The sequence below is a fragment of the Mercenaria mercenaria genome, chromosome 12 (genome assembly GCF_021730395.1).
Source record: "Mercenaria mercenaria strain notata chromosome 12, MADL_Memer_1, whole genome shotgun sequence".
NCBI classification, from domain to species: domain Eukaryota; kingdom Metazoa; phylum Mollusca; class Bivalvia; order Venerida; family Veneridae; genus Mercenaria; species Mercenaria mercenaria.
In genome coordinates this window covers 3,416,994-3,705,351 of record NC_069372.1, presented here as the reverse complement: position 1 = coordinate 3,705,351, position 288,358 = coordinate 3,416,994, and the positions used below count along the sequence as shown (strand labels likewise).

Here is a 288,358-nt window from a genome sequence, read left to right as displayed (position 1 = left end):
CAATATTGCTTATTGTGGATCGGGTACCTTAATCACGATCTGCACCTACATGAAGATATTTAACAATATATTTAGATAATACTATCAAATGTAATTATGGGTAACCATAATTATAAAAATTATACAATCTTATCACAGTTTTTTAAGAACAGATCTGGATTCCTTACATAAAATACTAATTTCAGGTATTTACAAATTCCTAATACTGTTTTCTTCTTATCTGAAGACATCAGTCTATTGAGTAGGTTAATATTTAGTGCGAATGTCAGTGGATTCGACTGGGTATCAGCATGTTAGCTCTAAAGAGCACATTCCCTCCATTTTATCACATGTTCTAGCTGGTCTAAGAAATTTTGGTAATAAAATCATCAAATAATAGAACTGTACCGTGAGAACATACGCCATACCCTGAAGCTATGTGTGTTTGACCAAATGTTAAAAAAAAGTGTCAGTTAAAATGTTAAAAAAGTAAAACTTTAGTATACAGTAGGTTATCCAATAAGAGGACCAGCTACTAGTCTATTGAGCGTGTTTGCATGAACAATGAATTCACATGATTTTTTTTTTTTGGCAATAAACTTAAGAATCTTCTATCATTTTGCTTGAATACATTCCCTGCTCACATTGGATCTTCTTCTTCAATTTAATTTCAAACAGCTATTCATCTTTCAGACGCTTTATAATTTCATTTAACCGGTAATCATAATTCAATTGCGCTAATAGTTCGAACACGTTGTTTAATCTATCCCTCGTCCGCCGCGACAGTGTAAGATTTAGTGTTATCATACCTCACTTTTGTCTACAATGGTCAAATCCCATTACCCGAAAAGGAGATATTTTGACTATCAGAAACATTTTCAGTCTTTTTGACACGTGACCAAGCGAAAGTGACTGTCAGGTCATGTGACCGCGCTGATATTTTGAATGTCATATAAGGGCAAATAACTGCTTCAGGTTTTTAGCCATATGATTGAGTCCCTTGTACACAGTGTCATATTGTAATGACGTCGCTATTCAGTGTGTACACAACTGATTACCGCGCTAAAGATGAAACTGTTGAATTAAATGAACCAGAAACATTTTTAAAACTTTTTTGTGTTTAGTTTTGTTCGGTATAATAAAATAAATACCATATGGCAGCGTGTGTGACATTGATATTGTCAACCCTCGGAACAGAATGTCACCACTCGGCTATCGCCTCGGGTGACATTCTGCCCTCGGGTTGACAATATCAATGTCACACACGCTGCCATATGGTATTTATATAATATACGTGCAAGTTTGTCAATGATTAACGAGTGTACTGGGCCACCAGGGTTTTTTCAACTTTCTAAATCACGCAAAAATTAAAATATTTTCTTTGCCTGTTAATTCAGTTGTCTCCGTCTTGATTTGTAAGTAATGTCTGACTTAGTAAAGTTTAAATGACAAGCATGCGCTAGCGGTTAAAACGTACTGAAAAAAGGTCGGTACAATTGCCTAGCTGACTGCTTGGTGCATAAGTTTAAAAAAATCAGCCTCAAAATGATCATTCATCGCGCAGATTAAAACAGTTTTTTCACTATGCACACTCTAATTATTAAAATCGAAGCAAAATTCTATACGTGAGATAGAAGTTTAAAACTTATCGTCTTTATAGCTATGTCAAAAAACGTACCGAATATAGCAATTTTAGAATAAACATTATAACCAAACATACATTCTCGTCAGTTTCAATGCGGATTATCTAAATTTGCATCTTTATGAATAAAGAAGCTGCCTACGAGCAGTGTAATGGTATACAATTAGTTTTCCCTGGTTATCATTATAATCATTACCCAATGGTACAAAGGTCTATAATATGTCACCAGATTACACCACCCCGGTTATTTCAAGTTCATGACAATTATATTCTTAATAGATACTACTTTTGGATCAGCATAAAAGTTTATAAAAAAGTGGGAAGAAGTATGGAAAATAATTATGTGAAATTATTTCAAACCTATCTGTCATTTTCCAGTATGACTGATAGCAACTATATATGAAAGTATAAAACTTATTGAAATTTAAGTACCATTCAAGTATTTCCATTTAGTCGTTAGAAGTATACATACATATATGTATAGGAAGATGCATAACTTTCTTCTCGCAAAAAAGACATATCTTTTTCGAAAGTTAAAGCTGCCTTAATGGTCACCTGTATTTAGTTGCCACTTGCCTTAACCCTTATCATGCTGGACACGATTGATTCTGTCTTTGCGACCAGTATAGATCATGATCAGCCTGCACATCCGTGCTGTCTGATCAAGATCTGTACTGTTCGCCATTCAGTCAGTAACGTTTTGGTAAGCACCCCTTTTTAACATTTTTAAAATGGTAGGCCTACTGTCCAAATTGAAAGATAACAAGTATCGAATCCCCTGGGTGGCTACTCAGAACAGGTTTGCCTGTAATAGAAATATTCTCTGGGGTTAATAGCCAAGATTTTACTAAAACGCAAAGAGGGTCTTTTGTACGAAACGAGACGATTCCAAACATGATTTATAAAAAAATCTTATTTTAAAAGCCTAAAAAGACAACATAATTTTCGGAATTCATTACAAATGTCTTTATAGGTCTGATATATACTTCATTCAACATAGTCAAAATATCAGTATCAAAATATAATTAGAGCAGATATGAGCCGTGCCATGGGAAAACCAACATAGTGGGTGTGCGACCAGCATGGATCCAGACCAGCCTGCGCATCCGCGCAGTCTGGTCAGGATCCATGCTGTTCGCTAACAGTTCTTCCAACTCTAATAGCTTTAAAAGCGAAACAACATGGAGCCAACCAGACTTGCGCGGATGCGCAGCTGGTCTGGATCCATGCTGGTCGCAAACCCACTATGTTGGTTTTCCCATGGCACGGCTCATATTATTTTCACATACTTCATTCATTGTTAACTGCAACATAGACAGAAAGTCCAAAAACTAAAACATATTTTACACGTATGACAAAACCAAAGCAAAGCATGTTACAACTTAAAAGGGAAACAAAACATACACCAAATGATATATCAGTTCATTTAAACATAAAACAAAACTATTAAATCATGAATCACATTCATTTTTATTTACTGAATCATTCATGTCAACAGCTTCCGCATTCAAATACTAATTATACGAAACAATTTTATAAAACATGTAGAAAAGAAGATCATTTTAAAGCAGAGAACGCAACCAAGCAAAATAATGGCAAACTAGGTTTGGATGTGGTCTGTTCGCGGGAGTCCTTTGAGCATTACGCGTAATAACACACGTTGCAGTTTTGAACGTGACATTAAATTAGCCGCGCCATGAGAAAACCAACATAGTGCATTTGCGACAAGAATGGATCCAGACCAGCCTGCGCATCCGCGCATTCTGGTCAGGATCCATACTGTTTGCTAACGGTTTCTCCAATTGCAATAGGGTTTGAAAGGGAACAGTATGGATCCAGACCAGACTGCGCAGATGCGCAGGCTGGTCTGGATCCATGCTGGTCGCAAATGCACTATGTTGGTTTTCTAATGACCGAAACATGCCGAAATCGCTACCGAGAAATTCGTAACCGTACGGAAATTCCCGATTGGCATTACGTGTCAATTACAATAAATTTATCTTTCGACAAAGCAGTAGTTCCAAACTCATTACCTTCGAGTACCAAATATATTCTAATGTGTAAGTATTAGTCTTATTTAAACATGTTTTATTGTACACACTTTCATATACTAGTATAAGCAAACGTTTATTAAAGCTTCAAAAAACATAAAACATACAAAAATCTAGTTTAAACGTTAGTGACGATCTTCCTTGTTAACGTGGTCAGGTGTTTGAATTTATGGCAAGTGTGAGGTCGGCTAGACCAAAATCACATTTACATTCATACCCCAGCTTCCACTTTCCAATCATTCTGATCACTCCCAGGCGATATTGTAGGCCATTTTCTTTTAACTTGGCATACTCTATGTCAATTTAGTGAAAATGAGTAGAGTTCTTGAATGTGCGGAACGTGTGCGGACTCTAGTACAAAACAAAACGGTCACGTGATGACGGAAGGCAGGTCTTGGTTCCTATCCGCTACAGGTACTTTTAATTGGGTATCGCAGCAGAACAGGATACCATTTTATTCCTTTGACAAAAATTTGGAGATAAGAATTTTCAGAATCCTTTTCTGAGCAGTAAAGGGATACATGTATAATAAGGTAAATATAAAACCTTAATGTGCTTGTTGTCTGTACTTGTCTATATGTAATGCTTGTTGATTATATATGACAATTTATTGGAGCTTTTTTAAAGCATACATGTATTTTCTCGTTTAATGGAGTGATGATTTTATTAAGTTTAATCCAGACACAAACAATCTGCTTGTTTCAAAATGCACAATGACAATGTTAACCATGGGCAAGTGCCGACACAAGATTCGTATACTAGTAAATGTATACATAGAGGATTTTACATGAGTGTCTTTTCTTATTGAATTTATTAAAGGTCCAATACTAAGGAAAGTGAACATTTTAATTTCTTTTAAAAAGCACAGAAACTATTTCATTTTATTGGAAAATGAAAGTTGGTATGTAGAAATTCGAAATAAATCGCAGTATATGTACAATTATTTTTCTATGAAGTATGAAGAAAGTTAAAAAGACCTGGGGGTCATTCTGTCGATTCATTGAAATTTCAACATAATACACATACATTTCTTTGAGTTCCAAAGACCTTCTGTAAATTTTGACCTGCCAATCTTCATTATTTAGTGTCTTGCAGAAGTCTATGCACTGGCTATGAAAAAAAATTGCCAACTCACTTTCCCTTACTAATGGACCTTTAAACGAGTTGAATTAAATAATAAAATGCGGGGCTCTGCGGAGCATTTGATCAATTTCATCCAACGAGTGTACAGAAAGCGGGGTAACAAGCATCCGTGGTACTTGAAATCTTTGGTATTTTTCGTTGTTTTCGAACACAAATCCTGTCTTTATTCCAAAAGGAGTTATGAGCACTCCACTGCACAAGAAACTAGTAGAAACTGCAGCATGATAAAGCTAACAGAGTTCAAAATTTATTATATGTTTTAGGGCATTTCATTCTGTCCACGAGTGTCTATATACGTATCCTTCAGGTGTCCATTTCCTATCGTACAAATATTTACATTTAAGCCTTAATTGACAGGTGACACACTTACTGTGAAAATCATTCATAAATTCATCATTCCCCTTCTCTATATATAATAAATTCACAATATTCACAGTATGAAGTACAATTGTTTGTTTTTACATATTTGATCAGCCCAGGACAGGTACCTATCTAAACAACGGGTGAACAAGCGAGTTATTTAGGGGTGTATTACCTGATAGAATGAAGTGCTCCCTGCATGAGGTAAAACAAACCTCAATGCTATATTCGCTCACAACGATAGCATCTTATCAGGAATGTCTTTTATATTTGACAATTTTATTGCGACGATCGACATTTTGTGGCATTCAATTCACACATAAATCACGATTAAAACTGATTATATGCTATATATAATGATGAGTCAGTTAAAGTACATTTGTCTGCTCCTACTAGATTTGAAACATAGCTTAATTACATGAAGATTTCTCTAAAACAAAAATACAAAGAAAGTAGTTCCTTTCCACATAAAGCAGGACCCTACTGCAATAATTAAGAAACAATTTATAGCAAAAGAGTGCTTTAACACTATTTATGCATATGGGCGGTTATACGTCGGGCGTAGTAATTTCACGAGGGCGCAGCCTGAGTGAAATTATTTGTATACGACATATTACCATCCGAGTGTATAAATAATTTGTTATGAATTATTTCAATTCTATTACGCCTTTAATATAAAACACTAGATAAAATACAGTAGCGCTCTTTCTTGGTCGTAACAAAAACCTTGACGTGATTGCAAGTTTACGTGACGTCATTCTAGCGTAAGTGTGTTTTAACAGAGACAGGCATATTAGAATTAGCTAATATGTAGGCCTATATTCTTGGACAAGGACATAACTAAAACATACACACACGTACAAAGACGAAGTGAAACAATTACACAACAACACGAAGAAACACAGTGTGGCATCACTGGCTAAAAGCAGCACTTACGAGTTTACGTGTACAAAATCTCACTGTTAATCCGTACCATGTTAAATAAGGCAAATGAAAGGTATACCAGGCAGATGATATTTTTGTTTCGTTTTGTGTTGGGTTAAATGTACACAAAAACAATTATAGGACATATAGTTGCAATAAGCTATTGCAAGTGTAAGACCAGCACGGGTATAACATCCGGGCATTTTATCAGGTACGGTCGGATAACTGGGTACAACCACTGACATTAAGTTAGCCAGCTGGATGAATCCCTAATAGTTACAAATGTCTGATAATATAAATCATATAATATAAAGCAGAGTTTTGTCCATGAAAACCCCTTCATATCAATGTTTTATTCACAAATATAATTATCGTCGTTTTGTGTAAATGTTAATCAAAATTAATAAAATTCATTATTTTCATAAACATAGGCAATGTTTTGTTTTGCTTTATATTTTTCAAAAACATGGTTCAGTACGGAATCTGATTAAAGCGTTTTCTTGTTCTCTATTCGATGCGTGACCTCATTTAATATTCAATATCATTAACTATTTATATGTTTTCCATCAAACACTATAGACAATGGCAATAATTAAAGACACATAGCACGAAAATCAAACAGAACAGACCAACCTGTCTGTAAAACCACCCTCTGAAGCGAAAAAACAGGTCTTTTTATACTGAAAGACGCCCCGCCCCCCACGACGTTATTATTGGAACGCCCCTAGCGGGTCGAAGTTCGGCTGTGCCGCGTCCACAAACTTTGTCCGGAGAATTATTTCTTCATGCATGGAGGGATTTTGATGTAACTTGACACAATTATTCACCACCATCAGGCACCTTTGTTTTTAGAACTTGCTTTTGTTTACTGGTGTTTTCGTAACATTTACTCTATTGAATGTCAGATTGGGACGGGGAGATAATGACCTTTATAAACAGCACCTATCATGTTGGCATTTATTCTGAGAGGCGTCCTGTGGTAAAGATTTGACCATATTCCCTGGTACGCTTAACAAGTGAAGTAGTATTCAGAGTGATTCGAAACGGATATGAAGTATTGATAATCATGTGAGTGGAATTGCAAATTGATCGATATCTGGGTCCAAGACCACCATTGCTAAAACGTTATCCAGGTCCAAGACCACAATTGCTAAAACACGACAACAATACTGTAACGTTTTAGTGCTATGTACTGGCATCCACACGAACAGACACACACAAATCCCGCCGGTGAAAAGCTAGCTCATCACCAAAGGTGATTTATTGCGCCTATATACTGTCATTTTACTCCAATGACAATTGACAGGTTTACAAATTTGCATATTAATGGAATTATTTCCCTTTATGCATTCAGTAATCGTTACAATACGTTAAGTTCCTGCCAGTAGGAATAGAGGTTCGTGACAGCTGAATAGGTACATATCAAAACGGTGATTTCTTTTTATTTAATGTAAAATGATGCTGCTTTTAAAGACGAACAACACATTCCAAATCCCTCCGCAATAGAAGTAACTGAATCACCTGAAAATAAGATTTGTAAATGATGACATATAGGTGATGACTGCACGGTGTCTTGTAAAATATAGCTATGTTACAACCACATTTGTAATAAAAACCAGATTTGTAATAATTATAACATTTCTCGTTTTTATTACAAAAGTGGTTGCAAAGGTTCAACCACATTTGTAATAACCAGATTTGTAATAAAAATCGCAAACTTTTTTTTCTCGAGATGTGTTTTTACACGTGATATTTAAGCTAATGCATGCGTGTTTAAGCACGTGCAGGTCGAATTGAACTGTCCTGGGTCAATTAAGACTCCAAATGTTTTACCTGAAATCCTTGTTCATGGACATATTTTACTTAAGAAAATTATTACATTTCTCGTTTTAATTACAAAAGTGGTTGCAAAGGTTCAACCAGATTTGTAATAACCAGATTTGTAATAAAAATCGCAAACTTTGTTTTCGGGAGGAGTGTTTTCCCACGTGATATTCAAGCTTATGCATGCGTTATTAAGTACGTGCTGGTCGAATTAAACTGTCATGGGTCATTTAAGACTCCAAATGTTTTACCTGAAATCCTTGTTCATGGACATATTTTATTTCAGAAAATTATTACATTTCTCGTTTTTATTACAAAAGTGGTTGCAAAGGTTCAACCAGATTTGTAATAAAAATCGCGAACTTTTCTTTTCTGGAGATGTGTTTTCCCACGTGATATTCAAGCTTATGCATGCGTTATTACGCACGAGCAGGTCGAATTAAACTGTCCTGAGTCATTTAAGACTCCAAATGTTTTACTTGAAATCCTTGTTCATGGACATATTTTACTTTAAAACATTATTACATTTCTCGTTGTTATTACAAAAGTGGTTGCAAAGGTTCAACCACATTTGTAATAACCAGATTTGTAATAAAAATCGCAAACACTTTTTTTCTGGAGATGTGTTTTCCCACGTGATATTCAAGCTTATGCATGCGTTATTAAGCACGTGCAGGTCGAATTAAACTGTCCTGGGTCATTTAAGACTCCAAATGTTTTACTTGAAATCCTTGTTTATGGACACATTTTACTTTAAAACATTATTACATTTCTCGTTGTTATTACAAAAGTGGTTGCAAAGGTTCAACCACATTTGTAATAACCAGATTTGTAATAACAATCGCAAACACTTTTTTTCGAAAGATGTGTTTTCCCACGTGATATTCAAGCTTATATATGCGTTATTAAGCACGTGCAGGTCGAATTAAACTGTCCTGGGTCATTTTAGAACTCCAAATGTTTTACCTGAAATCCTTGTTCATGGACATAATTTTACTTTAAAAATTATTACATTTCTCGTTTTTATTACAAAAGTGGTTGCAAAGGTTCAACCACATTTGTAATAACCAGATTTGTAATAAAACATCGCAAACACTTTTTTTCGGAGATGTGTTTTCCCACGTGATATTCAAGCTTATGCATGCGTTATTAAGCACGTGCAGGTCGAATTAAACTGTCCTGGGTCATTTAAGACTCCAAATGTTTTACCTGAAATCCCTGTTCATGGACATATTTTACTTTAAAAAATTATTACATTTCTCGTTTTTATTACAAAAGTGGTTGCAAAGGTTCAACCACATTTGTAATAACCAGATTTGTAATAAAAATCGCAAACACTTTTTTTTCGAGAGATGTGTTTTCCCACGTGATATTCAAGCTTATGTATGCGTTATTAAGCACGTGCAGGTCGAACTAAACTGTCATGGGTCATTTAAGACTCCAAATGTTTTACTTGAAATCCTTGTTCATGGACATATTTTACTTTAGAAAATTATTACATTTCTCGTTTTTATTACAAAAGTGGTTGCAAAGGTTCAACCACATTTGTAATAACCAGATTTGTAATAAAAATCGCAAACACTTTTTTTCGAGAGATGTGTTTTCCCACGTGATATTCAAGCTTATGCATGCGTTATTAAGCACGTGCAGGTCGAACTAAACTGTCATGGGTCATTTAAGACTCCAAATGTTTTACTTGAAATCCTTGTTCATGGACATATTTTATTTCAGAAAATTATTACATTTCTCGTTTTTATTACAAAAGTGGTTGCCAAGGTTCAACCACATTTGTAATAACCAGATTTGTAATAAAAATCGCAAACACTTTTTTTTCGAGAGATGTGTTTTCCCACGTGATATTCAAGCTTATACGTGCGTTATTAAGCACGTGCAGGTCGAATTAAACTTGTCCTAGGTCTATTTTAGAAACTCCAAAATTTTTTACCTGGAAATCTTGTTCATGGACATAATATGTTACTTTAAAAAATTATTTACATTTCTCGTTTTATTACAAAAGGGTTGCAAAGGTTCAACCACATTTGTAATAACCAGATTTGTAATGAAAACATAAACTTTTCTTTTCCGGAGATGTGTTTTCCCACGTGATATTCAAGCTTATGCATGCGTTATTAAGCACGTGCAGGTTGAATTGAACTCTCTTGGGTCATTAAAGAAACTCGAAATGTATTACTTGAAATCTCTGTATAAATATTTGTCCGAAGACACTGACCTGGCATTTTTAAAGGTTCTAGCTTGATGGAAGATGTCGGAAAATAGTTATGAATCTAATCCAGAAATTCTTACGTATATTATCTTTTCAAAAAAATTTTACTTGCCAAAAGGCCTGTAGACAAAAGCCATTTCATCTCAGCAGGTTTTAGTAGATTCTTTATGTAAGCTAATTCGTAGCTATACGAGGGGCATTTCAAAAGTAATGCAACTGATTATCGTGCGGCCTCGCCTTGCACGGGATTTTCTTGAAAATTGTACCTATATAGCGAGACATCCATTCTCTACACAGATATACTAAATTTACAGGTGTACACGCATTATTATCGCTAATACAGTGATAAACGCAACATTGATAGTCATTGATACTGTAATGGAATTCTCCCTTACAAAATGAACGTCATGAAATTATGTGACAAATAAACATTTAGCATACAAGTAACTGCTGAACTAGAGTAATTTAACTTAATACAAGGACTGTTTTCAATATTTAAAGTGTTTATATACGTCATACCTAAGTAACTTTCCTTCAAATGGACTGTTTCCTACAAAGATTCTTCATAAAAATTAGAATGTTATCATTGTTGACATTTCTCCTTGTGAGAGAGTACTCTACATTAGGATACGTAACTCTTGTCATAATTAGTACAGGAGGCAGATGGTTCTTCTAACGAATAAATTAATTACTCCCTGACACGTACAGGAAGAGATTTTTACCACATCAGACTATCTACAGACGTATTGGAACATTTCTGACGATGCTGCCTTGTGCCATTTACGGTATTTAAAAATGGCGGACACAGAACTTTGGACTACTTCTACCTTTTTAGGGTCCGGCTTTTCGTGAATGTATCTTTGTTATGAATGAAACTTTTAGGGATTCATATTTATGCTTAAATAACTTAAAGCCTGATGTAAGCCGGATATTTCACATCAATTCTAACATTTTACTATGTATGTACTATATATTGTTAGCGTAACAAATTTCGTCTACATGTATCACTACGCTCAGCGTATAATGCTCCGGCTTTTTGTCGATATGTTATTTCATAATGTATATCATGTATAATTATGTGGCTTTTCTTTTAAGCCGTGCTTGTAGTACTCGAGCCTGAAATGTAATGCACTTTTATTGTTCTCATTGTTAATTGTTGCTTTGGGCGTATCACATTACCTAGTCTTAAGCCGGGATTTTCATTGGTCAAAGCCGTTGCCATTGGCACTCCAAAGGCTATAAATACGGGTGTCTGCGTTCAGTCGGTATCTTCTTCTCAACCGTAAAACCTTGAGAAGTAAAACTCACAGACGAGACATTTCTATTCAGAAATACATATTCTATTAAGAAATACATAAAAAGCTCTTTAGCAAGGTAAAAGAAACACTTATTAGGCAGTCTTAACTTTATTTTAAAGAGCAGAAAGTCAAATTCATAGAATAGGCACTTTTAGCCTTACAGAACAACAACAACAACAAACAATATTATGAAGTAAATACAAAACCATGTAAAACCGAACCTTGCAGTATGCCTAGTTTGAACTACCACGTTATGGCAGAACCAAAGAGATGCATTGGTCTCCGTAATTCTACTTATATTCACATATTATAATGCTTTGTACTGATGTAGATTCTATATATAACTGCTTTGACTGAAGAAGATCCCATTGCATAGGCCTAGGTCCTCCATTGTTAATCTATGACGATGTATTTATTTCTCCGGTGTAATATCATTTCTACGATGCCATATTGTCAACTTCTGGAACGTACTTTTGTGTTATGTTTACAAGCGTTACACGATTATTATGATGTCGCAATATTAAAGAGCTATTTTTAACCGTTCATCCGAGTTCCTGTGGTAATTTGAAGGTATTGATGTAAACCAGAAAGGAGTACCGGTATATATGCACTTCATCTAAACTGATGGTGATGTATGTATACTGGTTATCATTATGGTCCGATATCCTGACTAGATAGGACCGAAAAGGTATTCCCAAGGTATATGATATATATATTGACGCATCTACAGAGATTGTCCAATATCGACGCATCCAAAGAGATTGTCCAATATCGACGCATCCAAAGAGGTTGTCCCAGGTATATATTTCAACGCATCTGGTGTTAATCGCAACATACACTTGTATTTGCATGCTTTATCAAGGGTAGATGTTGATGTGCAAATACCAGTTATTACTAAATAGATCGGTATCCTGATTAATAAGGATGTGCAACTACCCAGGGGGTAGGTCCTTACAATACTATAGTAAAATGGTTGGCATGAGAAGTGTAAAGGCAGCTGAAATTCGAGGTTATATAAAGACTCGATGCCAGCTTAGCGTATCAGCGAAGGAGATTTTTGACGAATTGTGTGTTGTTCATGGACAGAATGAAGTGTCGTATGCCACCGTCACGAGGTGGATTAAGAAGTTTAAAAGCGGTTGTGACTCCATTAATGATGCACCAAAATTGGGACGTCCTTGTAGTGCTACTTCTAACACTATGGTTAACAAAGTATGTGATGTGGTTAAGTCTGACGCCAGACTAACTGTTCATCAGATAGCTATTAGAGTTGGTGTTTCAGCCGCAAGCGTATTCCGCATTCTAAAACGTAATTTAAAAATGAGACGTATTACAGCTTGATGGATCCCTCATTTGTTGTCAGACAAGCAAAAGCATGTCCGACTTGAAACCGCCAGAAAACTGCTTAAAATGTTTCCAAAATATCAAAGAAAGCAGTTTTCTGACATTACTACTGGAGATGAGGCATGGGTTCACTTTTTCGAGCCTACCAGAAAAATAAACAACAAAATATGGGCTACCAAAAACTGTCGCCGCCCCTCAATTGCCAAAAGATTGATTAGTGCAAAGATAGCAATGTTTGTTATTTTCTTTGATATACGTGGCCCTATTATGCAACTGGTTGTACCAAATAGAAAATCTGTGACTGGTATACTTCATAAAGAAAAAGTGTTGAAGAAACTTAAAAAACAATGTTTCAAACGTCGTCCACACACTGGCTTTAAGCACCTATCCTTGTTGCATGACAACGCCCCTGCGCATGAGTCTGCTATTGTGACCTCGTTTTTGAACAAGGAAAGGGTTCGAGTTCTTCCACATGCACCATATTCCCCAGACCTAGCCCCGTGTGACTATTTCTTGTTCCCTAAATTGAAAAAAACATTTAGCTGGTAGACGGTATAGGTCCCGACAGGCCTTGGGGTTCGCTGTTTATCAGTGCATGTTGGGTATACCTAAAATGAGTATGAAGATGCCTTTAAGAACTGGATTAAACGTTTGAAACTTTGTGTACGTAACAAGGAGGATTACTTTGACGGTATGACGCGTAAATAATTTAAAATTTATCAAACGTGCGCTTTATATCACCCCAGTTGCATTACTTTTGAAATGCCCCTCGTATATCACACATACGCAAATAATTTCTGTAGGGATTAATTCCTCAAAATTTCATAAATACTATCTACTTTTAATTCTAAATGACCTTAATCCCGTTGTAAACAGTTGTCGTCTTGGGGTATTCAAGATCATCTTTAGTGAAAGGTCGTTTTTGCATTAAGCCTATACTCTTACAGCTTACCTGACACATGGACATAGACACGAACACCAATGGCAAATATTGGACTTCAGCAGAATCATTTGATATAGGAAATAATCAAATAACAAGCTTACTAAGATTTAGCTAAATTTATTAGGTCTATATCCTTTAGACCCTTTAAAGACACATGCTCACAAATAACGCAAAAGTACACAACAAGTATCGTAGTATCGTAAGCAGGCATGAAATAAGGCACAATGCTACAAAATCAGGGTTACAACATAGCCTTTAGTATAAGTCATGTCAGTGTCTTTGACTTTAATGACCCCAACACCTAACGTCTTCCGCGATTCACATGCTGAGGATTCACATGCTGAGTCAAAGCAGGCGACAGATGCAAATAGTTACAGACACACACACACGAACATTTACACACACGCACACGAACGCGCACACGCATACGCACAACCTGGCTGGTAGAAATATACAAAAGAGTTTAACAATACTTTAATATGTAACAAAATCTAACTTAAAATGTGGCATAAATATGTAAAAAGAAAAAAAAAGCTCATAACAGAGTTGTGGGGGAAATCATTACTAGTGTAAAGTGTTATAGTAGAGATCCAATTTCAGTTTCCAGTCAATGCCTTTGAAAGTTACTGATAAATTGAACTTTATATAAAACTGTACCATAAAGGTTGTCGGTGCAAACGAAGCATAACTCTCTCTTCTATTAGGGGTTATGGAGATTGTTTCTACTAGTGTAATCTTTGATATTAAAGAAATATTTTAAGTTTCAAATCAATAGCTTTCAAAGTAACAGAGATGCCATAAACAATCTAAAAATTCTAAGTATAACACTTTACACTAGTAATGATTTCCCCCACAACTCTGATATTAGATTTTTTTTCTTTTTATATATTTATTTCTGCCAGGTTGTGCGTGTGCGTGTGCGCGTTCGTGTGCGTGTGTGTAAATGTTCGTGTGTCTGTAACTATTTGCATCTGTCGCCTGCTTTGACTCAGCACGTGAATCCTCAGCATGTGAATCGCGGAAGACGTTAGGTGTTGGGGTCATTAAAGACAAAGACACTGACATGACTGATACTAAAGGCTATGTTGTAACCCTGATTTTGTAGCATTGTGCCTTATTTCATGTCTGCTTACGATACTACGATACTTGTTGTGTAATTTTGCGTTATTTGTGAGCATGTGTCTTTAAAGGGTCTAAAGGATATAGACCTAATAAATTTAGCTAAATCTTAATAAGCTTGTTATTTGATTATTTCCTATATCAAATGATTCTGCTGAAGTCCAATATTTGCCATTGGTGTTCGTGTCTATGTCCATGTGTCAGGTAAGCTGTAAGAGTATAGGCTTAATGCAAAAACGACCTTTCACTAAAGATGATCTTGAATACCCCAAGACGACAACTGTTTACAACGGGATTATGGTCATTAAGAATTAAAAGTAGATAGTATTTATGAAATTTTGAGGAATTAGTACCTACAGAAATTATTTTGCGCATGTGTGATATATAGGTACGAATTACCTTACATAAAGAATCCCCTAAAACCTGCTGATATGAAATGGACTTTGTTTACAGGCCTTTTGGCATGTAAAATTTGTTTGAAAAGATAAATATACATCAGAATTTCTGGACCAGATTCATAACTATTTTCCGACATCTTCTATCAAGCTAGAACCTTTACAAATGCTAGTTCAGTGTCTTAGGACAAATATTTATACAGAGATTTCAGGTAATACATTTGGAGTACTTAAATGACCCAAGAGAGTTCAATTCAACCTGCACGTGCTTAATAACGCATGCATAAGCTTGAATATCACGTGGGAAAACACATCTCCCGAAAAGAAAAGTTTGCGATTTTTATTACAAATCTGGTTATTACAAATGTGGTTGAACCTTTACAACCACTTTTGTAATAAAAACGAGAAATGTAATAATTTTCTGAAATAAAATATGTCCATGAACAAGGATTTCGGGTAAAACATTTGGAGTCTTAAATGACCCATGACAGTTTAGCTCGACCTGCACGTGCTTAATAACGTATGCATAAGCTTGAATATCACGTGGGAAAACACATCTCCCGAAAAAAAAGTTTGCGATTTTTATTACAAATCTGGTTATTACAAATGTGGTTGAACCTTGGCAACCACTTTTGTAATAAAAACGAGAAATGTAATAATTTTGTAAAGTAAAATATGTCCATGAACAAGGAAGTCAGGTAAAACATTTGGAGTCTTAAATGACCCAGGACAGTTTAATTCGACCTGCACGTGCTTAATAACGCATGCATAAGCTTGAATGTCACGTGGGAAAACACATCTCCCGAAAAAAAAAAGTTTGCGATTTTTATTACAAATCTGGTTATTACAAATGTGGTTGAACCTTTGCAACCACTTTTGTAATAAAAACGAGAAATTTAATAATTTTCTGAAATAAAATATGTCCATGAACAAGGATTTCGGGTAAAACATTTGGAGTCTTAAATGACCCATGACAGTTTAGTTCGACCTGCACGTGCTTAATAACGTATGCATAAGCTTGAATATCACGTGGGGAAAACACATCTCTCGAAAAAAGTGTTTGCGATTTTTATTACAAATCTGGTTATTACAAATGTGGTTGAACCTTTGCAACTGCTTTTGTAATAACAACGAGAAATGTAATAATTTTTTAAAGTAAAATATGTCCATGAACAAGGATTTCAGGTAAAACGTTTGGAGTCTTAAATGACCCAGAACAGTTTAATTCGACCTGCACGTGCTTGATAACGCATGCATAAGCATTAATATCACGTGGGAAAACACATCTCTCGAAAAAAAGTGTTTGCGATTTTTATTACAAATCTGGTTATTACAAATGTGGTTGAACCTTTTGCAACCACTTTTGTAATAAAAACGAGAAATGTAATAATTTTTTAAAGTAAAATATGTCCATGAACAGGGATTTCAGGTAAAACATTTAGAGTCTTAAATGACTCAGGACAGTTTAATTGGACCTGCACGTGCTTAATAACGCATGCATAAGCTTGAATATCCCGTTGGAAAACACATCTCCGGAAAAGAAAAGTTTGCCATTTTTATTACAAATCTGGTTGTTACAAATGTGGTCGAACCTTTGCAACCACTTTTGTAATAAAAACGAGAAATGTAATAATTTTCTAAAGTAAAATATGTCCATGAACAAGGATTTCAGGTAAAACATTTGGAGTCTTAAATGACCCATGACAGTTTAATTCGACCTGCACGTGCTTAATAACGCATGCATAAGCTTGAATATCACGTGGGAAAACACATCTCCCGAAAAAAAAAAGTTTGCGATTTTTATTACGAATCTGGTTATTACAAATGTGGTTGAACCTTTGCAACCACTTTTGTAATGAAAACGAGAAATGTAATAATTTTCTAAAGTAAAATATGTCCATGAACAAGGAAGTCAGGTAAAACATTTGGAGTCTTAAATGACCCATGACAGTTCAATTCGACCTGCACGTGCTTAATAACGCATGCATAAGCTTGAATATCACGTGGGAAAACACATCTCTCGAAAAAAGTGTTTGCGATTTTTATTACAAATCTGGTTATTACAAATGTGGTTGAACCTTTGCAACCACTTTTGTAATAAAAACAAGAAATGTTATAATTATTACAAATCTGGTTTTTATTACAAATGTGGTTGTAACATAGCTATAAAGGAAGACCTCTTTGGGTCAACACGATTACAGACAGCGTATATAACACTGATAACTCCGCGTATAGATATAGACCTGTTCTCAGTTATATAAATGCAGTGACTGAGAACCTCGACAAATGGTATTTCGAAACTGGTGCAAACTTTTGCCTTAAAATCATAAATCATTTCAGCACTTATTCAACTTGCACTTATTTCATATTCGTGCAAACTTCGCCGCAAATATGAAAACAATAACGATAAAGCCCTCAATATGGTATATCATTGCGAATTAATGGATAGAGTGCCAATTCAAGTACAGTGGTCATGTAATTTAAGAAGTTGCCAGTTCAGCATAAATATATGATGTCCACCCCCATTTTTAACACCGTTTCAAATGTTCAAATAGCGGTTATCACTTCTAAATTCACGTGACCTGTTTTATTTTCATATTTAACTGGAACACTATCCCAGACGAGATTACATTTTAGGTAAAAGGCCGATTAATGCCCATTAAGATATAAGAAGTAATTTAATTTAAAAACTCTTCAAACAACATGATATCTGTCTCACCTGATGTTGCAATAAAATAAAATGTTACGGGCTACATTTCATGAAACTACTAACTGCGTTATTGTGTCGAGTTTTCGTCCAACTCGTCAACCTTACCTAGAAATAAAATGTTTTTATGTACATCACTGCAGCATTAAGTCATAAATATCATTATCTAAAATATCACATTAACTAATGATTGGTTGACGGTTATTTTAAATTTATCCAATCTTTACGTCGATTTTATATGTATAAAAACGGTCAAAATCAGAGCTTATTCATTCAAATGAAACACGAAACTTAATAAACTTCTATAGATAGAAGCATGATTTTGCATTGCATAATTGTATGAATTCTTCAGAGTTTTGTCCATGAAAAGCCTTTCTTATCACTGTTTTATTTAAAAAAGTTATTATCATATAAATCCATGCAACTGCATGTTATAAATATCTTAATCCATGTATTATTATACAAAACTTCAGAATTTAAATTCAAGTCGTTTTGTATCTGTAGATGCTAATCAAAATTAATTAAACTTATTTCATAAAAGTGAAAATAGACAATGTTTTTTTTTTTGCTTTTTATATTTCAAAAGCATGGTTTAGTACGGAATCTGAAAGCGTTTTCATAATCTCTACTCGCTGTAAGGCCTCATTTCATATTCAATATCATTAACTATTTATATATTTTCCGTCCAAAGACTAGACAATGGCAATAATTAAAGAAACATAGCACGAAAATCAAAAAGAACATACTAATCTGTCTGTAAAGACCATTCTTTGAAATGAAAAAAAAAGGTTTTCATAAAATTTACTATATTAATGTATTACAGTCATCACGTTGCCGTTGCACGAGCCTGATACGCCTAACAAGTGAAGTAGTAATCGGAGTGATTCGAAACAGATATGAAGTATTGATAATCATGTGACTGGAATCAATTGATCGATATCTAGGTCCAAGACCACCATTGTAAAAACACGACAGTAATACGTTATCTAGGCCTAAGACCACCATTGCTTAAACACGACAACAACACGGTATCTAGGTCCAAGACGACCATTGCTAAAATAAGACAACAACACGGTATCTAGGTCCAAGACCACCATTGCTAAAACACGACAACAACACGTTATCTAGGTCCAAGACTACCATTGCTAAAACACGACTACAACACGGTATCTAGGTCCAAGACCACCAGTGCTAAAACACGACAACAACACGTTATCTAGGTCCAAGACCACCATTGTTAAAACACGACAACAATACGATATCTAGGTCCAAGACCACAATTGCTAAAACACGACAACAACACGTTATCTAGTTCCAAGACCACCATTGTTAAAAGACGACAACAACACTTTATCTAGGTCCAAGACTACCATTGCTAAAAAAACGACAACAATACGTTGAGTACCTGCCAACAGGAATAGAGGTTCATGACAGCTGATTAGGTACATATCGAAACGGTGATTTCTTTTTATTTGATGTAAGATGTTGTTGCTTTCAAAGACTAACAACACATTCCAAATCCCTCCGCAAGAGAAGTATCTGACTGGCCCGAAAATGGAAAATGATGGCAAGTCCTGATTGGTCAATGTCTTGTGAAATATAGCTATAAAGGAAGACCTCTTTGGGTCAACACGATTACAGACAGCGTATATAACACTGATTACTCCGCGTATAGATATAGACCTGTTCTCAGTTATATAAATGCAGTGAGAACCTCGACAAATGGTATTTCGAAACTGGTGCAAACTTTTGCCTTAAAATCATAAATCATTTCAGCACTTATTCAACTTGCACTTATTTCATATTCGTGCAAACTTCGCCGCAAATATGAAAACAATAACGATAAAGCCCTCAATATGGTATATCATTGCGAATTATAAGATATAATTAATGAGCATTACCTACCTTGAAATGGACATTAATTCATTGTTTAGTATTAGATTAAATAAGGTTAAGATGAATAAAATATTACAGACCTATTATCTTCCGTGGATTTTGAATAATTCTGAATACAACAGAGTGTCAATTCAAGTACAGTGGTCATGTAATTTGAAAATTTGCTAATTCATTCAGCATACATATATACATATATGATGTCCACCCCCATTTTAACCCCGTTTCAAACGTTCAAACAGCAGCAAAAAAGTTCTTTATTCACGTGACCTGTTTTATTTTCATACTCAATTGGAACACTATCCCAAACGAGATTACATTTTAGGTAAAAGGCCGATTAATGCCCATTAAGATATGGCCTTCTGAATTGGGACCACAGAAGTTTCTGAATGAAAGGCATTTGTTAAACCGCTCAAAGTGGTTTACTACAAAGTCAACAGAAGGCGGGACAAGGTCTAACATAAGATATTTTCTTGTTTTTGTTCGTTATTTAAATTGATCCAAATGTTCTATTCATAATTCAAAATCAGGGTAACGCTATAAAATGTTTTATCTCAACAATGCCCATTGAGATATTCAATGGTATAAAGAATCAGAAGGGTATGCTGTCATATGAATTAATGAAGTTATGACGTTAGACATGTACTTCACTCGGCCGACTTCTTTCAAGGACAAAATAATACTTGCAGACCATCTGTCAGACAACCGTCATGCCAAATAAGTTCTACAGACGTTCCATTGGCCTTGGCTTGAGGTACTGTGAAATGCCACATAGATTCCATCCGCACAGCATAATGGCCTAAATGATGGTATATGACAAAAATTTATGGACAGATATTTATGTCTCACGAATAGACGTGACAAGTTTCACGAACATTATGTAGTGGTCTTAGTAATGGCAAGTAAGTTTCATGGACATAACACAGATGTCTCAGTAATGTTAGTAGCAAGTAAGATTCATGGGCATAGTACAGGACTTATTGCAGAGCATAAAGAAACAGCAAAACGTCGGTAGCCTCAAAATATAGCCACATACATGCAGTTATGTTAAAAAAGTCAAATAGAGCACTATAAATAAGCATTATATGCATTCTTGAGTGTATTCATTTGCGTTAGGCTGCCAAGAAAGCCCTGCCTTATCATGGTACCACATGTCATTTTTTCACATCTTTAGTTGAAATGTTTTGCAGATCGTTCTCTTCTGGGTTACTTCGAAGAAATTTAATTTAAACACTCTTCAACAAGTCCCAACTTTTGGCACATCTGTCTCACCTGGTGTTGTTATAAAATGAAATGTTACGGACTACCTTTCATGAAACTATTAACTGCGTTGCTATGAGAATATTAATGTTATTGTGTCGAGTTTTCGTCCAACTCGTCAAACTTGCCTAGAAAAAAATAAAGTGATTTTTATGTACATCACTGCAGCGTAAAGCCAGAAATATCATTATCTAAAATATTACATTAACTACTAATTGGTTGACGGTGATTTTCAATTTAACCAATCTTTACGTTGATTTTATATGTATAAAAACGGTCAAAATCAGATATTATTCAAATAAAACACGAAACTTAATAAAATTACACGTTTGATCTTCTAAATATAGAAGCATGTTTTGCATTGCAAAATTGTATAAATTCTTCGGGGATTTGAAAACACGTTTTTGCCCTACCTGGACTATATTAAGCACATTTCTTAGAAATAACATTTTTTATAGTGATGTAATATCATATTTACCAATATGAAACTAGACTCGGGTTAATACGCACTATGCAATTTCATTGCGATATGTCAGTTTGACATAAGGTGACATTAGATATACAGTGCAATTTTACAATATTTCAAATCTTTATATATTTGTCGAAATGACTTTCGTCTTAAATTTACATTAGACAAAGATTTTAGTCTATGATTTTAATGATTAAGGACACTGGTCTCTATAATAAATCATTATCAACACCGTTATCTAAATCCTAGGACAGCTTTCTTAAAGTGCTCCCTTGGCGCTGCTCCAAAACTTTAAATTTTAGTACCGTAGTACTTAATTGCTGTTTAAGCTTGCAATAGCTGGCATTAAGAACTTGTTCAATGGTTAATAGCAGTAATTTATAACGCAGATTTTATGCACTTGCAAAAAAAGCTTCATAAGAGCCTGCAACAAAAGCATTTCAACAAGTTTTTTGTTAATTTATAACATGGAATTTACTAGCTCTTACTTTTTCGTCTGTTTGTCATGTGAAATGCACGTCGCAGGTACTTAATAATTGATGTTTTAGATCTAAGTACAAAGCTATCTGTTATATAAAGTGTTTTGTTATCAGTGTGAAGCCGGCAGAAGCATAACAATTGTAAGAAAAATTAATGATCGATATAAAACTGTTTATAAGCACAAAATAACATAAGCAAAACATTACGCCATAGAAGTGTTACGTTATTTCTTATTTCAAAGAAGGTACTTTGAAAAGATACCGATCTTTTCAGACAACAAAGAAAAAAAATCAGGTGAATTGTTACATATATATTCTTTAATACTACAATAAATGTTATGATAGGAAATTGTTGTAAAATAATCAAACTACGAGCAAGAAGGTCTAATAATCGTATCAGTTGTTCCAGCTACAAGTAAGGCTGCTCCCTAAACAAAAACAGGGCCCGTATAATAGGTTCTAACAAAGACTGATATAAATCTGATACAATATAAGAACATATAAAAATGCATTTTAAGTACTTGAAAACATAAACACCAAAGCCCTTATCATTGACTGATTTGATTAGTATAAAAAAGACATTTTTCATTTCTACGGCGTGTCTTTCTGAATACGGTTGATATAAATTAAAAGTATCGCAAATATTAAATTTTCAAATGTTTTATAAATCCAATGGAATTTTTCTCATTCAAACTGGATTTGTTTAGATCTTAGGAGTTGTTTGGATCTTGACATTTTTATCAGTTTTACACAACACTGCTGTTATTTCCGTGGCAATGCATGAAAGTATGGGTTATCTCCCGGTAAGCTCTTCAAATTCCTAGAGTTGGAGGCGGTTGCTACGTTTTTTACGAATATTTTGACGGGCGCGATGGTCTTGTTCTGAAAAGCAGTTGAAACGGTCTCTAATTTAATGAACGGATTGTCTAACATTGTAAACAATGAATATAAAGAAAGAAAACATGTCAATATTGATGTAGAAATTATGAATATCTGATAAGTTAACATATTTTCAACCGGAAAACATATCTTACAACAAGTCAGAGCGCAAAAATCTGAATAAGTTAAATGTGAAACTTATACAATTAAAAATATATATCACAAATGCAAATAATGCAGAGGCGAGTACAGTGATGTGTCAAATTAAGATGAAGTGATAAGCCTATGGTTTGGTATTACTAGGGCATTTAAATGATAATTTATAAAAATGTCTGTTAAGTGTCAAAATCTCAGTAAAAATGTTTTAAGACTGTGTATATTTATTTGTTAGTTTTTTAAAGGCAGAAATTCTATATAAAAACAATTGTACAGACTGTATTATATATAGAAAACCTCGCTAGTGCGTTAATCATGTTAACAAGACGGAGCACATTTAATTTGAATTAGAAGAATTTCAATAATACTTCGGTGTATACATAGATATATCACAAAAAATCCTTAAGCATAGATGGACATCGTTAAAATATCAAATATCATAAGTCAGTATGTAGGCTGATAGCACGCAGGTTGATAGGACATTGGGAAATAGGAGATTAGAATAGTGTAGAATGTATGTAGTTTTTATTTACATTTAAAGTGGAAGTATTTTCTAAATTTCGAAAGCGGTGGCCTCCCAGGTCGAGTGCTTTTGTTTGTTTGTTTTGGGTTTAACGCCGTTTTTCAACAGTATCTCAGTCATGTAACGGCGGGCAGTTAACCTAACCAGTGTTCCTGGTTTCTGTACCAGTACAAACCTGTTCTCCGCAAGTAACTGCCAACTTCCCCACATGAATCAGAGGTGGAGGACTAATGATTTCAGACACAATGTCGTTTATCAAATAGTCACGGAGAACATACGCCCCGCCGAGTGGTTCAAACTTTCTCTTTGTGTGTAGATTTCTTTAGATGATGAAGACATCAAGCCGGCTATAACGGAAGGCTGTTGGTTCTACTCAGGTGCCCGTCCATGATAAAATAATGCATGTAGGGGTACTTAGCATCTTCCTCCGCACAGAAATTCAGAAAAAGCTGTCATATGACTTAGATTGTCTCGGTGTGACTCCGTGACTTAAATTTTCTCGGTGTTACTCCGTGACTTAAACTTTCTCGGTGTTACTCTGTAACCTAAAATTATCTCGGTGTGACTCTGTGGCTTAAATTTTCTCGGTGTGACTCTAACATCCCGTTTAAAAAATCGAAAGATTTAAGAGTGGAGGTGTGCTGATTTTAATACTTAATACCAGACTGCAATAAAAGTGAGTTCTTTAGATGCAAACCATAAATAGAAAAGCACGGTGACAGTATTCCTTTGATAGATAAGCTAGGGTTAATGTCATTACCAGAGCATAATAAATTTAAATAATTTAGGTTAACCACGTGACATATTATACTTATGTGTAATGCAGGGAGCAGATGATAGTGTAGCTAAATCTGGGACAAAATATTTATTAATAAGCGTTGATGTTTACCTGCATTGTCATATTTAACCTAAAGCTGGGCCGTGGTGTTATGAAGTCGAGCTTTGGAGACCAGTCTCAAATTTCCAGCATCTGACTGGTTGTGTCTGATCACATTTTTTCAAACCGACCAATGATTTAGATGTTGCTGTCTAAAACTGGAGCCTGGAATTCATTTATTTATTTATTATACCAGATTTATATAGCGCCCTTTTCATGATAAACACCACGTTCAAAGGCGCTTTACATATAGCAAACGCAGCCTCACAGGGCGCGAAATTCATCCTCTCATAGAACAGACAAAGAACGATCTGACCAGAGGGACAGAGTGAGATAAAGCCCCCATTACAGATAGAGAGAAATCCTTTTTTAGATAGGGGCCTGTCCGGATAGCATAGCCTAGCTCTTTGCGAGGACAGTCTGGTTCTTTAACGTGCCCGTTAAAATTTTAGAGGCGCAAGTGGTTTGTATATCAACCATATGGCTGAAAATTTCCAAATTATTTTGTAGTTGGCGCTAGAACCTGGTTGCTTTTTATCCAGGTCATGTTGCCACTTCGTAAATTGAATCATATGGCGTGGTCAATGCTACAAACCCCAAAGTGAGGTGTATCATACAATTTATATCAAACCCTCGGGCCGTTCGGTCCTCGGGTGGCAGTACAAACCGCATTTATTGTAGAAGTATAGCAAAAAAAGATGCTTTGCGTTTTAAGTAGCCTGGGAATCTAGTCTGATAATTTCTTACTTTTTTTCTATCTGCAAATTGACAATTTAAGAAACTCGGTGAATGATAATTAACACTAATTAGCGCAAATTTACTGGGATCTTTCATGCATAGATATTATGTAAGATTTATTCTGATAATGCAGGAATTACCAACGACTTCCCAAGTTACGTGTTAAGGCATCGGCCTTAAAGTATAACATATTAACCCGAAAGCAAGCACCGGAAGTTGTTCTAGATCACATAGATATGATAAAATACCAAAAGATAATAAAAGAAGAAATAACCTCAGCAAGGCAGTGTGTGGGTAACATTTTTTAGTCTATTCAATAGCTGACATAACATTGCGAAAACTTAACACGCCAGTGAATATATTATATATCTTTATTTGGTTACAACAAACCTTGCGACCAAAAACGCTCTCGTCTGATGTGAAATTGCTACACACTGTTGCTTCCTTTCATTTTCGTAGACATTAACATACTTTTTTGATATAAATTATGTGCATAATTATTTTGATGAAAGTGTCATAAAGTATGAAAAATTAGAAAAAAACACGGTAATTTCCATTCTCAATAAAGCTTGAAACTACAAAGATACAGTGCGACATAAAGATTTTGGTACATCTGTAATAATTAAGTAAGTTAATGTCTAGGTCTGTTTGACAAATTATTCATGAACCGGGAAGATTCAAGTTCGAGCTCGAAAACGAACAAAATAGTACAGCTTGTACAATAGAGCGTATAAAAATCTACAAAATTTTGTAATTTCATTGTTAAACTCTTGAGCATAGTTAAACATTACGCACGTGTTTCTATTTTTCATGAAGAAGAACCGAATTTCACGTGCATTTATTTGTCATTTGTGCACCCTCTTAATGTTCAAGTAATGTTTAAAAACTCTATCATCAGTTTGGAATCAATGTTATGCACATGCATGTGAAACGCATGTTTTTCTTTGCATTATTCAAAAATATTCCAAATAAGCCTGTAATATTCTTGCAGTATCAAATTTAATGTAGATTCAACGAAGACCAAAGAACACTCAGTACAAAAAAAAATGACAATTAAATATTAAATTATCATACATAACTTGATTCAAAGTAATAAGTTGGCATACTTAAGACGCAATCATAAAACATTAAAGATCTCTTTCTTTATATTGTGAAATCTTTTTGAGCGCAGGGTAAAATTACGCGTTCCGCGTATCAAAGTTGATCTTCATAAACTGTAATAAGTATAAAGGTATTAAATGTTAATTAAGTATCGCGAGCTTGTATGGAAGACATGTGATGCTTGTGTGGTTTTAGGCCTTACGAAATTGCAAATGAGCCGCGCCATAAGAAAACCAACATAGTACATTTGCAACCAGTTTGGATCCAGACCAGCCTGCCCATCCGCGCAGTCTGGTCAGGATCCATGTTGTTCGCTAACAGTTTCTCTAATTGCAATAGGCTTTGAAAGCGAACAGCATGGATCCTGACCAGACTGCGCGGATACGCAGGCTGGTCTGGATCCATGCTGGTCGCAAATGCACTATGTTGGTTTTCTCATGGCGCGGAACAAATATTATTTTACATCTACTTCTGGGCAGTGGCGAATACCTAATACATGTCATATTTTTAACTTCAGTTTCAATTTGTTTGTTTTATATTCTCTGTTAGGACTTAAATATGTCTGTAGGAAATCCTCAGACTGTTCTATGCATTTCACAAACCCGTTTCCTTCTGTACATATGTAAAATGCTTTGACACGTTTTTTCATCATCAATCATGATGCAGCTCTTGAAAAAAAAAATATGAGTTGCAGTAAAATAGGTTTATATTTCATAAAGAATACATAAGAAAGTAGATTTAGCCAGTAGTTACTTTGACAGTTCAGACATTTTGAAATACGAAATACAAAATTTCCAGCCATTTAGGATAAAATGGAGCGACTGAACATTGACGGATTTCAGCTTACACACCTACATGTCGTACTATTACATATATACATCCAAGCCCACGCCATTCCTTGTATTTATTCTTTATAGATCAGGTTAAATATAAATTATGTGGAATCTGGCAATAGCTTGATTATCAGAGAGGTTATAACAATTGATTTGATACCTGTACAATGTAATAATATGTTTGGTATTTTATTCAACGCTGGATTAAAGGATTTTGGATTATAGCACTAGATTTATATCTAGATTATCACAATCCCCACATGCCTGATTACCGAAACTATTCTTTTGTGGTTAATTGTTAATTTCACACTTCAGTCTTTCCAGATATAAAATCATGTCTTTGATTTTTACCTTCTGTGAAACATAAATCATTGTATTAAATTATAATATCATTATATAATTATGAACATAACGTTACGTTTCAAAAAGGGGGAAAAGGTCGTAATGTTACTTATATTAAATAATTCGTTCTGTCAAGACGGGTCTGTTGTCTCAGAAACTCCGACATCTGATTGGTTGTTTTTGATCACAAGTTAGAAATTGACCAATGGCAAGGCTGCATTATGTAGAAATCAGAACGGTATTTCGAGGACCCGTGTTCGAGTGCCGGAATATGTCACGGTACAGAAATTTGATTATAAACAGTGGGGAGAAAATGTTTAGGAGGTCCGGTAACGATCAGTCTGTAGAGCATCGGAAAGACATTCCGAGGTCCCGTGTTCGAGTTTCGGTCTGTCTGCATATTGTCTCACGCTATCACCTTAAACTTGAAAATGTTGACACCGGGCCGTCCTGTTACAGCGCCTTAATTTGCTTTATCGATATATATCATATTGAAATAACAACAAGCCTTGAATTTAGTTTATATTTTCAAGTTGAAGATTACGAAATGCAAGTTCTATAAAGTGGTACATAGAAAACATTTAGCTCTTTCCTGATGGTGGTAGCCTAGGTCCATCCTCCGTGACCATGTGACACTCTCGCTGATGTGAATGAAGTTGACTGCAAGGAGTGGTTAAAACAGTCGGGAAGCAGTACTAGAGACCATTGTCTTTATAGCATATATTTTATTTGTAATAAACAGATTTAAACCAAAACGCGCATATAATGTCGACAAGTCGCTCGTTTTATTGGCAACAACAACTTTGAATCAGTTTTCAAGCGAAAATAAGGCGCCATGTTACAGCGTAAGCAATCATGTAAGGGAACCGTCAAGCTCATTTTCTTGCTTTTCGAGACAAGGAACTTGCATAATTTTGTAGATTTCGGTAGAAATATAGAAATAAAGAAATATGAAAACTTGTTAAAGTGGCGTCTTTTTATAATAGTTTATACTGGCTCATTTAATCCCGACTGTAAAGAAAGCGTTTAATAAATGTCTGCTTAGTTCGCTTACTGAGAAATCTAGCACAATTATAGAAAGCAATGCGCAGTCATGAAACATCTAGACTTGAACCCAATTCTCCAAGGTGAACGTCTGGTACCTTTACAACTAGAATATAGTACCATTTCACGCTTTCTTCCAAAACGATTAATAATACTTATAACGTCGTCTTTAACGACGGTCATATTATCATTAGCATCATCATCAGCAGCAGCAGCTGCATTATTGCAGGTGAACATGTATTTCAACATAAGTAGCTGGTGTTTTTGTTGTATTTAGAGTCAGACTGACACAACCTCAGGTCGTACAGTGACCTTTCTAGCTTTTGGTGGCGGAGGAAGGCCCCCGCTGAACATTGTATCACGCGCCTCGGTAGAACCAACGACCTTCCGTAAGCCAGCTAGATGGCTTCCGCACATTAAAAATTCTACACCCCCCAAAAGGGGGTTACGAACCTGCATCGGCGATGGACAAATGATTCGAAGTCAGCGTCCATGAACGACCCTTTAACAGACAGTGTAGCAACAGGGGGGAGCAACCATTGGTACAAGGGATCAGTGCGGGAACCAGGCTTAATGGCGGACAGGTTATGGGACTCATTTTTCACCCCAGATGGTGATAGATGTATGTTAGAGCAACTTATATTGCGGATGTATTTCTGTTAAGAAACGAAACTGATGGAGTTGTATTTGGTGGTCTGGTTGTGTGACATCTGAATTGTACATTTTAAATGATATGTAGTTAGGGAATATGATCATTACATTAACATATTTGAGCAGAGGGGTAGTTAAATATCAAACAAAAATAAGACATACGTGTTTATAATCAACATTTTTATTACAAATATATAACAACGAACGTTTTGATTTACATGTTTACACTTTGACGTGTTTTTTGTGTGTGTTTGTTACATATTTCACAGACATAATATAAATAGTAATAATAATAATTTGTGTAACACATATTGTATAAAGCATTTGTACAGCTTTTTGTCGGAGGTATTTTGTGTGGTAACAGCGAGATGCATCACATATACTTTGTGTATATACATTGTAAGTAACGAACATTTGCCTCTAAACCCAATGTCTTGACGAGTGTCCTGGCAAAACGCCATTTGGCGTTTTTCGCTTTAAACTCAAAAAACATTAACAAGTTTCACAAGTGTTTGTTTAAAACTCTTTTCAAAACGATATAATACATTTGTTGCTAAATATGAACCTTTTACCTTTTCCGAACTACTTTTTTTACTTGAACAGCTCGTTAAGTAGTCCATAAAACAAATTTTTGATATTTACTTTGTCCCGAATTAAAATATATTCAGTAAGGCCTTATTTGTTTATGAAGTTAGCACACTACTGGTATATTTGTCTAAAAGATGTACTTTACTTTGAAATCACGTGAATACAAACGTCTCGAAATACTTTTAATTTACATTAATTTTTAATTTTCACCTAGCTTCAGCTTACTGAATATTCAAATTAGCATGGGCAGACATTAAAGGTCTGTATCCTTGGATATGACAACGTTTATATAAATGATCAGCAAAATTATAAAAAAAAATATGTAACAGTTTATAACATCTGCCAAAATATTGACACGGATTAACATTTTTGGTCTTTTAAAATTCCTGCGGTCAAACTTTGGTCGTATAAATGACATATTTAAAATGGCTTAATAAAAAAATTTAAATGTGTTAAATCATCTTAAAGACGAAGAATCGCTTTTTATTTCTGTAGCACCTATAACTATTAACCTACGCATATTTATCGAACTACTAGTATGCATTACACGAGTTCGTTTTTACTTTTTGTTTAAAAATGACATTTCTAACCTGATGGCCATGTTCCAAATGTAAAATAAACTTCATATGTATTTTTAAACTATTTCTTAAAAATGTCGGTAAACTTCAAGCCCATATTTTAACAAAAGGAGTATAGTATTTCGTCTAATATATCAATGTTCTTGTCATAAACAATGCTTTTAATGTTTAAATAACTATAAGCGAAACGAAATCTCCGGGCGTTGCGCCCTGATTCACGTCTTTCACATAAAGTCAAATATGACAACCCCCGAATAGATTCGGCGCAATGCTATACGTATATCGCAACACCTGTTATTAAATCGACCATTTTCTCTTTATTTCAAAGTTTGTTTTAAAACAATAGATCGCTATGCGTTTGTTTATAAGACAAAACTTTGCATAACATAAAATCTGCGCAGTTCAAGTGTCACAAAAACATGAAATTTCAAATAAAACTAAACAGCTTATGAAATTTTCCAAATTTGAAACTAGTATTCAACATAGTTCGCGCGTTTTGAAGCGTTAAGTTACATTATTTTTTTACAATGTTATCATTGTGGCATCTTGTTAGCATCTCGTTCAAGTGAAAATAGGTATGTGCTCAACAAGGGGACACTGTTTGACATAGTGATGAAACACAAAATTGTTACCACAGCCACATGCCGGTCTCTGAATCCAGTTAAATATTTCAACACCTGATTTACAAAATCCTTGCTCAAAATCTGCTTTCATTATCTCAAATGTAGTAATTTTCAAATATGCGTTAATTATACACAATAAGGCATAAGAGGAAATTGTACACTTGTTAACTCGTCTCTCGGAAATACACATAGACAAAAAAGTAAAATGCCAAAACAAAAATGAAAAATCACTGGATTTTCTCCCGAAATATCAATGGATTCAGACCCGTGCACAGACCCGTGCGTAAGTTTTAACACTGCAAAACTTGGATAGTATAACATTTACCATCCCGGTCACAAGTTAAACAGGAACAGTATAGGTTACAAACAAACAAGTGAGCAAATATATAACATAAAGTAGTGCTTCGTCTTGAAGCACTGTCTGTGAAATTTAAACATTTCTATGTACATAACAAACTTATAATTACAGTTTATACAAAAAGAAAAAATTGCACGTTTACAGCGACCAGTGAGTCACTTTTACATCGTTACAACAATTGATACATCTTAAGAAAAGTAAGCAAGCTTAGATAATTGCATACCAAAACTTTAAATCATTATGTTTCTTATATGCTACAGTGCACAAAGTCGCTTTCAGTCTCCATCAAGTAAAATAATGAAACTTATTTGATAAATCAGAAAGTAAATTACGCATTTAAATTTCTTAAGTCACTGCATTTTTATTAGAGATTGATATGTAACGAAACTGATAGGGTGTTAATCGTCTTTCAAAAAAGGTAAACTGCGTAAAAAAACGCAAATTACTAATAAACACCTAAATGTCAAATCTAACAATTACTTTTGTCGAAAAAGGTGTCACTGCCTTGTTAATGTCGGTGTAGTAACGTGTTTTGGTTGCTTAACAATTGAACGACAGTCATTCCGCCCGTCTAAGCGAGTGGACTTTCATTACGTGTTCGGCCATGACAACCGCTTTTAACACTTGTTCACAAATGCGATTATTTTTTTACACATAGCCAAAGGCGAAGTTGTTGTCGTAAATTTTTTCATGAAAATGTCGTAAAAGCCGTAATGTTTAAGGACAGGCAGGTCAACCAAAATCATTACAGATTTGTTTCTGTAACATGTTTCTAACTGTTTTATGTTACATCGTTGTCATTTATTTTCATGTTAATGTTACACCGTCTTGCCACTGAACATTTTAATTTACACGTAAGTTTTCTAATGATACATATACGGAATATATATTTATTCTGCATGTATAACTTCGTTGCCTTTTTTATGGCAGTCTATGTAAGTGTACCATCATCACTTTACTGTCCAGATCACAGCTTGTTTGCTTAACTGAGCCCTTCAAACGAAGAACATATCCCTTTCCGGCTACTACCAATACATGTATTGATACATGGAAGCCAAGTGCTTAGTGATAGCTCAAGCTTATATTCCGGTTTTACGAATATTTATGTTATAAATAAGTGTTTTATCCTTTTCATCTGTACATGGAATTCACGCGCCTAACACCACCACTTCGGCGGTCACCATAGTTCATATCTACCCGTGGAGAAAGTCCGTCACTGACTACCCGTGGAGATCCGCCACTTCCATATTTAGCACTATGTCTGTTTATTCTTTTTGGCACAACTGCATACCCGTAGTCCATTTCTTGCCTAAGCATATCGCTTGGCATGCTCTTTGTAAGGTCTCTTTCGGAGTACATGCCCACTTTTTGGCGCATAATTGGAGCATCGTTGTCATCATAATCAGCAGGAGGTATATCAGTAACATGTGATCGTCCGTTATATATGACCGTTGATCTTGGCTCTACACCTGAAGAATAGTTTTCAGATGATCTGTTACTATGAACACCCGAGGAAGACGCAGGTCTTGATCTACGTGGATATTGATCGTAGCTGGAAGAACTTCTTGGAGTAAGTGGGCTCCGTGGTGAGGTCATAGGTGGGTAAACATCGTATTTATTGCCCGGGGTTGTCGGCGGTGTGGAAATACCATTGGAAGAATGAATTGAAGAAGAAATTTTGTCGTCGGACAAATCCAGATTGGAGTTAGGTTTACCTTCTGAGCTAGTAGGTGATGGGACGTCGATACCACTTTCATCTGAGCCATTTCTATGTCGGCTGCCGACGATTGGAATTTGTAGACATTTTCTTTTGGTCGCCTTGTCAAGATCACCATGACGTCTAACTACAGTATCATAGTCTTTAGGAGGGAGCAACAGTGGTGCAGCACCTTTTGTTTCTGTGAGGCGTAGTCGAGCTTTTAATTCGTCTGTTACGGAATCGAACGGTACGGCGTCTTTGAGGCTCTGAAGATCTGGGTCAATGTCGTCACTTCCGGATGGGAAGCCCTCGTCGCTGAAAGATCCGGAATCTGCTCCAGAGTCCTCAAACTGAGCCCTGTCACTCATTCCATCGGAAGAATTGAACCTATGATGGTTCATGTTATTTGTCCGTACATGTACATCGATAGGGACCCGACTTGGGGTATCTTCGATCTGGCCTTGCTGGGCAAGTTGTCGCTCGATTTCGAGAGTACGGTCAGCATTTGAGGCGATAATGTGGTTCAAAAACCGTACAAACGTCGTGGCCGTTTCGGAAGAGTCGAATCTATACACGTGCACGTGGACATACCTGAAAATAAAACAATACAATTAAGTACAGTACTAAGACCTGAGCTTTACTAGTACTGTTACCATCCCTATCATAGGGTAGGTGTGAGGTGAGGATGCAGGGGCGGGGGTGAACGTTATTGTAAATTTTCATTCCATGTTTAAAGATATATCCAATCTGATCAAGGTGCTTAATTTAAGCCTTTTTTCCGAATTAAAACCAAATCGATGTCCTTTTTAAACGGAAAGGGTCTTTATTTTTACATTTGGTGAACCCGATTGATCTGCGAAATTAATTTATAAAAATTCGTTCAAATGTTGGGAGTAATAAGCCCTTCATTGATTAATATACCGGTGATATAGATAGATATGTCTACAAATTAAACGTTACTTCAAATAGACGAAAACCTTGCGTTGGTTTCAAATGCCAATTTTCAATCTAAAGTTTATAAATCTGGTCGGGGACATTTCAATCAAACTGAATTATCGCGGTAGCTATCTGCTAATACATAAAAGAATTCGGTTCATTAAATCTCCACGTTTAATCCATACACCAGGCATAATAAAATTGCAACATCTGAAAGCATTAGCAAATAAAATATTTGAGCCGTGCCATGGGAAAACCAACATAGTGGCTTTGCGACCAGCATGGATCCAGACCAGCCTGCGCATCCGCGCAGTCTGGTCAGGATCCATGCTGTTCGTTTCAAAGCCTAATGGAATTAGAGAAACTAAAAGCGAAGAGCATGGATCCTGACCAGACTGCGCGGATGCGCAGGCTGGTCTGGATCCATGCTGGTCGCAAACCCACTATGTTGGTTTTCTCATGGCACGACTCATTTAGTAATATCTAAATTGCATACATCAACTCGCTATAGTTATAAATACTTTTGTAAAAACTTCAGGCAAAAGTGGTGTCTTTTTTTTCTCTAAAATAGTTCGTCATAAAAATGTTACTTTGAAATTAAGCACCCTGGACAATGGATTTTGGAAAAAAAACAGAAACACGTCCGTTTGTGGTCGCTTTTTTTTGTCAGAACTGTTATTGTAAGGCAATTGTTTACTCCTTATGTGAATATTAACATTTGCATAAAAACATTAGTATTTTTCTCCACTTTCTAGTTTCGGTTTCGATACATGTTTTCCTTTTTCGGAGAAAAGGGAGAATAAAATAGAACATTTGTATTAAAACATTTGAATCAAATGAAAAGTACCAAAGCCTACCTCTGCGTTCTTGGCACGTATCCCAGGTATATACAAGCCACAATGTCGTCTGGTGAACCGTCGTGTGGGTTTTGAGTCTGCACGGCGTACGTTATATCTCTCGATGGAATAATTGGGAATTTAATTGTCTTAATCTTTTTCCCTTTCTTCTTTTCATCTTGTATGTCTTGTGTGATCTTCATTTCTTTCTTTCCCACTTGCAATGTGAGTTTTGGTGCGAACTTCCATTTCTTGGCCTTTCGCCGTAAGTCGTTAATAACTGGGTCTGTGTATCGAACCCCGCGCAGACCACTTGTCTCAACCCATCCGAGGAACTGCACGTAAAACTGTTGTTTCTTTGCACCCAACATTATAAAGTCCCACCAAGATCTGTATATGAATTAAATTATATTTAATAATTTGTATCCAAATGTCAACAGTTCAATACATATTACATTAAACAGTCTTTTTTATTCCAAATATTTTTCTTGCAAAAAAAATATGTCCTTAACTTGTGAACACGATCCGCACTTCTCAAAACAGTAAAACAGACTGCCGTTGACAGCTTCGACCCGCCTCTAAAATACCATTTTACTATCGTATTTTACACCTGCCGTAAGTTAATCGCTCCTATCAATGAAATTGTCTACCTGGGCGTAGGAATACAAAATACTATATACGGGTGTTATGCGGTTCTTGGACGGTTAACAATACGCGGGTTTAAAATATTTCCACGCCTCGTTTCTCGTGACGGAATTTCAAAAGACTGGATCTTATTACAGAAAATCGCTGTAATACGGAGATAAAAATCTCTTTAAAACGAAGATCTACTAATCTGCCGGAAGAATAATAGAAAATTGACAATTAGCTAAATTGGGAGGATCAACACATTTCATTTACAATCTATCCGCTTAAACTTCTGAATGGAGAGCTGCATTGATTGCGAAACAGTGGTTCCCGGCTTTGAAGCAGTGTGAGATGTTAATTACCGCAAATATCCGAACCAATGTTCTCCTTTTTGTAAATGTATAGGTCTCTGGTTAGAGATACCCAATTTGGAAGCAGAACTGTGTAAATTATTTTCCCACACTCGTCCCAAATTTCATTTTAAACGAATTTCTCTTTTTGGATGTATTGACTTACAACATAATATTATATTTATAGGACGAGGGTTCAAATCTCGATCACTGAGCAAAATATTTTTTTATTTTCATTATTCAATTTCTTTTTAAAGTGGTTAAGCAGATTTGCATCAAGTATGAATTTGTTCGAATGTTTAGTAAATGACCATTTACATTTTTTTGTGTTCACCGAGTATTTAACACGTTAGATTTTCACTGCCGGTAGTATTAAAATCTAACTTTCCTATCCTGGTTGCCTAACCAGAGAAAGTTATGTTACCATATGCATACATTTATCAAACATACTTTGTCCAAGGAATGGTATTATTATATGAACTATTGTATTTCATATGTCGAAGATTTATATGCAATTTGTTATTAACAGCCTTTCCCTATGGACAACCAGGATAGATTTTGAAATAACCCAATAACGTATCTAAAGAAAAAGTCCATTATTTGAATATTTCATATAAGGGAGGGGTAATTGCAAAAGTTCATAAAAAATAATAAAACATGCATTTGTAATAGAGATCTAACACTATACGTAAAAGGCCTTTTTGTGCCATGAAGAAATGAGTGAAAAATATCATAAAATGTTGTTCAAATGTAACAGACGGCCTTCAGGGTATCTAGAGCGGCGCGATGGGTGTTTTTATTTACTTTTTTCTTTCGTTTTTTTTTTTGTTTGTTGAGTACTACTGCGACCTATTATATGATGTCGTAGATTCGGATCCCAATGATACTGCGGAATTTGATGACTGTACCAACAGGTTGATTTTGGCGCTAGTACGACAAAAGATATGTAGAAAGTTATTATTGGGTACAGTCTTACGTTAAATATCAAATTGATATGAAATGGGAATGTTAAATATTTCTCGTGCTTTTATTTCGTAAATATAACATACGGTGTACTTAGTATACTTGAGTCAGTTGTTTCCCATTCATCGTTTAAAGCTATAGCATAGACATGAAGCGTTTCTGACAAACGGACAAACTACAGAACTACAAAGGTGATGTTATATGCCTCCATTTGGGCAACAAAAGTATGACTCACGCACGGAACCAGATGTCTTAATTGGAACCAGCTGTCTTGTTGGGAACCAGTTGTCCGGTTGGGAATTTGCTGTCCAGTTGGGAAAACAGTGTCCTGTTGGAAGAATGCTGCAACTCTCTCCCTCTCGCGCTGATTTATCTTTAACATGTTTAATTAAAATACTTTTACGCAACGTGTCAATAGTCCTAGGATTGGTGTAAATTTTATACAAATCGATTGATCAAAAGTGTATACTTTTTTTGTTGTAAACGAAATTCGCAAATGATGTTATCAAACTGGATCTCGTTAATGACAGCGTCGATTTCATTACCAATGAAACTTTAGATCTACGTGTTATTCATACTATAAAACTTTCAAACATTTGTGCATATTTTAGGGAAAGTTTCAGTGAAAAAACAAAACACCTAAAATTGATATCCGTATAATGTATCAATTTCATCCTAAGTATACATTTTATCTTATGTTTAAAAAAAGTTACGAAAAGTTTTGACAAGTTGATTTTCATCTCCTGACGATAAAATCTCATATTTTCTAAGACTATTAGCATTAGCAAAACCTACGCAGCTATTTAAGTCCTCGACTTGACATTTTATGAGAAATGCCACCAATAAATATCCAACTATCAAAATTCAACATCTGTGGAATATAAAAAAGTCACATGTAAATGTTGTTAAAGCTGTTATCTCTTATAGCTTATGTTATAAAATACAGCTTTTACATCATATTTTTTACAGCGTGACTAACACACTATGGAGCATTTCTACATATTTTTTCCAGACCACACGAGTAGATAGAAATCGCGAGTATACTCTTCTGGAGTGAGGCGGTTACTATGATGATGATGCTGGTGATGCTGCTGATGATAATTATGATGATGAATATTGTCTATAATCACCAAACAATATTACTTTTAATTGTTATCTACAAATTCTATATATTACTATTAAAGGGGATTTAGTGCCTGGTAGATGGTTAATATCGCTTATGAATCATTTGCCTCTAACAACTGTAGATTCGAAAGCTTGCTTGTTGTGTAGATTTAAGAAATAACAAGTTCCCAAACGTGGTTTATCGTAGAATAACCCGAGTTTTGAGTTCTTATGCGTAAGAATATATCACGAAGGCCGCATAAATCACACTTGGGAACTTGTTATTTCGATTCTAACACGACATACTAGTATCAACAGTGTTAAAAGAAATGGTAACTACTTTTTACGACCGTGCTATGCACCTGGATCGGATGACGTCATTGCACGCGAGTGGTTTAGATAGATTTTACTCTACATGTACGAAGGTTATTTGCTGGTCGTGTTAGAATTCTTTATTAACACCTTTGTACAGATGGTTCCTTCAGTATAGACCTACCATGTGCAATCTGTATCAAGTATAATTGCTTATTTGCTTAACCCTATTGCTTAATAATTAAATTTTAACTGACAAGGCTTATGCCACAACACTGTAAAAATGCACATATTTAGTCCGCTTAATTAATATCAAGATCATAAAATGTGATGCTTTTGAAAAATTACCTCATAAAAATCAGGTACAATGCTGGCGTATAATTCACATCACGAAAAAGCGTAAACATACCTTTTTATTCAATAACTTGGAATCGTCAGCTTTTTTCTCTAACCTTTATTCACAGTTTTTTAAATTCTTTTTTTCCGTTATCCCTCGTGAAAGAACTTGCAATGCGAACATTTCACTACACAAGTTGTTTTTAAAATTATTTGTGTCTGTTGACACCTTCAACTCGTGTGTTTGAGTTACTCAAAATAATCATGTTTGAAAAAGTAATCACTTACCTATTCACTAGTTAAAAAAGGTTTGACACCGTTTGCTTGTTGTGTGATGAAGGTGTAATTTTTTTGGATGTGATTAAATTAGATAATTGTGCTGCATCTTTTATCGTACCAGCAGTAATCAAGCCATTGACGTATTGGTCAAAATTCATGTTTGTTCGCTCTTTCTATCTTTTCTTTTCTTATTTTTGCAGTAAAATTTTCTTTCTTTCGTTCAGTTTTTAACATGATTTCTTGTATCAGTCAAAGCTCAAGCACTGACAGGATAAAATAACAAAACTTTTTTTGCGATTAGCTAAGATAATACGATTTGTATAAAATACTGTTCTCTTAATTTATTGGTCAATTCCTTTCTACGTAGACCTTGTTTACGCTACTATGTGCGTAAACAAGATTTAGATTTCACTGGTCAGTTCAAATATGCTATAAAAATATTTAATTATTGTAAATAGATTTGTTGATTGAAAGATTTTATAGACAGACAGTAAGAAATAAATATTACTGACGTCCACATTTACAGAAAACCTTAAAATAATCTATACGTGCAAACTTGAATAGTAACCGGATATAACTAAAATATAAAATAAATTTCATTGTAAAATATTATGTAATATTCTCAGGCCACTGACGATTTTCGGTTTAACGTCGGTGTTAGTTTTACAGTTTCAGTGTCTATTTCAATGTCAATAGACTAAAGAATTAATAAAAGTTTGTACAGAATTAAGAGTTGGCGATTTAATCAATTTGTTCGGGTCAATGGTAATAATCTATACCATTGTATTGAATTCATCTTTCGTTATAGATTTTGTTCCTTTTTATTTTTATATAAAGATTTCTTGCACATTTCAGCAATATTGTAATTTAAAACTCCACCAATTTTTTTTACAGTTGTACTGTGAGGCATTAGAGTACTGCCTGCTTCTGTTAATTTATTTTACCATTAATTTTTAGCCAGTTGTTGACAAATTTAGCATTAGCAACGTAAATTTCATAGTAGCGTACATTGACTATGCAAGTCGTTGGTTGCTACAACCGTAAGTTATGGTGACCACTGGATATATCAATCCTAAATCTCTCCCAAAGTGTTAGAGTAGCCACACTGTGGATACCTTGGCATGCAGGAGTGTCAATGATTATTATAATTATACATATTTGTTGCGAATATGTTATAATTAGAATAAAGAGCAAATATGTATCTCTTTTGATGCCATTCAATCATAAAATCGATTTCTGATATTCAAACAAAATTCTTCAGGTATTTTATGTATGAAATTCAAAATTGGGAGATATTCAGTCTCCATTGATGTCAACAGGAATTCATCTTAATTCATTCTTGCAGGGTTCGAAATCCAACAGATAGTGTGAATGACGCTTAGTAGGCTACAAGGTGAAACCTCGACATGGTGACTCGTGTGTGTGTTTGTGTTTCTTTTTTTGTTGTTTTTTTTTTTCCATTTTGTGCGTTTGTTTTGAGATTCGTCTCATGTTTGACGAAGTGTTATCAGATATTTTCGACATAAGTATTTACAATTATTTTATCAAAAAAATCTTTGCTGCTGATTATGATCAAAGCTGGATAATGTGTTCTAAAGCTGTGCTACAAATTTGTACATTTGTAATGTTATTTTAAAAAAGCGTCTACTAGACTGTTCACGTTGTTTTGTTTAAATATCACGCTCTACTAAAAGGATATGCAATTGAATATACCGTAAAATAAGAAATTATACATCTTTTTAAAATACGTATAGTAACGTAATAAAGCACTTTTATTTAAGAAGTCTAAAGAAAGGGGCTCAAGCTTTATGCTAAAATCTCTTGTGCCTACAAAGAGAATTTCACGCACCATGGTGTGATTGTATCATATAGGGTCATTGTCAATCATTGTGTGATAATCAGGTCAGGTAAGAAATAATGCCAAACAAACCTTCCACAATTGAATGTAGATTGTATTGTCGGAATTGACAACATTTGATGAAAACAGCTGTAATATCTCAGTGTAATCTTTTGACAACGACAAACTTGAGAAAATGTAGATAATAGGCAATACAAGCAGAGGATAACGTAAAGAATAAACAGGAATGCCGCACTATTTTCTCACCCTATGAGGTCAAATTGTGCAGTGAAATTATGTATATTATACCAAATGACTGCAAAAAAATTTGACGGCATATATAGTATAGTGATTCATTCAGAACAATTACACGAGAAAAGCAGCGACAAAAGTTGTCTAAATCGTAGAAAAAAGTGCACTGATGTAATTATGAATGTTCAAAGTAGGATTTCTTACAAAGATCTTAAAACTTTGTTTCAGCTGTAACGAAGGCACAATCCCGTAACCAGTAACATCACCTAAGCATTACTGGAGACGCCACAGTCGGCATCTTGGCCAAGAGTTTAAAACTTTGCCCGTAGAAGATCCTCGCCGTTTTTTTTTAAAAAAAATCTATTTTATTTCATTTCTCAAATGAAAGGGGAAAACACCCGCTAAACAATTATCACAACGGTTTACTTCGTTTCAGAAAAATATTACACCCGATATTGATCAGTAAAATCATTTAACTTTTCAGCCTGCGGAAGGTCACGAAAACCTTTTAACAAATTGAAACAACAACAACAACAATATCGCAATGTATTGAGAAACATAAAACATTACATCAAAAGCCCCAGGTCAAGAAATTACTTTCTTATTTAACCGAAAGTATCTTAATTGCCGTGTAATGTTAAAATTAATGATACGTACAATCAATAAAAGAAATATCTGTTAAGAAATGGAATACAACAGCCATATAATCGGCATGGTACGTCTCCCTGAGGGAGAAGTTGCTAATGTACAACAGCACCTCAAAACAAAACCAGTTTGACCTGGGTCACAAGGTATCTTTAGGTCAGTATTTGACTTTATCGCCTTTACTTATCCATTCAATGTAATTTACAAGGATGTTTGAATACACTGAGATACTAACAGTGTCTAAACACTTCACGGTTTTTCTTGAAAACTGAATTGTCATTATAATTATTAGTTTTCTATGATACTAGCGAGAATAATGTAAGAGCAAATTCAAAATATTACGTTAATCCTGCTATGTGATGCGTATTTGCGTTCCTAACAGTTCAGATTTTTCAGACATGCTTCACATTGTGACAATCGACTAAATCAGCGATAACTAAACATTTTCTTGATTACACGGTTCATTCGGCGTGCCTCTCCTAAATTTATATCAGCCTCCGCAACCTCTTGGACATTTTTGCCATTCTGGTATCAACTGGCGTTTCTTGTTCGTTTTTATGCATTTATAGCGCTTCAGTAATTATTTCGGCAATCGACATTCTTCCATGTCATTCTTTGTTGTGCTCTTGAAAGGCTTTTTCATCTACGGATGCACCCCCAGTAGCACATCTTATCTATTATGATATATTTTCTTTTCTTCTGCAGTGTGTTTGGTGATGGGGATCTCATCCTCTTTTTTTTTCTCAGTGTCTCCTGGTGGGGTTCTCATCTGCTCTGATCTGTTTCCTTTTTTCTGCGGTATATTTTCTGGTGGGGATATCAACTATCACATCTTCTCTTTTTTCCTGACTGTTCTTATCTAGCGCGTCCCATTTCCTATATCTTTCTGGATGTTAGCCAGAGGGGGTTCTCATCTACTGTGATATATTGCCTTTTTTTCTGAGTGTTTGCTGGCAGAATGGGAACTTTATGAAATTAATATATTTGTTAGGCTTGAGGGTGCGGCTCGGCAAATGGAGGTGATTTAACCTTTAAAAAGGTCATGTAATCATACATATTGATGCCTTATCTACATAGAAAATCAACTTGATAACAATCCAACATAGACACATATCGTTATCTCAGCAAAAAACACAACATTTGCATGAAGAAGGTAACTAATTTTTTTAACGCTTATTTGACGATATATCGAGGGCTTAGAGCGAAACTGATCTATCTGCTTCTATTTCTATATACAGATAGACCAGTTTCGCTCTAAGCCCTCGATATGTCATCTTACTCTAATTCTACAACGTTTTGGTTACAAAAAAATGTAGTTAATGAAATATTTTTATTGATTTATAGAACACTCAGGTCTATCATAAGCAATTACAATTTTTATGTGAAAACGCATCTTTTATGGTAATAAAACCGTACTAAAACAGCTGTAACTCACCTTGTTGTTATACGTTCGTGATTTGTGGGTCTCTTTTTTATGTCATAAATATTGAAATTAAAATCTAAAAAAATATCCTGGTTAAGTAAGCGAGGCAATTTTGGGTAAAACATTGTTTTGTATGTTTTCAATATAAACACTAAAGAAGCCGGCTGTAAAGCATCACTGACAGCAGCAGTCATATATAAATGTGCTAAAAGTTTTGACTTGTAAATTTGTGAAATATTAGAATCAGTCGACTTAACTACACCAGAAGTAAGAACCAAAGCAGACGACTGCTACACACACACAAGTAAACTAATTTAGCTTACATTAACTGACCTGGCATAAATGTTGACGTAGGTCAATATTATAGTAAAGTGACAGTACGAATGAATCCTCGTACCAATATTTTGGGCAAAAAAGCAAATTTAAAAACGCAAGGACGCTGGAACATTCTTTCACTGAAAGTGATTCAACTAAAAGTAGAACCTTTTCTGATATACATTTCGATGACTGAACGGAAGCTGTTGTAACTTCTTTATGTAGTATGAGATACGGCTGTTTCCCGCTAAACCCTCGATTTAGTATCACAGCTATTGTGAAATATGAGTATTTCAATTGTTTTGAAGATGCCATTGTTTGACATTGTTTTGATGAAAATATGAGATTGTTGAAGGCATGTACAACTATTTTTCCATTGTTCTTTCAGGCACAAAGTTACTTCTTTTAACCACAACATGGCCACAACGTCAACATTTTTTGAAAGTATACAGATAAAAGTTGTCATAAAATGCATACTAATTAAGTTTTATTTTAATTGAAAATATACGCAAATAAGCTATGTCAAAGTCAGAAACCTGTCCCCTCTGTCCGTCATCTCCAGTTAACTAATACGGAATCTAGAACGGTACATGAAATTATGTTTAAAAGACCATTTACGTAAACTATAGTAGTATATCTTTTCAACATTTTATGCATACAAATAGAACAGAACAGAACAGAACAGAACAGAACAGAACAGAACACAACACAACAGTGAAAATAATGTTTCAAATATTTTGTGACATGATATAGGTGTGTATAAAATATATTTTCAAGTACACTTTGTGTGTAATTACAGAAGGTAAAGAAGATGAAGGAAACAAAAAAAAAATTAATTAGAAGCATGGAAAAAAGAATGAAAAAAGAAAAAAAGAATGAAAAAAACCCCAAAAAAACATTTCAACATTTAGGCTGTATGTGTATAAGCATAATTTTAACAGAGTTCGTTACTGATCCTCCGGAGTAAGTATGATAAATAGGGAGACTCTGCGTAGAAGCAGTTATATGGTTATAAGGCGGTTGGGTCTCCAAACCCCTATTATACAGGTTACCAGGGGATGATAAAAGGGGCCACATAAAGAGGTGTTTTACGTGCATACCTTTATTTGAACAAATTAGAAAACAAGAACAAACGAACTAAAAAACAACAGAAGTAAAATGAGAAGTTTCATCACGTGGGTAGCACGTGGTTTTGTAATGGCATACATTTTTATAAGTAAGTAATTAATTAAGTAAGTAAGTAAGTAAGTAAGTAAGTAAGTAAGTAAGTAAGTAAATGTTTTATTAACGTGACATGTGCATAAGTATTACAATACATATATACAAAAATAGTACAGCACCCGGCCCAATGGGCCTATAAGTCACCTAAAATCATACAATTATTTAAAAGTAAATTTAGTGTACATGTATTACCCTATGGTTCATATTTAATTTACAAATTTACTATCAACTGAGAAATATATATCACTGACATATGCGGACAACAATGAATAAGAACGTCTGTTATTAACTAATAAATAAATAAATAAATAAAACCAGTGCATGTAAACGATGAAACAAGTTTTTGTGGTTAATTTGCTTCCTTTAAAGCTATCGTTCACATTTTAACTGAACTGGAGAGAATTCGTACTTTCGCTGAGATTTATTGGCTTCTTACAAAAATTTAACCTTAACACATATACTTTACAAAAATTCAAATATTCTGTTTTTGTATTAACCATTACCAACACGTTAAGTTAAAAATGAAATTCCTTAGAACAAATACAAAATGTTATATGATAATTGTAAGTTGTAATAATCTGGCCCTTTTAACCCCATAAATATTTAATGAGATAGATTATATAGAGTTTTCATAAGGAGTTTTCGTCTAAAATAACTTGCTATAATTTACGTAAATACATGTTTTTATATTGAGTCTGACTAGAATTTTGAAAGTCAGGTAAAATTAAAGGTAGTCTTTCGCCATAAAAAATGATATAGGGTCCATTACGAGTAAAAAGTAAAAGTAATGTTGTATTTTGACAGGACAAAATTATATGTCTGAAGGTCATACAGGCCTTATTTTTGCTAGCAGAAGTTATGTGCTATCTCCACAATGCCTTACTTTTGCCAGCAGAAGTTATGTGCTTTCTCCACAATGCCCTACTTTTGCCAGCAGTAGTTATGTGCTCTCTCCACAATGCCTTATTTTTGCCAGCAGAAGTTATGTGCGTTCTCCACAATGCCTTATTTTTGCCAGCAGAAGTTATGTGCTTTCTCCACAATGCCTTATTTTTGCCAGCAGAAGTTATGTGCTTTCTCCACAATGCCCTACTTTTGCCAGCAGAAGTTATGTGCTCTCTCCACAATGCCTTATTTTTGCCAGCAGAAGTTTTGTGCTCTTCCACAATGCCTTATTTGTTGCCAGCAGAAGTTATACGCTTTCTCCACAATGCCTTAATTTTGCCAGCAGAAGTTATGTGCTTTCTCCACAATGCCTTATTTTTGCTAGCAGAAGTTTTGTGCTCTCTCCACAATGCCTTATTTGTTACCAGCAGAAATTATACGCTTTCTACACAATGCCTTACTTTTGCCAGCAGAAGTTATGTGCTCTCTCCACAATGCCTTATTTTTGCCAGCAGAAGTTATACGCTTTCTCCACAATCCCTTACTTTTGCCAGCAGAAGTTATGTGCTCTCTCCACAATGCCTTTTTTTGCCAGCAGAAGTTTTGTGCTCTCTCCACAATGCCTTATTTGTTGCCAGCAGAAGTGATACACTTTCTACACAATGCCTTACTTTTGCCAGCAGAAGTTATGTGCTCTCTCCACAATGCCTTATTTTTGCCAGCAGAAGTTATACGCTTTCTCCACAATGCCTTACTTTTGCCAGCCCTCTCCACAATGCCAGCAGAAGTTATGTGCTCTCTCCACAATGCCTTATTTGTTGCCAGCAGAAGTTATGCGCTTTCTCCACAATGCCTTACTTTTGCCAGCCCTCTCCACAATGCCAGCAGAAGTTATGTGCTCTCTCCTCAATGCCTTTTTTTGCCAGTAGAAGCTATGTGCTCTCTCCATAATGCCTTATTTTTTGCCAGCAGAAGTTATGTGCTCTCTCCACAATGCCTTTCTTTTGCCAGCAGAAGCTATGTGCTCTCTCCATATTGCCTTATTCTTTCCAGCAGAAGTTATGTGCTCTCACCACAATTCCTTATTGTTGCCAGCAAAAGTTATGTGTTCTCTCCACAACGCCTTATTATTGCCAGCAGAAGTTATGTGCTCTCTCCACAATGCCTTATTATTGCCAGAAGAAGTTATGTGCTCTCTCCACAATGCCAGCAGACTTTATTTGCTCTCATCACAATGCTTTATTTTTTCCAGAAGAAGCTATGTGCTCTCTCCACAATGCCAGCAAACCTTATTTGCTCTCTCCACAATGCCTTTTTTTTTGCCAGAAGAAGTTATGTGCTCTCTCAACAATGCCTTATTATTGCCAGCAGAAGCTATGTGCTCTCTCAACAATGCCAGCAAACCTTATTTCCTCTCTTCACAATGCCTTATTATTACCAGAAGAAGTTATGGCTCCCTCCACAATGCAAGCAGACCTTATTTGCTCTCTCCACAATGCCTTATTTTTGCCAGAAGAAGTTATGTGCTCTCTACACAATGCCAGCAAACCTTATTTGCTCTCTCCACAATGCCTTATTTTCGCCAGCATAAGTTATGTGCTCTCTCCACAATGCTAGCAGAAGTTATGTGCTCTCTCCATAATGCCTTATTATTACCAGCAGAAGTTATGTGCTTTCTCCACAATGTCAGAAGAAGTTATGTGCTCCCTCCACAATGCCTTATTTTCGCCAGCATAAGTTATGTGCTCTGTCCACAATGCTAGCAGAAGTTATGTGCTCTCTCCACCATGCTAACAGAAGTTATGTGCTCTCTCCACCATGCTAGCAGAAGTTATGTGGTCTCTCCACAATGCCTTATTATTGCCAGCATAAGTTATGTGCTCTCTCCACAATGCTAGCATAAGTTATGTGCTCTCTCCACCATGCTAGCAGAAGTTATGTGCTCTCTCTATAATGCCTTATTATTGCCAGAAGAAGTTATGTGCTTTCTCCACAATGCCAGAAGAAGTTATGTGCTCTCTCCACAATGCCTTAATTTCGCCAGCATAAGTTATGTGCTCTCTCCACCATGCTAGCAGAAGTTATGTGCTCTCTCCATAAAGCCTTATTATTGCCAGCAGAAGTTATGTGCTTTCTCCACAATGCCAGAAGTTATATGCTCTCTCCACAATGCCTTATTTTTAGCCAGCATAAGTTATATGCTCTCTCCACAATGCTAGCAGAAGTTATGTGCTCTATCCTTAATGCCTTATTATTGCCAGCAGAAGTTATGTGCTCTCTCCACCATGCTAGCAGAAGTTATGTGCTCTATCCTTAATGCCTTATTATTGCCAGCAGAAGTTATGTGCTCTCTCCACCATGCTAGCAGAAGTTATGTGCTCTCTCCACAATGCCTTATTTTCGCCAGCATAAGTTATGTGCTCTCTCCACCATGCTAGCAGAAGTTATGTGCTCTATCCTTAATGCCTTATTATTGCCAGCAGAAGTTATGTGCTCTCTCCACCATGCTAGCAGAAGTTATGTGCTCTCTCCACAATGCCTTATTTTCGCCAGCATAAGTTATGTGCTCTCTCCACCATGCTAGCAGAAGTTATGTGCTCTCTCCACAATGCCTTATTTTCGCCAGCATAAGTTATGTGCTCTCTCCACCATGCTAGCAGAAGTTATGTGCTCTCTCCACAATGCCTTATTATTGCCAGCAGAAGTTATTATTTGCTTTTATAAAGCGAAACAAATTGTAGTTTTTAAAGTAAAATTTTCATGTTTTTATGTAGAACATATTTTACAGAGCACATCATTTTTATCTTGGTGGAAGGATAGCTCAGTGGTTTGCACACTGGCCTTCCAATCCTGAGGTCGGGGTTCGATCCCCGGCAGCTACTCGGGAATTTCAGAAACGTTTCTCTGTGTTTCCCACCCAACTAGAGGTGTACTGGTCAGGAACCCAGGCAATCCTTGCGTGTATCAGTGCTATACACTGGGCACGTTAAAGAACCAGACTGTCTATTTGCAACGAGCTACACGGGGGAGGAACTGTTACACGAGACTTGGTTGTGGAGGATATCATGTTACAGATTTAGGATGCTTCTGTTACAGTATTCCTGGATAACGTTACAGCATTCGGAGGATAATAATAGCTGTCGGTATTTTGTTTGCCAAAGATGTGGTAAAGATTTATCTCTTTTTCCAAAAAATAAAAAATTGTTTTTCTAGATCAGTGATATGCACGTCTGTTGAAACATGGCTTAACCTGCGAAAAACAATATATTGATGTCAATCAAGCGTTTTATGACAAAATTCGAAATTTTGATAGAAAAATATCTAAAAGAAATTGATTAAAAAATATTCCAACCGTATTTCATGCAAATTTGCATTGACTAAAACCCTCTTCAGACATAGACTTATAATACGAGGTAGAAAAAATACTGTTGATCTAATATTTCGTGGTTTTATAGAATGTTGCAGTTTAGCAGGATATGTTACAGTTTTGGGGTGCTGCTTCTGAATGTGTTACAGATTTAGGATGATACTTTTTACCTCTTCAGGATTCTGTTGTTAGATGTAAATACTGCTAAACAACATTTATTTTGTCATTTGAAGCAGTCAGACATGTACTAGAGTGGCGTTGCTGTAACGAAGTTTAAAACACAGGAAAGTCCACCTAACGGGAGAAGATGTCGGTTGTGATATGTCAAAAATCACATATGATTAACAGTTGATGATACAAGTTATGCAGAGCAAATCTCCCATTCCTTTTCCATGCAAATTGACCGATCGTTTGAACAATCTCTAAATACATCGGTTGTTAAATGTTTTTCATAACCTCTAAATAAATCACCAAAGATAACGCGGAGCGAAATCGAAAAATGTTTTAAGTGTGTATTTATTTATATTCACATAGATTAATTACTTTCGTTCAAATCTAAAAAGAGAGTTAGTTACTATGTTTATAAGGTAACTCCTAATTTTTGAACAACCCGAATTTAATGTGCTCGTGCTCGCTTTTACGCAATGCCTACAGTCCTGATAAATGCCTTCTAATGGCGCACTGTCCTGAAAAGCCCTTGACACCGTCATACTCACAAAGACAAAGACGCATATACTTTTAGATGAAAATCCTGAAACATTATACATTTTTACTATGAATTGCATATAAAATCCTCAGTTAAATGATTTAGGCTCCTAACTGTGACCAAACAGATTCAATGCTTCAGATTAGCCTATTTGATTGTGCATGCTTGCCAAATCATCATTGCGCAGATACATATCTGCTTGTAGGCAGCTACGCGCCTGCAAGCAGACTATGATTCGATGGTTGTTCCAACAGTAAACACGTATACATGTTTAACAAAAAAGAATCTTTTGTTATTTGAAATAAAGTTTTATTGCACATCACATGTGCGAGTTGTCGTCAGAAAAGCCGATTCCGAGAGTATATTTTCTTTTAACTTAGTAGTAATTGAAATCGTTGATCAAGACACGCATTGCCAAGCTCACATCGTTTGCTAGCTTAATACATGTAGCATAAACAGGTATTATTTATGAAAGGTGTAAACGATGATTCAATGCGAATGATTATGGTATCATATACATTAGATATAGAACACTAGCTTTCCATTGAAATGTTTATATATCATTTCATTATATATAGCTGTTGAATCAGATTTAGAATTTCGAAATTAGAAAAAATGCACTTGGTATAATATATTTGTTACATCTTTCAAAAAATCCCGCATAATTCATGATATCTAAATTTTATTTGCTATCCTGGTATTGTATATTGTCAAAATGTATTCCAAAAAGTATCATCCTAAATCTGTAACATATCCAGAAGAAGCACCCCACAACTGTAACATTCTATAAAACCACGAAAAATTAGACCCACATTGATTTTTCTACCTCGTATTATAACTGCATGCCTAAAGAGGGTCATTATCGATGCAAATGAGCATAAAATATGGTTGAAACATATTTTAATCAACTTCTTTAAGATAATTTTCTATCAAAATTTCGGATTTTGTCATTAAACGCTTGATAGACATCAATATACTGTGTTTCACATGTTCAACCATGTCTCAGCAGACGTACATACCATTGATCTAGAAAAACAATTTTTACTTTTGCAAAAAGAGATAGATATTTACTATTTTTTTTGGCAAACAAAACACCGACAGTGATTTTTATCCTCCGAATGCTGTAACGTTATCCAGGAATACTGTAACAGTAGCATCCTAAATCTGTAACATGATATCCTCCACAACCGAGTCTCGTGTAACAGTTCCTCACCCGTGAGCTAGGCTAAGTTAGACGGACAAGCCTGTATCTGATTTCTGATCTCTCTGTCGTGGGGACTTTGTCTCACTCTGTCCCTCTGGTCAGATCGCTTTGTGTCTGTACTAGTAGAGGATGAGCCCTGTGTGGCTGCATTTGAACTATGTAAAGCGCCTTTGAACGTGAAATTGATCATGAAAAGGGTGCTATATAAATCTGGTATAATAATAATAACAATAATAATAATAATAATAATAATAATAATAATAATAATCTAGGAAATTTTGATAAAAATTAAGACTAAAAAGGAGGGGACGAAATGACCATTTTGAAATCGTCGAGGGATGCGAAATGATGAAAATGGGGACGAGTTTACTGGGGGAGGGGGCGAGCTGACTGTAAATCATTTACGGGAGATCACTCCATATCAGAGTGGCAGAGTTGGCAGGTTTGTAGTCGAACTCTCAGTTTCACTACCGAGGGGATTCAGGTTTATGACGTAGGCTATTTCCACAGGAGTCTTGCAACGGATTACACTGTCTAACAATACAGTTCAGAGCACCTGCACACCCCTTAAGAAAATATTATCTATTCCATTCGAAAACCTGTGAAATATTTCAATCCACCATTCAAAATGTACAGTTTTAATCAGCTGTTAAATGACCTTCACCCCGGATATTTACAGGAAGTAAAGGTGAAATCTCAGTACCACTACCATATAGAGATACAAATGTTTGCCAAGTGTAATATCGTGTAATAAAACTCTTACTGATTTGCTAAACAAAGCTATTTGCCCTTGGTCTGTTGACCGGCAAACCATTCAGCACTTCTCGGTTTTAAAACTAAATTTGCTTCAATGGAAAAAAACTAACAATTTCATGGTTTTATTACAACAGTGTTTCGAAGAAACTAATGTTTTGTTGACTTCCCTACGTGTATTCATTCTCAATAGGTATTTCATAAAATAAGGTGCACTACTTATGTTACAACAACTATTCTTGTCAATGATAAATTTGATTTTCTGTTTGATGTTGCAAGAGACACTGTACTGCATTGCATTGCAATTTCTCTTATTTCAAAGGAATCACTCACTAGAATAATTACCTGTTACATAATTTCCCTCCTTTACCTTTAGCCTGCTGGCGGCAAGTAACTCTGCCTTTTCGACCGCACGTCCATGCAGGCTGATCATGGTCTCCACTGTTCGCTATTCAGTCAGTAAATTTTCAGGGAACACCCCTTCGAATAATAAATGGTATTGCCCAAATTGAATGATGGACCAGTCCATGTTAGAAATTCAGCAGGGTAAAGGTTAATTTAGCCCACGAACACGAACAAGATGTTTTAGTTCAAAAGAGTCCGTGTCATGTCATAGTATACCGTAAAATAAATGTTATGACATTTATATGACAACAAAGGCCTTATATTTTGTTTAATTATGTTTGAGACCGCTGTTAACTTACATAAAAAACTTTTGATAACAAAATCTGTAAGTGTTGCTATTTTGTGTGTCCATTCATTTGAAAACTACCTTATCTTTTCATCAAAGCGGCACATCAAAAAGAAAGAAGGTAAATTAGTTCAAATGTCAGTTAATGTACACCGATTGTTCGGTGATAACAGTAAGATAATAATTTCAAAAATATTTCTTTCTTTCTTTTTAAATTGTCAGATAAAAATTGGTTTGTGGCTTTTTGATATCTGAAAGAGAAGTAGAAGATTCCATACGTTTCTGTACATTTCAACTTCATTATTTCTGCTTCCTGATTTCACAATTTCCACTTCATGAATTCACGAATTCACGATTTCTGCTTCCTGAATTCACGATTTCCACTTCATGAATTCACGATTTCACGATTTCCACTTCATGAATTCACGATTTCACGATTTCCACTTCATGAATTCACGATTTCACGAAAAAACTTCACGATTTCTTGATTTCACGATTTCAAGATTTCTTGATTTCACGATTTCCACTTCATGAATTCACGATTTCACGATTTCTGCTTCCTGAATTCACGATTTCCACTTCATGAATTCACGATTTCCACTTCATGAATTCATGATTTCCACTTCACGAATTCTCGATTTCACAATTTCCACTTCATGAATTCACGATTTCACGATTTCCACTTCACGAATTCACGATTTCACAATGGTGAAATTGTGAATTCATGAAGTTGAAATCGTGAAATCGTGAATCCGTGAAGTGGAAATCGTGAATTCATGAGGTTGAAATCGTGAAATCGTAAAGTGGAAGTCGTGAATTCGTGAAGTAGAAATCGTGAAATCGTGAATTCATGAAGTGGAAATTGTGAAATCGTGAATTCGTGAAGTGGAAATCGTGAATTCGTGAAGTGGAAATCGTGAAATCGTAAATTCATGAAGTGGAAATCGTGAAATCGTGAATTCGTGAAGTGGAAATAGTGAATTCGTGAAGTGGAAATCGTGAATTCAGGAAGCAGAAATCGTGAAATCGTGAATTCATGAAGTGGAAATCGTGAAATCAAGAAATCGTGAAGTTTTTTTCGTGAAATCGTGAATTCGTGAAATCGTGAATTCATGAAGTGGAAATCGTGAAATCGTGAATTCAAGAAGTGGAAATCGTGAATTCAGGAAGCAGAAATCGTGAAATCGTGAATTCATGAAGTGGAAATCGTGAAATCAAGAAATCGTGAAGTTTTTTTCGTGAAATCGTGAATTCGTGAAATCGTGAATTCATGAAGTGGAAATCGTGAAATCGTGAATTCAAGAAGTGGAAATCGTGAATTCAGGAAGCAGAAATCGTGAAATCGTGAATTCATGAAGTGGAAATCGTGAAATCAAGAAATCGTGAAATCATGAAATCGTGAAATCAAGAAGTCGTGAAGTTTTTTCGTGAAATCGTGAATTCATGAAGTGGAAATCGTGAAATCGTGAATTCATGAAGTTTAAATCGTGAAATCAGGAAGCAGAAATCGTGAAATAATGAAGTTGAAATGTCACCACGGGCCTTTCGTATTTCTGCAGTAATTTCCGTCCAAGTTCAGATTTCAAAATGGTATTGATTGTGCAAATTGGGTGTATTAGTGACGATTAGATTTAATGATTTATAACTTTGTTCTCAATAACAGCAATAATAAAATGGTCACTAAAAATGGTTACCATTGACTTGAAATATGTTAAATTTTGTTTAACCTTTAGCCTGCTGGCGGCAAGTAATTCTGCCTTTGCGACCATTGCTGACCAAGATCAGCCTGCACATCCGTGCAGTCTGATCATGGTCTGCACTGTTCGCTATTCGGTCAGTATCGTTTTGGCAAGCACTCCTTTTAACAGTCAATGGTACTGTCCAAATTGAAAGATGGACAAGTTCGTTATAGAAATTCAGCAGGGTAAGGGTTAAGGAATATTAAAAATTGAGTCTTTGTACATGTATTGCATTTGACATGTTTTATACTGTAAAATGAATTCATTGCAGTCCAGTTGAAATACAAGAAACATTTATCTCCCTTTTATTTGTCTAGATCTTATTCTAAAGCTATGGAAATTCAAATTAAGTGCTTTTAAGTTTAAAGATAAAACTGAAATAGCAGACTCTCTATTAAATCAACTCTGAATTCTCTTGAAATAACAAAAAAAGTGCACAGCTTTTTAAATATTCATTTTAAAGGGAGATAATTACAAAACATAATGGCGTACAATAAATTAAAATTGAACAAAAAAAACATATTTCTATAACTACGATGTGGACGCTATACGTACAATATGAATATAGGCGATTATATTCTCGAATGATATCAAAGAAGTTATGATTAAAATATTCCTTTAGAAATGTTACAATTAAAATAGAAAGCTGTGGGAATTTTGTATAACATGATATGTAGAAGCACGCCAATGAGCTCTTAATTAAGAAATCTCTGAAATCACCTCTTTGTATGGTTAATTCTTTTTTATACTATAAACTCAGTTTTAACCAGGATATCACGTTTCAACCAATTTGTTCCATGAATGAAAAAACAGCAAAATGTTTTCATTGACTGCGGAGATGAATGAATTTAAATTTTAGATATATACTTTCAAGGGTCTATCAAATTAAGGTATATTATTTCGGGTGGTCGCGGCTTAAGATAATTGTCACATAACCAGAAAACACTTGTTATGACAATGGACACGAAAATAAGATTTTCATCTTTTCACCTTTATCTAATCTGGATCATACCTCGCCCAAATGGAAACGTACAATAGGTGAAGGTCCCCGGATCACCGATGGCATTGATGCACTGTGGGTATTTTAAATTCACCGAACATTTTGAAACTCTTCCACATTGTTGTACGATTACTCAACTTTGTGAAATGGAAAATATTTCGAAATGAAATTTTCAGCTAATATTCAAACTGACTGAATCGCGTACACTCTGAAACAAATAAATACGGATTGCTGTTATAAAATGGTCTGCTCTTTGCGATTGACAGAGCATAAAAAGGCAATTGTGGCGGAATGTTGAAATATGACAGCAAGTACGTAAGCCCCGTCGATAGTAGTTTTGTCGCTCTTGGCAACTCATTGCTTACAACGGTATCCACCGCCGCGAGGGCCAGTTTCCATTTTACTAAGTGCCAAGCAAGGGAATTACTGGTACCGCGGTAAGTCGCGAGTTGTGACCTCACGCATACGAAACGGACGCTCTGCCTCTAGTACAGGCGATATTTCTGTTTGATTGGTGACTTGGACTAAACAGAATCGTACCAAACACATTAACCGCACATTCAAGTCTCTTACCAAACTTTGATTAAACGGTTTTCTTTGCGCCGACGATACGGAATAAAACTACGCTCCATGTATTTCACTGCTATTTTCAACAGCGATATACAGACCGGGGTCAGTTAGCTTATTTGTACTTGTAAGTTCTCTTCAAAATATTTAGAATGTGTTAATCAACTTTGGAACAAAAATGCGCCAACAAGTTACTTGACACGCAGGACATTTTACGGCCAGAAGACCGGACGTACGTCCTTTAAATTCCATTCTGTATACCTAACAGGTCGAGACTGTATGCATGTTGATAGTTATTAACACAATGTTGAACCCAGTAGCCCAGTGAAAATGAGATGCTAATGTTGGTGATTTTGAGGTTAGCTAAGTTTTATGGGTGAATATTTCATCTTTAATTGATAAAATTTCTTCCACATCATAATATCCCTTGTTTCTTCGTGAATATAATTTGACTGTAATGAAGTCTTTGTGACATATTAGAAAATAAAATGTACGTAAAACTACTAAACGTTTACCTGTAAGACTGGAAAATTTGCTTTTTAAAATTGATGTATTATACATAACCTTGTGATTATGAAGCCCACGCTCCGTCACACACCACTGACGCCGTACATACATCATCCACTTTCATTCATCTCAATGTTTCAAACCATCGATGTTACCAGCCGTGCGGAAAAATAAACCTCAAAAATGTTTTTCGGATTTCACAAGAATGTGACAGATTTTCAACTGTAATTCACTTTGGTAGCTGAGCCGTTCCTGTCAAATCACTAATTTACTTACTTTGATGAAAAACATCATTTTTGAGGTTTTGAAAGAATTTGACTGAAATTTAATTTTGTATGACGGAATGTTTTTTAAATTCAGTATCCAACTAGTCCATGGCTGACATCAGACACCATGCATTTAATAAATGCCAAATACCACGGGTATTTCTGCGAAGCAATTTGGGGACGATTCAAGGTTTAGTCAGAGAGTTTTTGCGACTTTTTAACAGCAAACAGGTTTAAAAGTGTTCTTGGCTTTTCATTTTACCCCGATGATACCCTTTCGCCATAAATATGTTTTAATTTTTAGTGCCTATACAATATTTGTTATTTGTACGTATTTACTTCAAAATATGTTGGAAGTAAGTAGGTAGAACAGATTGGCTCTAGCATCTCTGTGTACGCGCGTAAACATTACTCCTTGTGGGGATGGGGGGGGGGGGGGGGGGGGGGGGGGGGGGGGTTACATGCTTGATAAAATAGATCCTTTGCTTCGAATGACTTGCATTTTATTTAAGGTTAAATAAAATTATGAATTAATTTTTGCAACCCATGTTTCGAAAGCTTCAAACTGTGGTAAAAGCTGTAAAAACGGTTCACTTAAGGATAATTTCGATTTGATATTCATATTTATAATAAGTTATGTTTACAATAACGAGAATTTAATGCAAATAAATGTTTTCTCATTCTGATCTCGACAGTGCTTTTTAAGTACAAAAAAGATCGTAATGTGCATGTGAAGCGCCATTGACTCCGAAGATCGAATTCTTCGTACTGTGTACGTGCATATTTTTAATAAACTTAACTCAATGCCCGCATAGGATACAGTTAAAATTTAAGATGCTTTTACTCGATGCCAACGTAAGAAAAAATTTGAATTTAGGTGTAAAGTGGTTTTACTCGATGTCTAAGTTAGAATTTAGGTATAAAATGCTTTTACATGATACCTACATAGGACAAAGTTAGAATTAGCTGTAAGGTGCTTTTACTCGATGCCTACATAAGATAAAGTTAGAATTTAGATGTAACGTACTTTTCCTGATGCCTTCATAGCATAAAGTTAGAATTTATGTGTAAGATGTTTTTATTCGATGCGTTTGAATTAAGGTGTAAGGCGTTTTTGCTCGGTGCCTACTTAGAATTAAGCAAAAACTTAGGTGTAAGATTCTTTTACTCGATGCCAACATAAAAGATAAAATTTGAATTTAGGTGTAAAGTGGTTTTACTCGGTGTCTAAATAGAATGAAGTTAGAATTTAGGTATAAAGTGCTTTAACACGATACCCACATAGGACAAAGTTAGAGGTTAGGTGTAAGATGCTTTCACTCGAAGACTACATAGGAAAAAGATAGAATTTAAGTGTAGGGTGCTTTTACTCGATGCCTACTTAGGCCATGAAAAAGTAAGAATTTAGGTGTAAGGTGCTTTTACTCAAAGCTTACATAGGATAAAGTTAGTTAGAATTTGGGTGCAAGTTGCTTCACGGAAATCTTTTTACGTGAATTCACTGTAACTAGACGGCTATGAGAACCTGAACCGAACAAAATATGATATTTCAGTCAAAAAACCTTTTCAAACGATTTTAGGTTTATCCTATGAAAGAAATGGTTGTAAAATACCGCACTACGGAAATAACTTAGCGTGAAATATTTGCACTTTTAGTGAAGTTGGTGGCCCCTGCCCCCTTGTCCCTGGAGCGTAAGAGTTCTATAGACGGAACCTTTTCCCCCGGAACCTATTAAAATTGAACCTTTTTCCCCCAACTTTTTTAGCTTTCATTTATATGAAACATCTCTCTTACATGTCATAATTTCATTTCATAATTAGTCTACTTTTTTTATCCAGAGTCTTAATATCAACTCAACAAACTTGCATGAAATAATTAACATTAAACGCTCCTTAAAGTTTTTTTGCGGGAAATCAAGGTCAATCCTTGTAAGCTTTCGTCTTTGATGTGACAGGAGACACGGCAGTTGAGTTTGAAAGATTTTATATAGATAATAAATCATATTAACTGAAACAGCATAAATATGTATTAAGATTATATTTATCTTACGTGTTTTACTCGCTCAGTTGATACTTCAGCAGCCTAATTTAACGTATTGCATGAAACGTGAAACAAATACAATGATTATAAGACTGCTAGACAGGACAATATCGTTAGCCTAACCCTTACCATGCTGGACACGACTTATTCTGCCTTTGCGACTAGTGTAGATCATGATCAGCCTGCACATCCGTGTCAAAAAATGAATACAAATAAGGGGCTATGCCTTTAGAGCATCAGTAAGCAGATTTCTAACATCACTGGCCATGTTTAAAGCATAAAAAGTGCAGTTTTGCAACTTTTTGTTTAAAATTTGAAAAAAAAATCTCCAAGGCCATAAAAACATTAAGGATCGGGCCAAAAATCTAGGGTAGGTCGGGATACCGGAAACAAACAATTTTTTACGCTTTAGTGAGACGAGAATACAATGTATACACATTAAGGTCTAGGTTTTACAAGGATCATTCAAAGTAAATATAATATTTATAATGAACCTGTCACATGCAAATTTACACACCGTATAGGGTGCACTAAACTTTTAATATAATCACACACCTCGTATCGTTACGCAAGTTCGGACAAAAATGGAACTGCCTCTACAATAAACCTTTTCAAAGATTGTTTACATACAATTCCTACTCTGACTCATACTACAAACTTGTTAAATTTGCATTTTATTGCAATTTCTTGCCGTAATAAATTCATTCATTTAAGCAAAACATGACACAAGAACATATAAAACAGTAATGACAAAGTTCACAGAGAAATGTTTTCTTACATTATCCTCACTGATGAATTCGCCCACACAATTAACACTGTTTTTCTTGAAAACAAAAGCATGCAGAGACACTTACTACAATAACAATACGAGAACAATGTCAGCTAAGGATTTTAGTTTCTAGGCAATATCTCAAGTGTATTTTTATACTATGGCCGAAAAAAAAAGTATACTTTAGTATGCAATTAAAAATAAGAACAAAAAGTCAGATATTAAGTTTAAACATATTAATGCCTGCAATGGGTAAGGGGAGGTCAGTTGCTATGGATACTGATATATCCAGAGTAAGAAAAAAAAAGAAATTTTATTTATAATCGCCAAACCACACATAGTTTAAAGTATACTCCCACCAAATTTCAAGCAGATTGGTGTTTGCATTTGTGAAAAAGGACGTTATTCCGCGAACTTCTGGGACACCCCTCGTATGTTGAGACTTTAAGACGTGTACGTATGTACGCGTACGTCTACATGTAGCCCCCTGTGGAGTGGTAATAAGCCATAGTGGTAATAAGCCATTCGTGGTTTCTAGAAAATTGTTAGAAAAATAAAGCGAGTTTCTCGTTAACTTCACACATTTTGAGAACAAACATTAATTTTAGCTCATCAAACGCAACCATGCCTGATAATATTTTTTTCTGTTTCTTTTCAGTGACACTCTGTGGTCAAGAATCCGATGACCACAGCGAGAACACTGTATGTGACTGATGAATATATTACAGGTTTTGGTTTCAAAATAACTGAAGAAAAAAAAATGGTCATGTCAGCATTTCGAATTTTGTTTTGATATTTTTTTTTCACCTTAGTTTGTTAACAGTTTAGATACCAATCTTTCTTGAATGATCACTTTAAGGTTATTTGATGATCGTTATCAAAACAAATATCCACTATTTAACTTCACGCAAACAGCAATTTGTTGACAATTAATGTCTATAATGATGTATTCTCCGGGTATTTAACAAAAACTATTCTATTATTTGAAATGCCTTGACCAGTCATTGAACCTATAATGAAATTTATCACATGCAAATGAACTCAAAGCTAGGGTAAATTTAAACTGAAATGATCACAAAATCAACAGTGGGCCTTGGGGAACCCCCTAAAAAGAGGTTACTAAAACATGCGTAAGGAAAATAATGTGTCGGGGTCTTCGTATTTGCACACAAATCCCGTGTGAAATTGAAAATGCCAATTATGTTTATTAAAATAAACTGACTCATCTCGTAGAACTATGTTATACAATGATCTGAGCAAAACATTTAATGAAATAAAGAAATATAATTCTTCCTTCAAATCCATTCTGTTAAAAGTATTTTTTAAGGAAACTTATGCACCTTGTGCACTCTTTCAAAGCCGAAGAAATTCGTAGTGTTTATCCTTAGTATTATACGCTCACCTGTGTAGTTGTATGACGATTTGTGTTTCTTAGAATGAAGACGGCTGTTCACATGCATTTCTGTCATTGTTTAGTGTCCATTTGATCAACAGCTTCAAAAGCATGTTCTCTCACACCAGAAATCTCGGAAATGTGTCGAGCATATCTAACGGATGTGAATATAAAAGTAATTGATTTGCTCTTGTGAGAAAAAACAATGATTTATTAAAAAAGAAGAATAAAAAAGAACGAAAATAAGGAAAAGATATTATCGAATGGTGAATTTCCCACTTCAGACCATTCAAAGAAACTGAAAAAAAAAGAAAAAAACATGGCAGATCGGGATTTCTTCACTGTCTCACAAATATGACAATGTGTAATCAAACACTCGTGACGTGTGCAAAAAGCGCGGAAAAAAGTAAAACAGATATGGCGACAACCATTCCGCTATAGAATCGGAAAGATTTTGCTTTTTTCAGGAACAAATGAATTTCTGTTAAACATTCCCTTTGTGTTACATTTTGTCATTTTTTTTATCACAATACTAACAATCCTAAAGGCAAATTTGGCGAATTGCATAAGCGGAATTTTTTAAATATGAGTTTACAACCTGTATGAACTTTTGTCCAAAATAACAACGTGAAATGACTTTATCTTAATTAAGATTGATTCTCAAAAGTAAAATATTCCATGAGTAATTCGCTGTTGACGTATTTATTTTTCGCGTTCTACTTTAATTTGTTGACATTAATGAATAACTGTACTATTGGATGTCGGTTAATTCGATAGATAATGATAAAAAAAAATATGGATGAATATACGCAATTTGGCATTTATGGAAACAAATATGACTTTTTAGGTTAAAATTTACATTCATTCAGCATTTTAAAAACGGACTGGTATCAATTATCAATGAAATCAAATACAGAAAAGTACCAATCGCTAAAGGTCGAAAGGGGATGTGTAAAATGTTCGAATTATCCGAGGTTTTGAGAGATAAACATGGAAAATATAAGGAAAACGGCTTGAGGTCATAAAATTGCTTGAAAGAGCCATCGATACTCAGAGGAGCCGTTTTTCAGATATGTTTTCATACAAATTTCCTTTAACTGGCCAAAGCAAAACCCAGAAAATAATGCCCCTGGGTAGGTAATTTGATTGGGTAAGGCTATATACTTTAAACTCTGTCAAAATACTTTCATTTTTATATCAAAACACAATGTCATGAAGGTGTCCAAGGAGAGACTATAGATGTATAATAAGGAGAAATGCACTACTTCAAATGGGACACATGACCTTGCCAGGATGTAATAAACAATTTTTAAATTTGATTTTCATTACACACTCAACTCAGCACATTTTGTTGTCACACAACACTTGCACAATTACTTAAAAACTGAAGCATTAATGGAATGTACACGTTTCTGAAGTTCTGGAAAATGTTGGCTCACCACTCGTGTTTTGGCCTGCCATTTTCTATCGAGGAAGTGTACATACATGCAAGTCTATTGAGCATGTCCGTATTTTCAGTGTAAATGATGATCATTGTGTTAATATAAAGCGTTCTTGATGTTGTTCAAGGCAAGCGTTTGTGTAAATTCAAGCGTGTTCCGGACTTTTGCGTGTACATTCAATCGTTTGCTGGTCTCCCGACGGAACCTACGAGTTTCAGAATCTAAATTGACACATAAAACATCACTAAAATCGCCAATAAAAAGTTCTTCATGATTTTCATCACTGAAATTCGGAGAATAACCCCAAAAATCTGTAGCTAAGGAACAAGCTTGACCAATGATAAAAAAGGTGCAAGAGCCGTATTTGTTATTACTTACCAGACAAATTGTCACTGAATTTAGTTATTAATTCACTGACTGTCGACAGCTAAATTATTAACGGTTAAATGAGGCATATTGTTTACTAATTTCAAACACTGCGGAGTGGGTCCTTGTCATTTCTGTCAGGGTTATGAAATTTATTGCTTTTATTCGCTCGGTTTCATATTAATATTAAATGAGTAAAGAACAGTATTATGTATCCATAATGACCTTTAAGAGGTATTAAATTGGTGTTGTCATATTACAAAATCTTTAAACGACTGACCTCCAGTATCAGGTACAAGTATGAATGAACTCTCCTGGCGCCATGTTACGTGCCATTTAAAACATTTACGATAATTACTGACTGTATTTAATAATACAAAAAAAAGTCTGAAAAAATTAATGATCGTAATTTAATCTATCGGGTGATTGATTTCATTCGGTATTGAACGTCTTTTTAAATGTACCACATGGCAATTATCTATATAGAGGCAAATTAAATCTATAAGAAAAATATTCTGAAGCATGGAATACCACCAACCAAAATAGCACCAGACTCGGTTTGATTGAGTCTGTTCAGGAGAAGTAATGAAATGTGCAACACCCCTCATGCCCCTAGAACCGGCTTAAGTGGAATTGTGATAAATAAAAATGAACGCCATGATAGAGCCAGAAAATATAACAACACTGAGTGAAAATAAGGACAGACTTTTTACGGCCGCCACACGATACAAAAGAGTGTTGTTGTGATATTATAGATTAACCCTTATCATGCTTGACACGATTAGTTCTGCCTTTGCGACCAGTGTAGATCATGATCAGCCTGCACATCCGTGCAGTCTGATCAAGATCTGCACTGTTTGCCTTTCAGTCAGTATATTTTTGGTAAGCACCCCTTGTAACAGTTAATGGGACTGTCTAAACTGAAAGATGGCAAGGCTCATTTATAGAAATTAAACAGGGCAAGGGTTAATATTACACTATGATCAACAAAACTTGCTATCATTGATACAACATATATGGTAATGTCCATAAAAGGGCTCTGTTTAGCTGCCGTATTCATTACATGGATAGTATCCAGATAGCTGTATTTTCTTGTGTTTACAATGCAATTTTCTTTTTTCACCAGATTCACCAAGTTCTTTCAAATATAAAAAGTGTTTTTAAAATGTTGCATATTCTCGTTAAACAGACAGATCAACTGCACAATGCAAATTAAGGTAGTGGACGCTTAATGTAATTCGGCAATTTCCGTGCAATTCCGTATTCTAGTATGTTATTTTAGTACAATCTGATCACCTTAGCCTTTATGCTACGCAAGTGTATTATACGGAGAATACGGAAATTCCCGATGTTTCACGATTGATTTTAGCATTCTTCGCCCGAAAATGAAGCTCATACGAGCGGTGCTTCCGTACCTTCCAGAGAAGGCCGAAGTCACATACGGCGAAAACGTAAAGACCGGAAGTTACAGATTGTAGTCACGTGTCCACTACCTTAAATTTATAAATTAGAAACATTATGTATTCTACACTTTCCAGTTGTTTCAATTATGTGAAAATGTGAGAAGAGAAATTTATTATTAAGATATAAAAATATCGCAAATATGCAATAATTTGAATCCGTTTCAATTTTTTTGTTTAATAGAATCCGCAAGAAAACACGTAATATAAAATTATTTTCTGTCATATATTAAAATATTCGCTTCTTAATTACGTGCCACAAAAACCCATAGGTACACGGGTCACTTTCTGAGATATTTGAAAAATAAACAGTTCATTACGTCTTTGACTGAAACGACTTAAAATATTAAGATTACTGACCTATCGACATGCAGTAAAGTATTTATGCAAACTTTCAAATTTAAATCTTTTTATTTACTTTGTTAAGTCTTTTAAGAAATCGTTTGAATTCCATAACTTTACTTTCTGCTGGCGCTCCTTAGCGGACTTATCAATGAATGCGTCCTATAGTAGAGAAAGCTTACCGCAAATATGTCAATATTGTATAGATTTATTTAATACATTTATTTTTGTATAGAGCAGCATATTTGGGGTATTGAAAAAGTATATGTCAACAATTAGCGAAGGAAACATAATAAGAATAAAGTTAAAATGTGTTTGCTTTGGAGTCCTTTTAAAATAAACATAGATTTTTACACCACTTAAATACAGAAAATTTATAATATAATTTTATATTCGTTCCTTTTCAAGGTCAGTTTCAATAAAGTGTAACTGACCGATTATTTCAAGATATTTAATAATTAATGATATTACACAATGTGCTTTTTATACAGGATAGTAATGATTTTGAAATGAATACAGCTTTAAGTTGTTAATCAATGGTAAACAGGCTTGAATTGATCGAATGCCAATATTTCTAAATGTTATATTAACATATTTGTAAAGACATAATACTAAAACAAAAGTGCGCACGTATCTACGATACTACGGTTGTTTAGGAATAAGGAACTACTTTTTGCTGCGCTTATAGGTTTTTTTACAAGCGGGTATCTGGCCAAGATTTAGACTTGAACTTGGATTACAACTTACTGTGTCCAATTAAGCTAGTATCTTGCTGGCTCCTGTTATTCGTCTTAATTTGATTGACCTGGGATTGGCCTATATTCATTAATCAGTAGACAACGGAGTGGTACATCTGTGTACATTTTCAAAGAGAAATAGGACAATTGAATAACAACAACAATAGAAGCCTTAAAATTTGGGTGACCGGGAAAAAAACGTGCGACTTTGTTCTTTGCAACATCACTTGTACTCTCTTAGGTCACGTACACAGCAGCAATTTGGAAATAACTTATTTAATTTTGACGCCATTTTCCAGCCCTGTTTGTTTCACATTTTATGAATGTCATAAAGAGTAACTAGTCCCTAGCTTTTTACACAAATAAATAAATTTTCTTCATATGGGCGATGTTCAGACGCGTGTTTAATGGGGACAATCAGATGACCGGGGGGGGGGGGGGGGGGGGGGGGGGGGGGAGGGGGGGGAATGCGCGCGACGAACGAATAGTGTATTCACGAATATACAAAACACATATTATGTCAATAACAAATGAAACTCCGGTCATATATTTTCATTTAAAATATTTGTTACTAACCAATACACTCCCAATAGATTATAATTATAAAGAAGAAAAAAACAGGCAAATGCATATTTGAATGTACTAAACACGTGTTTAGGTTCTTGTTGAGATCTGTGTTTATCTTCAAAATTAAGTTCAAGTTCAGTCGTCTTTATATGTTAGCATATGCGAGAAAATTTGCCCAAAGACATGTGAAGAAAACACGAATGTGATAGACTTGTTTGTTATTTTGTATTGTCACTCCACATAACGAGACGATGTAAATACGCATTAGGTAATTTCTGAAAGAACACCTATGGTGTCCTCGTGAGGTCTGTTTGAGAGATACAGGGACAACTAAGATTTAAACCACACCATTAGAGATGTACATGGTGTGTAAGATCATGCGATACGTTACCATAACGACACGAGAACACGATATCCTTGTCGAAGCAACATATGCTGTTCAGACGACTTTAACGATGACGGAATATTTTAATAGAGTCTCGCATGTTATTAATTAATTTAATTTGTTTAATGAATTCAGTATGGAAAAAAAAAAACTCTCACGTAAGGGCGTCTAAGAAATGAAAAATTGGCGTACATTACATGACATTTTAGTGATAGTCGGGTGAATGAGGACGGCCAATCGACCAAGAGTTCACGGTGCAGTCAAACTTGCTTCTAAGACCACCTCAGTTGTGTTAAGACACCTGTTTTTGCCATTCGCTTTAGCGCTCTCTAAAATCAAGTTGCACCGTATTTATATTTGAAACGCTATCATGGCGAGAGTGCGACAAGAACGCTTTTTCTCGACTCTGCTTGAGCAGACGACATAATATATATTATAGGGTCGAAGAAAAATATAAATCCACCAGTTACCGAACAAATATTAAAATAAGATGAAATGACATTGTCACATGTTAGAGCAGCTGATGTAAACATATCTTATTTTTTTTCGTTATCATTAACAACTGATAAATAGATTCATTACGTGTCTGCCCCAAGGAATGCCGACGTAAAAAACAATAATCAGAAAACAATCAATAACACAAGTTGATGAATCAGAAATTTGTAGTTTTCACACAAAAACAACAGACGATGATATCAAGGTTTTGCGAAAACTTGCCGTCAATTTATTTGTCGTCCGTTCTTTTTTTTTTAATTTGCATCTTTTAGTTCGATTAAATAAATGATTCCCGACTTGACTTTAAGAACAATGATTACCAAACGTAACTTAACGCTAGACCTCGGGTATGGGTATACCATTCCATTATGACGGATAAAGTAGGATGACACTTTTATACGGGTACTTCGAAAGAAATATAAAAGTTAAATGTACACGTGCATATGAAAAGGGAATACTTCAGCTCGGTCCGATCATCGGGCAAAATTTGAGCTTTATATAACATAGCTGCAATGGAGAAAATAAAGAACACGCACTCCTTTTACGTTTACAGAAACTGACTAAAAATGACGCGAAAGTGTAGATAAGCCAGTGACCGACTGCTAACAAAATCCCTTGAGAAAAAAACAACAACAACAACTTGAAATTCCAGCCACGAAATGGTACATAAAAGTATTTTCTATTAGTTTAGTTTAAATTTATTCTATTGTATTCTCTTTCAAAGGTATTTTCTATTCAGCAATAATATAATGTCGTTTTTGTATTTGTGTATACAATGTGTGTGGTATATTAACAAAATGCAAAAGTTTTTCATGTAGTAAATGATGAGTTATGAACCATTTTTCCTGAATTAACATATCTGTGGCGCAGCCCTTGCATTTTATTAGCGACCATAAATCATTTCTGCAGTGCAGTGAAGATAATTAAACATAAATCAACCATTTATGTTACAAAATAGTAGGTTGTATCAGTTTAACTGAAAACTCACGCATAGCCTAGAAAATATGGAACACAAGTAAAACCCGTGCTATCTCTGAACAAACTTTCCTGAAGCTCATTGTATACCTGTACCGCTTTTTTAAAATTGAAAATGTGTAGAATACATTATCTTTGGCGATGAACTCTTAATTAGAATTTTCAGAATCATCCAATACAAAAAAAACTAGAAAATACTTTTGTAAAAAAGCGCATGTCTCCCCCAATGCAAAGTCCTATAGGCAAGAACTTGCCAAGAAGTCAATAGGGGTCAGGAGCGAAAGTCAAAGAGACACTGATGGTTGGCTGCAATAGGGATCATCTACTTGGCATGTCCAGTCATCCCGCTAAATTTCAACACTCTTGGCCTAGTGGTTCTCAAGTCACTGTTCAGGCTCCTGTGACCTTGACCTTTGATCAAGTGACCTCAAAATAAATAGGGGTCATCTACTCTGCATGTCCAATCATCCTATTAAGTTTCAACATTGTAGGTCAAGTGGTTCTCAAGTTATTTCCAAAAAATGATTTTACATGAACAGGCCACTGTGACCTTGACCTTTAATAGACTGACCCCAAAATCAATAGGGATCATCTACTCTGCATGTTCAATCATCCTATGAAGTTTCAACATTCTGGGTCAAGTGGTTCTCAAGTTATTGATCGGAACTGGTTATCAATGTTCATGCCCCTGTGACCTTGACCTTTAACGGAGTGACCCCAAAAACAATAGGGGTCATTTACTCTGCATGAACAATCATCCTATGAAGTTTCAACATTCTGGGTCGAGAGGTTCTCAAGTTATTGATTGGAAATGGTTTTCCATGTTCAGGCCCCTGTGTTCTTGACCTTTAACAGAGTGACCCTAAAATCTTTATGGGACATCTACTCTGCATGACCAATGATCCTATGAAGTTTCATCATTCTGGGTGGGTCAAGTGATTCTCAAGTTACTGACCGGAAATGGTTTTCAATGTTCAGGCCCCTGTGACCTTGACCTTTCACAGAGTGACCCTAAAATCGTTAGGGGTCATCTACTCTGCATGACCAATCATCCTATTAAGCTTCAACATTCTGGGTCAAGTGGTTCTCAAGTTACTGACTGGAAATGGTTTTCAATGTTCAGGCCCCTGTGACCTTGACCTTTAATGGAGTGACCCCAAAATCGATAGGGGTCATCTAATTTGCATGTACAATCATCCTATGAAGTTTCAACATTCTGGGTCAAGTGGTTCTCTAGTTATTGATCGGAAATGGTTTTCAATGTTCAGGCCCCTGTGGCCTTGACCTTTGACAGAGTGACCCCAAAATCAATAGGGGTCATCTACTCTTCATGACCAATCATCCTATGAAGTTTCAACATTCTGGGTCAAGTGGTTCTCTAGTTATTGATCGGAAATGGTTTTCAATGTTCATGCCCCTGTGACCTTGACCTTTGACAGAGTGACCCCAAAATCAATAGGGGTCATCTACTCTTCATGACCAATCATCCTATGAAGTGTCAACATTCTGGGTCAAGTGGTTCTCTAGTTATTGATCGGAAATGGTTTTCAATGTTCAGGCCCCTGTGACCTTGACCTTTGACGGAGTGACCCCAAAAACAATAGGGGTCGTCTACTCCAGCAGCCCTACAACCCTATGAAGTTTGAAGGTTCAAGGTCAAATGGTTCTCCAGTTATTGCTCGGAAATGAAGTGTGATGTACGGACGGACGGACAGGGCAAAAACAATATGTCTTCTGGGGGAGACATAATAAGCAATGTTACACACATCAGCAACACATCTACTTAAGGGGAGCGGTGGTCTAGTGGTGTCGGCCGCTCAAACCAGGGGTCGTGGGTTCAAGCCCCACTGGGGTCACGACCATGACTTCTCATATGACACCAGTACTGTTTTTTTCCAGGAAGCGGACTCGAGAGTGGTTCTAATAAGCTTGAAGCTTTCATTACAAACTAGAGATGCTTTTGAGAAAAGCGCATGTCTCCCACAACTGCCACTATGAAAAATGTCTAGTTTCTCTAGATGGTTTAGACGAGTGGATCCAATCAGATGGTCTGAACGCGTGGATCCAGTCAGTAATTCAAGGGCCATAAATCAAAAGTACCTGGGTGGATTTGGCTAGTTATCGAACTTGGCTAAGTTCTTATGGCCAAACGCATTTTGATCAAGTTTGGTGAAGACTGAATGAGAAATGTCCGACTTAGAAAACGGACAAGAGTAAAAAGGCGGCTTTTTCGGTAATTCAAGGTTACTGTCAAATCTGTGCACATACACAAATTTATTAGAGCAGTTTCTCCCCAGCCACCATCATCAAAGCGGTTTTATGTGTGGTATCTCAGGTATTCTTTGTTCACATTTGGGTGATAAAAATGCAAAATTTGGATACAGTTGAAAGTCCCGTGACAGTTTTTTCCTGCAACTTAGATACAACACTTACAGACATGTAATGTTGAATACGGTTTTATGGCATACCAACACAATAATGGTTACATGGCACCAAACGGGACTGAAGATTTGGTTTACATTGAAATGACATGGAATCAGAACCTTTATACCTGCTTGAATCACAGAGATACAGCAAAATCCAGTGTTCAGACCCTATTAGTCACCTCTTTCGATTATGGAAGAGCAAGACGGTGGTTGCAATTCTTTTTATTTACAAGGTGTCCAAGATCCCAGTGGGATGTACTGTCAATGAACAAGTAAGTTCAGAACTATGGCAATGAAGACATTGCGAGATTACGCAAATTCAGCGTAACAGCAATATATTCTTAATTTTACATGAATGCGTATATGGCAAACCCAATCTTTTAAAGAAAATTACTGTTCATAAGTGTATCAGTGTTTGGCCATGCCTAGACGTGACATTGCAAAATTAAACTTTACAAAATTTCCCATTGTTGCGAGACAGTGTAAACATAAATACTCTGGAAAATACATTTGTTGCATCAAAAACCTAATTGTTATGTAAGAAAATAAATCACAGCCATAAATAGGGATATGAAAAAGCAAATATTTGAACTTCATATCAATTTCACGCTCAATGAAATTACTTGATTAAAGAAGAAATTTGAATTTACCCCCTACAGTTACATACCGTGAATTTAGATTAAAGTCTAATTTGAATTACTGAATTATTTGATCGTGCAGCTGTAAACAAACAGGAAAAACTTGTAAACATCAACAACAAACTTAAGCATGACATTTGTTTATCTATTTCCTTTTACTTAAATTTTCTTGCTCAGTGGATTTTAATTATCTTTGGCATCCAAAATATAGCAGCAATTTCGAAGTTACACATCGTAACATATGAATTAAGGTCACAGACTTTGAATCATTCTTCAATGTAATGAAGCTCTCCTGATAGTCTGCAAAAGCCTGGCTGTGCTGCTCAGGTACCTGCTTAACACGATGTCTAAAGGGCACCATGGATCTTTCTCTACTTCTAAATTTAATATTTCTCCAATCTGTTGTTTCAAAAGGTATTTCAAACAGCGGGGCCATGAATATTTGATTTTAAACAAAGATGTTAGGAGCCTATTCCTTCTGTTGCAATAGCCTGTCGTTATAATTTCAGCAGGATCTGCCTTAGTTCAACTCATGACGTAATTATCACTTTCATTTCATTTCAGTCCGATATTACTGCAGACGGACCTTCAGGGGAGGTAACTCGAGTCACGGATTGGGACTAGATCTGCCTGACCTTGGGGTCATCTGAAATGGCATGACCCAAGACATGTTTCATATTTATAGTAAAAAGCAGTTGGTGGATGTAATCACAATTTTGAAGATTATGCAGAAAACACAGGGTGCCCATTATTTAGACCAAAGACAGGCAGCCAAGTAGAACAAATTCTTAATTGGATGGCTTCCTCACATGAATAATTTGACTCCCTGTTGAGGACAGGTGATACCACTCAACTATAGAAGCAGCCAACCTCTTAATGGAATTTATTTTTGTTTAAAACCATTTAAAATAAACACCATAAAATCAATGCAATTTTGTTCATGTGGTTTACTGATAATAGCACATACATGGTGGTCAAGTCATAACAATAAAAATAAAGAAATTTAACAATCAAATATAAATCACTAACAAGCAGGAAATAAATATTCAGGCAAATAATATTAACTACATGTATATTCATTTTTACCTGATCAATTAATTTCTGTTAATGAAATACAACAAATAGTGTGTGAACACAGAATTACACTGATGTCTGCATAATTTTAACTCCTTTTCCAAATTAATAAAACTTTTTTTTAATTTTATAAATTCAGAAGCCAAATTTAGACTTTGCCAATTTAACAACTAGAGCCCGTAATGGGACTAGGCTGCTTTCCCTATGAGGAAAACCAGCTACATGTAATATTTCTTTGATAAAAAAAACCCAGCCTATTTTCAAAAATATTTCCTCTATAAATAACTCTAAGTAACAGTCTAACCCTTATGGCTGTCCAAAAACTGGCTTGTACAAACCAGGTATGAGGTACTAGCCAATATTTCATTTTAAATATCTTATTTCTTAACTGTACATTTGAAAGTTTTTACTTCTGTATCCCTAAGTATTCAAATCTAGAAGATTCTTTGAAAGCTTACAACACAGCTTAGCAAAATAATAGCAGACTCGGATTAACCACTGACCACTGTGACAGTCCACACTGGCCCCAGGGACCAAGCACCAACAAGACTCCACAATGAAAAACAAAATCACATATATGTACCTAATATACATATTCTATAGCTACAAATTTCCATGTGCTGCTTTCCTTATCCGACAAAAAATACAAGATTGCTGGCTAAAACTTTAGAGGTTATTCATGGAACTGCAAAAGCTATTGGGGAAGTGTCTGATTGGAAGCATAAAGAAAATGAGAAAAAAATCTATACATTTGTGTGTTGCAATAAATCCACTACTACATCAACTACTCTAATTTTGAGCCAAAACGTGTATTCTAAATATTATCTATACCAAACATTTTCTATAAATAAGTTTGTAATGTCTAATAATAGTCTGCACCAATCAATAATTAAAATGGTTTCACAGCAATGTTTAGTCATAGGTCTGTACAAACGCTGTCTTGGGTTTCTCAATATTCTCATCAGATACTGGAAAACAGAAACATTTTATGAGATTTTAAAGATAATAATTGTAAAGAAATAATCTATACAATATTCATCATTTTATTACAATTATGTTTCTTCAGACAGAAAAAGACAAATACAAGACTGATGTGAAAATCATTGTATGACTCATACCTGTCTGAAAATGTTTTGATAAACAGTATAATATAGTCAAAATAAATATTCAAACAAGAAATTTCTGACAATATGGATATAGTCACTTGATCTTGATGATGTGTACACTAAGTTTCATAGGAGGACTTGCGGACATAAATTAGTGTGATGGACAGACAGACAGTTCAAACACTTTTGTTTCCAAAAGCTATCAGCAAAACTGATATACAAATACAGTCAAATTTAAAAAAAAAAGAACACTTGTCAACAAAGACCACTTTTTCATTTCCCAAGGGTGGTCCTTACAAACAGGTTTGACTGTGCACATGCAACACATTTGAGCCGTGCCATGAGAAAACCAACATAGTGGGTTTGCGACCAGCATGGATCCAGATCAGCCTGCGCATCCGCGCAGTCTGGTCAGGATCCATGCTGTTCGCTTTTAAAGCCTATTGAAATTGGAGAAACTGTTAGCGAACAGCATGGATCCTGACCAGACTGCGCAGGCTGGTCTGGATCCATGCTGGTCGCAAACCCACTATATTGGTTTTCTCATGGCACGACTCATTTTATTCTTTTGAAAAACCATAAATAAACTCTTACCTTCAGTCAGCTGTTTGCAGATTTTGGTCAGTATCTGTAAACTATCTTTCTCTATGTCTGAGATGGCCTCTTTATCAAGACTCTCTAACCTTGACTTAGCTTTTTCCAAATGTTCATCTAAAATATATAACCATAACCTGATAACAAATTACTCTCTTTTTTTTTAATCAATGTAAAATGTCTTAAGCTGAATAACTGAAAAATTTGGGAAACAAGCGGTGTCCCCATTATACAATGAAAGTCCCGGGTAGTGTAGTTCCCTTGCTTGTAAACAGACCCGACTCTTACAGACACTCTGACAAACCTCATCGAACTGAACAGTTTTGTACTTGTGACATTTAGTGTTTTGGTGTGACTGACAAACTAACATCAATTTCAGCCAGACAGTGCAAATTACTTTATGCCTTCCTATGGGTTCAAATTTTTATCACACTGTTTTCAATTTATTTTTATAATTATTAAAAATAGAGCTAATTCTCTTAAAATACACAAAAGCTGGATGTCTGTAGACATTCCAAAGAGCTTTTAAATCATAGGTAAAATAGAACTGCTTACCCATTTGTGAGTCTTTCTGTCTCGCTGTATAATATTTATCTAGGTATGTGGCGAGGGCTTCACCTCTTCTGTGTAACAAGGGAGACAACTCTCTTAAATCTTCAAGACTGAGCAGGCATAGTAGATGCAGGGCAGCAATACAAATCTGTGGAGTATGAGTAGACAGGACTTTTTCTAATCACAAAGAAAATCTAAAACATATGCTAACATGACCTTATGTATTTTTCCTATTAGACAAACAAGAAGGAAACTGTTTATTAACCAACAAAATCACTGTTTGTATGTCACAGCTACATGTATGTCACAGTGGCACAATGGAAAAGAAAACCACACAGAACAGGAAAATACTTTTCGAATGTTTTAGGGGATGTTGATTATATTCACTGATACTGTGTTTGAATCCAAATCATACATCTCTGTGAATAAAGCCATCGTCTGTCATTCAGATGCGCCCTTGTGATATAATTCCTTTGCATCTGAACTCCAAACAATGATTTTATCCAAAGATAAAATCACTGTTTGAGATACATTATTTCTTAAACAAATACCAAAAACAAGACAAGTATCATTATACTGTAACTGCTTTGGCATGATATTTCATGGTTTCAATCAAAATGTTTATTTTGCTGCGCCTTTTAAACTTGTTAATTAAATAATTTTTCAAAGATAACTGAAAAATTGCATTCAATATCCTGAATTGATGAAACAGCAAGATTTAAAATCATGAGTCTGCCATGAATAAAAACAATTGCCCAGTGATATCAAAAACAGCTTACCTGCTCAATCAGGTTATCCCTGTATTTGAAGTCAATATAGTCGGCAATATTTTCTGCCGTGTTAAATGCCTCAATTACTCCGTCCCAGACTTCAGAATAAAGTGTGGTCGTCCCGTACTGTGACCTTTCTCTCGGGGCAGACAATGCAATGGCTGCATTTATACGCACCTTGAAATTCTTACATTCTTTCACTACTGTACATAACACATTCAGAACCTCCACCTGTAATAGAACAATGAAAAAATATGAGCCACACCATAAGAAAACCAACACAGTGCATTTGCGACCAGCATGGATCCAGTCCAGCCTGCGCATCCACGCAGTCTGGTCAGGATACATGCTGTTCGCTAATGGTTTCTCTAATTGCACAGGCTTTGAAAGCGTTGAAAGTGAACAGCATGGATCCTGACCAGACTGCGCGGATGCGCAGACTGGTCTGGATCCATGCTGGTCGCAAATGCATTGTGTTGGTTTTCTCATGGTGCGGCTCATATGATGAATTTGGTATCAAAAGTCATCTTAAATATTTCAAACTATTTTTCATTTTCTTGGGAGTAGATACCAGTGAGCACTTTTCAGAGAGGGCACAAGGATACGTTAGAGGTCACGGGCTCAAATCTTAAGGCCAGAAGGAATATTGGTTGTATTTTCACAATTCCTTATTGTAGTACTAGCATATTTAATGTAATCTTGTAAAAGCTAAAAACTCGTATGGTTAGTGCAATATCAAACCTCTATGGGATTTTTTTTTCTAATTTACAACATACAGCTCTTACATAGAATAGTCTCACCCCACTTATTATCTTCAACTGAGGCGGAAAATTCTGTTGTGAAAATTTTGCAATAAATGTATTTTCTATGAACATTACTGTCAAATCTGTTTTAAGCAACCACCCTAGTGAGCAGCACATACTGGCACCTAAAGTCAGGTGACTGTTTAAGACGAGTTTAAGACAAGCGTTGCTTTATACATGTATATTATAGTACAGATGATTTCTTTTCACCCACTTATCACTTTTCAGAGTCATATATACACTCTATGCCAAACTTGTTGGAAATGAACATGTTGAAAAATTTCACCAAAGCTGAGCGAGAAGCTTTAAACTGTATTTACTTTTTACGTACAAAAATATCCATTTTATAAGGATTATGTACATAAATACCCATTTTATAAGGATTACGAATTTAATATTTTCAAGTCAAAATAAAAATTATTCATATGTTTTCTTGCAATAAGATGAAATTATTTCTCCTTACATTCCACGGTACAGATCCCTGAGAAAGATCCAAATTCTTATACATGTTACTTATCGCATAGCATGCATTCCAGCGGACCTGAAACAAAAGAAGCATACATTTGTAACAGAAGACCTCTTTCAAGCAATCCTCTTTTATATGTCATCGTTTTTTAAAATGTAAACAGTACTTTTTATGTATCAGCAGTTCTTTGTTTCTTTTGGGTTTAATGGGTTTTAACAGTATTTCAGATATGTAACGGCAGGTAGTTCCAGTGTTCCTGGATTCTGTACCATTATAAACCTGTTCTCTGCAAGTAACTGCCAACTTCCCCACATGAATTAGAAGTGGGGGATGAATGATTTCAGACACAATGTCTTTTATCAAATCGTCACGTAGAACACATGCCTCGTCCAAGGATCAAACTCACGATACCACAATCCATAGATATGTGCTCTCTCTACCGAGTTATGTGGGTGGGCTTATATTAGCAGACTTGTCTTTATTATATTTAACAAGCCAAAGGGTTTATACGTCTACGGAATTATATCATGAGTGCATAGCCCACGTGAATTAAAGTGCAAAGCATTTAACTGATTCCCGGTGTTTAAATTATATAATATTGTTCTGCTATATTTTACTTTGATTCTAGTATGTCTTTTATGTAAACAAGCCATTAACATAGGGTGATCTAATAACCGATTCAGAATGTGTGTAGTAAGCGTAACATTGTACAGTTTAATATCATTTTCACTAACAGAAATCAATATTGTCAAGTTTTAATGAAATAGCACTTGACTTTTTCTCATAAGAATAGTAAATATAAAGTACAATGGAAATGATTCAGAGCTTTACATAGTACTTTTTTCAGTATTTTTTTTTACTGAAACACAAATTCATTTTTTATATACAATCTTTCAATACTATACACACCTTCATTGCACCTGTGGCCACACCTTTCACAAGAGCCCTCACACCTGAACTCACTGCCTGACTGAATGCTTCCTTGCCTGAAATAGTATATCAAACATTATGTTTACTCAAAATATTTCGTCTCCCATACCTACAGTTGAAATTTCTTCTTCCATTACCAATCAATCCAGAAAATGAGTGACTTTATAGACAAGACATGTTATACTGTAAAAGCAGAAATTTTCGCGAGGGTTTAATTTTCGCTATATTCACCATTAGGCTCTACATCTTGCGAAAATTAATCCTCGCGTAAATATTCACCATTAGTATAATTCAAATTCAAGTAGGATACCATTTTTACAATTTCGCGAATATTAAACCTCACGAACATACTCAAAATTTCAAATTCGCAAAATTTTGACCCAGGGAAAATATGTGCTTTTACAGTAGGTTTTGCTCTGCTAAGAGCAAGCCTAAATTTTATATTCATTACCTTGCTTGAATTTTGCTTATTCGTATTTGTGTAGAATAACTACAACTGATGGTTGCTACCTTGAATTTAGACAAATTCACACTGGCTGGTAAAATACTGCAATCAATTTCCTTTCAGACAGGGAAATGGTAAAATACTGCAATCAATTTTCTAAAATACTGCAAACAATTTTTTCTGAGAAAGGAAAATGGAAAAATACTGCAACCAATTTTCTCTCAGAAAGGAAAATGGTAAAATAACGCAATCAATTTCCTCTCAAAAAAGAAATTTTATTTGCAGGATTTTTGTTCAGATGTAATAATACTCTAGGATTTATAGTTCTTACTTGACAAAATTTACAATTGTCATTTTTTAATGGTAAAACAGTTTGCTTGACAGTATGAAGTTGTTTCATGAGACAAATCAACCTTCTGGCTTTTAGAAGGTCAAAAGTTCTGTAATAGTGCTGTAGCTAAAGTTGTGCATAAAGGATCACCTGGCATTTAATAAATATATGAAACTGTTGCTTTATTACCATAGCTGTTCAGGTGAAGTGATTACAGACTTCCGGAAAGTCGTTGGTCCAACAGACATGACCGTAAAATTTGTTGTGGTCCGCTGTTTCTTAATCCAGATGCAGTTCACCTGACCGGCATTTATCGTACCCCGAGAACCGCAACATCTCGGACAACACATCAAAATGGTGTCACTAACATATCATGCCGGGCAGAATCCGGGAAAGAAATGTAAATTAACGCCCAACAATTGTAGTGAAAGGAAAAAATGTACGAAAATAAGAGGGTTGACTGAAAATTTAAGGGGAGTTGGACTAAAAATCGCACCTGGCTCATACATGATGGAGAAAAGCAACATATGCGGTGCACTGACAGCTTTTTAGGACTGGCTTATTGCTTTTCGGTCCGGCAGATTTTTAGGCATTGCTGAACCGAATGTCTGGCCATTTTTTCCAACTTTCCTGAAGTCTGTGATAATCAAACAAAACTATCAAAACACATGAAATTTTTCGTCTGAAAGAAAATTAAAGTGAGTTACACATTGTAGTAACTGTAAGGTACATACACAGCTGTTTCTTTGTGGTATATCTGAGAATATTGCCGAGTGCCCGAACACCATTTGGCTTCACTTTGTCACTATCTTGACAAGCTTTCGTAGCCGTATTGATCACATTTAACACAAGGACATCAGAAAAATCTGTGAGAAAATCCTCATCCTCTTCCTCCCTGAAAGAAAATCACATTACTTCTAGTTTCCCATTTAACTCTGGAAATACAGCAAGTTTTTTTTTTTTTCATTTTAACCCTTAGCCTGCTTTTCTTGCTCAACTCTAGACTTGTCCATCATTCAATATGGGCAATACTTTTTATTATTTGAAGGGGTATTCACTGATAATTTACTGACTGAACAGTGAACAGTGCAGACCATGATCAGACTGCTCTTGGTCTGCACTGGTTGCAAAGGAAAAATCACTTGCCACCAACAGGTTTAAGTATAAAAGTTTACACTTAAGTCAATTGTCAGCTGTCTGGTAACGATCAAATCAACAGCATTATAATGGAAAAGATTCAGTGTCAGTTACCTCCCCTACTCTGACACAGAGATCCACAGACCTCTAGCTTAACAAATCATAGTTACAACAAGCTGTATTATTTTATGCTAACTAATGAAATACTGTATTCTATCAGTTAAATATTTTCATATCTCATCACCCACACTGTGAAAATATGAAATCTATATTTTCACACTGTGAGAGATATAGCTCCGCCCCCTCAAACATTGTGTATGAATTTTAAATTATTTGCTTAAAACAGGACGAAATTTGTAGTCGCACTTTAATCTTTATAGTATATTTCTCGATTCAAATTATTTTACTTAAAGAGAATTTCATGTTATGCAGCAACAAATAAAATAAAATGGAACTTTATGTTGTATGCGTCTTTATAACGTCACAGCACGTCTGACGTCATGTCTGTTTACGCGCGTCTGTTTCCCGCGCTGAGATTAAAATAGTTGTAAAATACACATCTCAACGTAATTGAGCATAAAATAAAAAGAAAATGTGTTTGTTTTTCGTGAATATGGAATATATCTCACCTCGAAGTGAGAAAATTTTAACATTTTCACTCGCGCTACGCGCTCATGAAAATATTTGAAATTTTCTCACTTCTCAGTGAGATATATTCCATATTCACACAAAACAAACAAATATCTTCTATTTATCTTTATAGATACAATGTACTATGTCCACCACAGGAACAAAGGAGCTTTAAGAAGTACCTGTTCAATGCTAGAGCATCACCAAGGTTAGCTAGAGACCAGGCTGCTTTCACCCTCACAGCTATATTCTTGTCTTCCATAGCACCCAATATTGCACTCGTAGCATCCGCAACAAACGACACATCCTACAAGCAAGGAAGGCAAGTGTTCACAGTGGCAGATTATGACAGTGTTACTTTTACATACTGCTTCACATATTTACTGCAGAAATCAGTCTCAAACCTTTTTTTAATAAGATGAAATACGTCTGGTACAAACAGTAAGGAATTTAGTGTATATTGACCTCTCTAGGATACTATAGAATCTCTACAAACAAATTTCTCGAAGCTTCTAACCTCTCTAAAACACTAACCTCAAGATCTCCAGCCTCTCAAAGTTCTAACCTCTCTAATGTCTTGAACTCTCTTAATGATTAACCTCTTTGAATTTCTAACCTTTTGACAGGACTTAGTTCCCTCATACAAGAAACACGGGGTTATACTACTTTGAAGTGTCAATCTTTCTAACTGACAGATCTATCTGAGATACTAACCTCTCTAAGACTTTTATACAGGACATACACCCCCAGTGTTCTGACTGCAGAAGCTCGAATAAAACGATCCTCATCACTGGTCAGTCCCAGCACCACAGTGAGGCACATTATACGCTTGTCCAACTGCAAAACACAAAACAAAATAACTTTAAACTATATCATTTCCTTATTTCTTAAATATCCTTTAGTTAATACATTTCTTTGGGTTTTAGGTTAGATCACAAGCTAAGGCTACTGGGGGTTAAACCTTTCCATCTTTAATCATTTGGTATATGCAACCAGGTGTCCCCCAAGCAATTACATTGGACAAGGCATGGGCTGAGGTGAACTTATGACCTTCTAAAAGCCAGATGGCTGATTTCTCACATTAAACAAACTGATACTGGCAAGCAAAGATGATTTTCAATCATAAATATAACTGTTCCACAACCATATCTTGCATGGTCGTCAAACAGCAGGACTGTGCAGCATAAAAAATTTAACCATTGGATAAATTGTCTTTTGGATAACTTTTTGTCTTATCCAGGCATCATTATCAATGAAAAGGCATATTCAAATAATTGAAATTGTGCTTTTCAATATATATTTAGCACTATTTCCCCCACATTCCATCATGAGTGACATGATTAATTAGTGACTGATTATGCTGTCCTTCTTTGCTTTTCAAACTTAGCCAGTAGACAGTATAACTGGTTGATGAAGTTTTGAGTAGCTCAGTCCTGATCGTATTTACGTCAAGTTTGAATTCCAAAACAGTAACTTTATATTAGCCCATTAAACAAGCAATACTTTGCATATCTAACATCTTAAATTTTACAGCAATTCACAAGTTGAAGTAACAACAATGATATACAAAAGCCGTCAGAGGACAGCAACGCTCAGCAATTCAACAGACTTGTCAACTGAATAAATGTTGATCGACAAAGGGGCATAATTTTGTAAAATAAAAAAACAGAGTTATGGAACTTGTGCAATGTACTGGTAAGTCTGTTCTTCACAGTAAGTGTGGGAAGTTTCAATCCATTTCCACAAGTGGTTACTGAGATACAAGCTTACATACAGAAACCAAATCAGGATGCTAATGCAGATGCCAACGATGCCAACAGCTCTACCTATTCTTCGAATAGTTGAGCTGAAAACACTTTTGTGTAGGGAGAGATGGGAAATAAGCAAACAGTATAAAGTCATACTAACTGGAAGCATTGTGAATATAGGATCCCCAATATTGGCGATACAATCACACACTGTCGCTCGCACGGTACCGTGCACAGGATTCTGTAGTATCTCCTGTATCGGTCCATTCAGTAGTGACATCCAGAATTCCAACACCTGTCACAGGAAAATAGAGAATATTTTTTTCATTTTCATTTAAGAGCTAACTTGTCATAATGAACTGTCACAAGCAAGAAATACATTTGCATGGAGCATGTTTCACATTTGCACATTAACCAAAGGCTTGAAAACATATAATTTAGTACAGATTTAGATTAGATTATTCTAATAAAACAAGCCCTGCAAAAACTAAAGGTATGTTATTTCAATCTTTTACTACTGTTACGCCTATTTATTTAGTTATTTTGTTGGGATTAACGTTGCACCAACACAATTATAGGTCATATGGCAACTTTCCACGTTTGATGGTGGAGGAAGACCCCAGGTGCGCCTCCATGCATTATTTCATTTTGAGTGGGTACCTGGGTAGAACCACAAACCTTTTGTAAGCCAGCTGGATGGCTTCGTCACATGAAGAATTCAAACCCCGAGTTGGGGCTTGAATCAACATTAATGAGGGGCAAGTGTGAAGTCAGCAACCTTAACCACTCGGCCACGAAAGCCCCTTGTTACGCCTAAGATTGAATTTTCTTTGTACAGGGTGTCCCAAAATATAGGATACAGTTTAGTACTGTGAAACCATTAATATCCATGGGGAACAAGTATTCATGGCTGAGGCAATCCATGTAATAAAGTCCCACCAAACAAGGGAAATTTCCCACTCATTTTACCCTTCAAAGTCAAAATCCATGAATTCACATCCTCATGAAAAAAATTTTTTTTGGCCCAAACCATGAAATTAAATGAATTTACAGTTTGTGTGTATTGCCTACGAACATTTTTCCATGTTAGTGTAATCAAACAGTTAATGTGCATACACTGAGGCTTCACTGATATGTAACACATATATCTTGAACTTTAAATTTCGGAAAGTTTCAAAAGGTATAGCTCTACCAAATTTTCTCAAAATGACATTCATTTCTGGTAATTTTAACCATCCCCATCCTTTCACAGACAAGACAGTGTTCTGAAGTTAGATCAGAAGACTGAAAAGGGTCGTCATTTTCCAGCAAGTTCTATAAAATCATATTCATAACTGCTGAATATTGTTAAGGTTGAAAAGTTAATATGTACATGCTATATACCAAACATAATATTAAAATCTGTAGAATATTTGAGCCGTGCCATGGGAAAACCAACATAGTGGCTTTGCGACCAGCATGGATCCAGACCAGCCTGCGCATCTGCGCAGTCTGGTCAGGATCCATGCTGTTCGCTTTCAAAGCCTATTGGAATTAGAGAAACTGTTAGCGAACAGCATGGATCCTGACCAGACTGCGCGGACGCGCAGGCTGGTCTGGATCCATGCTGGTCGCAAAGCTACTATGTTGGTTTTCCCATGGCACGGCTCATTTATGTTAAACCACATATTACATAACAAATTGTTGACTTTCAATATGGACACATAACAATTCAGAAATATTTCTATCCAACTGGAACATGTTGGAAACTAAATTCTCTAGAATGGGTAATATTATATTCGAAATCAGAACAACTTGGATTCAAAGTACTTGTGAATATTGACATATTATTAACAGAAGTGTACACATCTGTGAAGTCCAAATTCTTGAAAAAGTGAATAATAAAACTCACCTGAAAATGACACAACTTCTACAGAAGTAACATACCTGTTGTTTATCCAGCCTGTCTGTTGTTTGTGTCATAGACTCTGTATTTATCACATCTTGAAGTAAAACTTGTGTAAATTCATCTAACAGCTGAAATTAACAATATCTACATACTGTAAAAGCAGAAATTTTTGTGACGGTTTAAATTTTGCTATATTCACAAGGCCCTTCATATCGCGGAAATTAATCCTCGCTTAAATAATCACCATTAGTATTATTCAAGTAAAATACCAGTTTAACAATTTCGCGAATATTAAACCTCACGAACATAGCCAAAATTTTAAATCTGCAAAACTTTGACCCAGTGAAAATATGTTATTTTACAGTATATACAGGGTTGTGATGTTGATCAAGAATTATACAGGTGGTGATGTTTGCTATAAAAGTACATTCAAGAAAGAGAGATAGAAAACATGTCACCAGTCATTGACAATTTTCTAGTGTTGACTGCCTCCGAACTGGAGTGTCCTTGTCTGTGACCTTGACCTTGAAGGAACAGACCAGACGTCTCATTATGATTAATATCTGTGTTAGTTTCATTAGACTCATTAATTTTGAATACATGTAGTATTAAAAGTTATAGCACAGATGGATGGATAATTTAACACACAGACAGTCTGGTCACTATATGCTTCCTGTTGAGGGCATACAAAATTGAATCACTTTTCAATGATTGTCTGGACCTACAATCATATTAATGTCAGTTCCTGAAGAAAGTAACGTATTGCTAACTTTAATTTGCATCTAAAAATTTGACCGCTGTAAAACCATATATTTGTGGGTGACAATTTTTTGTGGACTGCATTATCAGGCGTATCCATGAACTTACGTCCAAATGAACAAAAAAATTTCCAAATCACTGTATGTTAAATAGCTGAAATCAAGAAATTCATATACCCACAGGATAGACATTTTGCCCATGTAATTAAATGACTTCACAGTATTCCAGAGATGTCCAAACAAATATACATATCTATCCAAATTTATACTCATACCACTCAAACAAATGTTGGAAGACAGAGATATAGTTTAATAAGTCTTCATGATCATTTATCCAGAGATTTCAATTACTTTTGTACCTCAAACATAACATGACTTAAAGATGTTCCAAGTTTACAACTTCCGGACGTATTTTTAACAAGATGGTGTGGTGTATAAATGAGCCGCGCCATGAGAAAACCAACATAGTGGGTTTGCGACCAGCATGGATCCAGACCAGCCTGCGCATCTGCGCAGTCTGATCAGGATCCATGCTGTTCGCTTTTAAAACCTATTGGAATTGGAGAAACTGTTAGCGAACAGCATGGATCCTGACCAGACTGCGCGGATGCGCAGGCTGGTCTGGATCCATGCTGGTCGCAAACCCACTATGTTGGTTTTCCCATGGCGCGGCTCAAATGTAATTTTATGCAACAAACCTTTGCTGTATGAAGTTTTATCACAGGATCTTTATCACAGAAACATTTATGTACAAGTTCTTGTAACAGTGGAACACAATTTCTGAAAACAAAAACATATACATGTACTACATCCATATCACGTTTTTTCTTAAATTAAATTACAAACTACAGTCTGTTAACTCTATATCAAGGTCTTGTTTCATTCCTAAAAATAGCAGCATATTTCTGAAATCATAAGATAATAATTCTAATGGCATATTAAATAGTAAGTGACAAGATTATGCTATATTACAAAATTACTAACTTTTCTGAGAACTATAATAAGCTTCAAATTACTATTTCTGTGAAACTAAACCAATCACTATTAGAGTGGAGCTTGAATAAATATGAATTTATTTGTATTAAACTAACTAAAATCTTTACTAGTTTACCTTATAATTGGAAAGTATCCTTTAGTTAGGTTTGCCAGGACCTGAAGAGATTCCAGACGTACAGGTATTGGCTCAGTGTGCGGTTCTTCAGCTCCAAACACTGTGTCCGGGGTGCTCTGTGGCAATATATTCTTCACACACAACTTTACAACCCAGGAAATCTCTTTGGAATAAGCCTGAAGAAGCTGGTCTGAAAACACCGGTGTCTGAATACCTGAGGAACTAGCTGTATCTCTCTTTGGAGTTGCTCCCCCTGAAACCTCTCCTGTAGCACCTCCTGACTGAAGAGCTCCTCCACCGGAGTTAATATTTGGACTGCTGCTAAAGCCTGAATCAAAGTCTCTGACAGTAGGATTTGTAATCTGTAAACCAGATTCACTGTCTTTAGATCTTTGTTGATTATTTGAATCAGTTTCTGTGAGAACAGGCTGTACAGCAGAGATCGGGGGTTTTGATGGTTGAATTATATGACACACTTCCATCAAGGGTGGCTGGATACCAGCCATTGACCCTAGACATGTCAGGCATGCAACTCTTACATTAGGATCTGAAAAGAAATTTACAACCTCCAAAACAACTAAATCCTCCATTATGATTTTCTACATTCTAAACAAATTTTATTGACAAAATGAGCAACCATATTATTTTAAGAAACTGTTTTAAGTTCTGTGGGACGTTTTTAATTTCAAATCAGGTGGCAGTTTTACGAGTGACAAGTCCTCTAAATGCCTTGATATAGGATTAAATCTATGCCAAGTGTTTATGTGATTCACATTGCAAAATTAATGACATTAAATTAATGCTTCATGACCTACGAAATACCAGGTATTATACATATGTATCGCCGAGGCTGCTCACATCTGTTTATATTTGTTTTCTGTTGGGTTTAACATTGTACCAACACAATTACAGGACATATGGTAACTTTACTAGCTTTGATAGTGGAGGAAGACCCCAGGTGCTCCTCCCATAGGCAGGCACTTGGGTAGAACCAGTCGCATTCCATAAGCCAGCTTGATAGCTACCTAATAATATGAAGAATTCAATACCCGAGTAAGGCTTGAACCAACATCGGTGAGGGGCAAGTGATTCAGTCAGTGACCTTAACTGCTCAGCCACAATACTGTATATATAGACCATATAAATTTCGAACTTTTATTTTAAAAAAATTGTTTTCTATAACAAAATCATTCCTATCATTAATGTTTTGACATAATTATCATATTGCCTTTTCTTACCTCTGTGATTTATGAAATGTTTAACCTGTTTAACAATTCTGCTTAACAGACCAGGTCTCATTCTATGGTATGGTACATTGGCAATAACTGTTCCAAAACACTGCAAACAGACAATAACATTATCTATATCGATATAATTTTGCTTGTATGTCATGATTAATTTTGACTTTTTTCTTCTTTTTTTTTTCAGGAGTGTTTTACCGCTTTGCATCTTTCTCTACATTGTAGAAATACATACAAGAGGAATTCCAGACTACATGACTCACCTACAGCTAAAGATCATCATAAGTTTGTTCTAAAGTTTGATTTTTACAGAATATGTGAATATTGTTAAAAATGAAAGTGTACAACAATCAATATCAAAGGTGAGTATCCTCATACTGGTTAGAAAATTAATGTGACTAGTAACTTGTGTCAACTCTATTTGTAACTCCATCAACATGACTGGATATTCTCATATTGGTAACTCGAGTCAATGTGACTGGATATTCTCATACTGGTAACTCGAGTCAATGTGACTGGACATTTTCATATTGGTAACCCGAGTCAATGTGACTGGATATTCTCATATTGGTAACTCGAAACAATGTGACTGGACATTCTCATACTGGTAACTCGAGTCAATGTGACAGGACATTCTCATATTGGTAACTCGAGTCAATGTGACTGGACATTCTCACATTGGTAACTCGAGTCAATGTGGCTGGACATTCTCATATTGGTAACCCGAGTCAATATGACTGGACATTCTCATATTGGTAACTCAAGTCAATGTGACTGGACATTCTCATACTGGTAACTCGAGTCAATGTGACTGGATATTCTCATACTGGTAACTCGAGTCAATGTGTCTGGATATTCTCATATTGGTAACTCGAGTCAGCGTGACTGGACATTCTCATATTGGTAACTAGAGTCAGCATGAATGGATATTCTCATATTGATAACTCGAGTCTATGTGACTGGATATTCTCATATTGGTAACTTGAGTCAACATGACTGGATATTCTCATATTGATAACTAGAGTCAGCGTGACTTATATTCTCATATTGGTAACTTGAGTCAATGTGACTGGATACTTTCACATTGGTAACTAGAGTCAGCGTGACTAGATATGCTCATTGACTCGAGTCAATGTGACTGGCTATTCTCATATTGGTAACTTGAGTCAAGGTGACTGGATACTCTCACACTGGTACTAGAGTCAGCATGACTGGATATTCTCATATTGGTAACTTGAGGCAACATGACTGGATATTCTCATATTGGTAACTTGAGTCAATGTGACTGGATACTTTCACATTGGTAACTAGAGTCAGCGTGACTAGATATGCTCATTGACTCGAGTCAATGTGACTGGCTATTCTCATATTGGTAACTTGAGTCAATGTGACTGGATACTCTCACACTGGTACTAGAGTCAGCATGACTGGATATTCTCATATTGGTAACTTGAGGCAACATGACTGGATATTCTCATATTGGTAACTTGAGGCAACATGACTGGATATTCTCATATTGGTAACTCGAGTCAACGTGACTGGATATTCTCACCTGGATAAGTTGTGTCAATGTGATTGGATATTCTCACCTTGATAAGTTGGGTGAATGTGATTTGATATTCTCACTTTGATAAGTTGGGTGAATGTGATTGGATATTCTCACCTTGCCAAGTTGTGTCAATGTGATTGGATATTCTCACCTTGATAAGTTGGGTCAATGTGATTGGATATACTCATCTTGATAAGTTGGGTCAGTGTGATTGGATATTCTCACCTTGATAAGTTGGGTCAATGTGATTGGATAGTCTCACCTTGATAAGTTGTGTCAATGTGATTGGATATTCTCACCTTGACAAGTTGTGTCAATGTGATTGGATAGTCTCACCTTGATAAGTTGTGTCAATGTGATTGGATATTCCTCAGAGATCATGGCAAGTAGCAAACACCGGTGGATCTCTTTCACTGTTGATCCCAGTATCACAGAAAATGGTGTAAATGTTGCAGTTTTAGTCTCATCCCTATTTGAAAGGATTTACATTTTAGGGTTTCGACAACAGAAGTGTGAAGATTGCAACACATCATTCCAACATATCATTTAAAAATACTAAATTTTACATGGATGACAGTAACAATTTAACCATCTTTAAACAAAATAATAGCAATAATTATTGTCTTCAAATGACACAAAAGCATTTATGAAATTTAAAGAAAAAAATATAAATTCTGTTTTTGATTGGAAATTTAAAACTCATTCTATTGAAGCCATTGACACTTGCAAGACTTCACAATAAAACTATGAGGATAACCATGTAAAATTTTAACAGCTCAATTATCTAACCTGATAACTACTGCTCAACAATTATTGCTTCTTTTAAATGAAACAAAAAAATTTTGGAAATTAAAAACCTGAATCCTTTCTTTTATAAGCTGGATATTATATACCCAGCATAAATATTAGAAACTATAATGGATTACCATAGATATCGCATCCTTAACAACAAAACAGATCTAAGTACACCTACCGCTAAAAACTAAGACCTTAAGAATTTGCCACTTTTTCCAAATTACAACAGTTCTTACTGTATAAATTCCTTGAAAAATCTCACCTGTCTTCTGCGGCAGTCAACAGGAGTTTAGTTCCATCTACAAGAACAGACAGGGCTGCCAAGGCACCCATTCTACACTGAAAAATTTAATATTCTGTAACTGAGGCATGCTGCCACCAGGGAAGCTTATCAGAAATACTGGTATAGTAACATTGACACAGAAAAACACACAGCATGGCATTGTTGTGTTGGCCATACAGAAGACAGTATCACATATACAGGACACCTTCTGCCATAAATAGTCCTTGTGGGGACAACAAAGTTGTAGTTCCTCTAACAGTTACATTGTTAAGACCTTCGGCTTATTTCTGGTGGTCACTGTATGTTTTGGTATCACTGGTTGTGTACAGTGACACCTTTTAGATTCTTAATTCTGATTGGACGCTTCACTTATACTCTATGGAAATTGCACAGAGGTAATTTTCTTCATCTTTTGGCTTCAAAAACTTATTAAAGGGCTTGACGGGTGCTAAGCTCACAGTCTGTGTTCGACATGGTACATGCGATACTGTGCCTGCAAGGGTGGATGACCATCATTAGGCATGATTAACAAATGAATAATGAACTTCAGCATAAACGCCATAATTTTTCAGAACGTTTCCGGGATTCTGAGTTAAAATTTCCGGGATTTTTACCTTTTGTCCGGGACATACACCGTGACATTGGTATTCGTCTGTTTCATGCAAAAAATATCATAATATACATGTAGTTTCCCCGAGATAAACATTGTTCACTCGCTTGTATTAATTTGCGGCAAATGTCGTCTAGCTTTCTAAGGGAGGTAAATACATGTATACAGGTAATACATCTATAGTTCGCCACGTGAATTTATTGCGTTCCCAAGGTGAACAGAATTAGGAGACTTACTATATACGAAGAATCAACCTGGTCATCGTGATTTAGATTCTAGCTAATTTGGTATCATTCTAAAGCTTAAACATTTATCTAATAATTAAACTGAATCCTTAAAGGAATAAATAAATCTTGAAGATAAAATCGACAATATAAAATATTTGGAGTCGGGTCAATTTTCATGGGTCGGTCGGCAAAGGCATTCAGCATTTTCATTCAGAATATGTGTGACAATCGATGTAGATCTTAAATAATTACAACCTTTTAAAATAATTATCGTTTAATTGACCGTTTTCAACAATCTCTTCCATAAAGGCTACATGTAGCTTTACCGCCAATGTGCTAAAAACAAAGAGATTTACGACTATTGTTCCTAATTTAACTATCATAAAACAGTTACTGATTGCATAATCTTGTCAGTTCTTAATCAGGGTCATCATAATAACCGACTGTCACCAAAAGATCGTCGCATGATCAAACATGTGGCTCGAGGGCATGAAACTGATTATGAATAAACAATGTGACACCGGGACTGTTTATTGTGTAAAATTTAACAACTTATAGACAAAACAAGTTTTTGGGGGATTATTTTTATTTGTTCCTGTATTTTTATTTTTCCGGGACATTTTAAGACTGTCCGGGACACCGGGACGAGTATGTAATTTCCGGGACAATCCCGGACGATCCGGGACGTATCACATATATGACTTCAGTAATACCATGTAGCAGTTAAAATTGTACTCCAGCTTGCCTTTTATACAAGTACCGGTATGTATAATCAACTAACAAACCTGTGCAATATAAGTCACTTCTTCACAGTGAATTAGTGTGTGAAGTTTCAATCCATTCCCATAAGATACCAGCTCACATACAAAAACTTAACCAAATTGGGACGCCAGAGTCGAAACATGGATATGTCCAATAGCTCTACCTATTCTTCGAATAGTTGAGCTAAAAATAATCTTCAAAAGTGCACTGTGATAAATTGCTTGCTTTATGTGAAGCATACATTAAAGGTTTCAAGAAAAAAAATTACAAGAAGTATCTCACATGTGATTTAAACTATCTTTTAATTTGTTAATTTAAACAAACAACTGATAAAAACAAACCTTAGGTGATGGATCCTTCAATATAATAGTGAACAAAGTTTGAGTACTGGCCATGTTTGTGGCAGTCTGCGAGTCTGGGATAAATGAGGACCAGAAACTAAACATCACTTTCTTATCTGTCATCTAAAAAATAGACAATGAAAATAAAGCAATTTTTAAACAGCAAAAACATATTGGACAAATTCGTTTCACATTTGCAGCATATGCAGTTTAGCCAGCTTGGCATTTGTTTTGCTTCCCGGGATACCTGGTCAATCCGGCATACATCGACATGCGCCGGTCTTGCAAGATAGGCAATGTGGCAAATCATATATTTTCCATTATCTATTTGGATAAACATTCCACAATAAAACAATTGCTAACTTATGTGGAATAGGTCACAATAAAAAATCATAGCATATTTAAAGTTTTTTTAATTTTTACTTGCAACACACGTGGCCGACGTACGCCGGACTGTTCATTTATTCTCGAACTGGCAAGATTTTTTTTCTTGTTGCTCATGTGACTGGCATATTCTGGACTGGGTTAAACAAATTGGCCCATTGTTAAAAGGAGATTAAGAATCACAATTTGTAGAGGTGTACAGATGCAAGTAAACATTGCCTATATGTTAAAATGGCTGTGCTTGATTTCAAAACTCAAGTTACAGAATCAGAAAATTTTTAATCAAGTGTACTGGAATTCAATTCTGTAACAGTTCCATTTAATCAAATATAAATGTTGTGAATCAGTCATTTTCGATGGCAATTTTACTGTACACACAAGAAATTGCCATTTTTGTTGAAATGAGAAAAGGCTGAAGAATCCAATTTTCTCTATTTTATGACACACCAGTCCAGCAGACCTAACCCAATTCCAAAATATCAATAAAATGTTTCCTACATGAAAACATTATTTTCTCGTGTTTGATCATGTTTATCTTAAAGACAGCAATGTTTGTATTTACTTATTAAAAAAATACATATACGATACCATCTATGTCCCAGTTGCAACAAACAAATACGCAAGTAATAACACTAAATGCTAACTCTTATCAAATGAAATGAATATTTGACAAAACTCTAACAATAACCTGATTCAAGTTTTTCTGAACTTCAGTACCTTTATTATCCAATAGAAGCAGCTGAGAGCACACTGTCTGACCTTGGTACAGCTTGACCTTAACCTTGACCCCTGACCCCCTTCTGTATCTGACCATTCGGATTCCGAGCTGCTAATCTTAGACCATGTAGTGTAGCCCGACAAATCTGCTTCAATATTGATGGCAGCAGCACCTGCACCAAATGGCTTTCCTGAAGTGTCAGGGTCATCACCATGGGAACCACCATCTGGCTGTCTGCTCTGCTTTCCTCCTTGCTTATCTCCCCTTTTCTTTGTTTTCCTTTTGGATTTCTTCTGACCTAAATAGTGAGTTTATGTCATTTCAGCAAAACAGGAAAGATCAAATTAAATTTTATTGAGGGCTGGATAAAAACTACACCTAAACAATGATGTCTATTTGTCAAGAAATGAGGTCACAAGTCCATGTCATAGAGTGAATGAAACACTGGTAAATGTGTGACATGAAAATGACTGTCACATGTTCCTTTTTATTGTAATAAGTGAAAACCAACAGTTATTACACAGTTTAAGTTTTTTCCCTGCACTAGTTCGTATATTGACATAGATATTTCACACCTGATACCGTAGGACTAGGCTAGATCCTTTTACCACTGTACTAATGTTCCCCCTGCAAGTCTGGAACCCGGTATCTGAGGACCTAGCCAGATCACCTTTACCACTGTGCTAATGTTCCCCCTGCAAGTCTGGTACCCGGTATCTGAGGACCTAGCCAGATCACCTTTACCACTGTGCTAATGTTCCCCCTGCAAGTCTGGTACCCGGTATCTGAGGACCTAGCCAGATCACCTTTACCACTGTGCTAATGTTCCCCCTGCAAGTCTGGTACCCGGTATCTGAGGACCTAGCCAGATCACCTTTACCACTGTGCTACTATTCCCCCTGCAAGTCTGGTACCCGGTATCTGAGGACCTAGCCAGATCACCTTTACCACTGTGCTACTGTTCCCCCTGCAAGTCTGGTACCCGGTATCTGAGGACCTAGCCAGATCACCTTTACCACTGTGCTAATGTTCCCCCTGCAAGTCTGGTACCCGGTATCTGAGGACCTAGCCAGATCGCCTTTACCACTGTGCTACTATTCCCCCTGCAAGTCTGGTACCCGGTATCTGAGGACCTAGCCAGATCGCCTTTACCACTGTGCTAATGTTCCCCCTGCAAGTCTGGTACCCGGTATCTGAGGACCTAGCCAGATCGCCTTTACCACTGTGCTAATGTTCCCCCTGCAAGTCTGGAACCCGGTATCTGAGGACCTAGCCAGATCGCCTTTACCACTGTGCTACTATTCCCCCTGCAAGTCTGGTACCCGGTATCTGAGGACCTAGCCAGATCGCCTTTACCACTGTGCTAATGTTCCCCCTGCAAGTCTGGTACCCGGTATCTGAGGACCTAGCCAGATCGCCTTTACCACTGTGCTACTATTCTACCTTTCATAATTTTCTCTTATTTCATGAAAAATACTAGACAGTCCGGTTGCTTTGTACTATATTTAATTTACCTGTGTACAAAAACAAGAGGGTCATGATGACACTGAATTGCTCACCTGAGTAATATGGGCCACATGTCTCAAATGGCAAACTGATGCTAAAATATTAGAAAGTAGGTCAGTAGGTCACATTCATGGTCACTGAAAGCCAGTTTTTAGATCGGTATGCAAAACTGTACATGTAATCCAAATTTCACGGCTGTATCTTAAAAAACAAGAAAGTAGGTCAGTAGGTCAAGGTCACAGTAAGGTGACCTGTAAACACTTGGGTACATCAGGAAAATATAATTAAACAGTCTAGGAAATATGATCTGATAATTTTTTAAGTATTTTTTCCTATATACCTCATATTAACAAGTGACCCCCAGGGCGGGCCTCATTTCACCCAGGGGCATAATTTGAACAATCCTATTAGAGGTCCACCAGGCAATGCTACATACCAAATATCAAAGGCCTAGACCTTGAACTTTCAGACAAGAAGATTTTTATTTTTTTCCCTATATAAGTCTATGTTAAACTTGGAACACCCGGGGCATGTCCTCTTTTTCACCCCAGGGTAATAATTTTAATAATTTTGGTAGAGGACCACAAGGCAATGCAACACATCAAATATCAAAACCCTAGGCCTTGCAGTTTAAGACAATAAGATTTTAAAAAATTTTTCTATATATACATGTATGTCTATGTAAAACTTGGGACCCCGGGGCGGGGCCTCATTTCAACCCAGGGGCACAATTTGAATAATCTTCATAGAGGACCACAAGGCAATGCTACATACAAAATATCAAAGGCCTAGGTTTTGTAGTTTCAAACAAGAAGATTTTTAGTTTTTTCCTATATAAGTCTATGTAAAACTTGAAGCCCCCCGGGGCAGGGCCTCTTTTCACCCCAGGGTAATAATTTGAACAATTTTTATGAGGACCACAAGGCAATGCTATATACCAAATATCAAAGGCCTAGGTCTTGTGGTTTTAGACAAGAAGATTTTTAAAGTTTTTTCCTGAACAAGTCTATGTAAAACTTGGGACCCCCGGTGTGGGGCCTCTTTTCATCCCAGGGGCATAATTTGAACAATCTTCATAGAAGACCATTAGATGATGTCACATGCCAAATATCAAGGCTCTATGCCTTGCAGTTTTGAACAAGGAGATTTTTAAAGTTTTTCCTTTCGATTGCCATGGCAACCAGAGTTCTGCATGGAATGAAATTCTTTGAACAATTTTGAAAGGGGACCACCCAAGGATCGTTCCTGTAAAGTTTGGTGTAATTCTGCCCAGTGGTTTTCAAGAAGAAGAGTTTTTTAGAAAATGTTTACGGGACACATGAGCAGTCACAAAAGCTCACCATGAGCCTTTGGCTCAGGTGAGCTAAAAAACAACATATCAGCTTAAAGTACTGCCACAAATACCTGAATCTTCTTGTTTCTCTGTTTTGTCAGGAGTTACAGACATTTTGCCAAGGACTGGGATATCTATCTTGATGAGCGGGGATGGGTACAAACTGTCTGGTATAATCAATGGCTGTGTATATAACCCATAAAACATGTACGCCTGAAACGACAGAATAAGAAATACTTTATCAAATGTTGAATAATATCTTAAATTATTTGTGATCCTGAATTGATATATGCCACTGGCTATGGATAAAAGCAAAGGAGAGGTTTCGTTGTTTTTAAAGTCAAGCTAGCATTCTTAAGTTAGCTTGCCTACTACAAGAAATAAGTTTTAACCGCCTCGATAGCCTAGTGGTAGAACGTCCGCTTCGAGTGCAGGAGGTTGTGGGTTCGATCCCCGGCCGCGTCATACCAAAGACGTGAAAAATGGTACCAGTAGCTCCCTTGCTTGGCGCTCAGCATTAAAAGGGAAACTAGCCTCTTCTCTCATACCCTCGTGGCGATGGATTCCATCAGGAATGAGGTGTCAAGAGTGATTAATGTAAGTTGTAGAACTTCCTTCACAATCGACCTAAAATAAATTATGTATAAACTAAGAAATAAGTTTAAAGATATATTCTCTATGCACAATATTCCTTTGCTTTCTCCTAATTTTCTGCCAAGAAAACAGTCTGACTGTGATACCTCTTACAAAAGGTGAATTATAACTTTTGTACAATTCTTGGATAAGATCTTCAAAGTATAGATAGATAGTTATATGCTGTAGATCTGAAAGTATTCACAAAGGTTTTATTTTTGATAACATTAAAAAAACAAGAGGGCCATGATGGCCCTATATCACTCACCTGAGTAGAGTTGTTTGCTTGAACAAATTTCTTAGCTAAAGCTTTAAAAACAAGAAAATTAGGAGAGTGGGTCAAGGTAAAGATTATGCAAGATTACTTCTGAAATCTGTAAAAAAGTATTACAGGTGGTCCAAATCCTTTTGCTGTAGCTTAGAAAACAAGAAAGTAGGTCAGCAGGTCACACTGATGATCACTTAAAGTCTGTTTAAATATTGGCATGCAAAAAATATACATGTCATCCAAATTTCAAAACTGTATCTTAAAAAACAAGAAAGTAGGTCAGTAGGTCACATTCAAGGTTACTGAAAATCAGTTTTAAGATCGGTGTGTAAAACTGTACATGTCATCCAAATTTCAAGGTTGTATCTTAAATAATAAGAAAGTAGGTCAGTAGGTCAAGGTTACAGTCAAGTGACCCCTAATTACTTGAGGTCATAAGGGAATTATAATAAAACAGTCTAGGAAATATGATCAGATAATTTTTGAAGTGTTTTTTCCTATATAACTCATATAAAAACTATGTGACCCTCGGGGCGCGGCCTCTTTTCACCCCAGGGGCATAATTTGAACAATCTTGTTAGAGAGCCTAGGCAATGCTACATACTGAATATCAAAAGCCTAGGCCTTGAACTTTCAGTCAAGAAGATCTTTAAAAGTTTTTTCCTACGTAAGTCTATGTAAAACTTGGGACCCCCAGGGCAGGGCCTCTTTTTACCCCAGAGGCATAATTTGAACAATCTTGGTAAAGGACCACTAGGCAATGCAACATACCAAAAATCAAAAGCCTAGGCCTTGCAGTTTCAGACAAGAAGATTTTTTTCCCCTATATAAGTCTACATTGTATGTAAAACATGGGACCTCCGGGGTGGGGCCTCTTTTCACCCCAGGGGCATAATTTGAACAATATTGGAAGAGAACCACAAGGCATTGCTACATACCAAACATCAAAGGCGTAGGTCTTGTGGTTTAGACAAGATTTTTAATTTATTTCCCTATTTACATGTAAGTATATGTTAAACTTGAGACCCATGAGGCAGGGCCTCTTTTCACCCCAGGGGGCATAATTTGAACAATTTTGGTAGGGAACCAAAAGGTAATGCTACATACCAAATATCAACGGCCTAGGTCTTTTGGTTTCAGACAAGAAGATTTTTAAAAAAAAATTCTATATAAGTCTATGTAAAACCTGGGACCCCCGGGACGGGGCCTCTTTTCACCCCAGGGGCATAATTTGAATACTCTTTATTGAGGACCATTAGATGATGTCACATGCCAAATATTGAGGCTCTATGCCTTGTGAATTTGGACAAGAAGATTTTCAAAGTTTTCCCTATGTAAGTCTATGTAAACCATGTGACTCCCAGGGTGGGGCCATATTTGGCCCTAGGGGAAAATTTGAATAATTTTGGTAGAACACCACTACATGATGCTGCATACCAAATATAAAAGCCCTATGACCTGTGGTTTTGGACAAGAATATTTTTAAAGTTTTTCCTTTTGGTTGCCATGGCAACCAGAGTTCTATATGGAATTGAATTCTTTGAACAATTTTTAAAGAAGACCATCCAAGGAACATCCCTGTGAAGTTTCATCAAAATTGGCCTGATGGTTTAGGGGGAGATGTTGTTTAAAGGGAAGTGTGGACAGACGGACGCCAGACCGTGAGCGATCACAATAGCTCACCCTGAGCCTTTGGCTCAGGTGAGCTAAAAAACAAGGCCAAATTCTTAATACCAGGAACAGCTGCTAACCACGAAAGCGCTAAACAAAGCCTACCGGTTAGTGAAATTGACCAAATCTACAGTAAAATCTCCAATGCAGGTGTCGCTTTAGTAATATAGAAGAGTGTACAGTATAATCTCTGTTAATGACAACTCAGAAAAGGAAATGCTTCTCTCTCAGACAATTAATCACTCTAAAGCAACAACCTCTGTACAACAAATATATTTAATCAGATGATCTGTAATCAGTACATCTTATTATTCAGCCATGGTCTTCCCTGACAGCTCACTTCGTTACTCAGCTTTGATGGCCCCTGAAAGCACACTTAATTACTCAGCAGCAATGGCCTCTAACAGCACAATTAATTAATAAACCATGATGATCCTTGACAGCTAACTTCACTACTCAGTCAACTGGAACCTGACAGTACACTTAAATTACTTGTGTACTATGGCCCCTGACAGTTCACTTAACTACCTGGCCACTATAGTCTGTGCGCACTTTCCTGCCCGGCCAGATGGTACCTGACAGCTCCATTAATTACTCTGCCACAACTGCCCCCGACAACTCAATTACTTGGCTATGATGACCCCTGACAGCACACTTACTCAGCCACCATGTACCGTGACAGCACTCTTAATTACACAGCTGCCATGGCCCCAGACAGTACACTTAATTACTTATGCACCATGTACACTGACACTTACCCGTATGGCTGCTAGAATAATACCAAGTTTGTTGAGCGGAACTGTTTTTGTCATCTGGATCATGTTCTGTATCCCTCGTAAACAGTTTATCTGGATCTGAAACATAGAATGCATCTACAGACCAGGGCTCCAGATAATTTTTTTGGCCTTTGAGTATTTACTCATCATAATTCTTGCGAATGAGTAAAATGGTAAAATCTGAAATTGACTAGGAGTATTTTTACTCCTGAAAATTTGTAAAGAGAAAAAAACAGAAATCAGTTTTATAACATATTTATTGGGTGTAACACCCATGAATTTGTTTGCAGTTCAGTTTCAATTCAGCATCCAAGTTTTTGCTTCTTTTTTCTCCATTGGCTTGCTTTGGCTTCACACTCACTGCCAATTCCAATAGATTATTCAATATACCTTTAACGATGTTTTTGGGAATAATTTTTTGTTGGTTTAAAGAATGCGTAGCACGTTTGTTTACTTCATACATTCTTTGAAAGAGACATGTTGTTGTTTACTCCACACCGGAAGTTGATATTTTAAATCGACACCGCTTTAAAATACACTACCTTACCATCACTATTAATTCCCAACAATTTGATTTACACAGGGATCACTTTTGGCAGATACTATTATGAGATTAATTCCCATTTGCCTTGAATCAATGAGATTTTTGACAAAATGAATGGGATTTTTTCTTTTTATAATGGGATTTTACATCGGCAGACAGCTTTTATTACACTGAAAAACAAACATCTGTTTATTTGTAAGAAGAATTATCTTGTAAATAAACAAAACATATCCTTTCAGAGACACCTTTTATAACTCTAAAATTCAGTGCCAGGAATTGCTGAATAGGTTGATGAAAGTTGTAACCAAGTCTTGGGTCCACATGCCTTATTCCCCTAATGAATTTACTTCAAAGCTGCTTTGTCAAAGTTGAAGTTCAGTTATGTTTTAATCTTTCTGGACATGATACACTCCCGTTAGGTCAAAACAATGTTAAAGTCAAACTTATTTATGACCCTACCCTCAACCATTTCTTATTGAAATTCGGGCGTTCAGCGTTTTTTATGAAGGGACTTCAGCGGAGGTTTCTCCACCATCTTGTTATTCTCATCGCTATTCGTCCGCGCGAATGGAGGCAGAAAGTTTGTCCTTCCAAATGCTTAAATTTCTGTTTCAGGTCAAAGGGAAGTAACAGTTTTCCCATAGACTTACATTGTAATGTTTTGGGTTATAGCCCTTTCCTAACATTTAAACTTTTGATGCCACCTACCCAGGGTGAAAGAACTATTCAAGGCCTAAAAGAAAACAGCCAGAAATATACATGTTGACCGTCATTTTTGTACACTTTTTTCACCCGCAAGTCAGTAACCCCCAGTCCGGCAGTGAATTTTTGTTTACATTTCATGAAAATACCAAATCACTAAAACAAGCAAAATACACTTCAAATATTTTTTCCTCCATTAATCATGGCTTAGAACTTCAATTTAAGAAATAAAACAGTTTTCAAACATATTCAACAGATATTTCACCAATGAGAGACCACTTTACATCTTAAATATTTGTCTCGAAATACCATATACTTTTTCAACCAATCAAAGGCCCTGTTAGTTATTTCCCTTTGACCTAAAGAGATACTTTTTTCTTTTTATATGAACAAAATATTGCTCAGAATGATAAAATAAACATTTACGAACTGAGATATGATTACCTTTTTACTCGGATACCCATATGCTGAAAATCGCTGACGAAATTTTGGTGGCGGGACCTGCCTGCATTCTGAGATATAGATAATATTTCACTTGAATCAAGAAATCCATAATATTTCAGTCACCGTACTCCTATTATTTTACCCATATGGTTCAAATGAGGAATGTGTACTAATAAATGTCCCGTCTAATTGCTTGCGTGTATATTTCATGAATACGCTGATATTTATGTCGACGTTGGGTCTATTTCTTACCCCACCCACCACCAAAATCGCGTGTTTTCATAGATTTTGCACCTTATGCGCCTATCAGACAACTTTAGGATGCAAGAGTGTAATCAAAACTGCACGAATATATAGCAACAAGTGGTACAGTCAAGAAAACTAATAAATTGAAATCTATATATACGTTAAACGGACCCCGGGGAGCAGTCAAAATAAGCACCTGACGTCCAGAAATTGTAGGACTTTGACTGCTGATGCTACATTCTACAGCCTGTATTAGAAAATATGACGTGCAGAACTTGTTAAAAGTGTAATGTCACTGTTAGATATTTACGTTTTACCAGACTGGCAAAAACAAATGACATAAATCTTCATGTAGTCCCGAAGATTAAGGATAAAAGTAGGAAAATTCTCAAATGAACACTATTTTTAATGCTTTTTTCAGTTTCTGTAAAAGAAAAAATGCATTACAGGGGAAGCACCATGATTTTTGCCAATGTGTTAACACAATCTAATGAAAAATGTCATTTAAGTTACTCAAAATAAACGGGACATCATAAAAATAGGCAAAAAATAAGTGTTTTGCTATTAAAGGGAGGTAATTCAGATTCGTATTATCATTTATTGTCAATCGCGATTGATAAATTGTTTCCCTTTATAGTAAAATATCGTTCATTCCGTATTTCTCACATAATTAGCGATGTGTTAACGCAATTACGTGACTATATTTCAATAAATCAGCAGTTATTTTAACTATAAAGCCCCCTATTTACCGTTCAAATAAACCTTTGAAAGAGATACTTTTTTCATTTTTCGAAAATAGTACAGAAAATAAAGTAAAATTGACACCAGCGACTGTTTCAAATACAGATTTGTCTAAATTTTATGCAAATTAACACAAAATGTATGAGAATGATCAAGATCAAGGTCCAGCTGTATCATTTCAGACATTCACTGGGCTTATACTTTTTTTATAAAAAAGAACGCTATCTTTATTCTTTTTGCCAAATAATATTCATTTCTCGGATTTCCGATTTACACAGAGCTATCTGGTTCCAGTTATTGTTTACTGTATTCACAATTGTGCATATATAAGCTTGAAATTCAGTCGAAATCATATAAATATGCATAGAACAGCATATACGCTGCAATATAGCTTTCTGAGGCAGAAAAGTACCTCTCCGTCACACCAGTACCAGTAGTAATACCATTTTTATGATAAATTTTCATGAAAAATCTATGTGAAGACACGTTTTATGTTTTAAAAGTTTTAAACCAGACACTATCATGCAAATAAAACACATTCATCGTGTATTTCTCTGTTTACAGCCACCCACATGGCATGGCAATATAGCAATTCAGGGTGCCCTTTAGGTCAAAGGGAAGTAACAGTTTTCCCATAGACTTACATTGTAATGTTTTGGGTTATAGCCCTTTCCTAACATTTAAACTTTTGATGCCACCTACCCAGGGTGAAAGAACTATTCAAGGCCTAAAAGAAAACAGCCAGAAATATACATGTTGACCGTCATTTTTGTACACTTTTTTCACCCGCAAGTCAGTAACCCCCAGTCCGGCAGTGAATTTTTGTTTACATTTCATGAAAATACCAAATCACTAAAACAAGCAAAATTTTCAAACAAAATACACTTCAAATATTTTTTCCTCCATTAATCATGGCTTAGAACTTCAATTTAAGAAATAAAACAGTTTTCAAACATATTCAACAGATATTTCACCAATGAGAGACCACTTTACATCTTAAATATTTGTCTCGAAATACCATATACTTTTTCAACCAATCAAAGGCCCTGTTAGTTATTTCCCTTTGACCTAAAATGGTATTTTGAAACATCGCGAAAACAGATTATTTTTGTCTGTTAGTCATAATCATCGGACGCTCTATGGAGATAAAAGCGAAATTCAAGCGCCTAAATGAACGTCACACGAAAATTAAGTAACGGAAAGACCCCATTTCAGCGAAAAGTTGCAATTTCGGCAAAAGATCTACGGCCACGCGGATGCGATTTTTAAGCGCATTTGAGCAAAATTTATGCGATTTTCGCCAAAATAATGCGAGAATATCACGGAATCGCGGCCAAAAGTGATCCCTGTTTACGCACGCATTGAGTGTATAATATAGTTTAACCTAGGTTTATAGAGTACCATTCAATGCCTGTGTACGTTCAATGTGGCAGAATGAATGCCGATCGTGCTCTGTTATGTAAAGCATCCAGACTATTCAGATTTTGTTTACGCTAGTGAAAAGTCATTGCATGCGTTTCTGTAATTTCATGTACGTTTTTATACGCTAAAAAATTAGCAGACATGCATATATGCATTATTTCAAAGCGTAATTTACGCTAATACGCATCTTATCTGGAGCCCTGTATAGACCTTATTGGGACAGGCTTAAAATTACTATTTTTGTGTTTGTTGGGTTTATAGTCGAACCAACACAATCAATGCGACATTAAAAGTAACAGTATTCTGCAGATACATACATAAGTAATTCCATATAACTGAAAATAAACATTTTCGTTATGGATTATATACAATGAATCAATATATATAATTGACACTTTACAGCTCAGAAAACAACAGAACTGTATGTACTTTTTTTCTAGGATTTTTCAAGGTAGATTATTGTCACATATTTAACTAACTACTGCACATATGAGAAAGACAGAAACTAGGATTATCACTAAAAGTGATTTACACCCTGTGATGCCACTAAATGCAGGGAAAGCAAAATGCTGGGTTCATGACCTCAGACTTTCAAGTGTGACTTTGAATTTAGACCCAGTAACATTGGTTGTGCACTCTGCATGTCGTCTTGACAAGGTTAAATACTGATGCGAGTAAAATCTTCCCCGAAGAGATATGGAGCAGACAAGATGTTAAGCTATATGACCTTTGACCTCCAAGTGTGACCTTGACTAAGGCTTAATGACCAAGGTTATGCACTCTGCATGTCTCCTGGATGAGGTTAACAACTGATAATTTTGTGAAACTCATTCTAGTGGTTTACAAGAGATGGAGTTGACACGAGTTCAAATTATTTGATTTTTGACCTCTAAGTGTGACCTTAATCTTGAACTTAGTGACCTAGATTTTCTTGAATAAGTTAACAACAGATGCCAGTTTAATGAAAATTTCAAGTGGGCTAGGAAGATATGGAGCAGACATAAATTTAAGCTATTTGACCTTTGACATCCAAGTGTTACCCTGACCGCCGACCAAATGAACTGGCTTGTTCACTCTGTCGTCCTTTTGATGACATTAACAACTGATGCTAGTTTTATGAAAATCTTTCAAGTGGTTTAGAAGATATGTTGTGGACATGAATTTAAGCTATTTGACCTTCCCTGCTGTTAAGAAAAGATAAAGAGGACAGGATGGATAGACAGAGAAATGGGCAGATGGACAAACATAGCCCCCATATACTTTGTAAAGCTCTGCAAAAACACATGTACGACATTCGTTAATCAATTAAAAAATGCCTGATGCTGAAATCCTGTTTAAACATTGTTGTAGTATACTGTGAACTTTGTGCAGCACTCATTTTTGCAGATCTTGTTGTTTAATAAACCACAAAACCAAATCCAAACAAGCAAAATTCCTTTTTATTAAAATACATCCTTAGGCTGAAACCCACAAATTCTTATCCCAACGAAAATCACCATTCTGTCCTAAACCATGAAAATTCATGCTTGCGAAATTAAATGATTTTATTGTACTAGGATACTTTGCAAATATTCATAATGTCAGTTGTACTTGTACAACAAATTCCATTTCCATAAATCAAATTTCGAGAGCATTTCACTTTTTCATTATCAAAAATTTTAAAGAAGTCACTTTCACTTCTATCAATCATATCTGAACCATTTACCTTACACTGTGAGGTAGCTTCTAGATTTGTTGTGGGCATCTTGTGTAACAGCATACAGAATATGTCGAAACATACATCCAAAAGCTCTGCTGACAGGTACCCAACACCAGATGGTCTGCAAAACAAAACATTTACTATTATCTCCAGGTGACATTTATCTTTTATATGCACGACTAGTGACTTATAATTGTATCTCGTCCTTCAACAGGGTTCAATAGACCTGCGATTTTCGCATCTCTGACATTATTTTGCAAATGACACTAATACGTGTAGTGTATTCAATACTGCAAATAACTGTGATGAAACTGCTGCACAGTCTGTTTTAGGTAATATGCATCATAGCAACACACAGGCACCTGCAAGTACATATTTACTTCCTGTTTCATATTGGATGTGTGATACCACTAAATAGTCTACTATCTAGCTGAAAGACAGAACAATCTATCACAAGAGCTGTCAGTGGACAGCGCGCTCGACTATTCTCAGTGCTTGATAGTATAATATAAGCAATGAGTAAAACTTTAACATTACAATAAGCATATTCTAAGTCGAAAAGGGGCCATAATTCAGTCAAAATGCTTGATAGAGTTGCCTCATCCATTTTACAGACTGGGGTCATGATGGTAAACAAGTATGCAAAGTATGAAAGCAATATCTCAATGGACTTTGCAAATATTTGGGGTGGTACGCAAACTTTAACATTTGTGCGACGCCCACGTGAACGCTCACGCCGACGCCGGGGCAAGTAAGATAGCTCCCCTATTCTTCGAATAGTCGAGCTAAAAATTAGTATCACAAAACATCTCCCTTTCTTCCAATGGGGGCATAAAAAGAAATACCATATGATGTCAGATGAACATGTAAGTTTAAATATAACATTCACTGGATCAAATCATTTGTCTTGCTAAGGAACTGAACTTCTGCATACAGATTCTGCAGCTTTTTGACAACTCAGTACCTCCTTACAAAATAATGGTTACTTAACTGTTATATAAATTTTCTAGAACTTACTTCCAAGTGAGACATTCCACATGAAGTTTTGGCCTAAAACTTACTTTCAAGTGAGGCATTCCACATAAAGTATTGGCCTACAACTTACTTTCAAGTGAGACATTCCACAGGGTATTGGCCTAAAACTTACTTCAGAGTGAGACATTCCACACAAGGTACTGGCCTAGAACTTACTTTCAAGTGAGACATTCCACAGAGTATTGGCCTAAAACTTACTTCAGAGTGAGACATTCCACACAAAGTATTGGCCTAGAACTTACTTTCAAGTGAGACATTCCACTTGGCCTAGAACTTACTTTCAAGTGAGACATTCCACAGAGTACTGGCCTAGAACTTACTTCCAAGTGATACATTCCACACATAGTATTGGCCTAGAACTTACTTCCAAGTGAGGCATTCCACAAAGTACTAGCCTAAAACTTACTTCCAAGTGATACATTCCACACATAGTCTTGGCCTAGAACTTACTTCCAAGTGAGACATTCCACAAAGTAATGGCCTAAAACATACTTCAGAGTGAGACATTCCACACAAAGTATTGGCCTAGAACTTACTTTCAAGTGAGGCATTCCACATAAAGTATTGGCCTACAACTTACTTTCAAGTGAGACATTCCACAGAGTACTGGCCTAAAACATACTTCAGAGTGAGACATTCCACACAAAGTATTGGCCTAGAACTTACTTTCAAGTGAGACATTCCACTTGGCCTAGAACTTACTTTCAAGTGAGACATTCCACAGAGTACTGGCCTAGAACTTACTTCCAAGTGATACATTCCACACATAGTATTGGCCTAGAACTTACTTCCAAGTGAGGCATTCCACAAAGTACTAGCCTAAAACTTACTTCCAAGTGATACATTCCACACATAGTCTTGGCCTAGAACTTACTTCCAAGTGAGACATTCCACAAAGTAATGGCCTAAAACATACTTCAGAGTGAGACATTCCACACAAAGTATTGGCCTAGAACTTACTTTCAAGTGAGACATTCCACTTGGCCTAGAACTTACTTTCAAGTGAGACATTCCACAGAGTACTGGCCTAGAACTTACTTCCAAGTGATACATTCCACACATAGTATTGGCCTAGAACTTACTTCCAAGTGAGGCATTCCACAAAGTACTAGCCTAAAACTTACTTCCAAGTGATACATTCCACACATAGTCTTGGCCTAGAACTTACTTCCAAGTGAGACATTCCACAAAGTAATGGCCTAAAACATACTTCAGAGTGAGACATTCCACACAAAGTATTGGCCTAGAACTTACTTTCAAGTGAGGCATTCCACATAAAGTATTGGCCTACAACTTACTTTCAAGTGAGACATTCCACAGAGTACTGGCCTAAAACATACTTCAGAGTGAGACATTCCACACAAAGTATTGGCCTAGAACTTACTTTCAAGTGAGACATTCCACATAAAGTATTGGCCTACAACTTACTTTCAAGTGAGACATTCCACAGAGTACTGGCCTAAAACATACTTCAGAGTGAGACATTCCACACAAAGTATTGGCCTAAAACTTACTTTCAAGTGAGGCATTCCACATAAAGTATTGGCCTACAACTTACTTTCAAGTGAGACATTCCACAGAGTACTGGCCTAAAACATACTTCAGAGTGAGACATTCCACACAAAGTATTGGCCTAGAACTTACTTTCAAGTGAGATATTTCACGGAGTATTGGCCTAAAACTTACTTCAGAGTGAGACATTCCACACATAGTACAGCTTCCTTGAGGGTGTCAGTATCCGTCACTTCATTGTTGATTAGCTGTACAAGTATGCCATGTTTCCCTAATAACCTGTCATGGAACTGAAAATAAAAATTCTTACTCAATAGAAGGCCTATTACATTGAAGAAGAGGTAAGCTGAATCACTGATGTAATGAATCTGTTCAACTTTTTTTTTTGTACTTAAATTTAAATTTTGGTATAGTATCACACAAACAATTGCAGTCATATGGCCACTTTTCCAGTTTTGTGACTGGGGCCTCTCCTGGCATTGCTACAGGCATGAGCAAGCCCAATGGTGAAATTATTGACTTTCAATAAACCAGCTAGATGGATTCTTCACATGAAGAATTCTAACTCACAAGTTTGGATTTTGGAGTCCGTAATTTGAGGTCAGCAACCTTAAACATTTGGCCACAGAGACCCATTCCAATATTTAAGAAGAACGCTTTAAAGTCCTGGTAGATTCTTATAGCACATACTTAGCAACTGACTAGTGCAGGAGAGGTTTCTTTAAATACCTAACAGACAACATCACTTAATATATAAGTAAATAAATACTCCCAAGATCTCCATAAATAGCTTTTTTACTCTTTCCTTACAATAACTATTCATTTGCTAGTATTAAGTAATTCCAAATTACTCACAAATACTGTAAAAGCAGAAATTTTCACGAGGGATTAATTTTCGCTATATTTGCTATATTCGCCAGTAGAATAATTCAAATTCAAGTAGGATACCATTTTTACAATTCTGCGAATATTAAACCTCATGAACATACTCAAAATTTCAAATTCGCAAAATTCTGACCCAGCGAAAATATGTGCTTTTACAGTATACTTCATCCATTAAAAAACACAAATGTGATGATATGCCCGCAGAGTCAAGTCTCAAGATTACCGTTTCAACTCTGTCAACATTTTCATACAGCACAGAAGCTAGGGCTCGTAGTATATCTGGTATAGCCCATCCTTGGCACCTCTCTACAGCTTTTATAAAGTAATCTGTTACTATCCTGATGCATTCATCTGTCAAATGTAACTGAAAGTATATCATATAACACAAAGCAATTTTTAAAACAGCTTTGTGATAAAAGAAATGTTCAGTTCATAAAGAAAACACCAGAAACAAATGGTCACATACACATCATCATTATATGACTAAACTGTTGGAAATAGATTAAACAGATTTCCCCTCCAAATCTTAGTTCTTAAGATAAAGTAATTTTATTTGGAATATAAAAGAACACATAAGTGTGGCAATTTTAGCTTTTTTTTTCAATTCTGGTCAGACTTTCGACAGCAAAACAGAAACAATGTCATGACAGCTAACTGAAGTAGGCCAAGTGTAAGTTTCATTCGGAAACTGAGTTTCATAATTATGTTCTGTAAAATCATTTAACCCTTTTCATGATGGACACAACTGATTCTGCCTTTGCGACCAGTGTAGATGATCATGATCAGCCCGCACATCCATGCAGTCTGATCAAGATCTGCACTGCTCGCCATTCAGTCTATACTACCAGATAAAAAAATGGACAAATTTTACCTAAGTAGCAGTATGTGTCTTTTACCATATAACAAGAGCTGGTATAACACAAAATGCCTCCCCACTTGATGCATTCAGTAACTGCACAAGGAACAGAAATTATTTGGTCACTGTGCACTGGACGTTTGACATACTGACCTCAATCAATAATTACTGGTCATTTACCAACCAGAAAAGTCCTCCATATGATAAATGTGATCAAATGTGATCTTAGACCAAAGCATTCTCTAGTTATTTGGCAAAAAGTTCTACTGTTCTGGGTCAATGTGACCTTGACCTACTGACCTCAAAATCCACAGCGGTTGTGATCAACCTCCCTATTAAGTTTTGTGATCTTAGGACCAAATGTTCTCAAGTTATCGTTTAACCTTTAAGGTTTAACGTTTCAGGTCACTGTGACCATGACCTTTGACCTACTGATCTCAAAATCAACAGGGGTCATCTGCTGGTCACGACCAACCTCCTTATCAACTTTTATGATCCTAGGTCTAAAAGTTCTTGAGTTATCATCTGGAAACCAATTAGTGTAGGAACCAACTGACATCAGCAAAACAAATTAAACAATATACCCCTCCTTCTTCAAAGGGGGACATTAAAATTATAGTATTTTTATGCAATTATTTATGTCTCTTAGAAGTTAGAACTTAATACTGTCTGTGTACCATCTGCTTCCTCTTCCAGTTGTTGGCAATTTGACAGAGTTTGACAACCAGTCTATCATCATGCAATGGTATTGTTGAACACAGCTTTGTCAGCAGATTATTCCCATCCTGAAAAAAAGACAAAGTATAAAATACCAGCATTTTACAGACATCATCTATAATGACTTTGCACACATGTCTAGTTGTCAAAATAATTCAATGTTTAGACTGTTTTATATTTGCAGTGTTTAAGCTTTGGGGGAATGGTGGCTGGGTCATTAAGGAGGGGAAAATTGCGTAGTTACCACTAAAATAGGAGGAAAATTGTGTCATGATATAATAAGCAGTGTTTTTCATAAATTTATGTTACAATAAAAAAGACAATGATTTAAAAACACATTGTCTCATGTTTTAAATGGTACAGTTTACTTTATAATGTACATTTAGAACAGCTTTTCTTGGTTGGGATATGTGAATGGGGCCGAATTTTGACCTCAAAAACAGCCTAAAAACACTGTTTGCAATAGATTGTGACCATTTCTAGATTTTAGACATATTTTACTATGAAAATCATTAAAATAACATTAAGTCATTATTTTATCAGAGTAGGGATTTTTCCAGAGCGGAATAGCAGGGCGCCGTGCCCTGCCCTTTTTTAGTGCCGCCCTTCTGCCCTAATTGCCGCCCTTTTGCCTGTCTTCAGCACCCTTTTACCCGTTCAGCACCGCCCTTTGAACTACCAGCCAATCATTTGTCAAAATAGCAGACGTCCCAAAAAATTGCCAGTCAATATAATATAATGCAGATATGACAATCGCAGACTACATACAGGTGCTGTGTATTTGCCCGAGGCGTGTATGTAGAGTAACGGATTAAAAGACGATGACCGACTGAAGCCTAACAAACAACAATTAGCGAGATCTGCAATCAACAGAATAAAAACGGAGAAAAAAACATAATTTAGAACAAAGTCTGCTGTTAATTATATGGCCAGTAATTATCGGTAATAAGCGTGACACCTCGTGTAAGTTTTGTTGTTCACCGTGAGTTTGATCTCGGTTGAAGATAATACTCGAACTTTAATTAGTGATTGTTTTGTATTTCTTTCATCAAAATAATATTAATTTATATGAAATTAAAATTGTTTAAGAAAAAAAAGAACAACGAAAAAAATAGACTTTTCCACGCATTCATGCTACATACTCTGTATTTGCTAAGACAGATCAGTGTAACAGACTACGAAAAAAAAAACTCGATCTTTTACGGATCGTGGCAATCTTAGATTTTAGCGTAGACGCAGTTAGCGCGGAGAGTAGTTTCCCTTTAACGAAATGGAGAAAATCGTAAGTAAACATTTTGAAGTTGGAAAATTGTCTATACCCGTGTAAATTACGCACTCAGGATTCAGGGGGTGGTCCTGGGGGTCAAAAATCTGCGCATTTTACACGAGTATCAACGGTATGTTCAGTTATATGATGAATGTATAATGACATTTATTGAAAAATGTATTATGATTTGTGCTAGAAGAAACTTGCAATGAAGCTGAAAAAAACATTATTCCTATTTGTTTATATAACAGGCTTATCATTAATAAATACATACTGTTTGTTTTATTATTGCATTAATTATTTTTGTCTTGCAAGTTTTTTTTATTAGAAATAAAATGTTAAGTTCTGCATAAAGATTTTATTGCACAACCTAATGTACAATGTACCAGTAGCAGGGATGTGCCGAATTATTTTCAAAAAACTAAAGAATTAATTAATTCCAATTACAGTGAGAAAATTGCTAATTAAATTAAATTAAATTACAAGCCTTTTTCAAAAAGTAATTAATTAATTACAATTATTTTGCCAAAATTAATTAATTATAATTAGTTATTTTATCTCTCCTTTGGAAGGATAAAATATTTGAGAGCTGATGAATTCATGATGTGCACTATGTGTAATACCACGACAGAATGACAAGTTTCAATATCAGTTTTTCTGTACATTCCTAATTATTAGGTTTAGTGACTAAAATGTATCGCACTTAAACGAACTGAGTAGGGATTAACACCTCTAACACCTGATTGTTGATACAACAATACCTGTTAGCTATTTACTGTCACTGTGAAAATTTCACACGCCCATTGATCAGTAAAAAAGCCAAAGTAATTAAAGGTAATTAGATTTAATTGACAATTACAACCCAAATCTAAGTCAGTAATTAATTAATTTCAATTACTTTAATTTAGTTTGTGCTTAATTATTCATTATTTTCAATTAGATCAAAATTTGTAGTTAATTATAATTAATTAAATTACAATTATAATTAGGCACATCCCTGACCAGTAGTAACTTACAAAATAGAAGAAGAAGAAGAATAGTTTATTTCACTAATTAAGGACTTGAGCCATTATGGTTCCTCATCCACAAATCTATTACAATCTAATACAAGGTCAAAAAAACATATATACATAATATCATATAAAGGTCTGAAGGTATAGTGTTATAAAGTATTGTATTGAGGATGAACAAAACTCAGTATCAAAATAATATTGTTGGCTACATCAATGCACATAGCATAATACATTTTCATAAAACATTTTTTGTAGAAGTACCAAAATATATAATACGTACTAAAATAAAACAGTAAAGATATTTCTATCTCATAATCACAAAATATTGTTAATAGTGGCAGATCGTATATTTATGGCATTTTTGATAAAGGCTGCTAAGTTATTTAAAGTTTTTCTATCTGTACAAAATAGACATTTATAACCAAAAACGATGGAAATCTACCTTTTGATTTTTGTAGACAAAGGTGTGCAACTCGCAAAATGCACCCTGCCCCTTTTTAGAGCTCTAGAAAAATCCCTACGGAGGTGAAGGCCCCTGGTTCGAATCCTGGCTACTCCCATTGCGGTGTGTCCTTGGGCAAGGCACTTTATCACGATTGCCTCAGTTGACACAGCTGTAAATGGGTACCAGCAAATTGCTGGGGGTAAGGTATAAATGGTTTTAACTGTTCTTAAAATAGGGTCGCTCAAAAGCTCTGCAGAGCTTATGTTAATTGTTTCACAAAGCAACGGTAAATAAAATTTACCTTTACCTTTACCTACAGAGTGCCCTTACCTTTCTACAGTTTATTACTTATCTAGAAATAATTATAGCTAAACATAATTATGTGCATTTGATTTGGTCTACTACTTCAAAAGATATTCCAGACAGAATTTGATATGGTAATAATTTAATTAGTAAGTGTTAATTAGTATCAGAAAGTAATAAGCCACTGGAGTAGACAAGTACAGGTCAGGTTTTAATGTATGCATGTGCGATATGATTGGTTGAAGAATGATGCATATGTGATGTGATTGGTTGAAGTATGAAGTGGGCGTGAATGAATATGTGGCAAAGTTTGGAGGGAAAATTGAAAGAAGAAGTCAGTTAGAAAGAATTGATATAAACTGTAATTATTGGAAAGTGATATATTATTTAGAATGGAATAAAAGAATATTAGAACTCTACCACTCGTTTAATAATAACTAATTTCCCTAAGAAAATAGAGCCCGGTTATAAGATCTTAACGTCAAAACTTCGAAGAACCAAAATAATGGAGGATGAATTACAGTATACAGTCATGTAAAGTTATTTGTTTTATGCTTTCCCATAATGCTGTGTTGACGTGGTAAATGTTAGTATAGTACATTGGTTTAAATCAGCAGAAAATTCCAAATTTTGGAAATTACTTTTACATAAATCAATGAGGAACTGAATCCAATTTTGATACATGTAAGTTTTATTTGTCATGAGATAATCGGCATTTAAACCTAAAGCATGTCAAGTGTCGGCAGTGGTAAAAATTTCATAGGAAATTTCCTCCACTACATGTATTTTGGAGTGTTTGATGTGAGATACTGCCCATATGAAAAAATTATCTCAATATTTCCTAAGATTTTGTCAAATTAGTTTGACTACCATGTCCAGTCATAATATATTAGCAAAGTCTGTCTGTATTAAACCTTAATATTCAAACATGTTTTTAAAATGCTAAAGAAATTCACCTTAAATGTTTAAACTCAGGATTATTCTATCTGGATCATCCAGTGGATGCAAATGTCTAGCAGTATGAAAGGATATAGGAAATAGGATACAGGGTTCTTGCCAGGCTATTATCGCATGTCGCGTGCAACATGCCTTCAGACTTTGAGTTGTATATTCGACATCCCTTATTTCCCCCGTCATCCCTTAATTGCCAAAGCGACATGTCATAAACGCATCCCAATAAACACTCTGATTAATCCGATAGTGTATTCGAAAGGCTGCCACCTGCTCACCCGATAGTTTTGGAAAAGCGATGTCAGTTAAGATAACCGATAAACCAATGACAGCTTCCTATGTGGAATGTGTGATATAAATTTCATCGTAGCTCCACCTTTAAATCCTTTGACAGGCAGTAAAAGATAAAATTTCAAAAATAAAGTAAACTTTGAGGATATTTTTGCTGCATTTTAATTACAACAATATTTTATGATAATCTGCAATACCTTTTTTATTCATTTTCTTTGTTAAAACTTAGAAAAAAGGATAATCTTAAACACTACCGCTATATAGCGTATGGCCGATACCCACCTCACCTTAAAACCGGGAACGGGCGTTGATTGGTGGCTAATACCTGAAAACGGGATTTATCCTATAATGTCGATATCGAGAGTATTTTCTATTAAAATAACATGCTTTGTTTTGCTTTTGTGTGCTGTATATGCTTTATATTTGTATGCTTTTTCTTACAGCTCTTTTAATTTGTTCATTTAATATATGTTATAGCAGTCGGTTATAAAAGCTCTTCTCGAGCTTATGTTTCCTGTTATGATGTCTTGCATTGTAAAATGTCACATTTAAGAAAAAAATGGTCATAAAATCGATCATTTTGCATTAAGCAGGCAAATTGTCTGGTGTTTCAAGGTTTCATAGGTAGTCTTCTTTGTAAAAGTTGGAAAAAAGTAAGAAAAATTATTTTTTGGAATTTTAGCTTTGAAATTGGGAAAAAAAACCCATACTATTTGCCACTGGGATTGGGCAGGGTTGGCGACTACCCGCCCAGGGTGGGTAAACCCGCCCGGGAAAACCCCCGGGTTGGGCAATACTCCTAAAAATGAATAGAGTTGGCAATACTGGGCAATAAGAAGTTTTTCTATTTATTTTTTACCAAAACAATTGAGTTTCTATGTTATAAAATGTGAGCTAATTCTTACATTAAGATTTACTTAATTTGAAACCATTGGTGAAGTGATAGGTTGCTGACAGAACAGTTTTATTGACAAAATTATCATTTATTTGCCCAACAAAATATTTTTTATGTAAAAGTAAACACCCTTCAACATTTATAGTAACAGATATTTGAATTTATAAATGACACAGTATTACTTTGTATATGTAATCTACACACTCCAACTGATCACATATTGAACCATCTCTCTAGGTCACAACTAGATTTTGCTTAACATAATGATAGACTAACAGTCTAGTTTTCTTTACCACAAAGCATTCTGTAACTGAACACAAGTTTTGTAGTCTTTTCAAATTTGAAAACCAAGTCTGTTTCTGAGTTTTGTCTGAATAATACCGCCTTTCTGTTGACGCAGAAGATGCCAGCATATCTAGAAGATTTTTGGCTACAGTACCCTACACAGTGGTCTAAGCCTTAAAGGCTGATCTAAAACCAAGACACTGCAATAAGTCTATGAGCATTCAGTCTCAGTTTTGGTACTAACCACAGTGCCACAGTCTTTACATTTTGCAATCTTTTTTTAATCATCCTCAGTAACATTAAAACAATTCCACACAGGGTAGGTTTCTTGGTAATAGGATAGAAATGACAATGTGATCTAAATTGGAAAAGTGATTTTCATGAGTAAAATGGCCAGATTTAAGTTGTTCACACTTCTAACTTTAATCCCCTAATCTTGTTTAATAATTGCTCAGTCATCATCATAATGTCTATTCAATAGATTTTTATAAATATTATACTTTATAGCATTAGGCATGCAGGTGTCACTGCTATCACTATATGGGTTGTAAGTCAAGTAAAGAATAAAGTGTTGAAATATGTATTGAAGTATGAACTGAAATATTATATTGCCCAGTATTGCCCACTAAAACCCGGGTTTTCCCAGTATTACCCACTGGGCTGGGCAATATGCTTAAAACCCGGGTTTTTGCCAACCCTGGATTGGGGTCCAATTTCGGCCCAAATTGGCCAGAAAAAAAAAACAATGGGCACAAATAACCACTATATTTACTGACTCTATGTGAAATAACATAATAGAAGGTGTCCTTCTACGTATATGAACAGATAAAGATACAGAATTAGAATTAATGATTGTGATTCCAGACGAGTAGTTTTGAGTACGAAAAGACGACGTTTTACACATACTTTTTCTCCAACGATAATCGTTGAATATTCCAGAGAATTTAACTCGTCCAGAAGTAAATTCAAGTCCGTTTTTGTTGATTCTTCATCTCTATACTTGAAATTTATCAATTTAGAATAGCAATAATGGAACTTTTCCCGGTCTGGGCACGCAAAGTTTGCGGGCACCGCCATGTTTGTTTGGATTTTTGGACTAGTTATTATTTTAATTAGAGTGTAAATTATTCTGAAAAGTTTCGCAAAAATTAATAAAAATATTATTCACAACAATAGTAGTTTTGTTTAAATAATGTAACGATTACTAACGATTATAGACTTATACTAAAACATTCGGATACCTTACTTTGAATCTCCAGTTGCTGAAACAACTTCTCCCTAAAACATTAATTTAGGTTCAATAACACTAAATTACGTGACACAGTGGTGTCACTCACCCGTAAATATTATTCGTTAAAGAGCTACAAAACATAGCTAGGCCCATTTCAGAGCCCATTTCAGAGAACAAATCCTTATCTCATTTTAAAGAATTATGATAAAACTGATATAAAATGAAGAGAAGAGTAGTGGTCATGTATCTACTAAGGGATATTTCTCTTGTAACGTTTGCTTACTGTCCCTCATTGATGTTGTTGGGGCGTTGAATTCTTCATATGAGGAAGCCATCCAGCTGACTTACGGAAGGTCGGTGGTTCTACCTAGGTTCCTGCTCGTGATGAAATATTGCATGGAGGGGCATCTGGGGTCTTATTCCAGCATCAAAGCTGGAAATACGCGAAATGACCAATATAATTGTGTCAATGTGACGTTTAACATAATTTGAAGTTTACCAAAAACATCAAAATTATGTAGTAGTGGGTTTTATTACAAAACATTTAATCTATAAAGAACAAATACAATCAGAATGAGTTTTTCATATTAAAAAAACCATGTAAAAACGAATCTCAAACTTGTACAATTGTTACATAGGTTCAACTTACCTTCATATGTGTAGTGAAGTTGGAAGTTACTCTAAAACTGCCACTTATAAAAGTCAGGCGCAAATCAATCAAATGGCTGTTCAACACCTACATTGTGGTCAATCAGAAGGTAAATTTATTTATTGAAACATTTGTTTTAAAGACAATAAAAGCATGGATTTCCTCAATATAAAGATAAGTAATGACAAGTAATGGAAAACTAATTGACCATTACTATCATTTTTTACAATAATGCATTGCATTACCATTACATGTAATTGGAAAATAGCTCCATTACCCATTACATGCCGTTACTGAAAAAATAATAATGCCCATTACCATTATCCATTACCCACTGCACCAATCCCTGATGACATGTGTTTCATGTAGTGGTCTTAGCTTATTCTCAAAGTACTGACTGAAATTTTAATGTCCTTTGCTAATATCTTTTACAGTTCACGCTGATCTTAGATTTGTCACTCGAGTTTAATACGTGTCAATATCTCTGTTTTCAAGAAGGCCGGTTTCGACATATATAACCTGCAGAATTTCAGTTCTACCCCTCAACGGAATACCCACTATGTATTCCATATACCTGTTTGTAATTTGGCGTAAATGCCCGGTACGTGACATATGTGTGCAACCACTGAAACGTCGGTGAATCGAGTTTTTAAAAGAAGGTTCTTCGTCTCTTCATATCGTTACATGAGTTATTTCATTATCAGTCAAGTTATCCGCTAGTTCATGTAAAAACGATGAATAGGCTTTGGTTGTGCGTCTGATGCGTTGGTCCAAAACATATTGGATGGTCTCCAGTGGCACGTTTCAACATTGACTGTCGGGGTGACGTGAAATTCAGCTAGAATATAAGTCTTATCTACATCAAGTATGCAACCAGATCTTTGCAGCAGAATCCCTGAATGTCAGTAATTTGCTGTCGCGTGTACAGTGTGACCAATAGGAAATGCATTACATTTACATGTTTGACGCTCTGTACGAATGCATGTTTTTTCGTCATTTCCTCTGAACTTGATCTGCGATATTATTTGAGTGTCCACCAGATTTTTATTTGACAGCATATAGTTAATGTGTCACAATTTGTTTTCATTTCTTTGCTTATCCATATCCCTAAGCTTCTCTCTTTCCATGTCCTTTGCTTGTCTGTTTTCAACATGACGTTGTAAGGTTTCACAAACTTGCTCTTTTGTTCTATAGTATTTTATGTACTTTAATTTTTCACTAAACCATGATAAGCATGACCGGGAAACATTCCAATGTACTCTAAAATTGTTCTATCTGATTCTACTCACTGTACCATATGGTTGACATATATAAAAGGTTCAACGTACATGCTTTGTTAAAGTTGTACGTGGGACAGGATTTTCACTAATTTATATGTTTAGTGTATATGGACCCTTGTAAATGTTCACAGTAGCATTTAAGTCGGTGATTTTGCGAAGTGGGCCTCGGGTAAAATCTAATTCAACTTCTGTGTCACTACTAACATCTGAAACATGTTCGTTAAAAACATCTGACAAATTGTCACCAATTAATACTATCCGAGTCGAAGTTTTCATGACTGGTATCATTTATATCAGAATTAGACACAATTTCATCGTTTTGTTGATAGATCCAGAGAAAAATCGTGTTCATTTTCCACAGAAGTGGTTATAGGGAACCATTCAAGTATTTTCTTCGTGTCTTTGTTTTTAAAGAGCATTTCTTTTTTCAAATGGGTACTTTTATGAATGACGGATTTCAGAAATGGTATAACACTCGCATAGACTCTTCCACGGTCTAAAAATTGTTGAAAAGGTACAATAGTACTAAATAGGTAATCAAGCAGCACTTGCGGGCTATAGTCGGATAACTGGGAAAAGAAAGAAGCATCCATTTTTTCCAAGTTAAAGTGGCATTTCATGTTTTATGTAAGCCAGGTCCTGTTTTTATTTCATTGTGGACCTAAACTTGACATTTTGGTAGCATTTTCAAGGAGATATTTTGCGTTTAAAGAAAAGTGAACAAACCTAATTACACGTACATGTTCCTCTATATGGCACCCTTGGCAAAAATCCCTCACATACAAAATTGAACGAGTACAAGGATCTGCAGCTCGATACGTATGTAACAACTATGGTCAAAGAAGCAGTGTCACCCAAATGCTTCAAGATCTCAAGCGGCAATCCCTTTGAACAATGCCGCATCAAAAATTCACTTATTGTATCTTTTAAAAATTAAGTATACTCTTATTGCCATTCTAACTCCTTTTTTTCCAAGAACAATTCGTTCCTAGAATGGTCTTTCCCTACACAGTCCAGCCCCAGTTTGATTCTATTCACTGAGGGGCTGGCAACTGTAACCTTCTAATTTATATCTATGTTTTTAATCTTAGCAATTGTAGTTCTTTTTAACTTTGCACCTAATGAGCTTGCTCATCTTTTAACAGTCTGTCACAGACAATTAAGCGCCTCCCAGTTGTAATCAGAATTCATAATTTTAACACGTCCAAAACTTTGCAGAATGATATTAATTTCACTTGGGTAATGATTACATTTAACTCGGACTTTATCGATCATAGACTCCCTGTGTAAAATCTCAAAATTTAAACTAAAATAAAGGTATTAAATCCATATAATATTTCAATGAAACTTTTAAGTTTTGTTGTTTGTAGCATCATCTGGAGCATGTGCAGTGAAAAATCTTAATTTGATGTCTAAAATAGTGTGATATTTATTTCTAAAGTCACTATATGTTCATTGTAAATATACTTCGTTATACCCAAGTGGAAACTGGCAGGTACTCGAAAATGCAGCTCTCTGATTGGTCAGTTAGAACCCCTGATGAACAGTGATGTCATGATAAAGTTATGAATTGATTGTTGGGCAGTACATAGTTGATGTAGATGTAGATGTTCATATCCACATTTTAGCTCTCAGTTTGGAAGATATCACATAGTGTTGACCTGTCAGACAAAAATCTCTCTTAGAAGATACATGACCCCTACTTTTCTTGGTTTCTTTTGTGGTTAAAAAATCAAATCAAAATTTAATTATTGTCGGAGATATTTTAACAAGTTAACATAAGCTATGTTATATAGCTTTTTACTTCCACTTTTTCTATTCTGTATGTCATTTAAGCACATAAGGCTAGCAATCCTTTTTTAAAATGGGCCTGGCTATATATATATATATATTAGCGACGTTAAATAAAGCTTAGGCCTACCTTTACCTTTCAGAAGATTGCTATAATTTTATGTAGAACATATAGCAAATTTATTTACTACTGTATACCCAAAAACGAGCATGCGCGATTTTAACTTATAGTTGTTTCAGTCCTGTTGACAAATATTACGGTGTTCCCGTATTACGGGGAATTCCCAGTGAATTGTTGTCATTTGTTCTAGATATTCTACGAAGACTTTGTATTATCAAATGCCACTTGAAAATGTAGAAAAACATAGATTGGAGGTAATATTTTTTAAAGATTACATGTAACACCTGAAAGAGGCATTGATTGACATTAATAGGTTATATCAAAAGCTTAAAAAGAATGCCAGTCTAAAGCATCCACAGGGATCCGTCACATGCTACCTAAAAGGCAGAGCTCCCTTGAAAAATCACCAGTACCCCATAAAAAATTAGGAAGTGTCTACGAGTACGGATCCTCTAGACAAGCCTATTAGGGGTTTTCTAGGGGTACGGACCTTCATTTTTCTAGAGATTAAGGGTCATTTACATTTCAGATATTGTTGAAAATGAAATAACAAATTAGACTTCATCATAAACTTGGATCTAAATGGTTTACAGACCGATAACAACGTTCACCCGATTTGATTTAAATTTCTTCCAAAACGTAAATAACCGAGGAACACCAAATAAATCACGAGGATTCGAACTGGCAGAAAAAAGATATAAAGATTAAACAAAATAATGTTACTAGAATTGTTCTGAAAAAAAAACAACTATTTTTATTGATAATTATACCTAATTCTCGATATTCCGTGGTTTCTCGTTCATTCCGTGGCTCTCAAAATTACACTTGTGCCACAGCCTCGCATGTCCAAAGTTCATGCAAGTTTCTCAGAAAAGTAAACAAAGATTTGTGAGCATCTAAAATGCGCAATAAACAGGTTAGTATAGCTTATTTACTTAAAAATATGGAAATGTTGAAAAAAAACTTTTCAGTGCTAAGGAAAAAGATGGTGGCATACAAAAACTTTTATTAAAATACAAACATGCAAACCGATTATGACAAAATTGTAGCAACACATTAAGCAGTCCCCAAACTAAATTCTAAGCAGTGTAATTTGTCAAGGTACCCTTAACCATAGCGACCATCAATTAGCCAATCAGAGCCACGGATTCAACGAGAAGCTGCCAGCTGATCCAGACCAATGTAGGTCAACATACATGAGGTGAGATTTTTCATCTTCTGTCATATCTTGTTGATTTTTTGACTTAGCATGGTTATATTGAAAGGTTGCAGCTACTTTTGGTTAAAACAACATGTGAATACCTAACATCAAATGCGCATGTGCAATTTTGGCAATTAAGAGCCACGGAATTACAAGAACACAGCATAACCCTTATGGTATTTATGTTTTCCACACATTTGGTAGCCTTCCGTTACGAGATACAAACAGTTTCTTTTACTTAATGTCAGTTAATAGATTATTAAACAATCAGTTCCAGGCACGTGTCAAGGTGGGGGGGCAGGGGGCCCGGGGCCCCCCCCCAGCTGGCTGGCTAGTTACGAGTTTTATTACTATGGGCCCCTCAATTAACAAATTTATACACCAGCGCAATTGGCTTGATTTGACAGCAATACACAGGCTTAAGAGTCCGGTAGTGGAAATTAGCCCCAGGCATGTTACAGGTAAAAGTTTATCTGTACATGCTTCATTGATCGCTTGCTTTTTAAATGCGGTACTTGATTGGGTAGTGGGTAGTTTTTCATTATATTTGCTTAGAACACAGGACTCCAGATAAGATGCGTATTAGCGTAAATTACGTATAGAAATAATGCAAATATGCATGTCTAATAATTTCTAAGTGTATAAAAACGTATATGGAATTACAGAAACGCTCACAATGCTTTTTTACTAGCATAAAAACAAAATCTGAATCGTCTGGATGTGTTACGTAACATAGCCGATCAGCATTAATTCTCCCACATTGAACGTATACACGCATCATATGATCTCTATAAACCTAGGTTAAACTATACACTTAATACGTGCATTAACTAATATTGATGGTACGGTAGTGTATTTAAAAGCGGTTTTGATTTAAATTATCAACTTTCGGTGTGAAGTAAACAAAAACAAAATGTCTCTTTCGAAGACTGCTAATTTCTAAAGGTGAAAAAACGCTTTAGTCTTCCTTTCAACCTACAAAAAATGATCAAAAAAAAACATCATAAAAGGTATATTGGCTAATCTTTTGGATACCGTAGTGAGTATGAAGCCGAAGCATGTTTCAATTTCGGAGAACTTGAACACATGCGGTTTGGAAAGAATTATATCCTTGGAATGTTATTGATTCTGGCAATCCTATACAAACTAAATTAAAATGTGCATTATGCATAAAGTGTAAAATGAAAAATGTGTTTGTGTCCACTGGTTCTAGTAACCTCCAAAAGTCTACTATAGATAGGCATTGTGATTCCACTGACCATCAAAATGCAACCAAAATGTCTTTGAAAGACTATATGACAGAAAGTAAAATTTTGATTGACACTAATTGTGAATAAAAAGCAAAAACTTGACATAAGTCATGGGTGTTACACCCAATAAATATGTTAATAGTGACAAAAATGTTTTGTGGTGTTTTTTTTCTCATTTATGTTTTTTCAGTGTTAAAATTACTCCTAGTCAATTTCAGATTTTACCATTTTACTCATTCACAAGAATTATGATGAGTAATTACTCCTAGGCCAAAAAAATTATCTGGAGCCCTGTTAGAACACAAGAAATGCAGAAAAAGATCAAAAAATATTTTTGTGTTTTTATTTATTTTATTATTAATACTTATTTGTGAACTTAGTAAATCATTTTTTTACAAATCATGTCATTTTGTATATCAATTTTGAGCAGTTTTTGATAACTTTCTTTTTAGTGAAATTACACATATTATTTTTTTTTAATTAAATAATTAGAAAAAAGTTTTTTTATATTATGATTGAAAGAAAAGGGTAGAATGAATGAAATTTTATTCATTTGATTAAAATATAGTATAATTATTGCTAACAATCATATAGTTTGTTTTATTATGATAAATAAAGTTGATTTTCAAACCACTAGCTTCTTTATTACTACATACACTGTGACTACAATCATACATACATTGAAAAGGCTTGATGAAATGATTAAAAAATAGACTTTTCCTTAAATATATAATACATTCATGCATCCTTAAAGGTGTTTCAGGTAGCAGGAAAATGCATCTTTTCATGTACCATATTAAAAAAATTTCGACATCGGGAGGGACCCACACCAGGTTGGGCCCCCCCAGCAAAAACATCCTGAAAAGCTTGACTGTGAAATTTTTAAACCAAACAGAAACTCATTAGGCCAATAGCCTAAGAAATTGTGTCTCTTTTCATGTGAATGTTTGGAAATGAGGACTTAATGCAAATAGTTTATTTTCCAGTTCCAAAGTTTATAGAGATCAGAATTTACATAATCCTGGGATCGTAGACAATGACTGTTGTAATTCATTTTAATGACATTATTGTCAAATTTTGGTTCTTTTTGGAAGGAAGAATGGGTCCCAACTTTCAGGCAAAAATACTGCTATGATAGACGTCTGGTATGAGAGAATGACAAACAATCTTTTACATATACAAAGCTTGTTTTAAATTCAAAAGACAAACCATTTTTAAAAGTTAATGATCAGAATTTTACTCAGAGAAAAACACTGTTTGCCGAAATTCTCGAAAACCCCTGTTTAATTTACTGAACTGCTAAGTTAACAGTCTATGGCTTTTTTAAGGTTAATCTTTTAGCTGTATAGAGTAGGGATGGTAGTAGGAACCTTTTTGATATTTATTGATAATTCTCATCATTTTGTATACCGGTAGCCTATAGTTTTTTTATGCCCCCGAAGGGAGGCATATAGTTTTTGAACCCTCTGTCCGTCTGTCGGTCTGTCAGTCTGTCCGCAATTTTCGTGTCCGGTCCATATCTTTGTCATCGATGGATGGATTTTCAAATTACTTGGCATGAATATGTACCACAGTAAGACGACGTGTCGCGCGCAAGACCCAGGTCAGTAGCTCAAAGGTCAAGGTCACACTTAGACGTTAAAGATCATTTTTCATGATAGTGCATTCGTGTTCGGTCCATATCTTTGTCATCCATGGATGGATTTTCAAATACATTTGTAACTTGGCATGAATGTGTACCACAGTTAGACGACGTGTCGCGCGCAAGACCCAGGTCCGTAGCTCAAAGGTCAAGGTCACACTTAGACGTTAAAGGTCATTTTTCTTGATAGTGCATTCGTGTCCGGTCAATATCTTTGTCATCCATGGATGGATTTTCAAATAACTTGGCATGAATGTGTACCACAGTAAGACGACGTGTCAGGCGCAAGACCCAGGTCCGTAGCTCAAAGGTCAAGGTCACACTTAGACGTTAAAGGTCATATTTCATGATAGTGCATTGATGGGCGTGTCCGGTCCATATCTTTGTCATTCATGCATGGATTTTAAAATTATTGGGCATGAATGTGTACCACAGTAAGACGACGTGTCACGCGCAAGACCCAGGTCCATAGGTCAAAGGTCCTAAACTCTAACATCGGCCATAACTATTCATTCAAAGTGCCATCGGGGGCATGTGTCATCCTATGGAGACAGCTCTTGTTCCAAGTGTTAAACTCTGGTCACTTATTTTTAAAATAGTGGATGAAATATATGTGAAAGGGTTTAACGCCGTTTTTCAACAGTATTTCAGTCATGTAACGGCGGGCAGTTAACCTAACCAGTATTCCTGGATTCTGAACCAGTACAAACCTGTTCTCCGCAAGTAACTGCCAACTTCCCCACATGATGAATCAGAGGTGGAGGACTAATGATTTCAGACACAATGTCGTTTATCAAATAGTCACGGAGAACATACGCCCCGCCCGAGGATCGAACTCGCGATCCCGAGATCCGTAGACCAACGCTCTTACCTACTGAGCTAAGCGGGCGGGCTTGCTTAGTATGAGACAAGAATAATTTTTCTCGAAAAAAGGAAAATGCTATTCAACACAAATATGATGATACATCATAATATATGTAAAATACCTGGTTTGTAATTTTTAGCTTGACTATTCGAAGAATAGTCTAGCTATTCTACTCACCCTGGCGTCGGCGTCGGCGTCACACCTTGGTTAAGTTTTTGCATGCAAGTACATACAGCCATCAATTAAAGGCATATAGCTTTGAAACTTATTTTATCTTTTTCTAGGTCAATTACCAACCTCTCTGGGTCAAGTCCCATAACTCTGACATGTATTTTGAGCAAATTATGCCCCCTTTTGGACTAAGAAAATTTTGGTTAAAGTTTTACATGCAAGTTACTATCTCCAAAACTAATGCAGATATTGATTTGAAACTTCACATGTGTCTTCGGGGTTATAAAACTAGTTGATAGCAGCAAGTCCCATAACTCTGACCTTCATTTTGGCCAAATTATGCCCCCTTTTGGACTTAGAAAATTCTGGTTAAAGTTTTGCGTGCAAGTACATACAGCTCTTTCTAGAAGGCATATAGATTTTAAACTTATTTTTTCTTTTTCTAGATCAATTACCAACCCCACTGGGTCAAGTCCCATAACTCTTACATGTATTTTGGGAAAATTATGCCCCCTTTTAGACTTAGAAAATTTTGGTTAAAGTTTTACATGCAAGTTACTATCTCCAAAACTAATGCAGATATTGATTTGAAACTTCACATGTGTCTTTGTGGTTATAAAACTAGTTGATAGCAGCAAGTCCCATAACTCTGACCTTCATTTTGGCCAAATTATGCCCCCTTTTGGACTTAGCAAATTCTGGTTAAAGTTTTGCGTGCAAGTACATACAGCTATTACTAAAAGGCATATAGATTTGAAACTATTTTTTTCTTTTTCTAGATCAATTACTAACCTCACTGGATCAAGTCCCATAACTCTTACATGTATTTTGAGCAAATTATTCCCCTTTTTGGACTTAGAAAATCCTGGTTAAAGTTTTGCGTGCAAGTACATACAGCAATTACTAAAAGGCATATAGATTTGAAACTTTTTTTTTCTTTTTCTAGGTCAATTACCAACCTCACTGGGTCAAGTCCCATAACTCTGGCATGTATTTTGGGCAAATGATGCCCCCATTTGGACTTTGAAAATTCTGGTTAAAGTTTTACATGCGAGTTTCTATCTCCAAAACTAATGCAGATATTGAATTAAAACTTCACATGTGCCTTAGGGGTTATAAAACTAGTTGATAGCACCAAGTCCCATAACTGATATGCATTTTGGCCAAATTATGCCCCCTTTTGAACTTAAAACTCTTTTAATATTTAACCTTTTTGGGTAATATTTTCCTGCTTCTGGGACAATATTTCGAATAGTCGAGCTTGGCTGTCTTACGGACAGCTCTTGTTAGGTTTTCAGATCAGTGCCGCTGGTGCATTGATCTATTTTTAGTGGTGCCGGCATATAGTGCCGGCTATAATCTATTTTTAGATTTTTAGATCTGTGCCGGTGGTGCCATTAATGATCTGTTATTGGTGGAGCCGGTATGGCGCCGTTTATATTAGATCGTTTGATTAAGAGTATGGGGAAAAAACGTAGAGTATTTTATGCAAACAGGACACTTATCTTGGGTTTAGCTTAATTTTTATTTTGCAGTTATTTTCAGGGCAAGATGGATACATGGTTCAGTACTGCAAGGCTGATGTACAGCTTATCCACGTATCTCTCTGGCGTGGCGACTTGTGTGTAAATCAGTTATATTTTGTTACTGTTCAATCCGTCTTCTACATGTATATACATGATATAGTATAGTTTTTAGCTCGACTATAGAATAGTAGAGCTATTGGACTCGCCCATGCGTCGGCGTCCGCGTCCCGATTTGGTCAAGTTTTTGTATGTAAGCTGGTATCTCGGCAACCACTTGTGGGAATGGATTGAGACTTCACACACATATTCACTGTGATAAACTGACTTACATTGCACAGGTTCCATAACTCTATTTTACTTTTTTACAAAATTATGCCCCTTTTTTGACTTAGAAATTTTTGGTTAAGGTTTTGTATGTAAGCTGGTATCACAGTAACCACTTGTGGGAATGGATTGAAACTTCACACACTTATTTACTGTGATAAACTGACTTACACTGCACAGGTTCCATAACTCTATTTTGCTTTTTTACAAAATTATGCCCCTTTTTCGACTTAGAATTTTTTGGTTAAGGTTTTGTATGTAAGCTGGTATCTCAGTACTCACTAATTGGAATGGATTGAAACTTCACACACGTGTTCACTGTCATGATCTGACATGCACAAAGCAGGTTCCATAACCCTATTTTCCTTTTTTTAAATTATGCCCCTTTTTCGACTTTCGTATTCAATCAGTCAACAAGGCTGTTGAATAGTCGAGCGTTGCTGTCCTCCGACAGCTCTTGTTGATTCAGCTCTTTTATCACAAAAGCTCTGGCGACATGAAGCATGAAAAAAGTATGAAATCAACAAAAATGGCAGTTTCTGACCTCATATGCCTAATATGAGGACATCTGATGCTTTTTATGATAACGCAACTGTTATGAAGTAACGGATATCAAAATCATTTGCTTCAAATCCTGCTTACGGGGACATAATTGACAAAAAACATCGGGAATGGGGTTGCGCACCAGGAATGGAGTTGCTCGTATACATCATTAATGTAAATAATGTATACACACAACTCCATTCCCGGGGCGCAACCCCATTCCCGATTGTTTTTTTGCCAATCTTTCCCCCAAAAGCAACATTTCTTTCTTGTGCATGTAATATTCATGACTGTTTTACACGTGTTTGATCATAAAAAGCATCACATTTCCAGAAAAAAGGCACAAGAGTTAGAAAACTTGCATTTTTCATGATTCCATACTTTTTTGACAGATCAAGCCAGCAGAGTTTTCGTAATTTCAGGGCTGATTCTTAAATTAATAATTTGGTATTTCAAACATATGTCAGATAGTGTAGATAACAATCAGCATGCACAACTGTGCAGTCTGATCATAATCAGTATGTACACCTGAACAGTCTGATCATGATCTGTACTGTTTGCCATTCAGTTAGTATCTTTTTGTTAGCATCTATTTTTACAATTAATGGTAGTATTTCCAGATTCAAAGATGGAAATATTGATTATTTAAATTGAGCAGGGTAAGGGTAAACAGGACGACAATGTGGAATATGACCATAGTGACAGCGTGCATCTAACTCCCCTAACATGTTACAGCAGCATAAATAGTTAATTTCAAAGGGTTCATGCAAATATTTCCCCCAATATTCAACTTCATGAACTTCCCAAAAACATTTCAGAGTTCAAAAACTTGAATTCAATCACTCTTTTCCTGTAATGCCAGTATTATATTTAATGCAAGAGCAATATAAGTCATCAGAGTACATGCTTTTGAATACTTTTCATTTGCACCCAAACAAATTCGTTCTCATACAAAAAATATGATAATTTAACTAGTGATAATTTTGTTTCCTTTTTATTTTTATTTCTTTTTTTTTCTCGGATTCCTTTGATAACAGCTAAAACATTTCAGATTCAGAGATGTTAATTGATCACATGTTTGACTTCGTGGGAGTGTAATAAAGCCAATGAATAAAAATGATAATACACTAGAGTATTAAAGTTTTGATGTCGATATTGTTTAAAATATATATGAGAATTGGTCAAATTGACTTGTTTCTGTAGTGAAAGAAAGTAGATTTTTTGTTGTTTCAATAGGAAACGCTAACATGTACCGTAATTAATGCTTGGCGGAGCCTCGCATTTTTTTTATTAGCTCACATGTCACAAAGTGACAGTGTGAGCTTTTGTGATCGCGCAGCGTCCGTCGTCCGTCCGTGCGTCCGTCCGTGCGTCCGTGCGTAAACTTTTGCTTGTGACCTCTCTAGAGGTCACATTTTTCATGGGATCTTTATGAAAGTTGATCAGAATGTTCATCTTGATGATATCTAGGTCAAGTTCGAAACTGGGTCACGTGCGGTCAAAAACTAGGTCAGTAGGTCTAAAAATAGAAAAACCTTGTGACCTCTCTAGAGGCCATATTTTTCACAAGATCTTCATGAAAATTGGTCAGAATGTTCACCTTGATGATATCTAGGTCAAGTTCGAAAGTGGGTCACGTGCCGTCAAAAACTAGGTCAGTAGGTCAAATAATAGAAAAACCTTGTGACCTCTCTAGAGGCCATATTTTTCATGGGATCTGTATGAAAGTTGGTCTGAATGTTCATCTTGATGATATCTAGGTCAAGTTTGAAACTGGGTCAGCTGTGGTCAAAAACTAGGTCATTAGGTCTAAAAATAGAAAAACCTTGTGACCTCTCTAGAGGTCATACTTTTGAATGGATCTTCATGAAAATTGGTCAGAATGTTCACCTTGATGATATCTAGGTCAAGTTTGAAACTGGGTCACGTGCCTTCAATAACTAGGTCAGTAGGTCAAATAATAAAAAAAACATTGTGACCTCTCTAGAGGCCATATTTTTCATGGGATCTGTATGAAGGTTGGTCTGAATGTTCATCTTGATGATATCTAGGCCAAGTTCGAAACTGGATCAACTGTGTTTAAAAACTAGGTCAGTAGGTCTAAAAATAGAAAAACCTTGTGACCTCTCTAGAGGTCATATTTTTCAAAAGATCTTCATGAAAATTGGTCAGAATGTTCACCTTGATGATATCTAGGTCAGTTTCGAAACTGGGTCATGTGCCTTCAAAAACTAGGTCAGTAGGTCAAATAATAGAAAAACCTTGTGACCTCTCTAGAGGCCATATTTTTCATGGGATCTGTATGAAAGTTGGTCAGAATGTTCATCTTGATGAAATCTAGGTCGTTTCGAAACTGAGTCAGCTGCGGTCAAAAACTAGGTCATTAGGTCTAAAAATAGAAAAACCTTGTGACCTCTCTAGAGGCCATACTTTTGAATGGATCTTCATGAAATTTGGTCAGAATGTTCACCTTGATGATATCTAGGACAAGTTTGAAACTGGGTCACGTGCCATCAATAACTAGGTCAGTAGGTCAAATAATCAAAAAAACCTTGTGACCTCTCTAGAGGCCATATTTTTCATGGGATCTGTATGAAAGTTGGTCTGAATGTTCATCTTGATGATATCTAGGTCAGGTTCAAAACTGGGTCACATGAGCTCAAAAACTAGGTCACTATGTCAAATAATAGAAAAGAAAACGACGTCATACTCAGTTCAAAACTGGGTCATGTGTGGACAGGTGAGCGATTCAGGACCATCATGGTCCTCTTGTATTATTCAACTTATTTAAAAATTCAATATGAAAAGACACTTATGTAATATCCTTTATCAAAATGCTGTTACGGATCTCTCGTGCAATCATAAGAAAATAGAAAGTGCTAGACCAACTTTCTTAAATAAAAGCACTTCTGTGAAGAAAACAAAGAACCTGCTTGTAAATGAAATTCATCTTTTAAAAGATTTTTGCCAAACATGCGACAGCGCCGCACTGCAAATTATGCCCGGTAGTATGACAATACAACGCTTAGATAAAGCTTCATTCCAATATGGTGGCTTCCAGCAAATTAATTACATCTTTTTTTCTAAGTCTTAGCATCTGTATTAGTACTTATTTTATATTTCTAAAATAATTAACATTTTATCTTGGCCAATAAAAACAAACAAAATGCTGTTAAATGCAATTATTTTACATAGTACATTAAATTCATACATGTAGTACATGCTTTCGTATTTAAAAAAGACGTTTATGGAAATCCTTGTTTAGGTTCTCATCATTTTCACTGAGTCTGTCAGAGCTTAACAGAAACAGTCACTTTTGCAGATTCAATAATATTTCCATATATCAATCAATAACAAAAGCGCTTGTATCATCCAGTTTGTTATTGGAAGAACTGGAATGGTCGTTCAACTCCTTTCTTGCAGTCTGTTAAATGTCTCTTACTTTCTACTCGTACCCACTTCCCTTGTCAACAGAAATAACAATGTCTGTCTTAAAACTTCCAACATTATTACTGGTATACACTCCAAACACCTGAAATGATAAACTTGACAAGTAATTGATTAAGTTACACTTTTCATCTTATAGGAAATCAGTCACAATATTTGAAACTTATATTTCTGGAATCTTGTATAAGTATGTACTTTTTAACTGAGATACTGAGCTCCATTTTTTTTTCATCAATAACATGTTCGGTCAAATGGTTCAATTTTGGTTTCAAATAAAAGTATATGTACAGGTAGCAAAATCGGTAACAACATTTATTTCGCATTTGTTATTGCGATTAGAATAATAAAGTTAAACTTTTACTTTTAATATTTTAGACTTGGAATTGTTGCATTGCTTAATTCATTCTACTAACAGAGTAGACTATAACAGTTACTAATGTCACCAAGTGAGAGCTGTTTACATAAAATATTTAACAAAAACTATGTTTATGACAATAAATCATAGCTTTTCCTCAGCAAATATCATATACATTGTTAACATGGTCATAGTAGTACAACTACAAGTACATAATTTGTTTACTTATTTTTTGCGGGGGGGGGGGGGGGGGGGGGGGGGGGTTAACGTCGTACCGACACAATTATAGGTCATATGGCGACTTTCCAGCTTTGATGGTGGAGGAAGACCCCAGGGGTGCCCCTCCATGCATTATTTCATCAAGAGCGGGCACCTGGGTAGAGCCACCGACCTTCTCTAAGCCAGCTGGATGGCTTCCTCACATGAAGAATTCAACGCCCCGAGTGAGGCTCGAACCCACATCCATGATGGGCAAGTGGTTTGAAGTCAGCGACCTTAACCACTCAGCCGTGGAGGCCCCAGGGGTCCGTTTGTCATTACCAGACCCCTAGCCTGCATGTAATGAAACTAATTCACAAGTAAGTTTACATGCTGGCTGCACATAAATTCTATTTTCATCAGATGAAAACATTTTACAAACAAAGTACGTGGTTGATTTAAACATTTTTTGCAAACTAAGTACTGGTTTGCAGTATAAAAACAAATTATACATGATATACGGACACATACAACCACCACTTTTTTTAGTCAGTTTTGATAACAGATGAAAGTCATGTTTATCATCATGAAACGGTCTCAGAAAAAATGTGCAGCCTAGACCGGGACTCGAACCTTGGGCCCTTACCATGCCTACGCTCTTCCAATTGAGCTACAAGGGCCCGACCAGTATGAAAACCGCTACACCCCTTTTCCCACTTACCGGGTATTGCAAGAAAATTGGCTCTCTTTGCTAATGTCTGACGCAGACTTTTAAACCCGAATTCAGATGCTCGCCCAGTCAGATTTTTTGTTCCGCATGGGCCCCAAAGGGTGAACCTTCTCAGTAGAACATCCAAATGTAACAGTCAAAGGGAAAGTTGTGCAGCCTAGACGGAACCTCGGACTTACGACTTAATGCCCCAAATTGCTCTACCAACTAAAGCTATTTAGGACACCCGATAATAGAACTTACACATATGTGAATGAATGACAAATCGATTGTTCGTTTGACCATAAAAATGTAGTGATAATTAAAGTTTTATAGGGTTTTAAATTCATGTTTAGCTTTGACACAAAACACATGTGCAAAACCTTTTTTCTGCTACATATAGATCTATTTGATTAATTTTAAATTCAATATGACTTGTTAATCTACAAGGAAAGGGAAGATTTCCGTAGCTACTTTAGAGACATTATGCAGCCATTCAATAAAAAAAAAAAAAAAAAAAAATAAAAATTTGAAATTTTAGTCCCATTCAATACAGTTGTCAGTAGGCTCTTTGAAAAACAGTGTATAATTTCCAGTCTGTGCACTTTCGTCTTAAAACTCTTTAAGATGTACATGCAACAAAATATGGTTTTAAAAAATGAAAGCGAGCATTCGAATCTGCAATTATAAGTTACGGATTCAGGTGTAATCAAGTCACGACAAGTGTTGCTGAACGGTGGACGTTATACTTTACGAACCTTTTCTACTCTAACTTTCGGCTTATCTCCACGGTTAGGTAATCCACATTCAAGCCAGAGTTTCAGCTCAAATACCGAATGCTCATTTAAATCATTTGAGCGAAACTTCGCCCTTGGAATACGGTTTCCGTAAAGTTTTTATTTGGAATAGTTTCTCAGAAGCAATCGAGTTTGTTGTGTGTATCAACTTAATCAAGCGGTATACATGACATATATCGATGACGTCACTGGCGACTGCATTCTAAAAATAGCCGTTAATATAAAAATAGCCGTAAATGTCCTGATGATATTCATGCGCTTTGTTATAGCTGCACTAATTTTTGTTATTTGCCGTTTTGCACTAAAAAGTGTAGTGGTTTTCATTTACCGTCTATTATTCCATTGAGTCGGTGCAAAGCCCCGACCCAAAAACCAAGGAAATCTACCTTATGATTTTCGTAGACAAAGGTACGCAACGCGCAAAATGCACCCTGCCCCTTTTTAGCAGCACCCTGCCCTTTTTAGAGGTCTAGAAAAATCCCTATCCCCATATCTTTATTCATTTTTGTGTTAATTTTCATCTTGTAATCAAAACTAACAAAAAAGTGGTGGTTGTTGATATGGTTAAACTTACCTGAGATACTCGCAGTCATTACTAAGATAGATAGATACTAAGAGTAAGATAGAAAGGGAAAGTAAATTTATTTGAATTATTGAAGGTTGGAAGATCTTTTTTTTAATATCTTCGACAAATTCTGAACATTTCAAAGAAGCATTTAAATCGAAAGCTGTGGGGTATTTGGTAACTATAAATGTAAAAAATTTCAAATATGAGAAATAACGGTCAAATCACGGCGGGTAGTAAATGCGACGGCTATATTATGTCTAGCCGCATGGTACCTGTGGTGGCAGTGCTAGCACTGGCACAGTAGTAAACAAATTTGCTGTATGTTCTGTTTAAAATAAACAATCTTCTGAGAGCTTTCACACATGTAGCTGGGCCAGTTTTAAAAAAGAATTACCAACTTCTTGTTCCTATATATGACATTTAAACCACAAAAAGCGCCAAAAAATATTGAGCTCATTAACTTCTAACTTAAGACAGATTTTTGTCTGACAGATATGGGACAACTTCAACTATAACATGGGTATGAACTCATTGTGTGATACGATTTGTTTACATGTCTTTAAATGAAAAGTTCTCCCTTTAAAATCTGGGCCCAAAAAAGTCAAGTATAGGTACAATGAAGCAAGAAGTATCTTTAATTAGTTTTAAAAAGATACACATCCAGATTAGTCAATGCACACTTTCATGCATGCACTCTGCACTTTTACATATGATCAGGTATTTGTAAAAGCAAAACAAAATGTAGTTCTTAAAGTAAAATTTTCATGTTTTTTATGTTGAACATATTTTACAGAACACATATTTTACGTCATAATTATATTAATCATAATCAAGGAAACGTTGACAAAAAATAAGACTAAAAGGTTGGAGGGTGGGGGGTGCGAAAAGTGGGGGACGAAATGACCAATTTGAAATTGACAAGGGATATTAAATGGCCAAAATGGGTTCGAGATGACTGGGGGACAAGTTGACTAGGGGACGAAATGACTGTAAATCATTTATGGGAGATCACTCCATATCATAGTAGCAGAGTTGGCAGGTTTGTAGTGGAACTCTGCCACAGTTTCACTACTGGGGGGGTTTCAGGTTTATGACATAAGCTATTTCCACAGGAGTCTTGCAACGGATTATAGTGTGTAACAATACAGCTCAGAGCACCTGCACACCCCTTAAGAAAATATTATCTATTCCATTCAAAAACCTGTGGAATTTTTCATCCCCCAATCAAAATGTACAGTTTTTAATCAGCTGTTAAATGACCTTCACCCCAGATATTTACAGGAAGTAAAGGTGAAATCAAAAACAGGAGTGCAGCCGGAAAAACAGAAACTGGCTTAATTAAAACATGAAAACTGCCTCTTTAGCTGGGAATAAATTGAGGATTTTTTCTTTCCTTTCATATTCCGGTAGTACGTTTTTAAAAGAAATTTCTTACACTTTTAAAAAATCATTACTAAGCGTTGCTAGTCATATTTATTAAGAATTTGTTATAATTTTAACCAGTTAAGTGTAAAGTAAAGGCACTGATAGAAATATGAATGATATTGCCAAAATATGTGAAAGTGTTAAGAGTTTGTTATTTAGTTAAAGTATACTATGACATTTGGTTTAGTTTTCTGACATTTTGTGCAGTTGATAAATGATTTATGACATTTCTCTCATAGCTTCTTAGTTTACTGGTTTTCTAGAATAGAAACAAGTTTGTAGCTCTAACAGCCAATATTTTGCTAAAATTCTATATTTCAGGAAGATATGTGTCAAAGATGGGCTTTCACTGTTAGAGGCTAGGATCACATGGCAATGGCAACCAGAAGGTCCATTAATAAAGGTATATATACAATATTTGTAGTTCTCAAAATGACATAAAATTCATTGACTGTGAAAATGAATGGTCCTCATGAATGGTCCTGACTGCAAACAAGTGTTCATCTTCTTATATAAACTTACCTGACTGTAAAAACTTATGGTCATTGCGTAAAATTACTGAACTATGAAAGTCGGTAGTCATTCGATAAAGTTACCTGACCAGAGAGATGAGTAACTCACATGAAATTGCCATTCTGTAAGTGACTCTCACATAAAGTAAACTGCCTGTGAAAAAAGAATAGTTCTCACATAAAGTGACCTGATTGTACTTTAGAAGTAAGTGGCTCTCAAATAAAGTGACCTGTCTGTGGAAATAAGTGGCCCTCACATAAAGTGACCTGTCTGTAGAAATAAGTGGCTTCACATAAAGTGACCTGTCTGTGGAAATAAGGGGCTCTCACATAAAGTGACCTGTCTGTAGAAATAAGTGGCTCTCACAAAAAGTGACAAGTAGCTCTCACATAAAGTGACCTGTCTGTGAAATTAAGGGGGTCTCACATAAAGTTGACCTGTCTGTTAAAAGATAAGTGGCTCTCACATAAAGTAAACTGTCTGTAGAAAAAGTGGCTCTCACATAGGTAGATTTGAAACTTATTTTTTCTTTTTCTAGATCAATTACCAACCTCACTGAGTCAAGTCCCATAACTCTGACATGTATTTTGGGAAAATTTAAATGCCCCCTTTTGGACTTAGAAAATTCTGGTTAATTTTTTACATGCAAGTTACTAACTCCAAAAAATAATGCAGATATTGAATTGAAACTTCACATGTGCCTTCGGGGTTTTAAAACTAGTTGATAGCAGCAAGTCCCATAACTCTGACTTTCATTTTTGGTCAGATTATGTTCCCTTTTGAACTTAAAACTCTTTTGATATTTAACCTTGTTGGGTAATATTTTCCTGCTTCTGGGACAATATTTCGAATAGTCGAGCTTGGCTGTCTTACGGACAGCTCTTGTTTTTATGCAAATCATGTATAATTACCATCAGGGAAATACAAAAGAATCAATGTTATGTGACATGTTCTGCACTAGGAGTAGCAGGAGAAATATGTTAGGCACACACTAATTATAGATATAATGTCAAAATATTTTTGAAAAGTAAGTTGGTATTTTGTACAAGAAAAAAAGCCTATATGGCTTAAAAACCTAAAACAAAGGTAGGTTTCAAAACACTTTACAAGAACCTTATAGAACCACCAGGACCTAGTGACCTACTTTTTTCACCCACAAAAAAATCATGAAAATCATTCTTATAATACAAGTAATATACAAGTTTTCAAGTGGACAATTTAGGCCCTTCCTGAATAAATGTGTTTTGACAACTTCATCTGCAAACTTATTCAGTCAGTCTCTTTTCAGCATAGTTTCAGAAATATAGATGAATAACTATCTTATAATTACACTGTAGAAACAAAATGTAATTGAAATTTAACTAAATACACTGATTTCTGTACATACTGCTACAGTAATTCAATAAAATGTTAAGACATTACACACATTGTCTTTGCCTAATATATGTCACTGTCAGTTATTAACTAAATACTTGACATGTATATCTCATTTTTAGCTCAACTATTCAAAGAATAGTCTAGCTATTCTACTCACCCTGGCGTAGGCGTCGGTGTCGGCGCCGGCGTCACACCTTGGTTAAGTTTTTGTATGCAACTACATACAGCTATCATTTAAAGGTATATAGCTTTGAAACTTATTTTTTCTTTTTTTAGGTCAATTACCAACCTCACTGGGTCAAGTCACATAACTCTGACATATATTTTGAGCAAATGATGCCCCCATTTGGACTTAGAAAATTCTGGTTAAAGTTTTACATGCAAGTTACTATCTCCAAAACTAATGCAGATATTGAAATGAAACATCACATGTGTCTTCGGGGTTATAAAACTAGCTGATAGCAGCAAGTCCCATAACTCTGACCTTCATTTTGGCCAAATTGTGCCCCCTTTTGGACTTAGAAAATTCTGGTTAAAGTTTTGCGTGCAAGTACATACAGCTAATACTAAAAGGCATATAGATTTGAAACTTATTTTTTTGTTTTCTAGATCAATTACCAACCTCACTGGGTCAAGTCCCATAACTCTGACATGTATTTTGAGCAAATTATGCCCCCTTTTGGACTTAGAAAATTCTGGTTAAAGTTTTGTGTGCAAGTACATACAGCTATTACTAAAAGGCATATAGATTTGAAACTTATTTTTTCTTTTTCTAGATCAATTACCAACCTCACTGAGTCAAGTCCCATAACTCTGACATGTATTTTGGGCAAATTATGCCCCCTTTTGGACTTAGAAAATTCTGGTTAAAGTTTTACATGCAAGTTACTAACTCCAAAACTAATGCAGATATTGAATTGAAACTTCACATGTGCCTTCGGGGTTTTAAAACTAGTTGATAGCAGCAAGTCCCATAACTCTGACCTTCATTTTTGGTCAGATTATGTTCCCTTTTGAACTTAAAACTCTTTTGATATTTAACCTTGTTGGGTAATATTTTCCTGCTTCTGGGACAATATTTCGAATAGTCGAGCTTGGCTGTCTTACGGACAGCTCTTGTTTTTATGCAAATCATGTATAATTACCATCAGGGAAATACAAAAGAATCCAGTTAATTTGCGGTGCGTCTTTAACATTGATGTAAAAATCCTGCACAATAACTCAACGATAACATGTTTGATAATTATGATTTTTCTTCATTAAAACGTTTCAACACAAAAAACATTTTTGTATAACATTACAGTATGCACTTAACTTCTATCATTGACAACCTTTTTGAGTTCAAGGATGCATGAGAACCATAACAATCAAACAATAATATAAACATGCTGTCGATTAAATTATCATGCGGGAGTAGTATGAAATACTTGATTTTTATTGCACCTGAATAATTAGACATATTTTACTGAAAACAAAGCGGAAGTGTTATTCACAATTTATTTGGAGATTACTTGACACTGCCATAAATATACATGTACTATCTTTGTCCTATTGTAGTCAACACTGGATATGTAGTTCATTCAGGTAGGGTTTTATGCTGAAAATTTAAACTGCATTTTTGTAGTTTTGTAATACATGTGGATTTAGTTTTTCTGGTTATGTTTTGTGTGTTGTGATTGTAACTGTAACTATGTATATTACAATGATAAACTTATTTTGAATGTACTTCAGGTTTAGCAGTATATCACAAAACAACAGATTTTTTTAGTAAATGAACAGCATCTTGACACACAATTTATCTGTCTAATACATGTTTTACTGTTCTTTCCCACAGAGTTGGATACTTAAAATAGTCTAAATGAGTTGTCCCCCTTTAAATAAGAATGCCATTTGTAAAGAAATAAGTGTAAACAATTGTCAAAAACGATGTTTTACCTAGTTATGTAAAGTTTAAACACTCGCACGATGTTGCAAATGCATCAAAACGAAGACATGTAACAGCTGTTAAAAAATGGTGAGTTTTTAAAGGCGCTGAACTGTCCAGAAGTGTGGCCCCTTCATGCAGTCCCTTTCCGGAATTTAATACATATATCAGTAAACTGACAATGGTTTTGTAGAATAATATAGATGTTTTATACGCTGTTTAATTTTCATGTAAAACAATGCTTTCTTTCTATGATTTGATGACGTTCGAACTTTTTTCTCCGAAACATGGACCTATACCTTCAAGGTAGGTAGAAGTGTAACTTTTGAGCTGTTGTCTAGGGAAAAAAAGTTGATTGAACTTTTAAGTATAAGATGTTTGATAGTAAATGTTCAACTTGTAATAATTGAACACTTTGAAATTTAAATCTATTAGAGGCATGCATGAGAAATTTGAAATTTTTACATTGCACTGAATTATGTTACCAGGGTCTGTTTCCAATGGATTTGGGTTTAACCCTTACCGTGCTGGAAACAAATGGTTCTGCCTTTGCGACCAGTGTAGATCATGATCAGCCTGCACATCCGTGTAGTCTGATCATGACCTGCACTGTTCGCCATTCAGTCAGTACCATTTTGGTAAGCACCCCTTTTAACAGTTAATGGTTCTTTCAAATTGAAAGATGGACTAGTTCATTATAGAAATTTAGCAAGGTAAGGGTTAATGTATTGGTGCCCGTCTGGTCATTGCTTTAAGCAGCATGGTCATATGTCTGAGTAGCACTACCGATCTTCCGCAAGTCAGCTAAATGGAATAAAATAGGTGATACTCATATAAAGCTACCTGACGATAACAGTGTGTGGGTCCCGCTTAAAGTTACCAAACTGTAGAAATATTGAGTGGTTCAAATAAAGTTAACTACAGAAGTAAGTGGCTCTTACAAAAAATTACTTTACTATAGAACAAGTGGCTCTCAGAAAAAGTTACTATACCATAGAATAAGTCGGGCTCTCAGAAAAAGTTACTATACTATTGAATAAGTGGCTCTCAGAAAAAGTTACTATACTGTAGAATAAGCAGCTCTCACAAACAGTTACCATACTGTAGAAATAAGTGCTTCTCACACAAAGTTACCTGATTATATAGAAGTATTTAGTGTTGCCTGAATGTAGATATAAGTGGTAATCCTCACATAAAGTTGCCTGACAGAATAATTAAGAGACTTCCAGATGACGATTTCAAACGAAAGAAATGAATGGTTTTCATATAAAAATACCTGATTACACAAATAAACATACGTATGATTGTGTCATATCAATTGATTTTAGAAGTAGACATAAAACTTACCAAAATTTAAAAGTAAGTAGTTACAGATTATAAAATATTATTATTATTAACTTTTTCTAAATGAAAGTTCTTTCAATTTTGTGCAACTGCTCGATGGTATTTTGTACCTTACAGAAATTTCAGTCTCATTACAAAAAGCTATACCAGTTGTATGTGTACTTCAGTGTACAGTTCGTTTTCGTAAACATCATGTTTGTAAACATTAAAGATTGCGTTTTGTACCATAAACTCAGGGTTCCATACTTTAGTGTCTCTTGCATAAGAAAAACGTGAGCTCAAGCTAACACAAAACATAATCAACATTTAGAAAGGTCATTTTGTAAGTAGAGAAATTTTGGTTTGAAAACGTGTAAACATGTATGACCTAGTAATCAAACTGTAGTATTTCAGTTATTTGATAACAGTACTTCAGCATTTGAGTGGGTATATCCTTTACATTTTTTTTGAGCCTGAAGGATAACATACATGTTTAAAGAAAAACGGAAGTAGATCGCGATCACACTTTTACATAATCTCTTTATATTATGTCAGCCATAAATATACACCTTTTATCAGATTGTAATCAACACCCCAGATAAAGTTTGTTTGGACCTTTTATCATACTAGTATTGTGTATGCGAGATAAAATGTTCATTTTACAATAGGATTGATAACTATTAATTTTGACTTACAAATTTTACCAGTACTAAAATTTACATTCTGGTAGTTTTTTTTATGGTTTATAGTGTGTATTGTGAATAGGAAATGTATGTGAGAAAAATGGAGAAGCTTTGAAAAGTAAATGAAGCATGGAAACTAGTTGTTGTGTGTTTTACTTTCTTGTGTCATGGAAAGAAATACAAGAATAACTGAAGGTATATATTACAGTGATATCAGAGAATTGTTTTGAATGCATTTGGATAAATCTTGGAAGTAGAGAATATACTAGTTCTTTCTCTGAAGCTACATGTCTTCAGATGTGTGGCAAAATTTGTAAAACAGACTGTGAATGAAATGTGAAAAATCATATAAGATTTTTAGCTTGACTATGCAAAGTATGGAGAGCTGTCCTTCTCAACCTGGCGTCGGTGTCCGTCCCGCATCAGCGCTTTGGTTCAAGTTTTCATTCACTTTCTCTTTATCTCAGTAATTACTTGATTGATTTGTTTCAAACTTAAAATAGTTATTCCTCATCATCACTCACATCATATGGCACAAGGGCCAATACTCACACCAATATTTTATGAATTATCTCCCATTTTTACTTAAAATTTCAGGTTAAAGTTTTGATGCACTTTCACACTATAAATGGATTTGATTCAAACTGAGAGTAGTTGTTCCACATCATCTCCCACAACACAAGGTCCATAACTCTGGTACCAATATTTAATGAACTATCCCCTCTTTTACTTAGAATTTCAGGTTAAAGTTTTGATGCACTTTCACTCTATTTCAGTTAATACTACATGGATTTGATTCAAACTTAAAATAAGTTGTTCAACATCATCACCCATATCATATGACACAAGGGCCATAACTCTTGTACCAATATTTCATGAATTATCCCCCCTTTTGACTTAGAATTTCGGGTTAAAGTTTTGATGCACTTTCACTCTATCTCAGTTATTACTGAATGGGTTTGATTCAAACTTAAAATAGTTCTTCCACCTTATCTGTGCCACCCACATCATATGACACAAGGTGCATAACTCTGGCACCCATTTTTCATGAATTATGCCCCTTTTACTTAGGAATTCAGTGTTAAATTTGTGCATTTTCACTATATCTCAGTTATTATTAAATGGATTTGATTCAAACTTGAAGTAGTTGTTCCACATATCATCACCCACATCATATGACACAATGTGCACAACTCTTGCACCAATAATTTATGAAGTATGCCCCCTTTTTGCTTAGAATTATACTTACTATTTAGTGTTTTGATACACTCTTATCTTTATCTTTATCTCTCTTATTACTTAATATTTTTGACACAGACTCAAGCTGTTGTGCAATATCTTCATCATACTTTAAACACTCCAGTGACAGCTCCACCTTCCTCAGATGTGTCCAGTTTCACTATCCAGCATCGAAATAGTCAACCACTCTCTCTCCTTTGACAGCTCTTGTTTTATATACAAGTATGAATATTTGGTAAATTATGGGTAAACTTCAAAGACCTATACATTACAGTTTTAATTATTAGAATACATAATGGCACTAGTTACTAAGCTGCAGAAGCAGTTAGTACCTGACTGCAGAAATACGAGTTTGTGTGGTACCTTACGAAAATTAGTTGCATACCTGACTAGAAATGAATAGTACCTTATTGTAGTGTTTACAAACAGTAAAGAAAAAAACTTTCTCTCAAGATAACTTGGTTTTAGAAATAAGTGGTTTTTGCATTTGATATAGTATATTCTGTATGAGCTGATGCAACAACTTTGATATGAACCTGTTCCATGCTGGCAATGATAAAAGTCAACAATATTGCAATGTTTGAAGATGCTATTCATACTTTTTTCTGGTCAGTTTAGGGCCAAAATTATTCTCTAATCCCAATGGCAAATAGTATGTTTTTCCCCAATTCCCAATTTAAAATGTTTTTGCCTTTTCAACCAAGACTGTCACCTCTGAAACCTTAAACATTTGAAACACAAGACAGTATGTATTTATGACCATTTTTTCTTAAATGTAACATTTTAATGAAAAAATATGACTTAACAGTTCCCAATTTAGATGTATTAAGATGCATTTTTCCCAGTTGTAACGGCCCTTATTAGTGTTTTCTGTGGATAGCAAAATTGCCAAAAGAAGTGAACGGCTGATTCATAAAAAAAGTAGTACAGTCATAGTGATACACTCTTAGTTTTTCTTTTGTATGGTATTGATATATACATGTACTTTATTATTCAGATGAAAATTTTTATAAAAGAGTACTAAACAGAAGCCATCAGAGGTTTTTGGAAGACCTTGATCCAGTATCCGTGTTGGATTTGTTCTTGGAGAAGGATTACCTACTATATACACAAGTGCGTGATATTCAGGTATATACATGATCTATTCTGCTTATTTTCCTGCAACCCTTTGAAGCAGACAGGTTATATTGTTTTGCTTATGCCATTTGCACTGTCTGTCAGAACACTTTTTATGCCCCCGAAGGGAGGCATATAGTTTTTGAACCGTCTGTCGGTCTGTCAGTCTGTCTGTCGGTCTGTCAGTCTGTCCGCAATTTTCGTGTCCGGTCCATATCTTTGACATCGATGGATGGATTTTCAAATAACTTGGCATGAATGTGTACCACAGTAAGACGACGTGTCGCGCGCAAGACCCAGGTCCGTAGCTCAAAGGTCAAGGTCACACTTAGACATTAAAGGATAGTGCATTGATGGGCATGTCCGGTCCATATCTTTGTCATCGATGGATGGATTTTCAAATAACTTGGCATGAATGTGTACCACAGTAAGACGACGTGTCGCGTGCAAGACCCAGGTCCGTAGCTCAAAGGTCAAGGTCACACTTAGACGTTAAAGGATAGTGCATTGATGGGCGTGTCCGGTCCATATCTTTGTCATCGATGGATGGATTTTCAAATAACTTGGCATGAATGTGTACCACAGTAAGACGACGTGTCGTGCGCAAGACCCAGGTCCGTAGCTCAAAGGTCAAGGTCACACTTAGATGTTTAAGGATAGTGCATTGATGGGCGTGTCCGGTCCATATCTTTGTCATCCATGGATGGATTTTTAAATAACTTGGCATGAATGTGTACCACAGTAAGACGACGTGTCGCGCGCAACACCCAGGTCCGTAGCTCAAAGGTCAAGGTCACACTTAGACGTTAAAGGTCATTTTTCATGATAGTGCATTGATGGGCGTGTCCTGTCCATATCTTTGTCATTCATGCATGGATTTTAAAATAACTACGCATGAATGTGTGACACAGTAAGTTGACGTGTCGCGTCCAAGACCCAGCTCCGTAGGTCAAAGGTCCTAAACTCTAACATCGGCCATAACTATTCATTCAAAGTGCCATCGGGGGCATGTGTCATCCTATGGAGACAGCTCTTGTTTTTATGCCCCCGAAGGGAGGCATATAGTTTTTGAACCGTCTGTCGGTCTGTCGGTCTGTCAGTCTGTCGGTCTGTCCGCAATTTTCGTGTCCGGTCCATATCTTTGTCATCGATGGATGGATTTTCAAATAACTTGGCATGAATGTGTACCACAGTAAGACGACGTGCAGTGCGCAAGACCCAGGTCCGTAGCTCAAAGGTCAAGGTCACACTTAGACGTTAAAGGATAGTGCATTGATGGGCGTGTCCGGTCCATATCTTTGTCATCGATGGATGGATTTTCAAATAACTTGGCATGAATGTGTACCACAGTAAGACGACGTGCAGTGTGCAAGACCCAGGTCCGTAGCTCAAAGGTCAAGGTCACACTTAGACGTTAAAGGATAGTGCATTGATGGGCGTGTCCGGTCCATATCTTTGTCATCGATGGATAGATTTTCAAATAACTTGGCATGAATGTGTACCACAGTAAGACGACGTGCAGTGCGCAAGACCCAGGTCCGTAGCTCAAAGGTCAAGGTCACACTTAGACGTTAAAGGATAGTGCATTAATGGGCGTGTCCGGTCCATATCTTTGTCATTGATGGATGGATTTTCAAATAACTTGGCATTAATGTGTACCACAGTAAGACGACGTGTCCTGCGCAAGACCCAGGTTCGTAGCTCAAAGGTCAAGGTCACACTTAGATGTTAAAGGATAGTGCATTGATGGGCGTGTCCGGTCCATATCTTTGTCATCGATGGATGGATTTTCAAATAACTTGGCATGAATGTGTACCACAATAAGACGACGTGTCACACGCAAGACCCAGGTCCGTAGCTCAAAGGTCAAGGTCACACTTAGACGTTAAAGATCATTTTTCATGATAGTGCATTGATGGGCGTGTCCGGTCCATATCTTTGTCATTCATACATGGATTTTAAAATAACTATGCATGAATATGTGACACAGTAAGACGATGTGTCGCGCACAAGACCCAGCTCTGTAGGTCAAAGGTCCTAAACTCTAACATCGGCCATAACTATTCATTCAAAGTGCCATCGGGGGCATGTGTCATCCTACGGAGACAGCTCTTGTTTCATATTAAAAAAGAATTGGAAAGGACTGGCTCTAAAGCAATAAAATTTTAGAAAGATGGTTTCCTGTGGTGAGTAGATGATCTTTAGAGGTTTGGAGTTCAGTAGGTCAAAGGTCATTCAGTGACCTCAGAACTAAAAGATTTCTGATCAATAACTGGCAAAAGCTTTGGTGTATAGTGCTTGACAGGACCTCAGAGGCAGTCATAGTAAAATTAGAAAAAAACTTTCATGAACTGCTTAAAGTTCCATAATACTTTAAGTTATAGGTGCAAAATAGATAGAGCAGCTTTTCTTCTATAGAATATGCATGTTACATGGTTAGATAAGCACTGATTTCAATATTCACATGAACTTGCACAATTAGATTCATAAAGGGAGGTAATCTATAACATTGCAGTAGACAAACCTTTTACAAATACATGAAAATTTTTGTAAAAAAAAAAATTAGTATATTTTATTTTCATAATGAATAGTATGGCAGCTTGACCTCCACATGTTAATTTAGTGTCGGGGACCTGTTGTATAAGGTCAGAACAGTTTCCATTTTAGTCAGTTTTAGTTGTGAACAGGCTATGTTTACTGGAATCGCCAAAACAGTGTGGGTGGTTTCCTCTTTAATGATATGCATACTGTCACCTTGTCCAACTCGTGATATAATGATCCACATAAAACTGATGTATATTTGATTTCAGATAAAATGAACCTTGATGAGACAACCGGTGGAGACCCAAAACTAAGTTGTGAAGAATTATGTGGCATTCTTTGTGGCATTCTTTGTATTGAAGTTGAAAAGGGGCCCAAGAATCACCACAGAGATAGATTACAGAGCTTAGACAGAATAATGACGGCTTGGAATGCAAAACGAGAACTTGTAGTTTCGTTAAGGATCTTGCATGAAATTTACGATGGCATGGTTGGAGTATTCATGCCCCCTGGTCAGGCAGTGCAGCCAATTTTAGAATTTCTGCAAAATATCGTTTTTGTCAAAGTAGGTTTATTTTGCTCCCTGAAGTATCCGTCTGTCATTTCTATCCATATGTTAGTCCGTTATCCTTTCCTTGTCCAGAGTTTAACACCTAATGTATTTAAGATATTTGCTGAATTCATTTACTTATTAGCTCACCTGAGCAGGAAGTGCTCAAGGTGAGCTTTTGTAATCGCCCTGTGTCTGTCGTCCGTCGTCAATAATTTGACTGTCAACACCCTAGAGGTCACAATTTTGGCCCAATCTTAAGGAAACTTAGTCAGAATGTTACCCTTAAAACAATCTTGGACGAGTTTGATATTGGATTATCTGGGGTCAAAAACTAGGTCACAAGGTCAGATCAAAGGAAAAGCTTGTTAACAACCTAGAGGCCACATTTATGTTAATATCTCTATGAAACTTAAAAATAATCAGAATGTTTACCTTGGTGATCTTTAGGTCAAGTTCAAATCTTGATTATGTTGAGTCAAAAACTAGGTCACCAGATTAAAAACAAATCAAATGAAAGCTTGTTAACAATCTAGAGGCCACAGTTATAACTGTATCTTCATGAAATATGGTCGGAATGGTAATCTTGATGAAATTTAGGTCAAGTCAAAATCTGAAATAGTTTGGGTCAAAAACTTAGTCATTAGGTCAAATCAGAGGAAAAGCTAGTTAACATTCTAGAGGCCACATTTATGACCTTATCTTAAAGAAACATTGTCAAAATGTTAATCATGATGATCTTTAGTCCAATTTTAAATCTTGGTTAGGTGGAACTAGGCCACCAGGTTGAATCAAAGGAAGCTTGTTAACACACTAAAGGGCAACTTTATGAACATATCTTAATGAAACTTAGTCAAAGTATTCATCTTGATGATCTTTAGGTCAATTTTAAATCTGGGTTAGATGAGGTCAAAAACTAGGTCACCAGGTCAAATGAAAGGAAAAGCAAGTTAACACTCTAGAAGGCACATTTATGACCATATTTTAATGAAACTTGGCCAGTATATCTATCTTGATGATCTTTAGGTGTAGTTCAAATTTGCCTCAGGTGGGGTCAACAACTAGGTCACCAGGTCAAAAAGTCAAAGGAAAAGCATGTTAACACTCTAGAGGTACAATTTATGACTGTATCTTCATGAAACTTGGTCTAAATGTTAACGTTGATGTCTTTAGGTGAAATATAAAGCTGGGTCAAGTTGGGTTGAAAACTAGGTCACCAGGTCATTAAATCAAAGGAAAAGCTTGTGAACACTCTGGAGGCCACAATTATGACTGTATCTTCATGCAACTTGGTCAGAATGTTACCCTTGATGATCTATAGGTCAAGTTTGAATCTTGGTCATGTGGAATGTGACCTACTGACCTGTTTTTTTTAGATACAGCCTTGAAATTTTGATGAATTGTACAGTTTTGCACACCGACCTTAAAACTGACTTTCAGTGACCATGAATATGACCTACTGGACTACTTTCTTGTTTTTTAAGATACAGCCTTGAAATTTTGACGACATGTACAGTTTAGCACACCGATCTAAAAAAACTGACTTTTAGTGACCATGAATGTGACTTACTGACCTACTTTCTTGTTTTTAAGATACAGCCTTGAAATGTAGATGACATGTACAGGTTTGCAGACTAATCTTAAAACTGACTTTCAGTGACCATAAATGTGACCTACTGACCTACTTTCTTAATATTTTAGCATCAGATTGACATTTGAAACATGTAGCGCCTTGACTCAGGTCAGCGATCCAGGGTTATCATCACCCTCTTGTTTGTTTAACTTTATGTCACACTGACAATTATAGTTCATATGGTAATTTTCCAGCTTTCGATGGATGAGGAATACGCCAGGCTTTATTTCTATCATGGGCTAGCAACAGGATAAAACCCTTATGTAAACCAATTTAATGGCTTCCTCAAATGTAACAATTCCTCACCCGTTTGAGGTTTTAAACCAACACGGGTGAAGGCAAGTGGTTTGAAGTCAGAGACAGTAACCACTCGACTGTAGAGGCATCGCTGTATCGCTTTGACATCAAATGCTACAAAAGAAACCGGAGGCCTTATGCTTGGTTTAAGAACTCTTATCTGGAATAGTTTTCAAAATCTGTCTTCCATTTTGTTGTTAAATATGTCATCAATAACATTACATCCCTGAAGGTTGTAAAGACGAATAATGACAACAGTTTATGTTAACACATAAATGTTTTGATAGACCTACAAGATGAACACTTAACTAAAGAATCGATCCAGCTATAAATACCTCAGCTTCTTCTGAGCTGAAATCTTTATATTTTAACCTAACCACTCTAACCCTTTCCAAATCGTCATAATCATTAACCTAATTTCCTTCTTTCCTGAGTCGTCTATTCGTAAATCTTATCATCACATATTATGTGTGTCTCTCAAACTCGCTCTCTAAACATTTATCCTGGGTATTTATATATTTTTGTCAAGCGCTGCAGCACAGTAACATGTTTACAAGTACCATATAACCGTAGACAACAGATGTAGAAGCAATTACTACTGGATATTTTCGTAATTAAATGGCTAGTACTGAAATAAACTAAATGATTAAGATAAAGCATTCGGCTGTTATTCACTTTGCTAAAGTTGTAATTTGCTGACCATGTAAACAAAGTAGCTTACATTTAAGAGGGTCATTTTGACCCTGGATCGCTCACCTGAGTAATATTAGCCACATCTTTCAAATGGCAAACTGATGCTAAAATATAAAGAAAGTAGGTCAGTAGGTCACATTATGGTCACTGACTGAAAGTCAGTTTTAAGATCTGTGTGCTTAGATGAACATGTCATCCAAATTTCAAGGTTGTATCTTAAAAAACAAGGAAGTAGGTCAGTAGGTGAAGGTCACAGTCAGGTGACCCCTAATAACTTGGGGTCATCAGGTAATTATAATTAAACTGTCTAGAAACTATGATCTAATAATTAGCTCACCTGAGCAAAAAGTGCTCATGGTGAGCTATTGTGATCACGCTGTGTCCGGCGTCCATGCGTGCGTCCGTGCGTGCGCCCGTCCGTCAAGCCGTCCGTCGTCAACATTTGTGTTTAAACGACATCTCCTCAAAAACCAATGCATGGATTTTGATGAAACTTCGCCTTGATGTTCCTTGTGTGGTCCCCTACCAAAGTTATTCAAACGGTTCCACTTGGTTGCACATAGGGGCTGCCAGAGCTAATTTCAAATGACACACCTCCTAAACCGATGGTCCAATTTTGAAATAATTTAAAAGAAATGGTCCTTATGTCATTCTCTACCAAAATTGTTCAAACTATAAACTATTGTCAAAAAACATGGCCGCTGGAGGGCGTGGTCACTTTTCCCTATATGTATATAGTGGAAAATTTAAAAATCTTCTTGTTTAAAACTGCTTGCCCGAATTTAGAATAATTTTACACAAAAGGTCCTTGTGTGACCCTCTACCAACATTGTTCCAATTATTTTGATTCGTCAAAAAACATGGCCGCCAGAGGGGATGGTCACTTTTCCCTATATGTATATAGTGGAAACTTTAAAAATCTTCTTGTGTGAAACTGCTTGCATGATTTTAGAATAATTTTACACAAATGGTCCTTGTGTGACTCTCTACCAAGATAGTTCAAATTATTTTGATTCATCATAAAACGTGGCCGCCAGAGGGCGTGGTCACTTTTCCCTATATGTATATAGTGGAAAATTTAAAAATCTTCTTGTGTGAAACTGCTTGACCGATTTTTAAATAATTTTACACAAATGGTCCTTGTGTGACCCTCTACCAAGATTGTTCAAATTATTTTTGATTCGTCAAAACACATGGCCACCAGAGGGCATGGTCACTTTTCCCTATATGTATATAGTGGAAACTTTAAAAATCTTCTTGTGTGAAACTGCTAGCCCGATTTTAAAATAATTTTACACAAATGTACGGTGCCCCTAAAGTGACATGTTACACGCATTTTTTCCAATTAGGTAATGTGAGACTTTTTTTATTTCGTTTAAACGAAATGATTTCGTTTAAACGAAATGATTTCGTTTAAACGAAATAACTTATTTCGTTTAAACGAAATGATTCGTTTAAACGAAATAATCATTTCGTTTAAACGAAATAACGTATTTCGTTTAAACGAAATGATTTCGTTTAAACGAAATAACTTATTTCGTTTAAACGAAATAACTTATTTCGTTTAAACGAAATCATTTCGTTTAAACGAAATAAAAAAAAGTCTCACATTACCTAATTGGAAAAAGTGTGTAACATGTCACTTTAGGGGCACCGTACAAATAGTCCTTGTGTGACCCTCTACCAAGATTGTTCAAATTATTTTTATTCATCATAAAATATGGCCGCCAGAGGGCGTGGTCACTTTTCCCTATATGTATATAGTGGAAACTTTAAAAATCTTCTTGTGTGAAACTGGTGGCCCGATTTTAGAATAATTTTACACACATGGTCCTTGTGTGATCCTGTACCAAGATTGTACAAATTATTTCGATTTTTCAAAAAAATATGGCCGCCAGAGGGCGTGGTCACTTTTCCCTATATGTATATTGTGGAAACTTTAAAAATCTTCTTGTTTGAAACTGCAAGCCCGATTTTGAAAAAATTTTACACAAATGGTTCTTGTGTGACCCTCTACCAGGATTGTTCAAATTATTTGGATTCGTCAAAAAACATGGCTTCCAGGGGGCGTGGTCACTTTTCTTCTCTGAATCAATAATAACTAGAGCCTTTATATTTGGCGTGTGATATCAGATTTGTAATATCTACCATAATTGTTCAAATTATTGCCCTAGGTTCAAAAGTGGGTGTGAACTGTATATAATTTAGGCTAACATAGAAGAAACCTAACTCTGTACTTATACAAACACACTTGAAGCCTTGTACACAGGTGAGCGCTTTAGGGTCAATGACACTCTTGTTTTTAAGTACTTTTTCCTATATAACTCATATAACAAGTGACCCCAAGGGCGGAGCCTCTTTTCACCCCAGGGGAATAATTTGAATAATCTTGTAAGAGATCCACTAGGCAATGCTACACACCAAATATCAAAAGCCTACGCCTTGCAGTTTCAAGCAAGAAATTTTTTAAATTTTTTTCCTATATATGTCTATGTAAAACTTGAGGTCCCCTTGGGCAGGGCCTCTTTTCACCCCAGGATAATAATTTGAACAATTTTGGTAGAGGACCACAAGGCAATGCAACATACCAAATATCACAAGCCTAGGCCTTGCAGTTTCAGACAAGAAGATTTTTTTAATTCCTATATAAGTCTATGTAAAACCTCTTTTCATCTCGAGTAATAATTTGACAATTTTGGTAGAGGACCACGAGGCAATGCTACATACCAAATATCAAAGGCCTACGTCTTGTGGTTTTAGACAAGAAGATTTTTAAATTTTTCCTATATAAGTCTATGCAAACTTTGGACCCCCGGGGAGGGACCTCTTTTCACCCCAGGGACATAATTTAGATAATTTTCATAGAGGACCATTAGGTGATGTCACATGCCAAATATCAAGGCTCTAGGCCTTGCAGTTTTGGACAGGAAGATTTTAAAAGTTTTTCCTTTCGGTTGCCATGGCAACCAGAGTTCTGCATGGAATTCAGTTCTTTGAATTATTTTGAAAGGGGACCACCAAAGAATCACTCCTGTGAAGTTTGGTGTAATTCTGCTAAGTGGTTTTCAAGAAGAAGATTTTTTAGAATGTGTTGACGACCGATCGACGCACGACTGACGACGCACGACGGACGACGGACATTGAGCGGTCACAAAAGCTTACCATGAGCTTTTGGCTCAGGTGAGCTAAACATTAAGGTCAGTGAAATCAATACGAACTTCGTAATATCTGAGCGTTCATAATATTTAGCAGCGTCATTTAGACCAAACCTTGATGGATAGAATAACAAAATAAATTACCTTGGCCCTCAAATGCCCTTCATTTTCAAATAGAAAACCTTAATAAACAACAGTTTTGGTCATACTGATCATAACTGGATACTAGTCAAGACTGAAATTAAACTACCTCTTCTTGCATTAAGACTTTTAGGGATAACTAGATATATTGTGACTGAACTGTCCGTTTGTCCATCCGTACGTACAAGTTGTCTAGAACCCACTTTAATGACCCCATGTGCCAATACCTACAAATGTTCTATATGTATATACCGGTCCCACAACTGGAAATTTCTGACATGCTCTTGAGTGTCTCCCACCTAACTAAGGGGCCAGTACTGGTTCTTCCAAGGAAAGACGGCTTTGCATGTATCGATGTTTCCCAGACACGGGCAAGTTAAAGAATCAGACTGTCTATTCGCAAAATGTCCCAATTTACTTCTTACTCAAATTGTACAAACCTCGTCGCAAGTCCTTCAAACTGACCTATAAATAAATCTTCACCTTCGTATAGTCTTCACCTTTAACCTTAAAACTTGTTTTACTTTTTGTATATTATATTAAGAAATCTATTAGAGGAACAAAAAGACCCATTAGATAGAGTAAGATCCCATTAGAAATTTATATATTATTGTTTTTTATAATTCTTAGCTCGACTATTTGAAGAAAAATTAGAGCAATCCTACTCACCACGGCGTTGGCGTCATATCTTGGTTAAGTTTTTCGTATCGGTCAATATGTTTACAAAGGCCCCATCTTGGTTTAAGTATTTCGTACCAGTTCATATTTTTGTGTAAACTGACATTTTGGCTGTATTATGGCCCTTTTAGACTTGGAAATAAGTCCATATTTAGAACAATTCCATGTTTTGTCAAAACTATTTGACATGCGGCTTTGAAACTTTGAACATTTGTTTATCATCATAATCTCCATCTGTAGGCAAAATTACATAACTCCTCTGTCAACTGTTTTGGCTGAATTATGACCCTTTTTGGACTTGGAAATCAGTTAAATTTTCCGTACCTGTCCATATTTTGTCTCACCTGTTTGTCATATGGCTTTGAAACTTTGATAACTAATTTATCATCATAGTCTACATTTGCAGGCAAAACTACATAACTAGGACAAGGACTTCGGCTTAGTTATGGCCCTTTTTTACATAGAAATTAGTAAAGTTTCGTATACCATTCCAAATTTTGTATAAACTGTTTATAATTTATTACACAGACAAAATTCAAGAAAAACACTTCTCTGGATTTGGTTGAATCAAACAATTATATTTCATTATATTTCAATTTTCTGCTTTTAACGTAAAACTAAGAAGAAATATTTAGTGTACGTGTGTGCGTGACTGCGTGTTACAAGTTATCTGTGAGTTGAAATTCTGATGTGATATTTATTAACAAAATCTGTATTTTATCATGTTTATATTTTAGACGGACAAAAATGATCATGCCACAATTTGTATTGTGAAACTTAACGACGACTTCACCCAACTAGTAAAAGATCTAGTTGATCTAGAGACAAGCTCGTCAATGGACACATTCAGTGAACATATAGTTGACATTGATGATGCTTTGAAAAAAGACCCAAACGTACGTACAAAAAAAATATATATGTATGAGTATAAAGATGTCTTAGTTGATATAAAGAGGATATTTGTTTGTTTCAGTGAAATATCAATTTTATTTCACACGTGAGCATCAAAAACTGATATTTTCACGAGTGGCGTAGCCACGAGTGAGAATGACTTTTTTGGTCCTCATCCTCACGAGTGAAATAAAATTGATATTTCACTGACACAAACAAATTTTCTGTTTATTTCATGTGTAAAACTCTACTTTTGTTGCGTAATTTATAAAATGTCGAAAACCGCGGGAAAAATTAACAAAAAATATAATACAAATGATGTCATTTTAACGACGTCATCGTCATTATGGTCCCCGGTATTCATAACGCTCTGGATAAAATTTGACTTAAATCGCGACGGAGGACCGGAACTAGTTCGGCAAAAACAGTGAAAAATAAAAATGATAATCTACTGTTTCAAAACTGTGGATTATCACTTTTATTTCACTGAGAAAACTCTATATTTCACTGGAAAACATAAATAAAAAATAATATGATACTTGTTATGATATGAAGTATGCATTGGTTTTAAAGATATCAAATTCATAGAAATTAGCACGTAATCGGTAATAAGTATTGTATCTCTTTTATCTAACATGAACGTTAAAATTCTCTTCAGCAGTAGTTTATTTGTCATAGATGAAACCAGTAGTTCAATCAGTTTCGTCAAGCTTTCATTTTTTTCTCGGCTCTACGAAGTATATGGAGAGCTTTCCTACTCGACCCGGCATCGATCCACATCATCACTCACATTATATGACACAATGTCTGTTACTCTGACACCATTTTTTAGAAAGGTATGCCCTCTTTTCGCTTAATAGTTCAGGTTATTTTCAATGTATTTTCATTTTATCTCTGTTGTCACTTTAAATAGTTGTTCCGCCAAATTTGCCACATGATATGTTACATTGGAAATTACTATTACAGAAATATTCTATGATTAATTCCCTTATCATTCTTGCATACCAGAGGTCTACCATAGTTCCCTCGTTGATCCTCTGGCACATTTCGCCGATATTTTTAATTTGGTTACATTACAGTTAAAAAGATTTAGTCAATCAGCGACATTGTCGCGAAACAATCAAAATCGGCCGTGAAAACCGTGACTGCGTCCTTTCCGATATCAACGCCGAATAACGAGGAATATTATTCTTTCTTGATGCAACATCTCTAAACATATAACAAGAGGAATAAATCTTTGTTAATCCATGTCATACAATATCGTTTCATGCAGTTGTTAGCAAGTACTTTTCTTAAATGTTGTTTCAATTTCAATTTCGGCGTTCCAAATAATGGCGAACATTGATTGGCTGAGACCACTCTAAGTAGAAATTACGATTGCGCATGCTCTACAAATAAACAAAAGAAATAAATCAAAGGTTCGTCTCGGGATTTTTTAGAAACCTCTGATGGATGAGAATGGTCCTTTTTATACTTAGTTAATGTTTTGATTGACTTTACTCACCTCTGTTATTACAACAATAGTTTTACTCAGACTAGTAGTATAGTAAATGGAACATCTGGGCCACTTTTTAAATTTAATTAAAAAAAATAATTTATAAAAATCAACAATTTTCATAAATTATTTTTTTAATTAAATTTAAAAAGTGTACCAGACATTCCATTTACTATACTACTATTAAAACGTATATTTTTTAAAAACAACTTTTTAATTTAAAATTATATTTTTTTTAAAACAACTTTTTAATTTAAAATCAACAAGTATATTTTTTTTAAACAAAATAATTTATAATTGTTTGTTCGTTTGCTCTTTGATTGTTAACTTTTAGTATTTTATACAATAAATCGTACAACGGTACTTTGTCTTGTAACATTTTAATGAAAAATAAACAATAATATCCACAGAGCGCACTTGATTTGTCTTGATATTGAGCGTTGTTATATTTTATATTTTTTATAATTTTATTACCTCTTTTGGTGGAGGAAGTCCAAATGGGTCGAAATATATATTATTTAAATAACAAACCCAATGTGTTCCAGGTCCAACAGAGTCATCTAAATTTATAATTCCACATTCATTTCTATTTCTTATTTTTAATAAATTATTTCTGCTAAATACACCCCTAAAGTTTTTAATTTTTAATTGTTTTACCCATTGTTCTATTTCAAAGTTAGAAATTGGTTTGTTTATAAATTTTATTTTTTTTTTTAATATGAGAATTCGTCTGTAAGGTCATCTCTGAGAATCAATTTGTATACCCCGGCCTTTTCCCTTACCAGTTAACAAAGATCTAATCAAAGGTATTCCTAGACTAGCAGCCAGCATACCCAAAAAGCCGCCATTTTGTCTCTGTTTTTGTGTTAATTTAATCACTCCAGATCCTACTAGTTGCTTTCTTTGATTAGGTGTAAGATATGGTGATATCATATTTCTCTTATCATTAGCTACTGAAATCATACCATTTCCAAGTATTTTACTAACACCAGTACTGGCCAGCCCAGAAAGGGATCCAATGCCCAGAGGAGCTAATATTTTTGGAGCTATTTTTGCTGCCATTGGAAGAATTGTTTTTCCTAACAAACCAGCCAAAGCTCCTAAAAATCCACCATTTTGACCTTGACTGGACATTTGTTTTTTTGAAATTGTAATTTCTAACCCCTTCTTATTTCTAATAGACTTTTCAATTTAATTAATTTGTGTTTTTGTTAAAAGTAAAGGGAAAGTCTACGTAATTGTTCATGTTTTAATCTAAAATTATATGGAGTTTTATTGTTATATGCTTTAGCTAAATTTTTCTTTTGTCCATCTGTAAGACTAACCCTATATTCAATATAATTTGATGACATTATATACTTTATATTTATTTTAATTTTATTTAAACAGTAACAAGTTCATTTCCAATAGCAACTGTTTCTTCATACAATACAATTGCGTAAACACGAATATTAGCTGTTGGTGGAATATTTAACTTAACTGTTAATGTAATATGCTTAGGATCTTCTGTTATTACTTCCTTTTTATATTCCAAGTTAAAATGAACAAATCCAAATAAACTAAAAAAGTTTGATCTATTTAGCAGACTTCCAGTAGTCTTATCATTTTGTTTATAATAATGACTAATTACATCGTCATATATTCTTGATATACTTGTGTATTCTATTTCTGGATAAAAAACACCATTACCAACTTCAAGACGACAGGAGCTCAAAGTGCAATTATTATTTGCTACATTAATTTTAAATGTATCTAATAAATGTGGATTATGTTCTTGTGAATCACTTTTATCAGGTCGTTGTAAATAAACAAATACATGTTGTGGTTTTGTTACACCAGCCGTTATTCTAAAGGGTATATTAGTTTGTTGTGTATCAGTTGATTGTGTTATCATTTCCCGAAGGTATGACCATCTTGCTTTTGTAAATCTTTCAACAATTAAATTAAGTCCAAATTCATTAAAAACCAAACGTGGAACCCACAAAATTAATTTAGTTACAATTACTCTACCAGCATCAGCAGCATTAGCTCTAAAAATTAATTCATCATCATTTGTCAGCTGTAATATTATTTGAATTTGACTTGGAGGTAAAATATTAGTTTCTAAACCCTGAAAAAATGAATAATTATTTAGTGGAATTTTAGCATTTACCTCATTACCACCCTGGATTAATCCCTTCCTAATAGCAAAACCTTTATTATATCCAGCTTGGTCATCCCTACTTTCAGCAACAGCAGAAGTATCTAAAGAGATAAATTCATTTGTTCCAGTTGAGTCTGCATAATCATTAGATAATTCAATTAATTTTTTTACATTTATTACTTTGTATAAATTATCACAATCATATACAATTTTCCCATTTTGTTTAACCGTTAACTGATAAATTAATGAAGCTGCATTATTAATTAAAGCAATTTGATCTCCACCAGCATAATTAGCACCATCAGCAAGCTTATTTACTTTAAAACTTACTTCAAAATAACCATTAAACCAATCAAAATATGAATTTCTATCATTAATTGTAAATTGATATCCGTTTTTTTTTGTTGCTTAACATTATTTCCCAAGACAGATACTAAAGCTGTATCTAATTGAATAGGAGTTAGTTCATATCTCTCACAATATTGTTTTGTTCTAAACATGTATATATTATATATTATTTTATTTTTTACAAATTAATCTGTTAATACGTTTTTGTCGAGCTGAATTCCCCGATCCTGACAATATTCTATTTATTCTCGTATGAATATCCACCTCATTATTTTTACTGTTATTCTTTTCTTGTAATTCCTTAGCAATTAAATTGCCAACTGCCGGAGCAGGTTTCTTTTTAAATTTTTCAACAATTTTATTAGTATCTCCAGTGAAGCTTCCAATAAGCTTTGCTGCAGCTAAATTTCCAACTTCTGTTCCAACTTTTTTTGTTCCACTTTCAAGTGCTGCTTTTCCTGCTGTTTCCAAAGCTTTTTTTCCAGCACTTGAAAGCAATTTCGTTAAAGTGTCAAAGATACCTGTTCCGCGTATAATTTCTTCTCCTGTAAGAGCATTAACATAAACAAATATTCCTTTATTTTTATCATAAACTTTTTTACTCATTATATAAAAATAAAATTTAATTAAATGTCTTTTAAAATTAATGTAAAACTTGTTTCAACCCCATTAAAATTAATTATTCTACCAAATATGTCTGTAATATATATTCTTATTGAATTTATCATAGTTTTATTAACTTCAGAATATCCAATTATCCGAGGTTTTTTTGGAAATGGATAACCTCTTGTAAGATCTGCAGTACTTAAAGCATAGATAATATCACTGAAATTACCATCAACAAGTGAATTATCAATAAGATCACAATGAATGTAAATTATATCCACAGAGTTTGTTATATTGGGCGTTGTAGTTCCCCATTCAGTATTTCTCAATGCTTTTTTCTCAAATCCAAGCAGTGTATGAAAATTAGACATTCTTAAATCTAACATAAAATTATCTTTAATTGAAATTAGGATTTTAAAACTACTTAAATCAAATTCCAAACTTATTGGAGCAATGTCTGATTTATCAAATTCATAATCATCATTACTTATTAATGTTTCCCTTATGTAATTATTAATATCAGTGTAACTGTAAGAACCATTTGTAAATATAATATCTTTCCAATCCTTACCATTATTATAACGAATTCTTTTATTGTCATATTCATCACTAATATTATGCCAAGAATAGGTCATAGTGTTAATACTACCCAAACCGACAACATAAGTTTTATTTTTATCTAAAATTAAAGAACGACCAAATCTGATTGTAAAATCACTCGGAGTATTTTTATTATTGTTTTTAACTGTTTCAGAACTTAACACAATTTTTTGTTCCATTTATATAATTATTAAACATATTTTTTTAATAAATTCAAGAAAAATATTTTTTATATAACATTTCATGTTGTTCTGGTAAGAGTGAATTCATTTTTAATAGTTCGTCAATTATTCTAATACCTTCATTTTTTAGTTCTTCATTATTATTTCCAGCATCAATCGAACCACAAATTAACTCAAAGTCATTAACCAATTCTTCTGGATTACACGGACAAACGTCATAACCCTGTCCTGTAATTACTTTTTTAAATTTCATAGATCTTTTATTGATAGGTAATCCTGATTTTTCTGTTAATTCTTTAAATATTTTTCTAGAATGAATTGAATGTTTTTTATTATTGTTATATCTTTTATTAATTAAATTAATTAAATCATTATCTACCTTAGTGTTAATTACTTCTTTTCCAGTTATTCTATCCTTAGCAATTAATTTGTTCTGACTATAAAGTTTATTTAAGTTAATAATTAAATTACCATATTGTCCATTTGGTAAAACTTTATATGGGTTATGATATCTTATTCCTTTTCCCGTATATTTTCCTGATTTTAGAATATAATCAATCGTTTTTCTATATTTGTTTAAATTATCCGACTTAGCTTTAATTGCTTCCTTTTGCTTTAGATCAAGATCTGTGGGATTTTTCATTCTTGATATTCCACCAGATTCATAACCCAATTTTTTTTATATCTATTGATGCCTTTTCTATGATATTTTCTAATATTTTTGTTTTTTCATCAGATTTTCCAAATCCGCTGTGGAAAAAGTTAAACACATCTTGTGGTGTGTTATATTCATCACCTAAAAGTTTTAAATCAATGCCTTTGTTAAAAGTAGTTGATATATCTTTTGGTCTTGCTCCCAGGTCTATTGGTCTTATTTTTAATTCTTTTTCTTTAGGTATGAATTTAAGAGATCCGTCTGACTTATATATTGGTGGCATAAAGTCTTTTTCTAATTTTTCAATCTCTTCTTTTGGTAATTTACTATATTTTTCTGCTGTCATTCTAATTTCTGCTGGTGGCGGCCGTGCAATCATTCTCGCAGGCATTCCCATCTTTTCTCTTCCATAATCTTCTAATCTCTTAAGTTCATCTTGAGGAACCCATCCAGCAGATTCATCTTCCCAATCTATCGATGAAGTAGGTTCACCTTCCCAATCTAATGATGTGGAAGTTGATTTTAAAGCTTGTTCTCTTTCAACTTCTCCAGAAGGTTCTTCCCCTACTTTCCTGTATTTTTTATATTCCTTCGCCAGTTCTTCAGGAGACCATGTAATTGGCGGTGGTTCTTGGAATAGCTGTGGTAAACCCTGATATGTTTCTATATCTTTTATTTCATCACCTAATAACGCTAATTGCTCTTTAATTCCAGGTAATGCTTTTAACTGACTTGATAATTGTTCTTTTTGACTTTCTATTCCTTCAGTAATTGGCTTATAAATTTCAGTGTACATATCCCGATTTCTAGCTTTTCTAATTTTTTCTCTCATTATTTCTTCTCTAAGAGCCCTCTTCTTCTGCCCGACTAAGTTTTTTCTTATTCTTATTTCATTAAGTTTTGATTGCATTTATATATAATAATGTAAGATAATGTAATAACACAAAATAGATACTGTAATAACACAAAATAGATAATGTAATAATACAAAATAATAATGACAAATAATATAATGGAAATTCCAAATTATGATACAAACAAGCATAATAACTTTAAACAACATTATCCCTTTATGCCAGATTCATGTTTTAGAATGTTAATATGTGGATCTTCTGGGTCTGGTAAAACACACACATTAATACATATGATTAGAAAACCACTAACGAAATTGCAGGAAAACTTGAAATAGATCCTGATGAAATACTCGAATATTCAGCTGATTCTGACCAAATTGAACCCTGTGAGAATCTTGAATCAGAAAAACAAAAAGTAGTAATATTTGATGATTTTGTATGTGAAGATAAAAAGGTTCAAAATGAAATAACAAAATACTTTATTCAAGGACGTCACAAAAACTGTTGTGTTATTTATTTAAGTCAGTCTTACTATAAAACACCAAAAGATATCCGTATTAACTGTTCACATTATATTTTATTTGAAAGTCCAGGTAAACGAGAAAATGATATGATTTGTAATGAACAAAATATTAACCCTAAATCACTCGCTAATGCAACAAATCAAAAATATGATATCGATAAACCGAGGAAGTTTTTAAGAAAAAACTTTACTGGTAATATATAGATGGGAATTTTTAATGATGTAAAAGAAAGAAGTAAACCTGACAGTATAAGTAAAGTTAAATTTGATATTGATTTAAGTGATTATGCTACTAAAAAACAATTCAAAAAACTTAAAAAGGAATCAGAATCATATCTTCACAGAAATAAGGAACTTGATAACACAATGAACAGAGCATTAGATATGGGAGGTAATGAAATAATCAATCTAGGAGATCCAGATAAACCCAACGATGCAGTTTCAAGACGATTTGTGTTTAAAAAAGTTCAAAGTGTAATAGATGACTATGATCTCGAAGACATCAAATCTATAAAACAAACACTAGAAACAGAAGTAAAGAATATTGAAGAATTAACAAAAGATTTTAAAAAGAATTCGTTATTAATAGTTGAATTACAAGATAAAATTGAAAAAGAAATGAAAGCTATGGTTGATTCTATTAAAGAACTTGAAGAGAAATCTGATTTGACAGATGACAACATAAAAAAAGTATTTAGAGCCAATTTTGAAAAGTTATACAATCAAGTTCAAGAATTAAAAGATAGTATGATTAAACATGAAGAACTAAAAGACAAGATTATTGAAGCTGAGAAAAAGTTACAAAATATGTATCAGTTAGAAATCAGAACAGAAATAAATAAACTAAATACTGACTTTACAAAAAATCACCAAGATTTACTCGATACATTTTTAGATAAATTTGCAGAATATAAATCTGAACTGGAAAAGGCAGCTCCACAAAGAGGTGATGATCATGACACAGCATTAGATAACCTTAAAGAAGAGCTTAATTCTAAAATAGATGAGTTTAAAAAACAAATTCGAAATTGGATTAGTATTGTTGACAACCGTCATAATTTAAAGTATGCAGACTTAAGTAATATTACAAAAAAAAATACAAGAAGATATTAATGCTAAAGCTGAAGAACATAAAAATGAACTGGACCTTGTAGTTGAAAAATCAGTTAAACAAGGAGAAGCAATTACTGCTAATACTGAAGCAATTAACACAATTAATGATCGTCTAGAAAATTTAAAGAAACAACTCCGGATCTTGATTAGTACTGTTGACACACGTCATAATTTAAAGTACGCAGACTTAAGTAAACTTACAGGTTTATTACAAGAAGATATCAACGAATTTAATGATAAAATTAAAAAAATAATAAATGATCTGGACTCTGTAGTTGAAATATCAACTAAACAAGGAGAATCAATTACTACTAATGCCCAAGTAATTTCTACTAATACCCAAGAAATTACAAAAGTAAAAAATGTTTTCTTTAAACAAGAAACACAATTAACTAGAACAAAGAATACTCTTGACAATTTGTCTGCTTCTGAAGTTGCTACAACAAAACGAGTTGATGATTTAGCTGAAGTAATTCTCAAACATGAAAATAAATTTACAGAATATAAATCTGAACTGGAAAAAGTAAAACGTGAAGTGTTTCTTTTTGAATATAACAGTGGTTATAATGATGAAGAACTATCAGGTTCTTTTACATCACGTTCATATATAAAAATGAAAAAGTATTTTGATCGCCACGGTGTCTGGATATATTCATTATATGAAAATTTAATTAGAAGTGGTCAGGGATATTTTGATGCATTTAATTTGAAATCTGGAAATATCGTAGATTATATAGATTTTATAAACATAAATCAAGAATATAATTTAGCTGTACCGGATGTGTTATTAAAAAATGTGTTTTCAGTCAAAAAGGCTGGAATTTATATAATAGATATTAGGTTTTATTTAACGTCGTTTGATCAGATGGAAAAATGTCAAATATCACATTTTCTTTTTAGGTGGTGGCAAGATGGTATTACAGGTAAATTTTCCGGTGGGAGTGTAAATATAACACCTGAAATAGTTAGAAATAATCCCATCCAAAAAATTTTATGTAGATATCAAAAAAAAATTAAAATTTATTTAACAGAAAGCACAATGTTTGACATTCATCCTTATGACGATTCATCATCTACAGAAGTATCATTTATTCTTATGACGGAGAGTCATGTCAAATTCTACATATTGGAGGAATATGTAAATTATAAAGAAAGTAAACTTTTGAATTAATTACTGTATTTTTATTTAACCGGAATAATTAATATAATGGGAATATTCAATAATATAAATGAAAAAGTAAGTAAAATAGAAAGACAAATAATAAGAAAACCTCCATTGTTCTTAACATGTTATACCGAAGATACTGATAGTGGATTATTTCAATGGAAAACTGTAAATGCTAGTCCTGGTTTAGTTCAAAATGGTAATAATGTAACAATTAATTTTAATTGTATTTTAATTATTCTTGTTGATGCAATTAAATTAGATAAAGGAGAAGCTAAATTACAACTAAAAAACAAAGAAAATGTAATTCTTCAAAGTTACGATACAAACACAAAGAGAAAAAATGAATCTATTTCTATTAATTATGCTAATAAATTTAACATGAATGATGTTATTTATATTACTGGTTTAAATGTTAAAAATATTCAATTAACAATTTATGGTTCTATTATTTAAGTAGAAACTTATGTTTCTCCTAAAACAATTATAAAGAATCACATCATAAAGATGCTTAAAAAATATCAAAAAGATGCTTAAAAAGATGCTTAAAAATATTAAAAATCACATCAAAAAAAGATGCTTAAAAAATATCAAAAAGATGTTTAAAAATACTAAAAATCACATCAAAAAAGATGTTTAAAAATACCAAAAATCACATCAAAAAAGATGCTTAAAAAATACATCAAAAAAGATGTTTAAATTTTTTTTTATTTTTTGAGTATCAATTCATAATATATTTTTTGAGTATTAATTCATAATATATTTTTTTATTTAAATGCTTCGGTATTAATACCATCATTTAAAATATATCTTTTATCATCATAACATGACAGCGATGTTTTATTTATAACAAAACTAGAAATGTTATGATTTTTTGATTTTATAAATTTAAATTTATGCATACTTTGTGTTATGTTAAACAAAGTATCTTTATAATTTTTATGATTTAGTGTTTTTTTTAACAACACTCTTTTTTATTCCTTTACATTTTTTTATATTTTTATCATCCTCTAATAAGTATGAATACATTTTACTTCTTAAACCAACAAACTCAGTTATTGGTATACCAGCAGCTTCATCTTTAAATTTTCCAATGACTTTTTTATTGTCATCAAAATAGAATTTTGAATTACTTTGATAATCACTATTATCAAATAATTCTTTATCTTTATAAAAGTCTTTATACGCATCTTTGGTTTTTATTTCATAGCAAAGAGAATCAGTGTCAGTTATTAGTTAGTTATTTTTTCAGGAGCTACAGGGTAATCATTATGGGTCTTCCATAATTTTTCCGGATAGTCAAGATCACACTCAACTATAAAATTGGTTTTACCCTTTGCTATTAATTTCTTAAATTGTTTTTCAGATGTCCATTTAAAATTACCAGATGGTAAAGACTGGCTCATTGCCCAACTATATAAATTATTCGCATCTAAATAAGTTATATATTTATTTTCTTCTTTTTTATTATAATTTTTCATATATTTATTATTTGCCTTACTATAGCGGTTAGCTATATAGCTAATACCACCTCTAAGGCCTTTTTCTATAAATAACTGCATATCAATATCAGTTATTAAATCTAATTTTATTTTAGTCATTTTTAACATAGCATCCCAGGCTAACCCAGGACTGCTAAAGTAATGACAGGGGTCTAACTTATAATACCCCATACAAATTTTTCTGAAATTTTCAAAGACGTCTGTCAGAAGCAGAACGTCTGTTTTCAGGTAAAGATCATGGTATTCTCCAAGATTTTTAATTTTAAATTTTTTCCAAATATTTTTGGCATGCTCATATTCTTCATCAGAAATATTATTTTCATTTAATGAAGAATAAAATGCCTTTTTGGAAGGTAATTTTGAATTATTAAATTTTTCAAAGGAATCCATATAGTCATATGGATAAACACCTTTTGTTTTTAATAATTCTATTTTATTTTTATTAAATTCTTGTGATAAATATTTAAACTCAGTAATATTTTTTACTAAGTTATCTAGTGACTGTGACATAAATTGAAATGAATCAATAAATATCAAGTCACTTATCATGAACGCCATATATTTTTCCATATTATTAGGAATGACGTTTATATTTTTTTTAAATTTACCAATTTGTTGCATAATAAAATGAGAGTCATAACCTCTCAAATTATGGAATACAACTGGTATTTTCTTTGTTAAAATAAAATTAATATTGCACTCTGAATGAGCGCTTCCTCTAAATTTGCCAGTTATATGGCAATGGTCTCTTACTTTGATTGAATCTTCTGTATATTCTTTTTCACATATATAACAGGAAGTTTGTTTTTTAAATTCTTTTTCGTCTTTTATAGACATTCTTAATTCTTTGTTAAAATTTTTTCATAATATTTCTTTACAATGCTTTTCTTCTTCAAGCATTTTTTCTATAAATTTATAAACCGCGTTGGGTCCTCTATATATCGGAGTTGGTTTGGTATATTTGTCGTCATAACAACAGACGACTTTATACCCATAACCACAATCTGTATGTTTCTGATATTCCTCAGTAAATGAGGAGTCAGAAGTAGGTTGTGCTGAAGACACCTTTTCTGTTAATGCTTCAAAATCAGCATATATTACAAAAGGCGCTGCCAGCTGTTCTTGAAAATTTTTAAATTCTACTTTGCTACCAACAGGAGGCATCTTAATAGCCTGTGTCCCATTGATAGATAAACAATTTTCTTTATGCCTATTCAGTATTTCTTCTTTTGTGAAATGCTGAAGGCAACTTTTGCAGAAATGTTTTATACGCCGATTTTTTGTAATATTATTCATTAGTCTGTTAAAATTCTTTATCCAGACATAATGATTAACTGGTAACTTACAATCATCATTTGGGCTTTCAGAAATTAATAATAAATCACAGTGGTCTTGAAAACCACTCTTTGATATATATAATGGATATACTCCATTAATTTCATTATAACCAAATACGTTAAATGAAATTTCATTTTGAATTTCAATTTTAGGTATTTCGTTTAATGTCACTGGAAACTTTATTCCAGTATAATCGACATTATTAATATATTTTTTGTAATTTGAATCTCTTTCAGAATGTTTTTAACAGGAAATTTATGTGCCAAATGGCACCACCTAAAACATTCATTATCTTTATTTTTTATATTTATTAATCCTTTCTTTGGATTTTGTAGTGATTTTGGTAACTCTAGATAACTTGAAGCTGCTAAAGGCTCATATTTATATCTGTTTATATAATGAGCATTGACTGACTCTATTCTCCAGCCGCTTCCTTCAGATATCCAGTTACCAATTCTATTTATTATTTCATCAAAGGCTTGACGTAAAGTTTCTTTTATTTCGTTTATACTAATAACTTCTAAAGCCTTTGATTGGAAATAAGCTGATTTATATATTTCTTCATTTTTATTCATTTTTACAAAGGTTATTTTTAAAATAACATTTAATTTTATACCTTTTAATTTTTTAATCTCATTTTTAAGTATTTCATAAGAATCATTTATAGTTAATATAATTGATTCTTTGGATCTTGTCTATATGTAATTTTAATTTCAAATTTCTTATAATACTGTTTTTTTTGATCTCTCGATTTCCATCTATATATTATATTTAGAAAAAAAATCTTAGGACCAAACGCACCCTCGGTAAAAACTTATATATATTTCAATTTATATTTTTCTCCATCGTTTTTTGATCTTCCAAATTTTGCCCTACCTCTACCTTCACAACAATTTGATATCGTTCTAGTATGAATATTAAGATCTTTAGCTGTTTGATAAATAGTTTTATATATTTTTTCCTCGTTTGTACTACAATTTATTGCAATAACTTTTTTAGGATTGTTTCGATAATTATTTGGTCTGGGACAATCACATAACCTTTCGGTATTTTCTTCTTCGGTTAATAGACAACCACATTTCCATTCAAATAATTTATTTTTTTCTGATAGATAAGGATCAATAACATTTTGTAATTTATCAATGACATGATTTTTATATTCATCGCTAACTATTTGATTAAGTTTTGATTTAATGATATTTCTTCTTTTAAGAACTTTTTTATATGAATCTTTATCTGGATCATTATTTCTCCTAAAGCACTAGATAATTTTGGCATAATCATTCTATCTATCTTTCTATGAACCATTTAAATAATACTTATAGAAACAAAATCTTTACACAAAAAACACACATTGAAAACATATTATTCCTCTTTGCCTTTATATCCGTTAAGTTTAAATTCTTTCATATATCTTTCAAAGGGCATTAAATAATTTTTTTCTTTCTGCATTTCTAATAGTATTGAAAAAATATCTTGAATAACTTTTTTCTCTTCTTCTTTTCTAGGATCTTTAGTGTTATGAACAGCTAAAGCCGCAATCCGTGCTTTTGTTATTAGTTGTTTTATTTTGTGGTGATGTGTTTTTAAAATAAATTTCTTGTCGTCAAGTTTTAGTCTATTAGTAAATATGGTAATTACTGGTGGAACAACACCAACAACTGCTATAAATATAGGAATAGCTGGAACAAGTGTTAATGCAGCCGAACAACCGAAGATACCTGCTGTAATCTGTAATCCTGTACTTACTCTCCCACAAAATTTATAACTTTTACTGTAAGCAGCAGCTAGTTTAGTTAAGTGAATAATTAATTGATCTATTGTTTCTATTCCAGCGGCAGCGCGGGGGCTACCTAGTCCCTCATTATTAGAAATTAGATATTCATGACTCATTTATATAATATATTTTTTCAATTTAAATTTCTTCCAATTCACTAAATTGAACCCAACTATTAAATTTTTCATTGTAGCCTTTCCATTTTACTTAAGCTTGTTTTTTCTTGTAGTCTCGTCTGATAACTTTTTCTATTCTAAAAACCTCTTGTGTAGTAGGTAAAAGTTCTTGTTCATAAAATGAACCTTGAATTATTTCATCATTTAAATCTTTAATAGTGTATGTTCTGGGATTTGTATTATTAATTCCATAAATTATAAATATTTCCTCTGTCCAGTTTGGTGTATATCCTTTTTCAAAATGTCTTTTAAGTTTGCTTAAACGAACTCGATCACCAATTTTAAATTTTGCTTTGCTCTTCGGTATCTTTAAACGACCATATAAATTAAAGTAAACAGTACCTTTATTTAAGTTTTTACTAGCTTCGGTTGGTGTCATTTTTATACTAGAATGTTTTGTTTTGTTATATTTATCAACCATTTCCTGTAAATTATCTAAATAAGTATAAGTATTATTTGCTGTAAAGTATTTCCACATTATTCTTTTTAAACTTCTATTAAATCTTTCGATTACTACAGCCTTTCCTTCATTAAATGTATGGTACATATTAATCTTATTTTTATTCAAAAATGATTCAAACTTTTTATTATAAAATTGTTTTCCTTCATCTACCCATAAATTTACTGGTAATCGTCCTTCTAAAATTATTTTTTCAAATGCTTCAGTAACAGATTATCCGGTTTTATTCTTTAATGGAATAACCCAAGCATATTTACTGAATATATCAATAACGGTTAACAAGTACTTTACTCCTTTATTGTATTTTGAAAAAGCTTGCATATCAACTAAATCGGCAGACCAAGTATCATCAATATCATTGACAATCACTCTTCGTTTCCTAAATTTTCTTTTAATTGGTTTGTGTAATTCTTCTGCTAATTCATCACTCTAATTTATTTCGGGGGCAGAGTATACCCCCTTTTCCCGTTTTTTGACTTATGTCCGAGACCAAGTTTGTATTTCGTTTTAATTATAGGTTTTACAACTAAATGTTTTGCAATCTTTTCTCCAAATGTTTTTGATTTAGTGTTATTTAGGTTGGAAAGCATTTGTTTGTCACATATACCCTTTTTTACACCGCTGTCATAACAAAAGTCGTGGGTGTTACATACTGCATCCAGTTCGTTGACAGGAGGTCCATTATCTAAAGAATTTCCTGGTCCACAATAGTCATATCCTGGAAGTGTTAACCCTTTTTTAGGTAATAAAGGTAACACTGCTTTATGGATGTCTAAATTACCTGCTGTCATAGTAGTTTTAACAAACTTTGATTTCATTCTTCCACAGGACGCACAAGTAGCTTTTATCATTTTTCTCCCGTTTTTTGTTATAACATAATGGGGGTTTATATTATCAGTAAATCTTCTTTCTTCCAAACAATATATTTTATTTTGTAAACTCATCTATATTATATGTATTTTAATTTAAATCAAGTGCGCTCTGTGGTTACTATTGTTTATTTTTCATTACAATGTTACAAGACAAAGTACCGTTGTACGATTTATTGTATAAAATACTAAAAGTTAACAATCAAAGAGCAAACGAACAAACAATTATAAATTATTTTGTTTAAAAAAAATATACTTGTTGATTTTAAATTAAAAAGTTGTTTTAAAAAAAAATATAATTTTAAATTAAAAAGTTGTTTTAAAAAAATATACGTTTTAATAGTAGTATAGTAAATGGAATGTCTGGTACACTTTTTAAATTTAATTAAAAAAAAAATAATTTATGAAAATTGTTGATTTTTATAAAAAAAATTTTTTAATTAAATTTAAAAAGCGGCCCAGATGTTCCATTTACTATACTACTCAGACTTAATCTATTTCCAATATAATCATGCTTAAGTGACACTTCTAGTTTCCACAAATGTGCACTGTTTCACTATCCAGAATCAAAATGAGACTAACGCGCTGTTTCTTGCGACAGCTCTTGTCTCCTACCCAGTTAAAAGAAAACACAAGTAAGATCCCTTTAACACCCTACCACAAAAGTCGAGATAGCCGTATACAGTAAGAGTTAATATAGAACAGTTTTACAAACTGTTGTTTGGAGAAGACCCAATCTTAAGCCTAATTGAACCATAGGTTAAGCTATTAGTATACGCAGAAGGTCCGTCGTTCTTCATTAAACATCTATCAGAAATTGCAATACAGATTTAAAGTCGATCCACATTTAAGGACTGGAATGCAGAAGTTTGACGAGAAAGTATGAAATTACAGATCAAGCTCTCTATTTTCAGAATATGAATATATTTTTTCGATGTTACGAGTATACGTTCACGGTTAAACGCAACCTGATGGTTACCGATTTAAGCGTAAAATGCTCGTTATTGGTCATTATTTCACTAATACAACGGTGATTTCATTTTTTTCCATTGCTCTTTGAATTGTCTGTTCCAATGTACCACTTGATAGATATTTTCCAAATTAGCTTGTAGCATCCTCGTATGGAACTGTATCCAGTTATTTGCCACCTGGGCTGAATTAGAAAATTATTTAACAACTTCATAAGGCACTTTTCAGTTTGAGTATATTTTCTTAAACTGACATATTTTATATTGTAATTCTCAATTGGTTCTGCACAATTGAAATGTCAGATTTTAAAATACAATAGCATTATCTTGGTTGGAATCATTTTTGTTTAAAGTACTTTACGGTCTCAAGAAATAATATAGAATATAGAATATGAAATGCCTCTCATAAAATTCTTAGTGCTGTGTTTTTCTGCTCCGTGTTTAACGACTTGTACTTTGTGTAATAACTGTATTATCTTTACAGAAGAAAACTAAAGTGAAAGAATTACACATTATATTTCCGTGTTCAAGATCCACTGGCAGAACCGTTCATAGGAGAAACTTTGTGTGTTACCAGCTGAAGAGAGCCAACGAATTATAATAGAGTGGCTGATGGATCTTGGTAGATTACAGATATGATGAAATTAGTTGTGGCAAACTTCGTGCATCATTACTTAGAATGACAGTCCACAGACAGACTTATTGTGAAACAATCAAGATGTTCTCTTCTCAACATATGATTGCGGTCTTGAACCTGGCATAAAGTATAGTATTGTTAAATGCAGATGATTACTGACAGAGTAGAATATTAATTTCAACAACAATGACAAATAGCAGATGATGGTAGAAAACTTTTGTTATGAATTAGAAGTGATGTATATAAAAGACACAGCTTGCATGCAAGTTTAATTTTAGTTATTGTCAGATATAGCATACACTATGGAATGGCACATTAATCAAATTAAGATGAAACACACAGGCTAACTGAAGAAAAGGATACCGATACGATTTCCTTCTGTACTTTATGACCAAGACCGACTTGTTTCCAATTTTCTGCTATTTCTTTGCTATTTTAGGATGGTTCTTGTCAGCAAAAAGTGTTTAAGTTATTTATCTACTAGTATTAGACCTTTCTAACGTAAACGTAATTACGAAACGGAATACTGAATCCGTAAAATTTTAGACTAATTTGTGGTCTAGGGGAGACAATTTCATCCAATGGTAATGCAATAGTATCTCCCTTAGACCATTATTTGCAAATAACATTTATGGATTCAGTAATCTGTTTCCGATTTACGTTTACGTTAGAAATGTCTATTTCAATCAGTTTTCATGATGTACCCTGTCTGAATCCACGTACTGTTTATAGAACAAAGCGAATGTAAATTGCAATGAAATATATACTGAAAAGCTTTAAAGCGCATTCTTTGTGAGGTTCTATCAAATATTTTTGCGACTATTTTAAGCAAATTGTTTGATGCCAAGATAAACTTATACATATTACGTACAAGTTGTCATGTTTAGTTTTTAATCATTAATGCTAGATGAGATAGCAAGAAAATATTGTTTTCCATCTGCAGTAAATTTGATGCGATACATGTCAATATTTAACAACTGCCGGACCAGAAAAAAATACTTTCATTCTTTTAAGATACAGACTAACTTTTAACTTTTAACTTTCAAGTTTAGATGTTTACCAAAGAGATTTTGTTATGGCAGTCTCGTTTTCGATTTGGAAAATAAGGCTCAACTTTCTGGAATTTTCAAATGTTTAGTGATATTCCATTGAGGCAGCACTGTAAGCTGGGCATTGTGCTCACTGCTACAAGAACATATCATAATTGAAATGACTGAAAATTGTTGAAAAAGTCCCTAAACCCAAAAAAACACACAGACTGACTTGTGAAGATGTACTATGCCCCAACGATTACGTGATGTTTACAAACATGGTTATCAATAGATTTAAATGATGTGTTTCTACTTTTCATCCCAAATACAAATTAGCTCACAGATAAAACAAACTGTGTATGCTCTACAAAGCTTTTACCGTATGGGTTCAGCTACGACAGTTAATTTCTTTTCATTTTTGCATTAAAAAAAATCGATTCCTTCATTTTTCTATCACAAAACGACAGAGAAATATTTGAAGCCAATATGACAAATGAGAAAGTTCAGTGTCATATCAAAGATGTTATTAGTTAAATGCATATACTAAAGCGAATAATGAACATAATATTATTATGTTTTATGTTATATAAGGACAAATATGCAAATACAAGCAATCAATATAAGAAACGAAAAATACGGGAACAGAAATGAAAGCGATTAGGGCAAAAAGATATATCAGAAATCCTTATGATAATTCGAACTCGTACAAAGCGACCTCCTGATTTTCTGTTGTTATCTGCATATTACCCGACTGGGCTATTTTGCCGTATACAAACTGGAGTTTAAAGGAAACGAATACTGATATTTACATGACAAGCAATATGACTTGTTTTTCCGTCATAATCTTGTTTTTCTATTATCACAAAATGGACGCGTCCTCGCGTTTGCGCAGGAATCACGTAATCGTTGGGGATTGGTATGTCTTGAAAACTTTTTCCTTGACTTACTTTTATTTACACTGTCCCGTGTCTTTGGAACATGGTGGGGGTAAGAGTGAGGTTGGGTGCGCACCATAAACCGGTTTAAGCTCCCCAGAGGTGCTTTTGCCACTGACCGTTCCAAGGCGGTACCCCACTGTGTTCCTTTGTTCGTTTTGTCCTCGTGTATTGGCTTTGTGTGCGAGTATCTGTGTGTGTATGTGTTTGTGTTTGTGGTGTGCAGATCTGCGTGCTGTGGGCTGTGGGTTTCGTTTTGGGGAGGCTGCGTTTTTGGTACGTGGCATTCCCTGTTTGATATTTGTCTTTGTTTTTTTTTTCCATAAGCAAAATAAAATCCAATGCTACTTCAGACTGTAGTTACCCAGAGTTTAAATTGTTACTGTACGTTTTAGTATTTACACAATTTGCAGGGATGAACTGCATGAAATTGTAATGTGGTTTATAAATAATGGGCGATTTCATACAAAATGTGCAGATAAAGCACACAATACAGGGATAAATAGGAACGGCATAGTTTTACGAGACTTTAAAAACAGCCGCCTTTCCTTCAACAAAGGCAACATTTTTAGTAAATATCATGTACATAGTAAAACGTTATATGTTATTATTGTTATTATTATTATTATTATTATTATTTATTATTTTAATCACGCTATATATTTCATTATGATTCCTATTCTGATATACTGACCAGTCACACGCAATCATTAAATTGGTTTTATGATAGGTTTACTCTGAAATTATCTACAAAATAATGTTTATTATTGTTACAGTAGACCCTCCCTAATCCGAACCTCTCTTATCCGATAACCTCACTAAACAGAACAAATAATGTGGTCCCGATATTTTTATTCGTTTTGTATTGTAGAAATACCCCTGTAATCCGAAACCTCTCTACTCGGAAAACCAAACACATTTTTGAGATTTTTGTATCAAAATTCCTTAATATTGACCCCTCTAAACAGAACTTTTGTTATGATTATTAATATTTCTGATGCCAATCTTGCTCATTTTTTTAACCCTTAAAATAAGTTGGTATTTTTAGCTTTTAAAATTCTGTCACCCCAAACCGTTGTGATCATAAATCATGTCAGATGCTTGCTTTCCAGAAGCATGCAGTTAGCACAGGTGTGAAAGACGCAGGTAGTTTGTTTGAGCTGAAATTTTAAGAATAGAAATAGTACTGTCCTTACTTTTTTTGATTGTTCATTTAATCCTTCAAGTGGTTCCGAGGAGGCGTTACTCCTGATTGTATGGTCATAGCAGTGCATTTTGGAGAAAGATTGCGAATCATGATGTTATATTTCTTGTTTTGCTTCATTATAGAATATAAAAGCTAGCGACAAAGTCTACGTTATTTTTAAACAGCCCTTATAAAACTGGCCAAGGTCCTTCAGTTTAGTTCTATTTGTGCAATTCATTATTTTCTGTCTATGTAGTAAAAGTTTTAATTAATTATATATTCCTCATCCCATTTTTCAGAAGTTAATATTTCATTTATAGCAAAAAGTATGTCGGGGCCTCAGTGTGTTGAATAAAGAGGATTTCAATGTTTGTTGTCTAAACGTATTTGAAATGATGACAGTTTCCATATATTTTTAATCGCATATTGTCCTTAAGTGTTTACCTAGCGCTTAATATTCTTCTTTTTAGGTTGTTTTCTTTTCGCAATAATTGTATCCTGAAAATGATTGATTCTAACAAAAAAAACCTACATTGTCAGTGTGGCCAACCTACGTGTCTTCGAAATCGTACACATGGAGGGAAATCAATCTATTCAGATAACATTTTTGCTTATAATTTCTTTATAACCCGACAGATTTTGATACAATAAAAAACGTCAAAAACAAAAATAATGCGTGCTGCTTTCCTAACCATAATGCGTCTGCCAGAAATTCTTGATACTTTTCTCAAACACTTTGCACAAATGAGTTTTCATTGACCACATGTGTAGATAACGCACACACTTGAATTTGGGCAAGGTGTTTGAAGACAGTACTGATAAAATCTAGCATATGTTTTGTGCAAAGGAAAGCACTCGTTTTTCTGTATACGACGCTTTTTTATTTTGTACCATATCGAATGTTCACGTGGGTTTGCAACCGTGGTAGTCAACAGTAATATAGAAAATATTGAGGAGATCTAAAATAATACCCCTGGTTCACAACTTCATTTCAATGGGCAGCATTGCTATAAAGTTTCATGACTCTACATAGAAGAGGATTTCTATTGTTTGTTTCTGGGGTCAACAGGTCAGAGGTCACATTGACCTTGATACTGAAGATGGTTTCTTAGTCATAACCCATATGAAAATAATATTTTAAATAAATACAACTGCAGCAATAAAATACTAATTAGAAGTATAGATTTGCAGTGTTTAATTGGTGCAGTATTTAATGCTGTACTCCATAAGATACTTTTAAGCAAATGAGAAAGAGTATAGAATTGGTATTGTAACGAATATAATTTTGTCCGAATATTATGACATATGGAAACCACTTCTATACCTGATACATTTGGAAACTTAAGATCTCTTACATTAATACTTTTATAGTAATTTATAAGTACCTGCCATCCTTTAATCATTCCATGATTACTAAAGACTTCCAAATTAACTTAATATCCGCCATCATCTGGGTCCCGTAATTCTGTTGCGAAATCATACGAAATTATTCCGAAGTTAATCGAGTTAAGATGGCTACATTGTGACATCATATGGATATATCATGTGACTCCCCTTGGTACATATTTGACATCATCTGGAAATGTCACGTTCTGGTTTTTCTTATAAATAGCCCGGATTATCTAGGATATTCTTCAATTGTATTGTCGACTTTAGAGACGCTACCTCTATCGACAACGACAAACAGAAAGTCTCCATCTGGAGAGGTAGTATCCAGATCTTTTACAAAAACATTTTTGCACGATAAATAATGTCTTTAAATGTCATAAATCTCTACAATAAAACATATTAACATGTAAACTACATCAAAGAAGTAGGCATTCCCCATAACTGGAGCGGTTTCCGGATATAGCTGTATATGTAACCATAGATTCATGTATGTATGTATAACTACTATGGATGATGTTTGTTACAATGCTTTTGATGTGAATAAATGTGATGTTTGAATGTAATACTGCCTTACCTCCTTCTTTGCTCTATCCTGACTACAACCTCCCTAAGCCCGCCCGCTTTGCTCAATAGGGACAGCGCCGATTTACGAATCTGGTACAGAATCCAGGAACACTGGTTAGGTTAACTGCCCGCCGTTACATAACTGAAATACTGTTGAAAAACTTCGTTAAACCCAAAACAAACAAAAAGAACCTCCCTTTAATACAAATACACTAGAGCTAAAAATAGAAATACCTTAAAACGACCTTTTTCTGACAAACCATTGAATGGATCTTCATCAATCTTGGTCTATTACATAGTTGCAAGGTCTCCGCTCACTTATGTTTAACTAGAGACTCTTGATTCCATTAAGGAGCCACTAGAGCAAAATAGAAATACATTTAAACGTATTCTTCTGATGAAGCACTGGATGGATCTTCATCATTTTTTTTTTTCAAATCGGGATGTTTGGCCTTTTTAGGGGCCACTAGAGCTAGAAATGAAAAAAATTTAAATGACTTTTTGTCATGAACCGCTTGATAGATCTACATGGAATTTTGACAATAGCATTATTGTAAGATTTTCTCCAAAGATTGTTCAGATGGGGCCACACGAACCCTAGGTCTGTCCACTAGAGCGAAAAACAGAAAATACCTTTAAATGACTTCTTTTCATGAATCGCTTGGTGGATCTTCATCAAACTTGGTCTGTAAGATCATTGTAATGATTCTTTTTTGTCCTTTGTAAGGGACACCAGAACTAAAAATAGAAAGATGTTTACACAGCTTCTTTTGAAGTTTTTTCTAATTGTTACTCATATTTGGGCCGTCGGCGTAATATAGAAAACAAAAGAACTTAAAAACTATGAAAAAATGCTTAAAGGATGTTCAGCAAACTTTGTCAGAAGCAAGGTCATGTGGTCAAGTTCCTCTTTAGGTGAGTAACTTAGGCCTATTTGGGCCTCTTGTTTTACTTTCAGTTCAATTTCATGATATTACATCTTTATATTCTCTCACCCACCCGTACACATACGTCCCCTGCCCAGAATTCTTATATATTGTTCTATTAGTAAGAAGCGATAAAAGCACCATGTAATATATACGAGTAAATATAGAGGATATTAGGTTACTCTCTTTTTTAACTTAAGTTTATCCACCGAGTTGGAGAAAGGTTTATCCGCCCGAGGCTTGCCGAGGGGGATAAATCTTTCGGAGACGAGGTGGATAAACTTAAGTTAAGAAAGACAGTAACCTAATATTCTATTTATCCTGCAGTCAATAAAATCTGTGTATAACATATATTTACTTTCAAAATGTTTTTCTCTACAAAAATAATCCAGAATTTCACTCACTTATGAATTACTACGCCCTTCAACCCTTGTCTGCTTGATCCAGTTACACACGATTCCTTACAATAAAACATTATTTCATGCCCCATACTTTGCCTTCTGAAGTTCTGTGTATTATAAATCATCGGTGCTAACAGGGCATTCGCACACAAAACAAGCAGAATGGTTTTGACTCGGATAAAATACAGCCGAAAACCACGCTTGAGATGAATTCAAATGCCCGCAGTCTTAAATTTACTCCATTTCCGTACAAGAAGATGTGAGATAATGAAATTCCTTCCACCATGAATAGTTTAGATCCAATAATTACAATAAACGACTGCTTGTGCAAATTTCTACCTAAAAATGAATGAACGCCAGATAAACAAAGTCAAGGTCGATTCACACAGACTTTAAAAACCGTCACCGTACCATTCCGTATGGAGGTTTACAAGGATAGAGTGAACCAATTTTTTATTTTTTTACCGTGGCTGTCCTCATAAAATGATAAAATGTTCGAGCTTCGAACTCTTGGCCCAGTTTACATTGCCTATAGCACATATACTTGAAAAAGTAGTCCGTCAGTTGCATTGACGGTATAAACCTGCATTGACTGAATAAACCTCAAGTTCACACGACAGGCAGATATCGGCCTGATAAATGCATAGTGGTAGGATAAAATGTAAACTAAGCCCTTGAGTACAATATGCTGGTGCCACTGTGTCATCATATTAACGCCGATCACTAACAAACAATCGTACCTGTCATTCAAGCCATTAGAAGATGTTACAACCAGAAGTAAGTCAATGAATCGTATGGAGGGTTGCCATGCCTCGTGGATGCACCGCAACATGAGTAATCTATTTAAATCTAAGCATAAATCAAGATACATTAGGGCCTACTGACGTGTCGGTCAGGGTTGGCAAAACTGATAAAACAACAAACTGTGTGAAGACTTAAATAAAGAAATAAAGAAAAAAAAGTAATGCATCTAAATCCTCTGTGAATACTTTACGATCATTGAATAATTTCATTTTTAATGACACTTGAAAGTTGTGGTCATACTTCTTACTAAAATATCTGCTGCATTAAGTCGAATATTTACGTGAACAGAGGATATTAAAGGATATTACATGAGTGTCTTTTCATACTGAATTTGTTAAACGAGTCTGGACTATATATATATATATATATATATACAATTCAAATAGTGGCCAAACGTAACGTCATAGCTTGACGTTATGATGTCGTGGTAATTGACGTCATGACGTCATACTTATGTTTGTATATATTGTATGTTAGTCTGAAGAAGTATTTTAATACGAAACGTTGTAAAATTGGGTTTTCTTTCTTTAACCATATTGAACGAGTTGAATAAAATAATAAAATGCAACGTTCTGCCGAGATTTTATCAGTTTTATTCAACGAGTTTAATAAATTTAATGTGGAAAGATACAAATGTAATAATGTTGTTATCGCTTTTACCGCCTGAACAAATAGATTTCCTCTTTTAGTAATTTTATAGCAGAGCTACCGGCGCCGAGAAGCAGCGCCGACAGCGTCGCATTACAGTTAAACGTGTGAAAAAGAAAATGAATAAAACTGTGTATAGAATTACTATCGTTGAAAATTCGTGGTACTTTTTTGAAATCGGTGTTGTTCAGGTTTCTTCCAGTACACAATGCTCATAGGGCGCTTTTGTTTGCAAAAATCCGGTTTGGGTTTTAGGTTTTGGTTTGGATAAAAAATAATGATAAACTTAAACTGGTTTCTGTTAAAATGAGTTCTTGAACAAACAGGCGGTTTGTATGAACAAAATGACGAATCTAGAAAAACTGTTGATTCAATTTATTGTAAATGGAGATAAATGACAGATTTTGTATCTAAGAGCCAACTCTATATAACATGTACTACTATTACTACTCCTCATGTGCAGACACTATTTAACATGTGTATATAGCAAGGCTAATTATGGCATAGACAGTTGAGTCACTGCCTTTTGCACTCAACAACATAAGCCATTAGACCAATTGAGTGAATACAAATGTTTGTTTTTGGTAAGTTTAATGTCAGACTGACAGAAGTATAGGTCATATATCAACTTTCAATGCATTATTTAAGGCATGGGCGGGCAGCTAGGTTAAGCCGCTGTCCTTTAAGTCAGCTGGATTACTTAAAGATCCACACATGAAAGAATTCTACACCCTGAGCAAGGTTTCGAACACACAGCAGTGAAGGACAAATAATTTAAAATCAACTACCCTAACCATCCGGCCACAAAGACTAAGACTGAGATGTAATCATTTAACTGTATCCACTATCCAGCAGACTTTTTTTATTTCAATTTGCTGAAAATTAGAGATTAAGTGTTTTGTAACAGGGATAACTTCTAAATTGAAATCATTGCTGTTTCCTTGTTTTAGACACACTCAGCAAAGTTTGACAGTTGTGATGTAGTTAATGTGCAAAAATAGATAATGTTATACTACTCAAGGTTCAAGCGAAGCACATATACTCTGACTCTGGTGCTGGACTGATTTAAGTAACCAGTTGTATTTTAGGCCAGCGAGTGTAATTTACCTCACAAAAACTTGTTTAAATAAATATTAATTAAGATTCTTCAAAAAATGGTTGACATATTTAATCTCTGACAATTTTTTCTGATGACACACTGTACATCCAAAATCTGGCAACAATGAGTTGGGTGGCATCCAGTGACACCCCTGACTTGATCAGATAATACTTAATAGTTTGAACTTTTATGTCACTGTATTAAGGGGACCAGAAACCATGGATATACATTATTAAATATAATTGATACTTATGTATATAATTATATGTATTTCGGTGAACTGAAATTTCTCTACACTACACGCAGCCACAGGAAAACACTGCAGCAATTACAAGACAGAGACTGAAGCACTCACGAAGGCCGTCTCAATGATTGAAGACTCGGCAGAAGAAAGCTCCTCAGTCGTCTTTCTCACAGATGCACTGTCTGTCATGGAAGCTCTGATCAACAATAAAGCTCCGCAGCTAGCCAGGAGAATGCAGAGCCTGAGTATAACCTGCAAAGTAGCACTTCAGTGGATTCCATCCCATTCTGGACTTGCAGGCAATGAAGAGGCAGACAAACTGGCTAAGCTAGAAGCTCAGTCAGAACAACCAACAGAACCTGTGAGTTACATGGAGAAAGTCACCATCATCAAGGCACTAACGAGACAATGCATTATCAATTGAAACAAACTTGTGCAAACTTGTTTCCGAAGTTAGCATTGTAATTAATTGTACAACATTTGACAACAATGATCAGCTGTTTTTACAGACTTAATAGTCATTTTATTTTTGTTGTTGATAACTGCTTTGTCTATATTGAAATGGCTATTTCATGGGGACACGAATTTATGGAATTCAACTTTTGAAGATAAAAAACGATGGTATTTATCGGCTTGTTAGAAATTAATTACACAACTATGAAATCCATGAAAATTAGTCCCCCACAAGTTATTATGACTTTGCAGTGTTTTTCGGCAATTTTTCAGCACAAGTTAACAGGTCGTAGAGCTGTCAGTCAATTTATTTTCAATTAAAATGTTGTCAGGGATAAAAAAAAATGAAAATTTAGTTGGAAAATGAAATGTTCATTGATATGAATAGTTGTATGCATGAAAATAAACAAAAATACTCATTTTGCTCTTAAAATTTAAAACTGCATCTTTTAGTCAGGCTAGAGAACTGCTTTGCATATGTATTTATATACTAATGATGTTTATGTGCATATAAAGTTATGTCAATGTGCATAGGGCTTCTTGCTAGGACTTGAACCTAGAATTCCTACAAAAGTAAGTGTGTTTCTTACACTACAAGAAGTGATCCCTTGCTTAGCAACAGAGACATTTATTTAAATACAAAGTATTGCATATGTATGGTTATCATTCAGAAACAGACACATTTACTATAAATTAAAACTTTATTCTATAACAGTAATTGGATTTTGGACTGTTGGAGGTCGAATAATCTTGGAATGAAATGAATGGAATATTTCGACGGTTAGAGAAACTGATGAAAACGATGTATGCCAATCAAAGAGAATATTTTTAGAAGTAATTATTGACAAATGAATTCGGCTGAGCATAAAGATTACCACGGGTTTTCACTAGAAATGAACCAATTCTTATTTTTTTTCTTTAACCGTTTCCATTTTGGTCCACACGGTCCGCCATTTTTTCTCGAACTGCAATAAATTTCGGATACAACAAACCGAACAAACCGCCTCCGGGGGCAGTTTGGTCGGTTTGACAAACCGGTTAGCGGTTTTTGAAAACAAATGACACAAACCTTTTCGAGATCAAAACCAGTTTTACAAAACAAATCGAAAGTTTGGCAAACCGGTTTGAAACCGAACTGAGTTTGTTACAAACAAAAGCGCCCATAGTAATTAATCAGTAAGACGTCAGTAGACGCTTGCTGTTTACGGTTGACAAAAGCGTTTCGCTTACTGCTTTGAACGTTAAATAAAAATGTAAATGAGCGTCTGATAATAAGAATTTAGTGCTAAATACATTTTCTACGAAGAAAAAAAAAGATAAAATACAATATTTTCAATGGGAAACGATTTTCGTCACGCTGCCATAACTGAAATTTATTTTGTATACTTATATTTAAGCAGATGACGTTATACTTCCACATTGGTGCAGTGGTTACCGAGTTCGCGTTGAAAATCAAAGGTCGGGAGATCGATCCTCACCGGAAGCCATTTGTTTTTATTTTTTTTTATTTCAGTTTTTTTTTTTTTTTTTTTATGAGTTTTGAAGGCATTGTAAAAAATAAAGTCATTCATGTGAAATTTAACAAGTGTTTTGTTAGTGATGTCAGGTTCCAATGTACTGCCTGCAGATAAAGTTATTTTTTAAAAAGGTTTTGGGAACAAAATATACATGCATTGAACTGTGAAAAGCACATAATGCTCTTCTCCCCGTTCACATATATTTCATCCACAAGCATAAAAATCACTGACCAGAGTTTATTACTAGGAAAAAAAACTATTGGTTATGAATTATCAATAAAGATAAAAAAGGCTCCTACTACCATCCCTATTCTATACCAGTAGAGCTAAAAGATTAACCATTAAAAATGTCATAGACTGTTAACTTAGCAGTTCAGTAAATAAAACAGGAGTTTTCGAGAAATTCGGCAAACACTGATTTTCTCTGGGTAAAATTCTCATCACTAACTTTTAAAGATGGCTAGTCTTTTAGGTTTTAAACAAGCTTTGTAAATGTAAATGATTTTCATTCCCCCATACCAGACGTCTGTCATAGCAGTATTTTTGCCTTAAAGTTGGACACATTCTTCCTTCTAAAAAGTACCGTAACTTTCTTTAGTTCATATATAGCATATTTGTAGAGTTTTCGCATGTCAATATTTAATCTCAGTGCATTCTAAGAAATTCATTCAGAAATCACGAATTATCATCAATTCTTAAAATTTTGATAGATCTTAAAGGACATAAACTTCTTAAAACGGATCCGCACTCCTTTAATTTTCAAGGGGCACTGGTGATTTTTCAAGGGAGCTCTGCCTTCTAGGTAGCACCTAAGTTCATATTAGACAAGTCAATTAGACCAACGTTTCCTATACTTAAAACGACGTAAACGCAAACGTGTTATTCCATAATTATAATGATTAGATAAGACACACACTGCTGGATGCAGCGATTTTGGACAACCATAATTACGTAACACATGCTATATGACGCTACTGCTATTTTCAACACAGAACTTAATGCAAACTTAAATCATTTAAAACTGAAATGCACTTGTTGGATTTCTAAGCAGCCAATCTGCTATATTTTCCACTACAGTTTCAGTTTGTGGAGGGCCTATTTTTTGCGATGTATAGCTCTGGCTGTGCTTGACGTGCTGTGTGCTTCCGGGAAATCTACCCTTAACTTTTAATTTTAACGACTATACCAACGCTCTAGGCCCAGTTGTTCGACATCTTAACGGTCTGTTAAACTAATCGCCTGCTAAAGTTTCATTCAAAATACTGATCTTGGTGGGAAACACTAGTACGGTGTTTTAAATTTTACTGAAGAGACGTTCTAGTGTTCATAATAATTAACTCGTACATTTGAATCGCCTGTTAAAGTTTCGAACAACTGGGCACTGGATGTTTCCCGTGGAATACGTGCATTTGATGTCACGTAAGACATTTGCTAACCAAACAGCCGTATTTTGTGCATATTTGCACTAATTATCGATGCGTCTCCAAATTTCGACCCATGAAAATGTCGATTTACAGTATGTTTACATAATTGTACTTTTATTCTATCTAAGATATTCTTACAGATCAGTGGTTAATTTAATTTTTTGGAATAGCCTTATTTGAAAATGCAAGATTCCGTTTCAACATTTTTCTTACATAAAATTCACAATGTCCGATTCAAGACCAGTTTAATATTTTTGATATTATCTCTGAACTTCTGTGCTTCTAGAAGGATCATCTTCAAAATCATATCAACAGCATCTTCGCGTACATGAACTCGGTGCTGTTACATTTTGTATCATGTGTCCATTTACACATTATGTGTGATAGAATTCTACGTTTAAACCGGTGCTGTGTGTGCGGCGATGGTTCACGATTCACTGCCTATCATGAACAGGCTAAATGATGACCTGTCGGCACTTAATTAGTTTTTCAGTTTCAAAATTGTGGCAGTCTTGACCTTTGGCCTAGTGATCTAAAACAGTAGATGCTATTTACTCCACTCAGGACTCCATTTTAGGATGTTGCACATTTAAAGATTCAAGCTGTCTCCAATCATTGATTAAAAAAGCCATTAAATCAGTAAACCATTTTCAGTCTTGAGGTCACTGTGATATTGACATTTAAACCGAGTAAAAGGAGTTCGGTGCAGACTATATGCAATCATTACATAAAGCTGCAAGTTAACACGTTCTCCAGCTTTTCGTCGTAAAATGTCCTGGGGTCACTGCCATGTGGTCCTTTAATATACAGACTTCTGACCACAGGTTTTGCATCCTATGAACTTTACCTATACAGTACAAGTTATAGCTCGTGTGGTCAGGAAGCAGTGTATCTCTGCTCTGCACGCTAATGAACTAGGAAGTCTACCGGGCTATGTGTATCTTAAGTTTCTCTCTATGTTCTAGAGACTTTATTGCGCCCTGTTCCACTGGTCAGACAGTTGATGCATTCCGCCCTGAGTGTTTGTGTGTAAAGCAACTTTGGCCGTGTATGGATCTTGTAATGAGATTTGTGTGCGTAAGCGTTTTCAAGTTACTGATGACAAAACGGTATACCGACGGAAAGAAGAATCGATCCTGATGTGCGCAGCAATCCCCATCCCCCTCTTACCCAGCTTTTATAGAATTGAAACTGATGATTATCTAAAGTTATATTTAGCAAACAAAGTATCGGTTCTTTAGATAACTTCGGAAAAAGAGCTTACAGAACAGAAACAGATTTTACATTTGTGTGTCACGAATTGTTATTTAACAACAATCCTATTCATATTCAAATTAATGCATGTATTTTTAAGTTCATTGACGCGCTAATAATCACCATGCCAGATACATACTCTACCGTCATGTTCAAGACGTCAGACAAGCCTAAGAAAATCAAATTACACCATCAAATACTTTTAATACAACGTCTCCACAAGCAAACATATATACGAAGAAATAAAACTTTATAATCATATTTAAGCGTAAACAATTCGTTATGGTAAAGGTTTCTATCAGGTTATTCGAATATTCATGCATATATAAAATGTTACAGAGCGGACAAGAACTTCTGAACACACAGACACATTATTAAATGTAGGTTCATACAAACTTAATAACAGTTCTTGTCAAGTGTACAAGACACATACACACACACTATACTCACACATGCAGAAACAAAACGTGCAAACCAAAGAGAAAAACATTTTTCTTTTCATGAAAATAATACATTATATTACGTGATGAAATAATTTTGAATCAACAAATATTAAATTTCTATACATTTCTACAGTCATAAACATGTGCATACCATTTCGTACTGATACTAAACCTCTAAAACATTATGCATATGAAATATTTGTTGGGACGACCTGGAACGGCCTGTAATCTTTGAAAAATAGATCGTTCTACTCTTTAAAAGAAACAAATATTGCACACACTGAACACTTCATTAATCACTGCTTTAACAATGTATAAAACAGATTTTTCTTGTAAAAACTCATTGCATGAACAACATAATTTCGTTAAATACATATACATGTAGTACTGAACAACACATACTTATAAGCAAATAACAAGAGCTGTCACAAAAGACAAAGCACTCGACTATTTTGATGCTGCATTGTGAAACAGGGCACATCTTAGGAATCTGATGTTTAATATCTCAGCTGTACATGATAATACTGGAGAAAAATTTAAGTGCGAGTCAAATGTATTACAAATAATTACAGACATAGAGTTAAAGTCAAAACATTAACTTTGTTTAAAAGGGACCTAATTCATGGTACATTTCTGCAGGAGTAATGCATCTTTCCATGTTTAAGTGTGAATCGAATAATTTAAGTAATAACTGAGATATAGCAAAAATGCATCACAATTTGAAACATTGAACAACCTGGGCATAATTCATTAAATATTTTGACAGAGTTATTGACCTTGTGTCATATGAAGAAGAAGATGTTGAGGATGAATTCGTTTGAGTCTGATTCAAATCCATTAAGTAATAACAAAAATATAGTCAAAATGCATCAAAATTAGGCTAAAATTCTGAGTAAAAAGGGGCATAATTTATATATTATTGGTGCAAGACTTATAGCTCTTTGGTCTATGATGTGGGTAATGATGTGGAATAATTGCTGTCAGTGTTAAAGGGAATTCCTATAGTTTTTTATGCGCATCTTTCTGCGCAGCCGACACTTTCTATGGAAAACTAAACTGAAGTCAACATTTGTTGAAACATGTTACAGACAATCTTAAATATGAGGAATCTTGAATGATATAACATTTTTGATAAGTTTTATCAGTAATCAAATGTTGATACTGGTTTATGTTGTATTGACAAGTATCACGCCTGACAGGTATTTTGCTATTTTTGTGGTTGTGTTTTCATATCGCATTTTAGTACAGAGACAGTGTAAGATAATTGACTTAGTACTGATAAGACAATATCACCTTTCAGATTATTTAGTATTCAATTATGGAAAGAATTAAGAATTTTTAAAACTTTTTTTTAACTTTTAGCAGACAAACATGTAATCAATTTGGCCAGGTTCGCGCCATTTCCGTCCGAACAGGTGTTGTATTCTAGCGGTCTGAACATAAAATTTAGCCTGGTGACCCATACATTTTTATCCTTTTTTATGCTCACAATACAATTATCTATACACAAGAAAAACAGGAAAAAATTCTATGAAAGAGTTTTTTCAAAATTTAAAAAAGTATTCTTCACTATGGGTATTTTTCATTGAAAAAAGTTCACAAAAGTAAATATGAAACAATTTTTTTTTTCATTTGTACCCATTATTGTAAGGATAGAGTATTACAAATATGACTATGATATCAAATAAGTATATAATAAAATCTGTAAAAAGAAAAAAACTGTTTTGTGTTTTCTTGATGTATATTTTGGTTGGTATTTATAAAAAAGCAGAAAATTATGAAAATGTTGAAAAATCGCTGGCAGTTTCAGCAACAGTGGGTGTGTTCAAAACAATTTTTCACAAAAACAAGCCTGGTGACCTATTGTTTTTATTTGTTCATTGTTTTCAGCACAAATTTTCCTATCATATATGTGAATTTTAAAAAATTCTATGAAAGGAAAAAAAAACTATAGGAATTCTCTTTAAGTAAATCTAATATACATAAAGTAAAAATGCATCAAAATTTTTACCAAGGTGCGGACATGAACGACGATGCCGAGGTCAGTAGGACAGTTCTCCATAAAGTTAAAATGCATTAAAAACTACTAAAGAGATCAAACACAACTTCAAATAAGTAATTTTAATTTCTCTCGGATGCAGTTAAAACTGGTGAACCAAAAGAAAAGAGGAAATTTGTTCAACTTTGGCGTAAAACGCTTTTTTTCTTCATGAAAACCATACATTATATTTTCCAAATACTACTTAAGGTGCTCACGACATGAAATTCATTTGAATCAACAAACATTATCTATATATGTCTGCAGTCATCATAATTATAGTGTATTCAAAATCGTATTGATATTCAACATCTAAAACATTATACATATGAACATCTGTCGGCAAGAGTTAATCATACGACCTGAAAAAGTTCCTTTTCTTAATGTAGTAAATGTTGTGTTCTATAACAAACTTTAGATGTTGTTAATTACTAAAGAAGAAAAAGCTTCTTTAAAACATTGCCCTGGTAAGTCACTCAACTTGTCTATATTGCACACGCTGAACACCTAATAAATCATTGCTTTAACAATGTATAGGACAGATTTTTCTTCTCAAAATTCATTGCATGAATAAGATAAGTTTGCTAAATAATTATGTATCTAGAACTGAACAACCAATACTTATAAGCGAAAATAAAATGCATTATAAACTATTCAAAGAGATCACACTAAATTTCAAATAAGTAACTAAAATTTCTGTCGATCAAAACAAGAGGAAATGTGTACAATAGTCTGCAATCTTTGAGAAAAAGTTCTACTTCTTTATGTAGTGACTGTACTATGTAAGGAAACTTTAAATATTGCTAGTATATGTTTATTTAAAAGAATACCTTGGTCAAAGTCACTAATATTGCACATGCTGAACACTTCATTTATATTGCTTAAGCAATGTATAAAACCGATTTACTTGTAAAAACTTATTGCAATAATAATATGATTGTGTTAAATATGTATGTAATACTGAAAAACAAATACTTCTATACAAAATAAACACTGGGTTTTCACACCAATTTTCAGAGTTCATACCAGAATTCAAATAAGTTACGTAAATTTCTCTTATCTTTTTACATGGGTTCTGAAAACACACGTTCAACTCAAACAGAAACTAGATAATTATGTTACAGAAATATTTTCTGACCGTATCCTTCGACACTATACAAAACATCCATCTGAATTATATGTACCCTGGAATTGAACACACTGTAATCATCTAGTGGTGTGACACATTCTCTAAAACTTAGATACAATTTTTTTAAATAATATAACTCAATTTGAATTAATCAGTTGAAAAATAGAATTAATCGAATGTAGAATACATGTAGAATACAATAGGTATGTACACAGTAATAAATAGACGAAGTAAAACGTCTAAACAAGCAAAGGAACACAATATCGGATATGCCTTGGAAAGGTAGGTTTCGAAACACCACTAGAGTATTTGAGGCGAAGTTTCGAATCACATGCCATACGTTTTAACAAACCCACATCTAAATCTTGTTAGGAAACCAATAATCAATTACGGCGAACAGGGCAAGTGATAGGGTTAGTTACTGTCGTATATATAACCAGAACACTAGTGTGTTAAATCAAACAAACATTACAAATGCTTTCTTTATACATAATATCTTAATGTCCGGTTGGTTATTGCTTTACATCAATTCGTTAGATGAACTTTATTTATAGATATCAGTTCTGAGCAAACATCATATACTTCGGCGGTAAATTAATCCACGCGAATGGACTCACTCAGCGTTGTGATTTAATGTCTATCTATTAAGAAATTGCTGTTTTACAAAGTCCTTCAACAACATATCAAGTACCATTTTAGGCACAGGTGAGCCCTTAGGCAGAACCATCGACCTTCCTTACGCTAGCTGGATGGCTTCCTTACATGAAAGAATCGTACACCCCAAGACAGGGGTCCAACCCAGACGGCGAGGGGCAAGTGATTTTAAGCCAGCGGCATTAAAAAATAGACCACGGTGATCCCTACTTGTCCTGGGCGGCAGCAATTCAGAGAGCCCGTAGCACAATAAAGTCATTTAAATACCTTTTCAGATGTGTTAAATGAAAATGCTTGCTTAAAGCTAATCAATTCTTTTTGAGATACATATGTTAAATAATTAAAAACAAAACAGACTTCAGTTATTGATTAACTTATTGAGTTTACTGTCCCAAGAGTAATACTCTCATTTGTCACACAAAGATAAATTTTGTAAATCAGCGGCCACTTCATCTTCATCTCGTTGAACTGTCGCATCTCCGTTTTCTTCTGGGCCGTGAGCATCATTTTTAGTATTAGGCACATCCTGTCCATCACTATCAAGTCTGAAAAGTCGGAAAATAAATAGTTGTTTTTTCTGTTTTCATTCGTGGATAATGGTCGCGAAATTGCGATCTGTAGTTATGATGATTTGGGAGCATCTCCGCCCCGCAGAAAAAAATCTTATGTTCTTACGTTTTGATTTTTAACCTTGTCATTATTAAATGAAAAACTCCAAATTTTGATAGAAATAATTTTAAAGAAATCCTAATATTACTGTGAATCATTCTGAATAAATAACAAAGTGGTATAGGTAGAATCAAAATTACCATGCCTCCGTTTATATGAGGAAATATTAATATCAATATCCTTAGCAATGATCCCATTAACATGCTCAATAGTGTTAGCGTCCCATCCACACGTTATAAGCAAAACTAGTGCCACTAAACTAAATAGCGCTGGAAACCCCCACCTCTCCCCTGCTAGGCCTTGTAGTGATATTCATTTACAACACCCTTTACAATTATTAATGTTTGTAACCTTACCCCAGACTTGTGTTCCGGATACTGGTATCAGCTGAAAATAAATTAATGTTTGCAACAGTTCATATACACACTTGGAAAGGCCAAATGTAAGACAATAGATAGTACAGTCGAACTTCGTTCGCTCGAAATCTGCAAGACAAGCAAAATTTGTTCGAGTTATCGGTAGCTCAAGCTATCGAAAAATATACATTATATACATATTTTGTCGGGACTGGACGATGAGTTCAAACGAACGATGGTGAATGAATTATCTGAATTCGAGCATGCGAACTTTGACTGTATTTTAAGATAAATTGAAGTTGTGCACTCTAAAATCAATTTCGGTTAAGTTTCAATAAAAAGCTTTTTGGACAGTCGCCTTTGTAGTAATATCACAAAAACACAAGAACATTGCATGTGATTCCAAAAAAGTAGGTTTTTGCTATATTAGTAAACAAAGGATTTTAGAATTTTCATTTTAGGCTTAATTTCGTTTAACTGATAATAAAATAACTGAACTTACTCCTATCAATTTAATTATCATACCAACGTTACCAAAGTGTATTGTATAACGATTTTGAATTAGGAAAGGAAAAGAACTACTCGTCATATCTTCAAGTAAGAATTAAAACATTTATGCAGTGTGTGAAAACTAGCGACCATTTAAGTATCCATTTGGAATTCATTCGAAGTTTACAAAAGCTTTATTTAAAGACTGGGACAAACAATTTTAATTTTCGAAACATTTTGTTCTTTTTGCTTACCATTATTTTTATTAAGTTCCTGTTTTCGTTTATGTCTCTTGCTCTCAAAATGCTGTTTTGCATTCGATTCGCTAGAAAAAGGGCATGAGCAGATTGTACAAAATAAAGGCAAGGCGTCTCCACCTTCTATTTTAGCCTTCTGTGCCGCCTTCCTGTGTTTCTCGCCATTGAAATGGGCTTCAGCACTTTCCTGGCCGCTAAAATTGCAGATACAAATGTCACATGATGTTGGAAGTGTTTCTCCCAGCTTCTGTTTTTGCAATAAAAGAGCTTTCTTTTTGTGTTTTTCGCTATCGTAATGTTGTTGAGCATTGTATTTGCTAGTAAAGGGGACATTACAGATATCACAGGAAAGACCTGTCTTACTCGGATCTACTGACATTGTTGTATTACTTGATCTTAGAGTGTCTAGTGGCAAAGATATTTGACTATCGGCCTGACCAACATTTTCTGAAGACTTCTGAACACTTTCATGTTCCATGGAACCGTGACTGGGCTTATGAAACTCCGAGTCAAACAGTGTTTTCTTTCTTTTATGCGGCTTACCGCTCAAGTGACTATTTGCGTGCGACGGGGATGTGAAACTGACATTACACAGGTAACATTGACTGACTTGGTCGCTGCAATCAATTGCGTTCTGCTCATGCATACTACTAGCTAGACCTGAAAAGTCGCCGGTTTCATCCTCATGTTCCTCTTGATTTTCTTTTGCAAACTCTTGCTGTTCTTTAATCATATCCATGTGTTCAGGCGTCTGAGTATGCTGTACCAAAAGTTGCACCGTGTCAAATGAAAGGTCACAAACTGAACATTTAAATCCTGTGAATTAAAAAAATAAGATAAGATTTTCTTAGAGAACTGTCCGGAAGGCAGTGTAAAAAACTAACAATAACAATTAAAATATTGATGATAAAATATAACCTATAGTTATAATACTAATATTAAATGAACAGTCATTTAAAATACGAGATAACAATTATAAGGTAAGGATAGATTTCCAGGAAGCACAGAGCAAAACAAACAAAGCCAGAGCCATAAATCGCAAAGTATACCCTCCACAAATAGAACATGTAGTGGAAAAAAATACCAGACGGATGGCTTCAACACTAAGATATCAACATTTTCAAAGAAAACTTAGGGGGTTCGTTTTGAGGAGGCTGCGCTTTTGGTGCGTGGCATTCCCTGTTTGATATTTTTCTTTGTTTTTAGGGAAATGTATATTTATTGCTGGCCTTTTTGGTTTATTAGTTAAGTGATATGCGAACAAAACATAGAGAATGTCATTCACTTTATTGCCACTTGAATTCTTCTGTCTCGAATATAATGACATACCGGGTCCTTGTCCTTGTTTTGATTATTAGAAAAAAGACATTGCATCTAACCTGCACGATTATTAACAGTTGGTGAAGTTTCTTGAGCAGGTAACATTTCTTCTTCTAGTTTGGCTGCAGTTGTGTCTAGATATTCTGCCAAGTGTTCTTGACGGGACTTTATCAAACACGTTTTGAAATCGTTGTACCCCTTGACACCTTTTGCGCTGACTCTAGTTAGAATTTCTCTGTTCTTGTCCGAGGTGTTGGTCAGCTCCTATTTATGTTGAATCGTAAAATATCTAGCATTGAAAACTCAACACATAAGTAAATATATGGAATATCATATTAGTTGGTACTGTCTGTGTTTGTGTCATTTTGATTTGCTTGCGTAAAGTAATGGACTTATCGGATAGAATAAATATGAAAAACATTAATTTTCTTGTTTTCTACACACATCTTTCAATGCATATAGTCAGTTTTATCAAGTCTACAGAAACAAAAATATAATGTAGTTGTACAGAAAGTCTGATACCACGGCCCGTACTCTTAGAGACAGTGAAAAGACATAAAATGAAAAATATTCGACAAGCAAAAAATGAGAATAGACCATATCAACGTAGAGAGTCACGTCACGTGATCTTATCAAGGTAAACACTCCAAGGGGCTTATCAGCTGAGCTCTCAGTACAGTTACATTCTGTTGAAATACACCTCTGCAGGATACTAATAATTATGTTGATTTATTGTTGTGTGCCAAATTGTAAAGGCTCTGGTTAGGAAAAAAATGTATCTGTGCATCAATTTCCAAATGATTTAAAACAGCAAAATGCATGTTTTATCTTTATTTACAGTCAAAACATAATGAAATATACTAGTAATACATCTTTACACTAACTTCTTGCAACATTGTTTTCACAGCATAACGTATATTATAGATTTATCAAATTGTACCATGTATAGTTATCTTGCACTTTCTTAAAAGTATTACATGTAGATACCGGATAACAATAAAAGTTGATAATGATAACATGTTTAAATAGGTGTGGAAGGAAAGAATACTTGTGCAGGAGAAACATCAAATGACGACTTTGTTATAAAATAACTCTTCAAAAAAGAAGATTTTCACTACTTAATAATAATAATGACACACCAAGAAGAACCATGTTACACAGTGCTACACCATCTGTATTTCCTTAGACGAAAACAAGAACACGAAAATCCGAAAAGAAAAGGCGCCTAGAAGACAGTGAAATTGACTCTGCGTCAGAAAAACGATAACAGGGTTCTGCTGAAACCCAAACTGACATACCAAGTATCTGCAACCATCAGTTCTTATTGAAAAACATTATTGAATCAAACCCCTAACTAAGATTAATGCAGTTCTACACAGGATTTCCAAACTTATCTATGTTCAATACTGTTCTACAGCTGCTTGTTCCAAATAAAGACAGAAATCAAAAAATTATTGGGATAGACGCAATCCAAATCAATTTACAAGTGGTGCTAATTCCGATGATGAAGGGTGTGTGAGCATGGACAGTAATGATGAAGGTGACGACTCAAAGCAAACCATTCAGATTACACAAACTTTCGCTTGAAAATGAGTTTTTGTTAACATTAATGAAATTAAGATTGGGAATACTTAATAAGGATTTAGCCATGCACTTTCAAATTTCACTGGCGACTGTAACAAAACTATTTATTACTTGGGTGTTTTAATGTACGTTGTACTCGGCTCCATAGTGATATTTCTCATCAAGACATTATTTCAAAGTATATGACACCTGAATTTAAAAAGCAATACCCTAGTACAGTGCTTATCGACTGTACAGAGCGAAAAATTGAAATGTTATAATCATTAGTAAGAAAATCTCAAACATATTCGGATTATAAATCAGCGAATACATTTTGGTGTGGATAGCAGAACGGTTTTACCACTGCAAATGAACTGTCTGAAATTGGACTTCGCCTGAATATACCACCATTTTGGGGAAAACGAAAATGATTATCTATGGCTGATGTTCAGGACACACATGTTATTGCACAGCACCGCATACACGTCAAAAGAGCAATTTGAAAAGTGCAAAATTTCCGCATATTTGACCGAAAGCTGCTGTTGTTGTCAACCAAATTTGGACTGTTTGTTGTCTGCTGTCTAACTTTCAAAATCCCATCATTTCTACAGCACAGAAGAACCTTAAGTTATAAGCTTATGTCTGCAGGTTTCAGGTATGGAACTGCAACATTAACATAAAATTGTGCTAAATTTATTTCTGTAGATTCATGTGGCTTTTCATTCTTCCTTTGGCTTCTCTAACATTTTGCTTTGATATGGAACTAGTTAATTGTCTTACAAACAAATGCGCCATGAATGTAACTTTCAACAAAGAAATTATATCCTTTATCAAATGACCTCTTTTTACCATTTTCCTTTATGAAATCAGCACTTTGAATAATAGAAAATAACTTTAGTTTCCCAGACAGCTTTTAGTCCATTCAACAGAACTTGAAGTTGCCATTTTCTGTTTTAATACAATTATAGACTGGAAGCTCTAGAAATTGTGAGAAATGCAGTAAACATGTGAATGAATGCAGAATATATATTTTGTAAATTGTTTGATGAGGCTAATTGTTTATTTATTATGGGCCTATCAGGGATTTACCTAAGGTTTAACAGCTAATTATTAACACCACTCTCCTACTAGCCAGTGTATTGCTATTGTAAATACTAGTACTGCCTAGAGTTAAGCTGCAGTTTATCTGTTTACCTGGAAAATACCACGTGACTCTTCGCTGATATGGTCTATAGTATGTAAAATATCAGATCAATCAATGAAGTTTAAAGCAAACAAAAAGTAATATGATATTCTTAAATAAACACATGTGATTTCATTCGATATTCTTAGGCTAAAAGTTATGAAACCTAACACATGATATTCTTATGGAACACATACTCTAATATCCCTATCCTGTGTGACTGTAAAATATTCTTCCGCAAGAAAGACATCCAACAGTGCAACTGGGTCAAGATCCTCTATAAATGTTATCCGACATTTTTTGATAACTTTCTTGTAAAAAGCTGAATCTGAAATATAAACGAGAAAATACTACAGATTTAGCAAGGCCCAGAATGTATTTATCTATAGAAGTAAGCAATCTTCATACAGGACACAAAACCGCTAAATGAGAAAAGTTTTATAGACCGTGCCGGTATACACATGAAATTTAGTAACGCTCCGACACCATGATTTCAGTGACGTGCAGCTAACTAGTGACACACATGCAATGTATAAGATGAGTATTGTAAGGTCAAAGGTCAAGTGCTTCTGAATTACTCAGGCACAAGTAAGATACAATAAGTGTTTAACTATAACTAACCTTTTTCGACTGACTCTCCTGATGCCATTGTTGAAACAGTAATTGGCAGTCACAATTCAAAGACGGTATTCAATCTACAAATAGAATGTTAAATGTTAGATGTATTTAAATAAATTTAGGCCTCACCAAATTAAAAAGTTGTTCATCGGATTTGCCGCTCATATATTTTCAGAAACACAAAAAAAAATAATTTTTTTTGTTTTTTGCTTGCGCTCGCCCCATTGAAAAAAAATCAGTCCAAAATTTTTTGGTGCGCTACTTTTTACGGGCGTAAAATTGTATAAATGCTTATAATTCCAGTCCCAGATTGTTCTCAAATGGATTTTAATCAAAATAAATACATACTACGCACACATCGTCTATAAAAGATCATAACACCTATATTTAGTTGCATTAAAGTTCTTTCCCCTTTATGCAGTTACGCCATTTTCTTCAAATGTTTACCAAGTTACATGCTGCAAAAATCGATTTATTTCTTTGAAAACTGGATGGAGAAAAACATACTAATTCATTTGATAACATCAATCTACATTATTTTGGTAAGGGTAAATACTTATTGATGCATGTCACTTATCTGTCTTCTGTTTTTCCTGTCCAAATCATCAGCATTTGCATACGAAAGTCGGTGGGGTAAGGAATTTACATTGTGACTTTTCTGACCAGTTTTGATTTTCAAATTTTCCAATCATTTAGTAGACTAATGTTAATGCACGTTAATCTCCATTTCAGACCTTAATTGAGACATTGTTTCAACAAATTCAATATGTTATGAATGTTTAAAATTAGAAAAAGAGCTGTACATAAGACATCATACTCGACTTTCCTGAATCAGAGCTTTGCCAATAGTCAGAAGCTTTTAAAGTAACAGAGCTATTGGTCATTATATAAAACTTGAATAAAAATATTCTATGTTAAAAAGGGACACAACTCTGTCTAGATTCAGATTTAAGAGTATTGTTTCTCCTGGTGTAGACTTTGACAGTAAATACTATTCTAAGTTTCAAACCAAAAGCTTTAATAGGTCTGGTAACACTTACAGAGATATTTGATGTATTAAACAAATGTTAAAAACTTTGTAAAGTCAGCTAAAATGCTACATTTTCATAGCAGTAGATATTCAAGTCACATATGTATGTGATAAGTATGGTTTAAGGTTATGCATTGTTGTTTATTACATATTTTCTAACAGCATTTACAAAAGCATGCATTATTTGATTACAGTATACTGTATGCCAATGTTATTACCTTTTTTCACGAGTTCGTTTTGTTGTGCGTCTGCAGGTCAGATTTTCTCAATCCCTGGGGACTTACTTTTTAATTTAAAAGGGCTATACATTCTATTTTAAGGTTTTTATTAGTCAGTCGATAGCTAAATGAAGACAAATATATTTCTTCGCTCTTCGCTCGCTCCTGATTTTCTCAAAAACCAAAAAAAAATATTTAAATTATTTTTTCACTCGCCGCCTCAATTTTTTCAGAAAAAAATCCGATGAACAACTTTTCAATTTGGTGTGGCCTAATATATAATATTTTGTTTATGTGTTCACATTTGGCAGGGATACAGCTATCATAAACTGCGTAAATATTTAGCTAAGAGCGTTTTCTTTATTCTTTATAAAGTAGCCTTTGTAACACAAGTTTTAGGATTATCTCTCCGAAAATTTGCCAACCATTTATGCCCGGTCTTTTGTCTCCTACCAATATCAAATTATCAGAATGCAAAATGGACAGTCGTTCATTCAATGGGGATATCTCCAATAACTCATTACAGACGAAAACAAGTAGCTTAACATCTTTAAACAGTTAGTCTATATTAAAAATTATTATATTTTCAAAATCTAAGAAATGCCACGTGTCTATAATGAGTAACACAAAATATGAAAGAAAAATGAAATAAATGAAATGTATGTTTTATTGTGATCCTATGGAATCCATGCATGATTTTTTTCAAACAAATCGCCGGTCTATAGTTTGTGCTTTACGACTGCTCTATATTCAACACAAATTATAGGTCAAAATAGGTTTTTTTTAAAGATCTATGGAAATTGATTTCTGAAGTCACGAAATTAAACAAGTACTGAATGGCTTGCCGGTCAATAAGTGTCAAATACTTGAGAAACTACACTGGTAGGTATGTTATCATATGTCATGATTTTTGTTAAATTCAGTTATGAGATTTTCTAACAAGAATCGATTTATTTCCCAATTAAAGAAAGAATACTGAAACTGTGTGTTATTATTCAACATACTCTCTGTTTGTACGTCACAGTTATTACGTCATAGCCAAAGGCGTATTCTGAGTGGGTACGAAGGAGACCCCGCCCCCTCCCTCAACCCCTTTTTCGGCAAAGTTTGTAAATATTAGTCTGTGGCAGTAGATTTGTCTATGTTCGATTTTTATATTATGTTCAATAATCGGACAAATATGCGTTTAGTTGTTTATATTTCGGTTCGATTATCGCATACAAATAATTATTTTCATGTTACGTTTCTTCGATGATAAAAACAAAATGCATTTCATTATCGCACATACTTTGTTTTAACTATATTTATATGTCCAGTAATCGAAGACATATTTGATACATTACTGTATATATGCGTTCAATAATCGAAGACATATTTAATACATTAATGTATATATGCGTTCAATAATCGAAGACATATTTGATACATTACTGTATATATGCGTTCAATTGTACGTTGTTATTTCTGACGAAGACATAAAGGTCGAAACTAGTCAAGAATGTGTTGTCTTGGTAATTTTAAATCTTTCAATAATCGAAGACATATTTGGTACAAACTTCTAAATGTGTGTCCATTGGCGAATTCTCAGTGTTAATGAATAACTCCGGGTGCCCCAACCCCGGACAATCCACCCCACTCCTCCTTACTCAATTTGAGCAACTTGAACACATCCTAGACGTCTCAGTGCTAGAATTAATTCTTCATTGCAACTTAGTACGCCCGCTCCGGTTCTTATCAATAAAGAAAAAATACCGAAAATGATATAAGATATGGATGACGAGAAATTTATTAAATTCGCTCTGTGACTATGTCGGCCAAAATATTTCGATCATCTGACATCATCTTAAATGCTTGACAACTTCTGTTTTCATATCACTGGGGCTTGAGGCGATCAAGGGATCGTTCCTGTGCAGTTAGTGGAAGACCGATGCGCCGTTCTTATTGCCAAATGCTAAATAACAAATAGTTAATGCTAAATGCTTATAGTTTAATGCTAAATATCAAATACTTAATGCTAAATGCTAATTACAAAATACTATATAGAGGATATTACATGAGTGTCTTTTCATATTGAATTTATTAAACGAGTTGAATAAAATAATAAAATGCGAGGCTCTGCCAAGCATTATATCAATTTTATTCAACGAGTAATAAATTCAATGTGGAAAGTCACAAATATAATATTCTTTTTATCACATGTTAGCCTTTCCTGTCGAAACATCAAAAATTCTACTTTCTTTTACTATATAAACAAGTCAATTTGACCAACGTCTCCTATACTATAAACGACGTCGACGTCAAAGCTTTATTACACTAGTGTATTATCATTTTTATTTAATGGCTTTATTACACTTCCGCGACGTCAAACATGTGATAAATCTATCTACTAAAGGTAAATGTCAAATGCTAAATGTCATAAAAACTCATTCTTATCGCCAAATGATAAATGGTAATTCTCAAATTATTAAATTTCATTAATTAATGATTTTTATCTCTTCAACAAATGAATGTAACTTTTACTCATTTGAAAAAAAAATATGTTCTACCAGTCTGATTTGAAGCAATAACATGTTGCATCTGTTATGGAGACATGGAACCGAAACTTGTTTTGCTTTAAAATGTTTACTAAAATATCTAACAGAGCGGAGGCCAATGATTATGTAAAAGCTGCATTCATCCACTGATATATTCAGCTCTTCATTTCAATAAACACTTAGCAATAAGCATTTAGCATTTGTTGTTTTAACAATTAGCATTTGACAGTCAATGTTTGACATTTAGAATTTGGTAAGCAGTTTTTCGCATTAACGATTTGGTATTTATCTTTTGGCAATTTGACAATCGGCCTTCCATAGGCATATAGCATTTGGTATGTATGGAAGGCCGATGCGCCATACTAATTGACAAATGCCAAATGCTAAATATTTATTACTAAATGCCAATTACTTAATGCTTAATGCCAATTACTTAATGCTAACCGCTATATACTAAATTCTTGATGCCATATACTTAATGCTAAATGCAAAATGCTAAATGTCAAATCGTTTATGCTTATTACTAAATGATAAATGCTAATCGTTTCAATTCTTTTCATTTATGAATTAATGAATTCTATTTCTCAAAGTAATGAATGTAACTTTTAATTATTTGAAGACATAATAGTCTACCAGTCTGACTTGAAACAATAACATGTTCTACCGGCCATAAGAACATTTGGCAGGAACTGTTTACTCTTTAAATGTTTAGAAAAAAAGTTTTTCATAGAGACAAAGTCCAACTGATATTTAAAGGATGCATTCATACACTGTTAGAGTCAGCTCTTTTAATAAGCACTTAGCAATAAGCATTTGGCATCTTTTGTTTCGCGTTTCTTAGTAAACAAATAGCTTTTATCATTTGACATTCAGCATTTGGCAAATAGCATGGCGCATCGGTTTTCCATAGTAATATATGTCACTTATTGCAAAACATTTTGCATAAGGTGTTTGGCATTTGGTATTAATGTTTGGTATTTAACAATTGGCAATTAGCATGGCGCACCGGACTTCCATAGATACATGTATATGAACACTAGAACTACTTTGGTAGAACCATCCTACACACACACTGGAAGTCTCATTATACTCCCATTATTGTACCGCTGAATTATGGAGAAAAGTCTAGTTATATACAACGTAATTAATTATCAAAGTGATAGAACTATCAATTCTAAAATACTTGATTTCGTGAACGATAAACAGTAACAGTAAAAATTCAACAAAAAAGAAGGAAAATCTAATGCATACATTATATATAGAGCGTAGCTATACAATACTGACAGCTATCAAAATGCAGTGTCACCGAAAAACAATCTATCCACATTTTACCAATAATTTATCTAATTAACATTGGGGGTTTTTTTTGTATGTTTGTTGTTTTTTTTTTTTTCATGTAAGATATGTTAAATTTTCCAAGTCGAGAGTTAACGAGTTATTCATTAACTTCATTGTCCATAATGTATTGAAAAAAGAACCTATATGGCATGTAATCCGCTGCATTAATGTATCAAATGAAGTTAAACTGATGTATCCGAAATTTTAGAATTTTAATTGCATGCGAATTATAAAACATTTTCCAGCCAAAAATCAACCAGAATTGTAATTAAGTCTTTAAAATATTTTCTGATAGAAAGGAGGCACCTTTTTAATTTACAACTGAATGCACGTGCTAAATACTACAAGAGCTCGTAGAACACGAAATGCCACCCCCCTTTATGCATTCAGTAATTGTACAAGGAACAAAAATTATTTTGGCACTGTACACAAAATTTCTACTGTTTTGGGTCAATGTGACCTTGACATTTGACCTATTGACCTCAAAATCAATAGGGGTCATCTGCTGGTCATGATCAACCTCCCTATTAACTTTCGTGATCCTAGGCTCAAGCGTTCTCACGTTATCGTCCGGAAACGGTTTAACTGTTCCGGTTTACTGTGACATTGACCTTTGTCTTACTGACCTCAAAATCAATTGGGGTCTTCTGCTGGTCATGACCAACCTTCCTATCAACTTTCATGATCCTAGGCCTAAGCGTTCTTGTGTTATCATCCAGAAACCGTTTAACTGTTCCTGGTCACTGTGACCTTGACCTTTGACCTACTAATCTCAAAATCAATAGAGGTCATCTGCTGATCATGACCAATCATCCTGTCAACTTTCATTATCCTAGGCCCAAGCGTTCTTGAGTTATCCTCCGGAAAAGGTTTAACTGTTCCGGCTCACTGTGACCTTGACCTTTGATCTACTGACCTCAAAATCAATAGGGGTCATTTGCTGGTTATGACTAACCTCCCTATAAACTTTCATGATCCTAGGCCCAAGCGTTCTTGAGTTATCATACCGACCGACATCTGCAAAACAATATACCCCTTCTTCTTCGAAGGGGGTCAAAAAATGCATGTGCTTGCGACAATTAAGAAATTTAGTAAAATATTAAGAATATAATCACTGCAAACAATAGGTAGTCATAACGAAAATGGGAAAGAGTCAAGTTTCTAATACTACCACTTTTTGAAATATGACAAAGGAAAGGTTTTGAGTTTCCGCGATGACCAGCTTCAGTAGCCGTTTCCATGGTTACAGCACACCGCTAAATTTCTACGACCTCATTTAAAACCTCAATTTATTGCCGTACTAAATTTTTAAATAGGTGAAAAGGTTTTGAATGTTGGGTAAATTAAAATCCTTACGGAGAGCCCGTATACACGAAAGCTTCTTCAATTATATTGCTTTATCCATTTCACGATGTAACCTGAATGATATTATATATTGAATATATATATAGCTATTCAAGCGTGATTGTTTACTACATCCGAAAACGTTCGCTAACATTCTCTAACGTTTGTGAGATTTTCTTGACGCAAACAATATTAACTAACTAGAAGAGGTCACTTCACAGATGGTCAGAGAAATATTTGAAAATTTTTTTTTTTTGGACAAAACAACTTCAAGTCATAATGCGATGCATTCCAGATTTTTTAAACTTTCTTGGGGAGGCCCCCATACCCACACCTGCAAGAGGAGGAATCCCTTCCCGCACCTACCCCTACTTGCCCTTTCACGGCTCGTATTTGCAGCCCCTGTTACGCCTATGATAGCGGCTCGTTGGAAAAGAAAACCACACAAAATTAGCAAACTATTTGGCGATGTAGTTAATAATCCTTGATAAATTGTTAGAAATGAAAAAAAAATCTTAAACAGTGATTTGTCGTTGAATATATGCGTATTCATATATCGCTCGCGATATGATTCCTTCGCAGTTGAACTCCAAACAATGATTAGATTCAACGACAAAACATTGTTTATAATATACTATTTCTTAAATATACAGGCAATAAATGAATGCATTAGGAAAATGTTACTGAGATTATATACAGATAATAAATGAATGTATTAGATAGAGGTTTACTTAATGAGATAATGTGCAGGTTGTAAATAAATGTATTAGATAAAGGTTAATGAGATTATATACAAATGGTAATCATAGGTTAATGAGATAATATATTGTTAGAAAACGAATGTATTACACACAGGTTAATGAGACAACAGTATACAAATGGTAAATGGTGTATTAGACGCAAATTAATAAGACCCTTGAATATGAAATGTTTGAGTTTATAACATTTTTCATTTTTATTTTTTTGACGGTTCTTTCACTTATTTTGGGGAAGAAAAAAAATTCTTACCGACCCACTCCTTGAAGTACTGGGTCGGAAGCGGCAAACGAACATATTTTTAAGGGTGGTCCAATATACAGGTAATGAATGAATGTATTAGACAAACTGAAAGGTTAATAAAATTATGTACATTAAGTAAATAAATGTATAAGACAACTGACAATTAAAAGATTCACCTATTTTGGCTAACCTGGTATAATGTCTTACAATAAATATAGTGTAACATTTTGCTCCTACACGGTCCAGCTAGCATAGCCTCCTTTTGGTATATAAAATTTTAACCCTTACCATGCTGGGCCTTTGCAACCAGTGCTCTGTTCCCTTTTCAGTCAGTATCTTTTTGGTAAACACCGCTTTTAACAGTTAATGGTACTGTCCAAATTGGAAGATGGACAATAGAAATTTAGCAGGGTAAGGGTTAAGTTTACGTTAGATCAGGAAATGACCAACTTTGATAATCGATTATATGATATAATGAATATATTGTAACTGCGTTCTAAATTTATTTTATGTCCTGTAATGTCTATGGGTATTTTATCGTATTGACCAAACAAATTAACCTGATGGCTGTGAGAAAAATATAGCCGTGAAAACCAAAAACACTTGTGATACTTTAGTATATGAAAGAAATTTCTTTCTCTAAAACTCACGAGATTGCATGATTAGACTTCCGTACCCCAAAGCCTACATTCACCCAACGTCCCAACTCCAACCCCACCTCACCCTCAGAAACCTTGAGAACGCTTATACGCTCATGCTATCTGGTGAGTAGCCTTACTTATTTGGCTTATCGGGATGACTTGTTATCCCTCTAACGGGACAGCGACAGTCAAAAGTTATCACGCGGTCCCGAAACGTCCTATTATTTGGACTATCTGATAAGCATATTATTAAATAAATATGCTTATTATTTAAGTGATATTAATTTAACAAAAATAGTGTACATACATACAACATATTCAGTTAGTGTGTCTAGCTTCGGTGCACCCAAAGAGATGCAACATAGGCCATTTACTCCAGAAGGAGTTACATACTGGCCCCTGTATGTACAGTAGGCCTACGTGTACAAATCGATAACGAAAACGAAAGTAGATTATGCTTTTAAACTAAATGACGATTATGTTTGTTATTGAAAACGAATCATTTCAGCGCATAATTCATAAAAAATGTACTTACCGGTACGGTTTATTTCGTGATCTTTTTAATAAACTACGATGAAACGGTGTTATGTAATAATAGTAACAATGTGCATCGATCATGCTACATGTTCTGAATACTGGATGATGCAGGCGCGTATCGTGGCATACTCATTTTCTCACCTATCAAAGTAAAAAAAATAAGCAAGCTTATTTTTCGATAGAGACAATAAAAATCAAAGGCTACGGGGGATGAGGCACTAAAGGTATCGCACAGTATTATGGCGTTTTGAAATGAACAAACAAAAGAATTATTTAAGATGAAGTCCATTAACAACGTTTCCGATGCAAATACTAATTCCTTGTTGGCCGAGTAGTTACGCTCTCCGTTTCGTACATTTTCGTCGGGAGTTCTGTTCCAAGACCCATATGTGTGTGTGTGTGTGTGTGTGTGTTGTGTGTGTGTGGTTCATTTTTGGGTTGTTTTTTTTTTACATTATATTTTGAAAACTAAATTTTGTTACTTATCAGTTATGTTTAATAAAGACAACTAACGTTAGTTAATCAAAATCCAGCTTCTTCACTAACTGACATATTTGCCATTATTAACATGCAGTCATGTTTAAATACGCTCCGCCTTAAACATAATGCAATGCTTTTGAAGCTCTCCTGTGATATTTTCAAGCACAACGGGTTATTTCCAATCTTATACTTCACTTTAAATAGCATTGCCGTGCAATAAGTTCAGTTCTAATTTATTTAAAAAAAAATGCTGCGAAATCAAGAACAAAGAATGAATACGAATAAGAAACTGGAGAAAAAAAAATTAAACAAAGTATATTATGCAAAGAAAAAAATTTTTTTGGACGGATGGAGGATTCGAACCTCCAAAAATATCGCTACAAAATTGGAGGGCTTTACCATCCACTCGTCCCTTGCGCCAACAAGCCAACTATTATCTATCTTCGCATATCGTTTATTGTAAATGAGAATGCTACTGATTGTTTATTTACATAAAACTTAAATCGTCAGTTACACCTAATAAACATTGGTTTCGAATTTTGTGAATCTTTCACATAGTTCAAAATATAATATGATCAAGTAAGTATTTGGGCTAACTCTATGACCATAACTGCCAGACCAGAAGCAAAATTATAACCCAGGTGCCTAACTTCACTTGCCAGTTATCATTTTTGTAAAGTTCGGTGATTCTTAATCAAATGGTAACTATTTTCGAGACGTATGTACCTACGTACGCTCGCTCTCTTGCTCATTCGTTCGTGCGGACGGAGAAAAGCAAATCTATATGCCTCCCCCGCTTTCCTAAGGTGGGGCGGGGGATAAAGTCATATGTCCAACATACACCTTGCCTCGTCCACAAGTCCCAACGCAGGAACTTCGAAGAAGATTAGAACGGCTAACTGCAATGATGACAGATATAAATTGCTCTTAAGTCCTGTGGAATCACTACAAATCACAGCTTCGTGCCCCCAATTCAACATAGTATTGTAACGCTTCTACAGCATTACACTAAATTTGTAAAAACACCATAATTCTAGTACAAATCTTTCTTTTTTTTTTTTTTTTTTTTTTTTTTTTTTTTTTTTTTTTTTTTGCTTTGCTTTGCTTTTATCCTGTTTTAGCAATTCTAACATCTTCCTTACTGCACAACAGTTTATGTGTGTATATATATATTGGAGTTAAGGGATTTAAGGTTTAAGATTTTAGGTTTTTGCACATTCTGGACTGGGTAGCCTTGTAAACCTAACAATCTTTTATTTTTTTCTAACCGCCCACGCATGGCCATACTAAGAATAATGTATCAGTACTGAAAAACAATACAAAGTATCAAAGGATAAAAAGGAAAGTTAATAATGTGGCTACGTATCGCGCCAAAACCTTGTCAGATTACATGACTACACCTACCTTGACCGTTTTCGACTCCATCTTTACTCGACCTAAAAACAACTATGCCATAATCATATAGTTTTAACGGTTATGTTGTAACGCATGAATATTGATAGTCCAAATTTTTGTCGTCAAAAATATAATTTCTAGTGTCCAGGGAAAAGAGAACTTAGAAAAAGGAGTGAAAAAAACACTTCGGGAATTCTTTAGAGGACAACCTCTCAAATATAATAACTCGCTAGTGGGAGGGAGAACTTCCCCTCCCCTCTTCCTCGTATTTTCGATTCTTAATAACGCACCGTTACAAAATACTGCTTTAAGGCGTTTGTATGAAATTATTGGTTGAAACTCCTTATTACGCCTTATGGGGTTGGAGTGTGAGTTTTGCATAGTAACACATTGTCTTGTTATGGTGACTGTTTATTTCGGTCCGTCACGGCGGGTTTTTATAACGTTATGGTTTTTGCTTGGAAACAAAGAAAATAAACGAAGATATCGAGTACCACTAAGGTTTTTTACATCGTTTTCTGGGCGGTTGATTGACGGTCTGAGTGGCAAGCTGAGAACAAGCTGTTATAATATTAAACCCAAAGAGACCCTTTCTAAATGAAAATGAAACATCTTTGATATATGTATGGTGTATGTATAGTATGTGTTCGGAAATGGATTTAAATTACCAGTGATTGATTCAAAAATATGGCTAGGTCTTTTCAAAAGTACGTTTCTCTAATATTCATACGTGAAACACAGAGAAATATGGAATAATTTTATGCCTTGTTTTATTTGCCTTTGGACAAATGCAGCAATAAAACAGCGTAATCACAAATATTGCAATCGTTGTTATGTTTCATGAATTAATAGTAAACTTGACGCTGACTAGCTTTTTCACAAAGCTAAGTTTGTGTGAAGTTAGCACAGATCAATAACAAGGTTGGCTTTTTTGTAAAATCTAGTCTTGTGCTAATGTTCAACATAACTGAAACTGAAAGATCTGTAGAGTACATTATACTGGTATACCATCGAACAGTTACATGAAATGGAAACACCTTTCATTTAGATAAATCATACTCGTGTATTAATGCCGTCCAAAATCGGGCAATGCGATATGATCTCTGTGCCGGTAAATACACCCCTAATGTAGCAGCCATGGGTGAAATTGGATGGAAGCCATCAGTTGTAAAGCAATGGGGAGCTGTTTTAGACAACATTTTAGAAATGTAAATATGAATGATTCCAGAATAAGAAAATGTATTTTGGGGCAAAATAAAAAAAAATGTAAGAAATAGTTATTCAAGGTTAAAAGCATGCCTGAAAGATATAAACATGTCTGATAGTGTCGATACACCTATTAGCAACACTAAACAAGTAGTAGATGGTACAGAATCTAAGATGTTTGAAAAAGAAATTATTGAATGGAGAAATTTAGTTAATAGAGACACTAGAACTAGAGGTGTTGGACGTAATAAGTTGAGGATGTATAGATTATTTAAAGTTGAATTCGGAACAGAAGCTTATATTAAAGGTAGAATACCATTTTTGTACTGAAGTACATGGCCAAGTTCAGGTGCGGTGTGGCACCGCTTAGATAAGAAATGGATTGAGTGGTGTAATAGAACATGTTTCCATTGCAAAAATGTAGTGGAAGATGAGACACACGTACTTTCATATTGTCCTTTGTATGTAAATGTCAGGAAAGGTCTATTGGATACTGTAAATGCAAACCCTGATTGTCATAACATGTCAGATACTGAGAAACTAAAATACATATTCACCAAAGAAAGGTATCAGCCAAATCCTGCTTCAATATTCTTTATGAAAGAAGGAATTTTTTTATATTCAAAATTAGTTTTATACACTGGGGTAAATATTGTACATTGGTATAATAGTTGTAGACCAATGTTTTAAGGTTAGATGTACTGACAATAGAAGTATCTACAGTCTCTTATAAATCATAATATGATTGGTCGCATACATGTAATTGTGTTTTATATGTATATTGTAATGTATTGCGAATGAGACTCAAATAAAACATTGAATTGAATTTAGAAAGAGATTCTTTGGGTTTATACAACAATAGCTGGGTCTCAGCTTGCCAATACATTAGCAACTGCTGGCACAGAAAGCAATGTTAAAGTATCCATGAGATTCGATGGCTTTGGACTTTTTCGTTGTTTTATTGCAATACCGGTCCGTCGAGACAGACCGGAATCTGCTTTTCTGCGGTATTAATTACTCGGACGTACAAACTGTTCTGTAATTCAGTTACTTTTCACATAGTTAGAATTTTGCATAATGCTATTTTGTGAATTCGGATATAACAGTGATATTTTTATTTGCTAAGTTTTATACCTATATGTTTATCAATTGGGATTACATTATTGGGAAGTAAGTCTAATGAGTTAGATCATTTATATTCAAAATTGGAACAAAATCCGTTCACAAATACTCCTAGTACACGGCATTATATAGGTGCCGGGATAGAAATGGCCCTAAGTGTAAAGTCCTTTCGAAAGCTCACATGAGCATAATGTTGTACATATTTGCCATCTTCCGACATTAAATAGAACATATCTTATATTATCGTCAAGGAACCAACATAAAAAGACCATCAATCTACGTTTCTTTGTAATATAGAAAAACTACTAAACTTTGTTGAGAATAATATAAGAAAATACTTGACTTTCAGAGTGATTAACTCAGACAGAGGCCTCTGACAGTGGATTCTGTCATAATCATTATAATCCTCAGCAGCGTAAATATTGCTCTTTGTTTAAAATTACGATAAAGAAGATACATTAAAAAACTGAATTTCAACTGGTTTTAATTGGTCAGTGTAACGTGAATAGTTCTTTTCCCAAAACGACAAGTATGTTATTAAATCATAGAAATGTATAATTTTATTGCAAACGCATATCTGTGATGTAACTTTGGCAGTTTGATTTCATTCAATTCAAATCAAACCTGTGACTGCTCAAATTTGTATTTTTTGGCATAACTGACTAAGGAATGACTGACTAGACATAAACAAAATGTTGTCAGATTAGATATAAACGTGCAAGTATTAACAAGTCAGATCCGGTTTAATCTGAGCCGGTATATCTCTTTCTTTCTTGGTATTGCCTCAAAGCCCCAAGGACAGTTATTGACTCGGAAATATAATAATAATAATAGAAAACTCTTATAACTATTCTTGCATAAAAACTACTTTTTTCACTGGATCCGCCCATGTATAAACGGGAGAAAAATCGTGTGCAAACAAGGCAATTCACGTGCTGTTAATACATGATTTTTATTTTTGAAATGCTTTGCCAGGGACGTATGTATGTATTTCTGCGCAGACTGATATTTGGCATCTGCATCTTGTTTCTTCCATAATAACCTCTTCTTGTAGCATCATAGATACAATGTAATCCATAGTATGTTTAGCTGTATCAGTTTCCAACCCCAAACGTACTGCCCCCATCAATGTACGCACTAGCTTCTCTTAGAGTTTACTCCCTTTACAAAGCGTCTGTTCAGTTATTGTAAATAACTGTGAATAAATAAGTATCGCGTGTAACTTGTGCTATTGTCCGTTTTTAGGTATTATATTAATGATTTTTGTTAGTATCAGTCGGTTTGTTTTTACCTGATTGTTCGCAGAATTCATATAATAAACCTCGAAAACTAGTCACTAGCTTCGTACTCATCCGTACTCTGTTTGTTCGTACTCAAAATAATTCGAATGTAAAGTTGTTACTCCTAAAGTAATTGTGTTCCTGTTTATCAGATTTTTAAGTTATATGCAAAATTATGTGTAATGTAACGTTTGTAATAACTAAAAATAAAAATAAGACGCTCAAAAACCTTCAAATCACGCTTTTAGTAGTGTTTTTGTTTGTGTGCCCCGGTTATGGATATTTAAAACATGTTTCCCGTTTCCAAGAACAACAAGAATGGTAAATAAAAAATGTCCCGGAATCGTCAAGTCATCACATATGAAAACAATGCATTTAGTCGTCGTGTAATGTTTTTTTATGCAAGAATAGCGACAATACACGTTTGTTTTGTGTATTAACGCCTGCAGAAGCCCTTGGGATATGTTTGTGACCTCGACCTTCGGTCTCGGTCACAAACAATCCCGCGGGCTTCTGCAGACGTTAATACACAAAAAAACGTGTATTATCCCTACAAAACATAATGAAATTTAAAATGCTACTGCCTTTATATATTTTGTCCTACTCAGTTTCTTTCACCTGCAAAGTCTTACCGCGCGGGACATTATATAATACAGTCTTGGTACACCATGGGTTTAACATATAGATAACATTTTAATTACACTTGATATTAACATAATAATTCATATTAGGTCTACGCAACACACTTATTTAACTGTTATTTTCTATGCATTATCTACACTATCCCGTTCACATAGAAAAAAACATAATTTCAGCAAGAACCTCTACAAATTAGTTCTGAAATCTGCCTAATTTTTGAAAATATAATATATTATATAATCACTGTCACAAAGTAATCCGAAATGCATGTTATAATTGGTATCTTTTCATAGGGTTCATTCTTCACCAAAACTTTACACTTTTTATGTTTCTACAGGTCAGTGGTCATTTTCCAAAAAAATGAAATATCTTCTTATTTTCATTTTTCAGGTTTCCTATGGATGTTCTCGTTTTAATACATCAAATTTTAAACAATGATAGTTGACAAGTTTTCTAAAATTTAAAAATATCATTATGTTTTACATTTTAAGATTCTCTTAAAACCATTCGTTTATGATATTTTTAAGAAATATAAAATATAAAAAAAAACCCTTTATTTGCATATTTTATGAATACAATTGCTCCTTTATGAAAAATTTTCATCTTGGCCAATATTTGGTAACTTTAGTGACATTTGTTTTCAATCAGCGTTACATGTTGTATATTCTCACAAGCTTGGCTTTAATCCATTTTCGTGTATTTCTATGCATTCGGAAAGTAAATTAACGACGTAATCTGGTTTAAAGGCACTGTGTAGCTTAATCTAATATCTATAGTACATACTTCTATTCTTATACAATTTAACAACGACGTTTTATATACACTGTATCAATTAAGAGCAGACTATGTTCAAATGTGTCTTTAAACTTTACCCCTTCCACTTACACATTTTTCAGTGGCAATAGACCATCGTCCCCTCCTTGCCTAAACTATTTTGTCGAAAAATACACAAGTTCCTTTGGACAAAAGGATGTTAATTTATTAAAAATTTATGTATCCATACATTAAGTAGTAACTGTAGTAATTATAGTAATAAATTCATAGTAATAAATTTGGCCAGGAAACAAATAGTACTTTATTTTACAAAAACATTAAAGGGCCCTAATTATACTGACAACATTCCTTACTTTTTACATTTTAAGATTCGTTCTGTTTTAAGATTATTTTTGAAAATGACCCCTGACCTATAGAAACAGATTTTTACTTATAGCCCAACAACAGCCTAAAGTGGTACACTCTCACTCATCAAACAAAGATAAATTTTCTAAATCAGTTGCCATTTCATCTTCAGCACGCTGCACTGTCGCTTCTCCGTTTTGTGTAGGGTTTCGGGTATCGTTTTCAGTATACGGGTCACCCTGTCCATCATGATGAACGCTGTAAAATAAGAAAATAAATTTTAATGATCTTTGTCTTTTTTGGCGAACTTGTTATCATAACATATCGAATGAGATAGACTAGTTTTTGGCAGTCGGAAAACGCCAGAACTATTTTATTCCTATACCAACTGTTCTAAACGCACCAATATTTCATGAATATAATCTGTACTTTGCATCTTACCTGAGACTTGTGTCTTTGGCCTTGACATCACCTGAAAATGAAAAGAAATAATTAAGATGAGTTTGTTTGATGTATGAAACCACCATTTTTCATACAAACAGAATGTTTGAATTATGCGAATGTAAATAAATGTACAGATATTTGGAGCTAATGTAACAATACCAAGCTTTCGTATACTTGTGGACTTTTCCAACTAGACCCTTTTATGTTTCAAATACCTCTTCAGTCAAAAAGACGTCTTGCAAGGCTGTTAGTATACAGATTCATTCCAAATAATAGTTTACCAAATGAGAAATTGCAAAATAAGTGGTATCTATATTACGACAAATACTGACGTGTAATTAGTTGACAGATTCTGACAGATTTTGTTACATGTACACACACTTCCATTCCTATATCGAGGGATAAGAGCGAAAGTTGTCTCAGTGCATTATAAAGAAACACCAAGACTTGTTTTGCTCTCGGCCCTCAATATGCATTGGTTAACATTAGATTGATTGAAAAATAATAATTAATTATTGAATTGGGTGTTCAATATTAGTACCAGTCTACCCAGTAGTAATACACATTTTAAACTTTGCTGGTTTTAAAACATAAGTCGGTTCAAATATCGCAAAAACTTTATACGCTTGTCCCTCAATCACTTTGTAAAAGGCCTGTCCCGATCAAAAATTACGTGGACCTTTGCTCTATAAAGTTTTATTCTTCATATAAATAAATGCATGCGATATTCAAGTAATTGTTCGCTGAATGAGAGGCAAAACAATTACAAAATACATTGAAATATCTTAAATTTGTCACCATAGCAACCTATCACCACGACCGTGACGCAGTCCGACATTATGCGTTATCCTTAGAGTAATCGTTTTCGACAGTTTCAATTATGTGATGTTTCACGTAAACACACACACAAAGTACTTGTTGTTTATTGCTGACATATTAGTACGAAAGCTGTATGTATTATTTATAGCAATTTAAAGTTATTTAGAAATATTGTAGAATGAAATTAATAGGGGCTGCTATTATTGTAGCCCTATACATGCCTAGTTATAGAAGTTTTTGGCGTTTCTATGAAAAACAGTTTCAATCTTTAATGGATGTTTATTTAGTGTTTAAACATATTTTTTATTTACAATATTCCTCTTCATAGGATTTAATAATGAATATGCACAAGTTACTTGTTTCTTTCCTTAGCATTTGAGTCGAAGTTTGCGCCCAAATCATGCAATATTTTTTCTTTAAGATGACTAGAAATAATTATGAGACACTGTTCAAATCCACCCATATTAAGGTAGTTCTGCACGTTTGATAAACCGGAAGTGATGGAATAACGTCATTTATCCGGAAAACGTAGAATAAAGCCTGGATTCGGCGTACGGAAATGAAAATCATTTTATGAATTAATGACAACTTGTTAGTAAATTTATTAAAATGGCGCTGTTACTATATTTCTAAAGTCAAAATATGATATTAAAACATATGACACGTTAAATAATTCAAAATAATGTCTTAAAATAAGCATGAAATATTCGGTTCATTTTAATCAAATAGCTCAAAAATAAGCACATGAACCTATACATTTTATTTCAACATATTATAGGCCATATGTTTATTTACAACTGTGAGAAGTTTTATCAAAATCTACATTGTAGAATAGTATGATTTTTCCATAGACTCCCATTATGAAAAATTGCTCGAGGTCCAAATTTTTCAAATCAGTCAAGCACACGACCCTATCCTTTTTATTTGCTGAAATTTCTAGGTATATTCTGAAGTTTTGAAAAATCAGAGTTTAATCAAATTCTGAATTAGACATGGCGATGTTGCTCATTGCAGAGCTGGAGCGGTCTTCTGTGCATGTCCAGAAGTGATTATCAATTGGAGAGCAGGGCAAAAATACACAAATTCTTGCATGTCCGCACGCATTTAGTGTATAATATGTATAAAATACTGACTAAAGGTTAGAGTTAGTATTACTATGGTTACAAAATATATACATTTAAGATACTTTTCGTTCAAATTGCTTGAATCCGGTATATACCGGAGTCTGTAATTTATACAGGCGCTCCAGGTCTGCAGTGAGTCACAGTCTTAGACAAGGTCCCTATGACGTTCTTCCGTTGCGCAAATTCGCTCAATCATGTTCATAAAAAAATAATCATGAAAAATAACATTTCTAAACGAAATATTTTAAAACTTTTCACATATGAAATAACAGAGTAATCAATGACTTGACTGTATTTTTTGTTTTTCATTGTTTTAGTTCTGTTTGATAAAATCCTATGTATCTATAGTCGTCAAAATCGGTGTATGTGCGTAAGTGCATTCCTCTAATTTTGTCCAGACAATAACTTCGACATGCATGGAGAAATCTTGTTTATATTTGAAAAGAATGTTTACCTCAATGAGATGGAGTGTCGCGCGCAAACCAAAGGTTCCTATCTCAAAGGTCAAAGTTACACTTGTGGGTCAAAGATCATGTCAGATCATGTCCGGGCAATAACTTTGATATGCATAGAGCAATCTTTTTCTTATTTGACATAAAAGTCAATGTCAAAGATCATTTTAGAACTTGGTCGGGCCAAAACTTTGACATGCATGGAGCAGTCTTACTTTAATATGACATAAAGGCTTTCCTCAATGTAACGGAGTGTCGCACGCAAACCCCAGGACCCAATTTCAAAGGTCAAGGTTACACTTAGGGGTCAAAGGTCATTTTACAGCTTGCCCGGGCCGTAACTTTGACAAGCGTGGCGCAACTGGATTTGTTTGCAAAATACAACAACAGCACCGCTCGTCTGCAAGTGCTGGACAGAATGTAAGAAAGGAGTTACAGTTCAGAATTTCTATGTACAAAAAGGGCCATAATTCTGACAAAATGCAAGTTAGAGTTATGGTTCTTGGCCAACAAAGTCACTTAATGATAATAAACAAGTGCGCAAAGTGTCAAAGCTTTAGCTCTTATAGTTTTTGAAAAAAGGTGGACCTACACAAAAATTGTAACCAAGAAACTCAAAGTATAAAAAGGACCATAATTCTAACAAAATGCAAATCAGAGTTATGGTTCTTGGCCTACACAGTTTACTAATGATTATAAACAAGTGTGCAAAGTTTCAAAGTTGTAGCTCTTATAGTTTTTGAGAAAAAGTGGACCTAAACAAACAAGAGCTGTCTGATGACAGCGTGCTCGACTATTCGAAGAATTGATTGAAGAATGGGGTCAAAATATTTCCACAGATATTCAGACAAAAGAAATAAATAGATTAGACAAACAATGTTCCTGTATTTCTTTGATTTCGATAAGTCTTGCACTAAATGGCAATGTATGAACCAATTTTAAAGTCCAAAAAGGGCCATAATTCAGTCAAAATAGTTATGTACTCTTGCCTACAGATGGAACTCATAATGATAAACAAGTGTTCAAAGTTTAAAAGCCATATGTCAAATAATTTTGACAAAACGTGGACTTGTATGAAAACAGAACCATTTTCAAAGTCCAAAAAGGGCCATAATTCAGCCAAAATAGATGACAGAGTTATGTACTCTTTCCTACAGATAGAGACTATTATACTAAACAAGAGATAAAAGTTTCAAAGCCATATGTCAAACACTTTACAAAAAAATATGAAATGGTACGGAAAACTTAACCAAGATTTATAAGTCAAAAGGGGCCATAATTCAGCCAAAATCCTTGATGGAGCTATGTGCTCTTGCCTATAACTGGACATGGTGATGATAAACAAGTGTTGAAAGTTTCAAAGCTTTATCTCAAAAGACTTTGTCAAAATACGAACTGGTACGAAAAACTTAACCAAGATTTCTAAGTCGAAAGGGGCCATAATTCAGCCAAAATCCTTGACGGAGTTATGTGCTCTTGCTTATAACTGGCCATGGTGATGGTAAACAAGTGTTGAAAGTTTCAAAGCTTTATCTTAGAAGATTTTGTCAAAATATGAAATGGTACGAAAAACTTAACCATGATTTCTAAGTCAAAAGGGGCCATAATTCAGCCAAAATCCTTGATGGAGTTATGTGCTCTTGCCTATAACTGGCCATGGTGATGGTAAACAAGTGTTGAAAGTTTCAAAGCTTTATCTCAAAAGACTTTGTCAAAATGTAGACTGGTACGAAAAACTTAACCAAGGTGTGACGCCGACGCCGACGCCGACGCCGTAGTGAGTAGGATAGCTCTACTTATTCTTCGAATAGTCGAGCTAAAAATTGTAACCAAGAAACTCAAATTTTCTAAGTACAAAAAGGACAATAATTTTGACAAATTGCATATCAGAGTTATGGTTCTTGGCCTACACAGTCAGCTAATTACGATAAACAAGTGTTCAAAGTTTCAAAGCCGTAGCTCTTACAGTTTTTGAGAAAAGGTGGACATAAACAAAAACTTTAACCGACGCTGACGCCGACGATCAAGTGACGACAATGCCTCGTAGATTTTTTTTAAAAATCAGACGAATTTAAAATGTAATTACCTCAATGAAACATGTATTGCCACAGCACACAGTCCCTATCTCAAATGTCAATATCATACTTTGGGGTCAAAGATCATTTTACAGCTTGTCGACAAGCTCAAACATCTTTCCTTTTACTCGGAAGAGATAATTACCTCAATGAAACATGTATTACCCCAGTACCCAGCTTCTTATGTCAAAGGCCAATGTCACACTTGGGGTTCCAAGGTCCTATAACAGCTTGTCCGGTCCGTAATTTTGACATGAATGGAGCAGTCTTTTTTATTTGGCATAGCTGAGAGCACACTTAGGGGCCAAATGTCATACAAGATCCTGTCTAGGCCATTACTTAACATGCCTTGGGAAATCATTTTTTTATTTGGCAGAGATCATAACCTCTATGAAACCTGTATCGCCACAGGACTCAGGTCCCTATCTCAAATGTCAAGGTCACACTAAGGAGTCAGATCGTGTTGGTGCTGTCATCTTGACTTGTATGTAACTTTTGATTTCTACTGGCTGAAATGTTTTAGATGATGACAGAGAAGAATAAGAGAGATAAATATTGCATACATCAATGACAGGTGAGCATATGAGAAAGAAATTGCATACATCAATGACAGGGAAACATATGACGGAGATATTGCTTATAGCAATGACAGGGGAATATTGCATACAACAATGACAGGGGAACATGTGACGGAGATATTGCTTATATCAATGACAGGGGAACATATGACGGAGATATTGCTTATAGCAATGACAGGGGAATATTGCATACAACAATGACAGGGGAACATGTGACGGAGATACTGCTTATATCAATGACAGGGGAACATATGACGGGGATATTGCATACATCAATGACAGGGGAACATATGACGGAGATACTGCATATATCAATGACAGGGGAGCATAAGACGGATATATTGCATACATCAATGACAGGGAAACATATGACGGAGATATTGCTTATAGCAATGACAGGGGAATATTGCATACCACAATGACAGGGGAACATGTGACGGAGATATTGCTTATATCAATGACAGGGGAACATATGACGGAGATATTGCTTATAGCAATGACAGGGGAATATTGCATACAACAATGACAGGGGAACATGTGACGGAGATATTGCTTATATCAATGACAGGGGAACATATGACGGGGATATTGCATACATCAATGACAGGGGAACATATGACGGAGATACTGCATACATCAATGACAGGGGAACATATCAGAAAGAAACTGAATACATTAATGACAGGGAAACATATGACGGAGATAGTGCATACATCAGTGGCAGGGGAACATAAGACAGAGATGTTGAATACATCAATGAAAGGGGAACATATGACGGAGTTATTGTTTAAATCAATGAAAGGGAAACATATAAAGGGAATATTGCATACATCAATGACAAAGGAGCATATGAGAGGGATGTTGCTTTAATCAATGACAGGGTAGCAAAAGACTGAGATACTGCATACATCAATGACAGGTGAACATCAGACAGGTGAACATCAGACAGAGATATTGAATACATCAATGACAGGGGAAGATATGACGGATATATTGCTTCCATCAAGGACAGGGGAACACATGACGGGGATATTGCATACATCAATGACAGGGGAGCATATGAGAGAGTAGATATTGCTTAAATCAATGACAGGGCAGCATCAGACAGATATTTCTTACATCAATGACAGTGGAATATATGAGTGATATATTGAATACACCAACCAACAAGAGGGGAGCATATGAGAGAGATATTGCATATATCAACAAGAGGGGAACATATGAGAGAGATAGTGCATAAATCAACGATAGGGGAGCATAAGAGAGAGATATAGCATACATCAATAACAGGGGAACATCAACGAAAAGTGAGTACATAAAGAGAGATATTGCATAAATCAATGACAGGGGAACATTACATACATCAACGACAGGGGAACAACATATGAGAGGCAAATATTACATAAATCAATGACAGGGGAGAATATGAGAGAGAAATTGCACACATCAATGACAGGGGACCATATGAGAGAGATATTGCATTCATCAATAACAGGGGAACATATGAGAGAGATATTGAATACATCAATAATAGATGAGCATATCAGAGAGATATTGCATACATCAAAGGCAGGGGATCCCATGGGAGAGATATTGCAAACATCGATGAAAGCGCAGCATACGACAGAGAAATTGCATATATCAATGACATTGGAGCATTACATACATCAATGACAGGGGAACAACATATGAGAGACAAATATTACATATATCAATGACAGGGGAGCATATGAGAAAGATATTGCACACATCAATGACAGGGAAGCATATGAGAAAGCCGATGCATACATGACAGGGGAACATATTAGAGAGATATTACATACATCAATGACAGGGGAACAAATTGATGACTGCGGAGCATTGCATACATCAGTGACACGAGAGACCAAATTTTGCAGACATCAATGACAGGGCTGCATATGACGGAGATATTGCATACACCAATGACAGGGGAACATATGCGAGATACATTGCATACATCAATAGCACGGGAACATATGAAAGAGATATTAAATACATCAATGATAGTGGAGCATATGAAAGAGATATTGCATACATCAATGACAGGGGAATATATGAGAGAGATATTGCAATCATCAATGACAGGGCAGCCTAAGATAGAGATATTGCATACCTCTATAACAGGGGATCATATGAGAAAGATATTGAATACATCAATGATAATGGAGCATATGACAGAGATATTGCATACATCAAAGGCAGTGAGTATATGAGAGAGATATTGCAAACATCAATAACATGGCAACATTAGACAGAGATATTGCATACATCAATAACAGGGGAACATATGAAAGAAATAATAAATACATCAATCATAGGGGAGCATATGAGAGAGATATTGCATACATCAATGACAGGGGAGCATATGAGAGTAATAGTGCATACATCAATGACAGTGGAACATATTAGAGAGATATTGAATACATCAACGAAAGGGGATCATATGAAGAGATATTGCATACATCAAAGGCAGAGGAGCATATGAAAGAGATATTGCAAACATCAATGACAGGGGAGCATATGAGAGAGATATTGCATACATAAAAGGCAGGGGAGCATATGAGGAGATGTTGCAAAAATCAATGACAGAGCAGCATAAGACAGAGAAATTGCATACCTCAATAACAGGGGAACATATGAGAGAGATATTGAATACATCAATGGTAGGGGAACATATGAGTCATATATTGCATACATCAAAGGCGGAGGAGGATATGAAAGAGATATTGCAAACATCAATGACCGGGGAGCATATGACAGAGATATTGCATACCTCAATGACAGGGGAGCATATTAGAGATTTTGCATACATTACAAAAAGGGGGGCATATGAGAGAATTATTGCAAACATCAATGGCAGGGCAGCATAAGACGGAGATATTGCATACATCAATAACAGGGGAACATATAAGGGAGATATTGCATACATCAATAACAGGGGAACATATAAGAGAGATATTGCATACATCAATGACAGGAGAGCATATGAGAGAGATATTGCAAACATCAATGACAGGGCAGCATAGGACAGAGATATTGCATACATCAATAACAGGGGAACATATAAGAGAATATTGAATACATCAATGATAGGGGAGCATATGAGAGAGATATTGCAAACATCAATGACAGGGCAGCATAAGACTGAGATATTGCATATATCAATAACAGGGGAACATATGAGTAAATATTGAATACATCCATGATAGGGGAGCATATGAGAGTGATATTGCATACATCAATGACAGGGGAACAACATATTAGAGACAAATATAACATACATCAGTGACATGGGAGTATTACATCCATCAATGACAGGGGAAAAACATATGAGAGACAAATATTACATACATCAATGACAGGGAAGCATACGGAAGAGCTATTGCATACATCAATGACAAGGGGAGCATATGAGAAATATATTGCATACACCAATGACACAATGACAAGGCAACAAATTAATGACTGTGGAGCATTGCATACATCAATTACAGGGGAGCATATATATGAGAGACCAAATATTGCATAATCAATGACGGGGCTGCATATCACGGAGATGTTGCATACATAAATGACAGGTGAGCATGAGAAAGCTATTGCATATAATATCAATGACAGGGGAAAATATGAGAGAGATATTGCATACATCAATGACAGGGGAGTATATGCGAGAGATATTGCATACATCAATGACAGGGAATATACGAGAGACATATTGCATACATCAAGGACATGGAAGCATTACATACATCAATGACAAGGGAACATATGAGGGAGATATTGCATACATCAAGGACATGGAAGCATTACATACATCAATGACAAGGGAACAACATATGACAGACAAATATTACATATATCAATGGCAGTGGAGCATATGAGAGAGATGTTGCACACGTCAATGACAGGGGAGCATATGAGAAAGCTATTACATACATCAATGACAGGGGAACATATGAGAAAGCTATTACATACATCAATGACAGGGGAACATATGAGAGAGATATTACATACATCAATGACATGGGAGAATTACATACATCAATGACAGGGGAAAACATATGAGAGACAAATATTACATACATCAATGATAGGGCAGCATAAGACACAGATATTGCATATATCAATGACAGGGGAGCATATGAGAGAGATAGTGCATACACCAAAGGCAGGGGAACATATGAGAAAGTTATTGCATACATCAATGACAGGGGAACATATCAGAGAGATATTACATACATGAGTGACATGCATATCAGAGTTATGGTTCCTGGCCCACTAAGTCAACTAATGATGATAAACAAGTATGCAAGGTTTCAAATCTGCAGCTCTTATAGTTTTTGAGAAAAGGTGGACCTAAACAAAAATTTTAACCAACGCCGATGCCGGCCGACACCGACGCCGACGATCAAGTAACGATAATACCTCGTAGATTTTTTTCAAAAATCAGACGAGCTAACAAGAACTTGGATGCTAATGCCATCAGCCAGCAAGCTCGGTTTGCTATCGTCCTTGCCCTCTAGCCCCGGGTTGAGCAGAATTCAACATTTGCACATGTACCAAAATCAGTTTAGAGACATCCGCAGATGTGTTCATACGGCGTTGTATATGGAACCTTCATAGACACAATAAGTGCAATTTCATGAAAAGCGGTGTATGGTTCCCAGTGAAAACAAGTAAATTCGATGAATTGGTATCCCCCGCCGAAAGGGTTTGTGGTGAGGAATGGCAAAAAAATATATCCGGTAAAAAGTTAAGGATGTTAATAAGAAGCAAATAATTTCATTAGTCAAAATCAATTTAACAGAAAACAAATGTTTAATAGACATTTCTAACGTAAACGTAAATCGGAAACAGATTACTGAATCCATAAATGTTATATGTTATTTGCAAATAATGGTCTAAGGGAGATACTATTGCATTACTATTGGATGAAATTGTCTCCCCTAGACCACAAATTAGCCTAAAATTTTACGGATTCAGTATTCCGTTTCGTAATTACGTTTACGTTAGAAAGGTCTAATAAAAGAGTACATAATAAATGTATGATACTTTGATCCTGACTAAAGAAATTCTTTTGAATGGGATATGCTTACTGTAGTAAGCTTAGCTTTTAAAATTAAATGCAGTTAATTGAAATGTGAGCTTGACGTTTAACTGGAACGAAATATTGTCTTTGAGTGGTTTGGCACCAGGTGTTGCTGTTTAACATGTACATTTGAACTTAAAAGAACAGATGTTCTTAAGAGAACACAGGTAAGATATCTTGAACATGGCTGAGGACAAGGTTTGTGCAGTCACAACTTAATATATTTATTTTTTAGGGGGTGGGGGTGCGGGGGAACGGGAGAGGAAACAAAATTTCACATGTTGATTATAAATATTGATGATGGAAAATTAGAAATGAAAAAAAAAAGGTAAAAGGGTGAAGTTGGGGGGGGGGGCAGAGGATGCATGATCAGTGGTGGGCATTACTGGGTGGAGGAGTGAGGTGCGGGAATGGTACAACTTGCATGTTGATAAATAATCATGGAAGGTTTGAAAAAAATCTAAAATAAGAAATGAAAAAAAAAATAATTTTTTTTGGGGGGGGGGGGGGGGGAGGGGGGTGACAAGGCAAGTGGGTGACCAGGCGCAACTTCACATGTTTATAATAAATGTTCACAGAAAAGAATGAAAGAAATTTAATGAAATTCTGCCAAATGGTAAATTTGTTATGTACAAATATGTGGATTTTTAGAAAATTAAAGGGCAATAACTCTAGTTACAAAAGAAACCCGTTCGAAATTGTGTGTGCACAACCACATTATAGTGCTCTAAATAAGGATTTTTTTTTTTTTTTGGGGGGGGGGGGGGGGGGGGGGGGGGGGGGGATAGGGAGGGATGTAATCAAGGTAAGGGGGTGACCAGGTGTGGGTACACAACTTCACATGTTTACAATAAATTTTCATGGAAAAGAATGAAAGAAATTTAATGAAATTCTACCAAATGGTAAGTTTGTTATGTACAAATATATGGATTTTTATACAATTAAAGGGCAATAACTCTTAATTTACAAATACATCCGAACGAAATTGTGTGTACACAACCACATTATGGTGATCTAAATTCTGTTTAAGTTTCATAGTTCTAGGTCAAATATATCAAAAATTATGATGCAGAAATTGCCATATTTATAGTACCCTATATAGTTAACACTCGAACTTTCTAAGGGCCATAACTCTTGTGTTACTTGGGCAATCTGACTGAAACTTGACGGGCCGCAAGAACTCATAGTGGTGAACATGTATATGAAGTTTTATATAAATATTCCCAACCATTTCCTAGATATGGCTCCGGACGGACGGACGGAAGGACGGACGGACGGACAACGCCAAAACTATATCCCTCCGACTTTCGTCGGGGGATAATAATGGACTTGCCCTGAACGAGGAAACAATGGGCAGAACTAAACAAACTGGAATTTAGAGAAGGCACCTAAGGTTATGAAGCTTGCATAATTAAGAAACTGCCTAACGACAAAATTAAAAGCGGGCACCATATCAACGGGATGATTGAACAATACACAAGAATTATGAAAGTAGGAGTATTGGAACCACCCAAGCCGAAATATTGAAAAACTAAACAGTACCACAAACACAACATAAATGTCGTGCTGAACAATTTGAAAAGATCGAAATATAACAGCTCTGGTTAAATGTATGGGAAGACTTTTTACGGCCGCCACACGGCACAAACAATGCTGCTGTAATAAAACAGAAAAACTCCAAAGGTCGCCAAAATGTCTACAGCTAAAACAATTATCCCTTTGTTTCATACACAATGAAATACATTTAAATGCATGGGTGTCTGAGAAATACTACTTAAATTGAATTTAACAGTAAACTGGCAGCAAAAATATTATGTAAATCTAAACTCCAGATGCCCTACATTTTCGCGAAACTATAAGAATTAATCTGAATATAGTGACGTAAACAATTAACACATGAATGTTAAATGATTCAAAATCAATCTGATTAAAATCATCTCCTATTACTGCTACGCACATTGGATCTGAGGACAGGCTATTGAGACACTCGTTCACCAGTCAGAGCCTTGCTTTCAACATTTTGAAAATGAAAGTAGGAAAGTAGAAGTTTAAAAAAAATCTATATTTAACCTGGGATTCCAGTTTTCGATATGTGTACGGGTTTGTAATTCTAATAAGTAAGCTGATATAATCATACGAGAATTGTTTTTCCTTTTTTTCCATTCAAAATTGAAAAGCGTGGCGGTAAACTGCCTTATAAAGCTTTATAAATTTTCGCAAGAAAATATTTATTGCTGCGGCGGCCCAGGTTCGATTCCCGACTCGGGCGTGATTTTGTCTTGATTTCACATTTTTTAAAGATAGTTTGAAAACAAAATCTCATGTTCTAATGTTCATAATATGACGAAACTTTTATTCTAAAGAAAACTTACTGTAGCCAAAATCTGAGTCCTGTCCCTTTTAGCAAAACGCTTGTTGAAACGAGTCGTCTGATTGGTTCAAATAAAGATATATTGGTGGAAATAAAAATAGCAATATTGGAAATCCGATTATACAGAAAGATGAATTTGAATAGGCTGTCTTCAGATCTAACTTTTAGGAAGATCGAGAACTTTAGTCAGATTGATTCAAAATCACATGACGTATTTGGTGGTGATATTACAATTAAGAAGAGTCAAATCTGGTTACATTGCCAGGACAAATAATTATTGCAATGGCATTAGTTATATGATTACTTACCAGACGCATGTAGTGCCAGATTTTTCCTATGTTTGTTGCCTCGCTTGTAAATGTGCAGATGCAAATATCACAAGACAAACTCAAGCTCTCTGTGTCTTCTAATATTGCTTTGTTTTCCCTCTTCTTATGTTTCTCGCTCTTAAAATGTGCTTCTGCACTCTCCGGGCCATTAAAACTACAGTTACAAATGTCACAAGACGTTGGTAGTGCTTCTCCCAGCTTCTGCTTCTTGTTTTCCCTCTTCTTATGTTTCTCGCTCTTAAAATGTGCTTCTGCACTCTCCGGGCCGCTAAAACTACAGTTACAAATGTCACAAGACGTTGGTAGTGCTTCTCCCAGATTCTGCATCTTGTTTTCCATCTTCCTATGTTTCTCGCTCTTAAAATGTGCTTCTGCACTCTCCGGGCCGCTAAAACTACAGTTACAAATGACACAAGACGTTGGTAGTGCTTCTCCCAGATTCTGCTTCTTGTTTTCCATCTTCCTATGTTTCTCGCTCTTAAAATGTGCTTCTGCACTCTCCGGGCCGCTAAAACTACAGTTACAAATGACACAAGACGTTGGTAGTGCTTCTCCCAGCTTCTGCTTCTTGTTTTCCATCTTCCTATGTTTCTCGCTCTTAAAATGTGCTTCTGCACTCTCCGGGCCACTAAAACAACAGTTACAAATGTCACAAGACGTTGGTAGTGCTTCTCCGAGCTTCTGCTTGTGCAGTAATAGTGCTTTCTTTTTATGGTTTTCACTATTGTAATGTTGCTGAGCATTGATTATGCTACTAAAGGGAACGTTACAAATATCACAGGTAAGCTCTGTTGAAACTGTAGTATTACTTGATCCTAGAGTGTGTAGTGGCAAAGATATTTGACTGTCGGGCTGATCAACATTTTCTGAAGACTTCTTAATACTTTCATTTCCCGTGGAACTGGGAATGGGCTGCTGAAGCTTAAAGTCAAACAGAGCTTTCTTCCTTTTGTGCGGCTTACCGTTAAAATGACTATTTGCGTGCGACGGGGATGTGAAATTGACATTACAAAGGTAACATTTACTGACTTGGTCGCTGCAATCAATTGCATTCTGCTCATGCATACTACTAGATAAACCTGTGTAGTCGCTAGTTTCCTCCGCCCCATTTTCCTCTTGGTTTTCTTTTGCAAACTCTTGCTGTTCTTTTATCATATCCATGTGTGCAGGCGTCTGTGTATGTTGTACCAAATGATGCACGGTGTCAAATGAAAGGTCACAAACTGAACATTTAAATCCTGTGAATAATTAAAAAATAAGATTAGAGGACTATTCTGAATGCAGTGTATAAAACTAATTATAATACTGATGATAAAATATAATCTATAGTTATAATACTAATAATGAACAGTCATTCATAATATGAGATAGCAATTACAAGGTAATTTTGTTTAGCTTTTGTTGGGTTTAACGCCGCAGCGACACAATTATAGGTCATATGGCGACTTTCCAGCTTTGATGGTGGAGGAAGACCCCAGGTGCCCCGTACATTGTTTCATCACGAGCGGGCACCTGGGTAGAACCACCGACCTTCCGTAAGCCAGCTGGATTGCTTCCTCATATGAAGAATTCAACGCCCCGAGTGAGGCTCGAACCCACATCGGTGAGGGACATTGTAAGTGATTTGAAGTCAGCGACCTTAACTACTCGGCCACGGAGGCCCCCCAATTACAAGGTAATATCAAACACAGCCAGAGCCATACATCGCCATGTAGGCCCGCCACAAATAGAACCTGAAGTTTAAAAGATATAGCTGACGGGTGGCTTCAACACTAAGATACATGTATCAACATTTTAAAGAAAATTTAGGGAAATGTTTATTTATTTCCGCCATTTTTTGTTTTCGGTTTATTAGGTAAATGACATGCGAACAAAGCACAGAGAATGTCAAACACTTGCCACTTGAATTCTTCTGTCTCGAATATAAATCGGATCTTTGTCCTTGTTTTAATTATTAGAAAAAAAGACATTGCATCTAACCTGTACGATTATTAACGGTTGGTAAAGTTTCTTCAGCAGCTAACATTTCTTCTTCTAGTTTGGCTGCAGTTGTATCTAGATATTCTGCCAAGTGTTCTTGACGGGACTTTTCCAAACACTTTTTGAAATCGATGTACCCCTTGACACCTTTCGTGCTGACTTTTGTTAGAATTTCTCTATTCTTCTCTGAGGTGTTTGTTAACTCCTATTTATGTTAATCATAAAAACATTTAGCTTTGAAAACGCAGCATTTACGCCAATATATAAGGAAAATCATATAAATCGGTAAATGTTTGTGTTTGCGTCGTCCTGATTATGTAAAGTAATGGACTTACCTTCTCGTATAAAATGAATATAACATACATTTTGTATTTAAATTTCCTTTATTTCTGTTACTGAATTCTAATACAATTTTCCAATGGATATAGTCAGTTTACCAAATCTAGAAAACAGAAATATTACGTAGTTGTACAGAAATTCTAATACCACGGTCCGTATTCTTAACAGACAGTGAATAGGTATACAATAATAAATATTCGTCAAGTAAAAAATGAGAATAGTATGTAAAATATCTGATAATTCAGGGAAGTTTAAAGCAAACAAACAGTAATGTGATATTCTTCAACACAAAGAGGATATTTGTTTGTTTTAGTGTAAGATCGAAATATATTTCACCGAGTGAACACTAAAATGCAATATTTTCATGAGTGGCGCAGCCACGAGTGAAAATTTAAATTATAGTGTTCACGAGTGAAATATATTTCGATCTTACACTGAAACAAACAAATTTTCTATTTATTTTATGCATTTTTTAAAGGTTTTAACCAAATTATATCCAGTTTGTCCGCGCAACGTCACGTGAATCGCATCATGACGTCATAATATCGTGACGTCAGGATATCTTTGTACAAAAACTGTAAATAGTTCTATTACGTTTCTTGATTTCTTTTACATCTTATCATGATAGAATGTAAATATTTATGATCCTGTTAATATTATTTTTATACATCAACTTAGTAAACCTTTACTAAAGAATATTTTGCAAGGAATTTTCTATCATTTATAATTCATATTACTTCGCAGTCAAGTGTAGTTCCGTACCAGTGAAAAATAAAAATGATATTTTCACTGTTTGCAACAGTGAAAATATCAAATTTATTTCACTGATAAATTTCAGTATTTCACTGAAGAGCATAAAATAAATGTGATTTCATTCGATATTCATAGGCTTAAAGTTATAAAACATGGCATATGATATTCTTATGGAACCTTACGTACTCGTACATCCCTTTCCTGTGTGACTGTAAAATATTCTTCTGCAAGAAAGACATCCAACAGTGCAATCGGGTCAAGATCTTCTATAAATCTAATCCGACATTTATTGATAACTTTCTTGTAAAAAACAGAATATGAAATGCAACAAATTGAATGAGAAAATATTATAGAATTAGAAACGTCCAGGTAGTCTTTATTCATATAAGTTAGCACTCTTCATGTATGTATACCTGCAATTCAAATGAGGTTCACATTCTTGGAAAGGTTTTATGGACCGTGTCGCTATACACGTCAAATTCAGTAACCATCGTTTCAGTGATGTACAGCTAACCTGTGACAAAACATGCAATGTATAAGATGTATTGTAAGGTCAAAAGTCAAGTGCTTCTGAATTGTTTCCGATCATTCTCAAAAATATGTGAAACTTTCAGGCACGAGTAAGATACAATAAGTGTTTAACTATTACTTACCTTTTTCGATTGACCCTCCTGATGCCATTGTTGAAACAGTAACTGGCAGTCACAATTCAAAAACGGTATTCAATCTACAAATAGAATGTTAAACATACATTGAAATAAATTTAACATCAACATTAAGATATAATATGTTGTAGGATACAGCTATCATAAACTGCGTAAATATTTAACTAAGATCGTTTTCTTTTTTCTTTATAAAGTAACCTAAAGTTGTAACACAAGTTTCAAAATTGCCTTTTTAGGATTATCTATCTGAAAAATTACCAACCATTTATGCCTGGTGTTTTGTCTCCTAGCAATATCAAATTAATTATCATAATGCAAAATGGACATCTAAATATCAATAGTCGTTCATTCAATGGGGATATCTCCAATAACTCATTACAGCAAAAAGAAACAGCTTAGCCTCTTTAAACAGCTAGTCTATATTAAAGAATTTATTATATTTTCAAAATCCAAGAAACGCGAGGTGTCTGCAATGAATAACACAAAATATGAAAGAAAAATTAGATAAATGAAATATATGTTTTATTGTGATCCTTTTGAATCCGTGCATGACTTCTTTTAAAATATCGCCGGTAAAGGACGTAAACAATATTAACTAATTAAGGAGAGGTCACTACACAGATGGTCAGCTTTATCTGAGAAATATTTGAAATTTCGATTTTCATACTTCTAATTTTTTTCTTTTTTTTTTTTTTTTTTTTTGTGGGTTTTTTATGTTGTTGTTTTTTTTGACAAACCAACTTCAAGTCATAATCCAACACGTTCAAAGATATACGTCAAATTGCAAGAAATGCATTCCAGATTTTAAAACTTTCTTGGAGAAGCCCCCATATCCACACATGCAGGAAGGGGAACCCCTCCCGAACCTACCACTACTTGCCCTTTCACGGCACGTATTCGCACCCCCTTCCAGAAAATCCTGGCTACGCCTATAATAGCGTCAAACGTCAAAGCGGCTCGTTGGAAAAGAAAACCGCACAAAATTGGCATACTATTTGGTGGATATCTTCAAGGATGTAGTTAACAATCCTTATGCGTATTCTTATATCACTCGGGGCTACGCCCTCGCGATGTAATTCCTTCACATTTGAACTCCAAACAATGATTTGATTCAACGACAAATTCTTGTTTGGAATATAGTATTTCTTAAATATACAGGCAGTAAATGAATGTACAAATGTATTAGAAAAAGGTTAATGAGATAATACACAGATAGTAAATGAATGTATTAAACATAGGTTAATGAGATAATATATTGTTAGTAAACGAATGTATTACACACAGGTTAATGAGACAATAATACACAGGTGGTAATTGGTGTATTAGACACAGATTAATAAGACCCTTGAAAATGAAATGTTTGAGTTTATAATATTGTCATAATGACGGTTCTTTCACTTATTTTGGTGAAAAAAAAATACTTACCGACCCGCTCCTTGAAGTACTGGGTCGGAAGCGGCAAACGAACATATGTTTAAGGGTGGTCCAATATACAGGTAGTGAATGAATGTATTAGACAAACTGAAAGGTTAATGAAAATATGTACATTAAGTAAATTAAGTAAATAAATGTATTAGACAACTGTTAATAAAAAACTGAAAAAGATTCATTTATTTTGGCTAACCTAGTAAAATTTCTTGAAATAAAAATAGTGTAACATTTTGCTCCTACACGGTCTAGCATAGCCTCTTTTTGGCATATAAGATTTTTTACGTTTACGTTAGATCAAGAACCTTTTGTCTGCCACATGACTTATTTTAAAACAGTCAACTTTGGTAATCGATTACATGATATAATGAATTTACATGTATTGCAAATGGATTCTGGATTTTTTTTTGTCCTGGAATGTCTGTGAGTATTTTATCGGTTTAACCTGGTGGCTGTGAGAAAAAAATAGCTGTGAGAAAAACCAAAAACACTTGTAATACTTTAATATATGAAAGAAATTTCTTTCTCTAAAACTCACAAGATTGCAGGATTAGATTCCCGTACCCCAAAGGGGATACTCACTCCTGCACCTTTACTTTCATCCTACGTCCTAGTCAAAATAGTTTGACGGTCAGATTGTTTTATATTTGTGTTGGGCAATCTAACCGTCAAAACTTCGAACGACCAAAATAATGGAGGATAAATCACAGTACACAGTCATGTAAAGTTATTGGTTTTAATTGCTTGCGCACGCGGTAAACGTTAATCGTGTACAGTACATACATAGGTTTAAATCACCAGAAAATTCGTAATGTTGGAAATTATTTGATATTTTTTACATTTTTACATAAATCAATGAGGACGTGAACCCCCTTTTGATACATTTAAGTTTTATTTAATTTATCTCATATTCGCTACAAAATCAGCAGTTAAACTCAAATCGGCAGCGATGACAAATTGATCGGATATTTCCTCCACTATTTTGGTCTTTCGAGTGTTTGCCACGAGTGGAGAGATACTGCCCATAAGAAAAATAACTCAATATTTCCTAGAATCGCACCAAATTAGTTGGACTACCCTACATCCCAACCCCAAACTCACCCCCTCAAACTTTGAGAACGCTCATGCTATCTGATAATATGCTTATTATCTAAGTCATATTAATTTTAAAAAATATTGTACACACAACATATTCAGTTAATGTGTCTAGCCCCGGTACAATCACAGATGCCAGTATCAAACTCTCTGGGGGCAAAATGGCCTATATATGCTATATTGTAATATAATATATTGGCAATACCTTCACCCCACCTTCCCAAAAAAATGTATACATAGACCGTTTACTCCAGAACGACTTTAAAACTAGACCCGTGAGGATTTCGTTAGGTTTATTCAAGCAGAGGCAACTATTGGAGAAGCTCTGTTCAACAAGTTCATTGAGGGCCGAGGAATGTTGGGTTAGATATTACTAAGATGCGTGGCCAGGGTTACGAAGGAGCCAGTAATATGTCGGGGTGCCATCGTGGTGTACAAGCTCGGGTACAGCAACTAGTTCCACAAGCCATGTATGTTCACTGGAAAGCCCATAGCTTGAATCTTTCCATCGTGCACGCCGGCAAAGAAGCACTTGTTAGAAACTTGCTGGGCACAGTGCAGCAAGCCGGTTTTGTATTAAAGTACTCTGCAAAACGTCTACTTGCATTTCAGGAAGAGCTGGTAAACGACCCTATTGCTAGAGAAGAAATGAACGAGCGAACCCGCCTGCAGAGTCTCTGTGAGACAAGATGGGCCAGTCGTGCGCGCTCGCTCTACACCTTTCAAGCTGCATTCATCGCTATAGTAAATGCCCTCGAGTGGTGTTGAAGCGAGAAGGAGACTCCAAGGCGCGTAGCTATAGGTGTAGCATCCTTGAGTTCGACTTTATCGTCTCTCTGGTTGTTGCTGAATTCGTGCTTCAGGGTGTAATGCCGCTGAGTAAACATTTACAGAAACAAAACATCGACTAAGTTGAGGCAGCAAGGGAGAGCCAGGTTTTTATAGCAACATTCCGTGCCGAGAGAGCGGACGACGCTGTGTGGGATTAGCTGTACGGCAAAGCAGCGGCCATGGCCGAAGTGCAGGAAGTGGAACCTTCAAAGCCAAGAACAGCTCAACACCAACACCACCGTGGCAACGTTCCCGCCGATTCCGTCTCGGAATACTGGTAAATCGCACTATACTATACGTTCATGACCATCTGTTAGTAGAACTGGAAGATCCCCTTGTAATCGCCAACATCAGATTCAAAGCACAGTAACTGATACCAAGTTTTGTCTGCTCAAGAAGATGCCATATTTGATGCGTTCCATGACGACTTCAGTGGAGATCGTGAAAGATTTAGACGTGAAGTTACCCGCTGGAGAGTACGGTGGTCTTTGGAAGAAACAAAGTCTTCTGGTCTCAGATCAACTTTAAAAGACTCAAACAAAACTCTGTATCCAGACATTTTCATATGTCTTGTGGTGCTTATCACCATGCCGAACTCAACAGCCTCAGCTGAGAGGCAGTTCAGTATCATGAGAAGGGTGAAAAACTACATGAGATCCGCTGAACGTATGTCTGGACTAGCAATGTTGCACATTTACAGATATATCCGTGACATTGACATTGCTAATGTAATCATACAGTTCGCTGGCAAGGACAGAATACTAGATTAGACAATCTGATTATTATGAACATAATCGGGGCTTGTATTTGTTTGATATTTTAGCTCTATTTCAGAGAAAAATCTGCCGAGTAATGGGTTTATTTGTTGATTTATGCTCCTTTAACTGTCGATTTTCAGTACTAAATAAAACACCTCAGAACGCCCAGAATGCACCAGATTGCACCATTGTTTTCAAAATTTTCCGCAACCCCTAGTAGGTATTTCAATGACCTTGACCTTTAATGCAAACAAATATGGCGGCCGCCGATTGAAATTAGAAAGTGCCGCTCGCTAAAAAATTCAGAAATACACTCGTGATTTTTTGGTCGAAAAGACATGTTCTTTAAGAACAAATTTGGCGGTGAAACTTTGCCTTTATTTAGTAACATAGAAAGTTGGAAATGATAGTCATTTTTTATAAATACAGTGATCAGCAAACAAAAAGAAATTTCTACAGATGATGAATTACGTCGCAAGTATTTCATTATTGCAGAAATAAAATCATCATCAACTCGCATTTACAAGCGATCTTCCTCCAAAACTTCCAATTGTGCATGCGCAACGGAAGTAATGAAATTCTTAGGGAGAAGCACTTATTCACTGTCTGTATTTTTATAAACTATCACCATTAAAGGGGAAGTAACTAAAACATTGATAATTATGTATTCTGAAACTTATCCCTTTGTTGGAAGTAGTGGTCTCCCTTTTGTTTACATTTACATTGCATCAAGAGAGAAAAAGTAGGAGAAACACTTATATGGAGCAGAATCTTTTCTGTAATAAATTCAACTAAGTTCTTAACATTTTTAGAAGATATTGACTTAAGGGGACGCATATTGCTACATTCACAGTTCATACAGAAATGAGGAAGGGGTGCATATTCAAGAAATCGATGGTGGAAAGATAAAAAACATATTCCTAAACTGATATAATACTGATGGACATCTGTAATATTCAGTACTTTGTGGATAAGGATGTGGTACTATGAATGTAATAGGAAAACAGAGGTCTTTGTGAAAGTACATTCAACACAAAATATTAAGCTTTTGTATAAGGAAAAAACAGGGTTTTTACAATAACAGTGTTACAAATAATGTTGAAGGGATGAAATTTTCTTTCTAACACACCAGGTTTGCTTAAACATGTAAAAATTTAACGCCACGTCATTTCAGCTCGGGATGGACGCCATATTTCTCATTGATAAAAAATGTAAACAAAAAAATCAGAGTGGGATTAGCATTGCAAGGGCATAACATGACATTCTACACAATGAATACCTTAGAACAGATATCTAAGATGCTACACAGGTCAGGCGGGTTAAATGCATAATGTCGATCACTTGAAATTCATCTTGAAAAGGTGGTTAATTTTAGTTTATTTACATGGTTTTTAATTTTCCCACCACTTCTCGGCGATTCACTGCAAAAAGTATTACTGCGCCGCACGAAAGGTAACTCTAATAAACAACGGGAGACAAATTAGGTGTCAGCACGTGTATGATTTTCAAAAAAACATGTCGATGATTATAATTTCTTATCAAATAATGAATCCTATTCAAATATTCGTCTTTAATATTAGAAAATTATTAATTTCTGTGGACATTTATCAAAAAATATTACTTACAGTGGACTACTTTGCGCATCAAACTGGTTTCCGCTTCAGTTGTGAGGCACTTCCGTTATACTTTTTGACAACAATAACAAAACACAAAATGAATCAATAAAGTCACTTATAAACCGACTGCTACTTACATCAGTGTAAGTATAGTTGTTGTTACAACATTATACTTGTTCATTACGTTATGAAATAAAGTTTATCTTGAACTGCATAATCCATTAATTACGTTTAGATGATATTGCATTTACAACTTATCTGACCCCGTTTTTTACGTGAATGACAGCATTCTCGTGCAACTCGTGCAAACAGAGTTATGAAAAGTATGGTGGAGAATTCAAGGACAAATTATAAATGACATTAAAGTGAGGATAACTGTATATTCGTCCAGTTTTGATCATTGACATTCCTGCTGTGTATTAGTAAGTTTTGTGAACAAGATTAGAATGTTACTTTTGCACATATACACATTGATTGGACCTCTCAACCAAATTTCAGACCTTATTTTAGGGATTTTTAAGACAATACATTTTCAAAAGTTTGTTGAATGTGTTTTGATATTTAAATGCATTGTAGTTCATGAATACCAAATTGAAAATTAATAATGGCAACATTTCTAGGCCCTTATTGTAAACCACTCGACTTCTGTAACGATAAATGTTTAATGTATTAAGGGGAATATACTCTTTTAGTTTTGGAATGTGGCATTCCTTGACCGCCGTATCTTTTCTTATGCACTACTTTGTAAACAAACTAAATAATGTGTTTTAGCTTACATACGCAAAATGAAAAGCAAGACAGTGAACTTATTTCACTTTTTTTCTTTAAATTAGAATCTGTAGGAGATTGATAAATGTTTGGACAAGGTGAAGCACTATTATTTTCGCATAAAAAAGTATTAATTGTTGACTTTGAATGTACACAATAAGTCTTATGTAATTCAACAATAACTTTCTTGTTTCAGTTTTTCTCATTTTTATTTTAGTGAGCAATCCTTTGTGTACTTATAACAGTTGAAACAGTATCCATTTCATGTACCAAAACCTTGTACTTTTTTGCAGGTAAATTTTATCATACCCCACCCACTTTTTTCTAATTTCAAAGTATGCGTCCCCTTAAGAAATGAAATAATATTTTGAAAGATAGAAAATGCATTTTTTATAAAATGTCATTGAATAGCTACCCCCTAGCACAATTATAAATCCACATCAATAGAGGGCTAGCTACGCCCCTGCAAGCATATCATAGAATAGGTGAAATGTCCAAGGAGTCTTGGGGTCGAATTGTCTCTTGAGGTTGAAATGTCTTGGGGTCGAAATGTCTTGCTAGCCAGTAGGCCTACATGACATGTACACATTGATAACGAAAATGAAAGTAGATTATGCTTTTAAAATCATTTCAGCGCATAATTCATAAAAATGTACTTACCGGTACTGTTTATTGCGTGAACTTTGTAATCTATGATGAAACGGTGTTATGTATTAATATCCTCGTCGGACCATAAATCGCGATGTTAAAAAATAAACTACAAAACCATGAACTAAAACTTGAGAATGCACAAAAATATTCACTTACTTGATGAATATATTTATTCTCCAACAATAAATATGTGTGATCCTGCAAAGTCATCCATTCAATAACTCACAAAAGGTCAAAATGTAGAGCTGTCAACATCGTCCGCCATTTTGAATATGGAACTTTGGATCGCGGATGTGACGTAATTAGCATATACATGTAGTACTGTCTAGGCCAAGCAAACGTTAATTATTGATTTGTCAGTTACACAGTGAAACTTTCATTACACAAAAAAAACAAAAAATTAACAGTCTTCTGACTCTAAAAATGAACATTTTCAACAGTTTAACAGTTTTAATTGTCTTAACTTATCTACTCTTCCAGAGTGTCACAATGTGGGCACAGGAATTTATCACCTTTCCTGATCACCCTTCTGTCACAACAATAAATAAGATGTGTCCAGTGCTTACAGGTAAACCCATCAACCATTCCGTCACACTGAACCCATTTTGCAAAGGTGACTGAAACACTCTTGGACAGCTCTGTGGGTGTCCACAAACCGCATACACAACATTTATCATCATCATCAACATCATTACCAGAATCCTCTGAACTTTCAGGCAACAAATTGATACGGGATGGGCCTGGTTGAGGCTCTAAGACCTGCATTTTAAGATTTTCATATTTTTTGCTTTTCTTGGATTGTTCTTACTTAGGCGTTTGCTTAACCTTTCTTTTACTCTTTGGCTTCTGCTCCTTTTCATGTTGTGACAACTGAATATAAATTGCATCATCTGTAATTTCTTTACCAGATACTATAGAACTAACACATTTTCTGGGCTTTGATATAACTTCGCTCTTTACCCTTTTCAGATTTTGTTCTCTGACTTCAAACATACTACTATCTGATACACATTCCTCATCTGAAACCAACATTCCACCCTCTACAGTTGCGCCACTATTTACATCATCATCACATTTCAATTGTTTGTCAAAGACTTGAGCTGAAATTATATATTCTCTTGGAACTGCAGACTGATTTAGGGGATAGATTCCAGTTTTATTAAAACCGGCTTGCAAGTTTTCTGCACTAAGTGCTCTTGAGTACACCTTGCTGGCTATCTCATAGACGCTATATTTTGTGATGGCAGCTGCTGTTTGGCGTATGAACTTATGGCATTGAAAATTATACATTTTTTTTTCAAATGAGCCATAGCAAGCAACGTCTAACGGTTGAAGAATATGACTGGTGTGAACAGGTAGGATGAATAGAATGATATTGTGAGTCTTAGCCCACTCTACAAGACCTACTGACACATGAGAAAGATGGCCATCTAGAATCAATAGAATCTTCTCATCACTGCGACCAGGTACTTAAGGAAGTGCGACTCAAAAAATGTGCGAAATACCTCCCCACTAAACCAACCGGTCTCACTTCTACTGTTCCTGATGTACCAGGGATAGAACCTTTCATGCGATCCGGATTCATTAAAACAAAATAAAACGGTGGTAATGCGACACCACTAGCACTGTCGCAACCAAGTATAGTTATAGTTTTACCTTTACCAGAAGTAACAGCTTGTGGACAAATGTCAACACCACCTACAATACCAGGTGGTTTGTGGTTCACTGAAACTCCCTTCTCATTCCCGAATTAAATATCATATGTGGCTTATCAGTCAAGTCATACTTGTCTACACATGTTTGTAAGTTTTCAAAGTACTCTGGAATTACACTTTCCTTAGCCATTTTTGCTCTGACATGTTCCAGTGCTCTAGGTGTGAATCTTTTTATTTCAGGCCACCTTTCTCTAAGACCCTTCAACCATGTAGTAGAGAGTATATTGTCTTTTGGACGTTTCCCTAACTGCACGGCGTAATCAGATGCAAGATCTACACACTCCTGAACAGTATAGCTGTAGCCATAACTTGCCATTGTTTAATATGTTCTACAATTTTTGCCTCTTCATACTGGCTGAATAATGGACGTTTTCCCATAACTACATTTTCAGGATCAATCTTTCCAAGAACACGATCTCTCAAAGTATTTTCTGGCACCATATACAATTTTGAAGCAACTAATACACTCATTCCTTCTTCTTTCGCTGATTTATAGACATTAGTGAGAGCAGTAGGAGGATACAGCCTGTATTTTTTTCTAATTGGCTAGGGATTAGCCTGAAAATTAAAAAAAAATGGAGATTTGAATTTAAAAAATCTTTAATCAGGTTAGGGCGTAAAACCAATAATAGAAATATGCTTGGCCATTTACATATAAGGAAATCACGTGACCGCTATTCATAAAATGTCAAAAAAGCAGACGGCTGCAATTTTAATATTCCAGTGAATTATTTGGGGGTAGAAAATGGGAAGTTAGCAAGGAAGTATTTGGGAATTGTGAAAAGGGTAATATTTTGCAAAACTGAAACATTTTATTGGTACTTACTTGTTTGAATCTCTTTTTTTTCACTTTGACAGCTGGTTACGCTACACTGCGCCGTAGTAAAAAATTTCCCACGGTCGAGTTTGCGCATATGCGAGACACGTGCTCAGCGTCATAAAAACAAGATGGCCGCGAAACGAAAGTCTGTCTCGATTTTCGGTCCGACGACGATAATGATAATGTGCATTATGCTACATGTTCTGACGCCGATAGATGCCGTGCAACCTTTCTATTCCTGAAGATGTGAATTAAGGTTCACGTAAGATGTTTACAGGAGCGTGGCTTACTTATTTACTCACCTATCAAAGTAAAAAAATAAGCAAGCAACCAGAAACTTCATTTAAAATGTATACAAACGTTTACATCCCAAAACAAAATTCTGTTCGTAATTCAGTCATGTACACTACTGCCAAGCATTGTTAACAGACCTCACACTCTACTCTAAAATAGACTGAATTATCGTTGTCTGTACTGAGCATCCGAATCAACTGCTTACATGCCGCGAAACAACCCTCCGTACCTACATCTTTTTAACCAAGTGTTGAAAAGAAGGATGGAGTAAAAATGAGTATGTTGACAAAAAATGGTAATCTGCACATAAATACATATTCCCCAGCAGGAAATGCCTTTACCCTGAATTTGAAATAATTTACACCATTTAATGAAAAGTCCGTCTTCAGTATTAAAGTGGACGGTCCGTGATATTTCTATGTTGATCTTTTATCATTTCATGAATGTCTGTTCGTACGGGATTAATTTTAAAGACCCACCACGACCTAATGACCCACCTTTTATCACGGGGCAAAATCACATTTTGATATTACAGCTTTACTTAAAAATGACAGGTTGAATTTAAGATCCTTCTTGAGACATAGAGTATATTTTTTGTTTAAGTGTAATATCGAAATATATTTCACCGAGTGAACACTATAATGTAATATTTTCACGAGTTGCGCAGCCACGAGTGAAACTGTAAATTATGGTGTTCACGAGTGAAATATATTTCGATCTTACACTGAAACAAACAAATTTTCTATTTATTATATGCATTTTTAATGGTTTTAACCAAATTATATCCATCGCATCATTTTCATGATGTCGTGACGTCAGAATGTCTTTGTAGAAAAACTGTAAATAGTTTTGTTACGTTTCCTGATTTCTTTTACATTTTATTATGATAGAACGTAAATATTTATGATCCTTTTATTTTTTTTATACATCTAAACCTTTAATGAAGAATATTTTGCAAGGAACTTTCTATCATTTATAATTCATATTATTCCGCATTCAAATATAGTTCCGTACCAGTGAACAATAAAAAATGATATTTTCACTGTATTTTTTTTTTTTTCAGTATATTTTTTAAAGTTTTAAAAACACAGCTAAATAAATGTCGTGTACTGTAGAAACAAAGTGTAATCTAATCTTAATTAATTTCTAAACAGCGACTTGAAATATCGAGTAATTCGGATCCGCATTCTACTTTCAGTAATGTGTGTGAAGTTGGCTCTTGGATTGGTTATCGGCATTCATATTTATATAATGAAAAAAAACGAATGCCGAGGAGCTGCAATGTGGCATCCGATTTTATATAGCAAAACAAAAAGAATAGAGAGCTGGAACGCCGAGCTCGGCAATCGACATTTAATCTTTCTTAGTAGAGCTAGAATACAAAGGTTGGTTAACGGCATTTGATTGTCTCACTTTGCTGTCATACTCAATGTGCAACGAGAATGTCTCTAAGACCTATTTTTTTCGCATTCACACAGAATGACAGACCGGTTAGACAAAGTTATCGTTGAAATATCTTGTTGTCGTAAATGCATTATCGCGTGTTCGGCCACTGGGCAGGTCTTTCAAAGAAGGTAACCACAGTATTCCTGTGAAACACTCAGTCAGACTGTTTCTGTAGGGGCTTCCACACATACAAAACTAGAACTTTGTCCATAGGATACGAATGTCCCGACTTTGCCTCTTTTTCACAGTTTATATAATATTTCGAATGTTATGGTCGTAACTAAATCACTATTTGCCAAACAATACTTTTGTACAATTTTGGGGCTCAGGGGCAATGCCTTTATTTCGTCAAGGGCTATAATTCTACAGTTACTGGTCCGAAACAAAACTGAAATCGTCACTTACACCTAATAAACAGGTGAATCTTTCACATAGTTCAAAAGATGAGTGCCTGTCATATTATGATCAAGTAAGTATTTGGAATGGATCAAGGGCTATAACTGCCGAGCCAGATAAAAAATTAAAACCCAGGTGCCTAACTTCACTTGCCAGTTATCATTTTTGTAAAGTTTGGTGATTCTAAATCAAATGGTAGCCATTTTCGGGACGTTCGTACCTACGTACGCTCGCTCTCTTGCTCATTCGTACGTGCGGACAGAGAAAAGTACATCTGTATGCCTCCCCCGCTTCCTAAAGTGGGGCGGGGGATAAACTCATATGTCCAACATACCCCATGCCATATACTTATGTTTTGTATTACACTTCTGTAGTACTCTTACGTTATTGTTATAGCATTTTAATCCATATCGGATTTGCACATGCTTGCTTTCGTATACAGCTCCTCGATATGAGGGAGCTATACATGAAAACGTGCTCCGAATATAGCGCCGTATAGGATGTGACATAGCTCATTCGGTAGAGGCGACTTACGTTGTTGTTCAAAGTCTGATAATATCAGTTGTGATGTTTATATTCTGAATGTTTATCCCAATTATGTCCGAAGACATGTCAGAAAATATGTTTGAATTATTGTTTAAAGCTCACTATAGGCCACCATTTGTTGTCTTCATTCCAAAAATATTCTCGGGGGAGGCCCCCTGCACCCCATGAGCGAGAGGGGCACTGCCCCCTCCCACACCCTCCCCTTCGAGTAGCTCTAATTTTACTCATGCTACGCCACTGTGTTTTATAACTTATCCTCAAAATTAACTGTAGATGCTTTTAATAAATACTTTTAAATTAAATTATGATTATGTTTGATAATTGAAAGCGAATCATTACAGAGCATTATTCATAAAAAAATGATGTTATCGGTACTGTATAAATATTTTTTTAGTTAGTTTAGTTGATTCATAAGAACACGACCCCCCCCCCCCCCCCCCAATACACACACACACACACCCCACTCTTACCGGGTTGTGTGCATACATAGTACAAATAATAATGAATGAGATAAATTGAGATCACATTAAATATCACTAGAACAATTACCATAGGTTAGTGATTTGCCTGGTCCAAAAGTCCCAACGCAGGAACTTGAAAGCTAACTGCAATGATGACTATATATAAGAATTAAATGTTGCGTTTGAAGATTTGTTAAAGTGTATACTTGCTATGCATGAAAACACATACGTTTATAACACGAGGGGTCATAACGACGGAAGGCGATCTAAGTTTATTTATATTCGCCAACGGTAGATCTAATCCATATGGGAAGTTCTTCTATAAAAAGTTCGATGCTAGTGCAAGATACAGAAGTCGCTTAAATTCCAGAAACTTTCCTGGTTCTATAGCGTGCAAGGTGTAAAGCACCCATACATGGGACTCTTACCCGAATATTAATAGTCTAGGCCTAATTGAATAGTTGAAATTATGAAGTCAAGGTCACAAAGGGAAATAATCAAAACATTGCATTTATAGTTAATCAATGATTCATATAGTTAAACCTATGACAAATACATGAGAAAACAATTATCAAACATTAGATTTAACAAGAAAATAATTTTTTTATGTTCATAACAAAAAATGTGGCAGCCACATTTTAATCAAAGGCATTATGATCCTATAAGCTACTTACCCCAGTCCAGATCCCGGTACAAATATCAGAGAACTGTTTTCCACTATTAATTGATATGTGCATTTTATTACATACTCATTTCAAAACTCCGTTAAGTTTCATTAAAACCCGAAAGGTCAATATTTTCCATATTGACTTTTAAATTTCATATCGGATGTGTGACGTCATTTGTGACGTCAGTTTCATGTATGCCGTCGCGTTTAAACGTTCTATAACGAAGATATTTTCAATTTCACACAGGCTTAAAAACAAATTTGAATCATTTATATACTAATTATAAGTGTAGATGCGTATGTAATAAAAAGATTATTAGATTTGCATCGAGAAATATGCACTCCGCTGCAGAACTCATGCAAATTTCTCGATGCAAATCTAATATCTAACATATAATTATCATTTGCGAGTTATACGTTCGCTATCATTTTGCAAATTTTTAAGTAATGCATTTATCATAACAACCTAAGAGCCATATGGGAAAATTAGACCCATCGTTTTTTCGCACGAGTGGAAATATCTTATATAGCGCAAAGAAGGAGTACTTTACCTTATTTAAATTTATGGAAAAAGTGTTATGGGTATTTTAGCTTTGCAAACGATGTGATAATATTCAATGTATTGTCTTTCTTATGAATATTTTATTTTCAAAATGAATTTAAAAGAAAATGGTCTTTTTGCGTATACTTTATGTCTGTCCATCTACAATTAGATACATAGTAAAATACGGATAATTTGCTGAAATTTCTTGTGTTTGACAAAGAATAAATATATTCTTATTTGCCCTTTAAGACCATTGCAAACGGCTTAGTAAACTATATTCATTTAGCTATTGTTTCATATTAACTTTTGTTTTCTAGTTGAAGAAGAAAATGGTCTTTTTTAAGCATTTTGCAGATGAGTATAGGTGTTTGTTTTTTTTTTTCGTTATCGGAAAAACTTGAACATTCTCGTGTATTTCCGTCAATTCTTACGGAATTTAAGACTGATTTCTTCTCACCCGCTAAACTGCACACATGTACGGATTTAGAAATTAATCTGATTTTGTTTACAGTCAATAGACAATTTTAAACAGCTTGAGGGTCGAAATTCAAAATTTCAAAAAGAAAAATTTCGAGTTCACATCGAATTTGGATCTAGCTTGAAGCTCGAAACTGAAATGTTCAGTGTTAAATTCGAGTCATGCAGAATTGAACTTCGAGTCTGTCGAAAATGGAAATCTAGGGAACTGATTTCGAGCTTGAATTAGATTTCGAGCGTGTAAGAAGAAATAAACTGAAAAGTTTCAAAACGTTGAAATTTGAGGCGGCATTTTTGGGGCAAGTTAGAAGTAGAAGATCGAAATTCAAATTTTCGAAAGGATGACGTTGAATTTCGCTGACATTGAATTTCGAACGAACTCGGAAATCGAAATTAAAACCAAAAGAAAGCACCGAATTTCGAGGCAGAATTGAAATTAGAGCCAGCTGGAAGATCGAAATTCAAATATTTTGAGCTACATGTAGCATGAACTTCTAGTCAATCGGCATTTTAAAATTTTAAATTGCGATCTTCAAACTGCCCTTAATTCAATAGCTGCTCGATATTCAAACTGAAAATTTTACTTTGATTTTCGAACTGGTTCGACATGCAGTGCTAGATTTTCGAAACGTCGAGCGAGCTCGCAAATAAATTCAATGCAAGATCGAAATTCAGCTGTTTCAAAAGTTAGTTTCACATTCGATCCTAGCTTTAAACTCGATTGCTTTGAAAAGTCGAGCAGGCTGGAAATATAATACCGGGAATAATCTATTTAGTTTTTTAAAAACTTGAATTTCGATATATACGATCCGGCACGATTTTTAATCTTTGAATTATGATCTTGAGCAGATTGCAGTTTCAGTATTACATTGAACTTAAGCTTTTCAAAATTTGAAGCACGATTTTCGAGCTGGCTCGACACTAATTGATTGCTCGATATTTGACTTTAAAAAATCAGTATCAATCTCTGAACAGGCTGTTCATTCAAGGTCGACGTTCGGCTTTTGGAATATTATGAACTTCGATCATTGAGCTGGCTTGAAATTAAACGCTATTTTGAAATTAGAAAATTTGAACTTCGATCTTCAGGGGTAGCTTGGGATCTAAATTCGACAAGTTATGAAGTTGAATTTCGATCTTTGAGCTGGCATAAGGTTCTAAGCGAGTTAGAAATAGAAGACAGTGTCACGGCTCACGACATAATAATAAATGTGCAGGTATTTGATCATACAAAAAACTATTCAAAACCTTTATTTCATAATCATGATTATCAAACAAAGTATTATAAAAGCGAGCTTCTATCTGACTGTAGGACAGTAGAAATTATTTTTGAAAGTGATTGTTCTGTGTTATAATAATTACCGTTATAAAGTTAATCCACCAAATAACATTTAGGTTCCGATTAGTTCCAATTTATGTTCTAATATCTTTGCAATAACTGTAGATTAGACTTTACAATATTCGTTTTAATCCATATGATCAAAAATATTAATGTAACGGTACATTGGCGAAGAAGGGATTACTTGTTTGACATCGGCCTAAAATAACGGAGTAGACCGAAAACTACCGAACAGTCTCGACAGCCGATTTACCTATCGGTTTGTGGTGATTTTCACGATGGGTCTAATTTTCCCATATGTTACACTTCTTTGAAAAATGTCAGAAACAGTCCACACTGTCTATAAAGTAAGTTATTGCATATGTTACTAAATCTAGTAACAAATTTGCACAGAATTTAAACGTATATATGAGCAGCATGAGGTCGATATAAGTGTTCATGAGAGCTGGTGTGCCTGATATCGATCAGGCACACTTCCGGCTGCGCAAAACATCCAGATTTAATACTTCCACTTACAGGATGTCAAGAATATACAAACTAACATTTATATTTAAGAAATAAAGCATGGTAAATTAACATAATTTCGTTAGCTTCCTCTTCCATCGTGGTTACAAGCTCCTCACAGTGATTACCTTCCCTTGCGTTCATTATAACCGCTGCATTCGCAAGATACCACGTGATGATGAGAAAGTCACATGCCACTGCAAAATAGCGGAGACGCAAAAGAAACAAGTTCCGGCGTCAAACGTCCAATAGATATTTTTGACAAAAATCACTTCAATTTGTTATTTGAACAGTTATGTGCGCGAATATTACCATCAAGATGCGAATAATGCAATTTTAATAATTACCAAATCATGATGGCAGTGATTTGATGTACCGTAAGGGGAAGTAATCGCTGCGGGGAGTTTGCCGTGGTTGAATAAGGCTGACACAAGAAACTACGGGTTGAAAGGAAATGACGTCAACGTCATCAGACAACGTTAACTTTCCAGCGCACTACATGTACATTCAATGACGCCGTGCGACATTAAAATATTTAAATCTCGTTTTCACTTTAACAGTAAAGCGGAACATATGCAATGAAATGGTTATAAAACAGGGCTGGTGTGCCTTTAGGCGATATTGGCATACTAGACCGGTATTTGCCCTCGGGCCAATACCTCTCCTATTATGCCAATATCGCCTTAAGGCACATCAGCCCTGTATAATAACCTCTAATCAATGTTCGGAAAAGACAAAATGTGGACTTATGCACAGGTGCTCCATGTTAAAATAAACTGAAAATGGTCAGTTTTAAAATGAGATTGGAAGTAATTAGAATCTGGTTCTCTGATAATCTGATCCTTACCCAGCTAAATTTATATAATGAACTTGTCCATCTTTCAATGTGGACAGTACCATTATATGTTTACAGGGATGCTTACCAAAAATACACCGACTGAATGGCGAACAGTGCAGATCGTTGATCATGATCTGCGCTAGTCGCAAAGGCAGAATCAATCGTGTCCAGCATGATAAAGGTTAATAGTTCTTTCATCCTGTATAAGTTGCATCAAAAGTTTGAATGTAAGGAAAGGCTCATAAACCAAAAGATTACAGTCTTGACCTGTGGAAAATGAGTTAGTTCAATCATACATTAATTTAACTTATTTAGGGCGTGGACGGTAGCATGCATTTCCGCTACCGTCCATGAACAGGCTTTAATCAAACCTGCAACATTTTCGTTTTTGTCGTTTCTATTTAATTGTTTACGTATACGTCGTGTTTAGCAATACCCTAACAAAACGAAATCTTTCCATCTATCTTTGCGTTTTCAATAAAATATTTACTTTGCAGGCCAGCAATGTATATGACAGTGTATGACTGTATCAATAGTTTGTTTCTTTGTTCTGTTTTGGTTTAGCGCAGTGTTACAACAGTATTTCAGTTATGTAATGGCAGGCAAATATTCTAACCAGTATTACTGGATTCTTCTGTACCAGTACTTATTTATCCACACCACACGAATCAGAGGTGGAGGACGAATTGACTTGAGACACGATGTTTTTTCATCACATGGTCACGAAAAGCATACGCCTCGCCCGGGGATTCATGGAACTCACGACCCGGTGAGTCGTAGATCTGCGCTCTACCTATTGAACTAAGCGTGAGGGTTTGTATCATTTGTAGAATTAAAACTGTTTTAAGTAGGCTACACATATGAACGAAAAAAGTGGACTTCTTATGCACTAATCAAAGAACAGTGACCGAAGTAGTATATTTAGGTCACAGCCTTGTCAGTCTGTCTCATAAGGTTTTAAAGATAAGAACGAAATATATCTGTTCCTTCCATTTGCAGACGAGAAACCAGATAGTGTACTTCTCTAAATACTGAAAATGTTTGTCAAGTTTTTATGTTTCCTGGTGTTGGCATGTATTGGTGCAGAGGCGATGGTATGTTTTAAAGGAATTTGTGATAAACTGCCAGAAAGGGGACCGCTGAATTGTGAAGGATCTGTCATTAAGAATGGAGGATTTTGTAGATGTTTTGATGTTTGTGCGAAGGTAAAAATATTAATTACCTGTATTTCAATGAATTATTGATATATTAAAATGAAATATATCTGGAATTTTCACAGTGAAAAAAAAAATCAAAATATGTTTCACTGGTAAGAAATTACAAAATGGGTAAATTTACTCAAAACATGAAGTAAAAAGAAAATGTGTTTGTTTTACATGTAAGATCAATTATTTTCACTCAAGAACACCATATCTTACATTTTCCCTTACGGCTATGCCACTCGTGAATTTATTATTTATTTCTTTGGGTTTTACGGTGCACCAACACAGTATAGGTTATATGGCGCCAAACAGGACTACAAATTTTGGTGCCACATCTCATTTACATCGAAATAAAAACATGAGGTATGGAATCAAAATTTGCATACCTGCTGGAATCACAGAATTACTGCAAAACTAAGTGTTAAGCCTCTATTAGTCGCCTCTGACGATCATGCAAGGGTAAGGCAGTGGTTCCAATTATTTTCATACACAGATTGTCCCAGAACCACATGAGGCGCCACTCGTGAAAGAAAGGCATTTGATGTTCACCCATGAAAGATATATCAACCTTAAATATACTCTATATATTCCCGTTGAAATGATAACGTGTTTAATTAAAACAATTATTTGTATACTTGACGTAGACTCAAAGAATTATTATAGAGAACCACTCGGGGAAAATGACTACGAAGACATGAAATCCAGGTTCTTCTAGACTTATTACAAAATGACTGAAAGAATTTCGAAATTATGGACTGTCAAGGCATTAGTTGTTAACGATGTACATGTATGTAATAATAAGTATGGAAATATTTGTGTTTATTTGTAGTATTATTTTTCTTTTAGCAAGAAGGTGAAACATGTGAAGCTGAGTTCATTAGAGGTCGACCGCAGCTCGGCACGTGCGACAAAGGTTTGACGTGCAAAGCACAAGAACACATGATCATAGGCGCGGGAAAATGTGTTAAGTCAGAGGATAGTAATGAAACCGTACAGAAACCAGGTAAGCCTTAATGAAAATGTTAGTTTAGGTCTTGACTATGTACGGATAAGTTTAAGAATTGCACAAAACATATTTCTGTTGTGCGTATGATAGTCATATCTTTTTAATAACTGTCATGCCGTGTTATAAAATTGTTGATAAAAGTCGAAATTAAACACCTTTGCAACTCAACATTTCTAACCGAAGAATGCTTAATTACCAGCAACATGGAAATTACCAAATGTCATTAAGTTTTTCAAAGTCAGAGTGAGACGAATTTTAAATTCGGTCTTATACTCTACCAAGTTGCCTACTAATACAACGTTCATATCGTTTATAAAGCTGAAAAGTTATTATACCATTTTAAGTCGACGTGCCTTTAACCCTTATCCTCTTAAATTTATATTATGAACTTGTCCATCTTTCAATATGGACAGTACCATTAATTGTTAAAAGGGGGACTTACCTAAAATATACTCACTGAATGGCGAACAGTGCAAATCTTGATCAAATGCTGATCATTATCGGCACTGGTCTCAAAGGCAGAATCATCCGTGTCCAGTATGATAAGGGTTTAAGGCAACAAAGTAATAAATAATAACATTTGGTACTTAGTTAATTTGTCTATATTTAATACGTTTCCAGTCTTATTATACTCATTTCATAGAAAGATCGACAAGGACATTGTGTGAGCAGAGAAGAATATCATCCATGATTTCAATGGTTGTTTACCGTGGTCAGTGGTTTCCTAAGTGTGATACACAAGGTCTCTTTGTAGCTGAACAGTGCGACAATATAGGTAAAAAGTTCATTGCAATTGTCCTTCCCTATTTATCTTTGGTCGTATACCGTTATCAGTGGTCCGCAAATAGGACAATATTCAAAAATGTTCTTGTTTTTAAACGTATACAGAAAAAAATAGTATTCATCCACAACTAATTACGAAACACGTACAGTTGAACACTTTTAGCACGAACTTGGCAGCTGTTTAACAGCGAGTCAAATTCAATACATTGAAAAATAAAGCTTTAACAATATTGATTCTGCAAAGAATATTTAAATGTCTTTCCATTGTCAATGTCAGTAAAGCCAAATTTCGAGCAAATAACTATCAGGATGTATATAGAATTTAAAACAGTCGAACATATTTCCAAATTGCAGGTCAGTGTTTCTGTGTTGACGTCCATACAGGAGTGGTTGATGAAACAACAAAGGTTCTGGGTTCAGCCAACTGCTAGTAAACTGCAATTCATGTCTTACTCACATAATGTGAAAAAAATATATAAACAAATTTTGATTTATTTTGCTACTTTTGTCTTCTTTTTATTCGTCTTAATCATCATCATCATCATCACCATCATCATCATCATCGTCGTCGTCGTCGTCGTCGTCATCATCATCATTGTCATTGTCATTGTCGCCATCATTATCATCATCGTCGTCGTCGTCATCGGCATAATCATCATTAGCATTATTGTCATCATCATCATTGCCATCATCGTCGCCGTCGACGTCATTGTTGTCATCATATCATCATTATCGTCATCATCATCATCAGCAGCAGCAGCAGCATCAACAACAAAAACACAACAACAACATTATCACCATCATCGTAATCATTATCACCATCATTATCATCGTCACCATAATTATTATCATCATCATTATCATCTTCATTATCATTATCATCATCGTCGTTGTCATAATCATCATCATCATACATCAGCATCATCATCCTCGTCGTCGTTATTAATTCTCATCAGTAATTAAAATGTTGTTGGTTTTAAATTACTTGTCCCTCTATGCAACTTGAAACTCCGCATTGGGATAGGTACTAGAATTCTGTCGTTATAGGAAACAAATGCAGGTAGCATATAATAGGTCAGTGGTCAAGGTACCAGTCCTTGATCGAACAGTGAGCGTTTGCGTTCTTCTTTCTCTAGCGTTACTTTTTTGTCAAAATATTGAATTTTATTTTTTTTCTACTATTTTAGGCCGTTGTATAGGAAAACGCACCAAGCCCCTTGAGTGCCTTAAAACTGAATGACAAACAAATGAAGTAAAACAATATTAATTTAATTTATAGAAATATACACATCATGCAGCAAAGTGATTTGGAAAACAAGACTCATTATTTTGGAAACGAAATGTCCGAATGAGTGACCAGTAGTATTCAGATAATATATGTGGACAAACAACGGTAAAAGTGATAACGGTTCTATATAAGTGAGAAAGTTCAAAATTGGCAGATATGATATGAAAGAAAGTCAGCTGGTGTATATAGGATAGCATTAAACTAAAAAAAAAAACATTTTAAAAGGACAAAAGCAATATAGCTAATGGCATACATGTGTCGTAAATATTTATAGATCTAAAACTAATTAAAAATTTAATAAGTCATCCAGTGAATTTTAAATTCTGAGTTTTACAAATGAAGCTGTACGTAGTTCACTATATCCTGAATTGTTTGCTTGGCTATACCAAGAGTTAAAGGACCTTCTACAAATGTTAAGGCGTTGTGAAATGATGATTTATGGTTTACAAGATCAGTAGAAATTCCCGCGTTCTTCAACCTCTCTGCGTACATGATGCCATCGTCACGAATGAGGTCATATCCTGCCGTCATGACGTAAGCGCGTGGTAAATTTTCCAACATATCTTTGCGCGCCATCAATGGACATATGTATGGATCTAACATTTTAGCTTTGAGGCAAGCGGGTGTCTCTTGGAACCCAAAGTCAGTTTTCTGAGTAAGATCTTTATTTTTTAATTCTTCATCAATGTGTTTTCTATTTAGCCACTTTTCTTCATCAACATAAGTGGCGTAATTAGATTTCTTTAGTTCTGATGACGTATGTCTATTACTTATCATATCCAAAATATATTCACTTCCACACCCAATATAGTTCGTCCAAAATACAACTTGAAACAAGTTATTTACAGTTTTAGAAAAGTATTTTCTGTTTGAAATTACTGAGGTTGTGTTATATGTAAACATCTGAAAGACCGGCACTAGAAGGAACTGGAGTTTGATTTTCTTTTTTAAGCGCAATGACACACTTGCAGCCAAATTACCACCCGCACTGTCTCCACCAACGGCAATTCTGTCTGGATCAATCCGCAGCTCTTGTGACTTTGTTACAACGTAATCTATCGCTTCCAGACAATCGACTAGCGGGGTGGGGTACGGGTGTTGTGGACTTAGTCGATAACTGTTTAAAACAAAATCATGGAACACATGAAATTTGAATGGCAATTTACAATTTGTAAGTACACGTGATGTATACATGTACATGTAACATGTAAATTACAGACTAAATGTTTGTACGGCGGGCCTACATACATTTAAAAATCAGTCTAGCCTCTTCAAAAGGTGATTTTTTCTCCGTGTCGCATATCGCATGGTACTAGGGTCTGCTGCCCTGAAGTTTGACAAGTTTCATCAAATATCAAGAATAAGTAAAATTCAAAGTAATGATGTATTGATATCAACTGGACGGACTTCTAAAACCCTCTAAACAGACAACAATTGAGTTAATAAAAGACCAGCGTTTTGAATACTCGTAAATACAAAACATGTCTTCCTTACTTGACCGAAATGACCACCACTCCACTATCGCGTGCTAACTTTCTTGTCACAGCATCATAAGATTCTGAAATCAAACCATTTTTTCAATAAGTTACATCACATATAAAACTAAGTATTTCATTACTCATGCCTCCTTAAAACGCAATGCCATTCTATTTCAATGACTTAGAAATAATGCAAGGTTTGACATATATCTGTCGTTTTTAAAAACCGTGACTTTTCACTAGATACCCGACCAAAACATACTAATATAAACCACATATGAAATATATTTTGTATTTTCTTAAATTGACCGAGATTATTTTGCATAACTGACAGATAATCACACAAAGATCAGAATGTTGCTATCCGGACATCCACAAAACAAGATTTTTTTTTCTGACGTATGTTCTACATACTGCTGTTTGCTTAATTGTGGCTAACTTCTAAACAGATGGACATACAAAATTTCAAATTCGGATACAGCTTTTCCCAAACAGAGTAAGCATTGAACACCTTGCATAATTTGACCACAATAATGTTCATGCTCACAAATCTGCTGTTTTCTGTTTGAACCAAACTTTTAGTTCGAGATGATGATGGATTAAAGAGACCGGCTTGCTGTGTAAGTCATAGGGCCGGTCAAAGAATAAATTACCTATTGACATAAGTGAAAATCCACCTCCGTGAAAATAGAAGAAAACTGGTCTTCTGTTTTGATGAAGGGTTGTCTTCGGTTCATACATCCTCATTTGGATCTTGTTTCCAGTAGTGAATAGGTCGCTAATCTAAAATATTGATATTGTAAAGATTAACGGTTAGGTTAGATTGCAATAAGGAAAACAAACAAACAAACAAAAACCGAACGGTATGTAACGAAACATATAATGGGCTAATATACAGACTTTTGGACAGTACCTCAGGACAGGTATTCAATCTTTCCGACCACAAGGTACATAATATATAATAACACGTTACCATTTATTATGCGTACAAAAATTTATGCCTTAATGGTGCCTTTTCTTTCTTCCCATTCTATGCACATTTGAAAATCGAACATCTTATCAAATTTCAGCGTGTCTGTTTCATCTGTAGACGCAATTAATGTGACAGAGTTATAAAACTAGCGGTTCTTGGCAATTTTTACAGAAATATTCTGAACATAAAAGAAACATCTGCTGAAATATTTATCATTTCAAAGCTAGAACTAAACAATTATTTGCATAGTATGATGTTGTATTGACTGGTTACCTCCAGGGCTTTGTCTTCTTTCTGAACCCAAGGTCGTCCGGTTGTCATGGTGATTACAAACTTGTCAACCAACCATCGGTCCAGAGGTGAAAATGGTTCAATGATACCGATGGATACCAACAGTCTTTGCTAAAAGAAAAATAAATTATCATGACTATACAATGTTCTATTTTATTTGTGGGATTGTTTCCACACGAACTGTTGATGCAGCTCTCATGTTTATAAAGTAAAGTATTTTGTATAAGTCACTGTCGTCTATGCAATAACAAAAAAAGTACTACTGCTATTATTACAACTGCTATTTCTTCTGCTAGTATTGCCATTACTACTACTACTACTACTGCTACTGCTGCTGCTGCTAATAATAATAATAAAATTACTGATGCTATTACTGTCTCAGCTGCAGTTACTACTACGACAGATGCTACTACTGATGCGGCGACTGCTGTTGTGTTTACTATTACTACTGCTTCTGCTTCTGCTGCTGCTTATGCTGTGGTAACTACTACTACTACTACTTTTGCTCCTGTTGTGATTGCTGCTGCTACAACTGCTATAATTGCTACTATTACTGCTACTACTTTTACTACTACTACTACTATTACTACTACTGCTGCTACTCCTGTTACTGTCATAAATGCAGCTGCTGTTGTTTCTTGTACCTCTTCCGCTACAACAACTGTAACTATTGCTATTGTTAATACTGATTTTACTGCTGCTACTACGGCTACTTTCAATTCTGCAACTTCTTCAACGTGCTACTCTTATTGCTGATGCTGTAACTATTATTATTTATTGCTACTGCTACTTTTATTACTAATATTTCTACTTCTGCTACTGTCACTTTCATAACTACTACGTCTACCATGGACTACAGGTGCTGCTATCACTACTTATGGGTGGACGGATAGCTCAGTGGTTTGCACACTGGCCTTCCAATCCTGAGGTCGGGGTTCGATCCCTGGCAGCTACTCGGGAATTTTCAGAAACGCTTTTCAGTGTTTCCCACCCAACTAGAGGTGTACTGGTCAGGAACCCAGGCAATCCTTGCGTGTATCAGTGCTATACACTGGGCACGTTAAAGAACCAGGCTGTCTATTCGAAACGAGCTAGGCTAAGTTAGCCGGATAAGCCTGTATCTGATTTCTGATCTCTCTGTCGTGGGGGCTTTGTCTCACTCTGTCCCTCTGGTCAGATCGCTCTGTGTCTGTACTAGTAGAGGATGAATTGTGCGCCCTGTGTGGCTGCATTTGAACTATGTAAAGCGCCTTGGGCGCTATATAAATCTGGTAAAATTTAATGTACAACGCCAGTGCATATACTATGTGTAAAACTTAGGCGTTTAATCAAATAAAGCAGTTTCACTACTACTACTAATACTGCTTTTACTACTTCTGCTTCTACTATAGCTACTTTCATTTTCACTTTTACTACTTCTAAAGCATATTACTACTGCTAGTACTTCTACTTCTACTTGTGCTACTACTACTGCTACTACTTCTGCTTCCACTGCTACTGCTACTACTATTGCTACTTTCGCCCTGACTGTTATTTGTCTATTACTACTGTCACTCCTGTCACTTCCGTTACTTGTATTGATATTTCTACTGCATGCTTCTGTCGCTTCTGCTTTTGTCACTATCTGTATTATGTAACTACTACCATATATGGCATTTTGAGAAACAACATGTCCTTTTTTGGTTATTACAACTGTATATGAAAATTTGTATTTACCAAATTCCCGTATGTTCTCATCCCCGCATCTATGAATCGAACCTTCCATTTCTCCTGCATGTCATCAGGAAGGGGCGAGTCCAAATACCAATTTACCATCAAACCAATTAAAATAATTAAAACCACGCCTCTCCAGGACAATAAATGCATATTCCTCTGTCTAACTATAAATCCGTTCCAACATAAAGCATTTAATTAAATAAAAGTAGCAGCAAACGTAATAGCAGAAAACTGACCTCATTAATTAAATCTTAAGTATAGTAGTGAAAGAAATATGTAACGACGGACTACAAATTTATCATAAAATTTGCAATGACCATTTGGGACTGTTTCTAAATATGTCTCTATTTTATCAGCTGTTATCTTACCTAAAATGATATCTATTTTGACGGTACATCAAGGACAAAGCCACATGATATATATCACTGAGCTCCCAGTATTTTACCTTGATCTCCACAAATAACGTTTGTGGTATTTATGATTAAAAATCGAAACCTTACCTTCAATTTGGTATGTATACCAGGTCACAGTAATTTCAGCTCATGTTTTGCAATGAAAAGGAGTTTATCTATAGTGACAACATAAAAATATTACTATAGATAAATGGCGCACTTATTAGTTGTTATTTGATTAGTTTCAATCGCAGATATAAAATATGATATTACATGTTATCAGAGATCTTGCATAGAATTACATAACTTATTTTTCAGTCAACACGTTTCTACACCACATTGACATATTCAGGAACAGAATAATGTTCTTTGTGTGTAAGCGTTTTTTATGAAAATAAAGCAAAATAACGTTAATCTCTTATACTAAATAAACTAGGAGATGCTTTTGTAGAAAAGCGCATGTCTCCCTCAATGCATAGTAGTAATAGGCAAGAAGGAGCGAAAGTCAAAGAGACACTGACGGTTGGCCGCAATGTCCAATCATCCCACTAAGTTTCAAGTTTCTGGGTCTATTGGTTCCCAAGTTATGGATGATTGGAAACCGTTTTCCATGTTCTGGTCCCTGTGACCTTGACCTTTGATCGAGTGATCCCAAAATCAATAGGGGTCATTTACTCTGCATGTCCAATCATCTTATGAAGTTTCAACATTCTGGGTAAAGTGGTTCTCAGGTTATTGATCGGAAAGAGTTTTCCATGTTCAGGCCCCTGTGATCTTGACCTTTGCTCAAGTGACCCTACACGATAAGGGTCATCTACTCTGTAAGTCCTATCATCCTAAGAAGTTTGAATGTTCTAGATCAAATGGTTCTCAAGTTATTGATCGGAAACTCTTTCCACAATGTTATGTGACCTTGACCTTTGATCAAGTAACTCAAAAATCAATAGAGGTCATCTACTCTGCATGTTCAATCATCCTTTGAAGTTTCAACATTCTGAGTAAAGTGGTTCTCAAGTTATTGATCAGAAACTGTTTTCTATGTTCAGGTCCCTGTGACCTTGACCTTCGATGAAGTAACCCAAAAAATAATACGGGTCATCTATTCTGAAAGCCCTATCATCTTATGGAGCTTGAAGGTTCAAGGTCAAATGGTTCTCCATTTAATGATCGAAAATAAAGTGTGACGGACGGATGGCCCCTGTGATGGAGTGACCCCACAAACAACAGGAGTAATCTACTTTGTAGGTCCTCTCACCTTATGAAGAGTCTATGTCAAATGATCCTCAAGTTACTGATCGGAAATGAATTCCCATGTTCTGGCCCCTGTGACCTTGACTTTGATGGAGTGACCCCAAAATCAATAGGGGTCATCTACTCTACATGTCCAATCATCCTTTGAAGTTTCATTATTCTGGGTCTCGTGATTCTAAAGTTATTGAATGGAAATGGTTTTCCATGTTCAGGCCCCTGTGACCTTGACCTTTAATGGAGTGACCCAAAAAACAATAAGGGTCGTCTACTTTATAAGCCCTGCCAAGCTATGAAGTTTGAAGGCTCTAGGTCAAATGATTCTCCAGTTATTGATCTGAAATGAAGTGTGACCGTCGGACGGACAGGGCACAAACAATATGAAACAATATGAGACACATTTTCTATTGCAGTTGTGTTTACAAAGAAATAAAGACAAACATCTTACAAACAACATAACATTGATTTAATATAATATCATAGTACATGCTTTAACAACATTATCTAACTTCTCAAAGCTATATAAAATGCAGATCATTGTCAAAAACAGATGTCTAACACATTTAAATACAAGAAAAGTATACTCATACAATAAACCCACCAGATCTAATTCATTAAGAGTTGCTCCCCTTGTCAATAATTTTCGGATAAATTTGGTTAATACGCTGTATTTGTGGCATTTGATATCAACTTTAATGCTATCTAACTGACTTTGACGACCAGTCTCAGAATGCAACATTGCCATTGGTCAGTTAAAACACGTGATAAAGATTAGCCAATCATCTGTAGGAATTATAAAGGCTGGTCTGTAATCGCAAGCCCTTATTGTTATGTAAGGAAAACTTGACAGTAGTGTTGGAGTGAACAAAAACATTGAAAAGGGTGTTTCTTACTGTTTTAACTGTTTAAGTAACTTGTGACTTTACATCACTGTCGGTGTACATTGCGGTAATTAGCATAAAGATGCTCAATATGTAAACTTTCATGAACTTTAGGGGATACTGACTAACAACATTTTCGTTCTGTGTTTTTCGGATTAAGTTTTACAGGTTAGAAACCTATTTATGTCTTACACAGAGTTAAAAAAAAAAAAACAAACGGAAAATGACATCCAAAACTTTGTGAAACGCATATTTAATAAAAGCTTTTAAAATCTGCTGGTGTACACTGTATGTACAAATGTCAGTAAGGATGAAATAATGTAACATTTAGTACTGACTACTAGTGAGTAAACATAAATATTCTTAGTAGACATGTAGAATCATCATAATTTCAAATGCAGGAGGTCTCAGCCAGAATAGTTTGCTGATGTTTAGCTTGGTAATGTTGCAAGAGAATAAATCATAAAAAATAACTCGTGCAGTTATCACGTCATTTCAAAATAAATGTCATGGCTTTATAAAACGGTTCCTTTGACTTGAAAACCTCATATCCTTAGGACGGCCAGCACATTTTTATGCAATCTCGCCAGGCATATGTATGTTTTTGACAACACAGAAAATGACGTCACTCGACCTTCAGCTATTTCCGGAAGTAAATAAAATGAAAATAAAAATGCTAAACTTGAAAACGAAAGCCGCATTTTGGTTCGCAGATAGTCAGGGGTCACGCGCAGGGGTCACCCCGTCTAAATGTATGCGCGTGGACTTCCTTTTTTTTTTATTATTTGCTATTGGGGAGGCAATTTTCAGTACTTTATTACGAATTGAAATTACCTGGGCTTTAGACATTTCAGAAATATTTTCAAAATAAGTTTCGTGTAATAAATGTTGTTTCTACGGAAGCGTGAAAGGGCCATCAGACGCTAATACGTTTTAGTACGTTAAGGCTGTGGAAAGGATATCAAGTCATCACTTTTAAATAATATTACAAATACAATACGTACGATACAAAATGACAAGATTAAAATCATCAGGGCAGTGTGTCATATAAGCAACATTTAAAATTTCCACTTGCTGCATTCGTTCTCAACACTCAACAACAAAAAATCACGAATCACTTACAATTATACTTAACAATATAGTATTACATATAAAGTACTTTGTATTTTTTTCAGATCTGTATTAACTATGTTTTCTACACACCGGAATAATAAGAATTCAAAAGCATATCCTTTACGCAACTTTGACAAAAGCCTTTGTAGATTCAGTCTATAACAGCAATTTAGTTGATATTTACGATTTTAATTTCAGTATGTTTAAACTTTTATCTGTGCGTTTTTGCACCAATATTTTTGTTCAAGTTTTAAGGTAAGATATTGGAACAGTAATGACAATCAGCAAAATTACGTATTCTCTATATGACATTTCGGCAATTTCCGGTTTTTTACGGAAAGTTATGCGCACGCATGGCTACTTTACGTCCGAACAATGCCGAATATATGTAATCACACGGAAATTACTGAGTGTCATTGCGGAATCATTGATACCTTATCATCAAATGGTGATCTCGTTCAACGTTGGTGTTTTATCCCTGATTCAAAAGATTATATATGGAAGTCCTACGAGCCCTGTATGATATGCCCAGAAGATATATATTAGCAGTCCGTTATTCGCCATGATCCGAATTCATCGTCTGTCCTCTTATCATGTCAGAAGGCATAGTATGGACTGAACACAATACAAAATAGAAAATAGCACCTTGCAAAAATACCAGCATCGCCCTTTCAAATGAACTAAGGCTTGTCTTTAAAATAAACCCCTTCGTTATTATTTTTCATGCCTAAACGTACACATTTTCATATAAAAATAATGGCACTTATAAACTTTTTAACCATCGCGAGTCCGTTGCAAAAATGGATTTGGATACTCAAGCAATAGGTCAACTCATCACACTTAGTTTAAAGCATTTTAAAAATCATTCATCATCGTCACGATTTGCCATTTGCATGTTATCGTACAAACTCACTTTAGATGACGAAATTTGCTCAAAAGTCATTGGTCGCCTTTGTGACGGCCTGACCAATGGCTGCGAAGGAGGTTCATCGAAGGCGGGATTATCCTGGCGCCAATTTGATTGGTTACCTGTCGTTTTGTATTGCCATACAGTTTGCTGAGGAGGTGGTTGCGTATGTTGCCATTGCTGGTTATATACATTTTGCTGCTGTTGTTGTTGCCATGGTTGCTGCCACTGTTGTGGCATGGTTGGCTGAACTGTTTGTTGGGGCAACATTGCAACCATTTCGCCCGTATTATCATAATCATCATCAGAATGACGCCTCGTGGGCGGGACATTTGATCTAAAGCCTTGCCCTTGTTCTGTTTGGTATGGCCGAACCTGTGCCATTCTCCCTCCCTCAGTATTTCGGGGCACAGACCCATATCCATTTTGAACATGAATTGGCACTTGAACAACATTACCTTGAACTTGTCGTCTTTGATTTAATGAGCTATAGGGCGTGGCCATCGAAGGGTCACTTAAATATGCAAATGATGCTAAAGTTGACATATCAGAGGAAACTGAGCTGGGGCCAGATTTAACTGACGAGGGTGACATAACTCCTTTCGAGCTCGAATATTCATTAGATCTCAAGGAATCACCTTGCCTGCCAGACATGTACCCGCTGGTGAAGCTCTCGTTTGATTTTGGAGAAATTGTCACGTGCTTTTTCGTAAGCGTATTAGACTGTCTACCGTCTCTTAGGACGCCGTTTGGGACTCTCTTATCCGTTGTACCATATGGCGAGAACCAATCACCGTCAACTTGATCTCCACCCACAACCATCTGAAAGACAAAAATAATGAAAAGTACTCAATTTTCTTTTCGCTATAAGTTTATACATCTTGGTAACATATTAAACATATAAGCTCTTCATATGATTGTTAAAAACGACTTTCAGAAACAAGAAACGTTATAAATTTTGAAAACACATTTGAATCAATATAACTGATATAAATTCTGTTACCGTTTCTATCGTCTGCGTTTCTACATCCCGGACATGCCAGACACACCACGCATGCGTACACAGAATAATGCAAATAAGAAGGAGGATCAATCCTACTGCGAGTAGCACGCCACCAATGATTGCCAGGGCTCTGAAAGTATAAAATTCAAATAATGTAGTCCTTATTTGGTAATGTTTGCTTTACAACGTCATGTGGTTCAACAGACTTCCATTAAGTAGTTCCTGCTTGAAAATAGATTCAGTAATAAATTCTCACCTGTGTTTGCCATTTTAAAATCATACATTATTACTGTAAAATAGCGTTAACAATGTACATGTATTAGTAATAGTTTCTGAAAAAATATTTTAGTTTCGAATTTAAACAGGGATATCAGTGAATGATTCTACCTTTGCGACCAGTGCAGACTAAGATCAGCATTGTTGGGGAGGGCTGCCATTTGATGTTGTAAGAACCTGTGGCCCGACCCATTTGCTTATTTGTTTGTGTTTGTAAAAAATGTTATATATGCTTGTAAATATTGAATGAGCAATAAAATATGTTTAAACTAAACTAAGATCAGCCTGCACATCCGTGCAGTCTGATCATGGTCTGCACTTTTCGCCATTCAGTCAGTATCTTTTTGGTAAGTACTCCTTTTAACAGTTAATAGTGCTGTCCAAACTGAAAGATGGACAGATTCATTATAGAAATTTAGACGGGTGAAGGTTAAGAAACAGATGCACACTGAATTAGGTTTTAATGAAGGGAAAATCCATGAGTCGTTCATGTGAAGATGTTGTTTCATATCCCCTATTTAAGTTTTAAAAAAATATCTTGTTAGAACCCGCACTTTATATTCCATGATTTTCTGAAATTGTAAACAATTTTGACGTTCGAGACTAATTTATAACCAAAACAGCATAATAGTCAATGCCGTTACCTAGCAACAATAAAAACTATTGCTGATGAATTCCAGAAATCCTGCAGTATGTACAACAAGTGGTTAACTCGTTATCCTGTCAAAATTATGTGTATTCAAGACTCAGCACTTAGCCTAAAGCAATGAATGAAACCGATACGAATCGTTATAACATAAAGATATGAAAATAATGTCTTAGCTGGTAGGTCCCGGTGTAAAGTTTGTACTTTTTTCCAATCAAAGACACATAATCATTGGAATAAATAAACTCACAGATTGCTGAATATGAGCCTTTATTTTAAAACATGCACTTTATTTCCGTCAAATACTTAATTAAAACAAAACTGTTTCTTTTGGCATTTCTATCCCAATATAACTAAATGTAGATTTATATACATTGGAAATAATGGTTAGGGTGTTGTTAGTTCAACTAATTTCACTCCCAAATAAACCATAGAGAAGAAACTTCAAACTGATCATCAACAAATACACAAAATTCATCTAATAAACTGAATCACACACAGCTGGATTTTCCGACAAACCCTCTCATGTAGATATAATTATACTCATTAAATTGTAAAGTTAATCAAGCTGATCGTTTAGTCTACTTCAGTCCATGCTTCCTTTTTATTCGTTCGACAACAAAAAAAAAGAAGATTTTTTAGACATCTGGAAATTAATGCTATATTTCTTAAAAAATGTTTAATTAATGATATACTATATATATAATTATGTTAAGGAAACACGTGAGAATTAGTTGTTTTTACTACTTTTTTACAATGAAACCCGAAAAGCGTTTGTAATACTGGTAACGACAGCGGAAAACTTCTTAATTGCTGCGACGGTCCGGGCTCGATTCCGCATGCGGTCATCTTATTTTCTTGATTTGGCATTTTTAAAAGTTTAAAAACAAAAACTCATATTCTAATGTTCATAATATGACCAAACTTCAGTTTGAATGAAAGATCATTTTTTATCTAAAATCTGGAGGTCAGTGCCTTTAAAAAAACAATGGAAAACGAATTCTCAAGCAGCAAGTGAGAACACTTAAAATATTATACAAATTAACTATATGTCACAACAGCAGTCTGCCATGTGGCAGTCAAGAACTTTGAAATGGTTTTGTTATCATTTCTAATCATTAACTCTTACCCCGCTAAATTTCTATAATGTACTTGTCCATCTTTCAATTTGGACAGTGCCATTAACTGTTAAAAGGGGTGCTAACCAAAAAGATATATACTTAATGGCGAACAGTGCAGATTTTGATCAGACTGCACGGATGTGTAGACTGATCATGATCTACACTGGTCGCAGAGGCAGAATCAATCGTGTCCAGCATGATAAGGGTTTTAAGGGGTGGGGATGTTGTACTTTTAGTTCGTGTCGTGCACAGACTCAATCAAACCGTGTCAGCTATTATATTATCTTATCTCGTATACTTTTTGATATGTTATGACTGAATAAGTTTATTTGTGCCAACAAGAAAATATATTAATTTTAAGTGGTTGATAGATATTTGGCATACGGTTTTTATCAAAAGATATACGATTTTTGCGAATGTTAGATGACTGATAAGCCAGGAAATCAGAATCTGATTCTTAATATGTCAGGGTAACTTGTCCGACTGAGATTAATATGTATGTCTGTATGTCTGAATTAGTGGCATGTATCACAAACCTATTCGTTGAGTGTCTACTGTATTGTTTTATTATCATCGGAACTTTTTTAATGCTTGACTATCTCGATATTACGAGACATTCGAGGAACACGACTTTGCAACTTACAATTAAATATATTTGAGGAATTCGTGAAATGAGCCGAACCATGAGAAAACCAACATATAGTGCGTTTGCGACCAGCATGGATCCTGACCAGACTGCGCGGATGTTACATAAATCCATGAAATTAAACTCCAATATTGCAGAATTAGTTCATTATTTAAAGCAAATGTGTCAGTTGATTCAGATGGCGCAATGATTGATAGTCAGGTGTATTGAAACAGAAACTTACTGCCTTCATTAAAGACCACGTGATGTAACGTGTAAGGTAACAAGTTCTAATCATCGGCTTATTCTGATAATTCATACTGTTCAGAGTGGGGTATTAATCTGCAGCGCCGGCGATATATGACCATTTTGTGTCGATTCGCCGTAAAACCCAACTCACTAATCTGCAGCGCAGTGGCGGTATGCAGCATTGGACATCTATGTATAAATCACAGAGCCATAAAGTTTTCATAGCGACCAGCTTCCAGAATTCCGTTATCATTTTTAAGATAAGATGATTGTTCTGGCGGTCAATGGCAAACAAAAAACAATTAACGCCATCCACATCAGAAGAAAACAGTGAACTTTTACTGATAACAATGTTGTTAACAGCACTATGAATGTGGTTTGGGGATATGTGTATATGTCCAAACATGACGTTATCAGTCTAATGTCTAAGAGGTACAAGTCGAAAGATTTCCTGCGGCCAGAAGTTATACAGACCAGAATTTCTTGATAGTAACTTATGGGTGAATAACGTACTTGTTATGTTTTTTATTATACCATTACGCTTTAATGTAAGAAATATTACTCCATTCTACATGATTTACAAGTAGATATATGAAGTATGTATTTCTTAATTCTGAAAGTTATTGTTTTGAGCAAAACTAACTATATTTCCCTTTCATGTATAACATAACTTTTAGCTCAACTGGTCCCATTCCTCGACTATTGAAATACTTCACTAGAGCTTTCACAAATGTGATTCATGCCTTCACATGGACTTGCTTGACAACACAGGACCATAATGATCTAGGAAATTGAAGAGCAATTAACATAAAAACCCTTATGCACAACATGGTATCAATATTGATCATTGCTGAAAGATTGAATAAATTATATGAAATAATGAATGAGGAATTCAGGTCACAAACATTTCTCTATATATCATATAGAGTGCCAGCTATATTGCAAAAACGGCGTTCCATAAATGCGATAAACCAATCGCATATCGGTAAAAAGTCACGTGAAATCACCCAGTCCCCATGTGCTATACTACTTGTTGCATTCCAATATACCTGCGGCCTCCAGGCCGCAGGTAATGATGGGATGGTAGATTCATAGCTTGTAAGATTAAGATAAAAGTAAAAGTAAAGGTTTGTCTTTCATATTGCCATTCCTTCTGAAACGGTCAGCCATGAGACATTACTTCCCGATTCCTAATTTTTAATGCCAGGTACCAGGCAGGTAGGCAATCAGAAACCATTATCATACTAGCTGGCGGCTCAACAAACGATCTCTCTCCGGTAACAAAACCTCCCGATTATGGGAAAGGTACCTTATCCATTAGGCCACTGCAGCTCGGTATATATAAGGAGAGATCTTTTCATTGTTATAAATAAAATTCTTTAATTTATTGAAATGCCAAGAACACACGACAAATGCCTCTGTAGGATAATTACTTACCAGGAAAATTACAACTGAACATAGTTTCTATTCATGAGAGGTAATAAATGAAAAGTGCAACACTTTTAACGACCCCTTGAAATTCTGTTGTAAAAGACATTGAATCTTAATAAGTAAGCACTAATACCAACACTAAATTCACGAACTTAAGAAATATACACCTGACACAGGTGTCATGGGATTAATATGTTTGTGATTTAGAATTTTCCTCCGGGATCATGGATTCCATTATACAAATGTATATTAATGGATAATAGAGTTCCATTTGTTGGTGCTGGTGGCATGATGGGCGGTCCCTCGCGAGCGAAAAAACTCAATCAAAACAACTATTCTATTATTGTTCTTGGCTGCACCTAACGATTCCAAAGGATTTTCTTATGGATTGTGTCGAAAATAATATGTGTTAGCTAATATCATAATTGAGCCGTGTCATGAGAAAACCAACATAGTGGCTTTGCGACCAGCATGGATCCAGACCAGCCTGCGCATCCACGCAGTCTGGTCAGGATCCATGCTGTTCACTAATCGTTTCTCTAATTGTAATAGACTTTGAAAGCGAACAGCATGGATCCTGACCAGACTGCGCGGATGCGCAGGCTGGTCTGGATCCATGCTGGTCGCAAAGCCACTATGTTGGTTTTCTCATGGCACGGCTCATATTGTATTTTGTTGTTGGTGGTGGTCTTCTTATTATCGAGTTCACCCTACAGTTGGATGGAAGAAGCGGTCTCAAAATTTATACAGAACTCATTGGCATTTGCCCAGGGAGAACAAGGCTTTAGGATGAAATTTTATTCACTGACTTGCTATAAAAATTGTAAAAAATTAAAACCATTACAAACCGCTAAGCGGTCACATGATGCACAAACGAGTAAGTAAATAGTTCACATTTTACATCCAGAAATATGTACTAGTTCCATCTAAATTGTGTCAGACACAGTTGGATTTCTGGCATTTTTGTCTCAGGTAGATAATAATGTACCCATTGAATAAGAAATCAGAATTATCGTTTCAGTCTTTTTCTCTCGATGCTTCCAGAATCTAGATGATTTTTCCAATGATTACATGTTCTTTTAATCAGCAATGCAAACTGAGTTTATGTCAGTACAGGGTCTGTCTAAAGTAGACTATTTGCAGTTATCTGGCATCAGCACGAAAAACGAAGCTGGTTCTGTGGAGAAAACTCGATTGATTTAAAATCTTTTTAAACAGTTATCAGTACTGTGTGTTTTTTAATCGTTCAAAATGTGAAAGAACTTTTATTGGGAAGGTACTATCGAAGCACTTAAAATCATAATTTTGAACTGATTTTATCAAAATTGTGATAATTTTACATTTTTGCGTCATTTTTTCGATCATTGCGTTGCCCATTTTATTTACCCTTTTATGCAAAGAACTAATATATTGCTTGATTGTTTTCTGTGTGTCCAAACGAGTTTTTATAGATTTTATTTATTTAATATTAGGACATACTTTCGCCTTAAAATCATCATACACTCATATCGCATACTTTTCATTATTCTCACATGGACAATAGAACCCTTTTCCACAGACAATGGTGCCGTTATCGTTGTGAGTCTATGGCTTTTTGTGGATGATTTAAATTATAAAAAGCAAAGCAACCATAAGGTAAGACCACATTCATAGTTCTGTGTAAACCACAATCATTGTTTTCCTCTAAAACAGACGATGTTAATTGTTTCTGTTTACCATTGGCCGCCACAACAATTAGTGTAAGGTGAAAGGATTAAAGAACTCTGGTTGTTGGCCGCCACAAAAACACATGGTCGTCCAATTCAATAATACACTACACCCTTTCGCACAAAAAGGTGCCGCGTACACGCCTTTGAACTTGGCTTGTTTCTTTATTATCCAGTTGCAGCCTTCTCCTAGAAATTTACGGAAGCAAAAGTGAAAATAAAACCGGCGGTAGTACTGCGCACAACCAAGGAAACTACAGTCCCCCATATAGCAAGTCAGCCACCATCCTGTATCGTCACAGAGGCTTAATAGCTTTATTTCAACAGAAAAGATCTTGGTGTAACTAAAAGCAACGGTACGGGCAGAAAATAAAATAAAATACAAACGACGTCTTTAAACGGACAATAACCTTGTGCACTTGCGGGTTAAAAAGCGTTTGTTACTGCCCTACCTAATAGCTACACTAAATTCAACAAGCAAATAATTCTTTCTAATTGTGTGAGTTAATTTCGTGTATTCCTGTTCATCCATTAATTTAGAACATAAATAATAAATTGATCATTTTCATTATTTTCTATACAAAGCGATGTTTAAATTCATTTATTGAAAGCGGGGTAATAACTGATCGCGAAAATCAGCGAAATTTAAATAAAGTGTTCGATCTTTTTGTACCGCAGTTAATTAAATGTATAACTGATATATTATAGACAAGAACAAATAATACACGAACGAATTTAATTTTTTTTCTTCTTCTTCTTCTTCTTCTTATTATTATTATTATTATTATTATTATTATCAAATGATCATCAGTGACATTCATTAACATGTATAGCATGTTACTAATACAGACATATTCATGGCATTTTATCCTGTACAATCAAGCATCTGACTCTGTTTTACTGGCTTACCATGAAACTATCACTGCATCTAACATTTGCAAAGACATATATCTCATCAAGAAAATGGCTGCCAAATATCTATCAACATAATCCGTGAGGACTGAAACTAATAAATTTCCCGGCTGGCACAAAACTTGTGATTGTTTCAGCGTCATTTACTATATCTTGCAAAAACACGGGAAATTTATATAACAGCTTAGCACTATGATGAAGGAATGATTTGTTCGAAATTTGTGAAAATAAATAATGTCCTCTTCCGTCGAGATTTTGCGTTCTTCGCTAGATTGACCTTTAAGCTGACCTTTTGATTGACTGTTGAAGGCCAATAGATATGACGAACTTATCTCTATGATGTCCTATAATAAAGCATAATTATTCAGTTCGCCTATTCCCGGACACAAGTCAAAATGATTGGCATATTTTTCCTATGTAATCAAACACTGTTTTCCTAGCTTTTCTAATCACCTAAACGTCCTTGCTTGGAAGCATTGACACCACAGGTTTCCCCTGTAAGCTACAACGTTACATTACATAGCGAGAGAAAAGCATTTATACAATGCAATACATATACGGCAGCCGATCGAAAAATATTCTATATAGAAATTTATGATGAAAAAATATACATTTTCCAAATACACAACGAGAGAAATTAGCTTTCTTTTTTATGTTAGTAACAATGCTTGGTGTAAGACATATCTCCAGGAAAATGTAAGAGGGTGAAACATGTATCGCAAAAAGTTGCACTAGAAGAGGGTGAAACATGTATCGCAAAAAGTTGCACTTGAAGTATTATGAATGAAACGCATGAAGGATACATACCAGACGATTTATAAACCCTTTTAGTAGTCAATAAAATGATCTCATTCTTGAGAACGACAAATAGACTTCCTATGGTAAATGCTGAAATAATCAAAACAAAATGTTTATGATCTGACAAATTGAAATGAAATACTTTATGTCTATGAAAGCCTTAAGTGTATCCTTGACATTTGAGTTAGGGGTCAAAGACTTGTACGTGACAAAGTTGTCTTGTGGCGATGTATGTTTGTTTATGTCAAGTTATTTGAATATGTATTAATACACTAACACGTTTTAAAACATACATGAAAAATGACCTATATAACCTATAAATGCATTCCTTGATATGATAAACATTTGTACCAAGTTATTTGAATACCCCTCAGCGTGACCTTGACATCTGAACTAAGGGTCAGGGTCTTGTCCATGACACGTTGCCTGCTTGTGCTAGATCGTTTGAAAGTTTTTGACCGGGAGAAAATGAACGGATTCACAAGCATACGGACGGTAGCCAGAAACACTTCATTCTAAAAACTGGTTTTCGGCCAGTAGGAGAAGAATATTCAATAGACTTCGATCAAGTATCATATTTGGCTATATTTACAATAAAAAAATATTTGCCAGAAGTAAAGTTGCCATATGTTTATGAATTCAAGAACTAAACATATCGTGTTGAATATTAGTCATTTACTCTTAAATTAATAAAACTGCATTGTTTTTCCTGTATCATCTAATTATTCCCTGTTCAATTTACCCTTTTAGCTCAAATGAAATTGACATCAAAGGGAATACAATTTTCTCTCATGGGACCTAATTGTATGATATAATAATATGAATCAATCAAATTGGGTAAACTCGGCCGCATGGAAAGAAACATTTTACCGACACTCTGATGCATGGTGGAGATATACTAATCAAAGAACACAATGTCGGAGTATGGATTGTTTAGAATGGATTTTTCAAAAACTACTTAATGGAAATGTCTCCAGACAGTGGAAATGCTCAACAGACCAAAACATAAACTGTCTTTTTTATTTTTAGAATTCGCATCATATCTGACAAAAGTGTTTTGAAGTTAAAGAATAGTTCATAGCGGAATCAGAATAAGCCTTGCAGCATTTGAAAGCAATGTGTTTGGTTTAAAAGTAAACAAACTTTGCAAGTAATTTCTCATTCTAAATTGTGGGTATTCATTACGAAAGTATCCAGTTCTTCGCAATATATTTGTACAGAACTGTAAAGCAAGTGAGGTCTCAACTTGAATTTCCAGCGCTGAGTTTAGTTTTGATAAATGAATTTATACACATGTATAATGTTCCATCAATTATCAAAAATGATTTAAATTATCTACTTTTCATTTTGTCGTAATACATCTGAAAAATCTCGTGATGTTGAAAATAGCATTTTAAATCAATCGCGAAGATTTTGTATCATGTTTGCCTGTATATTTTAAAAGCCAATGACCTAATGGGAAATAGAAAATGCACTAAACAATTAATCATGAATGAATTCATCTGTGGCGCATGCTACTCATATCAATGCACGTTTCTCGATATCGATCAAAGATCAGAATCTGTTTAAATCGTTTGCCATGAACGTATCAGTACATCTAACATTCGAAAAAATATCAACAGCTATATTTCATCAAAGAAATGTCTGCCAAATGCAAATTAACATGATATGAGGGGAATTCCAACTAATACATGTCTTTCCAGCATAAAAAACATGTTATAACTTGATTGGTTGGTGTCAATACGATGCAAGATATGCTCAGAACCTAGAACTCAAGATATTTTGTTGTTTTCTATATCTGGCCTGTAACATAAAAGTTTTTAGACCGTCGTTCAGGAATGAGAGTGTATTGATATTAGAAATTTCTGTATCCCTCCTGCAGGAAATAATAGCTATGATCTGTATTACTGTGTTTCGTTATGGCCAGCGCCTTCTCCCTGTGAACGCAATGCGCTAAGGTACGACGGTACGATGGCGAAACGCGACAGTACGATGGTGATAACACGACAGTATGATTGCGAAACGCGACAGTACGATGGTGATAACACGACAGTATGGTTGCGAAACGCGACAGTACGATGGTGATAACACGACAGTATGATTGCGAAACGCGACAGTACGATGGTGATAACACGACAGTATGATTGCGAAGCTCGACAGTACAATGGCGATGCGCGACAATACGATAGTGATAGTCCGTCGTATACTGTCGCGCTTTGCTATCGTATTGTAGCGCTTCACGATCGTAGTGTCGTGTTATCACCATCGTACTGTCGCGCTTCGCCATCGTAACGTCGTAGCTTCGCGTTCACAGGGAGTAGGCGCTGGCCCTAACGGAACACCGTACTGGATAGTGTGTATTTACTGTCTGGTAATGTACTTCAATTTTGCTAGACATGAAGTAGTTTAGGATAAATTATTTATTACTACAGAAATTAAGAAACACCACATCGAGATACCATTTTTCCATACGTTCCATGTTACCTGGCAACAACAACAAAAAGTAATAAAGTTGAATTCCAAGGTATTTAGCAAGTGGTTTACTCATTATTCTGTCAAAATTATGTCTTTTCATCTGTCAGCATTTTACGTTCAACACATTGTTGAAAACGGTATGGACTGTATTAGTTATAATATATTGCAGTGTTAATGTTTCTAGTTTCGCTGTTACGATTAGGGTCATGTTCTTTCTTCAAGGATTTGTGTGTGTAAGACTATCCAGATAAAAAAAACTTATCTATATAGAAAGCATTTCAAAATATCAAACTGTTTGTTTCGTGAAATCATCTATTTAACTTATCAAGTTCCGAGTTGTCATAAGCAACCTGAATCCAGATAGTTTGTGGATTCTGTTTTCGGTAAATATCTTTCTAAGAAACAAATTTGAAGAAAATTCAGACGTTTTTAATATACATTTTAAAGCTACGTATTTATACATTTTCATACAATTCCTTCCTAAACGAATTTGTTAAGATGCCTTTTTTCTATGAGAAGAGAACGAAAACTGATAATAAACTGACACAGACAACACATGCCATCAGACCACATTGGTAGAACATTTATAGTATCCTAATCTGTGTAGGTTCAATGTAAGCGCTGATGTTATGACGTTGTTTCTTTAAGCCACCCATGACCACCAGAACATTTACCAAGGCGGAATTCAGGAGGCCAACCGCAATGCAAGAACATGGCAGACAAATTTAACAGCTTTTACAGTAATATATTCTCACGGTACAGATGTGCCTACTACATTCATGTTCTACCCAGTTTAATATGATTAATTCAAGGTACCTAAACAGCAACCATGGAGAAGTACTTTCTAAATATGTCTTGTGACAAATCGCATATTTTAATGTATGAGCTGTTTCAAATCAGTCGCGAAAATTGGTCGTATGTTGTTAATAATTCATTAAAATGATTATAAAATATAAACTTCTGGAAAATGATGAGAAACAATATTCATTTAACAAATAATCATGAATGAATTTATGCGTGATGCATGTTACTCATAAATGCATGTTTTTTTCCTATCGAACAAGGCAGTTATCCCGTTTCTCGGAAGATCGCAATCTGATTTACTGGTCTACCATGAAAATATCAGAGCATCTAACATTTGCAAAACAACACATATTTCACCAGGAGAAGTCTGCCAAATGCATATCAACATAATCATTGAGGACCGTAACTAAAATGTTTTCGCTGGCAGAAAACTTATAACTGAATGGTTGCAGCGTCTATGTGCCGCAAGACGTATTCAGAATTGTTATATACCAAATCATTATTCCGGAAATTTAATCGTATACAAAGCTTTGTGTTCAGACGTGTTGACTGACATACTTTTCTTATAAGCCCTTACAGAATGCAGCAGCTATGATCTTGATAGAGAATATAATGTTTGTTAAAATGGACTGGACCTATGTTTTATAGGACAGATTTTCAATGTTACATAAATTAAGAAACACCGCATCCAGGCGCTGCCCTTTTTAATGAGGTCATAAAATAAGTCGTTTAACGTACACAAAATAAACTGCTCAGATCCTGTTTTGGTCCCTTTTTCTTTGAATTAAATCAGACTAATGACCCCATATACTGAAACATCTAATCATTTTCGTATCATGTACAAACTCTATGGCAATGTTTAGGATGCTCATCTACCCTTACATTTTGTCTTTTGTTGTTTAGAAAAATGCAGCTTATATCAGATAACAGTGTTTGAACATTGAAGAATAATTTGCAGAAAAAATAAATGGTGTCGCCTAGCAACAAAACACAACGCTGTTGAATTCCAGAAACTATTTGCTAAATATTTAACAAGTGCTATACTCATGGCTTGTATGTTCAAATGTCAGCATTTACGCTAAAGTCATATGAGTGAAACCGATAGGGCCACGGTTGTGATGATACTTCGCAGTGTTAATATATATTTTGCCCGTCTGGGCATTTCTTCAAAAGCTGTCTATGAGCCGCGCCACGAGAAAACCAACATAGTGGCTTTGCAACTAGCATGGACCCAGACCAGCCTGCGCATCCGCGCAGTCTGGTCAGGATCTATGTTGTTCGCTAACGGTTTCCCTAATTGCAATAGGCTTTGAAAGCGAACAGCATGGATCCTGATGCGGATGCGCAGGCTGGTCCGGGTCCATGCTGGTCGCAAAGCCACAATATTGGTTTTCTCATGGCGCAGCTCATATGTATAATATCTTAATTGTTATTCCACATGATGCCCACTTTAAAAAAAGTGGTAATACGCCTAAATTACGGGAAAATTAGACCAATCGCAAAAGTCGCCACAACTCTATAACAACGGTTTTCGGGATTATTCGGCATCTGATCTTCTTCGTTATTTTTGGTAATAAGCTGAAATAAAGGATTCCGACAAAAAAAGTATAAACTTTATCGAAATGATGTCAGATTATTTTTCAGGTAGGTAAATTAAGAAAGTCAAATTAAGCTTTATCGTCTGGTCAGTTCGTCAAATGCTTCCAGCAGATAAATGTTTTATCAAAGCTTCGAAGTTCTAATCAAAATGACAAATAAAATTAATGTCTGTACATGTATGTTTTCTCTTTTTTTTCTTCTCTGCGTCTACTTCAAAACGTGCTGAATGTAAGTTAGGGTTAAAAGTTGTTCAATACATCAGCAGGTTCAATTTTCAAACACTCACAAGATGGATAGTATATAACTTTCAAAACTGCGCCGAGAGGAGTGAGGTGGATGAGGTCGTCATTTGAAATTCTTTCCAAGTATAAGTCGACTATTCTCTTTTCATGTTGAGAAATATCCTTTAAAATAATTTGCAATTTAAGAAAGACATGAAAAAGAGACACCTAATGGACAGTATTTACTTTAATCTTATATTTTTTACAGGTTTTGTTTCTAGTCCACAGTCACAGAGCATTTACAACACCGTTATCGATGCAGATTCATTGTTTAGTTCTTTTTTAAGTAGATATCTATATATTCAGAAATCAAATTTATCATCCTCTCAATTTTGTCATGTTTCCAGCGAATAAATGACTTATGATTTTTTTTATTCTTTTCAAAATTGTGTAGATGAGACATCTGCTTTTTTGTCTTGCATAATGAATACCATGGGGTTATTAATGAGTAAATGGCCTGTATTGTCTCTTCAGCAGTTTCTAAATGTTTTCTTTTTATTACTAATTCTGAGTACATAATGAACAATTGAACGTATTTTAGTCAATTACAGAATGGTCTGTGCTGCCAGCAGCAACGAATATCCAAATAGTTGCGGTTTCTCATTTTTTCGTCTTAATTTTCATACGCACGGAATTTTAAAGAAATTCCGTATATTATACAGTATATACTCTTAAGTCATCACTCATCAGGTACCTGGCCTTTAAGAGTTTGTCTTTACACCTCGTGTTTCTAACTCACTGAAAACTCAGCCCGGAAAGCCGTCAACTATTGATGTTTCGAGAAAGGTAATAGATCTAATACACTAAATAAAAAAGTAATCATATGGGGCATGCATGTCTGTCTGTCTGTCTGTCTGTCTGTCTGTCTGTCTGTCTTTCTTTCTTTCTTCGAACCAAAATAAGACATGTATCCTTACATATAATCACAGAACTCAATCTGTTTTCCATGCAAATGATATAATCATTGCATCTAACATTTGCAAAAATAAACGTGTATCAGACTGAGGAAAATGCTTGCCAAATATCTATCTTGAAGCTCTGAAACTAAACAATTTCCTAGCTGGTACAAAACGTAACTTGATTGTTTCAGCGCCATTCATTGTTGTCGCAAAAAAAACCCCGTCACTTTAACCCACCTTCTTTACTTAGTATATAGCCCTATTGGTGCAAAAAAAGGAACAAAGTGCTTATAATTAAGGACGGTTATGGTACCTTCTTACATTAATGGGTCGTGTAGAAAACATGAATCTATAAGACAATGAGAGTGCTGCATTATTTTATTTGATTCACAATTATTAGGCATCTGGATTCGCTAGTTGAAACTCTTACATTCAGTCAATGTTTTCTGCTTGTAAATTTTGTAATAACTTACAACAGAGAGCGATGTTTGCATTTACAAGACAGTGTAATGCAATGTTATCATTGACAGGTTAACATGCATGCATGCATGTGTACACCAGCCGATAAGGCTTATCAGTGCCTATATCTTCCAAGTCCATTGTTTCAGGAATGTCCAGGAATCTCTTTATGTTTACCTGAGAGAGAAGTTTTTCGGGAACGCAAAGACTAGAGAAATAATTATTTTCTTGGCTGCATACAATGATGGGTGTTTACTTTTCAGTGTCAGGCAAAACTAGAAAGAATTTGGGAGGATGCTATACTTAGGTCTGAAAAACATTACGCCATAAATTAAATATGACAGTAACTGTGTAACCCAAATTCAGTACATCCGATGTTAGTGAAAAATATCTTATTATTTATCTTTCAAAAGCATTTGAGCCGCGCCATGAGAAAACCAACATAGTCGCTTTGCGACCAGCATGGATCTAGACCAGCCTGCGCATCCGCGCAGTCTGGTCAAGGTCCATGTTGTTTGCTTTCAAAGACTATTGCAATTAGAGAAACTGTTAGCGAACAGCAGGGATCCTGACCAGACTGCGCGGATGCGCAGGCTGGTCTGGATCCATGCTGGTCGCAAAACCACTATGTTGGTTTTCTCATGGCGCGGCTCATTTAACAAGCCATCATTTACATCTGTTCAGTGTGATTAGGAAAAGGGTGCCTTAATATGTAGACTAGCTCCTACACTATGATAATTATATAAAAAAAAAATATGTATATATTTTTCTATTTTTAATTTTAAAGTAATGAATATAGCCAGTCTTTATCCTAGGTCCCATATGATATGATAATATTGAGAAAATATCCGTAAAATAGAATGGCATTTGTCACTATTACAAATCACAAAAATCTGAAATTTTATGACAAATTCTTTATTATCAGTTTATTGGCTAGTCTAGTGTAGAGGCTTTGATTCAACATTTCGTCCGTACGTCTGCTAGCATAAAAGCTTGAATACAATAATCATAAAGCGCGCATCATCCTTAGACAAATTAGATCTATTCACCCTATAATACGGATCATTTAGGTATTCTCCGTCATGATTTAATCATTCGGCATTCCTTGGTTGTGATAAAAAACAAAACAATTTTTTGCTACGGCCTAAGTTTGCCGAAATAGTGTACGATCAGCTACATTACTGAATAGTTCCCCTTTATCAACAATTATGGTATCACTTTTATCTCATCTTGTGTTGCTTTATTTCGTTTTTTTTTTTTTTTTTTTTTTTTTTTTTTTTCATTTCTTAAGACACGCATTATTTAATAGGAAGTATATAGAGTAATTGGTTCAAATGCAACTTGAACCTACCACCTCTAACTCTTTGTTTTATGTAAAAGGAAATGTGGATTTGCAAAGATAATATCGTACAAATATGTATGAAATAGCCTGTGTTTCACTTTAATTGCTGTAAATAAACCTTTTAAACGAGGCGCACGGCAGTCTCTTTTAGACAACTACGGTATCAATTATTTTTCAGCGTGTTATTTTATATCTCATTTTGTTTAAAACCCTATTATTTCAAGTGTCATTTAAGTGAAATTTAGGGTACTTCAAACATCAAAGTGCATATTAAATGCACCCAGGGGACGTGATTATGTGATATAATAACATGCCTTAACGTATCACTTGGCAGCTCGGCGAGGTGGATACAATATAATTAACTAATAGACAGGAATAGACACTGTTTGCAAGCTGTTATACGTAAAATATTGAAAAATTTACTTGAAAAAGGAGAAAGAGTCTAAAAATATCTTCGACAAATATTTAAATTGTGTTTTTTTCTTGGCTGTAGTCTTATAGCCAGATCACGATTTTGACATTTTGTAAGCTTTTTTTTACGGTACTAGGTTCTGCCGGACCGTGACCGCATCAGTACTGAGATACGAACGCACGCACGCACGCAAAAAAAATGCACGCACAGAGGGCCCGTAATTTGGATCTTATGGACTGCAGAAAATTGTTGGTGCTTTGTACTGACCAGCCTGGTGTGAACAGGGTGGCTTTGTGTGGCGGGCAAGGTTTTTTGACATTCAGCCACTCTTCTAAGGGTGTATTACAGGCCAAGGCACATATTAAGTTAGTGTCAGTCTGTTTTTATCAACTGAGGCGAATCATTATCGCAACTTCTGCTTAATTGCTCTTTGACGTTTGGCCAGTACTCGCGCCTTGGCAAAGAATTGGATTTGAATCCATGACCTTGTCATAAGGAGTGTCATGCTCTAGCCCTGCCCCTTACTACCTCTACTGATGCCACGACATTGTCCCGCAGTCTAAAAATGGCATGTCCGTCTCCGTCAAATAAATATTTAAAGGTCGCTTTTTATCTTAATGATACCAGATACAGTACAACCTTTCTAGGTAGGGGGGACATCGCTGGAAAGACCAGAATGTGTTTGCTGTCAGGTTTTTCCTGTGGGAATATAAAGAAAGTGGCAAACCACAGGTACCCCAACATGACATAAATGAAAATGCTGCAGGCACAGTTTGACTGAGCCTGTTCATGTGCGGTAGTGGAAATGCAAGTTCACTTTATTAAGAACTCCTCCTAATGAAAAAACCTGGGTGTCATTACTGAGGTTGTACTGTATCTGACTTTGGAGTTCATGCGCCTATCAATCATCTGTATCTGTGTATTTAATCAAATAATCAGTTCATTCCATGGTTGCTACCTTTAAGCAACAATTTAAATATCTCCCGTGACCGCCGTGTACAAGCGTTGACCTCTAATTGACAATAATTTCACTGTGTGTCTTTAATTTTATCACTAGGTTGCCAAGTTGAAAGTACTGAACGACAATCAAATATACTTTATACATTTCTTTCATCCCCGGGTATATACTGTGAAAGTGGGTAATGTCTGTGTTCATCGTATGACTTTTACCATATTTAACGAAGAAGTAAGACTCGCGGGAAGAGGACCGGTGATGGTGGCAGGGGCAGGTAACAACCTACTTGGAACTCAGACTTCTATTTCTGATATGATACTCTTTATAACAAACTACATAATATTCACATGTCTGTTTAGAGCCCCAGTCAGTCAGTGCCCTACTTGTCTGTTGACCAGGTTCCTGCATCCAGTAAGTGTTCTTAAAGGTTTGATAATCATTCTACAGTTATCTATTATATAAGGCGCAGTGGACAGGTGAATATGTTGTCCGCCGCTAGTTCAAAAGGTTGCTGGTTCAAGTCCCCCCTGTGGTAACGACTGCATCGCCCCTAGTTACTGTTAACCTACTTTTAAAATCATTTTTAGAGAAAGTCATCATATTAACTTATGTTACTCTTGATGAGTGCTTCCTGAATTACTGCACAGTACATACACCTTGATTTAGGACTGTGTATAGACCGCGGGATAAAAATCCGCATTCACCGGGATTCGAACCTGCTACCTTCAGAACAGCAGTCCGACGTTCTATCGCGGCAACACTGTTGCAGCTCCTAGAGACAACGTATTCGCTTATGAAAACTAACTTTGCTCATACGATACAAGCTTTTTTCACTAGAGATATATTAATTTTTCACAATTATCATGTCTATAATACTTTTTTCTTTCATTTAAACAGACAATAGAATTCACGTAACAGTCTACGGATCTTCAAATCGGCTCATCATAGGTCAGATTTTATCTGGAAAGAAAACACTACAACAAGAAATTAATTCGCCGACAGACATCAATAACAGAGATAGCATTATCACAGACTTTATCGATAATTGAATAAGTTTCCGCGGTCAGGTGAACTTGATCGATTTGTATCTCAAATAGCCAAAACAATACTAGTATTAGCATATCGATATTATCTCGAATAGCCAAAACATTAAAACAAATCGAAATTATCTCCATATACAGCGCACATCTTTTATTCTATTTACTCTCAAATATTGCTTGTATAAATTTAAATGAAATACATGAAAAGAATAAAATATGGTGTCCAGCGTACGTCATAATAGCTGCCATAACTCAACTCCGGATTAGGCTGTCCTGCGACAACAGTAACTGCAACTTCCACGAAGGCGGTTGGGGACTTTTATTATATTTCTATGTAAGATTTAGTGGGTATGAAGGATAGGAGTCGAGTGAAAATCTAAAGAATGAAGAGAGCAGACTGGTATCTCTGGGTATACAAACCCGGACTGGCCAGCTTAACCCTTGTCATGCTGGACACGAATGATTCTGCCTTTGCGACCAGCGTAGATCATGATCAGCCTGCACATCCGTGCAGTCTGATCATGATCTGCACTGTTCGCCATTCAGATAGTATCTTTTTGGTATGCACCCCTTTTAACAGTTAATGATACTGTCCAAATTGAAAGACGGACAAGTTCATTATAGAAATTTAGCAGGGTAAGGGTTAAGAAACAATTCCGTACTATCTCGTCAAAGTAACATGTATGTTTTCGCAGGAATAATATTACGTAAAGAAGGTAACAAATGTGTACATGTAAAATTCGGAAGAAAATAGGCTTATCAATATATTCAGCAAGGTGAAAGTACATCATTTATTCGAAACATGAATTGTATCTTTTAGTTTAACACTATCAAAAAAATCGGTTAATGAAACTCCACGTCGATCATAAAACGGAGTTATTTCATTTTTCTAATTAAACATACTCTATATCTTATCTTTTGAAAATACACTGAAAATAATCCAATCAAAGGCACGTAATGTTTGCATTTTGATTTAATTGGATTCTATTACTTTAAGAATTGGGGGATTTTAAGGTTAGAGAAGTTAATCTTTCCTGCTATCGAGCGGAAAATTGGCAAATTGTCCGCAAAATTGTTCTCGCTTAAACGTGTTAAATTTATCGAAATCGCTTTGAACCGAATACCCAAATTTTAATCTTCGATAAGGTTAATTCTAAAACTAAATAAAACTCAAATGTTGACATGAAACTTTTATATATCTATATACAGTACCGTGTTCAGACTACGTTTTTAATCCTACATTAACTTGGGTTTATTTTTTAAACTCGTTTGCGTCTACACTATATGTGGTGTAAAACGTGAATTTTGTAAAGGTCAAGTGGTTTCTGTAATGTAGCATTAAAACTACCTCGGGAGGTGGTTTTAATACTACATTAAAAAATAATGCTACATTATTTTACAAATGTAAACGCAAATGTGGGTTATAACTGGTTTTACAATCCCAAATCTACAGATCTTACCTTTTGGAGGAAGAATACCATGTGTTTCTCTTTTGTATCAAACAATTGATGCTGTGGCTGGCAAAAGTAATTGGACTGTTGTTGAAGCAAAAACGTTAAATTGCGATATGGATCGAGTCATGCTGACGCTCAAAATGGATAATAGATGGAATGAACAGAAATTCTTAGATGAACAAAGAAGTTTAAATATTGATGACCCTTTCTTGTTTATGTTAGCCTCAACTCTTTGTAACCTTTTTTTGCTTATTGAAAGATATCTGGTGACTTCTAACATTGCATGTATGTATTTAAACCACATTTCTTTGCCTAGTGTGGATGCAAACTAGATTATTTTTTGATGGGTTTTGAATGTCAAATACCAATTAGTGCCTAATAAAAATAAAACCGTTCTGCTAGTGTGAACACGGTATAAGACCACATCGAATGTATGTCCGTCGACTCAGTGCAAAGAACTAGAATGAAGAAACATAAAATTTGCGTCTAAACAACTGACTAAGACCTTGAAACGGTACAGATGTGTCGAAATAACAACAACAGTATATGGAAGCGATTTTGAGTGGAAAACATGTCGTCCGCTTATGCCTGGTGTTGTCTGTACGAGTCCCACTGGGGTAACAACCACACCACCTCGTATGAAATCATGTGAGTCAACAGTTTGAGAATTATCACCGAATATAGTCTTCGTACTGGTCAATTTAATGACTGAGTTCGGAATCAACCAATCAGAGCCAAGAACTGCGAGACTGGTCTCCAGTTTCGGACCGTGCTTTTTTTCCTATTAGCTTCAGCTTCCATTGCAATCGCGCGGAAATAAGCTAATCATTTAAATTAAAACTCTAAATTTAGTGTTATGGGAAAGTCCACCAATCTCTTGCAGACATAGCACACGGCATAAACACGTATATACAATGTATATGGGGAAAAAAGTTTGCTAACACGTCTATTTCTTCTCATTTGTAAGCGTTTAGTCTATTATATGCAAATAATATGAAGTAGCAGTATCCCTGGAGCATTCCTAGCTTTTAACCACGTGTTTTCAATTTGTTCCATATAATTACCGTTTATTGAGAAACACGTGAATGTTGTAATTGCCTACCACAGGCTGCAAGTGAACCAACAAAAACTGCGATCAGAGGAAAATTTGAGGTAATTTTTCGAACATCTGAGTTCTGTTTCGAAATTTTCGGTGTAAACATTGTAAAAATATCAAGCTACTGTTCTAAGATTGTACTTTCTTTGAATAATATAGTAATATAATAAAGGTCTAAAATACCGGGGTCAAAGTTTAAAAAAATGAGTGTGAACCAGTCTCAAAACTCAATCATTTCATTGGTTGTTTTTCAACTTAAACTGAAATCGACCAATGACAAAGCTGCATTTCTGAGAGACTGGTTACAAAATTCCATAGACTAATATGGTTTAAAGTGTAAGAAGTGTAGTAAAATGGTGTTATATGCCTGTCTTTTTGTACCTCTTTAAAGCGCAATTTTTTCGTCCATAGCTTATTTATGAGGTATATATACTGTGAATTTTAGATAGTTTTACTCGTCGTCATCTAATTTGTAAACGATTTATATCTCTAAAAATTAATAGAGTGTATCATTAAACAACTATAATAAATTTATAATTAAGAACCTTCGTGAGGATATAAGCAATTTTACCGCTGGAAAACCCTAGCGTTGACACATAATGGGTGAAAACACTTTGAAGTTTTATGGAGCGTAATTCATCGTGTCATACCCCATCCCTGGGCTATTGTGCCTGAATCTAAATTGCTTTAGAATATGACCTCTTTACGTGAACATTGAGTTCATACTGTTTCATAGAAAAATGTCCCTATATCAATGAATTTGCTGTATTTTATCGCCTTAATCGGACTTGGATGAAACTTATAAACTGATAAATAGATAAAAAAAAGATTCATAAAGACAGTTTAAGTGTCATATATCAGGGGAAAGTCGTTGGTATGCAACATTGTGTAAATAAAACGTGAGCATACGATGCACTGTTAATATTTTTTTTTTTTTTTGCATTTTAGGCTAAATGTTAAACATATTATGTTCTTGGTAACGTCAAAGTTATTTTGTGTACCCCAAAATATAATTACACCGAGGCCTGATCCCACTGCAATTTAGAAATTTAGAATATATGCTGTTTTTGCTTTAATGGAGCGATATTTCATTATCTCAAGATTAAAATCCATTTCTTTGATTCAAATTGAAAAGGAAAATGTCAATATTTGGATGACTTTAACAAAACAATATGACAATTATTATAGATGGCTCTGGTAAATCAATAAAGAATGTTATTTTCTTCTGGAATCTTGAATGGACTACCCCAAAGCTTGCCAAAAAATCCCGTGACAAATTGTCAGAGGCCAGATCTACTGTAAACAATGAATTTAAATCTACCTACCCACTAGCGACACTAGAGACAGCAAGAAGAACGGCTCCAACAAACACCAGAATTATCCCTAGGGAAAATATCCCCATCACGGTTTTCTCGGGGATAAGCCATCTGTGGAATTGGCGGGATGCTACATAAGTTGACGACTGCTTCATTTTGTGACCTTGACCTCCGATATGTAAATGCCTTCTAATCCTTTATCTCCAATAATTATCCTCACTATTTCATCATAATCTATCAAGTTTTATATCCAATCACAAAAAAATAATACTTTTTTTACCCGTCATCAATCATATACCAGTAATTCAGAGGAACTACTTTGCAACTCCCGTTTCTAGTACAACTGGCTTGTAAATCTAGGATAATTTCTCCACAAATTTGTACAACAGGCAAAGCTAATAAAGATATGATTGCAAACTCGTAATAAATCCCAGAGCAATTCTTCTCTGTACGAAGATTGAAATTCCAACTTTCAGCGGGATATAAATACGGAGTCCACTATATTACATGAAAATGATCAGCTTATACCAAGTCACACTATATATTTTCTGCAATTAAATCCATGGTATTTGCACTAAATGATGAATTATTAAGCCGACGAAACACAATGGTAGTTGAATCATCAGAGAGAAAATAATGCTAATCCAGAAAAACATCCATTCTGCAGACGATAATATTTCTATGGTACTATCTACTTCGCTCAAGTTCCGTCTGCTGTTAGCTGAAGCGTTGCCTGTTTTCTCATATATCAAAGTTCTAAGCACTGCATTTCGAGTGTTAACATGCATCTGCACGCATGCATGCACTGGTGTGTCATAAACTGCATGAGGGAAACGCCTGCCAGTATCACTGATCCAGAATTTTCACGGAAGCGTTATTAGTTACACTTGTCTTCTTTTCCACCAAAAAACTCCTGCCTGTAAGACAGAGGTAGCATAAAAAAATCAGAGTTTCGATTTACTGAAGAAAAACTCTATGTACATACAGCGCTCTGATCAGATAACATTCCAAGATAGCGGAAAAACATACGCAATATTTTTTTACTGGAATTGTTGTGAGTCGTCGTCTTAAAAGGGACATTTGTAGATTTGATTCTCTTAAATTTCCATTGTTTTCCAGTGTCGAAAATTTATATGTCAATCTTTGCACGTTTGGATTGGAGCAAAACCACAACTGTAATATATATTGTACGACGATTTAACGAACCAATTTTGGAGTTTTGATTCATCTTTCAACAAATTGTTTTACAAAATTATCCCTTTTGGCATGACAAAGCACAAATTTAATGTTGTAAGAATAGAAGATAAAATCGCTTTAATATCATTTTAGTATAAAAGAAACTCACTTTAACCCTTATCATTCTGGACACTATTGGTTCTGCCTTTGCGACCAGTGTAGATTATGATCAGCCGTGCAGTCTGATCATGATCTGCACAGTTCGCCATTTTGTCAGTATCTTTTTGGTTAGCACCCCTTTCAACAGTTAATGGTACTGTCCAAATTGAAAGATGGACAAGTTCATTATAGAAATCTAGCAGAGTTAGGGCTAAACGGAAATGCTCAGCGGTCATTTGCATATCTTTCAGCTATATCGGAGGTTCATCCATTTCTTTAATTAGGAGCAAGTCTATTTTTCACACACTATATTATAGTCAAGTAGAAAATTATGTAAAATGAGAGAGTGATAAAAATGAATTATCTTTCGCTTGATGTATATCTTTCTTCCTTTTTACCTTGATAATATTTAGTAAATAAATTTACATTTTTTTAACAAACTGACTGTCATATACATGGACCGATGCACATTTAAAACATCAAATTAGGTCGTTTTATATGTGCGAAACATAGTTTAAACTTAACTTCAAACCTTAAAAACCTCATTTAAATGCTGAAATCTGTCACACAATTTTAAATACACAATCTTTTGAATAAAACTGCTTGATCTTATTTACTTTAGACGACCAGTGGTTTCGGAATGTAAATAAAGGCATTTAAAGCTTTTAAATTGATACTAGAATTTTCAATCTGAATTTAATTAGGCATTTTTCTTCTAACTCTATTTTAGAGGTATGAGATTTTTTTAAAGTGAAAAAGATGTAAGAGATGCATTTCTTTAAAAGTTAAGCCATTTAAAGAATTAAAAAGTTGTATGCTTAATACGTACTTTAATTACGCAAAAAATGTGATACCGCATACAAAAAAAGTGCCACAGTTTAGTTACGGAATGGCGTTTCAGGCTATTATATAAGTTTACATAATTTTTTACTTTAACATCATAGGTATTGTGAGAAACGAGATGGTTCACAATATGTGTTAAAATTCCCATCTTTTAAAATAAATAGCTTTTACAATCCATGTCTTGTTTTAAGTTATAGAATATATTACAAAATTTAACTGTCACACACTAAGTACCACCTATTTGATGCCCAATACATATTTCAAAAGTAATCTTATTATGCATGGAGGACGCTGCACGAGCAAAAGCCAGTCACAGCTTGAAATATGTTTTTGAATTTTCTCATTATTCTAAGTATCAAGCAAAATGCATGGAATATTTAAACCTGAAAGGCTTAAATGACTTACCGTTTTAACCCATCCTTTTATGTTCTATTTGGCTAATATCCACTATATGACTGTCCGAAATCGAAACTTGCTGCAAAAATTGATTAGCTCCTAATTTTTTTGGTTAAATCTTGCGTATTTTTGTTATCGGAAAAGTCGAAAATGTCGAAATATTTCCGTACCGTCCATATCACTATCGGTGTGTCAACTAGAGCAAATATTTCTACATTAGTAGTACAAGCTATATCAGCAATGTTTGTAACAACATTTTCATACAACAACTACAAACATTTAGGTCGATATCGGACAAACACTAGATACGGACGTAATATCCGCGCTAAATCTAACCTGGGTTAATTAAAGCGGTTAGGCCAAGCTTGTCATATATCATTTCATCTAGAGAAATGAAGTAAATTCTGATATATCTGTCGATCAATCATGATATACAGGCGTAAATCTCAGCTATGGGTTTATTTTAGGTCAATTTGCGCATACATTATCACTTTCAAGTACGCTGCTTAACAAAAAAAAAATGTGTTGGTATCGAATGAGGCTCGGTCTAGACGCTAGTGGGGCTCGGACCCGCGACTTTCGGGATAAGGGGTTGACACCACCAGTACCAGTATTGCCTACATAAAAATATTGACCAAATTTAGGACTGTTTGTCACTAACTTGGGACAGAGCAGTTCAGATTAAAGGGCTATTACTCCACTTATAACTCCAGTATTAGTGATAAAATACAGAAGGGACAACCTAGTGCAAGTGGATTTAACGTCGCACCGACACAATTATAGGTCATATGGTGACTTTCCAGCTTTGATGGTGGAGGAAGACCCCAGGTGCCCCTCCGTGCATTATTTCATCACGGGCGGGCATCATGGTAGAAGCACCGACCTTCCGTAAGCCAGCTGGATGGCTTCCTCACAGTTTAGTTTAGTTTAATAGTTTATTTATGTCTCATCCATGCATATTTACATATTACAAAACATGAAGATTTCAACGCCCCGAGTGAAACACGAATCCACATCGATGAGGAGCAAGTGATATGAACTCAGCGACCTTAACCATTCGGCCACGAAGGCCCCGCCTCGGCATTTTGCAGAGTCTGCTTCATTTAGTCCACGATTTATCCTATTAAAGCTCCCCTTCCACGTGCCCCACCCCTACATTCTCTCAAACAAGAGAATCGCTGGATTCGCTCGAGTTGAACACTGTATACATTGTCTGTTATCTAGATAACCTAATTATCTCCATTCTCTCTGGGTTTTCTGTTTTTATTATTGTTTGAAGAGGGAAGAATTAAACACCTGTCTCTAATTATAAACAGGTATACGAAATGGAGACCTAAAGCTCTTCGTCTAATTTACCACGCCGAGGTTAATGGTCATAGATATATATAGTACTCACAGTACATAGGATACAGCCTATATCAAAAGTCTAAGATACCACGTACATACTATTTATGGTACCGCCTACGCGTCATCATAAAGGGATTATTCCCTTCTACATAATATCATCGATGGCAAGATACGTTCAGGGTGAACAGGGTAAATAATTATGGATATATTAAACAAGAGTTTGAGCCAGCCTTAAAGGATCATGGCTATTTAGTCCTGAGACCTATGATACCGCTCACTCGTCAGGCCTGGAGTTTGAGCCGTAGCATTTTGGCTCAGGCAAACAGGATGCATTCCTTTAAATACATGTATCCCTTTTAATTAAAGTGGCATTATGCGCATCTTTCTGCATATAGTGTGTTTTTAGTGAATGTTTTATAAAAGTAATTTTCGGTTGCTGTGCATTAAAATGTGTTAAATTAAAGATAAAGCTGTTTCAGTATTTGAAGCTGATGCTTTGGAAATAAAGAAATCGATCTAATAAAATAATAGTTCTTTTCTTCAATCTTCTACCCAGTGATCTCCCTTACCTATAGGTAGAGATTTCTGAAGCTGAAGGGAAGCAACTCCTGCGTGCATTTTCACTTTTGTTAAAAAGACTGCTCCAGTCAAAATAAGAAAAGTCATATTTGGAAACTTATTATTTCGTGCTGGTAACAGAAAGAGTTTGGTATACTGGGTTCAAAACTATAATTTCCTCCACCTTTTTTATACACACATCTATTTCAGCTGGAATTTTACTTGAAAATGCGCATAATTCCACTTTAAAGTATGCATAGATACAATGAGACACCCTTTTTACATAATAACAATAAAAGTACAGTCCAATTTTTATTTTATGTTTTTATTTATCATTAAATAACATTCAATCACAACCTCAAATAACAAAACAGAATTCCATATGCTTATAACAAGCCTATCCTGACATGTAACAAAAATTAAAATAAAAGAAACTGTTACTACTTTTACAAGAGAAATAAATTATATTATACCAGATTAATATAGGACCCTTTTCATGATAAATATGTTCAAAGGGGCTTTTCATAGCGCATAAATGAAAAAAAAAGTTATCTCTTTTTCTTTCTACATATATAATGAAAAACATCTAAACTTAAAATATCTGTGAATGCAAAACATTCCTAACAAATAAAATGTGTTGCACATTTGTCTAATTTATTATATATTCCCATTTTACTAAAACAAAGAAAACCTTCATAATTATGTTGGTCTTATATAACTCACAATAGTTTTATAGCTCAAACGGGTACGACAAGGAACATTTCTGCTAAATTACATAGAAATCTGGCCTGCAGATTTAGGGAAAAGGATTTTCTAAGTTTTTCATACATCCATACAGGGAGAACTAGACACGTCCCTGGTAACCTTTTTTTCTTAACAAATCAAGATGGTTTGTAACAATTTTAGTAGAGGGTCACTTTGAAAAAAATCAAAATCCGACAAGTGGTTTAGTAGTAGATGGTTGTTCGAGATTTCTTTATTACTGACTGTGGGAGCCAAGTTTAATGACAATATATTCATGATAATTTAAACAATCTCAGCAGATTGTCAACAAAGGCTGCAGTTTCTGACCAGATGATATTTAAAATTTCCACTATATACTTATACAATAACAGCAACAGACAGCATGAGCCCTGATATTGGAAAAAGTGACCACGCCCTCTGGCAGCCATATTTTTTGACAAATCCGAACAAATCATGATTAACCTATGACAATTTGTGTGGAATGATTTCAAAAAATTGAGACCTCTGGTGGCCTTGTTTTTTTAATGAATTAAAGTGAATTGGAAAGGGTTCACCCATAAAATTATTTCAAAACAGTGATTTAAAATTATTTCAAAGAGTTTCAGAGATATAGTTTCAAAATTTTTCTATTTCTAGATCTGGTGGACCCTACGTGTAAACAAACCAAATCATTTGAACAATTCTGAAAGAGGATGATTAAAGGAACATTCCCATCAAATGAGCAAATTTTGTGTGATGAAAACTGTCAATGGTGTATGGATGAACGGAAATCAGATAGTGTCCCCGCCATGAGTTATCACAATCAGCCCAACAATGGAATATTTTCTTTTTTTCTCAATAAAAAAAAAAGAGAAAAGAAACTAATGGAGACAAAAAATATTTTCAGCTCATTAGAAATGGAATATTTCAAAGTAAAAAAAAAAGAGAAAAATAACAAAATTTGTCTATGAAAACACTTGTCAGTAAAAAGTTAGAATTAACAAGTAGTTGAACATTACATTATTTCTTCAGGTAAGAAAAGATCAAGATTGTAAAGGAATGGCAATATATTGTTGGATGTAAAAGCAACAAGTAGTTAAGCAGACTATTTGATGTTCCATTTTTTTCCTCCAGGTTTATAAAAAGTATAAAGATTATACACAGAAAACCTAAGATGATATTTCTGCAACAGGTGTCTTTATCTGCACATAAAATCTCCTTAAACCTATAATAATGTCTGCAGTATATAATGATGTAAATTTTGTTGATGTATATCACTTTTCAAGTGCACTAAAACTGAAATATAAATACCATGGATTCTTCTGTATAATGTGCAGTTTCTTGACCCCTGGGACAACCAACCCATCCCTAAAAGATGGATGCTTATTATACACAGGTGTGTATTATATATATATATATATCTTAACGGCACCTTAAATATTCAATTAATGGAGCTCATTCTGTACATGTAGTTCCGCAAAAAAGACTGACTTTATTATACACTGGGAATATTCTTGACACATTCAATTTCTCTAATATTTGCAAACAGAGTGACTTAAGAGATTGGACTCCAGATTTTTGCTAAAATGACCTTTCTTTAAAATTGAAGTTTGCTTATATCATGTACATTCGAATACGAGTTTGTTTCTAAACTATCTTAACAAATCCAAAATCATGAAAAGAAAAGTGCTATAGTCATGAATGGAACCTGGGCCGCCTCTGCAATAAAAACTTTCCAATCTTTTTTTACCAATATACCACAGAGGAATTGGTACTTGGCGACTACTAAAATATTAAGCTTTATAATCAAGGCAGTTTACCTCTGGAACCCCATTATAAACCCCTTTCAATTTTGAATAAAAAAAAAAAGAGTAAACAGAACTAATTCTCATGTGTTTCTGTTGAACATATATAATTTATTTCTGTAATATTTCCATAAGTTTTAAAGCTTTTTTGAGAAATATAGCAATCATTTCCTGATATCTTAAAATTCTCCTTTTTTTTGTTGTGGTACAATCTGGAGGTCAGTGCCTTTAAGAAATAATTTATCCTAAATAGTGATTTTATTGTTGAATACAATCATTGTTTGGAGATCTGATGCTAAGGAATTATATCACG

General features: G+C 34.9%; 8 protein-coding genes and 2 long non-coding RNA genes across 13 annotated transcripts; 4 read left to right on the top strand and 6 right to left on the bottom strand.

The window, feature by feature from the left end:
• Positions 1 to 12,414: 12,414 nt before the first annotated feature.
• Positions 12,415 to 12,786, top strand: LOC123534652 (protein GVQW3-like). The gene has a single exon (XM_045316986.1). It carries the CDS (start codon positions 12,415 to 12,417, stop codon positions 12,784 to 12,786), a length of 372 nt encoding a protein of 123 aa, XP_045172921.1.
• Positions 12,787 to 29,361: 16,575 nt separating this feature from the next.
• LOC123535470 (uncharacterized) lies at positions 29,362 to 35,448 on the bottom strand. The gene is made up of 2 exons (XM_045318158.2): positions 34,838 to 35,448; positions 29,362 to 33,635 (listed from the first exon to the last, which is right to left on the bottom strand). Exons 1-2 carry the CDS (start codon positions 35,185 to 35,187, stop codon positions 32,477 to 32,479), a joined length of 1,509 nt encoding a protein of 502 aa, XP_045174093.2. The 5' UTR covers positions 35,188 to 35,448; the 3' UTR covers positions 29,362 to 32,476.
• A 35,682-nt stretch (positions 35,449 to 71,130) lies between these two features.
• On the bottom strand, positions 71,131 to 114,973 carry LOC123534653 (HEAT repeat-containing protein 6-like). Its single transcript, XM_053519002.1, has 25 exons — positions 114,801 to 114,973; positions 108,405 to 108,512; positions 107,095 to 107,235; positions 106,161 to 106,276; positions 103,446 to 103,560; positions 97,624 to 97,719; positions 94,365 to 94,506; positions 91,454 to 91,752; positions 90,353 to 90,475; positions 88,392 to 88,468; positions 87,671 to 87,803; positions 85,783 to 85,882; positions 84,545 to 85,091; positions 84,132 to 84,213; positions 82,714 to 82,803; positions 80,948 to 81,082; positions 79,754 to 79,876; positions 79,222 to 79,346; positions 78,007 to 78,167; positions 76,476 to 76,552; positions 75,564 to 75,641; positions 74,307 to 74,528; positions 73,531 to 73,675; positions 72,976 to 73,092; positions 71,131 to 72,243 (listed from the first exon to the last, which is right to left on the bottom strand). The coding sequence occupies exons 1-25, from the start codon at positions 114,969 to 114,971 to the stop codon at positions 72,188 to 72,190; spliced, it is 3,579 nt and encodes a 1,192-aa protein (XP_053374977.1). The 5' UTR covers positions 114,972 to 114,973; the 3' UTR covers positions 71,131 to 72,187.
• Positions 114,974 to 119,082: 4,109 nt separating this feature from the next.
• On the top strand, positions 119,083 to 142,194 carry LOC128547185 (uncharacterized). The gene is made up of 3 exons (XR_008366358.1): positions 119,083 to 119,220; positions 134,309 to 134,390; positions 142,044 to 142,194. It is a non-coding gene; the product is annotated as an uncharacterized LOC128547185 (long non-coding RNA).
• A 2,784-nt stretch (positions 142,195 to 144,978) lies between these two features.
• On the top strand, positions 144,979 to 175,256 carry LOC128547184 (uncharacterized). The gene is made up of 3 exons (XR_008366357.1): positions 144,979 to 145,268; positions 152,588 to 152,746; positions 170,000 to 175,256. It is a non-coding gene; the product is annotated as an uncharacterized LOC128547184 (long non-coding RNA).
• An 8,812-nt stretch (positions 175,257 to 184,068) lies between these two features.
• Positions 184,069 to 241,308, bottom strand: LOC123534910 (zinc finger protein 346-like). Of its 4 annotated transcripts, none has more exons than XM_053519000.1 (7): positions 241,167 to 241,308; positions 194,750 to 194,823; positions 194,326 to 194,456; positions 191,442 to 191,646; positions 190,060 to 190,878; positions 189,317 to 189,347; positions 184,069 to 188,836 (listed from the first exon to the last, which is right to left on the bottom strand). In XM_053519000.1, the coding sequence occupies exons 2-7, from the start codon at positions 194,775 to 194,777 to the stop codon at positions 188,698 to 188,700; spliced, it is 1,353 nt and encodes a 450-aa protein (XP_053374975.1). In that variant the 5' UTR covers positions 194,778 to 194,823; positions 241,167 to 241,308; the 3' UTR covers positions 184,069 to 188,697. The 4 variants fall into 4 exon arrangements, with proteins under 4 accessions (XP_053374975.1, XP_053374976.1, XP_045173317.1 ...); XM_053519001.1 differs by lacking the exon at positions 241,167 to 241,308 and adding an exon at positions 210,714 to 210,841; XM_045317382.2 differs by lacking the exon at positions 241,167 to 241,308 and adding an exon at positions 203,386 to 204,145.
• On the bottom strand, positions 210,750 to 227,313 carry LOC123534844 (zinc finger protein 346-like). The gene is made up of 5 exons (XM_045317280.2): positions 227,189 to 227,313; positions 225,911 to 226,115; positions 223,910 to 225,168; positions 211,070 to 211,100; positions 210,750 to 210,886 (listed from the first exon to the last, which is right to left on the bottom strand). The coding sequence occupies exons 2-5, from the start codon at positions 225,954 to 225,956 to the stop codon at positions 210,774 to 210,776; spliced, it is 1,449 nt and encodes a 482-aa protein (XP_045173215.2). The 5' UTR covers positions 225,957 to 226,115; positions 227,189 to 227,313; the 3' UTR covers positions 210,750 to 210,773.
• A 4,529-nt stretch (positions 241,309 to 245,837) lies between the features above and the next one.
• Positions 245,838 to 248,346, top strand: LOC123535064 (uncharacterized). The gene is made up of 4 exons (XM_045317595.2): positions 245,838 to 246,066; positions 246,910 to 247,066; positions 247,713 to 247,844; positions 248,207 to 248,346. Exons 1-4 carry the CDS (start codon positions 245,899 to 245,901, stop codon positions 248,281 to 248,283), a joined length of 534 nt encoding a protein of 177 aa, XP_045173530.2. The 5' UTR covers positions 245,838 to 245,898; the 3' UTR covers positions 248,284 to 248,346.
• Positions 248,347 to 249,123: 777 nt separating this feature from the next.
• On the bottom strand, positions 249,124 to 253,929 carry LOC123534619 (neutral cholesterol ester hydrolase 1-like). Its single transcript, XM_045316935.2, has 5 exons — positions 253,599 to 253,929; positions 251,865 to 251,993; positions 251,272 to 251,401; positions 250,635 to 250,698; positions 249,124 to 250,257 (listed from the first exon to the last, which is right to left on the bottom strand). Exons 1-5 carry the CDS (start codon positions 253,746 to 253,748, stop codon positions 249,471 to 249,473), a joined length of 1,260 nt encoding a protein of 419 aa, XP_045172870.2. The 5' UTR covers positions 253,749 to 253,929; the 3' UTR covers positions 249,124 to 249,470.
• A 1,753-nt stretch (positions 253,930 to 255,682) lies between these two features.
• Positions 255,683 to 283,804, bottom strand: LOC123534210 (uncharacterized protein DDB_G0283357-like). The gene is made up of 4 exons (XM_045316342.2): positions 283,622 to 283,804; positions 281,048 to 281,955; positions 259,143 to 259,272; positions 255,683 to 258,961 (listed from the first exon to the last, which is right to left on the bottom strand). Exons 2-4 carry the CDS (start codon positions 281,191 to 281,193, stop codon positions 258,095 to 258,097), a joined length of 1,143 nt encoding a protein of 380 aa, XP_045172277.2. The 5' UTR covers positions 281,194 to 281,955; positions 283,622 to 283,804; the 3' UTR covers positions 255,683 to 258,094.
• Positions 283,805 to 288,358: the final 4,554 nt, after the last annotated feature.

Bases quoted from the DNA above. Each gene is read 5' to 3' on its own strand.
- LOC123534652 (XM_045316986.1), top strand. From the start codon at position 12,415: ATGGTTGGCATGAGAAGTGTAAAGGCAGCTGAAATTCGAGGTTATATA.
- LOC123535470 (XM_045318158.2), bottom strand. From the start codon at position 35,187: ATGTTGGGTGCAAAGAAACAACAGTTTTACGTGCAGTTCCTCGGATGG. The intron at 33,636-34,837 runs GTAGGCTTTGGT...TTTTATTTTCAG, and splicing joins TACGTGCCAAGAACGCAGAG to GTATGTCCACGTGCACGTGT.
- LOC123534653 (XM_053519002.1), bottom strand. From the start codon at position 114,971: ATGGCGGTGCCCGCAAACTTTGCGTGCCCAGACCGGGAAAAGTTCCAT. The intron at 91,753-94,364 runs GTATTTGTGGCA...CTCACTATTTAG, and splicing joins AGAGAAACAAGAAGATTCAG to GTCAGAAGAAATCCAAAAGG. The intron at 90,476-91,453 runs GTACTGAAGTTC...TCTATTTTTTAG, and splicing joins GCTTCTATTGGATAATAAAG to ATGACAGATAAGAAAGTGAT.
- LOC123534910 (XM_053519000.1), bottom strand. From the start codon at position 194,777: ATGGCATCAGGAGAGTCAGTCGAAAAAG. The intron at 191,647-194,325 runs GTATGTGTTCCA...CAACATAAATAG, and splicing joins CACAGGATAGGGATATTAGA to GAGCTGACCAACACCTCGGA. The intron at 189,348-190,059 runs GTAAGCAAAAAG...ATTTATTTTCAG, and splicing joins GGAACTTAATAAAAATAATG to CTGATACCAGTATCCGGAAC.
- LOC123534844 (XM_045317280.2), bottom strand. From the start codon at position 225,956: ATGTTAGCTGCTGAAGAAACTTTACCAACCGTTAATAATCGTACAG. The intron at 225,169-225,910 runs GTTAGATGCAAT...AATTATTCACAG, and splicing joins AACCGTTAATAATCGTACAG to GATTTAAATGTTCAGTTTGT. The intron at 211,101-223,909 runs GTAAGTAATCAT...TTTCATTTTCAG, and splicing joins TCTGGCACTACATGCGTCTG to GTGATGTCAAGGCCAAAGAC.
- LOC123535064 (XM_045317595.2), top strand. From the start codon at position 245,899: ATGTTTGTCAAGTTTTTATGTTTCCTGGTGTTGGCATGTATTGGTGCA. The intron at 246,067-246,909 runs GTAAAAATATTA...TTTTTCTTTTAG, and splicing joins GTTTTGATGTTTGTGCGAAG to CAAGAAGGTGAAACATGTGA. The intron at 247,067-247,712 runs GTAAGCCTTAAT...CTCATTTCATAG, and splicing joins TGAAACCGTACAGAAACCAG to AAAGATCGACAAGGACATTG.
- LOC123534619 (XM_045316935.2), bottom strand. From the start codon at position 253,748: ATGCATTTATTGTCCTGGAGAGGCGTGGTTTTAATTATTTTAATTGGT. The intron at 251,402-251,864 runs GTAACCAGTCAA...TCAATATTTTAG, and splicing joins AAGAAGACAAAGCCCTGGAG to ATTAGCGACCTATTCACTAC. The intron at 250,258-250,634 runs GTAAGGAAGACA...TGTTTTAAACAG, and splicing joins GTGGTGGTCATTTCGGTCAA to TTATCGACTAAGTCCACAAC.
- LOC123534210 (XM_045316342.2), bottom strand. From the start codon at position 281,193: ATGAAGCAGTCGTCAACTTATGTAGCATCCCGCCAATTCCACAGATGG. The intron at 259,273-281,047 runs GTAGGTAGATTT...TTATACTTTCAG, and splicing joins GTCTCTAGTGTCGCTAGTGG to AGCCCTGGCAATCATTGGTG. The intron at 258,962-259,142 runs GTAACAGAATTT...TTTGTCTTTCAG, and splicing joins AAACGCAGACGATAGAAACG to ATGGTTGTGGGTGGAGATCA.